Raw genomic sequence first — 232,255 nt, 5'->3', positions numbered from 1 at the left:
CTTTATAAGTAATTACATCACACAGGTAGCAGATGACTAGTCAAAGTGGTTTTGGGACTTGAGTCTGAAGATGGAATTGAATCTTATTGAGCAGTATCGACTGTTAAAGTCAAACATCTTAAACAGTTGTTTACTTTGAGATCAAACAATTCGTATATACTATATATATACAATTTAAGTTCTATATGCAATATAAGTAATGATCCGATATGGAAAAATTCATAATTGGCAGAGGCCATGGCTTTTGTGTACATTTATAGGCTATTTATTCGACAACTACAAGTAGTTAACTTAGGCATTTTTTTCAGAACAATTCTAATTGCAGTTGGTTATGCTATGAAAAGAATTTTCGTGAAGGGCATTCCATCTCTGACCTCTGGTGTGCTTCAAGAGATCAATGTTCAAATGCCCAAGGTTTTTGGTGATATCATGAGGGTAGAAAAACCTCAATGGTGATATTAACCATGGAGCAGGTGCATACTTCTGTTCCCCAATACCGATGTTCCCCAATACCAATGTTCCCCGAAATCCTTACCCTATAACCCTAACCCTTATCCTAACCCTAACCCTCTATCCTAAGGATCTCGGGAAACATCGGTATTGGGGAACATCAGGTAGACTATTTATTAACTAAGTAAACCCTACTTTTTCACGACCCACATCTAAACTTCTAGTCTTCTTGCCATGATATGAATTTCCACATAGGCTATATGGACAGTTCATGTCTGACCTCTGGTGACCTTTAAGAGGTCACTGAGTGAACTTTGTATACCCAATTTACTTCAAAATGCGACCTTTTTCTTGTTAAGAATTTAGACCCCAGAGACAATTTTCTCACATCCTCTGGTCTCCACCCCCCCCTCCCTTTTTTAAATACCGAAGCAGGTGCAAATGAATATTTACAACAGGCACATCGGACAAACGTCGCACTCTGACGGTGACCAGTTGGATTGATAGAGTTAAAACGTGGTTTACCCAAGTCGATATGGATACAACTGGTGTAATAGTGAATACTGCTATATATTCCATTGAAAAATGTGTTAAAATGTGCTCAATTTTGTACAAAATATTTGACCTTAACCACCCTGCACTGCTGCCCATTAAGATTCAATTCCATCTTCAGCCCAATCCACAAAGCCGTTACTGTTCTATGACTAGTCATCTCTTGCTAGTCCTGTGTGTTTCAATGTAATTACCGGTACTTAGGTTAAAAAAAAAACACCACCGGACATCTGAAGTACATATGTGAACTTTCAATTGAACCTCTAAAAATATTTAGTTGCCATGGTCATCTAAAGTCGGCACTCTCATGCGCACTGTCATAGACATTAAACATGATCATGGAAAAGTTAACATTAGGCTTCCCTGTTTTGGAAAACGGATGTTTGGCAACGAAGGTGTGCTCTATTTTCATAATATTGGTTTCAAAGCAACTGAAATACATCAGTTAATATGTCAGAGAAACTTGGCAGGATTAAAAACAAACACATTGTGACGATATGGACGAAAATGCACATGGAGGGGGTGGCGGCCACGCCCCCTCCACTCTTTTCTTAAGCTAATTTTGTCTAACCTGAAATCATTCTTACGATGTAATTTTCTAAAACTACCAAGGCACCAATAAAACATGGTTTTACTTTCATACTCTTAAATTTGTAATGCATCTGGGAAGTTTTAATTCGATCTGTTAGCCTGAGCCGCTCTCAAGTGCACTTCCATGCATATGTGCATACGTGTACATTTTCAATGGGAAAAGTTTACTTAGGCCTACCTGTTCTGGAAAATGAACATTTGTTGACGAAGATATGCCCTAATTTCATACAACTGGTGTCAAAATAACTGCAAGACATTAGCACACCTGTCAGAGAAATTTGGCATTATTTAAAAATTGCATTGCGACGATATAAGCCGAAATAGACACGGACGGGGTGGCGGCCACGCCCCCCTTCGCGCTTTCTGCCCCACTCTTAAACTAATTAGCCTGACCAGAAATCACCCTTAAGTTATATTTTCATTTTCTACAAGTGCTAAGGCATCAATATAAACTAGTTTCATTTTTTGTGAATCATTACGTTGTAACCGTATCAGCGAAAATGAAAAGGAGGGGGTGACGGCCACGCCCCTCCCCCATCCACTTTGGGTGTGTCTGGCGGGCCCTATGCAGCAGACAATTTGTCTGGCAATGGATATTTTATACCTAGTAGGGTGTAATTGTTCATTTAAACTTGGTTTTATGTGGTACCTCGAATGTTTGATCCAGCCCATTATTTGCCCCTTCTTTTGGGCCCCAGGGGCCACATGCAGCAGGGGGTTCCCGGCAGACATCCATATCTGAATATGTTAGGTTACACAATAAATGTTTCTGTGCTCGGATATTGGTACCTCGTTCGTTTGATCAAAATTCTCTGGGCTGCCGGTCTATTTTACCGGTACAACGGTACTAGCCTAAGGCCTAAAAAAGTCTCCGGTTTCTGGTATGGAGCTTGCCCAAAAGTGGTGCGGCGACGCAGCTTTTTTTATACCTGTTTTTTTTTTTTGCTTCAAATGTCGGCTGATGACTGCAAATGGTGCCCGACTAAACTAAGTGCAAATATATGGGAGTCCAGGGAGGCCACATAAAGCTTATTCTCGATCATAACCCCATCTAAAAACACGTTAAAATTGTGCAGCAGCAGGATTCCAGTCAAACCAGTGAATTTGGCGGTTTTCAGACATCATCTTTTATTGAAAAAAAAAACCTTTTTCATTTTGCCGACGCGCATGGCTACGGCAACGCGCGCGCATACCAGAAACCGGAGACTTTTTTTTGGCCTAATGCTGGCCTTCTCGAATTGGAGCGGCGCGGAACATAACTGGGCCAGCACGTGATGCCAGAATAAGGCCAAAAAAAAATTCGGTCTCTGGTCAGACCAAAGTTCAAGAATTGACGCGGCAACGCGGCTTTTTTTTTTTTTTTTTTTTTTTGCTTTTTCCCTTCAAGCTTTGATTGTACAGACAAGGTGGGGTACTATTTTGCTTTTTTTGTGTCCTCATGTACATTGGTGTCCTCCATATTTTGCCTTGGTGCTTTCGATCATTTGCCTTGGTGCAATTTCCCTTTCCTTGGTGCTCTTTGGTAAAAGAGGAGGTGCGGCAATAGAGGGCGCTGTTGGAACTACCGCGGAACATTTTGGAAAAAAAAAAGATTGACGCGCATGATTAAAATCGACGCGCGTGCTGACCAGGGACCGACTTATTTTTGGGGCGGCTTAAAACCAGTATTTGGTGGATCGATTCTGGGTCAATACATTATACTGGAAATAATCCAATAAAACCAATCCATAACTGGCCCAGAGCTGGACCAGTACATACGGGCGTAACTGGGGTGAAACATCTCGGGGGCACCTGGGGGGCACCGAAGGTATTTGAACTGCGGCTTGCACTTTTCGTTTTTGGACTGATAAACTGAAGGTCTACCTGCAAATGCTATAGCTGTTGTATTGAAACACAAACCACAGGGAGCCATGCTCCCGTTGTTACCAAATCTTACCAATAAAATTAAAACACTGGATTTTTCTATTATTGTGCATTCCGGAAAAAACGTTTTTGTGGAGTCCTTTTTAGTTGTAAGAGAACCCATGCATGGTGCATGGGAACCCATTTTTCCTGAGTATTTAACGGTCTCTTTATCACGAACATGACGTTTCAAAATATCCGATAATTTGTAAATACCTTTACAATCCATATAATTAATTTCTGATTAAATCTTTGAAGTAACGTTCGTTATTTTATTCAAACGTAATCCTCTGATGGAAATTATACTTAATGGCTCTGATAATAATATAGTACGCTCAACTATATTTCAACTAAAATAAATAATTCAATTCCAGGCAAAAAAAAGATTTTCGTTCGTCTGTCGTTTCAGCTGTTACCATCTTTGTGTCTGTAAAAATGTGTATCCCTTCGTGCCGAGCTTGGCCAAGGGCGGATCCAGGGGGGGGGGGGGGCAAAGGGGGTCATGCCCCCCCCCAAAAAAAACGAAACCATTTTTTAAAATTTTTTATGTGACATCGCAATAAAGGCAGGCAATGAGTACACCACCATCTTTTCCTCAAAAAAAACATTGGTTAAGGGGCCATTCAGAATTTTCAATGTTTAAAAATTTCGACTATTTTTCCAACTTGTGGGTGGGTGGGTCAAGCTAAATAATTGAAAATCGAAATTCACTTTTCATGGAAAAAAAGAGCAAACAAAATTATCCGATATTGATAATGAAGAACCCATGTTCATCGTACGAACGGTTTGTTTGTGCGTCATGTTCAGTGTTGTCGAAAAGTTGCAAAGAGACAGTTTTAGCCTCCGCCCAGCACTTAGCAGCAATGGATTTGTTTCCGAAAGGACACGCAACCCGCACAGGCCCGCCGGTGCCAGTGGGATGTAATGTACATGCAAGTGCATGTTCATGTTTTTTTTTTAATACTGCGCAACAAATCAGTTTTTATTAATCGAAATTAGGGGTGGGTGGGTGGGTCAAAATAATTTGGAAAAAAAGTCGAAATTTTAAAACATTGAAAATTCTGATTGGCCCCTAAAGTGGTCAGAAATTGCCTCAGATCGCACCACAGAGCATCTACAATCCAAAAAATTTCCGGGCCCTTAAGCGGGCCCCGAACCCCACGCCGTAATTTTTTTGACCCACTTTTTGGGGGCACCAAAATTGTTTTGGCCCCCTCAAAAATTGTGTTCTGGTTCCGCCCTTGAGCTTGGCAATGATTGGATCTTTATAACTGGTCGTCAAGCTCACTTCAAGGCACTTTCCGAACGGTTTAAACCCCTTTCTCTACGGGGATCGTCTGATCATCTGGCGTATCGTGAGGCAAAACATTTTTTTCCCCCAAAAAATCTTGTATTTCTCAACAAATTCTCGATTTATCAGTTTTAGAGGGGGGCAGGGACATTTTGCCCCCGAACTCATTATATTTACACCACTATGACTTTGCGCCTCTTTTTCTTTTCTTTTCTTTTTTCTCTCTTTTTTTGGCTTTTTTTGGGGGGGGTTAAGTACCCCCCTTGCCCCCCCTTCCCCCTGGCGGCGCCCATGACTGACTGACTGTCACATGTGAATTAGACTATTCTGCGCTCTGCGCGGCTTTAGGGCCATCTTCTCCAGGTTTGCCTATACACTTGTATGTTTGTTTTTCTAATTTCATGCATTCCTGATTTCCGCACGAACGGAAGGCATGCAATATAGAGACACGGTCATTTTGGTTTCGTTATTAACTAATATTTCCCGCATTCATACATCGAGCCTCGTTTAGTAGCATCATCAATCATTCTTTTTTTTTCAGGATTAGCCTGCCACCATTATCACCACCAACCACTGTAAAACAAATACCCCATAACATTACAAAACCACAACCGTGGCTGCAAGTTGAAATTACAAACTTAAGAGGAAACGATTTCAATGCGAAGCTAGGCCCAACGTCCTTTATTAACACGTGTAGACCTTTTCGTTTAGAAAAACAGTCATCAGCTTAAACTAAATCGATATTATTTTCCAAACCAATTAGCAAACACTTAGGTTACCTTAAAATTGGTTACCAAAATACAACACGAGGAAAACTAAATTAAAATCTTGCCCTTGTTCCCCAAGAAGTTCATAATAATAATAATAGTGGCTTCTTGTATAGCGCTCATATCTATCACTAAGTGACACTCCTGACGGTCTATTAATAACCTGGCTTTAGCACGGCTGCCATTACGGCGCTCCAGCGTCTCTACTATTGCCTCTCTCCTGGGTGGAAAGAGGCAATAGTAGTAAAGTGATTTGCCCAAGCGCACAAGCACCATGTTCCCCGTCTGGATTCGAACCCATGTACCACGGCACACGAGTCGAACACCGTAACCACTAGACCACATAACTCTCAAGTACCGACCTGTTTTAATCTCTGGCAGGAGCTTCTACATGTCACTTCGTGGTTGGTTGGTCGGTCGGCAAGGGCGGATGCAGAACACTTTTTTTTTGGGGGGGGGGCCCAAAAAAACTTAGGCACTTTCTGATCACTTTTAAGCCATCAGCCTCGGTCCAAAATTTTGGCAACCGGTATCAAAAAGGGGAATAATCGTCATAGCGATTTCTGGCAAGGTATACACCTCCAGAGTTGGAAAATTTGTGATAGCATTGCAGTGGTGGCAGCTTTTTGGGTACTATCACCTTTTTTTTCAAAATGGCCATCAAAATGCTTGTAACCACTCTAGGGGCGGTATACCTTGCGCATGCGCACTATAATCATTTATGCCCTGATTTGATACTGACCAAACCCCAAGCTGATGGTCTATTTAACCAATTTTTTTGAGCAAAGGTGGGGTGGTGTACGCAGTGCCTGCTTTAATTGCGACGTCACTTAAAAATATATGGGTTCGTTTTGGGGGCGGTCATGGCCCTTGCTGCCCCCCCCCCCCCCCCCCGATCCGCCCTTGGCCTTGTCAGTCTGTCGGTCGGTCTTGAACGCGTCCCTTTTTCTCGATCGATGCGCACGCGCGTCTATTTTGCATATGAAGTTTTAATATGCAGGTTGTGTTCATTCATTTATGTTGTTAAGTCCTATTGTTTTTTTTTAACCAAAAGGTGTCGCCGAAGAGCTTTCATTATTCATGAAAGTACTACTCTTGCTAGCCATGTAATCTCTTAGCATGGGCACCCATCTTTGATCCAATCTGAAGTAATCTCGACACTTCTCACTAGCATTCTGTGGAAGCGTGTATTGACTTGTCTTGTGTAACCGGGCAAAGTTCATGGTCGCATTGGTGAGACATTGTTTGGTAACTTCAGCGTTTATTTGCCGAAATGTCTCCAAATCATTCCAGAAGCCGGGTCCATACGCGTGGATTTTCTCCCACAGGGTCCTGTTGAAATGCCGGTAGAGTTTCACGTCAGCGTGGTTCCACTTGTAGATCTTCTCCATTAGGTCAATAGAGAGGTTTTTCCGAACGGAGGACTTCCTGACGAGTTGTGAAACGTAGGTGATGTCGTCAAAATCCCAGCACAGCATCTTCTTGAGAAGAATCAAAGACTCGTCAAAGTATTCTTTAATCATGACCAAGTCCATTTCATGACTTAGTGAGTTGATTTTTTCACCAACGGATATGTTATCCTGAGAATCCTGTTCCAGCCCCAGATCAAACATCTGTCCGTTCCGCATGAAACCAATGGGTTTTGAATTGCTCGAAAATGAAAACAAGTCCGGATCTATTTGGAAAATATCTGCCATGGTAGGCATGTACCTGTCCATGCGGTAGAAGTTGAAGGCGGATTCAAACTGCGAAGCAGGCTCTCTGATGACGGTGAAGTAAAAGGCGTTAGGAATCAGGGCATCCTGTTCAGATCGATTATATCGTGCGTGGTTCGCTAGAATGTGGAAGCCTCCCAAAGCTGGCCATACCAAGCCACCCTTGGCGTCCTGGAGATCGTACTGAAACACACGTGAGGCTTGAAACTTGACAAACTGGGAGAAGACGTGGCTTCTGGTCGGTAGGGCGAAGTTGAGGTTGTTTTTGTAGCCGTAGCGCTGTAGCATGGTGGTGACGGTAGAGCTGCTGGTTTTGTGCGTCTTGACGAACACGATGCGGTGTTTCGCCTGGCAATGCTCAGCGTGCGTGCCCACCAACGAACGCCATCTATTGAAAACAAAATTCACAACTGACTTTTGACAACAACATTTGACAACAGTGAATTGATGGAGATGAATCTAACGTTTTATTTCACTCCTTCATATAGCACTCGTGATTTCTTGATCGATTTTTGGTTGACGGTAGTTAACGATCAAGTAGCCAATTCGTCGGTCACCAATGCCTTTGGGGCGTTGGGCGTAAATCTTGAATTCGTCTTCCAATTTGACCTAATCAAACAAAACGTTAGCCTCGTATTTTATATTTGGATCCGATGTTCATGAGGCTGAAAATGCTATAGATCCTTCGCATTGCAGCCATCTAGAAGGTATGTGATTTTGTTCCACGGTGACTATATGGGACGAGGCCTTTTTTTTCGCTCACACGCGGTCTGGTTCGCCATATTTTATACAACTTCACAGACATGTAGATTATGGTGTACCATATCGAAAACAGTATTCCCCGATCCACAGTTTGTTTGGAAATGAGAAAATCTGGGATAAAAACGCAGAAATTTCTACCTGAGAAAAAACCCCATAAGAAACAGCGCCCCTACATATTGACACAGTCAGAAACCTTTTCTCACGCAATGGCTGTCCGACTCCGAGTTCGGGCGGTCTGTTCTCAAGTTGACGCGAATATGGACCGATCCAGTAAGCCCCGCCCATTGTGCGCACTGGGCAAATTAACACGTGCTCCTCTCCAATGCCACACTGCATTTTCCTGCCGCGTGCATTATACGCGCGTGCACGCATGTCGGACTTATGTGCTGGCATATCGGACGTAAATCGCGGCTGTGATCAGTCAGAACACCATGGGGCGGTGCTTACTGAATCGGTCCATTACGGCGGGAACACGAGCCACGAACACTGCACTCAGAACAGGATCACACACCATGCACCTATCCGTCGATGTTTATGATAAACCAGTATCAAGAACAAGACCACCCCAAACTCAGCCAATGATCTGAGTGCTTGCTAGATGACACTTCTGTCATATTATATTCTCGATTTTTTGTTATTTCTCATCGGGATACCAAAATATCTTCGTTATAGTTTTGTCCAACATGAAATGATCACGTTTTAAATTTAAGATCGAATGTTAACATTGTTATGTATTAGGCCCCCCCAAAATAGTTCTGCTTCCGATTACATGGCATTTGAAAATAGGGTAGGTAGGTAGGGAAGTAATTTTTTTTTTGCCAATTTTGTGTGTGTACAATCATATGGAGGCGTCTGCGGGTAGTCAAGGGTAAAAGGTAGAAATTGATGGTTTTGGGTGTTTTTTCCCTCATTTTTCCAATAAAAAAAATTAGGGTAGGGGCTATCAGAATATGGTAGGTAGGGAAACCGGAAGCAGACCTATTATTTTTTTGGCCTTAGCTGAACATCGATTAGTGTGGTTAAACCACAAAATGATTTTGTGAACTCTTATCTCAGGGTAACATGTTTTCAAAAATAATTTAAGAGTGTGGAATCTGGTGAAGCATCTGAACTTCTAACAGCTTCAAACTGTTACGACTGACATTTTAAAAAAGTAATACAAATTTGATGCAGCCTCAAAAAAAGGAAGCGGGTGGGCCGTCGGGTTATTTGTGGTTTTATGGAATGGACGGAGCAACAACAAAATATCGAATCGGTTCTTAAAACAATATTCAAAATAATATAGGTTTTCTCGGTCAATTTCGGCAAATGAGCAGCCAATTTAATTTTCGTGCGTTCGAATTGAAGCTATTTTGCCTCTCCAGTTGTTACTGCGTTTCAAATTCAGAATTCGGCCATTCAATTTCGTTTTGAGGCATTCCAATTCCTTTAGCACTGTGTTCAATTTAGCATATCGTCATTCTTTTTCGTGACACACAATCATCATTCAATTTAGCAACGCTGGTTCGACTGGAGATTTTACTGATTTAATTTTTTTCAATTTCGTAAAGAGGCAATCAATTTCGCTTAAAGAGAATTCATATAAGTACGACTAAAGAAATACGAATAAACAGATAAACTGTACTAGGCAACTGTTTCGTATCTTCACTTTAATTCAGGCAAACCTTGTTTTCTTTATTTATGCTTCCAGTAGACTTTACATGGGGCCAATGAGGTTTTTTCTTCTTATTTGTTTTCTTCTTCATTCTTTTTTTTTTTTGGGGGGGGATCTTTATTGGTTAACTGACCAAGACCTAATTTTGTATTGTGTTTGAATGGGGTGTTTCTTTATGTTTTTCCTGTTTTTTTTTTTTTATTGTTTATGTTGTTTCTTCCTCAACCATCAATCTGTTGGCGTGCCAGACATCTTGGCATATATGTTTGGGTGTGGTTGTACCACTGCATGCACTTCACTTGGGTGATGACATCAACGCTCTGGATGGCTGCTTGTTGAAGGAGACTGCACCTCCACTGCTGCATGTTCATTCCTGCTTGCTGGGCAGCCTGTCTGTCTCCGACACGTTGTTGCCACTCAGGTAACCCAAGGATGCGTTTAACTGCAGCCTTGAATGCAGAGTGTGCCATCTCCGTGCTGTTCAGAAATGGGGAGTAGGGAGGGAGGCGCTTCAGCTGGATCATTGGGTTGGCACCTTCAGGGAGTTGGGCTCGCACCTGAGGCCTCGCATTGTCGTATATGAGGTAAATGGGTTTGTCGTCTGGGAAAACTGCATCACACTCTTGAATTGTGTCCGCAAGAAACTCCTCGAATCTCTCTCGCGTCACAGTTTCGAATGCGATTCGGTGGTGCACCAAGCCTACTTCACTAGAAACAGCGATGGTGACATTGCAATTTCTCCCTCGTTGTCTGTCGACGACTCGTCTTGCAGCGATCCCTCGTGGAGCTCTACCCTGGGAGCGTCGAGTCCAGACGTTATAACCTGTCTCGTCAATGAAGACTAGATGCGCCAGAACACCATGCTGCAGGAATCACTCACCATACTGGACGCGTTGATCAAGAACTTCAGGGGAATTTCTTGCATCAGGGACGTCCTCCACTAGTTTCAGTGTAATCATCATCCCATCCAAGGCCCTGGCTATGGTGGCAGTAGAAACCTGGGGCTTCTCTGGCAGATGCTCACTCAAACTAGCCTTCATTTGTTGAAGTGTCAAGACGGGATTAGCGTCAAGGATGCCTTGCAGATGGTTTCGCATTTCATCATCCATCTTGCTGTGGGTTGCTCCTCCTCTTGCCAGCGTCTCTCGCCTTCCAGTCCTCAAATATGTTGCAACAATTGATCTGGCTGTGGACTTGTTGATGTTCAAATTGACCGCAAGCTCAAGGTAGTCTTGCTCGTTTCCCTCGAAGGCCTCAATCAACCTTTCTCGATCTACCTGGGCCACTCTAGCGTAGCGACCACGAGCTGCCATTTCTAGAAATATGCGTGTAAAAATGTAGCGAAAGCTCGTCTTCGAAGTACATCGGCAAAGTGACTCAAGTGCCAAAAAGTGAACCGCATTTATGCCTTCAACATTCTTAAGGAAACAAAAATTTAACAAAGCGTTTTTTAGATTGCACAAATTCCAGAAATGACTGCCCAAAAATGAATTTGATTGACTAAACACACGCCTCAAAAAGCTCCTGCGAATTTGAATACTGCTTTGTTGAATTTTTAAATTGCATGATTATTTTGTTAAATCGAATGACGCAACAGTACATTTGACTGGTCATAAAACGAAATCGAATGACCCTTTTCAGTAGCATTTGATTTCGCGCGAAATAGAATAGCGTAGTGGTTAAATTGGCTGCTCATTTGCCGAAATTGACCGAGAAAACCTATAGAAACGGTAAAACGGTTTGAGCTGAAACTAATTGCTGTTGTTGCAGCCACTCACTGCTTCCAAATAGGGGAATATACATTAATTTTCTCTTCTTAAACAAGTTTGCAAACAAAAAAGAGGGTCCTTCAATTTGATGAGACTTTTGATATGTTTTTAGTTATACAGCAATTATCTAATCGGCCCGTAATGTGTACATGTGCTCGTAATCTCGTTTGTTTAGTTAAAAATAAACAAGTAATGCTCATTCAGAACATATTGAACAAACCTATGTAATCTAAATACCATTCTTCTTGTGTAGGTAACAACAGCTGTGCAGGTTAAAATCCCCCCCCCAAAAAAGAATAGATAATAAATAAATGGATTAAATTAGAATAGGCCTATATAGGTTTTCCTGGCTATTTTAAAACGTTCGTCATTCGAATTCACCATTTCTAATATTCATATTCGTCAATCACCAACGATTCAGTGCACTTCCAACGTTTAATTTCGTCTTTTGTGTGACAATTTAAAGTTCAGTTCAAGCGATTCAAACAACAAGTACACGTTTTCGTACCGGAGTATCGATCAGTTCGTCTAGTCCACGCCAAACCTTGTTAGTCAAGAAATCAAATTCGTCTTATTGATTTATATACAACGAATTCGATTTCTGATTTCTGAATTTTTAGATATGGTACATCATAATCTACATGTCTGGAAAGGTTTATAAAATTCGGCGGACCAGATCGCGTATCTCGAAAACTAAAGCGTTTTCGGCATCTTGTCCCACGGACTATAAATCGCACGGTCACACGTTTTATTTTATAAGCAGACACACGTATCCATTGTGAACAAGCAGTTGCACAAATTAAACTGGCTATTTGAACTGTGGCGTAGCAAGGGGGGGGGGGGGACCCACAAATTCCAAGTGCCTCCCAGGTGCCCCCTCCCCACCAAAAATCAGAAATTTGCCGCTTGCCAAGGAAGTGTCTTTTGAAAGTATTTTGTTGAGATAATTATGTTTTGACTTCCCTTAATCGTACGACTTTATTAAATTTGCATAAATTGAAAACCAAAACAGCGCTCTCTAGCGTCAAAATATGTCCAGTCCAGCCTTTACTTGACATTTGGGGGAAATGTTGTTGTTGGGTCCGTCCTTGGTGCCCCCTCATAACATGCTGGACCTCCCCCCCCCCCGGAAAAACCTTGGCGACGCCAATGTACAGGGTGAGTAAAAAAAAAAGCGGAACCTAAACCCCCAAAATTATATTTCACATTCAAAGAAATAGGTAACGCCAAAATTAATAATGACTGGAAAGCCAATTTCGTAAGGTATACTTTCAGATGAAAAAAAAAATGACTGAAATTGGTCAATCCGTTCAGAATACATCAACATTTAAACACAATGACCCTAAAACCTGTCTTGTCCAAAAAAAATACGATTTCAAGAATCGTCGTCACAATTGTCTTCAAACATCACCAGCGATAAAATCTCAGTTAAAACGTTAAACAAATATTCAACAGAATCCCTTTGAAGGCCCTTCCTTTAGAAAAAAAGGAGCTTTGATAAATCAAATTGTTTGCCAAACCAGGGTTGTTAATGAAAATAGTATGTACTACAATAGGTGAAAGTTGTTGAAACAATTATTCTGTGTCATTTCCTTTGTTGTTCCAAACTGTCAAAACACACAATGAATTGCTTTTTTTTGGACGAGACAGGTTTTAAGGACATTGTGTTTAAATGGTGATATTCTTCGAACGGATTGAGCAATTTCAGTATTTTTTTTCATCTAAAAATAGCTTATGAAATTGGCTTTTTTATTCATTATTATTTTTGGTGCTACATATTTTTTTAAAATATGAAATATATTTGATGGGGTTTAGGTTCTGCTTTTTTGACTCACCCTGTATTTGAGGGGTTGTTTAGTACGTAAAGGCCTACAGCTGCAAAACGAATGTGACTCGAACTTTTAGCTTTACTTTTTAATAATAATAAATGGTGCCTCTCCTTTAAACGTGCACTTTATAAATTGTTGCAAAAAAGAACGTTTTTAATGTGTTCAAAGTTAAACACATATATGGTTTACATGAACACTCTTCTCGGCATGGGCATACCATAAAGGCTTGAAATAAAATTAGAATATTAAACCACACGTGCTGTAATCTTGCACGCGCAACGACCCAACTTTCTCTTTGAATAGAAATGAATAGTTCCATTGCGGTACCCGCTGCTATATCAGATTCGAACCAGCCACCCGATCTCGCAAGCTCGGTGGTCGAGCGGTAAGAGGTCGTGGGTTCGAGTCCCACCCGAATGATTTTTCTCTAACTTTCACTTGGGAGGTAACAAATTGAGTATACATTGTTTACACGTCGGTGACGTGCAAAGAAACCTAATATTAATTTTCTCTATTTCAGATTTGGGCCATGTAAAAATAGATTTTATTGAAATTAACCACGGATCCTACACACAAGGATTAACGACTTAGCCAAACTCCTGGTTAGACGCGCGATAACGGCCCATACAGGTTATTTATTTATTTCTTATTTATCCTGGGTGATCCATTCAGTGAGAAAAGCTCACTGATCTCCCATGGATCCCAGCTCACACAAAACTACTATTAAAATACAATTAAAAGTACACATGTACAATGTAAGAATGTTAAAAAATTCATTGAAATAAACTTAAATAAAATAGGAATTACACAGATCAACAGACATTTACAATACAATACAAACATCGCTGCGAGATGACATCGCCCCCCTCCCCTGTTTTTTTTTGTTTTTTTCCGCTTATTTTTTTTTTTTTTAACTGAGCTGTTTGAGTTGTTTGACGAAGTAATTAAGACTTGTTGGATGCGGAGATTTCAAATGTTGCGGTAATTTATTCCAACCCTGGGCACCCCTGAATTCCATTTTCTGTTCTAGGGAGTGGAAGTACCACATTGCCAACAGTGCTATTCCTAGTTCGATGACAATGTAGTTCACTGACTGGAACAAAAACTTCGCCAAGATAACTAGGAACATTGCCTGATAAACACTTAAAAACCCTGGTATTAATATGAATGTCTCTTCTTTCATGTAGAGTTTTCCAACCTAGTTCACTACGTACAGCTGATGCTGATGTTCTGGATGGGACCCTAAGAATAGCCCTTCCTGCTCTATTCAAAAGTACATCAAGCCGTTGTATCAAGGTTTTGGAAGCACTACTCCATATAAGATCACAATAATCAAACTGAGGGAAAATAAGGCTTTTCACAATACGGTTAAGGGTTTGTGTAGGTAAGACATTTTTAAGTCTATTCAAAATACCTATTCTTTTAGAGACAGAAGATGCTACATGGTCTATATGTTCTATCCATTTAATTTTACAATCAATATGAACACCAAGATATTTATAAGTGGTTACTTGTTCCAGGCAATTGTTATTTACATAAATATCAATATTGGGATGTTCACATCTGGCAAGTTTTTGGGATGAACCAATCAACATGCTTTTGGACTTGGTAGTATTCAATTTTAATCTATTGTCATTGAGCCAGTTTGATATTTTCTGCAGGTCATGGTTTAGATACAAGTTAATCTGACGAATATCTTTACTTGAGTAAAAAATAGAAGTGTCATCAGCATAAAGGACAATTTTAGTATGCTCAGTCACTGACGTGATGTCATTAATAAATATAGAAAATAATAATGGGCCCAAGATAGTTCCTTGTGGGACTCCAAAATTGATAGCATCAGATTTGTTCGATAAGACATTCCCAATTTTAGTTACCTGTGTCCTTCCATGAAGGTAAGACCGGAACCAGTCGAGCTCCAGACCTCTTACGCTATATTGTGTAATTTGTTAAGCAAAATTGTGTGATTGACAGTGTCAAAAGCTTTACGAAGATCTAAAAACACTGCTCCAATAAATATACCACTGTCCATCTGCTTGAGTAAAAAGTCTGAGACATCAAGGAGTGCTGTTTGTGTGGAATGAAGAGGTCTGAAGCCCGACTGTTCCTGTGCTAAGCAGTCATTTACTGTAAGAAAATGAGAAAACTGATTATGAACAATACGCTCAAAAATGTTCATAACAGTTGATATAACTGAAATGGGTCTGTATTGATTAGGGTCATGAATTACACCACCTTTGTGGATAGGAGTAACCTTGGCCAATTTCCATTCATGGGGAAAAATACCACTTTGCAAACTTAATTGAAATATTACAGCAAGTGGTTTGGCAAGACCATAAGCACCAGATTTTAAAAAACGGCCATTAATCCCATCCATACCAAAGGCTTTCCCAGCAGGTATTTTCCTAAGAAGCTTCAATACTTCGCTGGTAGAAACTGGGCAAAATTTAAAGTTTTGTTGATCGTTAATCAGACTGTTGTTCTCATTCAATTCTGTATCAACTTCTAAAATAGTGTCAAACTAGCTGTCCTGAATTTGGCCCACACTAGCAAAATGTTTATTAAAGCAATTTGCAACATCGTGATTCTTTTCTTTGTCTCCGGTGTGAGTGTAAGTATGAGTTGATTTCTTACTCGACAGCAGGCTTTTGAGAGTGGTCCACATTTTTTTAGTATTCCCTTTATTGTCATAAATAATTTTGTTGTAATACTGTCTCTTAAGTTTAACACCCAGATTATTTAATCTATTTCGAAGAACCTTTGCTGTTCCATAAAGCTCATCGTTCTTGGCTATGTTAGCAAGATGTTTGGCCCTCATAGATTTTCGTCGCAGTTCCAAATATTCGTCATTGATCCATTCAGTTTTCTTTGTGCAAACTCTCAGACTTTTAACTGGGCTATAAATGTCACAAACACACATTAGCATATCCTTAAAAACATTCCATGCAGTATTTGGTCCTATAAATTGTTTTAGTATATCCCATGGTTGATGTCTAAGATCATGATTAAAAGCTTCTTCGTTAAAATTTCGAAATGACCGAGCACGAATATATTTATGACCTCCGGATATTTTTACAGACTTTCGAACAGCATAAATCAATGAATGGTCGCTAAGATTAACCTCTAATGTTCCTGAATTAGTGTACATAGATGGTTGATTGGCCCAGACATGATCTATACAGGTAGAAGTATGCAGTGTTATTCTAGTAGGACATGTAATTAATTGATTCAGTTCATAATTATTAAAAAGCTGTATCAATTTTGTCCAATGACTTGAACTTGGAGTCAAATAATCAGCATTAAAATCGCCCAAGCAGGTCATTTCCGGGGGAGTTCTTGAGTTATACATATTTGTGACATCATCAAGAATAGCTGGAAAATCCTCGAAGAATGTCTCATTATCTGGTGGTCGATAAACACAGCCAATAATCAGTGGTCTTGTTGAAGGCAGCTGGATCTCCAACGATATTGATTCAACTTTGTTCATACTGTCAGTAGGGAGTATCTTGTGGTTAACTGTATCCCTGACAAATACTGCAACTCCACCTCCAAAGCGATTCCGATCATTCCTGTAAAGTTTATAGTTGGGTATTTCAAGTTCCTGGGTAGCTTTTGAATCATTCAGCCATGTTTCAACAAGGCCAATGAGATGGGGCTTTGTCTCGACCGCTAGCAATCGTATTTCTTCCAACTTCGGAAGAAACGATCGAACATTTAAACATATTAATTTCATGCCTTTTGCTGTTTTAAAGGGTTCGATCACAGTATTCATTGCTTGGCTGTGTGTACGGTCGTGGAAGCTCTAAGTTGTCTGATAAGTAAATGCTACTCACAGGAATGGGAATTATATTTCTTGATTGTTGTGGCGGACGACACCATAAGTTATTTTGACGACTTTAATATTAGCAATAATATGAATATTGGTCAACAAAGACCTACACAGCTTAAAGCTCACTGCGCGCGGCTTTCAAATTTGCAGGGCTCTGTGCCTGATCTGGTGTTTAATTCTGTCAAGCCAGCTAATTATATTTCTGAATATTCATGATCCTATGTTTTTGGCCTTTATTATTGAATTCTGATAAGTCATAACTACACAACCATGTTAACGCCGAGCACAATATCTTTAGCTTTAAAATGAACTTTGAAATGTCGCATTTGTTTGATCGGTTCGGGACCACATCTCAGTATAAAACCTTTTGACAAAAGTCTAATTAAAAACGTGATTTGGGTAAACGGCGTTTTCTCGTAAAAGGTGTCACATTATTTTGACGTTTATTTCCCGGGTAAATACTTCATCTTTGACAACAAAAACTGCACAATGCCATCTATTATATCCTGAAGTATTTATTTATTTTTAAACAATTTTGGAACAAGTATATCTTACCTAGTGGTTTTTGCTTAATTTTTGTGTGTGAATATTTCCGTTTTATAAGGCAAGGACAACCAAGGTGCAGTAATTTTAACTCATGTGAAGCAAATACATAATGTATAGATGTCATGCGAAAAATCGACAAAATGGCACATGCACCTGGAACATTCCAACGGGCCCATTATCACGCGTCCAACCAAATAAGGTAAGTCCGTTCAGTGCAGTACTAGAGCTCAGAACAGTCGTTCGTTTATAGGATCCGTGAATTAACTTATGCTTGTAGAAAAATTCATGTTTAGATAAGGCCAAAAAAAAAAAGTCTCCGGTTTCTGGTATGGAGCTTTCCCAAAAAGTGGTGCGGCGACGCGGCTTTTTTTTTTTTTTTACCTGATTTTTTGCTTCAAATGTCGGCTGATGACTGCAAATGGTGCCCGACTAAACTTAGTGCAAATGTATGGGAGTCCAGAGAGGCCACATAAAGCTTATTCTCGACCATAACCCAATCTAAAAACACGTTAAAACTGTGCAGCAGCAGAATTCCAGTCAAACCAGTGAGTTTGGCGGTTTTGAGACATCATCTTTCATTGAAAAAACAACTTTTTCATTTTGCCGACGCGCATGGCTACGGCGACGCGCGCGCATACCAGAAACCGGAGACTTTTTTTTTTTGGCCTAACCTGCAAAGCTTTACCCTCATTAGTAAAAACAAAGTTTCTACTGTCCGTGAACGAGCATTTCTTTGCATGCATGAAAAAAACACCGTTCTGCTGCGAACACTCATTTGGGCTCGGAACGGAAAACAGTAAGTGCACAAACAGAAAAACATAAGCGTTTAAACATGTTTAGTGTGCAGATCCGTTAAGGAAGCGTTTAGGCCTATAAGTTACACACGATGTTTAGTGTTCCTAAACAAAACCGTTCACGAAACATTTACAATAAACACAAGCTAAACACGAGACGATTACAATGTGTAATCGACATGTTGGTAATTTGCTTTCCTGGAAGTTAAATTTCAGTTGCAAGTAGCAGCAAAACTGCAACCCGCTACCAAAGTCTTTGTCTTTGTCTCAAAGATACCTGAAATGCGACTCAAAATTGAGCCTCTTAAAACGTATTAAACGTTTATTAGTGGAGCTGCTTAGGTCCAAATGATACCATATGTTTGTATGAATAAAGCATGGCATTTGCTTTTTCTACCACTTTCGAAGCATTTACTCGCATCAGTATGAATGAAAATTAAGCAAACACTTTTACTAAAAACCATTTGCTCTTGAGTAAATGGCCTGCAAAATGTAAAGCTTTACATGTTTATAAGTTTGCAGAAAATAACACTATCATAACCGAAACGGAAAGCGGCACCGGGGAGGGTCACGTGCTGGAGGACCGATACAAAAAAAGCGCATCAAACGCGACGAACGCAATGCCGTTTACGTGCACAATGCGCTGTGCATCGGCACCCATGGTCTACATGTGGATTGGGTTTTCTACGGTGGCCCTGGAACGACATTTTAATATTGACCTTTTTAATGTGAACCTTGTAACCTCTTAATATTGACGTTATACCTTCGCAATATGCACGTTGCACGTGGCTTAATATCGCATTTTGGCAGTTGTTCCTTCTTAATGTGAATGTTCCAACTTGTTAATATTCACGTTCGATCTTGTCAATGTACACCATTGATCATGCTTGATGTCAACGTTGCACCTTGCTTCTTCGCAATATGAACCATGTACCTTCGCATTGTGAACGTTTGACCTTGCATCTTGTTAATATCATTGTTGAACCGTCCTCCTTCGCAATGTGAATCATGCATTCTAAAAAGTACGAAGTCCTTGCCAAGCCCTATAGTTAGACAACCAGTTATGATGGAGTTTCAATCTGACGGCTGTTTAATGTCACTTAACCTGGGCGTCTACCTTGTAGTGATTTTTATCATGACTCAAGGCTCTCTCTTTTATTTCACTCATCTTTTATAATTCATGTTCAGGCTAACCATAACCCAAGGTTGGGCATACATGTAAAAAAATACATCCTGAAGAAAATTTGTCATTGTTTCAAATAACCCGATCTAATCATTTCAACCGTTTACTATACACAAATTTATACCGGTTTGCTTTCTGAATGTTATATGATTTCTTTCTTCCTGTACTTTCATCTTTGCCATATCCCAATAATTTTTGACTCGCCAACAGGGCTCCTTACCAAATAGTATGAGGATCCCCGCTGTTTTGACGAGCATTTTGACGCTGTTTTGACGAACCCTACATACCCCCCTCCCTTTCCCCGGATATCCGCGCCTGACCGCAACATGAAGAATATTCGCAATTGGCTGACGACCAGTCATGTATGCATGAACTCCAAGCAAACAACTTCGTAAAGGGTGGCCCGGCAACACGTGATTCGCGCTCAACGCAACGGTGCGGTCGTGATGCGGCGCTCTCTCGCGGTGGCGGGTTATCGCTGCAGTGGGTAATTGCGCTTTCAATTTTCAGTCCCTACCTGATTCCGTGGGTTTTCCCCAGACTATTCTTCTGGGGTTTTCCTCCCACCTCTAAAACTGTAATTTCTTCTCATTGTCTTCTCTCTACGTTTTTTTTTTCGGGGTTTGCGAGCTACAGTGCCTGGGGCATGCACTTTTGAGGATCCTTGGTTTCATTACCAGAAAAAAAAATATTTATTGTTTACTTCGTTTCGTATGAATATAAAGGAGTAAATGCTTCAGATTTCAAATATGCACTTGTCATTTACAAGGCTGGGTTGGGGCAACCTTGAAATTATAAAGTAAAATACTTCTGCGCAAAAATTACTGCATTTATTAAAGTTCATAAAGTACAAATGATACCATGTTCGTATGAATAAAACATGGCATTTGCTTTTGCTACCATTCTGAAGCATTTACTCGCATCTGTATGAATGAAAATTAAGCAAACACTTTTACTAAAAACCGTTTGCTAAATTCTGAAAATAATTACTTTTACCTTTTAGCCTTTGCTACACTATAAGCGTTTACTTCGTTTCTTATGAATAAAAAGGAGTAAATGCTACACATTTTAAATATTTACTTGTCATATTTCAAGGTTGGGTTGGGGCTACCTTGAAAATATGAAAGCACATAATTATGCGCAAAAATTACTGCATTTATTAATGTTAATCGCGAAAAAGTACAAATAATCCCATACGGTAGTTCGTATGAATATAAACTGGCATTTGCATTACTCCCATCTGTACGTTTCGTATGAATATAAAGGAGTAAATGCTTCAGATTTCAAATATGCACTTGTCATTCACAAGGCTGGGTAGGGGCAACCTTGAAATTATAAAGCAAATAATTCTGCGCAAAAGCTACAGCATTTATTATATGTTAATCGCGAAAAATTAATATTAACAAAGTTCATAAAGTACAAATGATACCATGTTCGTATGAATAAAACATGGCATTTGCTTTTACTGGTACTTCCAATTTTGAAGCATTTACTCGCATCTGTATGAATGAAAATTAAGCAAACACGTTCGTGTAGGTTTTATATGAATTAATCCCTAAACTCTATGATTTCAGAATAAATACAAGATTTCTATTGTTTTAGCCACTGTGACCTTGACCCTTGACCTTTCGGCCCCCAATGCGATAGGCCTATGACCAAGAACGATCAACAAACCAAATTTGAAGTTCACATGTAAAGTATTTCTCAAGTTATCGCGCTGACAAAATTTCTTTTGTTTTAGCCACTGTGACCTTGACCCTTGACCTTTTGGCCCCAAATGCAAAGGCTTCTTAGGATTGCCAAGGACAATACACGAACCAAATTTGAAGTTCATATGTTTAAGTATTTCTCAAGTTATCGCGCTGACAAGATTTGTCCGGACACACACACACACACCCAGGTTTACGTAACATACCTTGTGTGGACATTCCTTTGTTTTCGTGTAGTTAAGAAAACTCGGTACAAAAAATAACTTCACTTAAACTGTGAAAACTCTTTCAACCCAATTTTTTTTCTATGAATCCCTATAGTGTTTCTCTTCCTTCTGCTACGGATAAACCTAACCCAAAAATGCCTCTAAACCTGTTTTCCAGAAAGGGCAAAACGTTATGTGGACACGGCTTAGTCCACATAACGTTAACACAACCTGCATTATGTGGACATCTTTTGTTCACAAGTCCACATAGGGAATGTAAGACAAACTCACACACCCACCCACCCACGGAAGGACAAGGCGGAAACAGTATGCCCCTTCGGCTTCGCCGCGGGGCATAAAAACGCCTGAAAGGGCACCCCCTAGCACGTCCAAGAAAGTTAGAAGAGCACTTTCAAGAAATCCTTCATTGGGCCGCCCCTAATTCCCCTCCCTCTCCTTGTGATCCCCATAGTGTTTATAATACATGCACAATTAGGAAATGCCGCCATTGTAAGTATACAGGGTGAGTGAACAAAAAAGGAAACCCAAATGGCGGGACCATTTTCTTAATAACGTTTTGCATGTAGTACTTTCAAAATCTAGGATATGAAAGCCGATTCATAAGCTTTCTTTTAGTACAAGAATCATTCAAATCACTCATATGTACTTTTCAAGTTACGGAATTTTAAACACAACCACTGTTTTAAAGTTCTGTCCACGTATCACAAAAATGGTGTGTGTTCTTTCAGCAAAACGAAAACAATTCCAGCGCATCCCCCTATATGTGAATTGTTTTCGTTTTGCTGACAGAACTTTTAAGACGGTGTTTGTGTTTAAAATTCTGTAACTTGCAAAGTACATAAGTGATTTGAATGACTCTTGTACTAAAACAAAGCTTATAAATTGGGCTTTCATATCTTGATTTTGATAGTGCTACATGCAGAACTTCATTAAAAAAATTTGTCTTGCCATTTGGGTTTCCTTTTTTTGACTCACCCTGTGTAAGTTACTTGTAGACAATCATAACAATTTAGATATGATTTTTTTTATAGCCGCCTACTTTAAAATGTAGCTCCACCCCTAAAGGGCAACAATTAGTTTTGCAACCGTTTAAACTTATCTTTACAGTGTATGGTAAACATAGTTAACCGATGGAAAAGTTGTGTTTTTACCAGCAAAAATGATGATTTTCCCTCGTTTGAATCAAGCTGCTCTAATGTACCGCCTCTTTACATATTTAGGCCACGCCCGCAAAAGGGTGAAAATAACACGTTAGAATGTTAGAATTTACAAAGTGAATGTAAAATACAGTTTTCTGAGTTTTCTTTTTTTGCACTCCCCTTTTTGAAAAATCAAGCTCCGCCCCCCAAATGGGCAAGATCCAAGATGCGTTCACCTCTAAAAATTATGTTCGCCCATTTCAATTTGACATGCCAATTTTCAGAATTTTACCACCAAACTGAATGATGTTTTCCATATTAGAACCAAACTGCTAATATATACCGCCTCTTTTACCATTTAGGTAAAAATGGGTGGAAAATTAACAGGTGTTAGAATGCTAGAATGTCTTATTTCATGTTTAAGTTTATTTCAAAGCGTAAAAAAAACAAGGAAATTTGATGTTAAATACAGTTTTCATGAGTTTGTATTGTTTGCACCCCCTTTTTTGAAAAATCAAGCTCCGCCCCCAAAATGGGCAAGATCCAGGATGGGTCCCGATCTTAAAATGATTTTTAGCCCATTTTGACCCCACATGCCAAATTTCATGCTTTTACCACAAAGTGCACGATTTTTCGCTTAGCAGCTCCACTATATAAACTGTTGCAAAATATAGCGTTTATATAATGCGTTCAAACTTTAAGCACAAGATATTGTACAATGTGAAAATTTCGTAAGAGTATTAGAGGTATGTACTCACACTGCCTCAGCTGATCGCACGATTTGAATTCGATCCACAAAACTTGTTCTCTCCCAAACAAGAACGAAAACCGTGATGAAAATCACCAGTTTGAGCATCGCGCGTTTCTGTTTGGAGAGATGCATCCTGCAGTCCAATATCAAATCTCCAGCCTCATTTGGGTGAAATATTGATATCGGATTTGGCAACCAAAAATTCCCCTGACAAAAATATGGAGAATGTGAAGCTGTGCATCGGGAAAAGCACTGGCTCTCTAGAATTCGCCCATTTTGTCCACAAATATATGAGTGGATTGCCGATGAGTAGTGTCACAATCACAAACTATCGATCGTTGTTCACAAATGTAAATTTGATCTGGGCAGCCATAGGCCTATTGATGTTTATCTTTGTTAGCCAAAAATAGGAGGCAACCAAAAATTCCCCTGACAAAAATATGGAGAATGTGAAGCTGTGCCACAATCACAAACTATCGATCGTTGTTCACAAATGTAAATTTGATCTGGGCAGCCATAGGCCTATTGATGTTTATCTTTGTTAGCCAAAAATAGGAGGCAACCAAAAATTCCCCTGACAAAAATATGGAGAATGTGAAGCTGTGCATCGGGAAAAGCACTGGCTCTCTAGAATTCGCCCATTTTGTCCATTGATGTTGGACTATGGGCAGCCATAGGCCTATTGATGTTTATCTTTGTTAGCCAAAAATAGGAGGCGCCCTTTATTATTATTATTATTTATTTAGCCATTCTCACAACATTATAAAGAAAGGCAAGGAACAGCAAAAGTACAAGTACTGTGGTCCGAGGACCTGCTGCACCGTTATGACTTTATTGCGAAACAAAGATAGGGCGAAACTTATTTTCACGTAAATATATATAGGACGAAACAAATACATATATAGGACGAAATAAATTAATATAACAACTAAACAAATAAACACAGAACAAATAAATATATGAGACAAATCAATGTAAGATGAAACAAATAAAAATAGGACGAACTAGCTTCCTTTTATAATCTTCGTCCTATCTGTTTCGTCCTATATTTATTTGTTTCATTCTATATTGATTTGTTTCGTCCTATATTTATTTGTCAATGTTTTATTTTCGTCCTATAGGCCGTATTTATTTGTTTCGCAATAAAGTCATTAAAAAAGGTTGCGCAAATTGAGTGCGCCTGCACAATAAGCTCTGGCCATCTTGCATGAAAATTTTGCTAAAAACTAATTATGCAACTAGACTGCGTATGATCTCGAGAAACTGGCCAATCAAGCCCCTCCGTAATTAGGCCTATGTTGACAACAAAACACAAGAAAATAAAAATCATCAAAACACAAGACTTATTTTTAAAATCATCCTTCTGACATGCATGATTTTGCAATTTAATTTACCATCGCAACAAATTGGAAAATAAAACATCCCCTCCCCCACAAGGTTGGATAGGAAGTCAAACAAAATGATTATAACGTTATTTTATCTTATTATATTAACATTTTCTGATTTCAATGCTAAAATAGCAGGCCTTCTTTGCGAATTATCGAGATATTAGTCCTCATTAACACAGCAATGGGAAAAAGGGCAAAGTAAACAAAAACTCCAGCTGGCTTATTATAAAACAGGTTTTTTTTTCTCGCCTTCAATCCACACTGTGCGAAATAAAACAATTTTTTTAGATTGATGAAAACATTTACAAATTTTACATCAATCAGACGTATGTGACTCTTTAAACTACATGTAGTCCCAAAATTAATAGAATCTCAATGTGATATTTGTAAAACTATTCCTCAAAACAAAAACAAACAAACACAACTGCATTAGTCTAGAATGAGTTAATGATAGAAACACATGATCAGCATTTGTTTGTTTTTTTGCAATCATACAATCCACAACTGTTATTTATATAATAAAATTAGGCACATCTCTGATTTAAATCTGAAAAGCAAGTCTTCCTATACCTACTTAGAGCATTCAATAGCTACGCAAGCTGCAAGGCTACTAAGTTGAAACAAGAGTTCTGTTCTAACAACTCGCGTTTTTTCCCCACCTCCCAACACCACTGTGAGAAAATTGAAGAAACAATCCACTGGTTCAACTCTGGCCCTGCAGGGGGTCCCCCAGAAATGTCGTGTACGAATGTATTCTTTAATTTCTGAAACTACTTAACATGACTATTTCGTCTTGACGGAGCATATAACTATATCTTGTGTACATTCAGTAAAAACGCCATGGAAATCCGTTCATGCAAACTAGAGATCTTACAGATTATACAAAGCTATGGGTTTTCACCCATTCCAATGGGATGGATTTTACACAGTTAACTGCATTTACATCAGAGTGAAAAGGCCCACGACAATCTGATGCACTGATATCATTAACTGTGTAAATCCCATTGAAAAAAAATGTATTACCATTTTTTTCTACAACTGGAGGTTTTTGGTTCGGCATAAAATAAAAGTTGGCACCAACTGAACAGAAGACATTCGGTTGATAAGTTTTTGCAGATCTGAACATAACACTAAAACAATCACTATGGTATAAATGTAATGTCTCATAAATGCAAACTCCTTCAAACTCTCGAAGATCTAGCAGGAAATCAAACATTTTAAAGTAGGGAGTTTTGATGATTTAAATTATCCACAGTAAAATTGAAAATGACCCAGAAAATCCATATATTTACGGGAATACTACAACTAAGACTGCAAAGAAAATACAGCAGCATGAGTAAAAGGAATAAAAAATAAGATTTGTAAAGAATGGGAAAATGGTGAAAATATCAGTCAATTAGGTATAATTAAAAGGATTTTATTGGATTTCACAATCCAAAATTTTGTGAAGAAAAAAAAGAAGCTAAAATTAAATGAGGAATGATATGTCTCTGTAGACAAAAAAATAACTAAAAATACTTATATAACTTTGGCTTATATCATAACATGAAAATGATTAACATATAACAATCCATATTTGTTATGCACCAATCTGCTGCTATACAATGTTTTATACTTCAATTTCTTAAACAATCATATTTCAAAAATAATCCTTTGCATATTGGGGTATATTTTTGCCAGTGCCATGCAAGCAAGAAGTAATCTAGGTGCGAGGCTAAAAACGCACTCAACAAGCAGTCAACAACAAAATACACTTAATATCATTTATTCATAAAATTTCTTTAAACCAAATGTAAAAAAAATGAATTTTCATTAAAAAAACAACCCACAAAATTGGCAAAGCGTTTTTGGTTAAGAATACGTCTTGTTGGCGCTTAGTCTTTTTTTGGGCGTTCTCACAGCTGTCTGATTTCCAATATTGATCAATTCTTGTCGATACGTCATCAATATTCATCACCACTCATCAATATTCATCACCACTCATCAATATTCACCAACACTCCTCAATACTCTACTGTGACTGTCTTGGTCTTCAGGTATTCGTTCATCGCCTCCATACCTGAGGGGAAAAAAAGGGGGAAAATGACACTTTTAAGTACCCTATCCTGGCGTTAAGGTCACCCAACTTCTATCAGATCTCCAAATATTATGATCATGGCCAAGCTTTTGCAAACCATGGGATATCAAACTATGGAAGGTCAATGTTGCAAAAATAAAGGATAGTTATTGATCCAAGTAAAAATAGAAGGTACCTTTTGGGGACTTAAGTTACAGAGCTCGTATCAGGAGCTTGCAACACCATCACAGCGTCTTTATCAAATGGCGTTGTCAGAAGCTCCTGATATATTAGCTCTGTAACTTAAGTCCAATAAAAGGTACCTTCTACAGGGTGAGTAAAAAAAGCGAAACCCGAATGTCGGGACTATTGTTTTAGTGAAGTTCTGCATGTAGCACTTTCAACATCTAGGATATGAAAGCCCAATTCAAAAGCTTTCTTTTAGTACAAGAATCGTTCAATTCATTCATGTTTTTTTTACAAGTTACAGAATTTTAAACACAACCACCGTTTTAAAGTTCTGTCCATGATTTGAATGATTCTTGTATTGGATAATTGGATACAAATATTACCTAAGTCCTTGCCAAAGCCAGACTGCTTGAATCCGCCGAAGGGAGCAGCCACGTCGGTCTTGTTGTAGGTGTTGATAAAGACAGTGCCTGCGTTGAGCTTGTCGCTGCAGTACAGGGCCTTGCTGATGTCGTTGGTGAAGACACCGGAGGCCAGACCGTACTCGGTAGCGTTGGCGCTCCTCAACATGCCGTCAATGTCACTGCGGGCGGAGAAAAAGCCGACCGGGTTTATCAAAAGGAAAGGAAGGTAGTGATGGCTAGCCATTGGTCAGAAAGGAACATCTCTTAGTATAATGGAAGGTAATGATTTTATCAACCCCTCTTATTTTGCTAATTTTAGCACCAAACAAAAGAGTAGAAAAAGAGCTTCACAAAAATGTATTCTTGTATTAGGTTATCTCGAAAGAGTAAGCTGTAATAAGCTGACAAACATTACAAGTAGTGAAATGTGTACAAGCGGCCAAACCCCCCCCCCCCAAAAAAAAACACGACGGTTAAAGGGTTAAAGAAGCAGGATAAAGAGACTTTTGTTTTCTGACCTTGCGTTGAATTTGCTGACCACCATGACAGGGCCAAATGACTCCTCCTTTGCAATCATGTTGTCATCCTTCACGTTGGTGAAGACAGTGGGTTCCATGAACAGACCTGAAAAACATACAAAAAGACTCCACATTTGAAAATATCATTTACAGTGTTTTCCAAAACAAATTGCCTATCGCATTAGAGGTACAGCCCATCATTTGTGATTTATGCATTATGTTCGTTTGAAGCAACAAAAGAGCTCAAAATCTAAAGAAGGGTGCTGAACTAACCCGACGAAATTTCAGCTCAGCTTCAGCTGTATATTCCGAGAAACCAGTATTCTAGGATCTCCATTTCACATCAAAAATTGCCGAGTCATGTTTTGAATTGAGCCTGAATTCAGCGTCCGAGACACGTTCTCACTGAGCCGATTGCAGCTACGAGATGTCACACACTCAACCAACGAATTGTAGCAACCGTACGCGCGCGTGTGTTGTGTCAACGCTTCACTGAATAAAACAACGAACTACTGACGGAAATTTAGACGCATCGTTGGAAAGGCCTTCATTCAGGGAGTTTAGTCCCATTACTGTCTTTAAACCAAGTATGCTTTTCAACAAAAATTAAGTCAGTTACTTTTTGGATAGCTGCATAGCTAGCACACAATACGCCCCCAGTGCAGCACGCGAAGCGCCGTTGTATACTGCGTGCAAGTACTGTTGGCCGCCTGTATCGCATGCAGGCTCGGCAACAACAAAGACTTGTTTTTAAGAGAACTTCAACGAACAAAGTTGTGCCGTGCGTGTGCAATCCTTACAACATGTAAACTCGAGAGCACTAACAAGGTAAAAATCAATGCATTTCCACAGTTTTTTTTCTCTTTTTACAGTTTTTTTTGACGGCCAGAAAAAACCCAGAATTTTGTGAGAATTAAAACAAACACACCGGAATTCTGGTTAAAACCGGAAAAGTGGCATCTCTGAGAATGGCTGATATTTGACTGATGTGAAAAAAAAAAAAATTAGTCAACATTCTTCATGGAACCTCACAAATCGCCGCTTTTGACAAAAGTGTGGTATTTGACAAACAATATAACCCTATAAACTTATTTGATGCAAATAACAATGTGGATGTTTTTAAATATCTCCAAGGATACATGCATTGAAAAATTGCTACTCGGATAATCCGTTGTTGATGATCGAATACTCAAATATTCGGCAGAGCCCTATTGGTTCTTACCAGGTCTGTCCACCTGTTTGCCTCCGTAGACCAGCGTTGCTCCGTCCCTCTGACCAATCTCACAGTATTCAAGCAGCTTCTCCAGATGAGACCGGTGGTTCTGTGGGCCGTGGGCTGTGGACCGGTCTAAGGGGTCGCCGATCTTCATCTTCTTGATGTCTGTAATCTGATAAAACGACACCCCCGAAACGAATCATTTTGTGGACAATACTTCGTCGTGTGCCCAGCAGAAGGGCATATGTGCATATGCCCTTATGTAATAGCGCGTAATGACCAAAATGTTCCCAGTAAAAGGGCATATGCAGCAAACTGCCTCTATTTTAATGAAATTTAAACATTTTTGTCAGAAATTTCTACCAGTTGTTCCAAAACTTGTGATTCATACGTGTGACAAATTTCAAGTTCGTACGATTTATATTGCGTGTGGGGGAACATTGGATACATAATGCACGCGAGGGAACAATGGAACCTTTCAATGCAATTTTCTTGAAAGTGATTTTTGTATCAGAACACTCATATGCCCTTCTGCCGGGCACCCGACTTCTTTAAGAATTGTAAGCTTTGATACTTACTATCTGGGGCCAGTTATACAGAGCTGTATAAGCACATTGTTAAAGCTCAGATAATATTTGCTTCAGAAAAAGGGGACCGACCAAAATATCACAGTATTCCTATTGCTTCACTGGCTCCCAGCTGATTTTTGCTAAGCAGCACATAAATCTGCTGAAGCACAAACTTTCTTTCCTGCTTTTTGTTGTTGTTTCTTTTAGATTCTTAACTCTGGCTTTGCACTTCAAATTGATTTAAGAACTCTGGCCACAAATACTTCCTCAATGGGCCTTATTCACGAGTTGGCCATATTGAATTGAAAGCGAGGTAAAATCTTCATTTTTTTTACTTGCGATTAGAAATGAAAGTAATGAAATGAAGTAATTTATATTAATACCAGTGTGCTAACTGATGAACAATTGAAATTTTGTGATTGATCTTACCCTATGATTTTAAGCCACATCTAAAAAAATTATTGAAAGTGAGGTTTGGAATGAATCAATAGCCTGACACAAGGAATTTTTCAGTGGGGGGGGGGGGGGGGGGGGGGGGGGGGGGGGGGGGGGGCGTCATGTAGATCAATGATAACTTTTTTAGAAACTCGAAATCTCAGTGGGGGGGAGACTGGGGGGGGGGCGACAAGGTTTCATGGGGGGGCTGTCGCCCCCCCACGCCCCCGTGGCTACGCCACTGGTCTGACATCATCCCATTCAACAGTTTACAAGGCCTATTTACACATACAGGGTTATGTCGTAACGTCTGTGTCACGTGGCAATGTCGCTCGCGGATGTGTGAACAACTTTGATTTGAAAAATCACACGATAAGTTGCGTAAATGTAAAGGCGCTCATTGATTTGTGTGTGTGACATTATTGCGCGACAAAATCGCATATACGTTTGTGAATAGAATTCAGGGAACACTATCAAAATGTCTTCCTCTTGAATAAGGCCCATGATGACAAAGACAACTTTATTACGGATAGATAGATATGGGCCTTATTCATGAGTCGGCCATTTTTGTCGAGTTCCCTTAATGTAATTCATTAATTGTTAACTCTTGAATGGGATGGCGCCAGACTATTTATGCAGGCTCAATGCAGCCTTCTTTTACTGTCATTTATTTTTTAAATATGGCTTTAAACATTGGGGAATGTTCAATTACAAAATTGTTTAATTATTCATTGAAGCAGACTGGAATTTATTATAAATGAACTTGCTTTCATTTCTTTTCGCAAGTTCTTAAATTTAAGATTTTACCTAGATTTTACCTATCTTTCATTTCAATATGGCTGACTCGTGAATAAGGCCCATTAATGGCTCATGCACATTCAGATCATATTTAGTAATGAGCTAGCGAACACCAGTCACAAGTAATATGCGTTGCCATATGAAATGTTGGCTGGTAATCTGTTTTTTTGATCAGCAAGTATTTCTCTGCTTATTCTTTTTCTCGTAGTGGTTTTGAATTCGTTGACTAAATTCCCATCTGTGGAGACTTACCACTCTATCAATGAACTCATCGTGGATCTTGTCCTCTACGTACAGACGGCCAGCGGCGATGCAGTTCTCTCCTTTGTTGAAGAACACAGCTCCTAGAGCCTGAGGATGCAGATCATTAAATATAGAAACACTGTTGGTCGAGCGACAAAGCCAAATGCTGGATTCATAATCTATTTCAAACCTTGCAATATGTCAACCCGCAAGTAATGTTGTGTGAAACCGACCTGAAACCAAAACTCCAACTGAAACTGAAATCGGGTTGAGTTGGGTCAGTTTGTCCATCATTTCAGTCGGGTCGGGTCAAGTCGGTTTTTGACCCGACTGAGGGAAATTCACACGGTGCAATATTTATTGCAGAGTCACTGTGTTCAGTACGACCAAATGCGGTTTGCGGTCTATCACGCACGGTCCTTTAACATGCAGGCCTACCATTAGGTCACGTTGTGAGTACCACATGATTATGTTACTGAGAGACGAAGATTTTCATGCGGGTAGGTTCAGGCACAAAAAGCCAGATATTTGGTTTTTGGGTCAGTTAGGTTTCGGGTCGGTTCAGTTTTCCTTGAACTTTTGTCGGGTTGGATCAGGTTCGTCTTTGGGAGTTCAGATCAGTTTCGGTTCGGATTCGGTTTATATCTATAATGTTTCGGGTCGGTGTGGCCTGGACAACCCGACCCGATGCGCAACAAGTACCCCCTCAACGTTGACGAAGAGAGACAGAGAGATCTGAAAGACACGACTGCCATTACGAATGCGTATTCAAGTCTCAAAGATGTTACGAGTCTAAGCATATTAAATTAACAACAACAACAACAACAACCAAAAAGCCATACTTTGCCAGTGGTTGCTGCTGCCGTATCCCTTTGATACGCCTCTGGCTTACAAGGACGACTAGTTGCCACATACTATTGATTATATTGAGGCTCACCTGCTTGACAGCTGTGTCCATGTTGCAGTCGGCAAAGATGACCAGCGGAGACTTGCCTCCCAGCTCCAGGGAGCATTTCTTGAGGTTGCTCACAGCACAACTAACAATGAGAAATAAAAACACATTTACAAAGGTGTGATGCCAACATGTATACAGGATGCGCAGAGAATTTTGCTGCGACTAAAAATACTGCAAGTAAAACTTGCGCGATGCCCGTGGCATCCTGCCAGTTTGTATACGTGAACATGTACAGACAGTAAGGACAATTTTCAGTGACAGCCTTGATTTTGTACCCGGCAGGTACCAGTTCTCGGTTCAATGGAGAGTTAGGGTGAGACACTGGACTAACATATGTTAGAGTCATTAGCAATACTGAGATGAGCTCCGCAGAGACTTTGTAAACATCCAAACTGGAAATGATATTTTTTTGACGTTGGCCTTCTCTCCACAGACCACCTTTCAACTTTGGTTGAGATTGATGCTGAACTGTACAGTGAAATGGAGCACGCACACCCACTCAAGTGTGTATTTGCCTGCAATCGGGGACCCAGTCTTTTGTTTGTACTATAACTTTTTAGGAAGACCTCCCATATGTTTTGTACACATCACCAAATTGAGGACCCTTCGGGAATTGGGGACCCTATTGTCCTCTCTTGTTCAACGTCCCCCACTGAATGCAGAAACAAACTCCCACAAGGACACATACAGAAGTAATACGCGATCGCAATACCACCCCCCCCCCCCTTGAAAGCCAGGGGGATAAAAAGTTAACCAACCGTAGAGACTTTTAAAATCCAGTTATCCTAATTTTTTTCAAACCCAATAACGGTTATCGGATTTCACCGGCCGGAAGTTCCCATCCAGCTCACAGTCAATGCACTACAAAAAGTGACGAGCGAGGTGCCGCATGCAATGCCCTCCCACTGACTGGGTATAGTTTGCAGGATTCAATGACCACTGGGAATTCACAAAACACTCCAGAGCTGTTATGTTCGAAAAAAAGTGATGGGAAGCGAGTGAATTCAGTTACAATCAGAGACCATACAGCAAACTGGGGGATGTGCCGATGGGGTGCTGTGGTCCAATGGTTACGGTGTTCGATTTGTGGTACATGAGTTAGAATCCTGACCCCGGGAACATGGTGATTGTGCTCTTGAGCAAGGCACTTTACCATTATTGCTTCGTCCTTCGGATGGGACATAAAGCCGTAGGTCCCGTGTGTTGTGTAATGCACGTTAAAGAACCCAGTAACACTTATCGCTAAGAGAAGGGGTTTGCACCGGTGTTTCTGGCAGTGGCTGCAATATGCGCCGCAGCACCTTGTCAACCCTTGTTAGGTGCTACATAATGGGTCTCATATTTCTCATATACTTTATTGACCTTTTTTTTATAATAGACATAATTTCCAGCGCCTTGAGTACCTAATTGTTGGTGGATATGTGTGCTATACAAGACTCCGTTATTATTATTATTATTATTATTCCAGTTGTTTTCCTAAGCTTGTGTCACAAAAAATACAGTTTCTAAAATCGAAACCAAATAGTGAAATTCAAACCAAATGATAAAAAAAAATCCAGATTTAAATCCCACCACTACTGAAAAAGCATCAATTTGGGACAAGTTTGGGCTAAAAAGAAGAACCACTTGCATAAATGGGGGAGCAGGCAGGTATTACAAGTAACAGGAAAGAAATCTGGCAGTTGGATGGGAGAGACTCACATATGAGTGAAGCACAATCGCTTTGCTTCTCCAAGTAAAAATGAAAATCCGACATGATGAGGCACCCTTACCTTTTCATGATGGTCTTTCCGATGGGTGTGGAACCAGTGAAGCCCAGCTTGCGGATATCAGGGTGGTCGGCCATCCTTTGACCCACCACAGAACCTGGAAAGGTGAACATCCACAAGTTTAGGAGTTTATGCCTTCAACTGGCATCGTAAATTTGTTTGTTTGTCCACTAAATTATTCGGGCACCATTTGCAGAGGGTTTTGTAATTTTGTAATTGTGCATCTGGAAGCCAGACTGAGGGAGCGATGGTCGTGTATCTGGAACCTGTCAACACTTTTTAATTAGCGCAATGTGAAAGGGAGCAGACTAATGACCAGCCTGGCAGCACACGGACGATGTCGATGTCGCTGAATGGTCTGACGTTACTGTTTTCTCCCATTTTTCTCTTGACTATCCAAACTTCACGAAGAATGTTTGTGTCGGTCAAGAAAGCAAGTGGCTGCACAATTATCAAGCCTTATGGCCTTACGGAGGTCACCTCAAGCTCCACCCTGAAGGATATTTTTGAGAGTTTTAAGGCGATTGAAGCGTCATCTGCAAAATCAGCCAACATTTGAAGATAAAAATTAGGGGGAAAAAAGGGACTTTTTTTCGGCCTAATGGAAAAAATTCAAAACTTACTGATGATTTCCATGCTCTTCAAGTTTGTAAGTTTCAGATTGTGAGTTTTAATTCATGAAAAAAAAAAACACTTACATTTTGTTTATGGTGTCTGCACCCATTTTCTGACTATTTGCACCATCTAACGATTTTGCCGACAGCAAGTAATTCGGGTTGACACCACCCAACACACATCCCCCCTACAACCACATCTCCCCCTCTACAACACCTGTAAGGGTAACATTCTCACCTGATCCTGGAAGGATGTTAATGACACCAGGTGGGAAGCCAGCCCTGACCACCAGCTCGGCAAACTTGAGGGCCGTCAGTGGGGTGACCTGGGCAGGCTTGAGGACCACGGTGTTGCCGGCGGCCAGGCATGAGGCCATCTTCCAGGCAAGCATCATGAGAGGGTAGTTCCATGGAACCACAATACCGCACACACTGTCCGGAGAAAAAAAAATTGAGGACCGTTAAATCCATTAGCACCTATACTACACACTGTTTTACACTGCATTCATTCCATGAAGAATCAATAAACCTATACATGTACATGTGTAGGTTTGTTGTAAGGGAAAGTGGAGTGAAGTGGCCTCATGGTCTGGGGCATTGGACTTGTGGTCAGTGGGTAATTCTGCAGGTTGTGGGTTCGAGTCCAGCCTGGGTTTATGCATGGTGCACGTGCCCTTGGGCAAGGCATCTTGCCACTCATTGCTTCTCTCCACCCAGGAGTAAATTGGGTACCTGTGAGGGCAGAGATGGTTATTGTGTTCGATTTTAGCAGCCTTGCTCCGAAATGTCAGCATCGAGCTGTATATCCCCAGGGAGATGCGATTGTATTTGGATTTTTCATTGGTCCAATGATCAGGGGTAATAATAATGTAAAGCGCTTTGATCTAATATTTAAAAAAATAAGGAGTGCTATACAAGTACCTGTTATTATTGCTGGGGTACAGGAGTAACATGAGATTTGGTTTGTGACAGTACAGGGACTATTGGGCTAAATTTTAGGAATGTGATTTACGTATGAAAAGAATCCTGAAAAATGCAAGTGTTTTTATACAGCATGGTTAAAGGGCCCACTTCAGTCTCATATGTCTGTACAATCTGTGCAGATTCTGCAATTAAATATGCACGACAACAGGCCCTCCAGACTTTGACCACTCAGCACTTATCAGCGCCTTCTATCAGAAGCCTATCACATCATTGTGGAAAACATGCTGCAACCCAGTCAGGCTGGAGTTTTCTAAATTTTAATGTCTTTTTTTTCAGCTCCATTTCACATTATATCCACAGATTTGAACCCATTCCACGAGAGCCAGGATGATAGGTCTCATGCACTTCTGTCAACCAATCTTTTGTGGTTTTAACTTTCAGGATTTCTCAGGTACTCAGAGCGACAAAAAAGAAAAAGAAAAAGAAAAACATTAATATGAATCTTGTACCAATATGAATTCCAAGTCTGAGTAATGAGTGGGAGTAGCAGTACGAGTACTGAGTTATATCCTTTTTATTATAAGGTTTAACAAAGAAATCGACAAGAGCGGGGTTTGAACCTGCGACCTTCGGATTGCTGTTCCAACTGAGCTATCCAGCCCTACCGGTATGTTGGCTCCCCATTTAGTCAATATCTTTGGTCAAGGGGCTTTAGTCAGATGCCATAAGCCCCTATGTTCCATGTAGCAAGGGACCACGCCCAAAGTCACAATGCTAGCGATGTTGTAAACCCAGGAAATAGGGATTACTCAGAGAGGATACAGCTTTTTCAATATCCTTTTTGATGGCACTTACCCAACAGGTTCTCTCTTTGTGTAGGTCAGGTTCTTGTTTGGTCGGGCGTTGTTGATGGGAATCGTCAGACCCTGACAAAAAAATAATCAAATAATTAAAAAGATTCGTAACTATTTCTACAGTCAAAAGAATTTCCAGTCATTGTGGTTTTCTAACAAAAATGTTTCCTGCATCACGAATCCCTTGGTCTTTTGCTCATGAAATACGTTTTTTTTTCTTCCTTTACCTGGATTTTGTCGCACCAGCCGGCAAAGTAGCGGAAGGTATCGATGGACATGCCGATGTGGGTCTTGATGGCCAAGGTGTAGACGGCTCCGGAATCGATGGTTTCTAGTGTTGCCAGTTCCTCCTTGTGCTCCTCCATCAGATCAGCAAGCCTGGACAATAATACAGGTGCCAATGCCATAATTATGGTACCTTTACGGATCAGAGTGCCAACAAGAAGTACCAATGACCCACATAAATGCCTTAATGTATTGGAGTGCCAATGCCACAATTATAGTACCTCTCTGGATGAAGGTGCTAATTCTACAACTAAAGCACCTCCATGGTTCATTGTACAAATCCAACAAATAATTTACCTTTACACACTAAGTACCAAGGCCGCAATTATTGTACTTACACTGATAAAAGTACCAAAGCCACAATTACAGTACTTTTACCAATATAAGTACTGAAGACACAATTATAGTACTTTTACTGATAAAAGTGCCAAAGCCACAATTATAGTACTTTTATTGATAAAAGTACCAAAGCCACAATTATAGTACTTTCTATACTGATAAAAGTACCAAAGCCACAATTACAGTACTTTTACCAATATAAGTACTGAAGCCACAATTATAGTACTTTTTACTGATAAGTGCCAAGGCCACAATTACAGTATTTTTTACCAATAATAGTACTGAAGCAACAATTACAGTACTTTTACTAATAAAAGTGCCAAAGCCACAATAACAGTGCTTTTACAAATAAAATGACTGAAGTCACAATTATAGTACCTTTACTGATGAAAATGCCAAAGCCACAATTATAGTACTTTTATTGATAAAAGTACCAAAGCCGCAATTATAGTACTTTTTTTACTGATAAAAGTACCGATGCCACAATTAAAGTACTTTTACAGAAGTGCCACAAATGATGTCACCCTTACAGATCAAAAGACTTTGATTTATTTCTTAAGTTTTTTCAAACAATCTTAGCTTCTCGTCTCCTGACACTTGCGAGTACTTACTTGAACATGAGAGTGCCCCTGTCTCTTGCGTTCATCTTCCCCCACTCTCCCTCCTCAAAGGCCTCCTGTAATCAGATTGAAAAAAAAATCATTAGAGTGTTTGCAGGGTTTACTGTCAAAGCTATGTAGGCCTGTCATTTTGGTTCTAAAGAAATCTTTATACAATACAAACGGCCAAGGAGCATTAACCATTTAATCCCTGTATTGGCCCAAAGTACCCCTGCATGTTACTCCTTGTACCACCCACATCTGCCCCAGCACTCAAATGGTTTTATACATTCAACGAGGAGTAAATACAATGTAATACAAGTGCTAATACAGCACAGAGTTGCAGATAAAAGGAAGAACTACAAAAGGAAGAGTGCTTATACACTTAAGGCTTGATACAAAATAAACATTTACAAATACAGGTTGTCCCACAAAAAAAACCCAACAATCGACTTGGGCATGTTTTTAAAAAAGTGGAGATAGACTTCAAAATCGTGTCTTATATATTGCTGAGTAGAATAATTGGTCTTCCAAATCCCTCTCTAGTCGGTTTCATTAGGATGTTTTGTTCAAAAGACACAGCAATCACAATATGGGACTTGAAAAATCACTTGGGCCACTTTTTTTTAATTTATCAAGTTTACAGATCGAAGCCGGTAGAATGAGTCACACGTTACTCTTGAACAAAGGAAATAAATCCTTTGCGTGTTTCTCCAACTGCGCTTCTAACATTCAAGGAAAGTGGCCCAAGACGATTTTCAGACATTCAGTTCGAAGAAGCACATAGCGCTTGTTCCAACGCATCTATTTAAATGAAACAAAGTTTGTATTGTAAATTGGTTATCTGACATTAAGAGGTAAATTGACAATTTCCAAAACTCACATGCAATATACCTTTATTATTTTTTTTTGTGGGACAACCTGTAAATCAGAAGTAGAAACAGAATTTACAGTGCCATTTCCATATGCAAAGGGTGTTACATACTGCTCTGAATATTACGTACCTTTGCCGCAGCGACAGCGGTGTCTACATCAGCCGCGGTTCCCTTGGCAACCTTACAGATGACGCTCTCGTCGGTGGGATTGATGGTATCAAAGGTCTTACCGTCCTCGGCGTCCACAAAGTCGTTGTTGATGAAGAGCTGGTTGGGAAACTCAATGTCCATGTCGTTGATGTGCATCTTGACCTGTGAGATAGAAAAAGCGGAAACGGTTGAGAATATCCAAGACCAAAGATAATCTTCACAATTGTTAATTTGTGATAATTGAAAAACCTGGTAAATGTTTGCCGTTGAAGGATTTTTTTTAAAAGGGGGGGGGGGGGGGTTGTCGTCAGTGTTGTTACAAAATCAATACATACGGAGACTTAAGGCCTTAAACAATGAGTCGAGATTGGCAACATTTTATGGCGTTATTCTCAGGAAAGAAGATTGGTCGGACAGAAAAGGGGGGGTATTAGCCAACCAAACAAACCATCTAGGTGTCTTTGATGAGCCTAACTATGATTACCCACTATGAAAAGTGTAAAACACAGGCATGACTCTGTCTTTTTGTCAACACGTATGGGCAAAATGAGCACATATTTTTGTCAAATTTCTTTTCGATGAAAATAATTGGACATGCTTTTAGTTGTTTTTTCTTCTTGTTTGTTTTAAATGACTGCCAACTTGTCATTGACGTTTTTTTCCTTGTTAAGGTATTCCATTTCAAATATGAATTTGTTACAATTTGCTTTGACAGCAATCAGTGTTCATTTGACAGAATATTTTTCACCAAATGAAAAGTTCTCAGTCTATTCATTAAATGAAAAGTTCTCATTCTATTGAGCTAAAACAATGATATCAACAAAATAAATCACGTTAGCAATTCTCTATGCATCATGAAAAGGGATTTCCTCTTTTTGTTTTTTAACCAGTTCGTGCCGGGATTATTTTGACATCCACCGGACCCAGACGCGGGATTGTTTTTCAGGCCGTCATCTGCGAGTAGCACACCTCGATATTTCCGGCATTGCTCGTTGTGTGTTTACCCATCATCCGTTCCGCATACTGCAAAACCTTTGCATGTTTACACGTCATCCGACGTTAACTGACTTGATATGACCCATTTTTCACATCCGTAGATTTGGCAACCTACACACTGCAATACTTACAGCGTCATACTCAAAGACAAAATCGTCCAAGCCGCGTCCCTTCTTGATGACCTTCTGCACGAAGGCGTCGTACGTGGTGGCCATGTACACGTCTTCGTTGGACAGTGCAATGCCGTTACACTTCTGTTTGACTTCCTCTACCAACCTACAGGACAAAAAATATAAAAGTTAAAAAAAATATGCAAGAATAAGAAATTTGAACAATGAGACAGCAACACAGCCTGAATCTCCATACAAAAAGGTTGCAGCCCCCAAAAAGAAGGGATTATAACCGCAAAAGAGAGGCTCCACACAGAGCAGTTGGAACACAGGCAAATCAAACTCGGCGAAAGTATCAAAAATGTATATCAACCTTTCCCAGAAATCAATTGACTTTAACCCTCCTATCCTAGCACACCTAGCACGCTCACATTGCCTTTTAATTGTCTGGCCTGCAAAGGGATGAAATGCCGGATTTATCTTCCAAAACATGAAAAAGCCAGAGTTCTGACTATAGCCGGAAAACTGGCATCCTTGATGAGACAATTTGGGCGGCAACTAAAGCAAATTTCATCGGCGCTTAACAACTCCAAGACGATGACTTGATGACCAGCTGTCCTTACCTGGCCACATCCATGGAACCACCTCCCATTTTGAAGAAGTCCGAGTCCCCATCGATCTTGGTAGTGGACAAGATACCGCCCCAGATATCCTGCATGACAAGTCAATCATTCACCATTATTTACTATGAATAGTCGTGACTTGATGGGCGTTCACTAGCATGGCACAGAAACTCCAGATCTTAGTCTGACAACTCCAATGGACCGTTATAAAACAGGTGCTTCTTCCAAACGCTATACTGCAAGTTCCAGTCGCATGTTTCATGCGTAAACTCGCATATGAAGGCCTTTTTCCCCAGACATATGCTTGTGCAGTCACAACTGTAATTGATCAAATCATCATTTGGGGAGGGGGCTGGGGGAGGGGCATGAGAGGGGGTGGGGGGGGGGGGGGGCCTCAACAAATCAGTCCATTTGAAGTCATTACCGAGGTGGCACCGTGTGCATGGACAGGTTGTACACACACACACACACACGATCAAGGCTCTCTGGACCTACAAGGTGTTTGCCTCTTGCCAAAATGTATGCACACCTCAAATTCTAGGATTAAATAGGATGGTAGGGTTGACAGTTTGTCCATTTGCATTGGATATTCATGGCCATGGGCTTCACCGGGATTTTTTCCAGGGGGGGGGGGGGGCAAAGCAAATTTTTCCCCAAAATTCCTGAACTTTTCCATTATATTCTCAATTGATCATTTGTCCGAGCGTGAGCAGGGGAGCATTTGCCCTACCCGCCACCTCCATCAAATTAACAGCAATAAGGCTTCGCACCTCTTTTTCCTTCCCCCCTTTTTTCCCCCCGTTTGCCGGGGAGGAGGGGGGGGGGGGGAAGCGCCCCCCCCTTGCCCCCCTCCCCCCTCGCGACGCCCATGTTCATGGCTTCATAATGATGCTGGAGTCAGATATGCAGCTAATCCAGAGACAAGGTCAAGCTTTGGACCCCCTTACTTTGTGTCTTAGGTCTTGTGCAAAACAACTACAGGGTGTCCCCCCAAAAAAACACAGAACCTCAAAGCGCCCTCTTTTTCACAAAATACCCCACATTTATCATATATATTTAGAGAGTGTAGTTCATTAGCTTTTCAACAACGAACAAACTTTCCAATGGGATAAACGTACATTGAGTAATGACCAATTGAAAACAAATGCTGCTTTTTCATTTTGTCGACGGCGACTAAATATTTGACTGCCGCAATAAGACCACGGGTCGAAACATGCATCCCTGAAAGAGGCTACCAAGTAGAGGGCAGACACAGAGCAGCACAGTAAACATCTAAGAAGTTAACCAAACAATCATTTTCAGGACTACCATTTCTTCCAATTGGAGAAATGACCATTGTTGCAAAACATGAAAAATATAAAAGAACCAAATAAAGAGAGAAAGATTTTTAAAAAAATTAGGAAGCAACACTACCCTCAACCCATATCTATGACGTTCGGCACTTTATTAAATTGGCAAATAACTCAATAAATATTTACCCGATTGGAAAGATGTTTTCATTGCTGAAACAGCTAATGAACTATACTTTCCAAATATGTATCAGCATTAATTTATTTTAAAAAGCTGTGAAAAAGAAAATGCCTTGATATTTTTTTTTTGGGGGGGGGGGGGATTGGGACACTCTGTACATGGGGAATTTACTGACAAAAGACAAGCTGTAGCTCTGAAAGCACATTTGGGACTTGGCCATACCTTGATAGCTCCTGCCATGCCGACCTCTTCAGGAGTCATCTCAATCTTCTCCTCCGCATCGTCACCCAAACCGTACTTTTGAGCCTGGATCATGCGGCCGTCTTCAAACTGAAGCGTCTTGACTTTCAACTACAGACGACCAAGAAAAGGTACCCACAGTACATTAAAGGGAAGATACAACATTTGCAAACATCACAAAACGAAATGATCAAATTATCACAAAATACTAAACTGGATTGTTAGGGAATGACAGTCTAAAACATCCTGTAAAATCATGGCTCCTGGTGTGCTGACATTTTCAAGAAAAATGGTATTTTTTCAACGCTGGTCGGCCGACCAGCGTTGGAGGAAACTGGCTTTTTTTTTCAAAAACTGCTCCTAATTTTTCACAATTAGTTATTCCGCGTTTTCTTTGCAATTGATTACACAACTGTGAAGGGGTACAAGCCTGCTAGACTGATTCTCTGACCATACAATTCCCCAGAGTCTATAAATTCTCCATTTCATTTTAAATGGGATCAGGGAACCAGACTACAAGAACATGAATGGTTTTCTTGGTTTTCCAGCATCTACTGGCCCAAAACGTGAAACAAGTCATTTTAACAATATTTGCTTAACATACTAATCCTCCAAATCGATTTATTTCTGAAAAGTGCAGCAAAAGCAAATGTTGTACTTTCCCTTTAATGATCATAGTCCGTATGTCAGATAATGGGGCTTGTTAGCTCTAACCCAATCTGATACCAAATTACACATTCCGTTCTGTTTAGCAGATATTTCAGTCAGCTTGTCAAGCGCACAATTGTGATGCCAATTCACCCTAACCATTCCCGATCCTTCACAATAAAAACAAATTTAAACAACAGGTTTAAAGGATTTTGGAACAATTCTATGCAAGGGGCTTGACAGTTGAATTACAAACGAGGTGCGGTTTGGGTTCTTGCAGAATGATGAATTCTGGAAAATTAAAAAAAGGTTCCCTTGGAAAACTGCCAACGGAGTTTGGGTGAAGCTGAAAAGCTAAACAGTGGTGCGGGCGCTACTTCCATGAAGCTATATACGCCGCAAAAAAACGTGCTCTAAGCAAGTAATACATTTGCTTAACGAAAACAGATAACCAGCCAAAATGCCATGCAATGTTTATTGCTCCTGACTGGCACTCCGGCTGATTTACACTTAGCACATCAATTTGCTAAGCAATTTTTTTTTCCTCTGCTAAGCAGATCTGTGACACTGGGCGGAGGGACTCACCATTTGGCCGTCGTTGCCGGTGAACACCATACCATCCTTGGTGACGATAGCGGGCACGGCACACCCTGGGATTGACACAACCCTACCCTTGGGCCGCCCCCCTTTGATCAGTCTGGAGCCAAACATGGACACTTTCTGCAACAGAAACACAATGACAATACACCTTACAGTCGGTGAAGACACACACAGGCCAACTCTCACTACATGCACTATGGACAGACGTATTGTGATATTCTTGTAACTTTTCCCAAAACTACCCTTTATCTGCTCAAACTCCTTTTGCTGTTTTGAATTCACAACTGAAGCTAGTAAGTTTTTTTCCTCATAAACTCAAAGACAGCACTCAATATTACATAGGTGCAGGTAAAAACCTTTATCTTCAAGCAAACTTGATTCCTCGATCCTGATTGGTCAATCCATGGCAACAAGCCGTGCTACATATAACCATACCGCACGGCCACGGTCCATACCGCACTCCGCGTATTGCGCTATTCTAAGCCTACGTGACGCGATTAGTGCTGCACAATTCACTGTGAATTCAAAAGTTGCGCGTAGGTCACACAGCATGCGTGTTCCAACTTTACTGTGCGTCAAGTTTGCTTGAAGATAAATTCGTTATCACGCTCGCGCTCGTGGAACACGGAAAATGTAGTGCGTCTGTGTCCCACATACCACTCGGCCTTCGGCCTCGTGGCATGTGGGACACAGACGCACTACATTATTCCGTGTTCCACTCGCGCTCGCAAGATAACTAATATTATCATCTCACATGAGTGCCTATATCGGGACAGTCCCACATGATATTGTCACTGTCAATTTAAAAACTAAAAAGTCTAAAAATTAGATGAAAGGTTTGAAAGATGCATTTCTGATAATGTCTTTCTCTCAGATTTAAAAAGTCTAATTTCCATGTACAGTCTGAAAAATGTCAATCCTGCACAGATCATTACGATAGCTTCACACTTGAAGCAAAAGCAAATGTGAATCTGTGAAGTATTCACCCCGTGAATCAACCAACAAGTTGCGCGTTTCATGACATCCAATTTTGGCTTCTCATTCACTTTCAATAATAATAATGCGTTGCTTATATAGCGCCTTGTACCAAAGGTGTTAAAGCGCTTTACAATTGTTACCCCTGTTCATCAGGCCATGAGACCCCTTCTGCAGTAGCTCAAAATCAGCGCATTGTGGCCCGTACCTTCGCAGGTTCCCATTTACTCCTGGGTGGAGAGAAGCAATGCGTGACAAAGTGCCTTGCCCAAGGGCACACGCACCATGACCCCAGGCTGGACTTGAACCCACAACCTGCAGCTTTACCTGCAGACAACGAACCCAATGCCCTTTAACCACGAGTCCACAGCACTCCACGTGTATAAGTATAAAGTGGCCTTTATGTAGTTCAACTGATGGCAGTGTGTGTATATGTACCTGTCCGTCGATGGTGGCCCATGCTCCAGGGATCATGTCATTACCACGGATGAAGTTATGCAGCATCTCTCCTGTCTGGTCCCACTTGATCTGAAACACCGACGTTAAAAGAAAACCAATGAGTATACAGTGGCTATGGAATCATAATCACGAAAGGTAAAACACAAAACTTGCATCCCTCTGATGACTTCCATAGAGTTTAGGCACTCTCCTGAAGATGGTCAGAGCATACTGACCGGAACATCGAGTTTATATCGAGTTCTGAAAAGAACCATTCTCTTAGTTGAGAAATTATTCGCACATGGTGTTTCCGCTAACCTTTCAATATTTAGTATCTCCACCATGCAAAACCTCAAATCTTACTTATCCCTCTGACGCAAAATCAAACATGCAAGATATTGCTTGCAGGGATACACAGGGTGTATTGAAAAAAAAGGTATATTTGTACTCCCAAAATGATGGGTTGACCCTAACTCCCTAGCGTCTTTTACTAGGAACTGGACCAAGTCCATCGAAATCCATCAATCACTGTGCGTTCAATACAAAACTGTACATGACATAATGGAATCCACCACTGATGCACTGGTTGACATTCATGGACTTGCTACACATGGCTTTTATCACAATAGCAGTACAGGAAGCTGGGCAAAATCAATCGTATACCCCTAGCACTGCTTCAGGCCATTAGGCCTAAGTCCATCATACTCCATCAATATTTAGTCACGCCAGGCCTCCAGGACCAAGTCCCCCAAAATCCACCAAAATAGGGGATGGATTTTGATGGAGTTGGGGTGGTTAGAGTTAACATGTAAAAGTTATGAACTTGACTTGAACACTGTCAAAGTGGCTCAGTCTAAAAGGGTAGTTTAATATTCATTTATAACTTATTGGCATCTCTTCAGTCACTGATGACCAAGCACCAATGATTTAAAAAAAAAAAAAAAAAAAAAAAAAAGGCCAATAAACCTTTTTTGCCAAGTTTGTTGAATACGTGGTGAGTTAAGCTGTCAAAAGAATGCGAGTGATGTTCCTGCATAAAGTGGAACATAATGATGTTGTCCATGACTTGGTCGGAATGCTTATCCTACCTCAGCGACTTCCTTCTTCTTCCAGATGGCGTCGTAGGTTGCTCCTTCCTCAGGCTGGGTCACCTTGGGAGCCTTGCCGTCAGCGATCATCTGCACTGCCTCACCCTGAGAGAAAACATTGGAAATAACTGGCTGTATTAAGCTTGGAACTCCAAAACAAGACAGGGCAAATCTCGTAAGGGTGGTACCACAAACTTCCATGCAACTGATTCGGAAGGGCTATTCAATGGAAGTCTTATCATGCATCTTGTCTTGTCACAGGGCTGTGCATTTTCAAGTTATTTCATAACCCTAACTCCCTAGGCCTTTTTTGCTAGGATGTAGCCTCAATCCTGCAAAATCCTCCAATTGGCCTCATGGAAAAATAGCATACAGCCTCAATCCTGCAAATTCCTCCATTTTTTCTTGAATATGGTCCGTGGAGGGGTGACCAATGCCTGCATCCTGCAAAATCCTGTGGCAGTGACTGTCAGTATGTTGAGGCTTGGCCAGTGACATCCTTGAGCAGTAAGGAGGATTTCAAGCATAATCCAGGCCTATATTGATGCATGGCTGAGCAAAAACAACACAAGGTCCGGCCGAAGACCTTGACAAAGTGCATCCGACGAAATCAATAACGCACTTTTGCCATGTAACCTCAATCCTCCAAATTCCTCCACTTTGGCAACGAGGATTCTGAAGGATTCAGGGCGGTTAGGGTTAATTGAATATTCTATTAACTTGGTCAATTTCAAATAGTCAAAATGCACTGATCAAATTTTAAACATGGGCCAGCCTAAAATGGCTGCCTGACTTGACGAAATTTGACAGTGAGCTGGTTAAAACAACATAACGAGGTAGCAAGAATAGCTGTTATTTAACTGATTTTAAAAAGAATTCTGAGCTCATATTCCTCATGGAAGCTTTCCAAACATACGCGAAAGTGGCCTATTTGACAAACAATCAAACCGCACATCTCATCGACCATGAGCCCTGTGACATCATGCTGACCGGCAACGGCAAAGGCTACAATTGTTTTAGCATTGTTTGCATGTTATTTGGCCCACACTAAACTGTCAACACTTTCAATCAATAGGGAGGTTTCGCAAGCGAACGGATACGCTAACACTTACGTTTAGCTTTCCGTATCCGTTTTTTACTTACGTGTAGCGAGCGAGATATGCGTGTCGTCTGCACGTTTAGCGGATAGTGAGTGGCGTATGACGTCATAACTCATGACGTATCCGTCGCACTAAACGTATCCGTTTGCATGCGAAACCTCTCTATTATCTTTCGAGACATACCGGTACGCATGCAGTGCAGAAGAGAACCGGTTGCTAAAAGTTGGCATGACGTGACCACAACATTAATTTTGTCACATGGTGTATATCGTCGCGTCAGTGCAACAACGTCGTAACTTGATTCTTTAACAAAGTGGTATCTCGCGTGAATATGCTCCGCGCAACCAGGTCGTATCTCGCCTGTCGGGACGTCCATTGACTTTGTGTGTACATCCCGGTTATTTTACATGAGATACGAGTCATAGGACCTTTTGACACTGAAAACTTGCGTTTCTTGTACATGACGTCACGCGCCAGTTTGCATCTTGTTACATAGAAATGACGATATGTTCTTTCTAATATCCTGCTCACATTTTTTGATATTGGAATTTAAAAAATTCTATTCTGATTTTCCGTTGATGATTGAATATTTGGTATAATCAGCAAAGCCCCAGGAATCACCCCATCCCACAGTGTCTTACCATAGCTTTGATACCCTCGGGATACAGGAATCTGTTGTACAATGTATCCACGGTATCGTTGGGGTCGACGTACACCTCTCTCTGTAGAAGCACGGGACCGGTATCCAGCCCATCATCGGCATAGAAGATTGAGAACCCACCATAATTGTCACCGCACATCAGAGTCCTACGACAAAGGAAAACAAGTTTCCGGTGAAGACCATTACCGGTAGTTGACTAGCGGTTGATTTGTGATGTAACTTAGGCCTGGGCATTGGTAGCAATGTGCAAATGCCTCCAGTCAATTGACTGTCAAAATTGCTCTGTGGTGCAATCTGAGGCGATTACTGGGCACTTTCCTCTGAGATTTTGGAGCAGAATTTGTTTTAATTTTAAGAAGAATTTTCCTTCATTTGTTAAAATGTACTCTTGTTCTTATAAAGTTTCTTCTGTACTCAAAGTTAAGAACCATGCATTTTCATGTTACCTCGCTGTATTTGCCATGCCTTGATGTGCTTTGGGTGTTTCACATGCACATGGGATACGAGCGATTTCTCTCCACTCGACGCGTAGTTGATAATGTCATGCAAACATTGCAAAAGACCTTGCCAGCGGTTGCTATTTTATCGAAACACTCTTGAAATTCATGCTGATGCCCGTCAATAATAACGGAGTCCCGAAACCATTCCCACCGGAACTTATTTTTCACTTCTTTATCAAGCTCTCGCACTGATCAATCTCCTTGCGACAGTATCGACTTGTTGGGCGCAGCCATGTTGGAAGCATACGTACCCAAACACTCGTACTACTCCCAGCCCACACGTAAAACTACAACGTGCACAATCCACATGATTGTACTGTACTGTATGCCATGCATTGTGCACGCTGAGTAATATTAGTAAGTCTGTACACCTGACCAGCGCAACACGTGCATCTCAATACCGACACAGGAACTAGACCTAAATAATCACCACCTCGGACTAGAGCGAAAAATCACATGACACCGCTAACGGCAACGCATTCTAGCACATTCTACCCCCTATTTTCTCAACGGATTCACATGATTCACGTTGGTGGACTTTTGAGGCCCAAAAAACTGGATTTCCGGAAAAAAACCTGAAGAAATCACATCCCTGTGTTGATTTGTCCTACCAGTTAATAGCTGAAGCCCCTCGGTGTCTTGGAAGGATGGAGGGATGGTAGACAATGGAGCCATGCTGCGGGTGGTCTGTCACCTCCGATGGAATGAACTGGGAGCAGAACGGCATGACGTTCAGGTCCGGTTTGGTCTCCCGGTAGGCCTGTCATGGGCAACCAACCAAAACAAAGATCATGATGAGAAACTAATGCAATTCTAAGCAATTCTACACCCCACATGTCACATCAAAGGGAGACTGACGAGTGCTTCTTAAAATATACATACAGGTAGGATCATTTCGTTGCGTCAGTGCAACACGGTCGTAACTCGATTCTGCAACAAAGTCGTATCTCGCGCGAATACGCTCCGTGCAACAAGGTCATATCTCGACGTCCATTGACTTTGCGTGTACATCCGGGTTATTTTAAGCGAGATACGACCTTTTGACATTCAAAAACTCGCGTTTTGCGTTTATGTCATTTTAGGAGATACGACCTTGTTACACTGATGAGACGATTTGCTCTTTGGGTATTTTTTGGTTTATTTGAAGCAATAAAATTGCTCCAAATCTTAAGGAGGGTGTACAACAACTAACCTGTTGAAATTTCCTCTCAGTGGCTACTAAACATTTTGAGAAATAACAAAAAATGTATTTTGAGCCTCATAATAACTGGATTCAATTGATAATACATGTAGAAATAAGAGTGCCAGGGGCATGCTTTTATTATAACCTCCTTCAGTGATTGTTCTCTTCCGAATTATACTATTTTAGTAAAATGATTTCACATGATACTTAGTATCAGCCCTATCTTAATTTTTATCTGGGCTATTACCAATGTTCCTACGCGCCTTTAAAACAAACAAACAAACAAACACCCCAACAAACAAACAAACAAACTGTCATCGATATAATTATGTGATTGGCACAACCACAGGAATACAAAGTAGAAATATGGAATGAGTTTTGATTTTTTTTTCTGTGAAATTTGTAAAACATCCAAGCATGACTTTCATGTGTACGTTTTATACAGTGTTACCGTCCGTTAAAAGCAAGTCACCTCTGTTGAGCTGCAAAATACTCACAGATATCAAACAGCAAAAATCACTGCTATTGTGTACTAGTTCAATGTGCTTGGCTGAATAGTGCATAGTGAGCATTGACATTTATTGTTGAACACAGCACTGCCAGCTTGGTAGAAAGCTGGTGCAAAATTGCAAGGCAGGTGATTTAACTGTGTTTATATTTTCTTTATTTGATCCAAAAAATTGACTACGGTAATGATTTTGAAAACAGTGTGATATGAAGTGAAACAAACCTCCAGGACTTCTGGGATGGCTTGACCTTTGACCCGCCATCTTGGAAATTTGAAAACACGGACGCCATCTTTCTCTGCAGTGGCCGCTGAATGTCGAGAAAAAAAAAGAAATCATTACACATTATATTGCATGTACAGGTACAAAGAGTGAATTCAATATAATTTACCCTAACCTTCCCAAATCCTCCAATATCCTCTTTGCAAAATGGAGGATTTTGCAGGATTGAAGCTACAATATGGCAAAAGAGTGCTGCTGATTTCGGAGGATGCGTTATGTCAAGGTTTTGGGCCAAACCTTGTGTTGTTTATGCTCAGCCATGCCTACCGGTAAATTCAGGCCTATATTATACTTGGAATCCTCCACACTTCTCCAGGATGTCACTAGCTCTGCCTCAACATATTGACAGTGATTGCTGGCGGACTTTGCAGGATTGAGGCAGTGGTCACCCCTCCAAGGACCACATTCAAGAAATAACGGAGGATTTTGCAGGATTTTTACATGGAGGCAGTTGGAGGATTTTGCAGCATTGAGTTACATCCTAGCAAAAATGCCTAGGGAGTATGGGTAAACATAATATAACGTAATCCCCCAACAAAATTCATTTATCTAAATGGAATTCTTCCCCCATTGGATGTTTCTTTTATTCTATAGAATAATTGTCAGTGAGATAGCCGACTGTGTGATAGATTTTAAACATGCACATTTGGGCAAAAGTCTTGACTGAAGCTATGTATGCAGCTCTCAAATCACGTGTGTAAAATGTCTAAGCCCACAAACAAAAAGTAGCATTTTATAAACAATAAAACGCCGACAACAATACCTAGTTGGTCTGGCTTTCCGTTGACGTCAGGTATCGTGAAGACTCCAACCACCTCGTGACCGTTACTCCTGATCAGCTTGTAGACCTCCTCCCCAAACTGGCTCTGTCCGATGACGGCAATCTTCATCTTGTCCCAAATACTCTGCAAACAAAAAGGCAACAACGGAAAAAAAATTGCTCAAAAATTGTCATCGCAATTCTAAAACTTCAATCACACTGCAAATGTTACCTGTACACATGTTCACATGGGCTCAGTGCATGAACTATACATGTACAGTTGAGTCTCCTTAATAATACAAACTCGTTCGGACCTAGCCAAATTGTTTGTTATATCAGAATTTTGTATTAAGAGGAACATCAGTCCCATTCATTGTGCACATAAATGCGCAGTCAGGAACAAGGCTTTATGTTTGTTAGAACCAGAATTTGTATTAACAGAGTTTGTACTAATGAGAGTCGCCTGTAGATGGTTCATTGTGACCACTGGGACAGACCGAGTATGTGCACCCAACTTGTCTTTACTATACTCACAAGGACCTGCCCCTTTCCTTCTTTTGTTCACTTTTGTTTGTACTATAACTTTTTCTCGACAGCTCCCATAAGGTTTGTACATGAATTCTCGAGAGGACCTGGGCCCAGGGCCCAATTTCATAGCACTGTTTAACAGTAAGCAGAAAAGTTGTGCTTACTATAGCAGAAAATTATGCTCCTGCTTAAGCACTATTTCATGCTAATGGTTGCGCGCGCATGGAGATTCTATTGTTACGTCACTGATTTAAGCAAAGTTTTCTTCTGGGGTTAAGCGTGCTTTTGCTGTGCTTACTGCTTAACGGTCCCTATGAAATAGATGGAGGCTCGGTAAGCACAAAGTCTGCTGTTAAGCAGCGCTATGAAATTGGGCCCAGGTCCTGAGGCTCACTGAAATCGCACACACCCCATTGTCCCAAGTCCTCAGTCTGAATGGATAACCAACCCACTGGTTCGCGCATGTACATTGTATGGCCCGAAATATGCCCAACAAATTTATTCTGAATGTGCACAAGTCCATCTAGAGCGTCTTTGTCTGAGCATCATGCGTACTGCGCCAAAGCACTTGTGTCCCTCCAAGCAGCTTCCCATCAACTCTCCCTTTTTAACTATTCAGGGGATACTGGAGCATGGAGTCCATATTTTTAGGGAGGGGGGGGGGGCCTAACATCCCACTCTGATCAATGCTAAGTATTTACCTTGCACTAGAAAAATCCTTAATTTCCTTTTCTTGAAATACAGTATTGCTAATATTGGTTCATTGCTTAAACCCTTTAGACTTTCTGGGAGTTGGCTTCAAGTTCAACAACATTTGAAAAATCCTACAACTGCCACTGGACTTGGGATATCATTTTCTCAACTGTTTTTTTTTATAGAAAAAATACCCACAATTGGAGGGGAACAAATAAGGCAACTTGGGGTATTTTAGAAGACATCAACTGTGAAAACACTAATTCAATGCATGAATATTTTTCTCCATTGCCATACACACAACTGCTTACAGCAGTATACAACAAAGCAAACCAGCTGTTCATTCTCACATCACTGGCTGAAATTGAGTACCTTAAGAAAATTATGTACATGTACATCCTAATGATGAACCGTCCCACTCCCAAGAGAGACTCGGTTTGTATTGTCATTTGCAACACAATAAAGTGTGTGGTTGGTGATTGTGAATAGAAGTAATACCACAACAAAAAACTAAAACCCAAACAGCTGTGAGTGGAAAAGTACTGGAAGTGAGATGAGCTAAACACACAAGATGATATTTCATGTTTTCTCAAATCAAACGGTACGTGAACATCATGCATGATTACGCTACCGGTACAGTGGTGTACATGTACTACACATGCATACATGTAGTACATGTACATTGAGAATCAGACCCCTACCGGTACATAATATCTCCTGCATGTTACAGTCCACATGTTCAGTGTTCAGTAGTACCTGTACTCGATGCAATGCAACATGTACACATACATGTACATTGTGTACATTGCATCACGCCATTCTAAATGTCAGGGAGGCCTTAAGTTTCCTCTTGGATTAATGCCAAAAGCACATTAAAACAATCATAGATGAAGGGAAACAGATTCAGAAAGTCACCAGAAAAATTCGTTCTTTTTGGTTATTATTTTAATTAACGTACCTCCAATGTCCTCAAATGGTCCACCATTAACCCTAACCGAACTCAACCCATCAAAGTTCCGCAGCAGGTTTTGTTTAAATCTGTTGGGATAGGTACAGTACCCCTAAACTGAAGGTCTTTGACACTGAGGTTGGCATACCTCCAGAAACCAAGTCCAACAGTGTGTGTGTACAATTTCCCATGTGGGTGTTGGAATTATGGTTCCTGGTAAATTAGGCTGGGGAGTTAGGGTTAATATTCTGGTTACACCTCTATGTTCCGACACCCCTATGTTCCGACTGCACATATTCCTATTCCTAACACTAACCCTAACCCTAACCGGGAGTAACACAATCTAGGTTGTCGGAACATAGGGGTGTCGGAACATAGAGCAGTCACCAATATTCTCATATACTGTATAGGCATAACCCTAACCACCCCAAATCCATCAAAATCCATACCCCGGTTTTGGTGGATTTTGGGGGACTTGGTCCAGACATGCCAGAAGGCCTGGCATGACTAAATATTGATGGAGTACATGTACAGTGTGTATATGATGAACTTACAATGGGCCTAATGGCCTGAACTGAAGCAGTGCTAGGGGTATCCGATTGATTTTGCCTATAGCTTCCTGTACTGCTATTGTGATAAAAGCCATGTGTAGCAAGTCCATGAATGCCAACCAGTGTGTCAGTGGTGGATTCCATTATGTCATGTACAGTTTTGTATTGGACGCACAGTGATTGATGGATTTTGATGGAATTGGTCCAGTTCCTGTAAAAGACGCTACGGAGTTAGGGTTAAGGTTTTTTCAATATTTCAGTGAAATTTTCATTTAGGATGTAAGTCAATTATTGTGTAAACATTTGGAATAGTTCTCGCATATTGACAATTATTATTGAGCATGACACAAGACTGCTGTTTTGACATCACGGAGCAAGTTTGAATGTCAAAAATCTTTCAACCATTCGTTGTCCTCTTGTTACTACAGACCTATATCATGCTGCCACCATTTCAGTCATGATCCCTGTATCCAATAACAGTACTGAATGATATTTTTTTTGTGCAAAAAGGAACCAGACTATTTTTCCTTCCCGCCTCGCTTTGGTTACGTTGATTTGAATGGGTAAAAAAAACAAGATAGCTGCAACATGATAATGGTCTAGATTAAACAATGCGACCGTACCAGTAATTATGAAATGCTACCAGTATTTTTTTTTTGATTTAGGGCCCAGCAGATTTACTACAAAGCAGCATGCATGTACATGTAAAAGATTCCTGGTATACATGCAGATTGAGTATAAAAAGCAACGTGGTGGTTATTACGCAATTGAACGCCAACTCAGCAGGACACTTACTGGAGCAAATCTAGATAAACAAATACACAATTGGCACGTTATCTGCTATCAAGATGGTAAACAGAAATTGCTTAATAATCCAGCTCAAACAGGATTCGTTTCTGACTGCGGACTTTGATTCTAGACTAATTCTAGCAAATGAACTTTGATTCCTAGACACACCCACTGATTGGATGTATGTACATTTGGCACATGTAGCACACATCCATGAGCATCCATGTACATGTACAGTGATCAACCTGTAATGTACCTGTACATTGTACATGTATCACATTGGTTACATAACACCACTGTTGAAGAAGACTACCCAGCGGCAGTAAAATAAATATGAGAACTGGATTATTTCTCTCAGGTTGCGATAACCCTAACTCTATTGCCCTCATGTAGATGTGGACGAACATGTATACCTATACAAAGACAAGTACAGTCGAACACCTTTATAACAAGGTCCTTGGAACTTGACAAATTACCTTGTTAAAACAGGTACCTTGTATTACCAGTAATGGAAAACAAAGAAAAACAAGGACTTGGGACCTAACATTTTCCTTGTTATAAGCAGGATGTTACAGCGCTTTTCTTATCAGGGTTCAATTGTACACATGTAACGAGCCTTTTTAAATTACAAATACAAGACAGAGCTAAAGATACATTTCCGTGCTATTTTCGAGTTTCATCCCGAAAAAAAAAATAGATTTCCTTTCTAAATTGCTATTTTTGAAGTCGAACAAAAGTTATTCACTTTTGAGTGAAACATCAAACAAAAAAGAAATGTTTAGTTATTGAATTATTACTTCATAATTTCAAATTATTGGCTGCAACTGCAGAGGGGTAGGCTGGTTCCTGCCTCACAATTAGTATCAATAATGTACGGGCCGGGAGTCGGTTGCTCGCAAAGCGAATCTGTTTGTGCCAAAACAATTTAGGCCTACTATTTTTCCAAAGATTTTTTTTTTTCAAAAGTCGCAGACATAAAAAAAAAAGGGGCAAGGAGGGTTTTTGTTGATGGAACAATGCAAGTTGAAAATTTATAGAAAAAGAAAAATTTGTTATATATCATGGGAAATCCAAACTCCCACCAAAAGTGTTAATTCTGCTGAACCCAACATTTATAAGCCAACAGCACGCCATTTTGTTTGCTACTCAGATGAACATATAATCTAAAAAGCAAATACACCCTCTGTTGGGTTTCAAGTCAAACTCGGTCCCAAACCAACTTGGTCCATGGAGGTAGGTCCGAGTTGACTCAGTCTGAGTCAACTCGGTTACAGGTCAACTCGGTCCCCGGTCCCAGGTAAACTGTGAAATCTGAGGGAAAAAAATTGCTCGAGGAAGACACAAGTGGTGAAAAATCAAATTGCGTCACGTTAGGGGCCATACCACATCAGGGGATGCACATGTACGTCAACAATACAAGAGGCCTCAAATTATCAGACCTTTGTTTGCGCACATTAATTTTTTTTACCATAGGGACCGGGTTGACTAGGGACCGAGCTCACCTGGGACCGAGTTGACTTCACTTGGGACCGAGTTCACCTGGGACCAAGTTGACTCCACTTAGGACCGAGTTGACTCGGACTGAGTTGACTTGTGACCGAGTTGACCTGCACCCCTTTGCTGGACCATACATTGAGCAATACATGGTTCCCAAAACTACTTCAAGCTGCCCTCATAAAATAAGTCAACTACTTTCTAAAATCAAAGCCCATACACGTACTGTACACATACCTTATTACTATACTGTCAGCAAATCAAACTTCTATTGATACCGGTACCTGCACCTCTCACAACTACGCATCGACTGAATCAGACTGATTGATACCAAACAATTATCAATGGTTCTCAAGGACAGTTAATTTTAGTAACACCATGTTCAATCAGTATACGGTACAATCAAATCAGTACCTCAGTAGACTTTGACTGTCTACTTTTTTTAGACTCCGAATCTAAATATACATGTAGTTCAAACTCTAAATAAAAATCACTCAAGATTTTATCCACAATCTTATTCTTAATTTAGATCCATTACAGGTGTACATCTCAATGTCCTTGGGATTAAAGAGTCATGTACGTAAAATGGTTAATTACGGGTCTTTCTCCTTATTATTCAGAACAATACAATGTAATTCAATATATATATACATGTACAGCACATATTACCAGCAAAATCCTCAGAGCAAAATCCTTATCGAATGATATAATCATACAGCACACATTCCTTTTTATAGCTCCATGGTAAAACAAAGCAAGTCTAGAAAATGCAATTGTAAACAGGAAACACTGTGAACAATGAGCATTACTTACTTTAAAGGTCACTGGTTATAGACAATGAAGTTCCAAGTTCACAATGTAAGGTGAAGGTCTTTGCAGAATCAAGAGAAGTACAGGGCAGAGGTTATGTGCAAGACTTGAAGCAGGTGCTTACGTACAGGTTTCTAAAAGCCCAAGCTGCACATGTGCTGAGTGTAATGTGTCACAATGGACATGCTTGTGCTGCATGACAGAAAAACCCCAAGCCAAACAACGCTGACACTCATGCATAATTCATGTGCTTGCGTCCCAGGGACTGGCTGCACAACCAGCCAATCACAGGAGGCCAGTCCAGAGAAACAGACACACCCCCTACAGGCCCTCTCCACACTGGCCAATCAGAGTGGCCGTTAGATGTATTCTAATTATCTCCTGACTGCAGGGGCGGTGCGGTGCACTGCACAAGACCTTTAAAACATTTTTGTCCATGGATATAAAACCTATTGTGTGTCTGGTTTAGTGTTGAACACAGCAGTGGGTATTGCAAAACAAACTGTAGAGCTGTGATCAACCATGGACCATTTATTGGATCACACAAAAAGCCATAGTACTTTTTTTCTGGAACTTTCTGACAGTTGAGGAAAAAGACAAACACACTTTTTTATGTCGCAAGAGCATCTCATGAACATAATCGTATGTACGTGTATATGAACTATGCATTACGAATCAAGCACGAAAATAGTTAATTCACATAAAAAATTGCCGACATACTGACTGAATGAATTGGGCAAACAAGTAAAAGCTACCCTTTTTGGGATATTCAACAATAAGTATTTGTGTTTCACTTTAATTCTTCCCTTAATTTATTACAAAGAAATGGTCATCAGAAAAAAATCAACCACTGTTGAAGCTAGGATGAGGACAGTTTATCTAAAAGTTGGGTAACTAATCTAGTAACATTAAGAAACTAAGACAAAATTCAACCTTTAACCCTAACCCCTTGAGCAATACACGTATTTCTAGAAAGTGTCCTAAACCCACCAAAATCTACCAATTTTGTCGTGCAACAAAATGTTGGTGTCTGTTCCATCAGAATCCACCAGTGAGTCCATCAAAATCCACCAATGTAGTACATATACCTCATACACACCAAATGATCAAAGTCTCCCAACTTGTTCAATACGGAGGTATCCTGAATCCGCCGAAATCCTTCAAAACAGGGGTGTGGATTTTGATGGATTCAGGTACGTGAAGGGTAAAAGGAAATCTTGTGCACAGAATGTAAAACAGTTCCTTTTCTGTGACTAGCTGCGCAAACAAATTTAGATTTACCCAGAAGGAAGTGTATGAGTCATATGCAGCAATTCTTTGTGTCCATCATGTGATATTTAAAGTGGCATACATGTAATTCGCAGTGCTCTTTCGAGTTTCATCCAGATAAAAGAGATTTGTTTTCTTATTCGCTATTTTTCCAGCAGTACGCAAGTCATTCCACCTCCCATAAAAAAATACAACCAAAACAAAGAAGGAAAAAGTATCTATAAAAAAATAAAACATGAATATTTCAAATAAACAAACAAACAAACAAACAAATTACACACACACACACGCAAACGCATGAACTGCCTGATCGTACATTCATGAAGATTTCATGACATACGCGGCGCCCAATTAAAAATAAAACTATGGGCAAATTCACCTCTCGGTCTAGGGAATTTTCACAGAATTCCAGTCATAAATTCTATGAAGTTATTTTTTGATTGTAAAAAAAATCCCTTGTGTTAGTTGTGTACTAAATCTGGTTCACGTAGATTCAACTATGCAGTACCCAACATTTTCATGCAGATTTTGAGCAATAAAGCTTTTTACAAAAAAACCTGAACACGTACAATACAGGTTTTAAGTTACCGGTACCTACGCACACTACCGTAGCTGTGTCGAATGCGCGGCACACGGTAAATGCGTTACCAACAAACGTTTTGCCCATATTTTTCCAAATTACAGTTTTTCATGCACGACTGGCGGTCTATGCGTTAATACACGTACGTCTGTGACACACACACACAAACAAACAGCGCCACCAAGTGTCAGAGGGTGAGTAGTGTCCATGGAATGTGTATTGCTTCAAAACGCCTCCTGTCTTTCAGGCATGTGCCTCTTCGAGTCTTCTCCGTTTCTTGTCCGGGCTTTTTGGAAAAATGAAGGAGGCACCCTCCCCCTTCCCCAAGATGGCGAATTTTCCATTACTGCGGATGAATTCTCTGATTTTCTTGACTCTTTTGCTGATCAATATAAAATTGTGTCCAAAGAGCCCGTAACCCTAGATGCACATTGACAATACATGTATATGTACATGTATGTACATGTATCGACAAAATATTTGCAAAATACATTGCAAATGTATGGAAAAAAAGAAGAAGGCTTGCGGGGACAAGAAACTGGCCCTAATGTAAAACTGCTTGGTTTAAAGTAAATCATAAAGTTGAGTTACGTGTATATTTGGTTGTTCATTAAAACCTGCATATCTCGGTGTTATGCACAAACCATAGGCATTTTCAAATACCATACATGTACATGTACTGTGCACAGGATTAATGTTCCAATGCTTGCATAGTATTCACATATTCAACTAAATCAAGTTTGCTGATCTCATTAAATTCAAAAACCCGTGTAACAACGTGGAGGATGGTTACAGGTAACTGAATCAAGATTAACATCAGGCTGTTGTTTCAGCCTGTTTGTACCGGTTCTTTGAAAACAATGCTAGAATCAATTTGCAATAGTTTCAGAGGTAACATGATTTATGAATAATGAAAGGTTTGCGGAAACACCATGTGCGAATAATTTCTCAACTAAGAGAATGGTTCTGAAAAGAACCAGAGGTTCCCGCAGAATGGTTCTGAAAAGAACCAGATGGTGTTTCCGCAAACCTTTCATTATTTAGTATCTCCACCATGCAAAGCCTCAAATCTTACTTATGATATAAGAATTTAAAACGTCATGTAATTTTCAAAATGTCAGGTTCGGGGAATTCTCAAAATGACTTGGTATTCAACATAGTCCATGAATATTGGGCATGAAACAATTGTCAGAACCTGAGCAATAGAAAAGTCTGTCCTTTGCACAACTTATTGTTGATAATAATTTTACATACATATGTACACCCCAACTTTACTACAATTGGTCCCAACTTCATACCGTCCCAACTAAAATTGTTCCAGTCATGCCAGTTGGGTATGCCTAATCCCACTAGTGTGGTATTGCTGCGATAACGGTATTGCTGTGCAGCGCAGCAATATCGTTGCCACACTAGTGGGGCTAGGGCTTGCCCAACTATTGGCACAGCATAGTTTTCATGGCAGAATGAAAAATAAAACCAAAATAATAATACAACTTATTGTAGGCCTATGGGCTCTGTGCACAAATACCCCAATCAACGGCCAGAAAAGAAGAGTTGGGGCTGACCTAGACTGGTTCCCGATCCATCCACTGCGTATTTCGCATGTATCAAAAGTTATGAGGTTGGGATTTAGTCTCGGAGACAATCGCAAGTTGAATTAGAACGTATTCGCGCACCGACGATGCCTGACACTCACACGAAGACGCGGTGGTTATAGCTTTTGCACATTCAGGACATCGTGGCTCATGCGTACTTCACTCGCGAACCAGTACGCGCACGCTGTGTGTCCTGTCCACGGAGCTCTCAAAAGAGGTGAAAATGTGCCCTCTTTTTGAGTGAAATTTCCAGATTCGTTTGCACACGTTTGCGTATCAAAATTTTAACATGAAATTTCACGAAAATTAGACATCTGAAAAAGGCAGCACTTTGTGATTAGCCTATAAAGAGGGTGAGTATGCTTCTAAAGCAAAAAAACCTACAAACTAAGCCTAAATGTGAAAATCAAAATTTGACAAAGTTCGACATGTTTTTGTACATGGTGGAAGTGTGGCCTTTATTTACGGAGGTAGTCCAGTACATTGGCCACATTTATGGGGCTAGAACTCGCCCGTGAATACGCGGACGGCCCTGGACCAGGCCAGTGGCCAGCACGTTGCCAATTTTGCGTGGCACGTGCCCGACCACCTTGCCGGTGACATCCACCACAGCTGCACAAGGGTGATGTCTGGTTTTGATCCCTAGGACGCGCAATCAAGCTAAACAGTTTGTCAAAGTCGCACACCTAAAACGTTAAACTTTTGAGGAAAAAAAGTTATAGTCTTCTTTAAAATTAACCACTATGAAACTTATAGTTCTCATTAAAAAATTAATTTTTGTGAATTCCTGGCTTAATATTATAATATTAAGTTAACAGTTATTGAAATCATCGGAAAAGGATGAAGTGCCAGTCGACAAGATGGCGCCATTGCTGGACTAGGCATGTTGTTGGGAGTTGTGAAAAGTAAATGAAAATTTCCTCAAAACGTACAGGTGAGTTTTAAATTTACGCAGATAGAAAGTTAGGTAGGAATCCTAGTAGGATTGTAAATAATAATATAAAACTAGAAAGTATATCTTTTGCGTAGATTTTCCATCTTTTTTTTGGATTTGAAGCTAAAGTTTGAAGCTAATCGTGACAATTCGACAATTAGGGAATAAATGTGTGCTCAAGAGGTTTTTATCACTCTGTTTAAGACCACTTAGAGTCTGGGTGCTGATAATTACCCGAGCCGAGGCTCGGGTAATTATCAGCACCCAGACTCTAAGTGGTCTTAAACAGAGTGATAAATACCGACGGAGCACATATTTATTCCCATTCATAAATACCTTTTCGGTAAAAAAAAATCATATAATTCGTTCAAAACATGCCGATTTTGTTCAACAAATTCACTTTATGTTTCTTGAAACATCCCTCTTGCAAAATAATGGAGTGTTCAGCTGGGGAGTAAGATGTAAACAACCCTTTTATGGAGATTGACGCGCGCGTATCATGTTCTGCGCGATGTCGTGCAGAACGCACCTGGCGCGTTGCGTTTTGAATTTAGAACTATAAAATTCTGACTCCCTGGTAGTGTTGCGCATGCCTACGTGAGGATTGTGAACGTTCAACCAATCAAACGATAAGAGGCACTGGATTTTTAGGAGTCCGCATTTTATTGTGACACTGGAAAAGTGTTTAAGACCAGCTAGCCATGTCTTTATCATCCGTTAAAGACTGGCCACGTGACGGGCTCTCGACCAATAGGAATGCGTAAACTGTCTAAGGTATTTATGAATCATGAATGGTTGTTAAAGAGGAAAACGTTGTCGAATTCTAGCTAGCTAGGCCCCCTATTTATTCCTCCATGGTCGAATTCATACTTTTCCCGAACTGTTAATGTTAACATGGTCATGATGGTTCGACTAGTGTTAATTGAGAATATGATGAAGAAAAAAGTGGCGTCAGGTTGGAATATTCTTTGACAAAAATTTCTGTAGCTCACGTAGGCCTAAGCATGCTAAGTGATTTTCATCACGATTAATCATTAATGCAATGTTCATGAGCTGAGACCGCGACCTTGACCTTTGCCCTTCAAAAATGGAGGAAACGTGACGGTGACCCCGTGCCGTGTGAAATTGCACGCGCCGCTCTTGGCCTTGGGAAGACCGAGTCTGAGACCGAGAGAGTGAGACTGATTCACTGAATCGATCATGATCAGTGTGATGTGCTTAAGTTAAAATGAAAGATTCTTCTTGACTTCTTACCTGAGACGTGGAGAAACGCCTGATAAATCTAGAAGCTGCTAGCATGATGATGGTTCCCTACCGTATGGCGACGTTTAGGTTATCACAGCGACGTGTCACGTACCTAGACCTTGCGATAACCTTACGGATCGGTTATTTTTCAGGATTGGCGGCGCTAGCGATAGTTTGTTGGATTGAACTTTGCTTGTGTTGTTTGTGCGTCATCTGTCGTGTCAACTAAGGTCAACAGTGCCAGAAAAAGTTTTAAGACGCCTGTTCTGATTGGTTTAGTAATATGACCTTCCGACCTCAAATCAATTGTAGACTTAATGGCAGTCGTTATAGTTGTATGCGGCGTTTATGTAGTGTTTTCAATGCATTAGTTTAGCGGCGTTCACAAAATATGACTCACAGCCAGTCTACATATAACAAATAACGTTGTTACGCCCCTTAGGCTTAGGGGGTTTACCAAACCTCGGCTTAGGCTTCGTCTTCGGCTTCGTCTCCGGCTTCGTCTCCATATGCAGCCATTTTGAAGCCTCTACCAAATGAAGGCTCCGATTTAAGTTAGGCTCATTGATCTCCATATATGGAGATCAATGGTTAGGCTTCATTTACTATGCGGCTCCATTTTTAGGCCCAAATATTGGAGCCTGGCGAAGCCTTGCAAGGAGGGGACTTCATATGGGGCTCCGTGACGTATGTGTCACGTGACGGACAAACAAAAATGTTAGTCCGTTTAGTAACTAGGACTCTACGAATCACCTTTTTTAACATTTGGACATGGTCGGGCGATAGTAGAGTCCTATAGGTACATAGCCTTATTGCGTTACTAATAACTTTTTTGACCATTTTCACTCGTACCCCCAATCAAAATCTTCAGATTTCACCCCCCGGCAAAACAGTCTTCAAACTAACTTATGCGACCCTGTAGGCATTGTCATAGGGGTAGATGATAGATCAAACCTAAATCTTTAAGACTTGCCAGTGTTATTTCTAATATTATCCCGAAAAATTAATTCCTTTTGTAATGATTATTTTCCAAGCAATAAAAAATACTTAATTTTGAATGATGAGAGACATTGACCAAAAAAATCCTGTTCAGTTATTGAATTATAACTTAACTATTTCGCAATCAAGTATACCACAATCAACAAAGATGGCCTTCTTCAGAGCCTGTGTGGAGAGCATTCTTCTCTATGGAGCCGAAACCTGGACCATGAAGAAGGAGCTTCAAGATCGCCTTGATGGCACATACACTAGGCTTCTTATGACGTTGCAGAACATGCCAGGGCGTGAGAACAGGACTAAAGAACAGATTTACGGAGACACTCCACCTATCTCTGCTATTGTTGCTCAACGAGTTCGCTTTGCTGACTACTGCTACCATGCTTTAACAGGTCTGATGTATAATTTTGGAGACTTCCATGCCCTAATAGCCAGGACGAAGACCCTTCAACTACATTGATGTGATTGGCAGAGACACCCAATGTGCAATTGAAGACCTTCCGTACATAATGAGGGATAAAGACACCTGGCGTGGAGTCAGGGGCGGCGGAACCGGGGGGGGGGGGGGGGGGGCTTTCGGGGGATTTGCCCCTTTGCTGCCATAAAATAATGTGCCCCTCGAGCATAAAAGTGGCCCCTCGAGATAATTGAAAAATCTTAAATTATCTTACTATTTCTTAAAATTAACAATTTCCCAATAATGATATGCCCCAAAACCCATACAATACGCCCTGAAAATGAGCACATAATGCATAGTTATCATATAATCATCGGTTTTGAATAGCGCCCCCTATGTTGAAAGGTGTTACCAGCCCCCCCCCCCGGAGGCCAAGTGTCCGGTGAAAAAAACGTGTCGACCGTTTTCAGCAAAAATGCTGAGCAAGTGCCCCTTTTTTGGTGATGCCCCCCCCCCAGTTTCAAACCCGTTCCGCCGCCGCTGCTTGAAGTTGTGAAGGAGATCTCGGTTGCGACCCTAGATGATGATGATGATGATTTCGATTTAGTGGTTGTAAGACAATTCCCGTTCGCGTGGGCTAGGCTGGTTCTCACCTAGTCAGTATCGATAAAAGTACCCCCCCCCCCAAAAAAAAAGGAAAAATGTGACAGCTAGACTTCACAAAAATGAGGGGAAAAGAATTTATTTGGTTGGAATGAAAATATTCGAAAATTTATTCAGAGAAAAGAAATCAGATTTGGATATAATGCCCATTGTACTCTTTCCCGCAAAGTATTTCAAGACAGACTCAAAATTTCACAGCAGAGCCCGCTTTTTTGTATGGATATGACACAAATAAAGCCATTTATTGGCGCTATTTATCAATATCATTGTCATTCCATGGTCATTCATAGCTCGACAATATTGTTATGTACAACGTGCAACGACGAAAGGTGCCGAAGCATCGCGAATGGTTGGAGCCGCTAGTCGAAGCCAGGCGAAGCCAGCCGAAGCCTCCGCGTTCCAAAGCTTTTAGCAGCCTTGAGGCTTGGCGCGGAGCCGCACAAAGACGAAGCCTCATAAGTCAAAGCCGGAGCCTTAGCCGAAGCCGAAGCCTGAGGTTTGATAAACGCCCTATGGCATCGATCCCAACTATAGTTGGGACCGTCCGGACGCGTCCCAACTTACTGTAGTGCGACAGTTGGGTCGGCCCAACTGTAGTTTAGGATGCTTGAATCGGACGCTTGAATCGGACTTATGGATGAATCGGCCAACGTACAAGAACACAAGGGCGGATCCAGGGGGGGGGGGGGGGCAAAGGGGGCCATGCCCCCCCCCCCAAAAAAAAAATGAAACCATTTTTTTTTTATGTGACATCGCAATAAAGGCAGGCAATGAGTACACCACCATCTTTTCCTCAAAAAAACATTCATTTGGTTAAAGTGGTCAGAAATTGCCTCAGATCGCACCACAGAGCATCTAGAATCCAATAATGTTTCGGGGCCCTTAAGCGGGCCCCGAACCCCACGCCGTAATTTTTTGACCCACTTTTTTGGGGGACCAAACATTTTTTTGGCCCCCCAAAAATTGTGTTCTGGATCCGCCCTTGCAAGAACAAAGCTCTGAGCTGTTGGACAAAGTTTCCGTGCAGAGCAGCAGTTTCCCTCCCCCCTGACCCCCCTCCCCCGGCCCATTCCTCCTCACATCCTTCAGTCCCATCAGTCTTGTCTGGTTATACTTTTTCAATTTCCCGGTTTTTTTGTTACTTTATGATATATATATTTGCTTTGTCATTGTACTTTTGTTGGCCGAATAAATAATAATAATAATAATAATAATAATAGAAATCACAAAACATGCACGCCAAAGGATGGCATGCGCTGTAGACTGGTACCAATACAAAAATCAAGGCGCGAGCAGCGAGAAAGAGTAGGTCGTCGAGTTTTCTTTGAAAATTGGAGTTACGGCTACGGTTATCCACCGATCCTGCCAATGGCAAAACCAAATTCACTGCTATCTTCATCTTTGCAGTTCGCTCGTACACCCCGCCCTGCAAACAGGACGCTGGGATACTCTCTGATGAGCTTCACCGATTCGCTCGTACCCCAACCTCGTCCCCAGTGCTTACTTTATTTCCAACGTTGTTTCCAATAGTCGTGGTGGGCGCGTACTTCTCGACACCCTGGGGACGAGTTTTCTCGTACCCCGCCCTGCAAACAGGACTGTTTGCAGGGCGGGGGCCGGGGGGTACGAGCACTGATCTCTATATAAATTAGTAATTCGTGCGAACGAATTAGCAAACTCCAAAAAAAAATTCCACCCTGTCCCTTCCCGGGCTTCATATATATTAGAGAGTTCTGAGCACCGTAAAATTGGGGAATTGAAGAGATATGGTAATGAACCTCTGGCCCGGACTTGGGGCTTTCAATTCTGAGCATTTTGGATGCTATTGGGCTCGAAAGTGGCGCTATTTTGCCATGTTGTGGAGGGATCGTTTTTCAAGATGGCTACGATTCCGCTTTGGGGAAAATAGGGGTCGTCTTCTTTGGGTGAGAATATCTCGAAAAGTCAATGGTCAACCCACCAAAAAATGAAAAAAAAACGAAAGATGAAATGTTGATCATCATTTTTCTGTGCAGCTTGAATACCTGTGAGAGTTCTGAGTATTTTAAAAAGAATTTTGAAGTATGGGCATTTAGCAGTAGTGTCTATGGGAATTTACTTGCAGGGTTGCATCCTTACGAGCGAACGTGCAAGCCGATTTCATCGGCAGAGGGCGCTATCATGAAAATCCACGACGGATACCGGATATTCTCGCCAACTAGTAGCGCGCTAGGCCGGCTACATATGCGAAAGATGGCCACAGTCACAGATGGTAAGCATGTATCTTTATGCCGCATAATTTGGATTGCAAGTTTCAGCGATTGATGAACACTAATTTATTACCTTTCGGGAAGTGTTTGCAGGAATTAATATTCCAATTGTTACGAAGAGTGGTCCGGAAAAGACTGGTTTATGACATTCACTTTTCAGCATGTTCAGATTCATATTTCTTAGGCAGTGGATATTTTGCCGGAGACGGCAAACCTTCAGTAAACGTTAGTTTGCCGGATATGCACTGAACATGTGCAGTTACTGTTTTTTTGTACTTAAACATTTTCCGGTGACAAATTTTAGTCTGGCTCCATGCCAATATTATCGTTGTAACCTCGTATTCACAAGATGGGATTCAGACCATTTTATAATTTCGGACTTTATTTCCCTTTTTAAAAAAATCCTCCAGAGCCACAAATCTGAAAAAGAAAATGTAATACTCTGCAATAAAATGTTTGAGACATGTTAAAATAATAAAAGAAGAATATTCTTATTAATTTATTTGGGGATGAAAAAAAAAACCTTATAAATGTGGCAAGGATCAGGATTCGAACTCGGGACATCCCACTCACTAGAGCAATTGCTTATCCACTGCACCGACTGTGCTACACAACTTTGGTGGGAATTTAATACATATTATTATATGTGTTGTGTAATGCACGTTAAAGAACCCAGTAACACTTATCGCTAAGAGAAGGGGTTTGCCCCGGTGTTTCTGGCAGTGGCTGCAATGTGCGCCGCAGCACCTTGTAAACCATTATAAGGTGCTACATAATGGGTCTCATATTTCTCATAAACTTTATTTACCTTTCTTTAATAATTGACATAGGCCTAATTTCCAGCGCCTTGAGTACCTAATTGTTGGTAGATACGTGCGCTATATAAGACTCCATTATTATTATAATTCAGCCCTATCTTAAAGAGTATAGCGCCCTCTGTTGATATGGATTGCCGCCGGCAGACCTTTAGTAAACGTTAGTTTGCCGGCGTTACCTCCGGCAAAATATACACTTCCTATTTCTTATTGTGTGTGTAGTCTGGTTCCCATACCAATAGATTCTGTCTAAGGTCAGGTAGCCGTCACTAATAAGTAATAGTTTTTTGTATTACAAATAATGGCACAACTATAGAATACAGGGCCACTGCACTCGATATCCGCGCATCCATATGGCTGCGTGGAGCAGTGCCGTGGAGGCGGAGGCACAGTCGACCTACCTCCGAGAATTGCACCCTCTACCGATATTGAATGCATTCCCATAACACAAACAAAGGATCTGTGACTCCGAGGCTCCACGGCTCCATGGCTCCACGGCTCCTCCCAGAATTGCGCCCTCTACCGATACGAAGGCATTCCCATCCCACATCCAAGGATCCGCGACTCCGTGACTCCGTGGCTCTACGGCTGCACGGCTCCTCGGCTCCGTGCATCCAAAGATCAAGTGCCCGATCACAAGCCTGCCCTCGCTTGTGCATTGGCATTCACACATCCAAGGATCCGCGACTCCTCGCCTCCATGGCCACAGATCCAGTGCCCGATCACAAGCCCGCCCTCTGTGATGGATGTTTTAAAACCAAATTGGATATGGATGCCTCATTCTCAAAAACAAGCCCGCCCTCTACTTGCCTGCACTTTGCACTTGGCCATTTTTTGTGCGTGCCTGCAGCTCAAACACACATTGTCTCCTCGTTCTCTCTGTAACAGCCTTACTCTTCACATTGCCTCCAACTACAAAAATAACCCTGCTCTGGTGTGGCCCTGCATTCAAAAGTTGCTCCCAAATAACGTCACGTGACTTAAATGGGAGGTATTCCTCCTTTTCCCGAGAATGTCAGAGGTTTGCTGAATTCATTTCGTCGACAAACGGATAGCGCCCGAGTATTTCTGTGTATAGGGCCTAATATATTATAGGTTTTATTAGCTACTTAAAAGAATGAGTTGATAATTAATTTTCATTGCTTTTATTTAGAAAACTTGAAATTCAACGACTATATTGTACTTGGATCGTATACGAGGGGGGAACTTTTTCATAAAAAAATCTTGTTTAACCTAATTTTGCACATGTTGAATCTTTGTTTTTAAAATTTTGGAAAGAATGTATCCAGACGTCGCCACTTCGTTGGTACTAGCTTGAGTAACATCCAGCTTACATGCTCATCAGGAACTCACATGATGTAACGCTGGAGACAGGAAAAGATTTTCGTACTAGGCCACCACTTTTTTCAAGTGCCAAAAAGTTGCATCCTTTATTATTTCCTCCACTTTCCCTTCTCTACTTTCACCCTCTCCTTTCCTTTATTCCTATTTATTGTTGGTCAGGAAGTTTACTGTGGGGCCAAGTCAGTAATTGTTTTGCGTACGCGCGGTACCAGTTACTGGCATGCGTGGAGCATGCAAAATATCGCTGCAATGTGTGTAGTCTGGTTTCCAGACCAAATGATGCTGACCATTGATGTTCAATTACCGACTTGGTGAATACGTTTTCAATTTTGTACACAACATATGGGAGTATTTTGAATCGCTAGCGAATTCTATGCGAGCACTCTGATGCCAAAGAAGTTTCTGGTGTCCCAACCCACCTTACAATGCCAAACACTTCAAAGCATACTGCATAGACTGTAACCTCCTATTTGAAAGGAATCATAGTATATATTTAATTGTTTTTGTCCTAGATGAAGTGATTCGTAGACGGCTCCTTATTGAAGGAGAAAGCGGTGGAGATGATCGCCGCATCAACACACTCCTCAGGATGTTCATCAAGTGGTGCAATAGTGACACATCCGATGAAGAAAGGTACCATAACCATAAGCATGTAGAAATTGTCGAAGTTAAGGTCAAACCAAAATGAAACTCGCACTAATGACTTTGTGCAGATATGCATACGACAGGATCTGAGCAATATCTCTCTAAAACCAAATTTATTTGAAGTACATGTATTTGGATTATGCAATATAAATAAATGCGCAGACATGCCACTTTTCTGTTACTTTTCATTGTATCAATAGGCTACCCCTTGAAAGTGAGATTCAAAGAGTTGTAACGTTAGATTCCTGCACTTTCTCTTAGCTTGGCCACATATCAGAAGATGCAGTCCATCCTGGCACAGGTTGAATTTGCCATGGAGAAGACCCAACTGATTCACGACATGAACACCAAAGAAATGACCAACTATGAAGAACTTTACAGTGAAATTGGTAAGGCCAATGTGTGTGTTACAGGCCACACAGTGACACACCCATCAATAAGAGACGGGGAGGGGAGGCTGGACCTCCTAAGACAGTAATGCTGTAATTTTGCTGTCATATTTTTCTACTGTGCAATAAATGCACAATTTTAAGTTATAATATCGGCCAAGGGATTCTTCTTTTCTCTCTCTTTTCCCCCTTTTAATTTTTTTTGGAGGTGGGTTGGGGGGGGGGGGGAGATGGGCGAGGCCTCAAGTCCCTCAACCTCCTTGGGTGTACCACAGAAAATATATACAGGCTGCATAGTTTGTCAATCGCTGTGATAAAAGGTGACCAAAGTTGCACTTTCCATATTTTATGGGCTAATCAATGTTGAGAAAGCAATATAATCCTCAATTTCATTTTTGAAGTTTTTTTTTTGCATCTTCAGCATCTCTCTTTATGTCATGCTTTTGATTATTAGATGATTCTTTAGGTGATTCTACTTCATTTTCTCCATGCTCCTTTTTCAAGTATGTATATTTAATTGATGAATATGCAAATTATGGGCCATTATGTTAGTCTGAGTATCACCCGTTATCCACGGAGCCAAGTCTCCTGTATAACGTCTGATATGTCCAAACATGCAGACATATATGCAAGCCGCGCGCCGGCCAATCGGAGTTGACTTTACTAAATCATATGTACATAGACTACCATTATGCCATCTGCATCTACAAACTGAAAAGTTGCAAAATCAAGTTTTTTACTACAGTCGAATCTCGTTTGTACAAACTCTGTTAATACAAAATTCTGGTTATAACAAACATAAAGCCTTAGTCCAGACTGTGCATTTATGTGCACAACGAATGGGACTGATGTTCCTCTTAATACACAATTCTGATATAACAAACAATTGGGCTAGGTCCGAACGAGTTTGTATTAACAAGACTCGACTGTCTTCTTTATTCATTTGTCCAACAGAGCAGAGCATAAAGGAGGCTTATGCCAAGATCTCTGCTTGCAAACTCCAAGTACAGGACGCCAAGAGAGTGCGCAAGAACAGGCAGGAATATGACGCCTTAGCCAAGGTCATCAAGAACCAACCAGATCGCAAGGAATCCATGAAGTAAGTGTCTTGTCTGGTCGACTCTTAGAACTCCAATTATCAAGATTAGTTTTAGTCCAAGGCTAGATTTAGATTTGGTTCCCTAAAGTGGCGCTCGGGTCAACCTGCGATTGCTTGCGCCGTAACAGACCCATCGGCATCAAGCAGAGAAATAATGATGCTCAGGTCAAGAAACTGAGAAATCTTGTGATTCTCATAGAACAAGCAGCATCTCGACACAGAATAATCGCAACCATGCTCATGTTATCCACAATGCAGTGATGCTTCACAATAAACTTAGATGGTCCGGATGCACGCACAACGTTGGAACTTCACACAGATCAACTGTGATTGATTCCCGCCTGTCGGGAACATGCATGTGAGTCTGGATGAGTGATAATTACCCTCGGCTTCGCCTCAGGTAATTATCGCCCATCCAGACTTACACCGGTTTTAAACTGAGTGTTTAATACCGACGTAACACACATTTATTCCCTTAATAATCAACACTCGCTTTTCCCTTTTATTTCAGAAAACTAGAGGACCTTGATCGAGAGCTGTCAAATCTCAAACACAGCAAACAGACCCTGGAACAAAAGGTAGAATCCCTGTCTGTGTATAGTCCACTTTATTGTACTATTTTTGGTTTATTACTGTTGATTTATTGTTTTTTGCAGTCATTGATGCAAAAGATACGTTTTTTTTAATATAAAGGATGACATTAATGTTTTATAACATAATGCCTTTTTTTCACCTTTGCTAAGAATGTTTGCCTGAACATGAATGATGTAATACATTAAGGCCCAAAAAAAGAGTTCTGCTTCCGGTTTCCCTACCCATTCTTTTCTGAGAGCCCCTACCCTAATTTTTTTTATGGGAAAAATAAGAAAAAAACACCCTAATTATTTTACCTTTTACCCTTGACTAAACGCAGACGCCTTCATATGATCGTACACAAAATATAATTGGCCAAAAAAATAATAATTCCCTACCTACCTACCCTATTTTCAAATGCCATGTAATTGGAAGCAGAAGTACTTTTTGTCGCCTATTTAATCCTGATTTGCCACCATTGTGGCTAGAAACAAAAGTGAAATTCCCAAAACGGCTGCACAATGGACAGCATCTTCAGCCGTTGTTTCTTAGCGACGCATGGAAACATTAAAAAAAATGTGATACTGGCCCAAAAAATGTTTCATTTGGAAAACTCGTTACTTAGAAAAGTGTGGTCTTGACAGGGTTATAGACTGAGCAGTTCCCATCCTAACATATTTTAAAATCTGTATTTACAATGCCTATAGCTGGAAGATCGCAGGAAGCAGTTTCACGTCCTCATCAGCTCCATCCAGGAACTACAGAGAATACTGGAAGGTGAGATCTGAAACTTCTTTCAGGGTTTGGATGATGTGAATAATGCAGTTATTTCCGTCATGATGACTTACACTGAGTTGTGGCAAGGGTTTAAGCCAATTTTGACACCTGGACCCAAGAAATTCTGAGTATAAATCAAGCCTGAATATTAGCATAAATAAAGCGCTTTAAAAATATGTTAAATTACAGCAAATCCAAAATCATGCAGCCCGCTTAATATCTGGAACCGGCAAATTTCAACACATCACCCCTATCCTTCATGAACTTCATTGGCTTCCAGTTTCCGAGAGAATCAAGTTCAAAATCATGCTCTTCGTCTGGAAATGCATTCACTCCTCAGCACCCGTCTACCTGAACAATCTCCTCACCTTCTATCACCGCGACAGCCGACTCCGTAAACTACAAGACTCAACAACACTTTCCCATCTGCAACAAATCGATTGGCCAGGGTGCCTTTGGTTATTCTGGCCCCCATCTGTGGAACAAGCTCCCTCAAGCAATCCGCCAGTCTGGCTCGGTGACAACATTTAGGAAATGTTTGAAGACAGAACTATTCAGAGCTCATTAATTCATTAATTTTTTTGTATTTTTTTTTGTCAAGCGCCTTGATCTAGCTTTGTTTAGGATATGTGCGCTTTATAAGAACCTGCTATTATTATTATTATTATCATTATTACTTGGAGAATGCTTGAATTTCTTAGGTCTGAGTGTCAAAGTTCCCAAGCCTAGATTTGCATGAGGGGAACAAAATGAAAAAATCTAATCTAGGACGAAGACATGCATGATGCATTGACTGTGAAATTGACAATAGCCTTTTTGAGGCAAACACTTTGTTGCACAATGTATTATGAATCACAGTCATTACCCACATGTCCCAGTGGAATTATAACCAAGTATAATTTTCTTGCTATTTGTCGAACCACAGAGGATGACAAGGGAAAGGAAGTGCCAATGGAAACCACGCTAGACAGTTCCATGGACACCAGTTTGAACGAGAAATGACACCCAGTTGCATCCTGGATTTGAAGCTGAAGGGAAGCTACGAAACCCCAGACATTGAACCCCCACCCTGCAAAACTGAAATGCAGCAGACTTAGAGTTTGGAAGAAGAGATGTTGATCAAGGTTTTATTGACAATAATAGGAACATAACTTTGTTTAGGGCGTTTTGGGGTTCAGTTACTGTGGAGGGCAAGATAATATACCAACATCTGAGACACTGCCGATTCATCATGTACGTGTATACACTCAGGGTGCTGATCATAGACTAACCAGAGTGGGATGCAAGCGTATACATGTAGCTACCTGTGTATAAAACTATGAGAGAGCTGCACAATGTAGTCTTCCAGGCACAACCATGCTTGTGTACAAACCTACGGATAGCTCAAAATATTTTACAGCGTTTGTACAGTTATTTGCATATCTGAATGCATATATGTAGCCGATATGCGCACAATTCAGGATCATCCTGTAGTCGATATTTCATAGAAATAATGTCTTTCAGTGACTCTTGCAGCCTACTTTGTTAGCTTTCCTTCCGTTCTTGTCAGACATTGTCAGATGTTTATTTAAGAATCCCTACAAAGCATATTCCCGTGTTTCTGATGATTTGTGTCAAATATATCGAACCTGCTGAGCAAACAAAGTGTTGTGCAACATATTTAGTCAGATGAAAGACATTTTATTTCCAAAATCCATTGTTTGGGGATTGTGACCTCGTGGTTACAGTTTGAGACTCATAATCAGAGGATATGGGGCATTCTCCCCCCCCCCTGTTTTTTTTTGGGGGGGGGGGTAACATATGAATCCGTGGAGTGGAAAGGGATGAGTGAAATATACTGCATCGATTTAAAAACAGTCGACTTCATTCCTTCTCTTGTTTGGTTATTAAAATAAAAAAATTAAAAAAAGATTCAACTTGTACGTGAATATTGAAAGCCACAATCAATCTGGCACAAAATCTGCCTCCCTTGGTATCTGTACATTTTATTTTGTTACAAATTTTCAGCTCCAGAGTCTGAAAATTTAAACTTCATTTTGTCTGTATTAAGAAGTCCATGCCCAGGAGTCCGTCCAATTGGCCAATGTTGCTAAATACATGTACTGCATTAACTATGTAGGTGATTCTGCCTTCCCTATATTTCGATGTAGGTGTTGCCTTATTAGTCTCCAATAGCCCACCACTCGCTGTCCCTACACCTGTTCCTTCCCTCACAAGCCTGAGTCTTTTACTTGGGGGGATCTCGTAGAACAACTTCGGAGAAAGTACCGTATTGGTTTCACCAGTATCCACTAGTAGCTGCGTAGCAGCACAGACCGTTGCCCACCGATCCCAACACTATCATCACGATCAAACTTAAATTGAACCATAATGATTTGTTCAGTGCAAAAGCTCCGTGGGTCTTGCTGCCTGAACCACTGAGTGAAAAGATAGATAAATCCATGTTTGTACTTCAACGGCTAAATGGGACTTCTCTTTCATGCGGCAGATGTTCTTATATACTTTCAAACGATGACGTCAGAGCTTATATAGATTATGAAGAATGGCATAATATTGGACGTCAAATGTGCACGTCAGTATATTATTTGAGGCATTTAACAATGTAACTTTCCCCACTTTAAACAAACCTCTCTTCAAATGTTCTTAACGTGAAAAAACCTCTGGGAGCTATTAAAGTAAACGCAATACATTTCGGGCCTTATTCCATTTCCCCGTTGTCATGGTTTCCAGACAGCCGATGACGTTTGTCGTCTTCAGAGATTCTGACTTGTTTTCTGCATCGAAAGTTTAAAGTAATTTTATCAATTCAGTATTTTTTCCATTCTTTTTAATAGCCTCTATATCCAAACAGTGACACAGTTCTAGCTGCCGTCTTTTTGAAGACCATTTTTGATGGCCTTATCAGTCCTCCTGTTTCCACGTTGGCCTTACTAAAGTTCGCGCTAACATTCACCAATACTATATTAAAAGATCCTACTGTATCTGATGTTAGTCTGTCTGTATGTCATTTTTTTTGTAAAAGGAATAGAGGGAGCATAAATTGCAACGGTTAATAAAAACACGTCACTCTATGCAGGTCCTGTGCTGTGATTTCACTGTCCTCAGGGGCGGCGGAACCGGGGGGCTGGGGGGCATTTGCCCCCAGATTTTCCAAAGTGCCCCTTTTTCGACCATAAATGTGCCCCTTCGGACAGTAAAGTGCCCCCTCAAGATACCACAAAAATGCCCTTAAAGTATGTTAATATTTCTAATAAGTAACCATATCCCAATAATGGTATAGATATTTTTGATATAAACGAGGAATATGAAAACAAAGTCCCAAGTGGAACCGGGAAGGAGGGGGGGAGGGGACCTTCCCCCCAGTTTTACACAAGTGCCCCTTTTGCGGACATAAGTGTGCCCCCTCGAGATGAAAACAAAACTGGCCCTAACATTTCGGATAATTTGTTTTCAGTAACCATTTCCCAAATTGGTATAGAGAATTCTGATATGAACGAGGAATATGAAAACCAAGCCCCAAAACCCTTACAAATGCGCCCTGAAAATGGGCACATAATGCGCATAATGACCGAACATTTCATGGGGGGGGGGCGTCATGTAGATCAATGATAATTTTTTTGGAAACTCAAAATCTCAGTGGGGGGGGGGGGGGGGGACTTGGGGGCGACAAGGTTTCATGGGGGGGGGGGAGCTGTCCCCCCCCCCCCCCGTGGCTACGCCACTGAGTACATGGCTTAACGCCATGTGCAAACTTTTCTCTCTAATGTTTTCAATGAGCAGATTTTTGGGTTCTCATTTGAACAGAAAACCCCATAACTGAACAGTGTCTTCCTGAAATGACATTACAGCATTAGCGGCCTGCATTGGAAATTTTTAAAGTGTTTAAAGATGTGCACATTTGAATACAATTAACCTTATAAAAGGGGATGTCAAACATTTTTCATACATTTTGAGAGGAGTAGAAAGTTGTACAAAATGTGTTCCTCAGAAAAATTCATTTCTTGGACACTTTAAGGTCAAAACTTGACAACATACTTTCAACTCTCATCTCTTGAACTGAATTGATTCTTGGGTTCAGTTTTGTTTTGAGCTGGTAGACATTAGCTTGGGCAACAATTTTGATTCCCGGGCACAAAACCGCTAGACCATACTTCCGGAGTTACCAGAGGTGCAATGATAAAGAATATAACTTGAAAATGGAAGTATTTTACTACAGCAATAATAATACAGGAAATGGTCAGTGAGTAATAGTAATCTGGAAATATGTCATGATGTCATCAACGAAGAGGGCGCAATTTAGTAGCACGTCCGATAAAGTAGTTTATATTTAATTTTAAAACCAGTTGTTGAAATTTTACCGACTTGCCCAAAAAATTTTTTGAACAAGAACATTTCTTTGCAACGTTTTATAATGACGTCATCAGACAGGAAATTATTGTTAGGGCGACTGTGGAAATAACCAATTGGTGTTTTTTGTTGTTGCATTTTTGAATTAGAATTCATCATTTGGTACCTATTTTGATCATTTTTGTCAAAATAATAGTGTCGGTTTCATTATTGACATTATTTGCTGTGATCCACAGCCACCTATGACTAGTGTGACATTACGATATTACGCGTAAATGTTGTTTCTCACACGCACAAAAATAATTAAAGGTACATCATTTGTAATTTGTGCATTATGTTCGTTTGAGCAACAAAATTGCTCAACACCTAGAGAAGGGCGCTTAACTAACCCTATAAAGCTTTATTCTAGGATCTCGATTTCAATTCAAAGGTTGCCGAATTGTGCCGGCGCCCAAATTCAGCGTCCGAGACACGTTCTCAATCAGCCGATTGCAGCTACGCGATGTCGCGCACTGAACCGGCGAATTATAGCAACTGCGCGCGTGTGTGCGTCATGTCAACGCTTGCGCACACCCATTCAGGGCTTCGCCGAATTCAAAACATTGAATACATTGAATGAAAACGACAGGAAACACGTATGCGTACATTGCATCCGATGTAAACGACCGGGTCTTTTATCGGGAACGGTTAGACATTAGGTGAGCTTTCTTTCAACCAATAGCATAAGTAAACAACCCAAAACATGACATTTTCGGGGATTTCAGGCCGTAATGCCCCTTTAACTAATGGACAACATCAGACATATTTTTTTGGTTTTAATCCGCACTATCAAACACATATGCCGCGCCCAAGACTCAGTGGAACTCTAACATCCCACTGCCCCTACGGCCAATAATGGCTATGGGTACCTTTGCCTTTACCTTTTATCAAACACACAACTATGGAGTCTTTGGTTGAGTAACGGACGATACTTTGAGACACACACCGCACTTGTTTATTTGTATCAATCATCAATCATCGATTTTTTTATTTTGCAACTACTAAATTAAAACCCACTCATCGCAGTTGTTTGTAAAGTCCTTCTTGGCCATCAACCACCCCATCAAAGCTCACTACGCCGTGCACGGCCTTTCAATTGAGGCCAATGTATGCATCAGGAACCGGACTATTCATTATTCACTTTTGTCCGCAGGAAAACAAGTCCAATAGCGTCCACCTAAAACAAACATAGGCAGGCTGGCTGCCTTGCCACGTCCATACATCACAGTAAGTACAACATGATTGAAGGTGTATAGATCTCTCACAGTGTGCCAACGTAATTTTGCTTAGTAACTCAGGAATTCGATTACACTGCTGATGAATCAACCCTGGAGTGGGAATTCATCAAGGGACATTTTGCAATCTGAAAACGTTACCAAGTGCGGTTTTGATCGTCAAAACGAGCGGCACACGATGTAAGTTCCATACATTGTTTGATGCATTTAAAAACCAGATTGTCGAGTGAAAGAAACTTGATTGGTGACGTTCAAGCCCCCTGTAGCTCTAGCTTAGCGAATTATTCAAGCAGCTGTTTCCCCCAGTGTTGACTGGGGAACCAGCAGTTGTTGTGATTTTATATTTAGGGGCGGGAATCAGACATATGCTAGTCCTGCAAACAATTTGCATACATAATGTATTCCTAATTGATTACCCGTTAACTGGTCCCGCTACATTTGAAGTACGAAGGTTGAATGGAGGGACCGGGAACCAGTATGCCCCCTATGTTGACAAGAAAAAGCCATTGCTGCATTATTGTCGTGTCGAAACATAACTTCTTTTCAAATTTTGAAAAAAAGTTTGAATTTCGAATTTTGAAAAAGGCCCCGATATCACATTATGATAACATTTTAGCTAACATATTTGAAAAAAGTAACTATAAAATGAAAAAAAAAGAAATACTCACAACAACTAACAACCGCAACCTTCATACGCATTGATTACTATGTTAGTTAGAGATACATGCATTGGAACTTTTCTTTTCTACATTTTTCTTCCGTTTGAAGCCACATGTGCTCAAAATCTTAAGAAGGGTGCACAACAAACTTGTTGGAGTTTCAGCTCAGTAGATATTGTTTGAGAACACATCGAAAATGTATGCACAATCTTTGTGGTCTCGTGACTAGATTCCATTGTAAATGAAGGCACGTATAAAACTTCGCAGCATATTTTCTAAACCACCTTCAATAATTGTTTTATTCCGATACCGTTTCAGGCGGAATAACGCCGTAGGGTATTTGTTACTAGTCCTATCTTCGTTTTGAGCAAGGATTAACTCGTCAAATAGGTAGGTAACTGGGTAACTGCAAATGCTTCTACGTGGCTTTAGGTATGTGAGCGGAGGGCTCAGTTTGCAAGTTTGCAGTCTCATCACACTCATACTAGCGATCCTTGTATAAGTTGTATAACTATTTATGAAATTTTTTTCCCACGCGTGGCATCTTTGTGGAACTCATTGTTTGAGGCTTGGTATCCTTCATTGCTGTGACTTCATCAGTCTTTTAAGAGAATTTCTTTTCCATCTGAAAAGGTAAATCTGTTCTTCGCTTTCGTTAAATGTTCTTTCTGTCCTCCTTCTAGCCCTTCACCTTTAGTAGCTTTCTACACGGTAATGGACTACTTCCATTTAGGAATTGGTCATCAACATTGTAGAGTTGACCCCAGATCTGAGTCAAACGTTTTGGCAAAGGTGAGGTTATTTATAAGCAAGTCTAATTCACAAGTGACAGTCAGGCAGATAGGTACAAAGAGTAGACTGGGCTGACCTTCTGGGACCAACAACATGTTTTGTGAGAGCATGGAGGTAGGAATAAAAGGCGTTAGCATGAAAATCCCCCTGGTTCTAATCCCGATTCCCACCTCCATGGTGAGAGGCATGTAATATTTTGTTCCGTAGTTTGGGAGGTCGATAATCTCACAGAACTTGTGAATTTTGAATCTCGACGTCGTCCAACTTGCTTAGCGTGGATTGCTTTGGTGGTTGGATTCAAAAGCTGTACGTGAGGTAACTTGACGTCGACGTGTCTCTGGTTGATTTGCGGGTTCGACTTTCCTTCGAGAGCAAGGGCAAAGAGCCAGACGGAAAGCTTTCCGGTAGCGCGAATTGGCCGCGTTGTAAACCAGCGGATTGATACAAGAGTTGAGGTACACGAATGAACGCATCACTTGGGCCAGAATAAGATGCTGTTCCCTGTTCAGGATCGGTGATTCGGGCCTAATGAGTCCCGATAGCATCGTTGAGAAAGATGTGATCTCCCAGGGCGCAAGACAGAGGAAAGACACCACACCATTCAGGAGCAGCATTCGAGATACTTGGTGCCGGACATGGGCTTGACGGCGCGATACAGCCCGGGAAAATGTTGGTTCCTCGTTCCCTGGTTTCGTGCGGTTTAGCTGCTTGTTGATCTTTGCAAAAAGCACGGCGTTGATGACCAGAGTTATAAAGAAGGGCAATGTTTGTGCCCCGTTGACGGCGTTGACGGCAGCTTCGTTCAGCCCCGCACAGAATCCCACCGTGCGAGGATAGGTCGAGTAGCGAGGAGCGTCGGGCCAAATAACGCAGGACGTGTCAAAGACGCTTGTTCCCGGAACGAGGCAGCCGGCGTATAGCAGTGATACGCACCATCCTGTGGCAAGGTGTACAGCTGCGCGCCGCCAGCTACGGGCCAAACGGTGCCGTACGGGTCGGCAGATGGCCTGATACCTCTCGATAGAAATCAGGGTCACTACGGTGAGGGATGCCAAGCTGGCTGTATCAGAGGTGAAGTACACGAGAATACAGCCAGCTTTACCCAGGGTGAATTGGTCGTCCAACACGCGAGACGCCATGTATCGACCGAGTTTATCTAGTGAACTGACTGACAGGTAGAGTAAGTCGGCCACGGCCAAGTTGACCAAGTACAGATTGACGATAGTACGCATCCACCGAACGCGGAAAACTACGAATAAGAATGTTCCGTTAGAGAACAGGCCAAGCAGAAGTAGGAAAGGCAAGACGACAGTCAAAAGGGGAATATGGGCAACCGGGTACTCCCATTTTAATGCATCTGCTTCATCGGTTAGGTTAAGCACGTCTTTCACAGTGTTAGGGTCGCATGTCATCGCGTCGGCCATGGCGAATCAAAAGTACTGAAATGATGTAAAACCAGTGCTTGCTCGTACCTTTGATGAGGAGCCTTATATCTTGAGGAGTCGCCAATAAATCACCGGATGATCATTTATTGACCCGATTACTTGATCTGTCAGAAACATTAACAGACAATGACAAGTTTAACTTTTCGAGTACTCATTCAGGCGCTAGGCGCCATCAACTGTGTTTGAGTTACATGTCCCGACATTAATCAATCATTCGAGAGTATTTGATAAATTCTCTTTCCAAATCACAACCAATACGCTTTTTCAATAAGTTTTTGTTGCCGAAGGCTCGACGCAGACTCTTATACTGAGTGCAAAGTGTTTTCTAGTACAGTGAGCCATGGAAAATTAATTTTTATTTCCTGAACATCTTCAGTTTAATTGGCATAACATCTCATAATTTAATTCTTCACGTTATAGGATGGCCCAAGTTAATCAATCCTCGCACAATATCCAAATGAAGCAAAATCAGTCCTCATACAGACATGCTTTTATGTTTGAAAACTATGCAGAAGGACGAACTTTTCGTGAATTCTTTGTGTTTTGTATAGACTGTGAAGTGGAACTGAATTGTTGGGAAATTCGGGTTTGAAACGGTCTGTAGAAAATTCCATCTTCTGAATGTCTTTATGTCGCTATCACCGACGATACAATCGCTTTTCTTATTAAAAATTAAGTCAGAAGGACTGTTTTTCTTAATACGCTGCCATACGTTTTTCCATTCTCTGCAACTCAAGTCCAATTCGCCATACTGAAAGTTTATGCAATTACTGTCATTCAAACAATAAGTTACGAATGGTAATAACCACAGATACATGCATGACGTTTTGACACCTTCGGTGTCACCATGGAGCTAGCTCACACAGTTGTTTCGTTTTTGTGATGCAGGAATTTCATGACATTGAGTAACAAAAGCGACCATATAAACTTCAGTGAGCCATGACGTTCGTACCCATAATGAACAACAAATCAGCCCCGCCTAATTTCCTGTTTCCAGTCGTCTTCAAAACTTCGCAGCTCGCACACGATCCAACCGTATTATGTTGATCCATTTTAGCTTATTCAACAGACAGACCCATACTTGCAAAAAACTCCAATTTACAAGATATACTCACCAACATGAAACTTCGACGTTCACCTTGCCAGTTGAAGATGTTGTTATGAAAAAAACCCCACTTATTCTTGCTTCTCTTTCCTATGATTATTGGGAAATGCAACCTTTCCCTTACCGTCCGCAATCATCATTATTCTCGCCTTGCGGAGCCGTTCAATAACAACATAGCACTTTCTATTCTGGGGCATATCTCAATCCAACGTTTCTAAGGAAATATTACACGTGCCAAATTGCCATTATCGGGTTTCCGTCAGCCACGTTTGAAGTCGAAAGACGAAAACCGTGCAAGATAAGTTTGCCATTAACAGTACAGTGACATTAGGCCTGTATCAATGGTTTTCGTGTCACATGGTGCACCCAACCATCCAAAATGTCAATGCCACTTTGGAGATGGCGGTTTAAAAGCCTGTTAGATTTTAAAAGCATTCAATTTTTAGCAAACAAAGCAACGATACCAGTCACGTCTGCAAGTAACCTAATAACTTTATTGACCATTCAACAATCTTGTTTCATAGTGCATTTCTCGTGTCTTTATTTATTAGTATACCTAAAAGGTTTTTAATGAAATATATAGGAAGATGAAAATGAAAGGGCAAGCGTCATACATGTATAGCCGAACATTATTGACTAAATTTATGCCTTGTATATTTTGTATAGGATACCTAAAAGTTTTTTTTATGAAATAAAGAAAGACAAAAATAAAAGGGGAAAACTTAACATTCATAAATGAACATTAATACATTAATTCAAAAAGAGGTATATAACATTGGACTAATCAGAAAAAATATATTGGAATAATCGGAAGGAAAAATATGTATGAAGGAAGCTGACAACGGCAGCAACAAAACTGATAAGATTAAAATATAAGACAAAGGCAATATTTGACATCTCAGGATAGCACTGCCTAAAGTAAAAAGTCTAAACACACGTTCATGCATGAGTTGACTTGATGACAAGTCGTTAGATAATCGTATTTTCAACTCAATTACAAACAGAATAAAGCGATTTTAGGGTGTAATTTCGTCCCAAATAATTCTCTCTGAAATGCGAGTTTAGAGACCGGTTCAGAGCTGGGACCCTTCATAACTACAAACACTCAAGGTGCAGGGGCATAAAAACTTTATAACATGAGACAACAATGACATTATGCAAACTGTCATCTGGCCTGCCTAGGTAATTTTGTGCTATTAACTGGTCTGCACCAAACAGGCCACGTAAGAACTGACTGATAGGGCGCCTTCTCAATAGCGCTGTAACCATAGTGTAGTCGCCCCTTGAGACACTCATTATGATATATTACCGGCGACAGTTGTAGTGTCCAACAAAAATGGTTGTACAGCATCCAGTGACAGTGGGTTCAGTTCACTGCCCCACAGTAAAAATGACAACAATGACAGCTTACAAAAAATCGTTGTCACAGCGAAGTAAAAAAAGCAGATCAGCCGGGACAAACTGCTTCTCACGCAAAGTGTTCGTTCTCCACACTGGTGCTCAAATCAAACTTTCAAAAAGCACCCAAAAATACTTATTCACAGGATTAAACACAGGTATGTCTTCACAAATGTGTAGTTCTAAGGCCAAAAAAAAATAAGTACGTTTCTGGTATGGAGCTTGCCCAAAAAGTAGTGCGGCGACGCGGCTTTTGTTTTTTTGTACCTGATTTTTTTGCCTCAAATGTCGGCTGATGACTGCAAATGGTGCCCGACTATACTTAGTGCAAATACATGGGAGTCCAGAGAAGCCACATAAAGCTTATTCTCGATCATAACCCCATCTAAAAATACGTTAAAATTGTGCAGCAGCAGGATTCCAGTCAAACCAGTGAATTTGGCGATTTTGAGACATCATCTTTCATTAAAAAAAAAACTTTTTCATTTTGCCGACGCGCATGGCTACGGCGACGCGCGCGCATACCAGGAACCGGAGCCTTTTTTTTGGCCTAAAGATTGTAGAGAAAGAGCTAGTAGTGCACTTAATCTAAACGCAATCTCTTTGCACAGGCCAAACGGTCTAAAGAACTTAATGGATATAACCACAATACACGGTTACACTGTAATGCCACTGAAGAACTTTCTAAGAAAGATATACTGGTAATAATTTCTGGACAATTACTACAACATACTGACTGTATAAAACAAATACATTGTAATAAACCTAATCCTATCCAGTCAACATACACATTATACCAAGTTTACAACACACAAAAACATGCCGTTCAACTATTTCTATTTTAAAACGTTAAGAGACAATTTGATTATTAGTGAATTTCGAATCGTAAAATAGCCGGGAAAGCGTAGATGCTTTAAATTGCAAAAGCTCAATTAGGCATACATTATAATTAAAACAGATGCATTGCTATAAACCTAATCGTATCGAGACAACATACACATTATACCTAGTTCACAATACACGAATGCATGCCGTTCCACTATTTCTGTTTTAAAACGTTAAGAGACATTTGACTATTATTGAATTTTGAATAGTAGAATAGCCGGGAAAACGTAGATGTTTTAAAATGCAAAAGCCCGAGAAGGCATAGATTATCTGACATCTTTGTACCGAGGATAAATCCAGCATTTTACATAAACAATAGCCCAGTTTCAAATCTCTGTTCGACTGATATTTCATATCGATTTTTTGAATACGATACACAACTGGCTTTAAGATGAGAACATGCGGTTTCGGGATTAAGTGCAAATACAGCAATGTCATGAACACGCACGTGTTTTCTTTTTCAAATTCGAGTTGTTTTATTAAGTAATTCCATGACTTCAGAGTTTAGTGTCGATCCTGGAAAGGTCCACGTGCCCAACACAAGGCAAATCCCCATCCCCAATGCCTCCTGCAGATCCAGAATTAGTGCTTCGCCCTGATACAGCTGCCAAAGCACAACTGTTTGTGGCGGACTGCTGTTGGACATCCGTCGTGTGTCGGATGAAACGGCAACGGCAAGAACAGGTAATCTTCATCCACTGCTGCCACCACAGCACCCTCACGTTGTCCTTCAGGAGGAACGTCAAACCGACGAGGGCGCCTTGAAGGGAGTTGACAAAGACGGCTAGGTACCAGACGATGACGACGTCGATCAAGTTGGCAGCAAGGAAGAGAGACCAAGTCGCTCCAGTAACCACTATCAGCTGTATGAAGAGGTTCAGAAGATCGATAATATTTGGACCTGTACAGTCGCTATGTGGCAACAAACACAATTGACCGATTTAATGTTGCCGTTTCCGGATGTTAGCCGGTGTGCACTGTCGCCACAAAAATATCGTTTTTTCAAAGGGGAAATGTTAATACTTTCAACTCGATTCAACTAATTTCACAGGGAAGTGCCTCTTCCAATGAAAATGTTGGCAAATGAGCGACCTTAACAACTCGTTTAATAATTCATTTTTTTTCACAAGCGAATCTGTTATGAAAAAGAATGTGTCACCTCGCGTGCGATCTTACTTTTTGGGGGAGGGGGGTGTGATTTGGTTCAAAGCAACATATTCGTTCCCGATTTAATTTCATAATTAGTCGGTGACCTTGTTGAAATGTCTTACCTTAATGCAGAGTTGAACGTAGGTCTTGCCATCAGTTGCCATTCTTGAAGCAGCTAGCCTTCGGTGGTTTGCAGTCACTGTGTAGATCATGATGACAAGAAACAAACAGTTGACAAGAAGAAGAACAGACAATGGGATGCCAAACACCAACAAAGCATGTGTAGAGTCAACAATCCAGCACTGACTGCCACCATACTCAAGACCAAAAGACGAGTACTCACTGCTCAACTTCGACACCAGGAAACAGACAGCCACAAAGATGGCGGGCAAGCCCCAAGCCACGACGCAGAGCTTTATGACTTTGTTTCCATCACTGCCTTCTTGGAGGAAAGGAGGCCTCATCGATCGCATGCTGTACGCTAAATTACTTGCAAAAACACTCATCCACATAAATGCAGCAAGCCAGGAAAAATGCAACACCACTGCCCGTGCCGTGCACAACCAGGAAACTGATGTTGAACCAGCCACTAATACTACCTGGGAAAGGATAAAGGCAACAATGAGATTCATCAGGATTTTACCGGGTATATTTCGCAAAACTGGGAATCTCAAGTAGGTTATAAGCGTGATGACCAACACAGCAATCGAGCACACGCTGCCTGCAAAACTGAACTCCGAGAGGGTTGTGAGCCACGCTGGGTAAGTAACCGTTTCAGCCCCTGACAGAAAGTTACATATACGAACGGTACCGTCCGGTAACTGCCACACATCACTTGCATTGAAGGAGCTCCCAGAGGCCTTGTGAACAAAGATGAAGTCTGTGCCAGCACCCGAGATTAGAAAATCACTTTGGTCAAATGTGAGAACAGAGCAGCCACTCTCAATGAATGGGTCGCATAAAGTCAAGTACACGTTCCTCGACCGAGTTTCATTTGTTAACTCATACTTCGTAATATGAACGAACCCACTGTCCTCATATATAAAGCCGCTGATGTTGACATAGAAAGCACCATCAGCGTACTCAATCTCGCTTACTTCCACATTTTGCTGGTTGAGCCCCTCACAGACTAATCCTTTGGACGCATTGATGCCAGCACTCAATGCCACCAGAAGCAGTGATGCTGTTGGACTACATGCCAACACCGATTGCGTGGCGAAGAACTGGTCCAAGGTGTCTTGGATGTGTGCTACTACGGATAAATCAACATAGATGGTGGCCTGGTCAGACAAATTACCCAGTAGGTTGTGGCTCGAAGCATTCTCAATGCCTGGTAAGGTGACAAGTTGTTGCCAACAGTCAGTTGATGTTTTTTGGGTGGTGACCTGGTCCTTTGATTCCACACACTGACCCATCTGCAACACTCTACCAACAGGGCAGGTCAGGTTTCTGCACACGCCAATGAAGGGATCGTATTGTTGCCAAAGACTGCATTCACCAATTTTCTCCAAGACCGCGGGTAAATTACCCGAATAGCGACTATCCTCGTTATAAACCGATTGCGTAGTGAAATCAAATAGGAGCTTAAATGAAACGGTAGGAAAATTCAATCCTCGTTCCAGGTAGTCACAATTTAAACGATTGAGTCCTATTCGCTGTAAAGATTCGCAGTATGCGCAGTAGACATTTTTGTAGGCCATGATATCATCCTTAAGAGACCTGGCAAGGAACAGAAGGGACGTATGGTTGCCACAAAGTGCAATTTGGGTTTCTGTGGCATTGGTGGTTTCCGGGCAACTGTCGACGAAATTGTTAAAGCAGTGGTGTGGATGAGTAAGCATGGATGTAGGGGGAACTGCCTCAATGCCTGTGCAGGTATCCAACTTGGGCTTGCCACCGTGGTAGACGGAGATGGTCTCTCCCTCCGCAGGCTCGCAGTCCCACAGTCTGATGTTCCAGGCTACCGGATCAGTGACGTGGTGACAGATAGCGCAATAGACGTTCTTGAAGACAATATCATCTGGTCCATTAACCAAAAGCGTCAGGAATCTCTGAAATCGGGCCAATGTCTCATTTTCGCAGTTTTGTCTTATGTCGTCCATGGGCCAATCTAATGGACACTGTCCAACTGCCAGATAGCTGACCTTATTGTCTGGATCGTAAGGGGGAACACAGGCCATATGAGGCGAGAAATCATAGCGGCTTGCCCAGGGATCAGTGCCGTTGGCGCAGTGGTCCAAGTAGTCAATGCAACAGTCACCATACACGACACAGTTGGTGTCACATTGACAGTTAAACCTTTTCACAGGTACACCGTTGAGGAAATAATCATCGCCACAGTCCGGTGCGCAGTGAGTCTTTTCACGTGCACAGAAATCTTCGATAGCCGTCGAGGCCACTGGAGAATAATATAAGGTGATGAAGGTTTAATGGAATTGGAATAAATTTGCACTGTGACCTGAATGCACCCCACACACCCCTGCCGACGCCCATGTTTTTAAATGTGCATTCAATTGACAGCAATATGAATTCGCACCTAATTTTTTTTTTTGGGGGGGATGCTTTTCCGCTATGGGTACATGACCCGACTCGTCTCGAGTCACTGCGAGCAAATGACTCGACTCGACTCGAGTCCTTAATCAGAAGACTCGACTCAAGCAAAGGCTAATAAGACTCGAGTCCCCAAAACATAAACGAAACTTTCCAAAACAAATATTTGCAATGACTTACGGTTCAAAACGTAGGCCTATGTTCAAGTCACTTTCGAATACAGTACGCTACAGCGGCTGCTTGTCGTGTACCAACATACATGTCAAAGACTCCCACCTTGTAGTTCTGGAACGCATAAAATACTATCCAGGAACCGGACTTAAAACACATTTTCCAATTCGCGGTTTCATCAGTGGCTTTGGGCGACTTCTTATTAATCTCTTGGATTCAAACGCAGGCAAAATTAAGCCCTCCTTTTAAAAACATAATATATACATGCCCACTTTTAAATAATATAACCAGAAACAGTTTTGTATAACGCAGTTTGGTTTTGATGCTGTCAGCGATCGGCGAAACAATTCTTGACCCGAAGTTAAACCAGATAGCCTGACTGATAGTGATACAAATGACTTTCGCTTGTCTTGTGACTCGAATCGTCTCGAGCTCAATATGTGACTCGACTTGACTCAAATCGACTCGACCACACACTGTGACTCGACTCGACCTTCTTGACCTAATGACTCAATCGACTCGAGTCTCTTCTTTAAAAGGACTCGACCCGACTCCAGTCACAAAAAATAATCAGTAACTCATTACAACTTTGTCCCAGGTGTAGACCAGTGTAAGTCAAGAATGATAGTCGGCGAGGGACTAATTAAGTTAGTGAGTCATTAAAGTCAGATACACAGAGGACACAAGGCGTGCTCTCTCTGGCACCAGTAAACATCTGTTTTCAAATTTGAGCGTCTGCAGCCCTAACAAACAAATAGGTCTCATATTTTGGTTTGCTTTTGCACCTGTAATGCACAAAAAGAGCCGCCCGTATTATTGTTTGCGTTTGTCGTCTCTGGCAAAAGTGCAAAACTACTTATTTCCAAAGAGAGTATTCACCTTACTCAAGTAAATACTTACTCCATTCAAATGAGAACAAGACGAACTAGAGTAAAATTCGTTCACTGAAATTGCTAAATCGAGTTTTCACTTCTGTTTTCACTCGAATTTTCACTAAATTGTCTAGTCCCCAATTGTGCTCCCTGCAGGAAATTATTAGTAGGATAACGTTTTGCATTACTAGAAATTCGTGGGCATGTAAAATTCGTCAGCATGGGGACAGCGGCGTTTTGAGAAACGATAAAGTCTTACCAGGTTGAACGAAGCAGCCAAGGTGGTAAAACGCAGCAGATAAGCCTATTAAGAACAAAAATTGCAACACTGCACTTTTGGAACCTGGTTGAGCCATGGTCTGCACCACAGCACTCTTGGAACCTGGTCGAGCCATGGTCTGCACCACAGCACTCTTGCAACTTGGTCGAGCCATGATTTGCACCACATCACTCTTGGAACATGATCGAGCCATGGTCTGCACCACAGCGCTCTTGAAACCTGGTCGAGCCATGGTCTGCACCACAACACACTTGGAACCTGATCGAGCCATGGTCTGCACCACAGCACTCTTGGAACCTGCACGAGCCATGGTCTGCACCACAGCACTCTTGGAACTTGGTCGAGCCATGGTCTGCACCACAGCACTCTTGGAACCTGCACGAGCCATGGTCTGCACCACAGCACTCTTGGAACCTGGTCGAGCCATGGTCTGCACCACAGCACTCTTGGAACTTGGTCGAGCCATTGTCAGCAACATCAGTGTATTACCTGATGTAAGCAGTGTACTACGTATTACCTAACTACTTATAGGAACAAACAGTGCTGTCACTGTATGAAACAAAAGCGTTGTGGCTGTACGTCAGTTCTCCGTAGCGTATTTTAAGAAGCTCTAGTTTTTATATTTCCTTTGAACGTGACTCGTCTGCATCTTCAGTCTTGAAAGTCCTGTTCGTGAGAATAGGTCCTTGGTCAGCAGAAACGATTGGGAACCTGTCGCCCGCAGTTATTAGTTGATATATTCGCCTGCTTCGATACCCCGCTCGTCGCTTCAACTGAACCACCCGGGGATTTTCTATCAAATAACTGGTGATTAAAAGAATGGACAATAATCTTAGCCCCATGATGTCCAGTATGCAAGATCATCATTACCTGACGAATTTGAAAAAAAAATGTCATTATTTTGACAAATATAGAACGTTTGAGCCTGAAGTGACACATCTCAACACCGAACGGTAAGATTGCCATGGAGCGGACTGCAAGTTTGGCGGTTTAGTTGCCAATGTTATTACTCCTGCCGACACTATGTTTTCATTGTGTAACCGGGGCGAGTGCGAATGAAATGAATAGCTACAATTGTCCACTCTCCGTAAAAACGAGCGGTTACCACTACTGAAACTTTTGAATAGGATAGAATGCGGGTGTGGAAGCAAGATTTCTGGTTGTCTCTGTATACAAATGGTTTCATTACAACAGATTCGATATTATTGCAAAAATATGGAGACAATGAAATATATACAGCGTGTCCCCCAAAAAATGTCCCTCTCATAGACCACAGAATAATTACCAAAATCAAGTTTTATACTCAATTTAAGTTTACATATTTAGAAAGCCCACTTAATTGTGTAGTTCCTGTGAAAATTTCAAAGGTCTCGCTTCATTGGTTTTTAAATACACAGGCTTTTATGTAACAGCAGTGCTTTCGGGCCCATTCCAAGTTTGATAAAAAGAAATGCGCACTACAGACATACCATACCTTATTCCATGCTTCACTATTATTTCAACAACTGTGTTCTTGTTTTTGTTATTAAGTAACTAAAGTCAAGTTCATTTACTTTTTTTAAATGAAATCTAATCAAAGTTCAGTTCCACTGGTCGTGTTTGCTTTCACAGGGTGTGTTCCACTTATGGTTTGTTCTTCAATGTCCAGCTTGTAAACCTTTATTGTCTTCCTGCACATCCTTCCACCTGCAAACTTGGAATGGGCTGAAAAGCACTGCTGTTACATAATAGACTGTGTATTCAAAACCAATGAAGCGAGACCAATGAAATTTTCACAGAAGTTACAAAATTAAATGGGCTTTCTTAATCTGAACACTAAATTGAGAATAATACTTGATTTTGGAATTAATTTAGCAGTCTATCAGAGGGACATTTTTTTGGGACACGCTGTATATGTACATTATGTAGGGGTGGTCCTTGGAACAAGTAAAAATCGATTAGATTTTGGGAGTGATCCGGATCTGGGTCTGGATGTAGGTTTTGTTTTAAGTATGCTTTATCATAGCGAGTATTTCTTTTGGGTGTACAGTGTAATGACAAGCATGTCCATAGATAATGATGGCGCCCTTCAACACTCGCGGTCATCGCGTCTTGGTCGTTTCCCATTCGGGTATTTCTCACGCCCCGCCGAAGGGTCCCACATTGGCTCAATATGGCGGCGGAGGTTTGTGATCCCTGAGTGCTTTCTAGTTTAAACTATTTCATAACCAAATGTAGAATCGCATAAAAACGTATTTCAAGACACCCCCACCAACCCCCCCAACCCCCCCCCCCCTCCCGAAAGTACAGTGATCAGTGGGTATAACAAAAAGGCATTTTTTTTAAATAATAAATAATAAAACACATGTTGATAAGGGTATGCATAACTAACAACATGCATTAAGACGTCATCACTTGAAACAAAAAACCGCCCTGTATTGTGGTGTGAGTTAAGAGACAATTAGGCGATATGATTTCGGTGTGGCGGCCGTGGGGTCGGCTTAAGAGAACACTGGGTGCATGTGAGTTTGTTTCTGCATTCAATAGGAGGCTTAGAGGACAATAGGGTTCCCAGTTTCCGAGAGGTCCCCAAGTTAGATTCGTGTACAAAACATATTGGAGGTCTTCCTAAAAAGTTAGTGTACAAACAAAAGAGGGACAATGGGGGGTCCCCGATTGCAGGCAAATATACATGCTCTTGTATTGTATTACGCTCGAGGAGAGACAACAACAGGAGCACAAAGGGGCCTTTCATCCTCGGACGACGGTGCCTATTGTCCTCAAATGCCGGTTTGTGCGCTTAGTCTATGGGAAAGGTTTAGATAAGGGAACAAAGGAAAACACAAAGCCAATCCTCGGAAGCATATATAGCAAAACACGACTGTGTGTGTGCATGTGTGTGGGTGCGTTTGTTTATGGTGTGAATCGAGGGCACACACGTGCAACATCATCTTTGAATCGAGGACAGGGTCCAAATCGAGGACGACCTCGATTCAGAATGAATTGCAGTTGATATTTTATTCATTTGATTTCCACATAACTCCTATTTTGACAACGTCATAACATTTTGTATATTGATACCATTTGTGCAAAATGTTGTGTATTTAATGATGGAGTAACTCCAAGTTCAAGTTCGTGTGTAATGTTTGCAGGAAAAGTCTCGGAGAATTACTTTCCAGGACAAAGACACTTGACATAAACAAACGGTTATCGAAGACCAGCCCCATCACGCAGCAAGGTCACAAAACATTAACTTTCTCGAAATGCTCCGAAATTCTATAGCGAATTCATACGTTTTACATTATGGGTCGAAAATTATTACATCATCGGTCGCTTCAGTAATTATATTACGGGACAAATTATTATATTTCACGTTGTAACAAATTGGCTGTTTAGTTTTGTTTTAACAGTTCGTCAACTGCGCCATGAGATAACAACCGAATGAACTTCAGTGCGCGCTACGCATGCATATTTTACAGAACCGAGTGATTTTCGTTTTCACGAAGTAACACCCATCTTTATTTCACCAGTTTAAAAAGCTTTTTAAAAATTTTTTTCTGTAATCCACCAAAAATGCGGATTAATAACATTCCTGTCTAACGTTTTAAAACGTTTCTATCCAATTTGTATTTCCGTAACAGCGTTGTAAATCGTTCGCGCAAGTGTCCGATATTCGCGCACACTTGGGTGTTACTTCGTGAAACCAAATTTTGTCATGTAGATATTTTCACGAAGTAACACTGCAGTGGACTTGGGTGTTACAATGGTTGTCTATCACTGTACTTAAAATACAATATTTTGAGGTCTTTCGTAAAATGAAGTGAATGGCAGCTAGGCCACATTTCACATTTTAGAAAGATATCAGGGACAGGCCGTACGTCAATACGAAGTGAGGGGTGTAATGAGAGAAAATGAGACTTTCTGTTCGATCAATACTAATCACACTTGACGGCAGAATCCAATCACAATTATGACCTCGTTCGAAAAAAAATGTGAGCTGTTAGTAAAAAAAGAAGCTGTTTGTGAAAAGAACCTTTGGTACATCGCAGCAGGATAACTGAATCAATGAGATTTTGATATTGAACGTTCGATTCACGGCCACAATTTCCGAAATGAAAGGTGTCATCACGAAATAATAATATAGCTACAGGGAGCTAATGGAGAAGACTGGGTAACGTCAACAAGGAGTTTCACGGGTTTCTTTACGGCTTTTTGTTGGCCCCAAAGACAGCGGCGTAGCCAGGGTTGTTATGCTAGTGGGAGGGTGTGTGGGAGGGGGAGGGCGGATGTTACAGCGTTTGGGGGCAATTTCATTCGTGCTGAATGGTATATAGACAGGTTTTTTTTCCGCCGCACACCAGGCCTCAGTAAAATCAAAATGTGCCGGGAGGAGGGGGGGGGGGGGGGGGAGGTGGTTTGTAGGACACCATCTTCCCAACGAGAGCGTTGTTCAAAACCGACAACATGATCAATGTATTATCAGTGACAGCTAATGCGTCGGTTAACAAACATTGGATGCCCATCACGTCTAATGAATATACATGTCAAGTTAAAAAAAGTAGAGCAGCCTAGTATTTCGTCCTTGGCAAGGACTTCTTCCGAGGCAAATGACAGAGGAACAGGAGACAAAGAAGTAGGGGGACACACAAGTATGCAGAAGGTGAGGGAACAGAAGTTGTTAGAAGGAAGGAATGATGTTGGGGAACAAAGGAGAGTAATACGTGTAAATGGGAAAGCGGGGCGATAAAACAAGTTGATAAGGAGAGGAGTAAAATTGAGGGGCGGGAGTTTATCTGAAATAAATGACACTTGGAGAAAATAATGGAAACATTAATCGTTGCCTTGTTGGATGTTGAGTCATGTCATCAGATTGACTATTGCGCGTGATTTAAAAGGAACAATTAAAATTTTTCTCCAGTATGTTTTGTCTAGCGAAACTTACCCTTTTACAGACCCAATTCAACACCGATGTTGCTCCGTATCAGTTTTTCCCACAACAGCGAATAGAATTTGCGAGAAAAAAATACGTTCGGCTACCATGCTGTACGTGCCCCTTCTATACATTTTATATAATTATACAAAAAAATCAGTCTTTAGTTGACACCCCGTTTTTGTAATTATACAATCGGTTTCAATGGGAGACTTTTGAGACGTTGGTGGCAGCAAATCCACCGGTCCTTTTCAATTGTTTACGTCATGTTTAAGCTAAAGCGCTCCTGTTCAATACGACGCAAACAATGGAAAAATAGGACCGGTACGTTTGCCGCCACCAACGTCTGAAAAGTCTCCCATTGATTGCTCTTCAGTCCAGCGCAAGGATGTATGAGTGACTCTATTGTGTAGCTCTATAGCCGGTCGAAGTCGATGTAAATCGGCCCTGAGAAAAAAAAAACCATCAAACAGAAATGAAAGATGATGCTCGCAAAAATAGATGCAGTCGGCAACGTGAGTTTTTACTTTTCACATTGCATCAACCCTAACCCCTAGGGTGATTTACTAGGAACCTTTATCACCCTTATAATCCCACAGCATACCCTATCCAACGTAATACAAGTGCGGTACTGATCCTAATAACATATTCCAACCAACCCTGTGTTGGAGTTCGGCTGGCTGGGGACCGTTAATTCTGTCCCTCAAATTTTCCGCTTTTATGCCGGTACTCCGTCTAGACAGTTCGGGTTAATGACATAATTCAGTTATCTGCAATAGTCTTTCAGCTTCACATTTGTGGAATTTGAATTCAGTGGTGCCTTGAAAAAAATCAATTTGTCAGCATAAAACATTGCATACTACGGCCTAAGCGTTATGTTTTGCATAATTTCATACTTTATTTACCATGAAAGCCTTACAATTATGACACTTTTGACGTCAAGATACTTCATGTTGGTTAATGATATAATTTTGTCATCTTCAAAGAGTTCCTCAAGCCCTGTATTTTGGAAAAATAACGCCTTGAAAAATCATTTTGTCGTATTACATGTATGACATTTCCCATAATTACAAAATCTTTGGAATTCCATCAGTTATAGACAGCTTGTTTAATTTGAATAAACGACATAGTTCAGTAATTTTTCAGCATCACATGGACAATTTCAGTGGTACTTTGGAAAAATACTTACAACAATGAATGTGACTAAAGCGTCATTTGCTGCATAATTTCCTACTTAATTACCAAAACAATAAAAAAAAAAAAATTATGGCATTTTTGGCATCAAAGACTATTTAGTGATATGTAAATCAGTTATTTACATTGATGGAAAAAGTCAGGTCTGCCTTATGGATTTGAATCAGTAATGCTTCAAAAAACTAGGTTGTAAGAAAACATTGCACATAAGTATACAGTCAAAACATTGTTTTTGCATATTTACCATTATTATTAATTACAGTTATTATGAAATCCCTTTGGCTATGAGCCTTACCATCTTTTACAGTTATTTATCATTAATTATTTTGTGGGTGACAATCTGCATTGAACCGAAGAGGCCATTCCAGAGATCTCTGGATGGTGTAGGGGTGTTCCGTTTTCATTTGAGGGGGAGGGGGTAGGGCCGGGTTAGCATTGTTTAACAACGGTGACGCTTAGGCCTTAGCAACCACACGGCTGAATCAACATGTAGTAAATCACTATCACATCAGTACTAAATAACAAAATAGAGATGGGCTAATATGATGTATCATTCATCCAAACACAAACCCGCAGAATTTGTAAAAAAAATAATCGTTGAATGGCGAAACCCACGAAACTATCATGTTGAATTGCCAGTTTGAACATTCCGTCCAACTCGAAATGAGGTACCTATTAACACAGAATAAGAATGCTAACAGTTATTATATAATGCGTCGGTTAAAAAAATATACATTGCATGCCAACGTCTAATGAACATGTCATCAGAATGATCAGATTGACTATTGCACGTGATTTGCTGGTATGCAAAGAAAAGAAAGATATTAACTCCTATGTGTTTTGTCTGCCGGCGTAACACACCCTATACTAGCCTTTCGCCAAGGCCATCGTGCTTAACTTGCTGGCATCAGACAAGCAGCGAAACTGCGTGCTGACTTAATCTTTGCTGCAGTCGCTTCGTGCTTTCGCAGCTCCGCCGCTCTAAGCCAATTGCGAAAGGCTAACCCTATACAGACCCGCCGATGAATTATATGATTTCTGCCTATTACAACAGCCAAAAAAATTTGCAAGAAAAAAATACGTTCGCGCTTCCATGTTATAACGTGTCCCGCTTATACGCATGCGCGCATAATTTTATATAAATATAACCAACCACCGTCTGGTCTATAATTGACGCCCCTGTTTCTGTTATTATACGATCGGTTGAATTGATTGATGTTGAGTCGTTCTTGTCAAAGCGAAAGGATACGCTGTTCAGAGTGACTCTATTTGGCTAGCTCTGGCCGGGCGAAGTCAATGTAAATCGGCCCTGGCATATCACCATGGAATCGGCACATCTCGTGTATGGTTTGGCGGTGTCGATGCTTGGATGTGTCTGTTTCCGGGCGGTTTCTGCAGGTATGTTTGTGTATTCCAAATATAAAACAATCCGGGTTGCTTAAATTGTTGAGCTTGTGAATAAGTTTGTCTTCCTGCTGGAAATTGAAAGTTGACATGAGGCACAACGGGACTGAACAGACTACCATGACAAGATTGGCCTTTTTTTGGAAAGATTTTAGACTGTCTGTGAAAGAAAGAAACGTTTGATCCAACTCGACCCAAAATTCCATCAGTGGCATCATTAAAGTCTGCCGCCCCGTTTTACCATCTGCTTAACATTCGGGGGAAGAAAACAGAGATTGGCTTATTTTGAATGGAAAAATATTTATTAAATCCTTTGAGTGCCCCCGGAAAATGAGTGCCCATGTTGCTAATTGGATCCAATCTATGCAACTGAACGGAAGGTCAATATAACGTCATTAATATGGAATTTTAGCTGCGCTATTTTTTTCATTCAGATCTTAACCGAACATGGACTCGTAGAAGCACACAAACTTCAACACTAACTTCGATGCTGAAGTGATCAACTCTAAATAAATACAGGCCCGGATTAAGTGTTTCGTAGGCCCTAGGCACTAGTGTTCCGTAGGCCTTTCTCCGCCCTAGGTACCGGCACCAAATTCAGCGTACAAACCACTGTACGAATTAGGCAAGATCAAACTGGTACTAGCTCTAAAAGCCTGTTGGCACCAAGGGCGTCAATCATCGCCTCTCAATAGTGGGGCTGTGGGGGGGATGGGGGTGGGGGCGGTACAAACTTGTGTATCCTGATGCGAACTAATTCGAGTGCGAAGCCTAAACGGCGTGGGGTTCTGGACCCGCCAGGATATTTTTCTAGAGGGGGCAAAGCACATTTCCCTCGAAATCCCTGTACTTTTCCAGCAAATTCTCAATTTGTATTTTTCGGAGGGGCAGGGACATTTCCCCCAACCCTTTATATTAACAGCACTATGACTTCGCACCTTTTTTTCTTTCTCCCCCTTTTTTCTACATTTTTTGGTGCTTTGCGGGGGGGGGGGAACGCCAACCTTGCCTACGCCCCCCCCCCTCCGGCAATTTCTGACTACTGGCAAGGTTTTAGCAAAACATCCTCCTTTAAACATCATTTTAAAATTTGGAGTCATTGAATATTCTGAGAACAACGAATTCCCTAAATCGATACTTTAATTTCGTCCCCGAACATCGCCAAGCTCAATTCTCAATTTGAATTTCGAAAAGCCACCTCTAGATTTCATTTAAGGTTCAGTATAATTTAACTTTTTAGCATACCAATTGGTCATAAATTTGTGACACTCGTCTCGCGTGCATCGGCGTTGAATTGAAAAAGCAAGTTCGTTTTTTTTGTCATTCGTTTTAGTGTTGTTGTCATTACATTTCGTTTCTTGTGACGTAAACGTTACGATTAGAAAATGTACCCAATCTTTGGACTTATTTGAAGAATTGTGCGTATTAATAAAATTATAATTTCAAAATATATTCTATTCATTTCATTCGGTAACATGTGTTTCCTCTTCATGATAAATCAAAACAGAAATAAAAAAAAATACAGATATGAACATCTAGTCCGGAAGAGGAGGCAAAACCTAAAAAGCAAAAGCTTGTGTAAGGCATGCCATGCATGCATTTCCTTATAATGTATAAATAGTTAGCTGTACGTTTTAAATCTTCTTTTCTGTGTTCACAATTAACATTACAATCAGGAATAGACCTTTCACATTATGCTCTTTACGTATAACATGAAAATGAAGCATTAAAATCAAACACCTTCGTAATTTTGCTCTTTGATGTGTATATATATAAATGAATAAAACCACAGAAGTAAGGTTTGTCTATCAAAGAGCAATATTACGAAGCTGATTGATCTTAATGCTTAATTTGCATTTCATAAGTAAAGAACATATTGTGAAAGGTCTATTCCTGATTCTAATGTTACATGTAATTTTGAAACACAGAAAATGAGATTCAAAACTTACAGCTAACTTCTGTTGTTTATAAGGAAACATTATGTTGAAATTGTAATTTGATTAATGCGCACATAAGTCCAAAGATTGGGAACATTTTCTAATCGTAACGTTTTAAGTCACCAGAAACGAAATGTAATGACAACAACATTAAAACGAATGCAAAAAACGAATTTGCTATTTCAATTCAACGCCGATTGCTACATTGAACCTTAAATGAAATCTAGTGGTGGCTTTTTGAAATTCAAATTGAGAATTGAGCTTGGCCATGTTCGGGGACGATAATAAAGTATCAAAATAGGAAATTCGTGTGGTACAAGTGTTAAAATAACGGGGAAGACCTAGATAAGAAAATGCGCCCAATCTTTAGACTTATTTGAAGAATTGTGCGCATTAAAACAATGATGATTTCAACATTTATTTTCTTGTGTGTATAAATAAAAGTAGTTAGCTGAAAGGTTTGAATTTGTATTTCTGTATTTCACAATTACATGTAACATTAGAGTCAGGAATAGACATTGCACAATACGCACTTAACACCTTCTTAATGGACTACGACACCTGTCATTCTGTTGTTCGTGCACTGGTATACATATACTCCCACGCCTTGACTACTTCAACTCTCTTCTCACCGGACTTAAGCAACACGATCTCAACCGCCTTCAAAAACTCCAAAACAAGGCTGCTCGACTGATCCATATGAAGCCGAAGTATTTCCATGTCACACATCTGCTCCTGGATCTCCACTGGCTTCCAGTCAACCAGCGGATCACTTTTAAGACGGCACTGAACATGTACAAAACTGTATCCAACACTTTCCCGCCATACATTTCGGACACATTTGATTTCAGCAAACCCAAACGTGAAGGTCTTCGATCACAATCCAATCTGGTGGTACCTCGATCCTCCAGGAAGTTTGGAGACCGTGCATTTTCCATCGCTGGTCCCCGTAGCTGGAACTCACTCACCATTACTATCCGGAACGCTTCATCTGTAGAGCAGTTTAAGGGACTCTTAAAAACACATCTGTTCAATCGTACCTTCTTATGTGCATTTGATTCTGCTGTGATACATGTATTCATATAGTCTTATTGGATATTCACATTTAGGTTTTTGGTTGCATTCTCCCCTAGCGCTTTGTATCCTTTGGAAAAGGCGCTTTATAAATACGATTATTATTATTATTATTATTATTATTATTAATGTTGCTCTTTGATAGACGTACCTTATTTCTGTGTTTTATTCATATACATATATCAAAGACCAACATTACGATTTACGAAGGTGTTTGATCTTAATAATTAATTTCCATGTGCTAAGCAAAGAGCAAATTGTGAACGTTGTTTTTCTGATTCTAATGTTAATTGTAAAAAAAAATCAAAACTTACACCTAACTACTTTCATTTATAAGGAAATTTTTGTTAAAAAAATAAAATTTAATTAATGCGCGCAATTCTTCAAATAAGTCGAAAGATTGGAAACATTTTTAATCGTAACGTTTAAGTCACCAGAGACGAAATGTAATGACAACAACATTAAAACGAATGACAAAAAAACCGAATTTGCTTTGTCAATTCAATGCCGATTGCTACACGAGACGAATTTCACAAATTTAGGACGAATTGGTATGCTAAAAATTTGAATTATACTGAAAGTATCGATATAGGGAATTCGTGTTATAAAAATGTTAAAATGACCGGAAAAAACCTACACTAATATTTACGCTTCAAATCTTGCTTACTGTTTTTTTTGTCTATGGTGCTTCTGCTTCTGTAATAACGAAGAGCAGTTAGTTTTGGACAGCCTGGGTTTTGCTAAACAAGATAACGAATGGATTAAGTAATGTGACTTACGTATTTTGTGCACCGTGTTGTGTACCGGATCCACGACTTAGCACCGTACCCATGCACTTCTAAAAATACTACACCAGCAAGAGTCCTGCAACTCGTTCTTCTCAGAACCGCACAACCCACAAAGAGTTATCATTCACATGGTGTTTCCGCAAACTTTCCATCCATTGATCATGCAAAATAATGATCACCATGCAAACCTATAAGCTCCATTAAATAAGCCTTGTTTGTTATTTTTTATTTTTTACTTTAGCTGATATGATGGGGCTCCGTCTTGCAGACGGGCGTTACCCAAACGAAGGTCGTGTAGAGGTCCTCCCACCAGGAGAAGACTCGTGGGGAACCTACTGCTCCAACGAGAACCCATTCCTTATTGGCCGCGTGGCGTGCCGCCAACTCGGCTTCCCCGCCCTCCTGTCGGCAACCGCAAGCGGGGAGTTTGGCAAGGCCACCGGTCCCATCTGGTTCCAGCTGATGATATGTGGCCAATTGCAGGAGATGATGACTCTAGATGATTGTTTGAAGTTAGGATGGTTCCCGTATTACGAGGTGTGCGATCACAGGTTCGATGTAAGCCTTACCTGCTTCACAGGTAAATTAAACACTAATTCAAATTAAGTTTTGCCCTTCACCGACGTATAAACACTGTATACTCAACTCTACTGTTCCACTTTAGTGGGCACACCAAGCTTGCTCTAGACTCCAAGCTACTTGGCATCCCCACAGTTACTTTCTTAGAGTTTAGGCACTCTCCTGAAGATGGTCAGAGCATACTGACCGGAACGTCGAGTTTATACCTCTGGTTCTTTTCAGAACCATTCTCTTAGTTGAGAAATTATTCGCATATGGTGTTTCCGCAAACCTTCCATCCATTAGTATCTCCACCATGCAAAGCCTCAAATCTTTGGCGAGCCATCAGATTAAAGACCGTTCGGGTACCGGGTCCGGTATGCTAATTTCTTTCACCCCAATCGGTACGAAACCAGAAGCCACCCGGTCACTGAAGCGTGACGCCCCAATCGGTCCAAACTGGTGACTCAGGGTTTCACAATAGGCAACATAAATTGAAGTCTGGCCATTGTTGGAGGATTATTCCGCCCACTTGGATTACCAGCGGCAACTTCTATGAAGCTAATCACAGTCATTGTTGCCTACTGGAGGATTAGCGCGTCGCAAATTGGTTCCTTTGTGATGAGCCAGAGCCATGGTGCAGAAGCCTGGTGGAGTTAATCCAGGCCGATCGGTTCCATGCAAGGTCCCAATCCCTTCAACATACTGGGCGGGCTCAACCCCGAACGGTTCGAGGAGGGATTCTAATTTGAGGGCTCGCCTAATACTTATACTCTTACTTATAGTGTGTTACCTCCCGTGTGATTGTTTGTTTTTCCAGCTTTCACTCGGGAGGTAACACAGTGAGTATACAGTGTTTATACGTCGGTGAAGGGCAAAACCTAATTTGATTTACCTCACCCCGACGCGAAGTTCCATCTTAAGAAAACACTTCTCACCAAACTATTGAAAAAAACCCTTTTGCGGCTGCACTGTGTAGTATGAATCTCTTTGAGTTTGTGTGTTCCGGCATACAACTATTGAGTGGCTCAGCGTGGAATGGGAGGAATATTATCGCAAGGTAAAATCTGGACGTTTCTATTGGAAATGCCCAGATTTTACCGAGCGATATATTCCTCCCATTTCACAATTTAAAGCCACTCAATATTTGTTTTATATAACTGACATATAGATCCTTGTCATTTGATATATTTGAACTTTTATTTCAATACAAAACTGGAGGGAAATGTATTTCTCTCTTCCAAACCATCCCTTCACGAAAATGTTTGAACCCAACGCTGTAGCGCTGGCTCTTTGGAACAATACGCGCTACGCGCAACGCTGAACGCGCACACCAGCATGCATTTGCACACAAATACCGCGTCATGGAACAAGACTGATCCTAACTGTTGAATAGTATTTCCATAGATATAGAATAAAAAGACTAGATCGGCAGTGCGTACAGACGCGCTTTCTGCCATGGGCGGCGCCATTTTTTAGCGCGTTGGGCAAAAGTTGCGTTACGCGCACCTTTTTTCCCCGTAGGTTTGTATGGAAAGACACATTTTTATGTCCGCAAACGTAATATTTTTGACCTGTAGTAGTAATTTCCTTAACAAAATTCAAAATGGGTTATCAAGCTGCATGCTCATTTCGAAGTTTGATCCATTTTAATTCTCGTATTTATTTCCCGTTTTAAAATGCTGGTGCGCGTTGCTTAAAAAAACCCTTGCATCCAGCTGTTTGAGTGTTATTTTCTTCATCAACAAACAGAACAATGATTATTTTGAAAGTCTTATTTCCGTAGTTGTTGCGCTGTCCTTTAATTTAAATTCACGGCAGCTTCAAGGGACAACACCCAGACTTGTTTTGTCTTCATTGTCCCTCCTCAGGGTATGACATTCGCCGTAATCAGATGCAGTTTTGTTCGGATACTGGGGGCCGGGGATGCACGCCCCTCCCCAGCCCTTCACTAACATATTCTCAAAAAAATAATAGAACAAACAAATTTGTGTTATTTTGCTCTGGACCTCTAGTGGCGTATCCAGCATCTGAAACTCTTCAAGAAGGCGCAAGAATCTCACAATGTTATACAAAATGGGTACTAAAAGTAGAGCACAATGTAAATAAACTTAAGGGGTTAATTAGGTTATTCAGAAGTCCGCAACATTACGGGAGTGTAATTTAATTTCATTCTTAAAACGGTTTTCAGGGGCAATATTATTGTCATTAAAAATCCGACATAATTATAATGCAATCCAAGTAAATTGTTCTCATCCCAAAAAGATAATAACTGTAACACAAATCTCTAAAATCATCCATTGAAACATTTCACAATTTTCTTAAATAATTCAACGGTAATTTAATGCAGGTTTTACATTCAGCGTTTTCCTTTTCATTGTTGTTTATAAACAATGTCTTTATACACATTTTATCAGATAAGCTGACATTTATTTGGAGATTTTTAGCAACGCGCACTATCATTTTGAAACGAAAAATAAATACGAGGGGAAAATGGAGCAAACTTCGAGGTGACTATCCAGCTTGAAAATGCATATTGAATTTTGTTGGATACATAATAATTACTGGTAAAATTTGTTACTTTTACAGACATAAAATGCAAGTTTGTGCACAAACCTACGGGAATGTAGGTGCGCGTAATGCACGTTTTGCCCCACGCACTACTGTGCGTAGAGCGTCTACGACGGAACGGGAAAATGTGTGCACAGTCTATGGCGCGTATGCACGCGCTGCCGATCTAGTCTTTTTATTCTATATCTATGAGTATTTCCCATACCCCATGGGCGGATAGTACTTTTTGCGCCGCGGCGTGAATGGGAGCAATAACGCATGTCACGTGATGTGAGTTCCACCAATCACATGACAAGGATCTGTATGGCGGTTATACAGAAGACTAACCGGTGGATTTCAACGTTTCGGACGGTATGCTCTGGCCAACGTCAAGAAAATTCATGTCACACGGTGCAACAGCGAAGTTTCTATAATTACTGACTTTACCATGTAAACCTTCAAATTGTATTCCGTATGGCCTGTTCATGAAAAACGAATGAATCATGCAAACGCAATCTTCCGAGCAAGAAACTTCTAAATAGAAACAGTGCATGCTATATTCCATGAACAATCCTCTCGATAAAAAGAATGAACTCTGACTGAGTTACTTCCCTTGTAAATACATTCTATAGAAGTTACAGGGTCACATGGTCCAGAAACCACCTAAAAAGGTTGTTTTAGATTGTTTACTTATCCTAATTTAAAGGTCTGGTTGAAAGGAACCCAATGTCTGACTGTTCTTGAGAACTGTTAAAACCCCGGTTGTATACTTCTTACGCGTACACGCTATACGTACGTATTTTCGGCAATTACGAAGTCTCCTCGGATGAGGACTAATTTTCCCCAAAATTCTCTTTACATAAATGTTGAAAGATTCCATGTACGATGTGCATGTGTACTATAATACCCGCATCAATACAGAGTGAGTAAAAAAGCCCGAAGCCCAAATGTCGGGACTATTGTTTTAGTGAAGTTCTGCATTTAGCACTTTCAAAATTTAGGGTATGAAAGCCCAATTCATAAGTTTTCTTTTAGTACAAGAATCATTCAAATCACTTATGTGCTTTTCAAGTTACTGAGTTTTAAAAACAACCACCGTTTTAATGTTCTGTCCACGGATCACAGAAAAATGTGTACGTTCTTTCAGCAAAGCGAAAACAATTCATACACATTGTTTTTGTTTTGCTGAAAGAACGCTCACCTTTAAAATTCCCGCACTTCCCTACACTGCAATCGAAGCACCGATTCCCTACATCAGGGGCGGGTGATCCAGTAGTGTATCAAGCTACGTACCCATCTTCCAAATTCCAAAAAATAACTTTAACGAAAACAAAGGCTGTTTCGGCCGGTTGCCGAAACAGCCAAATATTTGTCAATAAAAATCCGCCGGGGGGGGGGGGGGGGGAGGCAAACCCCCCACTGGATACGCCACTGGGCGGATCTAGCTTTTACTTTCAGGAAACGGGTGAGGGGCGTATTTGAGTGAAGGCGTGCCGAAGGGGTCCGGGTACATGCCCCTGGGAATTTTTGAAATCTACTATGGTTTCTCCTGCATTCTATGGCTGGAGAAATATGTACTTGTACTTGGATCAGGCAGCGGATGCCCGAGAGGTGGAACCATACGCTATAAATTTGCTCGCAAGTAAACTCCCAGAAAACTGAGAAAGCAGTGGTAATTTGATTAATCTAAAACAATAGCAGGTGGTTTTTCATTAAAACTAGCAGATAAATTTACCAATCAGAAGAAACGTGTTTTCTTTATAAAAAAAAAGAAGAACTCTTTTTGAAGGAACGTGTGCGACTGGAATCGTGACTGGCACACCCAAACAGCTCGTTTTTTTTAGTCAAAATTGTGACCCCCGAAATTGTTCTCCCAAGTATTCCACAAAAACGGCCAATTTTTAAAGTGTGGTTGTGTGGACGTTTATAATATTTTAAATGCTCTGTCCAACCAATATAATTTCGTGAAAAAAACGAGAACGCAGTTCCCTTCAACATAAACAACTACGGTTTGCATTTCATGCAAATCTCTCGACCTAAAACGATATCAATTGGATTTCTGACATGACTTGAAGTTATTATCCAGTGCGAATGACTTGCTTTTTCCAGTGAATTCGTTCACTAACTGCAACATGTTAAGTGCAACCGTGAACTTTCCCTGCGCTAATTCCTGCAGGGCCTTCGACTTAGAATAGTACCAGGGGCGGCGGAACCGGGGGGCACATGCCCCCCCCCCACAAAAATTACCCGAGTGCCCCTCTTGCGGACGTAAATGTGCCCCCTCGAGCATAAATTTGCTCTCTCGAGACGAAACAAAACTGCAGGGCTTAGTACCAACAATTCCCCCACTCAATAAATTCGAGCGATTCACAATGCAGTGCGCCACCAAGAGTTTGCCATGGAGAGTCATTTTTTTTAGGTTTACGGTCGACAAAACATGGTCCATTTGAATGAGTGTCAGAAGACAACTTGAGCTAATATGTTAAACATTGGAGCATAGCGTTCTGCCGCCTGACATAAAACACCATATTGATAAGAAAAAAAGAAAAGGGCAAACAGATCCTGGAATCAAACGCTTACGAAACTACTGACCGAAAAAAACCCAACAATTTCAAATGTCCCGCGCTGCGAATTTGTCGACCATCTCCCACAATGCATTGGGAAAAATAAACTCTCCGTGGCATACTCTTGGTGGCGCACTGCATTGTGAATCGCCCGAATTGTGTTTGTATTCGGACCATAGGGAACATCCGCTTGGTCGGAGGTCGACGGGAGAGTGAGGGAAGAGTGGAGCTTCACGTTGGGGGATATGAGTGGATGCTGTTATCATCCCGAGGGGGGACGAACTTTATGTACTCCGACAGTGTCTGCCAGTACCTTGGGTACCAATTCTCAGTTGGGGTGACACAAGAGCCAGCGGTTAACAACAACCAGAAGATACTGTGTTCCTTCTCTGCTTGCCCGATTTATGACGGATCAAGAGGCTTCTTTCAATGCCTGGATGAGCAAAGTATGCATCTCTGCCCAGATAAGAACATCACCTTACTCGGAGCAGTCTGCGCGACAGGTGCGACATAATTAGTAAAAAATGGTGCATTAATTGTTCATCTGTGTTTGTATATGGGAGAATCTTTGTATAACTATCCCTAGGATATGTCAGTAAAACTGCCCAAGACAAAGAAAAACAGCCTTACATGCCCTGCCCAAAGTAACACTCATATGTTTTAGACTCGGGGTATTTTGTTCATCTGTATTAATAATGTCCAATAACGATTTGGGTACATAATTAACGCACGCACCAAATTTAGTCAAACTGTTGTAGGACACAGGTACGGTCTCCACATAATTTTGTGTAAAATTGCAATTCTCTTTCAGACGCACTGAGGGTAGAGGGGGCAAAATTTCTGTCGTTGAAATAATACATGGGCTCAATGAGGTTTATTATTTCAATATAATTGACGTGAAAGGTGGTGACAGTATATGGCTATTTCTCTTTTCATTTTTCCCTCCGAAGAAAATGATATACTTCCTTCTGACGCTAGCGTTGAGTATCGTCTAGGCCATACCAGCAACGGATCCCAATACATGGGCATAGTGGAAGCCAGATACAATGGGTCCACTTGGGCAACACTTTGTCTGCAAGTTGTCAACGAATACCGGGCGGGAGTTGTTGCTGACCAAGCATGCCGTAGTATTGGGTATCCCTGGGCTTTCGTCTCAAAGCTGATCCCATACTCAGAGTCCCCTGGCTACGTCAACACCGGAGAGGAGCTGATTATGAGGGAAATTTTCTTGGGTTCATCTCTTGGTGAAGTACGATGGGTACGAGGCCAGAACGCTTGCCAGCGTCATCAATATGAACTCCTTCACGTCGAATGTGAAACAGGTATGGACTAGGCATACAATGTTAACTTGCTGAAACGTCCGAAGCGATGGTAGTAAGGATATAGGGGAAAATGTTTAGCGTGAGTGGAATATTATCTCGATTCATAAGATGGAATTTCCGTCTGGATGGTGTAATTTCAAAATAAGGTTTTGCCCTTCACCGACGTATTTGAATATCCATCATCCCGACGCATATTCCATCTTATGAATTGTTTCATAGCGGCATGCGCTGCTATATCTGATTCGAACCAGTCAGCCGATCCCGGCAAGCTCGGCGGTCGAGTGGTAAGACGTCTGCGCTAGAAGTAAGCAGGAGGTTGTGGGTTGGAGGTCAACCCAAGTGATTTTTCTTTCACAATCACTCAGGGCCAACACTGAGTATGCAGTGTTTATAAAAATACATCTGTGAAGGGCGAAACTAAATTGTGAACTATTATCCAGACAAAGCCTTATAAACAGGGAAGGCTGCTTATAAACCCAATACACGTCTCAACCTGAATCCTATTGACACAGGTGGGTGGTAAATGCTTCCTAATTGCTTCCTATGGCTCTGAATCATTCATATGGTTTTACCTTTTAGTGCCCTTACATACTGATGAAACAAACAAGAAAATATACGCTTGAGGTTTAAACTAATGGAAGAGTCTGTTGATGGGAATATACTAAAACATGTGGTTTTATTCTAGTATTCCAAAAATATGTGTTTGTAATTTTTTAACCAAGAAGATTTGTTTTTTTCTTTACTTGACTCAGGTGTAACGATGTACGGCCTGACAGTCTTCCCCTGTTCCAAACAAACGTGTCTTGGACGTTGTGGAAGTCCCGCTGACGACGAACTGTGTGGATGTGATGCGGTTTGTATCCTGTGTGGCGACTGCTGTTACGATTACAAGGAACGGTGCTCTCTCCACGAAGACCCGGACAACAACACATCACTGTCCTTAGGCTCATTCACTTGTACAATGGTCAATTGGGATCGGACAGTCATAGTAGACGGATGTAGCCCAGGTTGGAATGACACTGCAGTGGCTCTGCAGTGTGCCAATAATTCCTACCCAGGTCCGATGAAATACCAAGAAGGGATGTTCTTCAAGAATCTACACTGTGCCGAATGTAACGGCTTGGCGAGCTCATATCTGCTAACTGACTCTAGTTTTTACTGGATTGATGAGTATGATGTAGGGATCGGTGTATGTCCTTTGGATGATGTGAACCCAGAGATAGCTCTTGGATGTCAGTCATACTCTGCAATTATTATCGAAACATCTGGTTGGTTGAAGTACAAGAATCCACACTGTGCATACTGCAACGGAGTGAATATCTCTACCTTGGATTACTGTCCGTTTGTGTTTTCGCACGTTTTGCCAGGCCATATTGAAGTGCTTTTAGGTAGGGTACCTGAACCGTGGGCACCCGAAGCATCCACGAGTCTCCAGTTGCAGGATGAAATCAAGTGCTATAACAAGCACTACCAACTACACGTACTGCCAACGTACAGAGTAAACTCTTCAGTGATGGAGGTTACCCAATGTTACCTGAACACACTCGGCTGGCAGAACATTCAGCTGACATGGCCTTTCTATTCTTCGTTTATCGATCACCAACAGCAAGCACTTGATGGAGAAATGACAGAGCTGATCACTGAATATGTCACTAATATCACAGATTTCGAGGAAATCTTGGACCTGACGGTCGTGCCTCCATATGAGGAAGGTAGCTCAAGGGAATGGGTCGTCAGATGTGGAGTTGATCAGGTTGATTTTGTGGAGGTATGTGGTACATCAGAGAACGTGACTATCAATGGAACCGTCAGTGAGTTGCAGTGTGAGCATCTCGTGTTTACCGCTCGGGCAGCAGATACTAGGGTGTTCAGCATGGGTGGCGTCCAGGTCATTTATGTCGGTGGTGGAGTGCTCGTTGAAGCGAAGTCAGTTTCTTTCTTTCGTAGCTACAACTATCAGATGGCAGTCTTCAATGGCTCAGCTAAAGACACCAGGGTATCTGTATGCGGACAAACGTTTGAGAACGACGAGTGCCGCCTACCCCATGCTGGAGAAACAAAGACTGTGAGCACGGAAGACGGTGAACTAGGGCTGGAGTACAAAGGGAGGAAGTTTTTGCAAGACCAGGTAACTCGCCTGCCCGATGGTTGGATCCTCATCTGCTCCAGTATCTTCTCGGCTCCAAAAGAACCTTACATTTCATTCTCAGACCCACTTACTTTAGTGAACTTTATCGGTTACTGTTTATCCGTCGTAGCTCTCTTGGTAACTTTCACCAACTACTGTGTGTTCCCAGTTCTGAGGAACGTCCCTGGTGGGGCCATCATGAGTCTAACTGGTGCCCTGTTCTTGGCTCAGCTTCTGACCCTTACAGTATTGGACAAGGCGGAGAACCAAACATTCTGCATCAGTATGGCCGTCTTGATGCACTTTCTATGGTTAGCTACCTTCACTTGGATGAATGTTTTAGCCTTTGACCTCATGAGGACCTTCACTTCCAGACAAGCTGCTCGTCCTAACAAGCGAGTCTTCTTCACTTACTGCCTGTACGGATGGGGCTTACCGCTTCTGGCCGTCACCACGTGCCTCGTTATCCACTTTGTCGACGGTCAGCATGTTGGGTTTCAGTATGGTGGAGAGCAATCCTGCTGGGTGATCGGCAAATATGCGGTGCTTGGTGCGTTTATAGTTCCGATGATATGCAGCCTAATTGCTAACGCAGTCCTTTTTGGTTTGACAGTGCGTAGCGTGCACGCATCGCTTGCAGCAGCGGCGATGGTTCGGCAGGACAAATCCAAATCACAGGAGACGCTCGGAGAGCTGTGGATTTATTTCAAGGTGGGTTATGTTTACCATTTGAAATGCACCTATCAAGTATTCTGCGACGATTTTAAGGAATGCACGATACATGAGGTCATGTATTGTAATTTGTTGATATATTTTCATTCATTTTCATCTAAATTTTATGCTTTCATTTTCAACTCGGCATCCACGATTCGTGCACAGATCTAAGAAGTTCTTTCGGTCTCACAGGTTAATGTATTTTGTGTCAGCCTATGAGGCCCTGAGGCGTCTCAAGGCCTTGTAGTCCATGTGCATCGACCTCTGAGGTCCATGATTTCCCCCTGCATCTCATGGTCATGCACCATGTCGGACTCTATAAAAGCCCATGCATGTATTCATTGTCGGCCTCTGAAACCAGTGTTTCTTGCCTCCGCTGCCCATGTGATGCGATCTACGAGATTCATGTGCATGTATTTTGTATTGGCCTCTGATGTTTACTGAACATTTTGCACCTCGATGATGTTTGATTTCATTCATTTCATTCATTTCATTCATTTCATTCATTTCATTCATTTCATTCATTTCATTCATTTCATTCATTTCATTCATTTCATTCATTTCATTCATTTCATTCATTTCATTCATTTCATTCATTTCATTCATTTCATTCATTTCATTCATTTCATTCATTTCATTCATTTCATTCATTTCATTCATTTCATTCATTTCATTCATTTCATTCATTTCATTCATTTCATTCATTTCATTCATTTCATTCATTTCATTCATTTCATTCATTTCATGCATTTCATGCATTTCATGCATTCCATTCATTCCATGCATTCCATTCATTCCATTCATTCCATTCATTCCATTCATTCCATTCATTCCATTCATTCCATTCATTCCATTCATTCCATTCATTTCATTCATTTCATTCATTTCATTCATTTCATTCATTTCATTCATTTCATTCATTTCATTCATTTCATTCATTTCATTCATTTCATTCATTTCATTCATTTCATTCATTTCATTCATTTCATTCATTTCATTCATTTCATTCATTTCATTCATTTCATTCATTTCATTCATTTCATTCATTTCTTTCATTTCATTCATTTCATTCATTTCATTCATTTCATTCATTTCTTTCATTTCAATCGTTTCATTCGTTTCATTCTTTTCATTCGTTTCGTTCGTTTCGTTCGTTTCGTTCGTTTCGTTCGTTTCGTTCGTTTCATTCGTTTCATTCGTTTCATTCGTTTCATTCATTCATCATGAGAACATGACAATTTTCACAAATTAAAACTTTGAATTATACAATCGTGGAAATGTTCGTGAGCATGAAAGATTAAAAGTCACCAAAACGTCCTTGAAATGGCAAAATGTTCATTAAAAATATGGTTAAATGGGGCACAAAAAGTGCATTTTCAAAATTTAAAACATTAAAAACATTACACGGACCCTTAAAGGACAATGTTTCATGATCTTGGCGTATCCCTATCCTAACTTGAATATTCCTTTGTTTCAGTTTACATTTACAGTTGAACACTGTTGTATCGTTATATCTTTTCAACCAGATATCTGGTGTTATGGGGTTCACCTGGATCTTCGGGTGCCTTGGCAACTTCATTGACCATCAGGCCATTTGGTACCTCTTCATCATCTTGAACTCGCTGCAGGGGGTCTTCATCTTCATATCTTTCGGATGCAACATCCGCATCCGGAATCTGTGGAGGGGCAAACTGGGCATGAAGTCGCGAAGGAAGAACAAGAAAGCTCAGAATATCTCCACCATCTCAAGCAGTGTGACGCGTACCTCTGTGTGTAGTACCTCTGCCGAAAGTCGGGCTCAAACCATGACGTCTGATGAAGCCTCCATAAGATTGCAGGACCCACCGGTATTGACTCAAAACTAATATTCGAATTTTTATAAACTAAAAAAAGTAGAGCTCAATGTTACATAAAATATTAGTAAGCCTTGCTCCTTTTTAAAAAATGTAATAATGTAGACGTTTTATTGTTGTTAATCACTTTGGTGATTATCATTTTTTCACATTGTGATGATAGTTCCCTATTTCGGGTCTAATATTACGTACATAGCATAAGCAGTAATTCAGCACAGCTCGAAATATTCAATGGTAAAAATGGTTGATAGTGTGTTTTGGTTAAATGTCATTTGTGCACATAAGATTTTACAAAATAACGTTGTACGAAGTCTACACGTGTCTCTGGAAAAGTATCACGTGTCTTTCTTTTTAAAATGTGATGTGAAAGTGATTTGTTATAACGGATCAAGCCTAAGATAATGCGCCTATCAATTGTTTCCCCCACCCCTTCCCCCCCCCCGGGCTGCCCCACCCAAGACGTGGGGATTGTCACTTTTGAAGTGACAAAATCCCCAACCCTCGGGCAAAAGTGAAAATCCCCGACCATGCCCCGACATACATACGTGGGGCGCACTAGTGATTTCCTTTCCATGTAGGACGCCAATGGTAACAATGTAATTTGAGTGACCAAAATCCCCACCCTGGGGCATGAAAAACGTGACCAAATCCCAACATCGGACCTGGGGCAGAGGGGGGGGGGAGGGGGGGGAACATTTGATAGGCGCATAATCATAACACAATGAACTATTTAAAGGAATGTCACGTCCTGGAATGCGCCCCAATTGGGCTACAAATCGCGTTTTAAACGTAATGAGATTAAATAGAAATACCATGTTAAGGCAGGATATAAACGTCCTCACAACCATCCTTTAAAAACTGTTTTTTTTGTGTGTTATTCTTGCAAGAACCAGACAAAAACGAATTTCGGGGGTCACAATTTTGTCCCTGAAAAATCGAGCTGTTCAGTGCTAGTTGTGATTCCAGCCGCACAGTTTTTCAACTCTGCGGACGTGTAAGAAGCAACATGTGTGCATTTGTAATGTAATGTTATGTACCACACCCACAACGTGCCTTTAGTATACAGCTTTGAACAGACACAACTTGAAATACGTATGTGTATACATCGAAATGTCCGTCGTGTCCGATGTAAACAACCGGGTTTTTTTTCGTCTTTTCTCGAGAACTGTATTAAATCTAGGTATGTTTCCTTTTAACGAGAATTTTGAAATAAATAGTATAGGTAAAACATCCAAAAGCATAAAATTTTCGGGGATGTTAGGCCATAATGCCCCTTTAAAATAATCAGAAATCAAGGATCAACAATAAGTACTGCACTCTGGTAAAGTGGTTTCATTTTCGTTGTCATTTTCTCTGGGTATATTTACATTAAACTAGTGATTCAGCATCATGTATATTCCATTTATAAATCTTTGTATTAGCAATACATTAACATAATTTATAAGATAATTATATAATGACCAATGCATTGAAATTTTGATTTGGTTGATTAACCCCTGTGGTCTGTTCGCCATTATATTCAATGAGTTTTAATGTAGATGTTACCGTAGGCCTCTAATGCTGTCAATCATACACGACTTGTAACGGCAGTGGCGTAGCCAAGGGGTGGGGACTGTGGGGCACGCCCCCCACACATTCCCAGTGCCCTATCACCCGTTATCCACGGAGCCAAGTCTCCTGTATAACGTCTGATATGTCAAAGCATGCAGATTTATGCGATCTCGCGCCTCGGCCAATGGGCCTTATTCCCGAGTTGGCCATTTTCGTCGAGTTCCAAATTGTTAACTGTTGCATGGGGTGGCGCCAGACTATTTATGCAGGCATAATGCAGCCTTATTTTACTGTCATTCTGTTTTAAAATATGTCTTTAAACATTAGGGAATGTTTTATTACAAATTTTAATTTAGTCCTTAAAGTAGACTGGCCTTTATTATAAATTAACTTACTTTCATTTCTCTTCACAAGTTCTAAAAATTAAGATTTTACTAACTTTCAATTCAATATGGACGACTGTCGGGTGCATCCTTGGTGCCCCCTTATAAATGCCGTCCCCCTCCCCGCCTCACTGAAATGAAAAAAAATCATGGCTACGTCACTGTGTAACGATGGCATCCAAGGCTGTGTACACTCTATCGTCATGCACGGTTCTTCGTCGACGAAGAGGGTCATGCAGTGATTTCATGAAATACTTTCACTTTGAATTTTTGTATTCATAGCACACAATTGATGCCATCCGCATATGAATTTGTTGTGTTCACTTCAGCTAAAACCTCTTTGCGGGCCCATTTCCGGGCGAAACTTCTCGTAAAATTGCCCTTTTATTTCGACGTTTCGAGTCAAAGTTTGAACACTAATATGGTCAAATCCAGTTGATCGCTATATTCGATGAATTTTAATCTGGCCGAATGATGTCAGTTGTGCATTTTTTTTATAAAACAGGAACAACAGCACGCTTATAAAGTGTAGACTTGACCGTGCTCGTTGTTTATTTAAGCTAACACTCCTTCATTTTAAAATGCCTTTGCGTCGTACCTATGAGGTAGAATTTATGCCTCATAAGTCCGACGCCTCATAAGTCCGAATTTCGGACTTAGTAGGCGTGGGAGCTATACGAGGCGTCGGACGTATGAGCGGACCTAAACATAATTATGCTACATCGATAATAGTTTAGTTTACTAGCTAAGTTTCAAAACCCATCATGCACCTCATTTTGAATAAAAAATGTTAGCGGTGATAAAATGGACACAATTAAAGGTGTATTTCAAGGATTCCATAAATATTCTGTTGTGTGGCATTTGATTTTATAGATCTGGCTGTTTTGAAGAGTGTTTGTTTAGAGGACGTTCAATGTAATGGTACCTGCAATATTCCAAATGTTGAATGCGGTGATGTCATCAAGGCCGTCAACAGATCTTTTCGTAATTTACTTATAGAGGTTAAGTCAAATATTTGCTTTCCTTTTATCCCATTGAATTTTGAGACACTCTTGCTAGATACAAAAAAATATCTATACCCGTATCTATCATATTTGTACGTCAGTGACAAAAGGTTGCAAGTAAGTTCATTGATACTAAATGGGAAACAAAATTGAGTAGCAATTTCCCTGCAACTATATGGTTGTTTTCTACACTGTCCTTTACGATTACTTATGATACAAAATTGCGGTGCATGGTTTCAATACAGGGCGAGTCAAAAAAGCGAAACCCAAATGTCAGGACTATTGTTTTAGTGTATGTTGCACTTTAAAAATCTAGGACATGAAAGCACAATTCCTAAGCTTTCTTTTAGTACAAGAATCATTCAAATCACTTATGTACTTTTCAAGTTACGGAATTTTAAACACAACCCCCTTTTTCAAGTTCTGTCCACGGATCACAAAAAAGGTTAGCGTTCTTTCAGCAAAACGAAAACAATTCACACACATCCTTATGTGATTTGTTTTCGTTTTGCTGAAAGAACACTAACTTGTACACCATTGTGAGGTGCTACATAATGGGTCTCATAATATTTCTCATAAACTTTATGGACCTTTCAATAATAGACATAATCTCCAGCGTCTCGAGTACCTAATTGTTGGTAGATACGTGCGCTATTTAAGACTCCGATATATTATGTAGCACTTTCAAAATGTAGGATATAAAATCCCAATTCATAAGCTTTCTTTTAGTAAAAGAATCATTCAAATCACATGTGCTTTTCAAGTTACGGAATTTTAAACAAAACCACTGTTTTAAAGTTCTGTCCACGAATCACAAACAAGGTGAGCGTTCTATCAGCAAAACGAAAACAATTCACACACATCCCTATGTGATTTGTTTTCGTTTTGCTGAAAGAACACTAACCTTCTTATGATCTGTGGACAGAACTTTAAAACAGTGGTTGCGTTTAAACTTCCGTATTACTTGAAAAGTACATTTATTAGTGATTTGAATGATTCTTATACTAAAAAAAGCTTTATATATGAATTTGGCTTTTGTATCCTAGATTTTGAAAGGGCTACATGCAGAACTTCACTAAAACAAAAGTCCCGACATTTAGGTGTCGGGTTTTTTTTTAAACTCACCCTGTACGATGAAAAGGCTACGTTGAATAAGAACACAATAAACGCTAGACTTTCATTCCACATCATGACATATTGAAGGAAAAGATACAATTTATGGGGTAGTAAAACTGGTCCCGGTAGTAAAATCGATATCAAATAAACATTCGTTATAATCCACACTATTTTTGCTGGTAGCTGGCAAGGCCGGCCTACAGTTATGGGTACGTCTATCATGATTTCTGGGGAACGTTTTTTTTGTAACCTGGATAGTTTGTAACCTGGATAATTTTATTTTATGGTAGCAATAAAGTAACCAAGTACGTACTCGGTAGTGACAAAAAAACCTTAATGTAACATATTCGAATAAAAAATATGATGTAATATGAAGACTATGACCAGATTTATTGGTTGTGGCATAGGGCAAGGAAAACTGGCAGGCGCCGCTAAGTGTTCTCAGGGATCGATTCAGTGCTTGTGACAGAGATAGTTTGAACGAAAAACTAAAAATGTCTCACTACTTTCAAAACTCTGCACGGTCGTTCATTGTTCTGTACAAGCAAGTTGTTGGGCCAATCAGGGCCATACACCTTTCCAGAAGGAAAAAAATTAGTAGGCCTAAAGAAACATTGAAAAGACAAGGATAACTTTTTGAGTTTTATTTTGTTTCTTTAAACGTTACGACAACACATCAAAAACCAACGTTGACCCTTCATTTGCATTGTTGGATGCATTTAAATTTCGGTCTCATCTGGCAAAAACTTCGCAAAGCGTTATTTTGGACAAGTGCCATGGGCATGCGGAATCAGCACGGCCGGGTTACTGATTAAAATTGAGATCGGTGAGAGCTCGAGGAAATTAGAGGTCACCACTGCCCTTTAAAAGGGATGTGGACGAGCTAATGGCAAAGTATTTAATGACGTATTACTAGTGAAGAATTGATGCATTCAGGCAAAGGTTTTTTTACCTGTCACTTTATAACAGGATTTAGTTGTTTTAAAGTCATGCAAAAATTGTATTCTGGAGAATGATCCTAATATCTTTAATGGGTTGTTAAACTTGCTGTGGTTTTACCACAAAAACTAAAGAACATTGTTTGCCCTCAAATGTTTTGCTATTTAAGCATTTTATGGGCCATGAACTAGAGGGTTTGAGACATTCAGGGGCTGAGGAACGCTGGGGGGGGGGGGGGGGAGGGCTACACCAAAAAAGGGACACTTCTCCAGAAAAAAAGGGGCACCTTTCCGACGCGGTGTGAAATTGAGAGTCCTTCGGCCTCCGCAATGGCGGATCCAAAACACAATTTTGTTGGTGTTTTTTTTTGGGGGGGGGGGGCAACGACGTGGGGTTCGGGGCCCGCTTAAGGGCCCTGAAAAAAAATTGGATTAGATTGTGGTGTGCGTGGTTGCTGCCTCTTTTGTAATGTCACTAAAAAAATGATGGCCAGCTCAGTTACCATTTTATTCGCGTGAGGAGAGGCACTATTATTTTTAACAGCCAGCTTTCCATGAGAGGGGTCCAATTTTAATATTGAGATCGGGGTACTCATAAATTGTGTATTCGAGGGGCAGTTTTATATACATCTCGATAAGTTATTGCAAGAGGAGCACTACTGTTTTTGATGCCCAATTTTCCATCTCGAGAGGGGCACAATTTTGTTATTGCAAAAGGGGTATTTGTGCTTTCGAGGGGTAGTTTTCCATCTCGAGAAGGTGCACGATCTTGTTAATGCAAGAGGGGAACTTGTGTTTTTGAGGGGCAGTTTTCCATTACAAGAGAGGAGACAGATTTATTTATAGCGCGATGCTTTTATGTGTGCGTTTGAGGTGCAGTTTTATTTTCATCTCGAGGGGGCACGTTTATATCCGCGAGAGGGGCAATTTTGTTGGCCTTAGAAATATCTGGGAGCCCCTGCCACTCCCCCGATTCCGCCACCCCTGGAAACATTGTGTTTCTGTAAAATTGAGATATTAGGCCCTAAATTTGCTCTATACTTTGCAATGGAGCATACGCATAATTGTTCAAAATGGCAATGGGCTTCATGACTACTTAAGGGGTAATACATCACCCCGACTCAAATTCATCTTCTGAATACTTTAGGGGTGATAATCTTTGGATGGACTTTTCTTCCCCCCCCCCCCCCCAATTGAACAGAAAATGAAAGATGAAATAGGCTTTAATTTGACGGGTGTTTCAAATACCTTGGAGAGTTGTGAGTATTTTTCCTGATCTTAAGAAGCGGGGTATTCGTCACTGAAGTCTATGGCAGTCTATTTGCTAATCTGCAACCATATCCGCTCCGTTCACAAGTACCCCCTCACCGGCAAAGAAAGTACAGTTGGGGGTGGCCGACCACCTCCAGCTTGACTGCAATTTTGCCGAGAATTTTGCGCGGCCACTGCGTGTACATGGTACAAATCCCCTGGTGCACGTGCGTCACACACAAGGAACGATGCGCGTCAACCAGCGAAATGTCCCTCCCATGGGACGTCGTTGCTAGGTAAAAGGGCGCCCTCTTTGTTGGCGCACGGAGCCCATAGACCTTACTTTTGTTTTTAAACATCGAACGCCATTTCGTATGGGATGCTACAAGGACATTGATATAAGCTGTGTCGATGTCGTGCATGAGCGATGTGGATGTGATAAACATTTCATTTACTACGGCTGGCCTTTATTTGGGGTAACACAGATAGAACAATCCACAAACTATAAATAAAATGCTGTGTAACCAATCAAAACACTGAATAATCAACAGACACTTCCAAAAAGGCAATAAGGATATTTTCCTCTTACCGAACTTGTCAATGAGAATTTTGGGGGCAAAAGCTGATGCCAACTACGTTGAATTTATGAAGCATGTATATGGTCGCCCATACAAAATGTCGCTCAGTATTATTGTCGATGTCATACAGCTAACAAAAGCCTCTAATTGCGCGGAGTGATTTGCAAAAAATTTCGCTGGCACTAAGCTGCATCGGGATTCCTGTTTGTGAGTCATGCTTTTCCTATAATTTGTTTGCTGCCCCAAACGAATACTTTTACATAAATTGCACTTGCCTTGATAAGGCATGAAAAACAGCTCTCAAATGTACATTTTGTATTCATTTCATGATAGAATTATTATTTAATCATTATCTTAAGCTACAAATACCCACAAAACGACGGAGGTGTCTTCAAGCAAACAACAAACTCTAAAAGCATTTTAGAACACAGCCACCGATATCAACATTAATTTGGAGAAATTGATTCCTGACCTAAAGATAAACCTAAAGGCCATTTGGGTTTTTTTTATTGGCCGAGGTTGATATACAGTAATCGATTCGGAGAGCCATCACCAGCGTCTGTGATCTTGTCCTTGGAAGACATGTCCACGATCTTGGATTTAACCTCTGCGTGTGTCAGAGAGGGTTCCTTGCCAAGAATTAAGGTAGCGGCACCTTCGAGAAAAGAAGAACCAAAAAGAATCGAGTTAATTGGTCGAATGATAATAAGAACATCATGATGAAGATATCAGTTTAATACGGAAGCCCAAACTCCGTTTAATGTCTTTGATTTATTCGTGAATTTAAGTTATTCGTATAATTTAGATTTGGATGTTTGAATCTAATTTAATGATGTACTGAGTTAAATAAAAACCAAGTTAATTTCAGAGATTGAAGACACTCCAAGATGTCTTTCTGAACAGCCACATTTTGTTTCATTATGTCCAACTTGGACTTCCCAATTTGCAACAGCTCCTCGACTTAATGTTTTGTATGTTTGTAGCCTCGACAAAATAAATTTCTTGTACCTTAAAGTAAAGCATAATTTGTCCAATAAGTCAATAGACCTACATGCAACTTCTTTGTCACCAACCAACTGCCAAAGAGACCCGTCGCGAGAGGGCGCTATCACGACCATCCAATATCGCCCACGGACTTGTCAAAACAACGTCTAGGGTTGCAGACCAGTAAATAAACTGCCAGTAAAAAAAACCCCAATGATAAATGCCCCCACTTCAAAAATTCAGGAAAAAATACTCACAACTCTCCAAGGTATTCCAGACACACATCAAATTGAAGCTAATTTCGTCATCTTTCACTTTCTTTTCAATTTTTTTTTGGGGGTTAACGATGACTTTTAGGAGAAATTTCCATCCGAAGATGATCACCCCTTAAAATGGTCCTAAAGCCCATCAGGTTGGCGTAGGTTGTGACCCACATTCGAATCCCGGCTGGGCCATTATGTGGATCGGGGTTTTCAGTCCCTGTTTGTTTCCATACGTTTTCCCCAGAATATCATTCTGGGGTTTTCCTCCCACCACTAAAACTGTAAATTTCCTTCCATATCTTCTACCAAGTTGAGTTACTGCCATAGGTTATCCCATCCAATTGTCGAATAATTAATACATACATACGTGCATTTATGTTACAAATCGCGGAAGTGGCTCCAGGCAGTTTGGTTGAAACTAAACAGGGGCCCTGTACGAAAGTGCCTGAGAATTACACTGGTGTAGCGCCCTCTCGTGATTATAAATCTAGAAAATTCCAACGTGATTCCAATTTTACTCACATTCTTCCTGAAATCATTCCGATAAATTGGTTATTCGATCAAACGCATCATTCGTTGTTATATGAGAACATGTACGTACATTGTATTGATCTTTGACTAAGGATTATGCCCTTGCATTAAATCATTATTGCTGGTTAATTTAGTGTAATTTGGGGCTTATATTCTTATCTAATTTCTCAGTTTGTTAGATCAATTAGTAGATACTGGGGAAAATTATTATCTCAGACTATTACAATCATGTGTTTTTCATGTCACCTCATTATTGTTGTATTAATTTGGTTTTCTTGTAGAACGGCCTTCACGGCCAACACAGCTTCCAAGGCCTCCAGTACTGGAGTCCAGTGCCTCCATCACACAGCCTACAATACAGTTACTCCATCTTCATCAGTCAATCCACCTATCGAGCTCAGCTAATATCTTCGTCATTGTAATTTTGTGAACAATCAGTAATTAAAGGAGACTAAATCACCTGATCATAGACCCGTCACTAGTCTCCTGTCCTTCCCTTTCTTTCAAGGTTCTTCGAACCAGATCCTTTGAACCAGCGACCTGTGGATTTTTACCACAATGTCTGAACACCATGCCGATGATGTTCTGGCCGAGGAGAACCATGATGAGTCTGTTGCCTCAAATAAGCGCTCCTGCATCCAACATAGCTCATCGAATTCCCACTACTCAAACCTATCCAGTCTTAGTGATAAGGATGCAGCTAAGAAGCGAACACTCGAAGAAGAATTCGTTTTAACGAGCTGGAGTGTCAACTCCAAGAAGATGAGACCGCCGATGAATAGCTTCGTAAACTTGATGAGCAGGCCCACTCAGCTCGAGTTGAAGCCGATGAGCAAGCCCACGCTGCCCGACTTAAAGCCGAAGAAGTAGAGCGACAGGCCTTGCGAGAGCGTGAGGCCCTCACCTCAAAATTATTTCGCCAACGCAGACTACGGCTTGCTCGACAAGAAGTCTTCGAGGCTGAAGCCATCAGCTCCATGATGAATGATATATCATCACCATCAATTCCTGTTGCCACCACCAAGGTGGCGAACCACGTCGAAGTAACCCAGACTCCATCGCATTCTTTAATGTGTAACAGACAATCAGTCACCACCACATAGTGTCTCCTCAACTCCACAACCAGACATTCAGCACACACCCACAAGTGTTTCATCCTCTGTTTGTCGTGGTAATCCAAGTGCTCCACCTGTGACATCTCTCCCAGACATTCAGCAAACACCCCCATGTGTTTCCTCCTCTGTATGTCATCTGACTCCATCTGGTGCCCCATCCTCGACCTCACCACCGGACATTCAGCAGACACTACCCTGTGTTTCGACCTCTGTTTGTCATGGTGCCCCAGCGAGTGCGACCATACCTGCATCAGTGGTAACCAGTGATGTCACTTCCAGACAAGGTGTTCCTAATCCAAGGACTTGTCCTCCGCACTTGCCATACCCAATGGTTTCCGTACCCTCCTTGACAGCGTCACCAGCACCAACTGTTATGGATCTCCTTGTCGCATCGTCATACGGATCCCCAAACCTACCTTACCAAAGTTTTCTGATGGAAAGGAGAAAGAAGTCGCCCTGCTCAAGCTAGCTTTGGTGAACCTTATTGACGTGCATCCCCATCTTTCCGAACAGTATAAGTTCCGAATACTGATCGACAGACTTGGTGGCCGAGCATTGAGGCTTGCCAAGTCATTCCTGTACGCCAGTCAACCGTACACCCAGGCCCACCAAGCCCTCACCGGCAAGTATGGACAACCCAGATAACTTATGCAGAGTGAAATGGGAGCCATCATGTCCATTGCGCACTCCTTCAATCAAGTATGGAGACACCGATGCGTTTGTGATGACTTTTCTCTTGATGTTCTGTCCCTCGTTGGAATACTTCAAGCCTTGGAGGGCGCAGAGGGAGTTGAACTGCCATGTGGATCTCGTGCCGATCGTCTGCGTGGTAAACTGGCCCCCTCTCACCGGTCAAACATCTGGTTCAAAGGAAACCAACCTAATGTCTTATACTGTTCCCGAGAAAAAAAAAACCAGAAAACCCTCGGTTGTTTACATCGGACACGATGGAGTACCCGTCGTTTTCACTTTCAGTCAATGTACGTACGATATGTATATATATACACAGTACCGTGCTCGCCAACAGCGCGCGGTGACTAATCACCAACGCACAAAATATGGTTTCTTACACGTCCGCAAAAGGCGAATCACTTGACGGATGAAATAACAACTAGCATCAAAACAGCAAAACAGCTCGAATGTTGGGGTCGCAAAATTCGTTCACGCACGCATAATACAGGAATAACACAAAATAGCCCAGTTTTGAAAGGATAGTTGTGTGGATGTTTATATCCTTCTTTTAAATGTTCTTTCAGATTAACATCATTTTGTTCAAAGCGCGTTTTGTAGCTAAATTGGGCTGTTCTAGGACCTAGTATCCCTTTAACTCTTGTATCTTTTGTCTGGCGTAACACACCCTTATATACAGACCCATATCGATGCTCCCTATGACTTTTGCCCATTACAACAGCGAATAGAATTTGCAAGAAAAAAATACGTTCGCGCTTCCATGCTGCGTGGCCCGCTTATACGCATGCGCGCATACAATTTTATATTATTATAAAAACCAGCGGGTTGGTCTATAATAAATCGACGCCCCGTTTTTGCAATTTTACGATCGGTTGAATGGATTGATGTTGAGTCATTCTTGTCACAGCGATAGGATGCTCTGTAAAAAGTGACTTTATAGCTCTGGCCGGGAGAAGTCAATGTCACTCGGCCCTGATAAATCGACCATGGAGTCGGCACATCTCGCGTATGGTTTGGCGGTGTCGATGCTTGGATGTGTCTGTTTTGGGGCGGTTTCTGCAGGTAGGCTGTTATGTTTGTTTATTCCAAATTTGACAGTCCGGGTTTAGTCGAGTGTACATGTACACCTTAAGATCTCTTAATTACAAGACATAAATTGTTAAGCTTGTGAATAACATTGTCTTCTTGCTGGTAATTAAAAGTTGATAAGAGGCACAACAAGCCCAACAGATTAAATCCTGACAAGATTAGCCGCTATGAACCATTTTAATGCAAACTATAATCTGAAAGATTTTGGACTGTCTGTGACAGAAAGAAATATGTGATCCAACTCGACTCAAAATTCCATCAGTGGCATTATATTGAGGCCTGCCGCCCCGTTTTTGCCATCTGCTTAACTTTTGGGGAAGAAAACAGAGATTTGTTTATTTTGAAGGGAAAAAAAAGTAAACCATTGAGTGCCCTCGGAAAACGAGCGCCCATGTTGCAAATTGGACCCAATCTATGCAACTGAACGTTAAGTCAACATAACTTCATCAATATGGAAATGTAGCTGCTTTTTTTCTCATCCAGATCTAAACCGAACTCGGAGAAGCACAATATCTTCAACTAACTTCGATGCTGAAGTGATCAACTATAAATAAATAAACACAAATGAGGAACAATTACAAATGGCTTTTTGAAACGAAAAACAACACTCTGATAAATCTAAACCAAGAGCTTTATAATATTCAAATCTTTATAATATTCAAAAGAGTTTTTGATGGAAAGACGTAATACGTATGTTAGGTTACACATACCCAAACATGAAAAATAAAAAATATAATCTGTTTTCTAGTTTCCGTACTTGCCTTATTCACTCAATAAAAAATACTGTTAAAAGTAGGGTCACTAGAGTATCACAAAAATAGTATGCAATCGAACAATGGTACAATTAAATAATCACTCCCTGATAACGAAATACGCACAATATAATGCAGTGAAATCCAACTTATTATGAGATTAGGTAGGAAACCAACAGCATAATGCCAATAGTTTTTTTTGCTTCAAAGCTTGCCTATTGTTTTGTTGTCTCTTGTGCTTCTGCTTCTGATTTTAATAACAAAGAGCAGTTAGTCTGGACAGCCTGATAGCATGAGGTTTTGCTAGACAAGACAAAGAGTGGATTAAAAATGGTATAAGAATGTAATGTGGCATACGTATTTGTGTATAGTGTTGTGTACCGGATCCACGACTTAGCATATATTAGCATAAAATATTACACCGGCAAGAGTCCGGCAGTCTCCTGGTGACGAGCAGAGCATACTGTTCGAAACGTCGAGTTAAACTAACTGGTTTGTTATTTCTTTTTTCTTTTCTTTTTAATTAGCTGATGTGATGGGGCTACGTCTTGCGGACGGGCGTTACCCAAACGAAGGTCGTGTAGAGGTCCTTCCACCAGGAGAAGACTCGTGGGGAACCTACTGCTCCAACGAGAACCCATTCCTTATTGGCCGCGTGGCGTGCCGTCAACTCGGCTTCCCCGCCCTCCTGTCGGCAACTGCAAGCGGGGAGTTTGGCAAGGCCACCGGTCCCATCTGGTTCCAGCTGATGATATGTGGCGAATTGCAGGAGATGATGACTCTAGATGATTGCTTGATGTTAGGATGGGTTCCGTATTACGAGGTGTGCGATCACAGGTTCGATGTAGGCCTCACCTGCTTCACAGGTAAATAAAACACTAATTACCAAACTATTGAGAAAACCCCCTTTGCGGTTGCACTGCGTGACATGAATCTCTTAGGCCCCCCCCCCCAAAAAAGTACGGAGCTTGCCCCAAAAGTGGTGCAGCAACTCGGCTTTTTTTTAAATGTCGGCTGATGACTGCAAATGGCGACAGACTAAATTTAGTGCAACATATGGGAGTCCAGAGAGGCCACATAAAGCTTATACTCGATCGTAACCCCATCTAAAAACACGTTAAATTTTGCAGCAGCAGGATTCCAGTCAAAACCAGTGAGTTTTGCGGTTTTGAGACATCATCTTACACTGAAAAAAAAAGCTTTGTCATTTTGCCGACGCACATGGCTACGGCGACTCACGCGCATTATAGTCGAGACCGGATAGTCCGAGACCGAGACCAAGACCGAGACCTGAAGTTGCGAGACCGAGACCGAGACCGAGACCAGCCCCTTCAAGGCGGACCGAAACCGAGACCGAAATGGTCCGAGACCGAGACCGAGACCGCGGATAATAAATAATAATAATCTAAATAAACAACAAGACACTAATTACAGCTGAACAGTCTGTCCTTGAGATGTTGATGTTCATGGGGATGTGAAGGAAGATTAGTGTTTGAAAGTTAGGAATCACTTGTACCTACTTAATTGTGTCATGCGAGTGCTCTTCGTGTTTGCTTCATGCCATACATTACCACATGACAACATAATTTGTTATTGTCACAATCAATTAAAAAAAATTGGAAACAACTTAATTTAAAGAAAGGGAAAACCTTACTTGATGAACTCCATATATTTTTGCCACTTTTTTAAATTTGGTTTTTTTTTTAAATATTGTTTAACTACTATAACGTGTAAGTCTGATAAAGAAACTCTAACTCAGGAGTACGACAATTTGTACTAGTTTTTGCAAAACTTGAACATGTTGAAACTTGACAAAAGTAAAAGGTTAAAGGTGGATGTTTCATCTGTTATAGGAACTCGGACCCTCAACTCCACAGCCACCCCTTGGTTTCAGCAATGACCACAAATGGATATTTAAATGCAACTTTAATTTTACATTGGACCTCCTTGTAAACCTGATTCGAAAAAAATTTGGAGCAAGAAAAAATTGATTTATTTTTTAAAATTTCAGTCATGGAATATAGATTTGTACATGTAGACCAAAAAATTGAGAGATGGTAGCCAGATATAGATTGGTCTGCCCCCCCCCCCCATTCCTCTTTGTGATTCTCCTTCCAACCCTGCATGTATGTGGGTACCCTACATGTTTGTTTCTTGTTCCTCTGTCATTTACGTCTGAAGAAGGCCTGGCTAAGGCTGAAATGTAATGCCACTTTATTTTTGTTTAATGTCAATAACGTTACATATACAATAGAAGACTGATCAACCATATTTGCCTGATCTATCTTCTGTTAATCTGCCCGCCGTCACCATCGCCATTAGCATATTTGAGAATATGGCCGACACAATAGAAGGGCGCTGTCACAAACTGAATGTGGTGGGCGAGATGCACTTTCAGGATTCATGGCTCAGTGCCCACGCCTCTCTGTGTTTTGTACCGTGCCATCGTATCGCCCGCATCAGCTACTTTGCCGGGCAATTTACTTGAATATTTTAGTGAGTAAATAGTACGACATTCTCGACTCATGCAAATGCAATTGGCAATTAGGAAATGCAACTATAATAATTTTAAGGAGACGAGGCAGGCAATTAGAGTCTATTTTTGTGTGACCTTGGCAGTATAGTGTTTATCACAGATGAAAAGATGAATACATGGCGAGTCAAAAAGAAAGTGACCGTATGATAAAAAAATATGGCACGCTCCATATTGTAAAAAAATATAATTGGGATAAAGAACATGTTATTAAGTAGTAACTGTGAACATTTCACGTAATTTGCATACTCTATTCCCAAGTCGTGTCTATTTTAATAAAGAGATCACACAATTCAGCTGTCCTCCACTAATACCAATTTAACGGTCTACGAATTGATGAATATTCATAAATAAATATAATGGGGAAAAAAACGTTTTCCCGCCTCCACGAATAAAGGAAAAATTGAAAAGGAAAATAGAAAAAAAATCACCAATATTTCTAGGGAAAAAGAGTTGAATTGTTCCCCATATTCAAAATACAAAATGTGACGGTAAAAATAATGTTTAAGTCTTGATTCATAAGATTTAAATCTCAGTTGTATTTGGAATCAATAAGGATGGCTATAAAGTGCTTGTTTCAACAGATCATCCCACAATAAAAACGAGAAATAAGAAGAGGAGCAATGGTTATTGGAATATGCCTCCCTCACTAGAAAGTGAAGAGAGACATGTCCATTAGCATCACACTGCAGTCACATGTGCCCTAAACTGATTCTTTACTTAACCCTAAAAGGGCCGGGGCGGAATCCGCCCCCCCCTCACTTTTTGGCTGGTCTCGACTCGAGACCAGCAAAAATATCGAGACCAAAAGGGACCGAGACCGAGACCAAGAGCGAGACCACAGCTCCCGAGACCGAGACCGAGACCGGCGAAAAGGGGTCTCGAGACCGAGACCGAGACCGGTCTCGAGACCTACAACACTGGCGCATACCAGAAACCAGAGACTTTTTTTGGCCTTATGCGAGTTTGTCTGTTCCAAAGACGAACTGGTGGAAACCCAACGTTTCGGACGGTATTCTCTGCCCATCGTCAAGAGAATTGATGTCACACGGTGCAACGTCTCTGTCACGCGGTGTAATATTTCTATTATTACTGACTTCACCATGCAAACCTTCAGTTGTATTGTACTGGTACCGTGTGGAATCATTCCGTATGACCTGTTCATGAAAAGCGAAAGAAACTTACCAATAGAAACAGTGCACGCTATCCATGAACAATCCTCTCGATAAAAAGAATGACCTCTGAGTTACTTTCCTCACGAATGCATTCTAGAAGCTCAAGGGTCACATCGTCCAGAAACCACCTAAAACGTTGTGTTAGATTGTTTAATTATAAATCATAAAGTTTGCGGGTAACACCATGGAGATAGATATCTCTCTTGAAAGAAGCCAGTCAGTCACGCACACAGCCCTGTTTGACCTCAGTTTCTTGTCCCGAGGTCCGATCTCAAGCACGCATGGCCCAAAAGCGTACGCGAGATTTTACGAGATTTATTCGAGACTACAGAAAAACACAAAAAGTGCCTGGAAACATGCACTGTTTGGCCAGTATGGTTAAATAAGTAAACAGTTGAAATCGTGTGCTTTATTTTGATACAAAAAATAACTGCTTTTGACAAATAAAAAGTGTTGTTACGGCCTGTCAAACAAAATCATATTTTTTTATCCACAAAAGCGAGGGCCGATAGTTTTTAGGTATACATTCAATTCTTTAAAAAGGCCGAAAGAAACGGCAAGGCTTAGTAGATAGAGGAAAGTTTACACTTCATTTTTATGTGAAACACGTGCAGGAGACTTCTAATGTTTGGTCCAAATTGCCGGTTGAAAAATGAAGACTTTTGGGAGATTTCATGATTTTCAATCACATGTTCGCGTGTAAACGAACAGAAGTACGCTGACGTACGTAGGCCTGAAAACATTGTGAATAGCACGTGCGAACGTGCAATGAATGACATGAATATTAAGCAGGCCCATACTCGAGCTCGACCAATCAGTGGGCGTATGGGTCACAAGGTCACACCCTTTTGGGGTTCCTCGCTCTATGCTTTATAATGGCGACGATCTTTTTGGTTTGTGAAAAATGGAAGTTGTTGGAAATATTAGGGGTACATCGAATCTTAAAATATTATCGAAATCACGTTAACGAGTTTTTATAGATGAAGATTCACTCTTTCCTTTAATTACCTCAACATTCGGGACACTTCTCGAAAAAAACCCGGAAATTTCATGACCTAATTTTTAGTCGATTTGTCCTTGAAAAAATATCGTCAAGATGCATCGAAATCGGTTTTTTGAGAACAAAATACCTTGATGGATGTATTAAGTTGGTGTTAATCTACCTAAAACAACTTTGTTTGTTTGGATCGGTTGTGTTTACCATGAAAATTGCAAATTTTTTCGGAAGCCCTTTCTACGGGCCATCGTTCGCTGGCCTTGCGTTGCGGTCAGTTGTATGGACGAGAAAATAGAGCAGCTACGCGTGACACGGCAACTGACTGAAGTGTGGTTCTGAAAAGAACCGGTTGGTTGAGTGTAGAACTCGACGTTCCGGACAGTGTGCTCTGTCCGTCCTCAGGAGGTTGAGCTTGTGTACTTATCATATTTTAAAGGTCTGGTTGAAAGGAAACCAGTCCAATGTCTGACTGTTCTTAAACAACTGTTTTAAAAAAAGTTGTTTACTTCTAACGCGTACGCGCTATACGTACGTATTTTCGGCCGTTATACAAATATTGAATGCTTCGAGTGGTGTAGTAAAACTAGCCTCCCGAGGTGATCCATGGACCATTCTATTTTCCCGAGGCGAAGCCGAGGGAAAATAGAATGGTCCATAGATCACCGAGGGAGGCTAGTTTTACTTCACCACGAGATAAAGCATTCAATATTTGTTTTATTACACTTCACCCACAGATTCTGCTTGATTTTAATATTTTAAATTATTTAAATCTGAACACAGTTGAAATATACTTCAATTTCAATACAAAATTGGTGGAAAATGTATTTCTCTCTTAAAAAACTACCCCATCACGAAATGTTTGAACCCAAGTCTGCGGCGCGCTCTCTTTGGAATAATACGCGCTACGCACAACGCGCAACGCGCACACCAACATGCATTTGCACACAAATACCGAGCAGTGGAAATAGAACTTTGGTTGCTAATGGTATAGTACTTTGGTTACTATGCGCATAGTACTTTTGGCCGTGCACAGAAAGATAGCAAAATTAGAAAGTAACATGTGACTCGCTCTCGGCCAATCAAGACACAGAATCTGTGGGTGAGGTGTTATAAAACGCAATATCCTTCTCTGATGAGGACTAATTTCCCCCGAAATTATCTGTCCATAATGTCGTATTTGAGTGCAGGCATGCCCCCGGAAATTTTGAAATCTACGATGCTTTGTCCTGCATTCTAGGCTGGAGAAATATTCGCCTAGTACTGTACATGTACGTATGTATGTACATGTAGTTGGATCTGGTAGCGCGGCCCGAGCGGTAGAAGCATACGCTACAGTAAAGTTTGCACGCAAGTAAACTCTCAGGAAAACTGACAAAGCAGCGTAAATTTGATTAATCTAAACAATAACAGTGGTTTTTCATAAAAAAAACTATAGCCAATAAATTTACCTAACAGATGAACATACACACGTGTTTTCATAAAGAAAATTCTTTCAAAGGAACATGTGCGACCGGAATCATGAATAGCACCCAAACAGCTCGGTTCATGAGAGTAAAAATTGTGACACCCGAAATTGTTCTCCAAAGAATAGCACAAAAACTTCTTTTTTTATAAAATGCTTTGTCCAACTTCTCGACCTAAAACGATATCATTTGGATTTCTGACATGACTTGTAGTTAGTATCCAGAGCGAAATATAGTGCGACGTTTTACTGGCCTTTTCCTGTGAATACGTTCACTAACTGCACCATCCATGTTCTCTTCAACCTTGAACTTTCCCTGCGCAAAACCTGCAGGGCTAGAGTAGTACCAACAATTCCCCCACTCAATAATTTGTTTGTGTTCGGACCATAGGGAACCTCCGTTTAGTCGGAGGTCGACGGGAGAGTGAGGGAAGAGTGGAGCTTCACGTTGGGGGAGATGAGTGGATGCTGTTATCATCCCGAGGGGGGGCAAACTTTATGTACTCCGACAGTGTCTGCCAGTACCTTGGGTACCAATTCTCAGTTGGGGTGACACAAGAACCAGCGGTTAACAACAACCAGAAGATACTGTGTTCCTTCTCTGCTTGCCCGATTGATGACGGATCAAGGGGCTTCTTTCAATGCCTGGATGAGTTAAGTCTGCATTTCTGCCCAGATAAGAACATCACCTTACTCGGAGCAGTCTGCGCGACAGGTGCGACATAATTAGTGAAAAAATGGGTGCATTAATTGTTCATCTGTGTTTGTATATGGGAGAATCTTTGTATAACTATCCCTAGGATATGTCAGTAAAACTGCCCAAGACAAAGAAAAACAGCCTTACATGCCCTGCCCAAAGAAACACTCATATGTTTTAGACTCGGTGTATTTTGTTCATCTTTATTAATAATGTCAAATAACGATTTGGGTACATTAACGCACGCACCAAATTTAGTCATACTGTTGCAGGACACAGGTACGGCTCCACATAATTTTGTGTAAAATTGCAATTCTCTTTCAGGAGCACTGAGGGTAGAGGGGACAAAATTTCCGTCGTTGAAATAATACATGGGCTCAATGGGGTTTATTATTTCAATATAATTGACGTGAAAGGTGGTGACAGTATATGGCTATTTTTCTTTTCATTTTTCCCTCCGAAGAAAATGATATACTTCCTTCTGACGCTAGCGTTGAGTATCGTCTAGGCCATACCAGTAACGGATCCCAATACATGGGCATAGTGGAAGCCAGATACAATGGGTCCACTTGGGCAACACTTTGTCTGCAAGTTGTCAACGAATACCGGGCGGGAGTTGTTGCTGACCAAGCATGCCGTAGTATTGGGTATCCCTGGGCTTACGTCTCAAAGCTGATCCCATACTCAGAGTCCCCTGGCTACGTCAGCACCGGAGAGGAGCTGATTATGAGGGAAATTTTCTTGGGTTCATCTCTTGGTAAAGTACGATGGGTACGAGGCCAGAACGCTTGCCAGCGTCATCAATATGAACTTCTTCACGTCGAATGTGAAACAGGTATGGACTAGGCATACAATGTTAACTTGCTGAAACGTCCAAAGCGATGGTAGAAAAGATATGACAAAAAATGTTTAGCGTGAGTGGAATATTATCTCGATTCATAAGATGGAATTGCGTCTGGATGGTGTAAATTCAAAATTAGGTTTTGCCATTCACCGACGTTTTTGAATATCCATCATCCCGACGCATTTTCCATCTTATGAATTGTTTCATAGCGGCATGCGCTGCTATATCTGATTCGGACCAGTCAGCCGATCCCGGCAAGCTCGGCGGTCGAGTGGTAAGACGTCTGCGCTAGAAGGAAGCAGGAGGTTGTGGGTTGGAGGTCAACCCAAGTGATTTTTCTTTCACAATCACTCAGGGCCAACACTGAGTATGCAGTGTTTATAAAAATACATCTGTGAAGGGCGAAACTAAATTGTGAACTATTATCCCGACAAAGCCTTACAAACAGGGAAGGCTGCTTATAAACCCAATACACGTCTCAACGTGAATCCTATTGACACAGGTGGGTGTAAATGCTTCCTAATTGCTTCCTATGGCTCTGAATCATTCATATGGTTTTACCTTTTAGTGCCCTTACATACTGATGAAACAAACATGAAAATATACGCTTGAGGTATAAACTAATGGAAGAGTCTGTTGATGGGAATATACTAAAACATGTAGTTTTATTCTCGTATTCCAAAAATATGTGTTTGTAATTTTTTAACCAAGAAGATTTGTGTTTTTCTTTACTTGACTCAGGTGTAACAATGTACGGTCTGACAGTGTTCCCCTGTTCCAAACAAACGTGTCTTGGACGTTGTGGAAGTCCCGCTGACGGCGAACTGTGTGGATGTGATGCGGTCTGTATCCTGTGTAGCGACTGCTGCTACGATTACAAGGAAAGGTGCTCTCTCCAAGAAGACCCGGACAACAACACATCACTGTCATTCGGCTCATTCACTTGTACAATGGTCAATTGGGATCGGGCAGTCATAGTAGACGGATGTAGCCCAGGTTGGAATGACACTGCAGTGGCTCTGCAGTGTGCCAATAATTCCTACCCAGGTCCGATGAAATACCAAGAAGGGATGTTCTTCAAGAATCTACACTGTGCCGAATGTAACGGCTTGGCGAGCTCATATCTGCTAACTGACTCTAGTTTTTACTGGATTGATGAGTATGATGTAGGGATCGGTTTATGTCCTTTGGATGATGTGAACCCAGAGATAGCTCTTGGATGTCAGTCATACTCTGCAATTATTATCGAAACATCTGGTTGGTTGAAGTACAAGAATCCACACTGTGCATACTGCAACGGAGTGAATATCTCTACCTTGGATTACTGTCCGATCGAGGTTTCGCACGTTTTGCCAGGCCATTTTGAAGTGCTTTTAGGTAGGGTACCTGAACCGTGGGCTCCCGAAGCATCCACGAGTCTCCAGTTGCAGGATGAAATCAAGTGCAACAACAAGCACTACCAACTACACGTACTGCCAACGTACAGAGTAAACTCTTCAGTGATGGAGGTTACCCAATGTTACCTGAACACACTCGGCTGGCAGAACATTCAGCTGACATGGCCTTTCTATTCTTCATTTATCGATCACCAACAGCAAGCACTTGATGGAGAAATGACAGAGCTGATCACTGAATATGTCACTAATATCACAGATTTCGAGGAAATCTTGGACCTGACGGTCGTGCCTCCATATGAGGAAGGTAGCTCAAGGGAATGGGTCGTCAGATGTGGAGTTGAGCAGGTTGATTTTGTGGAGGTATGTGGTACATCAGAGAACAGGACTATCAATGGAACCGCCAATGAGTTGCAACGAATTCAGTTTCTTTCTTTCGTAGCTTAAACTATCAGATGGCAGTCTTCAATGGCTCAGCTAAAGACACCAGGGTATCTATATGCGGACAAACGTTTGAGAACGATGAGTGCCGCCTACCCCATGCTGGAGAAACAAAGACTGTGAGCACGGAAGACGGTGAACCAGGGCTGGAGTACAAAGGGAGGAAGTTTTTGCAAGACCAGGTAACTCGCCTGCCCGATGGTTGGATCCTCATCTGCTCCAGTATCTTCTCGGCTCCAAAAGAACCTTACATTTCATTCTCAGACCCACTTACTTTAGTGAACTTTATCGGTTACTGTTTATCCGTCGTAGCTCTCTTGGTAACCCTCACCAACTACTGTGTGTTCCCAGTTCTGAGGAACGTCCCTGGTGGGGCCATCATGAGTCTAACTGGTGCCCTGTTCTTGGCTCAGCTTCTGACCCTTACCGTATTGGACAAGGCGGAGAACCAAACATTCTGCATCAGTATGGCCGTCTTGCTGCACTTTCTATGGTTAGCTACCTTCACTTGGATGAATGTTTTAGCCTTTGACCTCATGAGGACCTTCACTTCCAGACAAGCTGCTCGTCCTAACAAGCAAGTCTTCTTCACTTACTGCCTGTACGGATGGGGCTTACCGCTTCTGGCTGTCACCACGTGCCTCGTTATCCACTTCGTCGACGGTTAGCATGTTGGGTTTCAGTATGGTGGAGAGCAATCCTGCTGGGTGATCGGCAAATATGCGGTGCTTGGTGCCTTTATAGTACCGATGATATGCAGCCTAATTGCTAACGCAGTCTTGTTTGGTTTGACAGTGCGTAGCGTGCACGCATCGCTTGCAGCATCGGCGATGGTTCGGCAGGACAAATCCAAATCACAGGAGACGCTCGGAGAGCTGTGGATTTATTTCAAGGTGGGTTGAACAGTTTTCCCTTTTGAAATGCACCTATCAAGTATTTTGTGAAGATTTTAAGGAAAGGCAAGATATATGAGGTCATGTATTGTAATTTGTAGATATTTTTGTATTTATGTTCATCTCAATTTAAGCTTTCATTTTTAACTCAATTCAATTTTAATGTGTCCATTGGTTTTGTACACCTTTTCTAATCGAGGACGTCCTCGATCTGACTCCTGTCCTCAATTACTCAATGGTATGTGTGTCCACACACAGACGGATGGGGTTGATGGGGTACTTGCATTGTTCTCCCTTTAACCCTCTTCTTTGGAACATTTTGGGAACCGTTTTACAAAGGCCGACTTGTGGGATACCATTGTTCTCTTCGTGTGAGTACCCCGAAAGGTAGCTCTCATTAGAGCATACGTTTACGTATTCCTACTGTGGAATAAACGGGAGCTAGTTTTGGCCTGTTGCCTTTAATGCAAACTAGTGGGGCTCATAACCTTGTATGGATAATCATCAACCCGCATACAATTTAGCAGCGCAAATTTAATTCTATGCACTGTATAGGAAATTTTCTCCACGTGCAGGGGCGGATCCCGGATTTTTTTTTTTTTTTGGGGGGGGGGGGTCATCAGCCAAAAAATCGGAAATGTAGACGTTTTTTTTTTCCTTTAGACACTTGGCCTCCGAAAATCAATAGGTGTGTGTTGGGGGGGGGGGGGGGGGGGGGGGGGGGGCTCGTACCATAGTTTCAATGAGAGCGCTGTCAAAACTACGACGATTTACACTTTATTACAAAATAGTATGCCCGTATTTTGTGCACAGGCGGACATTATTACCAGTATCATTTTTGGGGGTGTCAGAGCAAGGGGGGGGGGGGGGAGTAGCATTATTTTTAATGAATTTCTATGAAAAAAATAATAATTATGTAATAATTATATATATACTTGATACATAATATATATTCAATAATATGCCATATTTAAAAGTACTAAATAAAACAAATCTTGTATAATCCACCCAGATCTGGATTTACCTTGTGAACCTATGGACAGATACCTGTCTTAAGACTAGACTTTTTTCCAATAAGTGCAAATAGTTTAATATAAACTGTAAGTTACGGCCATTTTGAAGCTTAAAATGGCCGTTACGGGAGGTCAGAGTTGTATTCAGGATAAAATATAAAAGATCAAAACATAAATGTCACAATGATTTGACAGGTAAACATTCTGTCCACCCGGTTAACTGTACTGAACTGGAAACAAACAACAACAACAAAAAAAATCCTTTACAGCTCGATTTTCTGTTAATGACATTTGCCCCCCGCTTTTATTAAATGTGGCCCCAGCCCCGAAGAGGCAACATTCTGGAATATTTTTTTGGGTGAGCTATCCAAATGCTAGAAAAAAAAGTGAAATTATCTGAATCATTTTTTTTTTGCGCACGAAGCCCCCTACTTTTTAAAGGCATGGCCACGCCCATAAAAGGGGCAGAAAAAATGGCATCAAGCGGTTTTGAATAAGTGATCCGGAGAGTTTCAGAGATTGTACCCGATAATGCATGTGGGCTACCACAAGCCCACTGACTAATGTAGTGTGTCTTATTATTCACATCTCCAATCTTAATCATACAGTGCAGTCGACGGCAGGCTGCATGTCGCCTGTTAATGGTTGTGTAATGGAAGAGTCGCGGTCGTGCCGCCTCGGTGAATGTCATCATTCAAACTTGACAGCTTATATTAATTTGGAGCTGTCAATTTACGGACGAACTCTTCTTCAATTACTATGTAAATTAAGACGGCAGTATTAAACAAACAAAACTCGTGATGCGAAAAGTGCCATCAAGTCGCTAGCATCTGTACCCCGTGTCCGGCTTTGTTCACTTAGGAACGGCCTTTGTTACGATAAATTATCACGGTGAGTTGATCTGCCACTAGACTTGACTACAAGTCGTTAGATTTCTTCGTATTTTGTCCGTGAACTTCAGTCGAACTACGTCGCTGCGTCTGGTATAAGACTAGTACGTAATGGGCCGGGTTGCGACATATAACGACCTGACGGTTATGTTCTCGCACCGTTATGCAAGCAGCGCAATACATATGAAATGCAATGCATTTTTGCGGTAAGATCCAATCGCGCACCGCTATGCTAAAGAACTCATGCATTCCGTTACATTGGGAGCTCTTCTCAATACGTCAGTCGTCAGGGACATGTTTGCAGATCTGGTGACGTTTTAACGACCAATTCACTCAGCTTGGTCAATAATAGAAACAAAATGTATCATTGTGTATGCCCTATAATGAATTTTGAAATGTTACACAACACAAAGTACAAACCCTCGAAGTAATAAGAATGATCTTCCGTGGCCTCTTGGAATACACGCTGGAATCTGAACCAATCAGAGTGCTCGCATAGAATTCACTAGCGATTCAAAATGCTCCCATATATTGTATACAAAATTGAAACCGTATTCGCCAAGTCGGTAATTGAACATCAATAGTCAGCATTATTTGGTCTCGGAACCAGACCACGCGCATTGCAGCGATATTTTGCGTGCGTGGAGCCAGTAACCGGTACCGTACGCAAATCAATTACCGACTTGGCACCAAGTCTAGGCTAGCTGCATGTCGCCTTTTAACGGTTGTGTAATGGAAGAGTCGAGGTCGAGCCGCCTCGGTGAATGCCATCGTTGAAACTTGACAGCTTTTTAGAGATATTAATTTGAAGCTGTCAATTTACGGACGGTCTGTTCTTCAATTAGGCTACTATTTTCATTAGGACGGAATATAAACAAAAAACTCGTGATGCGAAAAGTGCCATCATGTCGCTCACATATTAAGTAGGCCTATATCGTTTATGACACCGGCATGCACATCACGGGTGCCAAGTTATACATCCAGTAGCCCACAGTGCAGTGTGCTTTAAGTATAAAGTGTAAAAGATGAGGAAAATGGTTCGTTCAATTTTCCTCAGCGCCCTTTGAGTATATATCGCCAATTCCATATGTTACCAATTCAGGGTTCGAACTTAACTTTTTTGTTCACTAGCCAGCCGGGCCACTGAAACGACTCTTAACTAGCCCGTGGGCATTTTCACTAGCCCGCATATTTTTTACTTTGATAGAGCGTCTCACAAACAACAATGTACATACAAAACGTGTATAGAGCCTGGAAGTTGACCCCCTGTGGCGCTTCGAGCCCCTCGAAAAGGAAAAGGAATTAACGTGTAAAGGTCCGAATTTTTGCAATCAGTTTTGGTATACTGATTTCCTAAAAAAAAAAAAAAATACCCTCGGAATTTTATGGAAACTGAAAAATACCATTAACGTGAAATTAAAATATCGTGCCAAGAATTGACATCTCACTTCCGAAACTTCCGTGTGGACTCGTGGAACAAATAAATCTAAAATGATCGTTGATAGGAGTTGTATTAAAACGTGATCCAAACGAGCCTGAATAAATCTAGAATCCATCAGAGTTAGGCTAGTATATTTGCGTCGTTATCATTTTCGTACTCACACAAGTAAAAGTACGCGATTGTGAAAACAGACATGATCGAACAAGGAGACCTAGTTACGAAAATAATAAGTAAAATACGTTTGATCTATTTCCAACTAATTTCTCATCTATTCCGGTCTGGACCCAAATTAAAGAAAATGTTTTTACATATGAAGCAAATTAAAGAAAATATTTTTACATATGTAGCAAGTATCAAAACAAGTGCAAATGAGATATGTTATAGGTTAGTATTTTGGACATATTTGGTGAAAGTTTCATGTATATCCATTGTATGATTTTGAAGAAAAGCGCTAGCAAAGAACACACGCTAAAAACACTCTGACCACGGTTCCATGGTTCAACAAATTTATTAAAATCGCGCAATGATGTGACTATGTTTGTTTTTTTTTCAAATTGTGAACCAAAATTTTGCTCATTGAAAATATTTCTGAGAATACTGTCATGTACTGAAACAACAACGAATCACCAAAGAACATTTAAGACAGCAAAAAAATATCAAAAACTCTGGAAAATTGTAATGCTGGAACTGTAACAGCGAGCTTTCTGCCCCAAAATGACATCACACTTTTGCTCATGAATATTCATTAATCCCATTCATTTCATTCATTTTATTTATTCATCATGAGAACAAGACAATTTTCACAAATTAAAACTATAAAAATACGATTATGGAAATTTGCATGAGCATAAAAGGCAAAAAGACACCAAAACGGCCTTGAAATGGCAAAATGTTCATTAAAAATATGGTTAAATGGGACACAAAAGTGCATTTTCAAAGACAATTAAAAAATTAAAAAACATTAAATAAAAAGTACATTACATGGGCCCTTTAAAGGATAATGTTTCATGATCTTGGCATATCCCTATCCTAACTTGAATATTCCTTTGTTTCAGTTTACATTTACAGTTGAACACTGTTGTATCGTTATATCTTTTCAACCAGATATCTGGTGTTATGGGGTTCACCTGGATCTTCGGGTGCCTTGGCAACTTCATTGACCATCAGGCCATTTGGTACCTCTTCATCATCCTGAACTCGCTGCAGGGGGTCTTCATCTTCATATCTTTCGGATGCAACATCCGCATCCGGAACCTATGGAGGGGCAAACTGGGCATGAAGTCGCGAAGGAAGAACAAGAAAGCTCGGAATAGCTCCAACATCTCAAGCAGTGTGACGCGTAGTACCTCTGCCGAAAGTCGCGCTCAAACCATGACGTCTGAGGCCTCCATAAGATTACAGGACGTGCAAGTCTCAACTCAAGACTAATATTAAAACATTCATGAATTAAAACAATGTGGTGTACGAGGAATAGCCTTAGACTGGTTTAAAAGTTATCTGTCTAACAGAAAACAATTTGTATCATTTAATTCAATAATGTCTAAAGAGCAATCAGTTTCTTGCGGAGTACCACAAGGTTCTGTCTTAGGTCCTCTTTTATTTCTTATTTATATAAACGACATATGTAATACATCTGACATTATGTCATTTTCTTTATTTGCAGACGACACAAGTCTAATGTACAGTCATAATAGTGTGGATACAGCTGTTAATATTCTTAATGGTGAACTTGTAAAGATAAGCACTTGGCTGCTAGCAAACAAACTGTGTATTAATGTTCTTAAATCACATTATATTGTATTTTGCCCGAGACAGAAGAAATACACTCAAACGATTCCTTTAGTCATAAATGGAATTAGCCTTAAAAAAGTAAACAAGACTAAATTCCTAGGTGTTATTATTGATGGAAATCTAACATGGAATAACCACGTTGATGGCGTGGTCAGCAAAATATCTAAAACTATTGGCATAATGAATCGTCTGAGATTTTTCTTACCCCAAAATATCTTTAAAACTCTGTATAATTCACTTGTTCTGCCATACTTAAACTATTCCAATATCATCTGGGGTGGGTAGTCATCGTGTGATAAACTTCTTATCTTACAAAAACGAGCTGTTCGAATAATTTCCAATGCTGGTTATCGAGATCATACCACACCATTATTTGCCAATCTTAAATTATTGCAATTTAATGATCTTTATTGTCTCAATCTCGGTAAATTCATGTACAAATATATGAATAATTTGCTCCCTTTGTGTTTTAGCTCATGTTTTACTTTAACTTCAAATGTTCATTGTTATAAAACCAGGAGTATCGCGAAGAAAAATCTTCATGTTGGCTTCAATAGAACGACAGTGTTCAAAAATGGAATAGTTCAACGTGGCACGAGTTTCTGGAATAGTCTAAGTATCCCTCTTAAAACGTCTTTAACTCTATCTTCATTTACCAAAAAATTTAAAACACAACTTCTTACATTTTATTCGTAGTCTGTTGATACTTTGTAAACATACAACAATAGCTTATGATACTCCTGTTTGTCTGTTTGTCTGTCATTGTCCTTAGTTCGTACTTAATTGTCCGTCAGTCTTTAAGTGTCCAACGGGTCAGGGAACAAAAGCGATCGCTTCACCCTATCCCCGTGTTGTTATGTGGATTATGTATATATTTTCATTATGTTAATAACGGTGTTGTGTAAAATTACTTCGTATTATATTTTGTATGCTTAAATGTTAACATAACGATTTAATATTTCTAGTGTCATAACAACGTTGAAATAAATGTTCAGCAATAGAATACAATGTAGAGCTCAATGTCACATAACATAAGTAAACCTTACTCCTTTTTTAATGTAATAATGTAGACGTTTTACTGTTGTTAATCACATTGGTGAATATCATTTTTCACATTGTGATGATAATTCCCAATTTCACGTTTGGTTATTACGTAGTACAAACAGTAATTCAGCGCAGCTAGAAATAATTATAAGGGACTGGGTTAAAATGGATGATAATGTTTTATGCTAGTAATTGTGCACATAAGATCTTAGGACAGAACTGTGAAATAATATGGTACGAAAATCAACATGTGCCACTGGAAGTGTACCATGTGTCGTTGTTATTAGAGTGTGATGTGAAAGTGTTATCAAGGATCAAACAAAACAGTCTGTTATCATCTAGATTTTGTTATCCGTAATAATATCTGCATAATTAGGCCTACCTAATTTTAAATAGTCCGAAATAAACGATTAATAAGAAGTATTGAACTTCGTTAAGGTGGTTTCATATTCATTTTCTCCCGGTATTTGAATTGAACTAAAAATTCAACACGGTGTGAATGTTTCGTGTAAACAGGGTGAGTCAAAAAGAGAGTGACCGGATTAGATTTTTTTTAGTATGTGGCTCGCTCTATTGCATAAAAATAACGCAGGGATAAATCACATGTTATTTACTAGTAACTGTAAACATACAAAACAGACAAAACTCACCACCAATATTTCAGGGGGGGGGGGGAAGTTGACTAATCTCATTTTTAAAACACAAAATCTGATGATTAAAATCTCATTTGTATTTGAATGCTTGTGTGTAATCTGTAATTCTCATTGAGCTCAGTAGGTTCCAATGGTATTCCACGGACAGCTATTAAAATAGGTTCTTTTAGTAAAATAGGCCCATAACATCTGGATCAATTTCAGTAATTCTGTTATTTTCCGATGAGTGGAAGAAAATGTTATTTTAACCCTGCGCAGAGTGACCTGTTGCCCTTTGGGCCCCAGGTAACCATCTAATCATAATCCATCTAATCCTCATTCGACCCTTGCCAAATAAGCTGGTTCAATGAACTTTGCAGCCAGGGCTTCACCCAGGCCGTGTCAACAAACTTTCGACCAGGCCTCCTGCCAAGTCTCATTGAAACATCAACAAAGATCTGTAACTTGACAGAGCCATCTCCCTTCATAACTGCATACAACTGCATACCACAGCCGCCAGTCAATTATCTTTCAAGCGCACTGTCTGGCAACTGTCTGGACACTGTCTGGCACGTGGCTTTTTGTTGTATTGCTATGAATAGGGTCTTGCGTAGTGCGGGAAAGTACCTGCTGCCCAGAGGGCAGCAGTTGACGAGTTGTAAAGTTTTTTTGTAAACGCTGCGCAAGGTTAAGATATACTTCATTTGTGTATTAAATTTGATTGCTTTTTCAGGACAAAAATCATAAGTCCAGGTCACTTTCTTTTCGACCCACCCTGTATACAGTCTTTCCCAGAATATAATTAGGCCATGTAATTATACAGGGTGGTGCGAAAAGAAGGAACCCCACTTTTGTCAGCAATTTTCACCCACTTGTTGAGCATATTATAAGGATTCAATTTAATGGTAATTAAGATATTGATCTTTAAACATAAGTGACGAAAAATGACCAGTGATTTTGGTGACTTGTATTCAAATTAGCATAATAACACTATTCTTGCGATTTTTTTTAAAGATTTTTCACCACGTACGGTTGAAGAGCTAAGCTATACTTCACAAAAAAACCAAAAAAAGTTCAAAGTTAAGTAGGCATTAGTAGGTTAGAATTTTTGTCAAAAGTGGGTTTCCTTCTTTTGGCACCATCCTGTATATAACATACATAAAATATATTAAAAATTTATATTAAAAATGAACAAAATTTATATAAACATTACCAATGCATTGATTTTCATCATATATTTTGAAATGTGAATTTATTCAACCTTAACTGTATCAACCTCTGTAGTCAGTTCGCCATTATAATCGATGAGTTTTTGAATGTAGATATACCGTAGGCCTTTAATGGTGTCAATCCTAAACAACTTGTTGTAACAGTGGTACCCTGTCAAGTGTGTATAATTATGTTGTGTAAACTGTATATATAACGTCATGCGGTATCATGCAATGTAGCGTTTACTTTCACTTTGACTTTTTGTATTCATTAGTGATGCCATCTGAACGCTGTATGGTCATATCCACTCGATTCCTATATTCGATGAATTTTTATCTGGCCAAATGATGTCAGTCATGCATTTTTTTTTATCAAAGACAAAGAGACAACACACTCTATAAAAACTGCAGACTTGAGTGGAAAACGGTGAAACGTGCTCGTTGTTAATTTAAGCTGTTAACCCTTCGGTTAAAACTCCTCTATTTTAATTTACCTTAGTTTCAAAACCCACCTCATTTGAGTAGAAAATCTTAGCGGTGATAAAATGGACACAAAGGTGTTTTTCAAGAATTCCATAAATTAGTTCTGTTGCTTGGCCTTTGAATTTATTGATCTAGCTTTTTGGTGAGTGCTTGCTTAGGGACAATCAATATAATGGTACCTGCAATATTCCATGTGTAAATGAAAGATGATCATATCAACCATGGTTGAACCTGACGTCACATTGACCTCACAGTACGCGCCCTCGCCATAATCTCTCCTGTATCAATTGTTTGTCCTATAAAAACACCAAAGAAGAGAAAAACAGACACTATCTATGTCTGCCAATTTCAAAACGTGCAGCCCGCCCACAAAAAAAAACAAAAAAAAACGTGATTCTGGTAACTGTCTTTTTTCCGGTCAGCAACCGATCTTTCATCGATTTTAACCCACTAATCCAAAATACGTTCAAATTGATTTCGTATTGAATAGAGCTCATTTGTTTTATTCTTGACAAGTGGTAAGGTGTTTTTTGTCATCGACAAGGGTAAATAATTTTTGAGTCACTTTTTGCCGTATGCCGTACCATATTCTGCATTCCAAGATATACGTCTAGAGACAAGTCTGTACAAAACACCCTTGTAGGGGAACCAAAAACTCATCACAAATAGGATCGTCCTCCGGACTAAATAGGCCTATTTTAGTGCATGACTTTAAAACAACTAATCCGGTACTTAAGTGACACATGAAAGTACGTTCGCCTGAAAGCACCAATTCCTCGCTAGTAATACGCCATTTTTTTCGTGTAAATGCTATGCCATTAGTTCGTTCACATCCCCTTTAGAAGGCAGTGATGATCTTTAAATTCCTCGAGCTCTCACAGATCTCAGTTTAATCGGTAACGCGACCGTGCTTATGTTTCAGCATGCCCATGGTTCTTGTCCATCAGAATGTCCATATTGCTTTTACGAGGTCTTTGCGAGATGAGACCGAAATTATAATGCATTCACCCATGCGAATGAAGGGTTAACGTTGGTTTTTGATGTATTGTTGTAACTTTCAAGAAACAGAAAATAAAACTCGAAAAGGTTACCCTTGTCTTTTGAATGTTTATTAGGCCTACTTTTTTGCAACCAAGTATAGGTACTTGTCCTTCTGAAAAGGTGTTATGACTCTCAAAAGAATTCCAGAGATTCTGGTAACACAATGACCAACACAAAGGAGGGGGTTCACTTCTTTCCGTCTTATTTCGTGCTACATGACTCAGTTCTTTGGTCGGTGGAATTAAAGCGATGCGCTGAGAAGCGTTCTGCTGGTACGCAAAAATGGCTTTCGACAAATTAATAACACGTCGATGTTATAAAAGTGAAACTGAACATCGAATTTCCCGGCGGAATGTTGTTGCCCTTTTTCATTTGTGAAAGGGAATTCGGGGCATAAAGTGGGCGGCCCTGCCCTCAGAGTGCAGGCCAGTCAATAGGCTCAAAATTGCCTACGCTGGCCAAATCACGATTTGTATGCCCTCCATTGCTATTAGAGCATTTTGTGGGTAATGAACTTTGTAAAAAAAAAAAGTGGAAGCCGTAATCAGGATTGCGACATTGTATTTCTGTGAAATTTGGATGAAATTAGGTCCTAAATTTGTTAATTGTTTGCAATGGAGCAAAAGCTTCTTGAGGTTTTTAAAAAGGCGACATGATTCATGACTTTACTTTAGGGGTTGCATTACCCTGATGCAAATTCATCTTATGAATACTGAGGGGTAATCATATTTAGATGAAAATTTCTCAAGTCATCGGATTCCCCCCTTGAAAATTGAACAGAAAATGAAACATGGTAAAATAAGCATTTGTTGTTAAACAATGAACGCCACTTCGTATGGGAAGATACAATGACACAAATGTAGGCCTAAGCTGTATGGACGATGAAGATGTGATTTCATTTCATTTCATCACATTTTAATACTACGGTTGGACATTATTTATGGCAATAATAGATAGATCAATCCACAAACTATCAATAAAAAAATGCTGTGTAACTATGAAAACACTGAATAATCAACAGACACCAGTATCAGCAAAACGTCAATAAAGATAACTCCCTCTTACTGAACTTGTCAATGAGAATTGTGGGGGGGGGGGGGGTAAAAGCTGTTGCCAACTTAAGTTGAATTTATGAAGCATGTGTATGGCCGCCCATACAAAATGGCGCTCAGTATCATTGTCGATATCATAGAGTTATTGTAAACAAAAGCATCTATAGTTTCGCAGGGTGATTTGCAAAAAGTTTCGCCGGAACTATACGCTGCACCAGGGGTCCTGTTTATGACGTAATGCTTTTCTTATGATTTGTTTACTGCCCCCAACGACGACTTTTACTCAAATTGCACTTTCGGGCCTATCCAGTGGTTAGTGTGACGTCACTTCAGTTCACGCCACGCCCACTGGCCATTAAGTGGCATTGGAACCATTGGAACCGGAAGCTAGCACAACTTGTTTATCCAATGGGCGCTAGTAATCAGTGGTGCGCACGCGAGTATAACGTTTTTACTAACCAACCGAATCATGGATAACACATGAAAAACGGCTCTCAAAAGCACCTTTTGTATTCATTTCATGCATGATACAATAGTCTAATTATTTAATCATATCTTTAGCTACATATAACCCACAAAACGACGGAGATGTCTTCAAGCAATCAACAATTAACTCAAAGAGCATTTAAAACACAGCCACCGATATTAACATAAAATTGGAGAAATTGATTCCTGACCTAAAGATAAATCTAACGGCCATTTGGGTTTTTTATTGGCTGAGGTTGATATACAGTAATCGATTCGGAGAGTGATCACCAGCGTCTGTGATCTTGTCCTTAGAAGACATGTCCACGATCTTGGATTTGACCTCTGCGTGTGTCAGGGAGGGGTCCTTCCCAAGAAGTAAGGCAGCGGCACCTTCCGGGGAAGAAAAACCAAAAAGAATCCAGTTAATTGGTCGAATGACAACAAGAACATGATATCAGTTTAATTGGTATAATGTAATTTTGTTTGATGCGATCTTTGAAAATGCATTTTAATTTGTATTACATTTAACCTTATTTTCAATATTAAATTCGCCCTTTTTAAGGGCACTTTGCTGCCGTTTTGGTATTTATGCTAATACAAATTTGCATATTCATGAGTAAAAATTTGATGTCATTTCAGGAAAAAAAACTCTATCTCAGCCCAAACTTTGCCAGCATTTCGGATAGTTCGCTGTAATAATGTTTCTTTTCTTTGGTGATTCATAGTTGTTTCAGTACACGACAGTAGGCCAATGGGCAAACTTTTCTCACAAATGTTTTCCAAGATCACATTTTGGGTTCACAGTCTAAACAGAAACTCCCCTAAACTGCGCAGGGCCTTCCTGAAGTGACATCACAGCAACAGCGCCCTCATTTGTCAGGAAAAGCATGGAACATTTTAATTGTTAAAAGAAGTGCAGGAAGGAATAGAAAGTTGCACAAATAATGTTCCCAAATAAAATTCATGTCACAAGCCCTTTAAACAGTATTATGCGCAGATATTCTGTCAGTCAATTAATGACTCGGTCATTTAGGATACAATCGGCTGGCTCCGCGTGTTTAGCTAAAACACATGCAGCAAGAGTAAGGAAAAAAAGTGTGTTTGAGGCGATACAAATCAGTAGGGCATTACTGACTATGATATTGTAGATGCATCATAAGAAGCTCCGGGCAGACGCTAAAGGCGCATAGGCCTATATGTCAATAGTGATCATAGAAAGATCGAGATTTTGTCAGAAGCTTTCTTGTGGTTGTACTTGAACCAATTAGAGTTCTGTTTGGTATGCCTTTAAGCTTTAAAGTTGATTTTCAAATTTTGATTTCTTTTCCGAACGAAATTGAAAGGAATATAATGTCCTGTAATAAGTAAATTTGCTTGTTTGTTTTTGCAAGCCAAGTTTATACACTTTTAAAAATGGGTTTAAATGGCGCGCTTTAATTTAGAAATTGCGCACACTATTCAGAACGAATTAGGAACGTCCTGCTCTTAATTCAAAAGTTGACATTAATTCATTGATTACTTGTCATGGGATGACTTTTTTGTATGCAATGTCTCATTGGAAAGCTCATAACCTTATCAACTCCATTTGAATATCTATTTTTAAGGTGCCAAACCCAAAAAGCACGTATACACCAACTTTAAGCTTCAGGCCAAGTGATCCTCATTTAATTTCTTTCTTTCTGGTAATGGAACCAACAATTCCTTAAAAAGTGCCCTAAGCACTGTAGCTCGAAAGCCTGAAGAAACATAGAGAGAGGGCAAGGAGAAGAAATTACAGTTTTAGAGGTGGGAGGAAAACCCAGAGGAATACTATGAGGAAAACCCACGGAATCAGGTAGGGACTGAAAACCCAAGCCACATATTGGCCCGGGTGGGATTCGAACCTGGGTCACAGCGGTGGAAGGCGAGGAAAGTACCGCTACGTCAACCTGACTCCCCAATCTTATAATCTTAGACTGATGAACAAGCCCCTCTGAAGATTGACCGACATTGCCAAGTATCCCCTCGGGCTTTGGGTTCTGTGAATTTGTTTTGTGGTTGGGCCCAATCCACATTTTGGCCCGGGCGGTATTCGAACATGACTCCCCAATCTTATGATCTTAGACTGATGAACAAGGGCGATTGGTTCTTAATGCCGCATTTCGTTGGTAGAAAGAGAAATACATGGAATCCCAATCTACTTTGTAATCTTCGCCAGTCGAATAGGGTTCTTTACACAAACCAATAGAAACTAATTCTAGCACTAAACATACCGGCAACAAACGGACAGGCCATGGAAGTACCAGACTTGGTATCTGTCGCAGTCGTGGAATCATGCCCTAGGCTTGTGATGTATGAGCCTGGTGCGAAGATGTCAACGCATTTGCCGTAGTTCGAGTCCGAGTTCCGTGTATCGAAGAAATCGGTCGCACCCACAGTCATGATCTAGCAATACAAAAAATACATGACGAATCTTGAAGATATACAAACATGACAGGATTTGGAGGGTGGATAGTCAACATCTCCACGAGTTATTGGAAGTTGTCAAACTTGTTTTTCAACTTCGTATACCCGGGGAAGAGCTATTAGCGACTCTCCACCCGAAATAACGTTATATTTGTTTTTCTATACCTACCGGTAATACAATATTTACCAAACTAGCATTTAAAGTTACACCCAACGACGTTAGAACGGAAGTTCATTTCGATCGAAATTGTATGATCATTCAGTGCGGGAAAACTAGTAATACTTTCCCCTCCAAAAACAACCACTTTGGGCTGGGAAGGTATAAAAACACACCATCTTGCAAAACATAACATGGAATTAAAAAGTATAATTGTATTCAAAAAAACATACGTTTGCTCGAAAGCAACAATTCGCCACTCGGGTACATTTTGTATGCTGTCATCGTGGTATTGTTTTTCGTACATGACCTTGTTGTTGTAACCAACTCGTATAGTTTCACACGTAGACCAACGTATCCGCGTCACACCCTATAGCCCCCTCTAGCGACTTCTGTCCAATCACAACACAACTCACGCCTTTGACTCTAGCTGGGGAGTAGTAGCACGCATTGCGGTTCCTGTTACCCGCAGCAGCAGCCACAGCGAACCCACTATCCAGTAGTTTCTGTGTTCCGTCGTCCAGCGCCCGACTGCCATACGATATCAGTGACATGGACACTACTCCTGGTTGGTCGCCATTGGCCACAATGTATTCCATGCCTGATCCACACAGAACATAATGCAGGAAAAAATGAAACAAAAATTGTTCAAAGAGTTGCACCGAATTTTCGTTCTTCCATGCATTAGGTCTACCAACGCTCTAAATTTCACTTCCGCCTCGCACATGGGCTATGCGCATGCGTTCATAATATATTTGTAAAGTCTATCATCGCTGGTGTATGGTGGCAGGTCGAGCAGACTCGAATATGCCCCCCCCCCAAAGGTCATGTTTATAGGTAATCAAACGACTGAAGATTGCGATCCTTTCCCAATTCCGAGTCTAAGTCACCTTATATCAGAATAAACTTTGATTTCCCAAACATCAACAAATTGGAAACGAGCCAGCCGCACGCCCTGTGTAATGTACAGTTCGTTTCTTCTGCACCGCATTAACTGCATGGCTTGCAAAGAAAAGGATCGTCTTCAAAATATACTGTTGGCAAAATAAGTGGTTTGTGGAAATTTTGGTCGAGTCCCGAGTCACGCTGGTCGAGTCTGAGTCTGCAGGGACGATTCCGAGTCTGATTCAGAGTTAAGCCCTATTTGTCATCGTGACTCGAGTCCGGGTTCGAGTTACGAGTCACACAACTTTGGCAACTCATTCTCTCACCCTCTAAGGATGTGTGAAATATGACCAAAGTGTATAGATAGAGGAAAGTGCACCCCTAGCGTCAAATGAGCCCTCCCCCCGCCCAGTTTGCCGGCGCCCCCCCCCCCCCCGCCACCCATCTGATCCTCCCTTGCTCTTACCAGCCAATAAGGTGCTGTGTTGGCCCTTTCCCCAGCAGTCCAGCACGCGAACCATTCTGATCTGCGTGTCCTTGGCCACGCCGTACGTTTTGCTACCGAGGATGCCCGCACAGTGAGTGCCATGACCGTTGCAGTCGATGCCGTTCCTACCGTCTGCCACGGCGTCGTACCAGGGAGTTGCCCGGCCCTCGAAGTCAGTGTGATCCGGGTTGATTCCCGTGTCGAGGACGTATGCGTACACCGTGTGATCAACTTCACCTTTGCGGAACAAGAAATGGATTAAAAAGGACCAATATTCATTATTAATTTTTCTCATATCAGATGCGCCCCTGACCCTATACGGTATCGAGGGGAACTTTTCGGGCAACATTCAGTATAGGTTTCCCCGGCTATTTTAAAACAGTTTTCATTCAAGTTGACTAACTCTAACATTCAATTTCGCCCAAGAACAATTTTACACGCTTTTAACAAAACCAATGTAGTCATTTACCTTTCAATTTCAAAGTTTGGTCACCCTCTTTAGTCACTGGGTCGAGAATATTCGTCACTACTGATCACATTTGTCAAAGCTATTGCCGAATGGCAGCATTCAGAGATCGAATTCGTCATATCAATTAGACGAATTTGATTTCTGAATAACAAGGTTTGGCGTACACGAGACGAAATCGAATAATCCGGGTCGAAAATGTGTGCTCATTGTTTGAATTTGCTTGAACTGAAACATTTGGAGAGCACTAAATCGATGTTGATGGACGAATTTGAATATTAGAAACGGTGAATTCGAATGATAAAAATTTTTAAATAGCCGGAAAAACCTATATTAATATGATTATATCATAAATTTCAGAGACTAATTTTTAAAAATAAATGTTTATATGATACTGCCTTTGGGGTCGTAGATGCCATCAAATGCCGCCATTCCATCCCTTTGGTCGAGGCGATCTAGTCCCCATGAAACACCCTTCTGTGCTTCTGCAGTCGTGACTAATCCGTCCTCGTAGATTTCATCCACCTCTTCCAGTGAACGAATCTGGGGGATTTTTAATAATAATAGAAGAAACATTTTGCCAACGGTGCAATCGTTTTCAGATGTTAGACCAGGCACCATTCTCACGACTATTTATTCAAGTGAAGACCGTTCGCATGTACGTCACATTCTTAAAATTTTGTTAGTGCATTTCTTATGGAATTTTTTTGGGAAGGCTAGACAAAATTTTTGTGGGGCTACAGTCCCCCTTAGGCCCCCCCTCCCCCCCCCCCCCCTATAACCGCCACTGCAGTCACATCTGTTGCTGGTCCGAGGTTGAGTGATTGGTTCTGGCCTTAAGACAGGTTAAAGGTACTGTCGTCGCTGCAAACTTTGAATAGTTTTTTTTGGCCATTGGTCCAAGGAATTTCTGCCCCCTTCTCCCCCCCCCCCCTTTGCGACGCCCATTATTGCGGAAGGCTTGACAGCAATCCGCCGATCCCCATGATAGCAACTAGTACGCTGCAGTGGATTTGTCTTGGATGGTGCGATACAGTTTTGTTGCCATCCGAATTGTGTGAGTTTGCTATTTTGGAGAGATATTGGTTCTCCAATATTTTCTGCTTGTGAGGGGCTTGGGATATTTAAGCGATTTATTGATAAAGTCAAATACAGCCACCTTCTACTGGTAGACCAAGTCTCGGGTTTGACTTATCAAGGTATTTAGAACAATGAGACGCGAATTCATACTTTATTTCCGATAGATAAGTTGAGAGCCTAATCATGATTATTTGTATAGGACAGATTTTATCTGATAGACATCAGTTGCTAAGCACTTTGGGATCCAACTTGTGATGCAGCGCTACAGGACTAATCGGAGTCAACATTGATTCGAGTCAATCGCAACTTCGCATGTCCTCACAAATGCTCCTCACGAGTCCACCACAAGTCTTCCAGTGCTATAAGTCAAGTCACAAGATATTGAAATGAAATGCGACAAGCTTTCCGTTATAATTATTGGTCGTACTGGTGACTGGACATGTGGCCTTGCCATAAAGAACTATACAATACTGCCAAAAACCACCCGGTACGACGAAAGAGCGCATATATGGCATAGTAACGACAGTATAACAATCAGACTTGACAAATGGATTTGATGAAAATGGAAACAAAACTCTTGTTTTTATTAGCTGTTTCAGCCACTTGTATAACAAGTGCGAGTGCACAGTAAGCTCTGGCGAAAAATGCGACGCCGATGGCACAGTGGAGCACCATACTTTTGGTCAATTTTGGGGCCAGTTCTCCTTCTGGATACCACACAAAATGGAGTCGAGCTATTTCGCTCGTACGCCCCGCCCTGCAAACAGGGCGCTGGCAAGGGCTAATGAGATTCACAGAATCTTGTGAAGGAAGTACAGATTGACCTCGGCTTCGCATGCAGCTATAGCGCGCGCTTCGCATGATGGGCACCGGAAGCCAGTTTGTGTGACGCGTTCTACGTCACAGGTCACGCAAATTTATCCAATGAGAGCTCAAATGACGTCAGCCCTGACCAGCGTCCTGTTTGCAGGGCGAGGGGGGGGGGGGGGTACGAGGGAATCGAGCTATACGAAGACGAATATTACAATGTAACCTTTACTTCTTTTTACAACTTGGTATCATTGATGGCACAAATAGGCTTACACGTCTGGGACTAAACATGTGAAAAAGTGGCCATACAAAAAGTGTTTAAAATCTGAACATAGTTTTTACAATGTAACAACAAAACAAGACATTAGACTATAATCATACGGGTGGAGCGGCATTACGTCAGCCGAATCAAGCATCTTTCATTAGCATGTGCGTTTTCATCGGTTGAAATGTGTTACCATTCAGCACTCCAGACTCAAGAACCAATCGGTTTTTATGAAAATGGGCCCGTCTGGAACGAGATAATTAAGTCCTGGGTGTCATGGGCATATAGGCCTACCTCCTCGATGCGGTCGTCCGGAATCTTGGCCGCTATGCCAGGCATAACGTGATAAAACACCTTGGTCACATCCATTTTGATATTACGCCCCCACGCAAAGGACACCACTCTACGTAATACGTCCACTCTGGCAGCAGACTCCTGTGAAGTAATTGAAAACGTGCATGCAGCAAAATCACCAACTAGTACATTTCAACGCAGTTACTAATGAAACAACTTATATTAGGCCTAACTATAAACGGTCTTTAACACAAGTTTTACCTGGCGAACAGACGACAGTATGCCTGTCGTGTTTATATGTTAAAATTCCCGCCGCGCAACAACCTTTGACCTTAATCTTCCCAGAATGCCAGACAAATTATACACCGCTGCGTTCACCCATGCTTACGTTACATACCAAGTGTGGACATTCCCCTGGTTTCGTGTAGTTAAGAAAAACCAGTGAAAAAAACTCATTTTTCTCAAACTGTGAAAAAAAATTCAACCCAATATTTTTTCTATGATCCCCTTTGGTGTTTCTCTTCATTTTGCCACGGATAACCCTAACCCCAAATTGCCTCTAAACCTGTTTTCCAGGAATGGGGAAACACTGTGTGGAGTCCACACGTCGTCTCCTCTACATGGTTTATGTGGACCTATTTTGTTCGGAGGTCCACACAGTGATTGTAACGCCTACCCAATTAGCCACATTTTGTGGCTTCCACGAATGTTAACCCCGTGTATACACGGGGAAGCTACTCGAGCATACCCATAGTTTGGCGTGGCATCACTGTGGCCCGCTACTCCAGTACGTCGGTGGTCAACATACATGTACCCATAAAAAAATCCCCCCGTCCCCCACTCCATCGCTTCATCGCCGTATTAAAGCGACTATTGTAAGGAGGGTGTTTATCGTTCATTAACGGAAAGTCATTTTTCCCCAGTCAAAATATCTTACCTTAAACCTGATGATGTAGCTGTCGGGTATCCGCTGAGATGGCCGTACTCTGTGCATCGGCGCCATGCCGGAGACCACAGCCACAAACACGGCAGAAAGAATGACAATCTTCATGCTGAAATAAGACTATCCCTTTCATAAGGTGATCCCTTCACAAGACTATCCCTTCACAACACTAGAACCTGCTGCTGCGCGCACCAAAATCGGAAAGCATCACCAATTTTAACAAATGAGCGTCAGTACTGACTGAGCTCCTAATATATACACGTTTGCTTAATTACTGACGTAATGTACTTTTGACACATTGCTGCCCTATCACGTTCAATTAATTAACAGGTGTTTGGATTCACAGTAACTTTCATCAATTTCTGAAGAAAAAAGCCCCTTGCCGCCGGTCGTGAACTTCAAATTGTGCAGGAGCTGTGAGATGTGAAAAGTCCTAATCAGAGATATTGGCGGTTTATCCAGAGTGACATTTTGCTGCCAATCAGGCTGCCTGTCACAGTGTTAAGAGAATAAAGTTCAGAATAGTCTATAAACAATGGTCCGGATTGAGCCTATTTTGTTGTTGATGGGACAATCCTTTATAGACGAATAGCTGTACACTCAAGAACAAGAAGGCTCCCTTTCAACGGAGAAACCTATACTGTACACGATATTGTACAAAGCAACTGCCCCGGGACGAATTAACTGAAAAATAGCTAAAGCACAATGCTTTCGCCATTGCCGGGGGCCTCCGTGATAGGGTACCCGGATTGGTCTAGGCCTATACGACAGCACATGTCCGGCTCGCTTGACTAGCTTTCAAACCGTCTAAAGTCAAAATAACAGAAGTCAGCCAGTGTCATAAACACCGCCCCAAAAAAGTCCACACTCACTGGAGGGGTCATCATTTTGAATCTGGTCGTCGTATGATAACGTCATTTACATAGACCTTTGGGGAATGTTGTTAGCTACTTGATACCTCGTTTGCTACCAATGCCAGTTAATCGTCCAACATTGACAACGGTTTATGAAAAATGATGCAGTTAGAAAAAATGCATATTAAAAGACTACGCGAGTGGTCAATGCATGACAATATCACACTGCCCAAACGGAACGGCAGGGAATACCGATCGCACTATCTAGTGCTTGCATGGAGGGGGAAAACGAATTGAATTACCCGCGCTTTGTTTTTGGGCACTATGCGGTCGAATCCAATTACGGGCATGTGTGGTTATGCGCTAAGAAATTTCTCCTCGCTTAATCTTTACATTTGCAACTTTTCAAACTGCTTTTTTTATAAACCGTTGTCGGTCTTAGACAATTTATAGTCTTTGGAAGCAAACGGGGTATCAAAATGTAGCTAACTGAATTCCCCAAAGTTCTATATAAATGACGTCATTATAAGATGATCAGATTCAAAATCATGACCCCTACCATGAGTGTGGACTTTTGTGTGTGTGTGTGTGTTTAGACGACACAAGGCTGGTCCCCCGAGACCAGCAAAGTTCATTGCTGCATTTGAGCCTTCAAGTAACAAAAAAAATGCACGTGAATTGACAAGCAGCCGATGCAGAACATAATCGAAAGACTTCTCCATTCAGATTGTTCGTTCGACGATAACAATTATTCGATATGGCCAATAAAACCCCTTTAGAATAAGTTTGAAAATAACAGTAAACAAACACAAGATAACACAAACTCCACACAGTCACTCATTTGTTATCATCATGCTTGTTTAATAACTGGGGAAAAAATTCAAAGGACCGCGTGAAATGAATATTATTGTGTGCAAATGTTCATGAATTGTGAACATAAAAGGTGTACCCTATAGGCTTTTTTTTTGGGGGGGGGGGGTCATAAGCTTAGACAGCAGAGGACGATTTTTCTGTGATTAATTGGGCATAAATCATTGGAACTGTTCCATCTGCAAAGAATTTAAAAAAATATCACCCTTTATACTGTTAACCTCTTTCTTTTGTTTGTTGCATACAGGGTGAGTAAAAAAAACCGAAACCCAAATGTCGGGACCGTGAAGTTTTGCATGAAGAACTTTCAAAATTTAGGATATGCAAGCCCAATTCATAAGCTTTCGTTTAGTACAAGAATCATTCAAATCACTCATGTACTTTTTAAGTCACCAAATTTTAAACACAACAACCGTTTTAAAGTTCTGTCCACGGATCACAAAAAAAGGTAAGTGTTCTTTCAGCAAAACAAAAACAAATCACACACACCGTTTTTGTGATCCGTGGACAGATACTTAAAACGGTGGTTGTGTTTAAAATTCCGTAACTTGAAAAGTACACAAATGATATGAATGATTCTTGTACTAAAAGAAACTTATGAATTGGGCTTTCATATCCTGGATTTTGAAAGTGCAACATGCAGAACTGAACTAAAAGAATGGTCCCGACAGTTGGGTTTCGCGAAACCGTCACAACCGTGTAAATACCGCGAACATCACAATGAAACTTCAATCGTCGACGTCATGAACACATGAACATCGCTTCGCTTTCGCGTGAAGTACTTAACGGCATTAAAAATATCAAACGGATCAAACTCGGAACTGACAAGTTTTTCTTATAACATGCCAGTCTCATTAACGTGGAAACCATGAAATAAAGTCTGAAAGATTACTGAATTAGTATCCAACATTACCGAATACTGAAGTTTGAACTTCGTATATGCCCAGGACATGTTACTATAAATTCATGTCGGAAAAAAAAATCAAAGAAATCTTTAGATTTTAAATACATGTATACAAAATTGACAAAATACATTGTTTTGTTACCACATGAACTCAAGAATGTCCCAACAGATCTTAAATACTCGGAAATGAAGAAGAAATCAAAATGAACAAAATGATTGCAGACAAGCTAGAATAATGCAAGACACAAGAAACTCAGCTGCAAGTGTGCTGAAAGTGTGCCCTAACATGAAGGAACGATTTGTGCATTTGCGGCCCTAATAAGTGTACGTCGATTCCAATTACCGACTTGAATAATCTGCTTCCAGCTTCGTACAAAACACATGCAACCTCGTCCCCAGTGCTTACTTTATTTCCAACCTCGTTTCCAATAGTAAGCCCTGGATAGGAAGCTTTCTTCCTGTATCCTGATTCGATACCACAATTGGCTAGTAATGGAAATATATTGCTTACTTGGTGAACGCCTTCTCAAAAATATTCCTTTCCTTTCCAATTTGCTCATATTAATATGACATGTGATACTGCATATTGGAAGGATAAGATTGTAACATTTTAACTTAAAGAAGTCCCCAATCTTGTTTTCGTAACTCACGGTGCGACGAATTGATTCTGTTTTTGCCCTAGACACCGCATACAAAGACAAACTTTAAAGTAACGCACAGGCAGGTACCAGACTATTCATCATTTGCATACGTGTTCAAAAATTTTGCACATGCAAGTGATCCAATACCAGGGTGAGAGAGCAGGTAGTGGTGGGTGGGTACTGCTTGACACCCCGGGGACGAGGTTGCAACGTATGGGACTTGCCATCAGATTTGGAAGGAGCACTCTGATTGGTTAAGAATCAGGAAGATATGAATATTTATATAACACCTGACACGTACGCGTCTCGGTGCACATGCATGTGTACAAGTGACGTGTGGTGATTGCATGCAACACAGCCTGGAGCGAATTCATTGCTCCGCGAGTCCAAAGCTTATTCCTGGGTTGTAACAGTATTCCGTCATATTACATTCTTATTCATAAAACAAAACTTTGACATACATTATATTTTCTAATTTACCACTGAATGTATAATATTTCGTTCGAAAAACAGAAAAAAAAGAAAGAAGCGTGCACTGATCAAGCGAAAGATATCCCCACTCTATTAATAATGGATGCTTCCCCAGCAATACAGGTAGGCTTTCATTGGCCCTCTCCATGGAAACATATTGCATATGCATTTTGCTGGGCGCATAAATGAATAACTGTCCAATTCATATTAGTCAAGTTATTAGACAAGTCGAGGCCAGCAACGAATGATTAACACAGTACACAGCGCCGTGCTAGTAAATATTGGGGACCCAGACAGACAAAACACAACTGTCTAGCGACTTGTCCTCAATTATACTCTGGTAGTGGCCAAATAGAAAGGGCTATTCATTACTGGCCATTTGAGCCAGCAAAGCTGACCTGCTAATAATTTACGTACATATTTTTTAATTTTCCACAGGTGTTCTCCCTAAAAAACTAGGACATTTTCAAAAAAGGAGGAAACCCATTTCCATGCTCGGGACAATGAGAATGATTACAAAAAGGATGAAATTTCTTTTAGAAAACTCTAGACATTAACATGAAGGCAAAGTAATAATATGCTATCTTATGTACAAAACTATTTTGTTTCTTGATTTCTTGTCTGTGCGTTTAAGAAAATATCTCCATGAGACATGTGCGTGGGTTATATTTTGACTGTCCTATAGTTAAAAACACAGATCCATTAAGCACCGCCCCATGAAGCATTGACCAATCATAGCCGTGATTGCGTAATCAAGTGACATGCACAGCTGGAACATGCAGCTGACTACATTGGAGAGGCACAGGTGTTATTGGCCAGGTGCATTGTGGGCGGGGCCAAAATGGATTGGTCTCCTCAGAAAAGATTTCAAAAACTCTCTTGTGCGCATGGGCGTCGCCAGGAGTTTTTCTAGAGGGGGGCAAAACATATTTTCCCCCAAAAAATCCTGCATTTCTCAACATTTTCTCGATTTCTCAGTTTTAGAGGGGGGCAGGGACATTTTGCCCCCCCCCCCAACTCATTAAATTTATACCACTATGACGTAGTAAGTATTCTTCCAGCATAACCAAAACAAGACATGATTTCAAGCACACACCGAAGTGCAGACAGGGTCACCCCTATTGTTGCCGTTGAAGCGAGTTGTATTTTGGACAACAGTTGCCACACTGATGTGGCCATAACTGAGGTGTCTCATAAATGTACATGTGCGATGATCAATGTTTCGCGAATAGAAAACAGGTTCTACTGGATACAGATGTCTTTCTTTTTTAATGACCAAAACCATTTTAATTTGAGGTTGTGTATCATCTTCCAATGTCCAGTGTTGTAGCAGAGTCTATCACAAGTCCTTCCAGAAGTCCAGTCACAAGTAAACACGGGACGATCAATAACAAAGGAATGCCTTTGTCTCAGTTCATAGGAATAGCCAGACTGGGAACTGGAGTGCTGAAAAACGTGCAATATTACTACTGACGTTTTTTTCACTCAACATTCGGCAAATTAACGCCCACACAACACATACATCAAAATGCTACAGTTGCAAGCATGTCGCCTGCGAAATTTGAGACCTTAAATTAAATTTGAAGGCAAGTTAATGGCAGTTCGAAATCCATCCACGTCTTTCTCCATGCTTTAAGTAACATTCGTGTGATTCACAAAGTATTCTGGGTTAAATGTAGGTATCAAGAAGCTTACTTGTTTTCTAATCGATGGCCAAAAGAACATAGGGCCCTCTGTTAAAAAATAAACCATTCTACGGTGTGAAGATGTATCAACAAGAGGAGCCTGTTTTCATTTACACGGTGAAAATGTTATAGCTGAAACCTGGACTGATATCCACCATGCATTGCGGTACACATCAACATAATATCTCACGTTTCGATTTCAATAACTCTCTGCAAAACTAGAATTAAAAGCTGTAATTTTCGGTAATGCAATGCTCAAAACAGCAACTTATCAAGGCAGAAGTTTCGGGGAACGTCGAGAAAACTGTAGTGAGTACGAAGCTTGCATATGTAACTTACACTAGTTTATCTTACGCAGCAACAACTTCTGCACCATATATATACCTCCCTAGGGGTGTGCAAAATCGTATTAAAATTGGAGGATTCAGGACTGTTAGGGCTATGTTTTGGGACTCTCATACGCAGTATTGAGAGTCCCAAATTTTCGGACTAAGGAATAGCTTGTGACTTGACTTGGGACGGGATGACTTGTGAGGGTCTTGTGATGAGGACTTGTGATGGAATTGACTACAACACTGGGGACACATCGTATTTTCAAAAATAAATGCCACAATGCTGTGGCCATAATGTACAGTGACCAACTTGAATGAAAAGTAAACAACTTCTACAGGACGCAGATGTGTTCTTTAAAGTCTAGTGACAACAACCTTTTCATTTTGAGGTTGTGCATTATAGAGTACCAAACTGTGCTGCATATTCTGGTTCACACACATAGCTTAAAGGGAATATAAATCATTGGCTTTTGCTGTAATTTTCTGAAATGGGCTATTTGAGGGGTTACTATAATAGATCAAACATTATTTCACTGACATGTTTGAAGTTTTGTGTTCGAAAATGCTGGAAAAAACAAGAAACACACAAACGGTGGAGTAGTCTGGTTCCCCGACTCCACTAAAGATAAAATGGACCAATTTATGGATGCCGGAAAATTGTAAGGTAAGGGAACCAGTCTAGCTGGCCTGCACCCGTTCATGAACATGTAACCAATAGCAAATAAAATTTGGAGTGAAAAAATGGTGAATTTGGAGCAGTAGTTGAAAAATAGTTAGGTTTTTCCAACGGTGGTCGGCCGACCACCGTTGGAAATTTATACAAAAATACCATTTTCTTGAAAATGACTTCACACCAGGTGCCATAATTTTGCAGGGTGCTTTAGACTGTCATTTACCAACATCCTAGTGAGGTATTTTGTTAAAACTTTGAGTTGTATTTTTCGATGTTTGCAAATGTTGTATATTCCCTTTAAGTGTGTGAAGACATCAGCACATGAACATGATGAACCAGAACAAAGACAGCTGACGTCAGACTTTGGTACTCTATCCAAGTCCAAGATGGTTTATTAAGGGGAAGTAGTGTGAAGTTACTGGTTTTAAGGTGTTGGCTGATTTGGACTAGCTCCCGATGGGAAGAGGAGGGATGCAGTCAAAATTAGCCAACAAAAAAGAGATGAAGGATTTCGTACTACTTGCCCAAAATAGACCATGCTCTGTTTTGTTTATTAGACCTCATACATATTTAACCCTTTTTGCAAACTTTTATAAAATTCCGTAGAAAATCCCTCCAACAAAAATTTGTGTAATAATTTGTTACATATTTTGGGGTTTAGGAGCTACCTTGTTGTACAACTCCCTAACTACTGACTGGTTGGGAGATAGTACCTGCGTTGGAACATCAACCAATGAAAGAAGCCCATTTGGCTCATAAATATGTATGAGGGGTAATATCATCCTTCACTGCCTCCTGCCTTCCTTGGGACTAGTAGTCACTGCCCCGGCTCACCACCTCTTTACAAGTTGGGCGCAGCAGAATGGTGTGCTCAAACTGTGCAGTGTAGCAGCCCTTGGTGTCACACAGGGGCGGGTATGCATCTACAAGACCTGCAATGACCAAAGGCAACATTTTCCAACCAACTTCTGATATAAAGCCAAACGCCACAAATATTGATCCGCAAGAGTCATTTCAACAGTATTTGTACGATGTTTCTTGCCGAAACCTCATATGTTTCAATACTCCGGGGTGTGCACTGGAGCGTAAATTATACAACAATAGGCCGTGCACAACAGTTAATTCAAGATCAACACACGGTCCGCCTATACAGACTTCACTGACTTTGTGTGCGTGTACAAAAGGCACAAGGGATTAGCGTGTTTAGAATGTCACCCGGAGGCGAGTCAAGGCAATCTTGACGTCTTAACCCGTCAGCCGTGCCCGTGTATAAATACAGCCAGTGCGTGTTATCACATCCTCTGACGCGAACTGGTCAAAGCCACCCACGTGATGGGCTTTCGACCAATATGAATGTTTAAACTGTCGTAATTATTTAAGAATGACGGTTGAAGACAACGTGACGGGCTTTCGAGCACTAGGAATGAGTAAACTGTCTTCACGTATTCATGAACATTGTTTGAGTCTTGATATATTCAAAATGGTGTGCTAATGGACAACCCAGTGGGGCTTAGCCTTCAATGTTACCTGTGTCGCAGAGGTTCTTGAGAGCCATCAGATACTTGGTCTCCCCGATACGATCCAGCCAACGTCTACAGAACGCTAGGGTGCCAAAGTTGGCGTTGATCTTGTGAAGAAGGAGCTTAGCACGGGGCATTCTGTGTAGAAAAACCAGGCATGCAACTGGGAATTTAGAAAAAACAAGGAAACTCCAAACCACACAAGACTTCGTACAGTATTTCTAAACTTGAAATGGCATTCACGAGAAGAAAAAGAACGGAAAAGTTGCATGATCGAAAAACGATATAAAACATGTTGGAATTTAGGGTCAAGTGTCTCCCCAAACTTTGTGTAGGCGACACAAAACTATTGCCAATGTAGGGCATTATCGAAATACAGCCCAAATGTTTTCAAGACTTTGTCATGTCTGTACATGTATCTTTGTGGGAAAAGTCACAATTTTTGTGACTTGGTTTTTACATGAGCCTAGCTAAAATTACCCATTGAAAATTGAATGTGAAACCAGATGACAATATCTAAATGTACTTGATGGTCAGTGTAAGATGTAAACTCAAAACTCTTTGTTGACTAAGTTTACCTTAGGGGTACGTGACCCACGTCAAAGTTCTTCATGTAATGAGAGCACTCCATGTCATCATGCACTACGCCTTTGCCTGTACTTCCAAAGGTCTCAATTGCATAAAACTCATTCTCCTGGGTAGGGGAAAAAAGAAGAAATTCAAAGTCATGATCACTTGAAAAACTGGTAATGGGTTCAAACAGTTGAATTCCTATTAGTAACAACTGTCACATTTCTACAAATGTTGGTAAAATGCTGATGTAGGAAGGCTAGTTCCTGTAAAGCCCGCCGCACACGAGAGCTATGGTGTGGAGCAAAAAGTCATTGGAGGCCGTTTGCTCAGCATGTAGCTCACAAAATATCCCCGTGTGCGGTGAATTTTTGCTGTGTTTTCTGCCTTGCGAGGCCATGAGGCAAATATCTATCCTGTTTGATTTCTTTCGCGTCGGGAGGTGAAAAACTTACCGTGTGCGGTCAACGTGAGCTATGTGCTAAGCTAAAAAGGTTAACTAGCCAATAAAAGCACATTGTTTTTTTTTAAAATTTCGACAAACGCCAGCAGGCTTTAGAAGATTTGCACAAAATATCTCAAAATCACGTGTACAGAGTACATGATTTCATTGGCGGTGAGTTTATCACGCAGGATAGATATTTGCCTCACGGTGTCGCGAGGCAGAAAACTCAGCAACAGTTCACCACACACGGTGAGCTACGTGCTGAGCAAATGGCCTCGAATGGCTTTTTGCTCAGCACGTAGCTCTCCTGCGTGGCCGGTTTAAATGTACCCATAACTAGGAGACATTTTTTTGGTCATAAGTTATATCTTAGGGAGACAAGGTAGATTAACCCTTGCTCTCTTACAGGCCATTGACTTTGCAAGCAATTTACAAATATTGAAGTTTTTTTGAGAGTGTGGCAAAGGTAGATTAAATTAGGGTAGATTATGGAGACATTTCAATGTCTCCTTAATGTCACAACTCCTGTTTAGAGGCAAAATGTTAATGTCGCAAATAGGCTAGATCGGTTGCTCGTGGTCCTAAACATAAATGTACCAAAATTCATGGGGGTAGGATGAGGGGAAAAGGGGTCATGACAGTTTGAAAATGTTTGTGTATAACTCTATGGGAATGTCTCCCAAAGTACCATTCTCGGTAATAATACTGAAACATTTGTTCCAGCTTCGATACTCAAAAACTCAATATAAAAACATCAAAAAATGTAAATCAACAAGAACACAAACAAATGTTTACAGTGTTTAACAAAGTTGCATAAAAATGTCAAGATTGCACAGACTATGCAAAAATATGAAACACAGAATTTTTAACTTCAATTCCTTAATAAACCTTCAACGCTAAAATTAATTGAATTATGTATTTCTGCTAATACTGCATAATTTCTAACGTTTTCCAAAAAGGAGCACATGCGATTGAAATATTTTATCAGCTCAGGCTCCAAGTGGAGTGACTTTTTGGAGTGCCCATCATGAGATAGCAGAGGCTACTTATATGCTTATCGTTACACGCCAGTTGTTATCTTGGCATGTGCGAAGTGTTCTGACTGATTGGGTGGGGGAGGGGGGGGGGCAGCCATGGACGATTGGTACAGGACTACATTCTCTGTTTGTTGTTTTGCTGTAATTGGTTATTCCAATTGGTTATTGTAGAGATAAACATTTTAAAGTTTGGGATCATTTGGTGAATCAATGTTGTGTTTTCACTTTTTTCAATGGTTTGAATATTCAAAACATACGGTATGTAATTTGGCACGAATTCACAACATGGGCATGGATGAAAACATGGGTGGTTGTGAGTACACGACAAATAATTTCAATTTATGCTCATGCTTCGGGGAAAAGATTATTGCTGCCCACCAACAAATTACCCAATCACATCTTTAGATACCACACCATTGACATGCCTGTCAACTTTTCAAAATCCTAAGGAGAAATCAACCGCGCGGTCATTTTCAACGGCGCGTATCCTAAATATAACAGTGCATGTACCAACAATACCAATATCACGTATAGGTACATGGTGTACATGTACATTTTGCATACCAATCTTTTCGTGATTTATCTGGTACCCACCTCCATCCTGGTAGCTTCACCACCCTTGACGATTGGCACCGTCTTGCCAGCATGTATCCTATACTGACCAATGGAGTGACCGTTCAGGTTACGGATCGGCTTGACCTGGTAGGTTTTCCCGTTCAGTTCCACCTCGTAGGATTCCATGACTTCCTGTATTCTCTCCCCGACGTCACATAATCTCACATCGATACCTGCCTCCTATGGATGGAACAACACAGAAAATAATGTTTTACAAATTGTGGCCGAGACTGGAGTTGGACCAGAGAACTCTTGACTGCAATACCAGAAGCTCTGCCCACTCTGTCACCCACTCTGTGACCCGCGCTGCAACCCACTCTGTTCCCCGCTCTGCGCCCCGCTCTGCGACCCACTTTGCGACCCATTTTGCGACTCACTTTGAGTAACTGAGTTAGTAATGGTTTTATTGCGTCACTTACACAGAACTTCACAGAAAACTGGGAAGAATTTTGCATTTAGTGTAGATCCCTACATAATTTTTGTTCTTCGGAAGTGAATAAAAATGTTGATTTATGCAAACATCCTATAATATTAGCCTATAAAAGAGGACAGCAATCGCTATGAAGCAAATAAGGAAGAATACATTTTACATGTTTTAGTAGGATTGCATTTCACCAAGGAACAAAGAAGTTGCTACAGTGCTTTGCCAACTGAAGTATCCAGCTGTTTGTTGACACTTTTGAAAATGTTGGCCTATTCTCAATTTTAAATATAAATCTTTTTAACATGTGTAAAATTCAATAAGTACAAAGATTGTATTGAGTTTAAATGGGGAACTTTATAAAGCTTGACTATGAAATGTATTTACTTCGTTTTCAAGGAAAGTATCAATTTTCACATGATTCTGCACTGATACTATAAACTTGAAGAGCAACTGGCTGATTAGATCTTTGCTGGCTTAAAAGTATTCCATCAATACTGATATTTTATGTGCATTTCAGTTTAATAGTTTGAATTCAACACACATGAAGAATGCTTAGAGGTTTTCCAAGACTGGATTTGATTCATCTTGTTGCTATAGCACCCCTACCTGCTTGCCAGGGAAAGGAACCGGCTGCATTAGGGGAACAAAACCCAAATCCAGCCTTGGACCAAGACTAACAAGGCTTGTGAAAAACACTCAATGACCAAATTGGTGACAGCCATTTCTGCGGTGGCACCAGGCTTGCGTGAGTCACGCTCAGGTAGTACACAAGCACTCCAGGCTCCTTGGATCAATACTGTTACCAAAATGACCGCGCACCTTGTCTTTGAGAACATGCGCGGCATGCGTGCGGCATGCGCACAGCATGCGCGCGGGCATGGCATCCCTCCAAATACGGCTTCTAATTTAATTCAGTGAATTACACTATACGACGTACCTTTATGCCTGTGTTAGTAGCGTCTTTGACGGCTGCAAGAAGCTGATCATATCTGGGGTTAAATGCTACCGTGAAGGCACAGTCAATTATTCTGCCTGTTCAATAAAGCAAAAAATAAAAATGTTTTACTAATAAACAATGTTTTCCCTGTCTACAGCTCACTGGAGCATCTTTACTCAGACACAAAGCTGAGCATACATGTACATGTATCAGTTGACAAATGAAAAGTGAGATGGTGTATGAGTTTGCCATTACCCATGTGCCACGCGTGCACTTGCCTGGCAGCCATGTTGGTGTATTAAAGACTTGATATCAAGTTGGTAATTGGCCGGGTTTTGTTCACGCATCACGCACCATGCCGGTGTGGAAAGCTACCACAAACCGGACCGTCCCATGTACAGTACGTGTAACATACGGTACGGCACTAACATGCGGGGACGGTTATACATGTATACATGGTTACACAAACTATACTTTGAAAAATTAGGGTTTTTATGAAATTGATGAGTCTGCAAAACACACGCGAACAAAGATACAAACACTCCTTTCCCTTTCCAGGGAGCCTTGTGCTGAAGCAATGATAAGACAAAGCCAAATGAAAGTTACCATTTATATGGGTGCCAAAGTCAATCTTGCAGACGTCATCGTATTGCAGCACAGTGGAGTCACCAGCATTGGGAGTGTAGTGGGCCGCACAGTGGTTGAGTGAGCAGCCTGTAGGGAAGGCTAACCCTGCTGCAAGACCATTCTCATCAATCAGCTTCCTAGATGCAGTCTCAAGCCTCTCGCTGATGGGGAAACAAGATGTTTGTTATCTTACAGTCATGCAATAGTTATACCGCAGTGTAAGATTGTGATGTTTCATTGGGTGAGGACTATTACATGTGATGTCTAAATTTCAGAAATCAGACTACAACACTGTCAGAAGTTCATGCATGACGACCTGATAAGAGTCCACAGAGTAAATCACCTCATGAACCGCTGGTACATCAACTTGATCGTTTCTCAAAAGCGTTTGCACATTTTCATCTTTGCTGCTTTGCACATCACAGATCAAATGGAGCATGGGTTAGGTAATGTACATGTACTCCGGGAAATGCATTTGTCAATGCATATCAACGACCAAAGCATTGTATTTCAGAATCGACTTAATGGACTAAATCACAGCAAACAGCATTTGTATAATGGATCCCATTATAAGATGGAATTTTGCGTTGGGGTGATAAATCAAATTAGGTTTTTGCCCTTCACTGACGTTTGAACACTGTATACTCAGTGTAATACCTCCCGAGTGAAAGTTGGAAAAAATCACTCAGGTGGGACTCGAACCCACGACCTCCTGCTTTCTAGTGCAGATGTCTTACCACTCGACCACCGAGCTAACGGGATCGGTTGGCTGGTTCGAATCTGATGTACATAGCAGCGGGTACCACATAAACTATTTTAAAATGGAATTTCACGTCGGGGTGATATAAATCAAATTAGGTTTTTGCCCTTCACTGACGTTTGAACACTGTATACTCGGTGTAATACCTCCCGAGTGAAAGTTGGAAAAAATCACTCAGGTGGGACTCAAACCCACGACCTCCTGCTTTCTAGATGTCTTACCACTCGACCACCGAGCTAACGGGATCGGTTGGCTGGTTCGAATCTGATGTACATAGCCGCGGGTACCACATAAACTATTTTAAAATGGAATTTCACGTCGGGGTGATATAAATCAAATTAGGTTTTTGCCCTTCACTGACGTTTGAGCACTGTATACTCAGTGTGTTACCTCCCGAGTGAAAGTTGGATTCGAACCAGCCAACCGATCCCGTTAGCTCGGTGGTCGAGTGGTAAGACATCTGCACTAGAAAGCAGGAGGTCGTGGGTTCGAGTCCCACCCGAGTGATTTTTTTCCAACTTTCACTCGGGAGGTAACACACTGAGTATACAGTGTTCAAACGTCGGTGAAGGGCAAAAACCTAATTTGATTTATAATGGATCCCAACAAGCAAAATATATTACCAAATGTCGATCATGGTGAGTCCAGGCTTGATATAGCTCTGCACGTATTTCCGGACCTGTCTATGTGCTTCTGCTGCCTGTCGTAGTTCATTGTGCACGTCATTGTGTGCCATGTTCAGTGCTTTCTTCTCTTCACTCGTCATGCGCCAGGCTGCTGTGCGTCTAAACAATGCCATTACAAGAGAAAAATGACACCTTGATGAGACTACTCAGTTAAAGCCTTACCAAAACAAAAGTGCATTTCAAAATAGCCAAAAAACCTATGACAGTTCTAAAATCAATTAACCCTTACCCTACTAGACCCTCCAACGCATGCCAATATGTGCCTCAAGAAAATCTCCTATGTTTTTTGCATGGCTCTCCAATATCTGCCAAGTCATTTCAAGGGTAACTGGACAGGCACTCCAATACATGCCACAGAGAACAATGAGAGTCCTCTGATAACAAAGTGAGTGCCCCCAGCTGGTCAGTATCACGCACCCTCCAGGGCCTCCAACTCCTGCCAATTGGAGCCTTCACTGTTAAGACAAACTATCTGCCAAAAAACTGCAGCTGGAGGGCATTGGCATAACCAACTGACATGCAGTAAACTACCCTCAGAGAGTAAGGGTTAAGCAAGACAATGCATGCCCAGTACAACTGACCCAAGAGCTAATTTTGAATTTGCTATTCACAAAAGTCCTTTTGAAAACAGCCTTATTTGGCATTCAAGTAATATTAATAATGACTTCAAACAATTTCTTCTTTATTGAGTAGGTAGTTTGCTTTTCATAATTACTTTTGGCAGGGCGACTGTATTAATTTATCCCTAAAAACGTTCATCAACCCATCTAATTCCAACACCATTATGGTAAACTCCACTCCCAAACTGTTGGACTCTGATTATGGTGGTATGCCTGACCCAATGTAAAGCGTTATCAGTTTCCTAGTATAGGAGCTGATTTCACCAAACTCTTAAGACACGTCTTAGGAAGGGTTACTCTTCTTAACTCTCGCTACTCATCCTAGGATCGATTTCAAACACGTCCTAACTTTCTTAGCAACGCGGCTGTACTCGTCTTAACTTAAGATCGGTCTGAGGATCGTCTTATCTCATTAATGCGTGCATTAATTTGTATATTGTCTGGAAATCATTGCTGTTAAAGATGAGTGTCGGCCTAGAGTTATAGTTTCAAGGAAGAAAATGACACTATCGAATCTATTGTAGAACTACCTTGCGTGTGAAATGTATCGTAATTTTTCTGGCTTAAGTTTGTGTTAATTAGTTTTGTGCGTTTCTTTTCAACGAGTGTTTTGTCAAGAACAGCCATCAAATTGGTAGTTTTGATGTGTTCCGCTTGAAACGGGTTTAGTGAAATTGTTCCTAGAATGAGTCTTGGCTAAGATCGATCTTAGAGCGGGGACTCGTCTTAAGCCCTAAGATGAGTCGCTAGATAAGATGAGTTTTGTGAAATTGGCCCCAGTACTCATTCCAACAGACTCCAACAAACCATGGTGTTGGAGTTTGACTGAATGGGGATTGTTAGGGTTGAGGAGTACATCAACATTATAAAATCTTAGATGTCAGATGTAACAGGGACGAGGAAAAAAACCAGTGGACCCAAAATGTTTATAGAATGACCTAGTTCTCACCCATCCACTTCAGGGTGTTCCATTATTTGGCCCTCAGGAAACACCCCGTCTGGAAACAGCTGTGAGACCGGGATGGTTGGAGGGTCAGTCTGTCTCGCTGCTCCCCCTGATTTTCCTCCGACTCCATTCTCCGAGCTCTTTTCCCCTTCTCCGCCCTGATTGCCACCGGCTCCACCCTTCTTCTTTTTTCGCTTCTTCTTCTTTTTGTTGCTTTCTGTGTCGCCGTCCCCTTCTCCTTCAGCATCCTTTTCTTCATCTGAAAAAAAAGGAAGAAAAGAAGTAAGTAAAACCAATACATGAAGTACACAGTGAGACTATGCGATTATTAGGCAGTGAATTTTTAACTGCCTAATGTTCAAGAATCCTAGAAGAAACAGACTTGAGGTGTGAAGTGTTTAAGCCAACAAGGCCCCCTATTTACTAACACGGCGCTCGCTAGTACTGTACTTGTGTATCATGTTTACATCCGCCATCACACCAACATGTCTAACGACTTGACCAATATGAATAAGCCATTTGCGAGTTAAATTTGAATAAAATCTGGAACGCTGACTTAGTGCAATGCTTTGCATGTTTTAACTTTGCATTCTCCCGACCAAAGAGACTGTTACTATGTCACGTGATTCGGGGCAAGCCTTACGCTAGCAACCCCCAGCTCCAGCATGGTCTGGTGTCTTTGTGCCATTCTCACCCATTGTAAACAATGTATTGGGGCTGAACGTCTCTTACATAACTATGCAAGAGCTTGCCCCGAATCATGTGATTAGCAACAGTGTTTTTGGTCTGGAGAATTCAAAGTTAAAATGTGCCAAGTATTCTGAGCAAGTCAGTGTACCAGATGTTTTTCAAATTTAAATCCCAAAGGGTATAGGTCACTCGCAAATGGCTTATTCTGAAAGTTATTCATTAATGCGCCTAGCGAAATGCATATGCATTAAGTTTCCATAGGGCCGATCATAACCCGGCTGCACCGCTGGGGAAGCATTAGGCTGGGGATACGGTTCGCAGCATGCTTGATCAAGGCAGGCTTCTTCTTTTTTTCTCTTTATCTTTATCGAACAATTTTCATTAAAATATATTTCACTCAGTGGTAAAATAATAAGTATAATGTCCAAATCTTGTTTTTGGAATAAGAATATAATGCTGCATGATTTCCAAACAACCCAGGAATTAGCTTCGACCCCATGAGCAATCGATTCGACCCAGGCTGTGTTGCATGCATTCTCCAAGCAAGTCCTGCACTCCCTGACTTCAAATTGTTCCACAAAAATTTAATTTTATGGCAATTTCAGTGGCACGGAAGCCAGTAGTTCCACAGCATCTTCAGGACAAACGTTTTAGAAAACTTTTGCTTTAACCCTTACTCCCCAGGCCTTTTTGCTAGGATGTAGCCTCAATCCTGCAAAATCCTCCAATTGGCCTCATGGAAAAATAGCATACAGCCTCAGTCCTGCAAAATTCTCCATTATTTGGAGGGGTGACCACTGCCTGAATCCTGCGAAATCCTGCGGCAGTGACTGTCAATATGTTGAGGCTTGGCCAGTGACATCCTTGAGCAGTACGGAGGATTTCAAGCTTAATCCAGGCCTATATTTATGCATGGCTGAGCAAAACCAACACATGGTCTGGCCCAAGACCTTGACAAAGTGTATCCTATGAAATCAGTCATGCACTTTTGCCATGCAACCTCTATCCTCCAAATTCCTCCACTTTGGCAAAGAGGATTTTGAAGGATTCAGGGCAGTTAGGGTTAATTACAGATGAACATCAAACAGCCACATGTATTTCATTACCATTCCCCAAGCTTTGTTTCTTGACTTCATCTGTCAGTTTGTCCACCTCTCCATTAGTGACCGGCAGATGCCCTTCTGCTTCTACAGCAGATCCTCCTGTCAAGAAAATCAGACAAATCAAGAGGTCAGCAAAGAATTTATGACCTGATTGAGATTGATCAAAGATGCTTAAAATATATAGGTCTAATGTAAATCTTACTGAATTGAAATTCCAAATTCGGCCATTTAAATTGTTGTTTCTCCAAAATGCAAACACCTATGAAGCAGATTCAAACGCCATTTATTTTTGTTGTGTAATTCTCTTCTCAGTGATACAAAAAATGATATTTTTTTCGGTAATCCTTACTTTTAGGACCCCATTCCTATTACTTTAGGAAGGGAAAGACTCACCAAAACAGTTGACTAAATGACACTCAAAATTGACATTAAGATATTTCTTGGCACATCTGAACAATTGGCAATGACACCTTCTTGAATATCAGCAGGTTTAATTTAGTGGAAAGAGGGCAGGGCTTTGATTTATGAGGGAAATTCAGGGGTACTAAAGACGATGATGACAACCAGAAAACAGACTCAAAAACCAAGATGGCAAACTTGAAAGCTTGATCGATGCGATGAAAGCTCGATGCTGATTGGCTGATAAAAAATAAATATCTTATTTATTATTTTTAGCAGCCAATCAGCATCGGGCTTTCATTATGTAGGGCTTTCACGCATGTGAGAACTACAACATGCACGTTTGACTGCGAAAAAAACGTAGGAAAGTCACATTTTCTTTGAAAGTGCCGTGCTTTCAAAATTACAACTAATAGGCCTAACATGAGTTTATATGAAGAAAAAAAGACTGCTTTAGCCTGCAAAAGTCACTTCGGTACTGGACCGTCATCTGCAAAAGTCAGTTTTGAACAGAACTCGTAAAAAATAGAGGTGTCCTAAAAAAAGTAAGGATTAGGCCTAGGCCCTACCCTTTTCCACTAAAAAATGAAATTCGCCGGACTCCCTATCCACTATTCATTGCCAGTTTGCCACCTTAATCTTCAAAAATCTAAGGGAACGATTTCGAAATAGGCTTTCAATTTATACCTGTCTTTTTCTTCTTTCGCCTCTTCTTCTTTTTCTCTGTTCCTGCTTCGGCATTATCTACAACCTCCTCTTCAAGATCCGCCTTTATGTCCGAATCTTTTTCAGCCATGGTCGTCGCCATATTGTTCGACTTTCCAATGAGCGCAGGCGCGCGCAGTGCATGTGCAGATATTCTAGCTTGATGGACGTCACATAAAATATATACAGGGTGACCGTACGGTTATGGCAAAATTCTGCTAAATGCACTTTAAAAATCTGTCAGATTTATTAAAAATCTGCCAAATTCCTCAGAATTACTCGAAATACACTATAAACACTTAAAATCACATCCAGATGTTGTAGTATTAAGGTTGAAATTACATTATTAACAATCTGTAGTCACATAAAGATGTTATGAAATTGCGTTAATTTCAGGCAAAACGCGCGGTTGCGTACGAAGTCCGGTTCCCAGTGAACCTCAGCACCTAGACTAGCCAACCTGTCCCATTTATATGCAAGGGTTTGTTTGAAAAGATTGAAGCTTTTTCAAACAAATGTACCATTTTTTTTTTAATTTGCTATGTTTTTCTGTCAAATAACCATTTTTGCAGAATTCTGCCAGAAATCTGCCAAAAAATTCCATTCTTTCAAATTTTCTGTCAAACTCGTTTTTTAACAAAAAATCTGTCAAAGTAAGCCGAAAATCGGCTAAAACGGTCACCATGAATATATAACTGATTATAGACTTGATTTCAAGTCGGTAATTGACCTGGTTTTGTTCGTTTTCAACGCGGCCCAAGGACACATTGCCCCACATGATTTGAATTAATTTGATTAGATTTACTCGCAATTTCCACACAATGATGATACAGATTATTATGCTAAGACTGAACAAAACATGATATACATGATTCTAAGGATACTTTGACAAATGCATCTATTGCGTTTACTTTAATTTCGTTCCACATAATTTCAATATCAAATTCGAATGATTTTATGTTTGGTAATTCACTAGGGCTAGGATGAAATTAAAGCTGAACTCCATGAAATCTGTGTTTGCAAATCTAAAACTGATATATTACACTTTACGACTGAGTACCCAGTGGGACAATGGGACTCCTGTGATAACAATAACCGAGGACATAAGCCCGGTCCTCGGAAGCTTTTCGTGTACAACCCTATGGGACATGTCAAAAAAGTCCAAACAATAAGAACACTAAAAGAACAGAATAACCGAGAAACGCATTGCCTTGCAGGGTTGCCACGGTAGAGCTGCAACTTGAGTGTGAACAATGATACAGTATAGCCCAGAGAAACATTGCACCAACATAAAGAAGTGAAACAGAAAAATAAAGCTTGAGCTGAGATTCAGTCAGTTTTAATCCATATAGTCCGTGGGACGAGAGGCCGAAAACGCTTTAGTTTACGAGAGCTTTAGTTTTCCAGACATGTAGATTATGATGTACCGTGTCGAAAAAACTTTGTTCCCCGATCCACAGTTTGTTTGGAATGAGAAAATCTGGGATAAAAACGCCGAAAATTCTGCATGAAAAAAAGAAAAGAAACAGCGCCCTCTATTGACACAGTCCGAACCCTTTTCACATGCAATGATCGAGTGCTTGCCAGATAATACTTTTTTCAAGTTTCATATTACATGCATATTCTAGAATTTTGTTATTGTTTCTCATCAGGATGGCAAACCATTTCATTACAGTTTGTCCAACTTGAAATGATCACGTTTTAAGATCGAATGTTATGTATAACTAGCTGCATAACATCTTTCAGTTCTACTCCCACATGTTCTCATACATGTACCTACCGGTAACTTGATTTTATTTTTAATTATACTTTTATAAAAAAAGACTCATTCATATAAAGACGGCAAAAACTGCAAATATAGAACAGGATATGGAGTGCAAAGTCCAATTAAGAAGGTCTTTAATTAGCGCTAATTACATGTTTAATCATAATTAAAAGTGCAAGGATATAACAAGTGTCATTGTGTACTTTACACCGTGCTGGAGTAAAATTCTGGACTTAAGAAAGTTTCAAGCGGTGCCATCCTTACTTAAGAAAAGGTCAAAGGTCACCAGGGGTCAATAAGCACCAATAAGAACAATATAAGGGGCCATTCAGAATTTTCAAGGTTTTAAAATTTCTCTAGCTGAGAAAAACATTCGCTTGTACCCCCCCCCCCCCCTCCCTGTTTGCAGGGCGGGGGGTACGAGCGAAAGAAAAACATCAGGTTTGGGCAGACATCACATCACAGGCTACGGTCCTCGTAGTCTTGGAGTCCAGTGGTTGAATAGTCCAGTTTTTATAGCGATAGGTAATCTACGCCCGCAGCGTGTTATAGAGCCGATCTTAGTACACCTGGTACCCTGCTGCCTCTGAACGGCCTAACCGCTACAAACGCCCGGCGTCCAAGTCTACTGAAAAACTACCTCCCTCTCATGCCACAGTGGGTCTATATACACGTACATGACGTACATGTACAGTACATACAGGGGACGAAGTTGGAAAAGAAACACGCATCGCGATATCGGAACGCTTGCGCGTAGTTCAGGCAAGTCAAAAGATCTATCTTTCTTTTCCTTTTTTTATCTTTTTCCATGGAAAGTGAATTTCGATTTTCAATTATTTAGCTTGACCCACCCACCCACAATTTGGAAAAAAGATCGAAATTTTAAAACATTGAAAATTCTGAATGGTCCCTAAGTGCAACTTGCATTCTTGTATACGCGGATCAACCGTTTATTATGGACCAATCACTGATTACATGATTAAGACCAAGATAATTATGAGTGCAACATCTGATCAAAAAAACTCTAAGTAATTTACATGTTTAATAAATAATTAGAACGATAATTAGGAGTGAAATGATAAAACGACCGTCAGTGTGTACTTTACCCCACGCAGGAACAAAACACACCACCTACAAACTGTTTAAATATCACAAACAACCATGAAAGTGAATGCAACAAACTACCTCTAGATACCTCCTCAATCACGAATGGATGTAATACGCACGTAATATGGGGAATATGAGATCACCGGAGTTTATTATAATAGCATCTTTAATGAGTGAGGTGTGCCCGGCAGAAGGGCATATGCACACATAGGGGCGCACGACCTGAGTTTTCCATTATTTTTTTTAAAGAATTATCGAACGTTAATATATTGACAATAATTAAAGGTAGGTTTTATTCACTTTTCGTGGCCATTTTTTTGTGTAGCTATCCTAGTGCAATGGAAATAGTTCAGGCTAAAACTTCGCATGAATATCCCATTCAATCAACATAAAAAAAAATGGCCCCCAAAAAAAATTCCGACCGACCGACCCAATTTTTGAAAGGCATTTAATCGGAAGCAGAAGGGTTTTTTTTGGCCTAAGTACGGTGCATAACAAGTATTCTGTTCAAGTCTTAGCTGCGTGGCTACTATACATTTTGGAGAAAACATAATGCACAAGTCTTTGGATCTCGTAACTGGATTCTGTAGGCACCCCATTTTGAAACCACCTTCAATGTTTGTTTTCTGACAACACCATTTCAGGTGGAATTATTTCACAGGGTATTTGTTACCAGTCCTATCTTCACTTTGAGGTTTCTGTCATTAAATCGGCAGGTACTGATATGGGTGCAAATCCTACGCGACTTTAAAAAGTGAAGTTAACAGAAATAAAGAATAATTATTATTGTACATGCTGTTATTTCTATTATCAGAAAATGTAATGTAAAGATATAGCACAGTTTACAATGAGTACATTTTATGTTCTATTAGGAACATATTGCAGAATATACATAAAGGAAGTTTACAAAGTCTTGTGACTACTAAGATCTACATACAGTGGGGAATTGTTAAACGCTTAAAAATCTACTTGAACAGTTAAGTTTTACAATATCATTGATACTTTGCAAGTAAATTTATATATTTTTGTTGAAATCCAAATTTAGGTGATGATTGTTTTTTTCATTTTTAAGTTTTCTGAAATGGCAACAAAAAAGTGCAAAACAACGAAAACAGAGGTGTGCAATTAAATTCTTGAAAAGACGAGGCAATCTGTTCGGTTTGTAAGGGAAAAACTTGGATTAGAAATTTGCTATTTTGTGTGGGACCTTTTCAAGGTGGCAGTCAGGCCAAAATCAAGGCAAATGAGGTCATATAGCTTTCTGAAATTCAGCTTCCGTCAAATGATTTCTAATCATTCAAACTGAAGGGATATTTGACAAAATTTCAAATCCAGATAAAAACAATCTCATAAACATAAGTCTTCATTCTGTGAAAAAAGACAGGAAACCCAATTAATTTTCACTCATCTTAAGCAAACACTTCAATGAGTAAATTATCTTCAGTATACATGTAAGTGCATCGTAAAATAAAATGCGTAAACGACAACTGCAAAAAGTAATATAAAAACTAAGTAAGATTTGAGGCTTTTCATGGTGGAGATGCTAAATAATGAAAGGTTTGCGGAAACACCATGTGCAAATAATTTCTCTACTAAGAGAATGGTTCTGAAAAGAACCAGAGGTATACACTCGACGTTCCGGTCGGTATGCTCTGACCGTCTTCAGGAGAGTGCCTAAACTCTAAGAAGTAAATACTTAATTTACTCTGGTTCTTTTCAGAACCATTCTCTTAGTTGAGAAATTATTCGCACATGGTGTTTCCGCAAACCTTTCATTATTTAATATAACAACTGAGTAACTAAATGCTTATATTGAACAGTAAATATCGTGGTGATGCGGATGCTTAAAACGAATTTAAACAATATTATTTCATAAACTACTTGTAGTATGGTTAGAACTCAAGGATGAAGTGGTTGTAAAGCTGTCTCAAAAGTGCTAATACATGTACAATTTATAAAGGATTACGTGTGGATTCCATTAGGAACACATTTCAGAATCTCAGGGCGTTTACGAAACCTTGGCTTTGTCTCCAGCTTTGGCTTCTACTATTAAAAGCCTCTGATAAGGTCAAGATATAAACCTCATCAACACTATCAACACAATTCTCCATTCTGTGAATGAAGATCTGAAACCACATTAATAGAATGTAATTTGTCACTCATCTTTAGGATACATTTGGACGAGTCAATTTACTTGAAAAGCAGCATTTTATTAATTAAATACATGTATGTACATGCAAACTGCAAAAAGAGTAACACAAAATTAAATGAGTGAATAAAGGCTTTTCTTGAACACTAATATGCGCGCATTTGAACTGAGAAATGCAGAATGTTGAATATCAAGAATGAAAAGATCCTAAACTTTCTCAAATCTTTGTTATAAAAGATAGCAGAATATACAGCAAATTCCATCAGGAACAATTTAAGAATCTTAATTGTGTTTATGAAATCTTGGCTTTGTCCCTGGCTTTGGCTTCAAGCTTCATGATTTTTCTCCCCTATTGTAACTTCAGTACAATATTGGTCTATTTTCTTCTTAAGAGACACCAAATCCTGTCACACAAGGCCAATGGATGGCTGATTAAGCGAAAGCCACAATAAAGCCGGGGCTTCATAAACACCACACAAAGTTGGTAATTAGTATTGGATAGATTTATGGCAATCCATGTACTGGTTGAGGGAGGGGTGTTGGGTTGAGGAGGCGGGGTCATTACATTCAAACACCTCAACACCCACTAAAATCCCCTCTCCTTTCAAATTTACCATTTAATTTCAGATTCCAGTCATCGTAAATGTAAGATTAAAACAAATTGTCCCCCAATCAAATCAAATGTAACTGTAGTCAATACACTGTTTATATAAGACGTTGTAGTGTAACAAAATGTAACTAGAGCTAATGTGCTTCCACAAGCACGGATATCAGCCTAAATAGCCGTTGTAACGGTTTGTCTATATACTGACTCGCACTGCAGTGACCACAAGGTGACCATTACTTAATGTGGCTGAGATCGGCAAAAGCATGTAAGAGAAGCAACTATGAATATTTGACATTAAGCACGCCGAAACATTGCATATAGCCACCAAGACAATACATGAAACAGTAGTTAATGCTTTAGATAAATCCGCATTAAACATCAAAATTAATCACAGCCATTGTGTGGTTTAATGGCCTCCGTACTTTTGAATACGCAGCAGAGTATCTGGCCTAATTCGCGGCTACCTTTACGCAGGCGCACTGCTGCTAAAACAAATCGAAAGAATGCAGTATCCAGACGCCACTTCAGCGGTTGTGTGCAAAGTCTACGGAGAGTGCGGCACTGTGCGTGTAATTGCCTGTCAACGTGGTTGGCCGCGCGCGCACGGGTGACATCGTTTTTGAATGCCACACAACATCCACAGTAGCGTGCGTGGTGGTTTTTAACCTTCCCAGAATTCCTATGTTTTTATATTGTTTTTACGTACGTTTAAAAAATGACAAACTTCTAATAACTCGACAACTAAATAAGTCAGGAATACGAAATTTGAGAATTACACGGCTGATATAATTGATGCACTATTTATTTAAGAATTTGTACGGTAAAATGGTTCACATCAGAGGGATCGGCAGTTTGTGTTTTGGATTTTTGAGGAGAGATTTGGAATGAATGGGACATGAATGTTGATTGGTGCTGTAATGACTGGACAATTTCATGATGATGATTGCTAGTCAATGTCATGTTGGATGACATCAAACCTTGTTATACAGCTTTATTGAGTGCATGTCAGCCACTGCCAGCTGGCCCTCTGATGTGAATGTTATTCCACGTGGGTCATGCAGACCCTGAGCCAGGCAATCAAGAAACCTGCCATCTAGGTCATAGTGGTGAATATGACCAGTGCCAGGCACAACTTGGTACATGTACATTGCAAGGTAGATGCCTGAGCTGTCACAGCATACACCACGACACCACACTGGCTTACCATTAATGGCTGGATGGATGGTGCAGATTGTTGAACCTTTGCTATCAGCAACATCCACTTTCTTTGTGTCACCTCCACTGATAACAACTCTATCAGTGCCGTCATCAACAGCCAGGTAGCAAGGTGGAGTCTGCACTGGTATGGTGTGTACGATCCCACCATCAGTGGGTCTGTGTTCAGTCCATACCATTCTCTTGGTATCACCCACTAAGATTGTACTATTCTTTTTTACTGCTAGGCTCCATAGGTCCACTTGTGTCTCGTCAACCAGATTCTTAGGCAACGTTGGGAACTGCACAACAAGATTGTTGTCCTTCATGTTGAACACCTTGACATACTTGCTTCCATCCAACACAAGCAAGCGTTGCTCAGAGCTGTGGATGGCTGCAACTGCCCATGGATCTGTGGGTAATGAAGAACTCAAATGTAATATATGCACAGTATATAAATGCACTGTCACTATTCTCAGTCCTCATGATGTATAAATACCTAATGAATACATGGTCTGCCTTAAAGCCCGGTCATGTAGAATTTTTACATTGTTACATTATTACATTTCAACCACCATACATGAATATTTGTGAATAACTGCAAGGTCTTGGCTATACAGTTATGCAACATGTACTCTTATATAGTTGTACATACTCTCTGGGCTATGTTCTCATGATTTGTAATTCTCAAAATAGATTCCTTCTCATACTTAACTGTTTACTTGTTATTTTTGTAGCAATAAAAAGTTATTCAATTTTCAAATGAAGCATTCAACAAAATATAAAGCAATTTTTATTTATCACATTATATTTGAAAACTTAATAATAATAATAATGACTCTGTTCTTTTAAATTCACTGGCTCCTGCCCCATATCAGAATTATCTAGAGGTTTGCGTTTGTCTATGTAACAAACGCAGCGTGATGGGGCATGGAACTATTAAGCATTTAAGAATCTGAACAAAACTGCATCCTTAGCCTGGATTGATAGTTTGCAAAATACTTTTTAATATTTATATATTACTCCCAATTTGATGACATCATCAGTTAAAAATGTGCATACTGAGAACTTTTGTTGATGTGATTTTTTAAGACAGGTATGCAAAATAAACAGAAAAGAACTTCTCTTCTGAAATATAAATATAACAGGAACGTACATTGTTGTGTGTTTGTATGACACCTGCCTCGAGTTTGATGATGTCACAGCATTAGGGTGGCAATCATTGAGAATGAAGCTGACATTATTTTGGCATCAATGATCACTAATAGGTAGCGAATGATGAATTTTAATTGAAAAATTGATCATTTGCAAGGTCTCCCTACAATAACTTCCGGTCTGATGAGGCCATCATTATGAAACTTCGGAAAGTACATTTTATTGTCCAAAGAATTTATGAGCCATTTGGTAAAGTTTGACAAATGTTTTTTTTAATATTAAATTTTTTTTTTAATGTGCTGCTGGAGGGTGCCCTCTTCCGAATTGACGTCATCGTGACTTTTATTTAGTTTACTATTAGTCACTGAACATTTCCTAAATAAGTATTACTGTAGTAAAATGCTTCCGTTTTCAAGTTATATTCTTTTCATTGCACATCCAGTGACCCGGGAAGTAAAGGTCAAACGGTTAGGTGCCCAGGAGTCAATGTTGCCAGGGGCAATGTCTACCACCTCACATAAAAAGAACCTGGTATTAATTAAGTTCAAGAGATAAAGTTGAAAGTATGTTGTTAAGATTTGTCATTAAAGGGGAACATCATCCTGAAATCACCAAACATGTTTGCTTTAAACTGTTGACTCATCCTTTTTCAAAGGTCTGGTTGAGAAGAAACTAACCTAATGTCGCACTGTTCCTGAGAAAGACACACACACAAAAAAGACGGAAATTTTGTTTCTGTGTCACGCGATTCAATACCACAAATTAAACAGTAATTTCGTGTGTGTGTGTGACATATACACAGCACCAATACATGTACATGTTTATCGCACGTGTACGGAATTCATTGATGTATTTTGGGAGTCAAAATTTTGACCACTGAAATTTGTTCTTGCAACGGCTAATGTTTAAAGAATGGTTGTGTGGATATTTATATCCTTTTAAATTTTCCAGGTTGTAGTGTCCCTTTAGATCACTTGTAATTTGATATGTGGTGATGTAATTCTGTGATTTCACCATTTGTGTCATGCTTTTGTACAACAGTGCCTTTTTGTACAGAGTTCTGTCTTCATACTTTGTACCGTTAGGGAGAATTTCCATTGGTTTGTAATATACACGCTTCTTTCAGTATTTTGAATTCACCTAGAATTGTTTGACCATGAATCCTGGAAGAACGTCAAGCCACTTCACGTATACGACAAGAAATGTTCATCAAGGCATGGTCTATCAGATCACAAAGTGTGAACATAATTCATTATTTTGTTCATGAGTTTTGATTAAAACAAAACGGTCACTTTTTAATACAAATTTCTTGTAATTTGATACCTGAGGACTACTTATTTGTATGCACACCTCAGTGTCAGGATCGATATGTTCATACCAATTTTGGAGTTCATGTGTTTGAACTAAAAGCCATACATGCAGCATTATTGTCCAAAAAAACACTAATGAATAATAAAGACCAAACCAAAGGATGATCTTGATGGGGGCTCAGCCCCATCACCCACTAATACAGGGATCAGACCTAGAACATTCTACTCACAGGGCAGATTGGTTTGTTTGCAAACAACCTAAAAGCAACTCCACCCTTTTTTTTTTAATGTTACAGAATAAAATAAATGGAAGTTTGGTTCTAGTGGGTTTTTTTATTTTGTGTGCTTGTCTGTGTGTGAATTATTTATTTAACATAGGCACATGTACATATTAAAAAAACCATTCGCACATTTGTTCGGGAGAACCAAACTGAGTTTGTTGGGGAGTACTGCCAGCACATCGATTCCTTGCCAGTATTTTATTGGTTTTCATTCTCAGTTATCATATTTGCGTGTGCACATGGAAGAATTTCAACACGATTGTGAGAGTTTGTGATGATGAACATGTGCAGAAAGAAACTTACCGGTACCTGATGTTAGGGGAATGGTTCCTCTATGTTGTCCCTCATTGCTGCAGATGACCACTCGGTTGTTCCCATAGTCTGCCACAGCAATCTCACCAGGTTGAGCAGCAGTAACATCAAAAGCCCTATGGAACTCTTTTACTAGACGAAGTCCCTTTTTAGCTTTACAAAACGTATGACACATCTTCCACTCGACTGCTTCCACCTCAAGCTTGCCCAGATTGATGTCACCAATCCTCTGACCCGGGGTGAAACTAACATATGAAAGCTTGGGATCAGTCTGGAGAGGATTTTGACTATTGAGTGATTTCAAGTCTTTGCTGATGATAGGGTACAAGGAAAGAAAATCAGTGTCTGAGGCAGTGTTTATGACATCCTGAGCTGTACGGAAGGAATGTTCTTTACTTTGTAGCATCATTGTGACTGCTTTTTGATGCTCATCATATGTTCTGTTGCGATCCTGCTGGAGTAGTTTGATTTCTTCAATCATCTCTGTCTCTTGAGTTGTTATCTCAGCTCTCATTTTATCTGCTTTGTCTTTCACAGCTTTCACAGTCTTTGTGACATTCTGTGTAAACTTCTGCTTAGCTTGTGATGAAGTGGCCAAAGATTGTTCAAGTCTTTTAATGTCTGTGGTGAAATCTGGAAACATATCTGTCAGTGACTGTTTGTATTTGCGAGTAGCCTCTCCAGACTCAATGTAGTGATGTTTTGGTTCACGGTGGTCTACTACAGTACAAGCTCGGCAGATTAACTCTTCACATGTCTCACAGTAAAACCATTTTACTTCACCCTTGTGTTTCTGGCATTTAGACTGATCTGATGATGTTTGTTCCACTGAACGAGCCACCTTTTCTTGGAGTGAGACCTCCTCAACTATTCCCATCAAATGGAAATTTGTTTTCAGGCCATGAATGCGTGTCTCTGGAAGTACCGTCTCCCGTCGACATACAGGACAGGGAATCTTACGTTGACCTTCATACCTAGCATTGTAGTATTGCTCCAGACATGTCTCGCAGAAACTGTGCTGGCAGTCGAGCACCTTGGGCCGTTTGTATTTCTCCTGACAAATATCACACTCGAGATGGGGACTTATCTTTTTTAGAGCCGTAGCCATTTGTATCTGTATTCAAATAGTATTTAAAAATAAAATGGAAGAGTTAATATATGAGCAATGAAAAAAACTTGAACAAAACATGTGCCTTCTATGTACATTAAAGATGTACTCTCCTTGCGAGTTTCATCTGGATAAAAAAGTGCATGTACAATTGTTCTTGTGAATTGCTATTTTGAAGCCATGCAGACAACAGATATCCACTTTTGAACCAGACATCAAATAAAAAAATGTCTCTTTTATTTCCTTTTGGAATTTGTGTTCAAGTTCTGAGGAGCACTGAGAGTCCATCTTTCATTCTCTTCTGAAACGATTTCAGATATTGAAATGGACAAAATTTATGCAAGTGACCATAGTGTTTTTCCATTTTTATTACTGAATAGGTTTTGTTGGAACATTACTTGTGCGTACATTTCACGTTTCGAAGTCTAAAGCAAACTGTGATTTCTACGCTTGTAAGCTAACCTTTAACCTCATTCAAAGTAACTGACAATATTTTCTTACCTCTTTTAAATTCCCAGTCAAATCACTTGAAGACAAAGCTTTCCAATTTGACGTATAGCGCAAACAGTTGAGGCTTTTGATGGGGCGGATCTGGTTAAAGATGGCGCTGGACAAACACAGAATCGTCATCAAGTCGCGTGACATGGTTTATATATAGAGCTTGTAATTTTTGTCACATATACAATATGTTTATCTGTGTACATATTTACCTGACACTTGAGTTTTGGATCTTAGATAGGTTCATGCATTCTATCTACATGTCCATGCTGCACTTGGCTTAGACTTGGTGGGAAGTCGGTAATTGTTTTGTGTACGGTAATACTGGCTCCACGCACGCAAAATATATATTGCTCATGGGCGTCGCGAGGGGGGGGGGGGGGCAGTGCCCCCCTTGCCCTGGAAAAACGAAAAAAAGGAAAAAGGAGGGGCAGTAGGCCAAATGCTTCCCTGCTCACGCTCGGAAAAATGCTAAATTGAGAATATAATGAAAAAGTTAAGGAATTTGGGGGACAATTTGCTATGCCCCCCCCCCGGATATTGCTGCATGCCATGCGGTAGTCTGGTTCCCAGACCAAATGATGCTGACTATTGATGTTCAATTACCGACTTGGCGAATACGTTTTCAATTTTGTATACAACATATGGGAGTATTTTGAATCGCTAGCGAATTCTATGCGAGCGCTCTGATTGGTTCAGATTCCATAGTGCATTCTAGGCCGCCACGGGGGCTCAATTCTAGGCACTTGCCCCCCCCCCCCGGAAAAGCCAAAAAAAAAAGGAAGAAAAAAGAAAAGTAAAAAGAAAAGAAAAAGAGGCGCGAAGTCATAAGTGGTGTAAATTTAATGGGTTGTGGGGGGGGGGGAATGTCCCTGTCCCCCTCTAAAACTGATCAATCGATAATGTATTGAGAAATACAGGTATTTTAGTGCAAAAATATGTTTTGCCCCCCCCCCTAGAAAAAAATCCTGGCGACGCCCATGCTTACAAAATGTATAAAGTTCAAAACTTCAACTTGGTTTTGAAAAAAAAGATAAACCCTTTGGATTATAATTGCAGGTTTTTTTTTTTTTTAATCATCCTGTATCAGTAAAACTATAATATAGACTGGTCCAGTGACGCAACTGATCAAATAAGTTTGGCTTTAGTCGGATCATGTATAGATAGGGCTAGGAATGAGGTCATGGAAGATCGCTGAAGTCGACCAAAGCGTTTGGCAGATATAAAGTGTTGTTAAGGTAATGGGCTTTTGCAAACGTTCAAAAACGAAAACTGCCAAAACATTATGAAATATCCCACTTGATTGTATGTAAATAGGATCAAGAGTCCCGTGAAATCATTGCACCTAGCCATTTTCAACAAATTAAAGAGGAGTTATAGGTTTGTTCTCGCGATGGTTAGAACACACTGAACCCCCCCCCCTAAATATAGGCCTACTGCTCCTGACTGACCGAATTGAGTTTAGTTTGCAATCTGTTATGCGTGAATAATAATCGTTTTCCAAATTGAGATTATACCACGAGAGGGTGTAAGTAAAAAATAATAATAATAACAATGACCATTTTGGAAGGAATGGCACTATGCTGGGAGCATGTAGTAATGAAATCCTCCAATTAAGACGATGTGTCGACGGCATCAGCAGGTTGCACCGTCTAAACTACGCCGAAAAAAATAGAGTATGGAGCACATCACTTGGTCATAACGCTGTTGTTTACCAAAGATCTGACCTGATTGTTGTTTTGGGGTGACTGTTTGTGCCGGGAGCTTGTAGTAATGAAATCCTCCAATTAAGACGATGTGTCGACCGGTCTAGTGATTAAAACACCGGTCCACATTCAGATCCGGAGTATTAACTGAATTAGGCCCACACACACCTGCCCCTCGTTATCAGATTGTGCAACCGGGTATCTTCTCATAAGGAGCCCTTGAAAATCTGAATCTATCAAACGCTTCGGCCGATTTCAGCAAGTTTTGCACAGGATCTTCCATGACCTGATTCCTTTATCAGGGGTCACCGTTTGGTTTGCCGTCGACACATCGTCTTAATTGGAGGATTTCATTACTACATGCTTCCAGGTCACATAATAGCGAATACGTTAGTCGTCTTTTTTTTAAAACTTACACAATGCTTCTACTTCACAGTCTTCACCCGAAAACCAAACTTGGTCAGTTGCATCACGGGGTACACGTTATACACCATTATAGATCCTTGAACAAGGGCGGATCCAGAACAAATGTTAAAGGTATACAAAAAACCGCCCGTTCTGGACAAACTCTCAGTTATGAGATTTGTTTTAAAAAGTTTGGGCAATACATTCCAGAGATAGCCGGGGAAAATTGGGACTGAAGATGTTTTTTTTAATTTTTAAATCAAAGTGCCATCATTATGGTCTTTAACTTTTACATGGGATACTCGATATATCGAATACTCTCGATATTGGATATCCGATATATCGATTACTGAAAATTCTCATATCGATGGTGCTTCGGGACCCAGAATGTTTACAGGCGTGTTCATCTCTACAATACACCTGCGTACGGTCATTTGGATGTAGGCTACATGTATTTTGATTCGTCAGTACATTGACTTCATTCATGCATAATTCCAGTGATGTCACAATAATAGTGACGTCCACCGCGCAAGCATAAATTTATGCTATGATGCGCGCATGAAGTTTTACCAAAACGTCCATTCATGTTCATAGTCTTGACAACATCAGTTGGTCCATCAATTCATCTGCGCATGAGGTCTGAAGGATTGGCTGTTATCATTTTCACAAAAAAAGTATATTTTGGAGACGATTTTGACGACAAAGCAGTGCAAAAGCTACCTGGACGACACTAAAAAAAATTGAACTGTTTCACAAGTACGGCAACAATCTTGTAAATAGCCTCAATAATGTCTGGAAACATTACTTCCTTCCGTTTTACAATCTGCGCCGACATCGTATGCGGGCTTAAAGTTGCTACTATCTGTTCAATATCTACCCTAACCACAGCAGGCAACCTGATAGCTCTGATCACGATAGGATCCACACCCTCGCTCCGTAACTGCCATGGACTGCTACTCATGTCCCTATCCCTAGCTGACTTGGCTACTGGTCTGGTAGCATGTACGTCTATATACCCCTCGGTATATAACCTGTGGCCCTTTGGTGATACCATGTGTCTGGTCGCGGCAGGTATTGAGGCAGTCGCTAAGAAGGCTTCTCTACTGACACTGACCTTACTGAGCATTGAGCGCTACATTGCCGTGACACGCCCTCTCGGATACAGCCGACTCGGAATCGTCACCAAGCGGAAAGCACTGGCTGGTCTGACTTTGTGTTGGGTCATGCCGACCCTGTTTTACACAACTCTGTTCTTAACTGGCCAGATAGTGAATAAGTACGTCTTCGTACTTCATTCCTGTACCATCACCGCTACCAAGCATAGTCAGCTCTTGTCGGCTGTTCTGATCTTTGGCTTGTTCATTTTGCCGAGTTTAGCCAGTTTCTCCATTACCTCAGCCTTAGCCTGGGTGGGCATGAAGAAAGCAACTCGTGTCAGAGCCGATATGATGATATCCGGGCTTACCATGCAAGCCCGACAAACGCGCAAAGCCGTCAAGTTTTTCCGCACGTGCCGCATTATGGCGTTCACTCTCTACGCATGTTGGGCTCCTGTTACCATCGTGGGCGTAGCCTGCGTCCTGGCTGATGTTCGCCAACCCTTGGGTGTTTTCTTCGCTCTGTACTGGCTCCAATTCTCCAACAGCTTTTGGAACGTCGTCATCTACTTCGCCATGAATGATGCATTCAGACATCGCGCCAGAGAGCTTTTCATATCCCCGTTCGTCACCGTTTGGGCAGGTTTGGTAGATTAAAAAGACGAGCACAATAATGTTCATTTGGGCACATTCAGACAGCCAACAAGAATTGCCTCTCTGTAGGTGGTCAAGCGCGGTGTAGCTCCCAAGCCAACCCCCCCCCCCCCTCCCGCCCGAAATGTGGGTCATACTTACGTTACCTATGAAAATATATCCAGTTTCACCACTGATAACTGCTGCAGCACCGCACTGCACCGACGCCAAATTACCCTCGCGTGCACCAGCCACAAACTCAGAAGAAGTGGACGGTTGTGCGTCAACGGGCAATAGCGCGCACGACGTCTAATGGTGGAGCACTGATACCCCATAATAACCCTACGGTACCTCAAACACTATAAAAGTACTGGAGACGTATCCTCATCGGAAAAAGGTGCCCGGTTGTACATCCTAGGTGTTGATGCGTTATGGTAAAAAAACAAAAAGCACACGAAATGGCAATCGGTAAATGCAGAAACGTATAGAATGGGTCCCAGTCCCTCCATTATCAATGTAGAGTTGTAGAGTTGTAGAGACTGCTACGATAAGGAATTATGCTAATTACTTTAGCATATCGATGTTCCCACAATGCAACAAGCCTTCCGGGTACTCTGTTGGTATAGGCCTTAGTTGCATACGGCAGTAGGAACCGTCGGATCGTGCATCTCAACACCACGGGAGTACGCCTATTGGCCAAAAACATTATCCAATACATAGCCGAGCCAACAGAGAACACATATCGACGCGCACCATCGACTGAACTTAGTTCACGCCGCAGAGAACCTCCTTTGGTGCAATCTCGTATACTCTGATGCCCTCAAGAAACCGATCGGAGCTGGCCCAGATGTTTCGACGGTTTTTCGGCCATCCAACCAGTGCCATCACCGGCAGCCGAAGCGACGTCAAGCCCTCCACGGCACAACTCAAGCTAACTCAGTCCGAGACCCAAAACGCACATCATCGACTCCGAGACCAATGATGGAACCACTACCTGGAGAAGGTCAGAGAACTACTGAACCCACAGCAGGATTAACTTAATATAGATGGCATAATTCACAACCAAATTGCAGATGGGTTTTCATTCGCCCATCTCTACGTAAGAAGTGTAATTATTAATACAATTGACAATTTTAAGATATTGATGTCTACAAATCCATTTGACATAATCTGTTTAAACGAAACTTTTAGTGACTCCTCAATTTAACACGAAGAGCTTAACCAGTCCGGACACTCTATTGTCAGAAGAAGTAGAAACCGTCACGGGGGTGAGGTGGCAATGTACATCCGAAATAATTTAACTTTCGTCCACCGTGATGACCTAGAAACGATGATGTCGAGTGTTTGTTGGTTGAACTCAAATGTAAACAAAGGCAGCCTGTGCTTATAAGTTCTATTAACAGGCCACCTTCAAGTTCTGTTGAGTTTATAGATAAATTAAGCGGTATTATAGGTAGAAGAGCCTTATGTGAATGTAAAGAAATTATTGTAGCTGCATGGCGACTTTAATTATTGTGATGTTTCCGAGGACGGTAATAGTGCTTCCTCAAACCCTATAACTTCATCTTTTAGTGTGTTCCAAAATTAATGACGCAACTTACTCTATACCCGCGTTACTGAATGTAATGAGACAATTTATCTAATGTTAAGCTCTCATCCTGACCTTGTACGTGAAAGTGGTATCCTACCTGTCCTGATTACTGACCACTCTCTTGTTTATACGGTCTTCATAATTGGAAAGCCCCCCCCCCCAAAAAAAGGCCATTCAATTAACTTTAAAGATATAGGCCTAGATATGTTTTAAAGATATAGACAATGACGCTTTTCAAGACGACCTCCTTTAATGTCTCATGGAACATGTCCTTAAACGAAGCATGGCCCACATGGCACTCTCTGTTTATGAGTATTATTAGCGACAGCCCCCCCCCCCCATGAAACCTTGTCGCCCCCCCCCCCCCCACTGAGATTTTGAGTTTCTAAAAAAATTATCATTGATCTACATGACGCCCCCATGAAATGTTCCAGCCCCTCCCCCCAGCGCCCCCCCCCCCTGAAAAATTCCTGGCTACGCCATACTGCCTACTGGTACGGCTTCCCAACCGGAGCACGAAGCAAAAATGGTAAAGTGCCTTGCTCAAGAGTATGTAAGCACCGTGTTCCCCGTCAGGATTCGAACCCATGTACCACGAGTCGAACACCGTAACCGTTGGATCACAGCACCCCCATAGTTACGGTCTTGTATGACTACAACTTTTGGTTAACATAAATTATAACCCAAACAATTGGTTATAGAACAACCCAAGTTTGGGTAGTTCCAGTTTTCACATTTTCTTTGGTAAAATTAACCCAGGCAATTTTTTTCAGTGTTTGCATGAACGCAAACGTTACTTCTTAAAATAGAATTTCATTTCAACGCACGCCCAAAATGTCCATTCAAAAGGTTCCCATGCAAGATACCTACCAGTCCCCGGAAACTGATGGTATAGGCCTACGCGTTTTGAGCTTGGTGAAATATCAAGGAAAAGCATGCATTATTTTTGTTTAATAGCTGTTGTGTCTCTGTCGTTTTTAAATAATGAAACGATGAAAATGATTATGTGTCATTTTTATGTAGCATGCACTTTAACTGAACACTTTTATGAAAGATAATTTCGTTCATGTATGATCCAGCAAACTTAGGGTGTGGATAAGATTTGGTGAATGTGAATGAGGTAACAGCTTCAAAATTTGCAAAACGAAATGTGCAAAATGTTCGGTAATTGCCGGGAGGTTTTTGCCGCAATTTGGTTTTTGCGAGGCGGCAGTAAAAATAATTGTCACAACTATTATACCGACAATCACACTTTCATTCTAACAACACATTTTTATATCGTAACATCACTACACCGGCACATGACGGTGTTTTAAATGTTCAATGGTATATTATAATTATTGGTTCACAGCATCGGTGTTATTTCTAAAATTCGTGGTTGTAATCACTGTGTAGTATTTGATTTTTGATTCCACGGAATACTGTTCTTTTTTATTAAAGATAGTTTAATTATTTAGGTGATTATTTTTTCGCTCGTTCGATACAAAATTAGCTATCGTCGTGTATTTACTGCTGTGTGTTAAGATCATAATGTCATTAGACGCAAAATATGAATTGTCTTGCAGTTCGTGGATATCTGGGCGCGGCGGGGCTGGGGCTGATGAAGGGGGCGCTGCTTCAACTTTCCTGCGGGCCCCTTTCACAGACCAGTAAACAAATTTCCATAGATCCCAATGATAAATGCCCCCACTTCAGAAATTCAGGAAAAATACTCACAACTCTCTGAGGTGTTCCAGACGTTCATCAAATTAAATCTTATTTCATCATCTTTCATTTTCTGGTATCCACCTACTAAATGGGAGCGCTCTACAAAACTTACCATTATTATGCATACTGCAAATTATACACCCATTTTCACGACGCATTGTAATGGTTTTTGAGCGGGTTTTCTTTTTGGGGGGGAGAATTCTCTAACCACGTATTGAAATAATTGCTGAACAAACAATTTTGTGACAAAAATCCGCCGCCCCCCCCCCCCCGCCCCTCTGGATACGCCACTGATTATTATTATATTTGCTATTTATATTATTATAAAATCAAAAAGTGGGAAGGGGATGGAGGGCCGGGGGGGGGGGGGGGTGGACACCATCTTCCCATGGGGCCACTGTTTCAACCAGAATGGTAAATGTCAATAGGTGGCGTTATTCGCTTTCCACGGGAAATTAAAATAAATTCATGATGGCTGCAGTGCACTATTTAAGTGAGAATTTCTACGCGCGCTCATTAGCATGAAAGGTACCCCCCACAATTTCTTTTGAAAATGGAGACCGTTTGGCTTTAAAAAAAAAAAAAAAAAACCAGTGGAATTAGTGTGTAAATATGGCCAATGATCAACTCCCTGGTTTTGGGGGCTTCCATCTGAGGGCAGACTTGATAAAGTTACGGTTGAAAAATGGGTCCTTTTTGCCTGGAAAGTGGAAGGATGCCACTTGTGAAATAGCTACATGCAGGCTTGGGAACCATGCAGGCTTGGGAACTATTACTTTGGTTGGGAAGTGATTTTGTTTTGGTGTGAATATTAAAAAATGTAATTGGCTAGTCTGCCCAAAATTGAAAAGAAATAAAAAGATGAAGGACAAGACAATAATTAAATTTCTGTTTAATTGATGTCGGCTTGCATGTTTTTTGGCCCTGAACTTTGTTAATTTTACACTGTTTTCAATAGGGTTTGAATTGGTTCAGTGCACCCTGATGGCCGGCGGGAGGCGGGGCACAACGTCAAAAAAAGTTCCCATTTTGCCGGTCTCGAGGCGAGTCCCGTCGAGTTCCATGGTCCGAGACCGAGTCCTGACAGACTGAGTCCGCGTCCGAGACCGAGACCATGAAAAATCGGTCTCGAGAAGAGGTCTGGAGACCAAGATCGGTCTCGATCTCCTTCGGTCCTGAATTATACGCCCTCTAACCATGGAGCCGGAGGAAGGAACACAGGCATTCAATCTATTAACCTTAACCGTAGAGGGGGCACTATTGTGCGCGAGATTCTGGCACTAGTCCCCAGCAAACAGTCGCCGGATCAGCGGCGTAGAAATTTTGACCCTGAATAACCAATCATGAAACCCGTCGTCCCCTCCTTTCATGGCCGCCATCATGAATCGCTATTGAATACAGTTTGTATCAGTGGATTTACGTAAAAGAAGAGATTTTCAAGCGACAAGTTCTTGCCATAATAGCGCTTGTACCGGAATCGATATGTATCCAGATTATGCCTCGAGAAATTTTCTATCATCTTCTGGTGGAGTGAAGTCTTAATGTGCGTTTCCATGTGTACTTCCGTCTGACGAATTTTGGCCGACAATCGGGCCTGTGTTTGTGCTTTGGGACGTAACGTCGCCGCTGACGCTGGTTGTATGTGCATTGTGATTGAACGTGTACGTTATAATTGTGCCCGTGCTTGAATAGCGGATCTGACAGTGTTGTCATGCACACACACACATTTCGAATGAGGTTGACACATCGCGCCGTTTGTTGAACGTTTGTAGTGAATTCAAATTTGGATGCAGCATAGTGTGTGAAATGCATAACTGCATCTTGACAACGAAAGAACAAAATTTGTACATGACTTCTCTTGTTAGGTGAGTTGGCGGGCAGCCATGCCATGGTTGGTAACACGTTTTATCATGTTCAATTTCATTTTTTCCTAGCCCCATAAATGTGGCCAATTTACTGGACTACCTCCGTAAACATAGGCCACACTTCCACATGTACAAAAACGTGTCGAACTTTGTCAAATTTTGATTTTCACATTTATGATTTAGGCCTAGGCTTAGTTTGTACGTTTTTTTTTGCTTTGGAAGCATACTCGCCCTCTTAATTATAGGCTAATCAGAAAGTGCTGCCTTTTTCAGATGTCTATTTTTTGTGAAATTTCCAGATTCATTTGCACACGTTTGCGTATCAAGATTTCAACATGAAATTTCACATAAATTGGACGTCTGAAAAAGGCAGCACTTTCTGAACAAGTATAAAGAGGGTGAGTAGGCCCTATGCTTCTAAAGCAAAAACCCTACAAACTAAGCCTAAATGTGAAAATCTAAATTTGACAAAGTCATGAAAGTTTGACACGTTTTTGTACATGTGGAAGTGTGGCCTATGTTTACGGAGGTAGTCCAGTAAATTGGCCACATTTATGGGGCTAATTTTTTTCCCTGTCATGCCTGTGATGGCGAGTTGCATTTGCCAAGCCCCATAATTTTTCATTTAGCCTACTGGACATCCTGCAACATTCTTAGCCACACAGCGAAGCATGCTAACTTTCCTGAACAGTTGTCATGGTTGTGCTAGCCTAGACTTTGGTAATCCTTACTTTTAGGACCCCGTTCCTATTATATAACTTAATGTATAAGGTAGACTCACCATGCTCACCAAAAGAGCTGACTAAATGACACTCAAAAGTGACATTCTGATATTTCTTGTCATATATCTGAACTGACAGTGACACTTTCTTGAATATCACAGGTTTAATTTTGTGGAAAAAGGTTGGCAGGGCTTTGATTTATGAGGGAAATTAAGGGGCGAAAACATGACGATGATGAACAGAAAACACTGAAAAACCAAGATGGTGAACTGCAAAAAAGGGTAGGCATGGTAGGAAAGTCACGTTTTCTTTGAAAGTGCTTTCAAAGTTACAACTAACATGAATTTATCTGAAGAAAAAAAGACTGCTTTAGCCTGCAAAAGTCACTTTGGTACTGGACAGTCATCTGCAAAAGTAAGTTTTGAACAGAACTCGTAAAATATAGAGGTGTCCTTAACATGCTAAAAGATAAGGATTACCAGCCTTTTTTCCCACTTGATATTGATATTCCCCATGTTCAATATGAAAATTAATGTCACAATACATGTACTTAAAAAGCAGGAAATAATTATAATTCCTTAACTCTAGATTTGACGTCTAGTTGTCCAATAAAAAATCCCGCAGTCAAACTTTAGTTTAGCCACAATTTGGCATGTTTGGAAAGAATATAGGATCCAGATGCCACTTTGGTTGTGTACAAAGTGTAAAGAGAGTTGAGTGCATTTTCAAAGTATTTTCTGACAAACTTGGACATGCTGCTCAGTCTCAGATTCATGCCTTTTCAACATTTTGCAATGACTGACCTTCATTGAGTAATGAGTATTAATGATGAAAAGAGTGGCGTCAGGCTAGGATGCAACATTCTTTCCGATAGGGAAAGAATGCAGTATCCTGATGACATTCTCTAACCATTACCTCAATTCATAGTCAGTTATTGTAGATAATGTATTAAATGAGATAGGTCAAGAAAAAAAAAACAGTTTAAAACAGACACCAATAACAGAAATCGTTCAAGTTTTATTAGAAAACACTTGCAAAATTATAAATACTCCTCATGGACACACTGCTTGATACTATGGGCACTGCTTTGGCATTTTGGCGCACACGACCAACGTGAATGTAGATTGTCCATCATGAACGAGTCAACGGAATTCAAGCGTTAGCCTACTATTTGCTTTGCTTTTTTTTTAAAGAAAATGGAAAAGCGAGTTTAGGCTTTTGTACATGTTCACATGTTTAAACCACAGGTTGCATTGGTTTTGAAATTGGTTTTGAAAATGAAATAAGCCAGGAATATAAAAGCGACTACTAAATCAGTAATTCAGTGGAATGCAATTTAAAAATATATAAAAATGAAACACTTTTAATTTTTTTTAAATTTTGCCTTAATTATAAAGATCTTTGCCTAAATATGTACTCTTTTGCCCAATTTTTGAAAGTTATTATATTGTCTTTTACATGGTGCATATTGTGATTACTGTACTTGTTTATCTTGAGCATGTACACAATCGCACTTATTCCTCTTGAGTATGCAGTGTGCCCATGTCTTAATGACACTTGACCTATGACCTACATGTATATTATGCAAGGAAAATAAGACATGGGCCTTGAACTTGTAGCATTTAGGACACACATGCTGCATAACCATAACATTGATTAGCACCGATGATGTGCTTACCGTTTGGGAGTGTGTTTTAATTAACCTCTTCTGCATCAGCATTAAGCTTTGTTTTTTTTTAGGTAACATCAATTATTTGACAGTTTGTCCTATTAGAGTGCACTGCAAACAAAGCAGATAAGGTGTCAGGCTATTGATAGTTTGTCCTCAGCCTGTGCAGAACCTTTGTACCATTGAAATTTGAATGCTTGTTTGATGCGTTCCATGCATGGCAGGATGTTCATGTCACCCATTTACCATGTGAAGTACATGTACATATTCACATTCACATTCACAACAGGTTTTTTTTCACCCTGTGTTCATTTTGTTTTGTACATGTTGTAAGGACCATGGCTAGACATGTGCATGGTCAGTTTTACATGTACATGTACACATGTACATGTAAGATATATTCTGATGTGTTCATTGCACAAATCTGCTGTGGGTTAATAAGCACACATGTACAGTTGTGTGTGTGTGTATCGTACATGTACTTGAACAAAACGTTTAACACAGTGTGTGTTTGTAGGGAGAGGCTGCTTATTTGCATTTGAAAAGCTGCCTTCAACGCAGTGGTACAGTATTGCATCTGTACACTTGAACATCACGCCTACGTACATGTACGTCCTATACATGTAGATGTACCGGTAGATACACAATATTTTTAGGCTTTCCTAAACAAGGATTTAATTACAGTGTAGATTAGTTCAGGCTCCTCGTCTTATATTACAGGCTAATGTACATGTACATGATGTTCTGTACTTAATTCTATGGAAAATTACTTAAATACATGTAGGAATTGGTATAATGGGCATACACGATGTACACGGAACTGCTGAACAAAGGCAGTGAGTGACTCACTGCATGATAAAAGCTAACGTTGTGTTTGAGTTTGCCAAATTGCCATTGAGCTGATTCTGCTGGAAGGATAGCTGTTTTACTGTTTTGTATCGTAATTAGGAGGAATGATTCACATTGACGTGTCATATTCATTTCATTTTGAATATTTTTTGTGTGAATTGATATTTTGATCGTAAATGAGCATGCAGTGTTTAAACATAGAAACAAATTAAACTACCTTCCTTTGTGTGTACATGTATGGAAAAAATTTCAAAATTCAAATTACACTTGAGAAATGTCTAATTAGGGGTAATCTTTAGAAAATCACTCTGTTATAAAACATGTGTGTGCCACATTATGTACATGTATGCATGACTTACATGTTCATCAAAGCCTAAGCATTTGATTGTGATATGGCCCAAAATAAATGTTGTGTTTCCAGTAAGAGCGGAAAAAAGAAGGGCAGATACATATCGGTACATGTGCACATTTTTTGTTTTGGTAGTAAGGTGAATATGTACACAACTTGTACTTGCACTATTGGTGGACAACTGATCCAGTAGACGTACTTGTAAAAGGCTATTCATTTCATGTTTACAACTATTTCAGATTATCATTATGAATATGTTTTTTTCATTTTGCAAGAAGCACACATGTACATGTATACATGTACATGAATGTTCATGTGTATGCATAAAAAAATATAAATCAACCACAAATATAACAACACAAAGTTACAAACCAAATTCAACAACTGCCACTGCATGTATGTTCACCTAAAATGTTAGGGTAGGTTCTTTGGGTTACATGAAATGATGAAACACAGCAATTTCTTTTGCATAACAATGCCATATCGTATCATAAAATGTGTACACATGTGCACTTAACATTATAGCTTTTTTTCCCTGGAAATTAAAAAAAACCAAAGGACGTGTGATACAATCCCATACATGATGTAAACTGCTGCAGGTTCTCCACATTATTGTCATTTTTCACTGCCCATGTATGCTGCTAAAGTCCAGTTGATTTTCTGTGTTGATCCCAGGGTCCTGAGGACAAAGCACTTGCCATGTGTGCAACGTGCAGCGTCGTCCCTTGGACAACAGCTGCCCAGCATCCCCGACGACGACAACGATTCAACCTCATGTTAACTACTGCGTAATGAGTAACATACTAGTATATGACGGAGCACTGACAGACAAGAACTATGCTGCCATGGCTGCAGGTTCTGAGTAAGTACTTGGCCAGGAAGTCTTCATGTTCTTGCCGTCATGTTGGCTTAGAAAGACCTCCCCCACCCCCCTCTCTCTCCCCCCCCCCCCCCAACTAACATATCTACTCATATGATACATTGCTTTGCCTGTGGCAGTCCTGTAAACTCATGTGTGGTCATGCGATTGTCGCATAATTTATTTCAGTAATCAAATGGTTTTTGTTTGCATGGAAAAAAGCCAATTTTTGATATATTTTGTCAAGATCAAATTTTGGGCATTTTTTTCCTTCTTTTTTTGGCTTAATTTACTTAAATTCTTTGTGTAAGTTATTTACATGTGAGTGGAATTCTTTTCTAGTGGAGTCGAAACGTGATTTCTTTTCTTTATGTACAAAAAGCTGCCTTTTTTTTTTGCACTCGTGGACTAGGATTATCCAAATGTGTTAAAAAAGCATTCAAACACAGATAACTTCTTGATCAAGTTGGCCATTGCCTAAGGTGTTTTTACCATTAGCACGCTTACCTTAACATCACACACAGACTTTTTCTTTCGCCTTCAGTGATGCGTTTGGGCTTTACAAATTCCATCACAGGAACTTTAGTTATTTTTAGATTCATACAAAACATTAGAAAATACCTATGTTTATTTTTAAAAAAAAATTTCAATTTAAGCTTATTTCTAGATATTCACAGTGAGAACATGAAATATTTTGTTGAGTTGATATAAATAAATATAGGAAAGATATTATTGCTATTTTTATGGAAGTTGACCCTTGTACATGCATCAGTGTCAACTGAATGTTTTTTAGACTTTACTTCCCTGTAAAAAAAATCCTAGTACAGAGCCACAAATCGGAAAGAAAAATGAAATCTACTTTATTAATAAGTAGGATTTGCTTAAAAACAACGTAAAAATCACATTCGGCACTAAAAATGCACACGTATCTGCATGGATCCTATTGAACTACCGAGGCACTTTAACTGCTGTAGGAATTTAAAGCCTCATAAATTCACAGTGTTCTTAACGTTACCATTCCGTAACTATAGCCTTTGTAAAATGCTATATGACATCCGTAAAAATAGCCAATGCAATTTAGAAATAAAATGACTGTCTATGACTTTTTCCCAACCCTCAAGTAATTTTTGCCTTCGAATTGAACACAACAGTGAACCGTGATTTCGTGGAAAGCAAGACCACATGCTCGGTTTTCAAGAGAATGCAGGATGGTTCAATAAAACTTTGCTCGTACTTTTTTTAAGGAAATACTTTTACTTTCTGTTGACATTGTACATGATGTATTGTACATGTGTAGTGCATGCTGTTGCAACAGTGTGTACATTTCAATAATATTACTGAGTGACTCATCGTTCCTTGGTGATCTTTGATCCCCAAAATGAGAGAAAAAACTGATCTCAGCAAAAAGTAAATCATAAATTGTCAATAGCAATTATCATAAAATCATTAACATTTCATTAACCCTAACCGCCCTGAATCCTCCAAAATCCTTTTTGCAAATTGGAGGAATTTGCAGGATTGAGGTTACATGGCAAAAGTGGGTTGCTGATTTCGGAGTACGCACTGTGTCAAGGTCTTGGGCCGGACCTTGTGTTGTTTATGCTCAGCCGTGCATAAATTTAGTCCTTGATTATACTTGACATCCTCCGCACTGCTCCAGGATGTCACTGCCTCTGCCTCAGCCTATTGACAGTCATAGCCGGAGGATTTTGTAGGATTCAGGCAGTGGTCACCCCTCCATGGACCATATTCAAGAAATAGCGGAGGAATTTGCAGGATTGAGGCTATATGCTTTTTTTCCATGAGGCCAATTGGAGGATTTTGCAGGATTGAGGCTACATCCTAGCAAAAAGGCCTAGGGAGTTAGGGTTAACAAAATCATTTTGTCTTACAATTGCAGTCCCGAACCAGTAGAACAACCCGTGGCAACAGGAGATGTCACAAGCCACCCTGCACATACGGCTCATACAACCACCCATTATATCGGTCTGCCTTATCAGGTACTATCTATTTTCTTTTTTGTTGGACTAGTTTATTTGTGGTCGTTTTTATTAATGGCTTAACATCATTTCCCGAGATGAAAATGAATATTATTAAAACGATACGTGTACTTCCATTCAGAAACAATTATGCTAATATAGGTGATTTTTTTATTCTAATTTATGGTGTAATGTATTATTTTCGAAAGCTACAAGTACATACAGTTTGTAGGTGAAAACTAAATCATTTGTGGTGAATTTAAGTTCGGTGAGGCAACTGAGCACAAACTAGAATAATAGTGGTGTAAATTTATTAAGTTTGTATTTGCTAAAAAAAAGAAGCTGCATTAGTGGTTTACATTGCGTGCCTGTGGTATTGTCAACATTAATCATTGTCGTACTATATTTTCTTATAATGTGCTATTTTAGGATCATAATTATGGAGCGCCCCCTCCTCCCACCCCACCAGAGTCGCCCTCTCCGGTCCCTTTAGTCTCCCCAGTACCAACCAAAGTCAATGGGATATTTGATGATCCTTTGAATCTCGAAGTGAAGTTGACAGTGAGTCCCCCTGAGCAGGTAGAAAGCAAGGACGAAGGGGTAACGAGATGCATTTGGTAAGTTTTCACTCATCTTTGGTGACCTAATTTTGTGGTATTTTTTTACGTTTTTTTGTATGGCTCAGTCTGATACGTATACTAGCTACATTAGAGTGACTGGGGGTTTTGACATACATTTTGTTTGGCCCAGGAAGTCCTTTTTTTGTCGAAGAGATCTAATTTCCTGTGGAAAACTGAGATGTTGAGATGGTTTGTTATTTTGATGTTTATGTTGAAAAAGCCCTTTGCTTTTTGTATAAGTTTAAAGTGAAAGGGAGTTTGTGTAATGTTTTTCCTATGCTGATTGGCAGATCATATGCCACATTTCTGTGATGTCCAGTTATGCGTTGGCCCAAACTCGTAGGGCAGTTTAGAAATCCTCCAATATCTACCACTGTGCAAGAACTAATGGCACATGTACGGTAGAATGCTGCTACAGTGAACACTGCTGTACAAAAAATGCAAGCCCATAAAACTACACATATTGGCATGTGTCCAACAACTTCAGCAGTGCACAATTCACATGCGTGCATGTTCAATGACTCTTGGAATAATTACATGTTTAATGAGGTTGCATTGGCCCAGTTGATTATTCAATGTCAAGTTTTTTCTTTTATTGGTTATTTTTGGTAGCCGTTTGCTTTGACTCACAAAAATTTCATGCTCTGTACTAAAAGTAAGACATAGTAGATTGATATTGAAGTGTATGAACACTGAAATGAAAGGTCATATATCCGCAATTGAAATAAATACAGGCTATTCATGTTATATGAAATCATGTTCATTTGAATGTGATATGTTTTCAAACTTCTTTCTCACGTTAGAATGATCAAAAGACAGGTCACATAATCACCGAAACTTGTCCTTTAATTAAATCTGAAATCTAAAAAAAATTGACACTTTCATTTGCTTGTAGACTAACTGTGAAAAAAAAACATCATGGGGGAAGTTTGGTTAATTATTAGAAAAAAAATGTGTATAAGGCCAAAAAAAGGCTTAGGTTTCTGGTATGGAGCTTGCCCCAAAAGTGGTGCAGCAACACGGCTTTTTTTATTTTAATTTTTTTTACTTTTTTCTTCTTCAAATGTCAGCTGATAAATGCAAATGGTGGCCCCTCTAAATTTAGTGCGAAATATATGGGAGCCAAGAGAGGCCACATAAAGCTTATACTTGATCGTAACCCCATCTAAAAACACGTTAAAATTTTTCAGCAGCAAGATTCCAGTCAAACTAGTGAGTTTGGCAGTTTTTAGACATCATCTTACATTGAAGATTTTTTTTTTTTTTATTTTGCCGACGCGTGGTTACGGGCCACGCGCGGGCATACCAGAAACCGGAGACTTTGTTTTGGCCTAAGTTACTCAAGTTGACAACATATTTTGTTGATGGTTAACTTGCAAAGTCAGTTTTGTTATGATGCTAGTTTTTTTTAGAATGGCTCATCTATGAACTTCCTCTTCTGAATCAACAAGTGAAGTCATGTTGTTCCTCTTTTAGACCGATAACACAGACTTATCCTCCACGTCTCTTTGCAGCAACTTTGAGCATGACGATGGCTACATGATCTGCTGTGACCATTGCTGTGTTTGGCAGCATGTGGACTGCATGGGCCTGGAGAGGGACAACATCCCAGAGACGTTCTATTGTGAGAAGTGCCAGCCACGTGAGGTGGACAGGCAGCGAGCCGTTGCACTCCAGAGCAAGAAACGTGCAGTCATGTCGGGTAAGATAATCAGGAGCAAATGCCCCCTTCGCTACAGTCACAGGGCACAATGTAGGTCTACCGTCCAAACTGAAGCGATCATTCGGAGGAAAAAATGGCAAATAACTCTCTGGGTGGTACATAAAATGGTGTCATTTTAAATAATAGGTTATTGAGTTACAGTCCTTTTTTCCCTACCATAACCCTAACGATACCCAACCAGCCAAAGTCCAACACCAGGGTTTGTTGGGATCTGTTAGGATGAGTACTGCACTAGTAAACTGACTGTGCTTTACATGGGATTAGGCATACCACAATTAAACAGAGTCCAACTGTTTATATGCACAGTTTACCATATGGTGTTGGAATTAGCAAGGATGAGGAAGGCTCCTAGTAAATCACCCAAGGGAGTTAGGATGAACTTACAATATTTGTAATTTTTAAAGGATTTTTTAGATGTAGAAGCAAAGGATTTTTAAGGTTATAAATTCCTTTTACATACAAACGTATTGATAACATTTGCTAATAAAAAGTAAGATTGCATTGTGCCAGTTATGACAAGGAAAGATGTGAAATATACAGTGATGGAAGCCGTTCAGATAAACAAAGTGAAACAGAAATATAATTTGTGAGAATAGACAGTAATTTAATGTGTGTTGTTAACATGTGCTTCCTGAGACCACATCAGTAACTTACAGTCAATACTTGTTGATCTTACCACAGACGACTCGTCAAGTGAAAGTGGGGATGAAGTTCCAAACATGTCAGTGGGCTCTGCAGCGACATACACGGCGATATCCAACTCCCCCACAAGCCTGACACTGACCACGCACAACAAACACAAAAAGATGAAGAAAAAGAAGAAGAAAAGATGCAAGGAGAAGGAAGAGGACAAACATCATAAAAAGAGAAAGGTAAGAAAGAACTGATATGAAAAGCAACTTTATCATTTTTTGCTGAATCCAGCACTATCCTATGTAACTTTAGTGGTTTTTGTTGATCTTTGCAATGAACAATCGGACCTTTTTGTAAGCCCTTGTATTCAGATTGCCACACAAAACTCTGAGGAGACAATGAGTGAATGAATCAATTTATATAAAGTAACACCATTGTAACTACACTTTGTAGAAAGTAATAGGTCGGAAAAAGACAATGATTACAAAATATTCCTATACTTTCAGGTCCTGGTCCAACCCTGCAGTAACTTTCTGATGAAACTGTACAATTTTGTTAGTAACCTGTCCAGTATTGCTCTTGATTTCGCCAGTTTGTTACATGCTGGGGATATGAGAGCTTATGATAGTATGGGTTTTGATTAATAAATTACAGATAACTGGCATGATTCCATACGTGTGGCTTTTCTGGGAAATATGGCAGCCTCGTCTGGCTTGTGAAACAGGATGTAAATATCCCATTGAGTACAGAGGTGAAAGACCACTCTGAAAGCTCTAATAGAAACAGTAACCACTAGTAACATCCAATACGACTTCAGTGGTTCAGATTATGCCTAAAGCGCATGCATGGAATAAACACTGGGTGCATTGTGCATTATGAAATGCCACAATACCACAAGGATATTGACCTGAAGTTGCAGTCCACAAAACTGTGGCATTTGACATGTTTGATAGACAATACCATTCAAATTATATGAATAACATTGCATCATGGATGTTCGTCTTCATCTACATGAGAAGGCTCACTTTTTTGCCTTTTTTTTTAGTATTTGGTAAAATGCTGTCTGGACATTTTGTAGATCGAATATTCGGTATCGATCGAATATTGACTATTCTGTATTTTCTGCACAGCCCTATAATGTAAAACTTATGCAAGTGTTGCGTGAAGTTGTTACTCAACGGTTAAAAAAGACATGTAGCCCATTCATATGCATAGTACAGGGTGGGAAAAAAAACTGAACCCAAACCCCAACAATTATATTTCATATTTAAAAAAATATGTAGCACCAAACATAATAATGACTAGAAAGCCAATTTCATGAGCTACTTTTAGATGAAAAAAATTACTGAAATTGCCCAATCCGTTCAAAGAATATCACCATTTAAACACAATGACCCTAAAACCTCTTTCGTCCAAAAAGGCGATTTCAGGAATCGTCACAATTGTCTTCAAACATCACCAGCGATAAAACCTCAGTTTAAAAGTTAAAAATATTCAACGAAGTCCTTTTGAAGGCCCGTCTTTTAAAAAAAAGTGGATTTAATCAATCATATTGTTTGCTTAACCAGGGTTGTTAATAAAGATATTGTGTACTACAGTTGTTAACAGTTTTTCTGTGTCATTTTCTTTGTCGTTCCAAACAGTCAGAAAACACAATAAACTGCTTTTTTTGGATGAAAGAGGTTTAAGGGTCATTGCGTTTAAATGGTGATATTCTTTGAATGGATTGAGCAATTTCAGTAATTTTTTCCATCTAAAAGTAGCTTATGAAATTGGCGTTGCGGTCATTATTGTGTTTGGTACTACATATTTTTTTAAATATGAATTTCATTTTTGGGGTTTGGGTTCCGCTTTTTTTTTTACTCACCCTGTATCTTTGTATATGTTTTTATATCTACCTTCCAATGAAACAAACTCCCAACCTGTGTGTGTTTTTCGTCTGCTGTACATCACAGAAGCATCACAGCAAAAAGTGCAACAAGTCTGACATGTCTGAGGATATCACCGCTCCAATGGAACTTGACATCATGGACGAGGAGGCCCTGCCAGCGTGGAATGATTCAGAGTGAGTCACTGGCTAATTGCAGGCCAGGCTATATCCACCCAGCTAACTAGTCCTTTGAATGTATTCACTAAGCCCGACATATCTCATGCTCTCGTGAGTGCAATTGATGTAGTTCCTGAACACCTGTTGCAGGGATTGTTGCCTTTCCCCCCCCCCCCCCCCCATTTTGCTTTTCTTTTTTTGCTTTTCATAGTTGGGGGGGGGGAATTACATTTAATTTCTAAGTGGATGGAAGCATGTTTATTTTGTTAAATATATATATTTTTTTTAGGGGGGTCTTGAACTTAAACATTTGATGCCTTTCGTGTATCTGATCTTAGTGCACAAGCACTGAAGAGGATGACTAAAATGAAAATACTTGAGTGTTCAAAAGCGGTTTATGCGTGGTCACTATACATTTGTCTTCTGGGTTTAAATCTATGGTATTTTGTACCCTGGCAAATGTCAGGTGCCATTTGCCTCTTAGGTATTTTTATACAATTTTTACAACTCCTTTGTGTGACAGAGAAGTAATATAGATTTAAGGTAATTTTCCGAAAAAAATATTGTTTCTGCCGATTCCAGGCACAACAATACAACAAACCTGAAGTAGGTTATTACAAAAAGTAACTTGTCAAAAGGTCAGCTCAGTACATATACTTTATGAGAAAAAAACTGTCAAAATCTTCTTTTTCTCTCAATGCAAAGCATAGGTTTGCAATTAGGTCTAACAATTGCAAGGAAACAATGGTAATTCCTCTTTTCTCAAAAATGACAGTAGGTGCAGTGATTTCACAGGATGCTTGACGTATGATATTTTGACATTTTCAATTTTGAACGTTTGCAAATGGTGCCCATTACCTTTTAATGCAACTCTTTTTACACAAAGACAGAATTTTTGTTTTGTTTTAATTTCGTTTGTGAATTCCAAAGCTTCGTTCATTGACGCTTGTCTGTGTTGACATGCGTGCAGATCCGGGTTGACACACGCACATCCCGGGTTACACTACCTACCTTGTGCGCAGCATCTTTCCTAGATGTGTGTCACAAAGCAGCAGGGACAAAAGTATCCAAAGATAGTGAGATTGAGCAAAGTGATGTACTCTGGGTTCATAGAGTTCATACAGTACCGAAGTATTTGGCGTATTCTGGATTAGGCCAAAAAAAAAAATAAGTCGGTCTCTGGTCAGCGCGCGCGTCGATTTTAATCATGCGCGTTGATCTTTTTTTTTTCCAAAATGTTCCGTGGTAGCTCCAACAGCGCCCTCTATTTCCGCACCTCAATTTTTTTTACCAAAGAGCACCAAGGAATGGGAAATTGCACCAAGGCAAATGATCGAAAGCACCGAGGCAAATTATGGAGGACACCAATGTACATGAGGACACCAAAAAAGCAAAATAGTACCACCTTGTCTGTACAATTCAAGCTTGAAGGAAAAAAAAAAAAAAAAAAAAAGAAAAAAAAAAAGCCGCGTGGCCGCGTCAATTCCGGAACTTTGGTCTGACCAGAGACCGAATATTTTTTTTTGTTGGCCTTATGTGCATATTTTAAGCGTGTGAGGACATCAGTGCGCAAACCAGTGCGTGAACTAGAACAAAGGCACATGTTTGTAACATTGAGTTCACCAACTGGTTCTTCTCAGAACCACACAACTCACAAAGAGATACCATTCACATGGTGCTACCGCAAACCTCCGATTCATTGATCATGTCCACCCATGCGAACCCTTAAATCTCATTTTAGGATAATGTTTTCAATCTTGAAATCAAATTGAGATGTAACTAATGATTACCTGTCGAAAGTGTTGCATTGACGCGTTGACAACTTGAATATATACCTTGTCGTTTCAGGGCAACACATGACCGGTACGAGGAAGCAGTCTGCAACCAGTATAGCGCAGATATTCAACACATCATTTCATCCCAGGCGAAAGGCCCTAAACCAGACCCGTCACCGTTTATCATCACTGGCCTACCTCTGCCATCCGATCCTTTGGTGAACCTGAGTAGATTTGGGAGGAGTGCATCCAGTGTAGGGATCGCTGCATCAGAGAACCTGCGAAGCAACGACTGCATCGTTGAGTACTGGGGCAAGGTGATGCTGAAGGAGCAGTTGGAGGGAGACAAGACATTCTTCAAGCGGTGAGTCTACATCCTTGCAAATCTCAAAGCATTTCACATGATTGCCCTGGAAACAAGTTAAGCTTTTAAAGATGTTCTGGATGTGTTTGTCAGGAATTGGGCTGACAATTAAAACCTTCCCTAGTTGTGTCCTGCTGCCGTTGGTGACCACAGACTCTGAGGCAGTTTGGCCTTGTATTTTTGACACAATGGCTCTTGCTACACTAAGCAGGCATGTCATTTTGGCAAATTCATCTACCCCATCACAGCAGTCATATTAAATCAAGTAACAGTTACAATGATTAAGAATTCCTTTGTTTTAGCCATGCTTTGACTGGAGGTGATGACTATGCCAGCTGTACCTACCAGTGACAATGTTTACGTGAATGTAATCTGACTGGATTTTTTTGACTAGCCTGTGTGGCAGAGGAAGTGGAAGAAATAAGTGACTGTCTGTGTCTGATTAAACAATAGGAAGAATAATTGAAGGGACTGCCAAGCATAGTTCAAATACCATGAACAAAAGAGTTCTGGCAAAAACATTTAACCCTAACCCTCCTCGATCCTCCAAAATCAGCGTGGCGCTTTTGGAGGTTTTTGAAAGATTGAGGCAGTGGTTATCCCTCCATTGAACAAAATCAAGAAATAACGGATGATTTTGAAAATTGAGGCAGTATCCAATTTGTTTCATAGGTTTTGTAGGATTGAGGATGTATCGAAGCCAAAAGAGCCTAGGGGGTTGGGCTTAGAGAATGTTTGAAGACAAAAAGAACCCAAAAATGAATTTAAAATTTATAGTCGAAATTCTCTGTTTGTTTTTCCTTAGGCATTACCCGTTTGTGTTGTTTTACTCCAAATTCAACAACGTGGATATCTGTGTGGATGCACGGAACTACGGAAACGTGGCGCGTTTTGTGAGGAGATCCTGTTCTCCCAACGCTGAGGTGCGGCACTACGTTGAGAACAATGTGCTCCATTTCTGTTTGTTTGCCCTGCTCGGTATTCCAAAGAAGACGGAGGTTACTATTGGGTTTGACTTCAGTTACATGGATTGGTGAGTCAAGACATACTTGATCCTCTTTAGTACTTTGCACATAGAGTTAGCACCCACTTTTCAAAATGTTTTGAGGTATTAACCCTAACCCCTTGGGTATATTTACTAGAAAGTATCCTGAATCCGCCCAAATCCATCAATTTTGTCATGCAAAAACATTTTGGTGGCCAGTGAGTCCATCAGAATCCACCAGTTAGCCGGGAGTAAATCTGTTGAGATCCTGAATCCATCAAAGTCCCCCAACTGCTCAATATGGAGGTATCCTGAATCCATCAAAATCCTACAGTACCACTAGGCTTCATGTCCTGAATCCATCAAAATCCCCCAACGTTTTCAATATGGAGGTATCCTGAATCCACCAAAATCCCCCGAAACAAGGGTGTGGATTTTGATGGATTCAGGTACGCTAGGGTTAAAATACACACCCAGACCCTCTGACATTCTATTGTGTGTTGAAGCAGGTGGACTTTGTTGCACATCACTGCTATCCACAGTGCTCTGCTTTGTGCAGTGACACTCAATCAGTACAGTACCTTCAGGGTTCCCACAGTCATGGAAACATCCGGAAAAATCCTGGAAAAGTCATGGAAAAGTCATGGAAGTTTGTTGTTTTACAAGGAAACATAGAAAATTGATATTCCAATGAGAAAAGCCTGCACTTCCCATACTTGATGATGCGTAATAAGTTGGCTACTGCAATCTTCCAGTTAGATTCCAGTTTACTATACCTTCTATGCATGTATGCTCTGTACATGTTCCATGTTCAATGCACAGTTGTGGTGCTTTTGTGGTGGTCAGTGGTCTTGTGTATAACTGGAAGGCCGAAAGGCGGGCTGACAGGCTGATCGTGAGCCTAATTAACATAGCAATGCTGCCAACACAATAGCTGATTTTAATGAGCTGTGGCTAGGGCCTTCGCGCCGCAGAGCGCTGGGCTCACTGAGAATATCGGCAAGGCAATAAAACGCCACAAAGGCACCGCTAGACGCTGGACTTAATATTCTAAAACAATGAAGGAATTGGGCATGAAAGCCCTAATTTTGTCCTGGGAAAACTCATGGAAAATCATATGGACAATTTCATTGTAACTTGTTTTGAGTTTTAATAAAAGGAAGTCTTCCTTCTACTCTGTACTGTTATTCCATTAAGTCAGAGCATTTAGGGTGGATTTTTCTCATAGAAGATCCCTGGAAGTTAAGTGACTGAACTACAAAAAAGTGGTCAACAAAATAGTTCTCTTTTTGTTTGGCAATACATTATTATCGGTAACTCGCTTTACAAAAAAAGGATGTGGCAAAGATTTAAATACCTTGCATTTGAAAGTTTCTTCATACTGTGCACTGTTGGAAGAATCTCTTCACTGCCCTTACATCATTAGGGTGTAAGTCATATACTGCCATAGCAATAATTAAAAAAAATAATCATGAAATTTTTCTAGGGATATATTTCGGTTTCTCGTATTATGGTATCTCTTGTTATATTTTTTCCCGCTCGTACAGAATAAAATGTACATAAGAAACGAATAATCAAACAAAAATCTCTTTTGACATAGCATGTTAACCTTTGTCTCTGCCTTAAAAACAAAAACTCTCAATAACACTTGTATTTTGCAATGACTACCTAAAATCCGTAATATTTGCCCAAAACACCTACCCCATTTTTTGGACCAAAATGCATTAGCCCTAACGTCCTAAGGGCTCTTTGGGGGTCAGGGACCAAATACTATGGAATACTACATGTGTTGTGCACACTCGTATGGAGAGAAATGCATACTACTGAGTAGTATTTTGTAGCTTAACCCTAACCCCCTAGGCTCTTGCACTAGAAAGTATACCAAACCTAACAAATTTCAACAGCTGCATACAGGTCTGTAAGTACTAGTACCAAAACTGCCAAACTCCAACAGGCCTTGTACGGGGAACAGTACTAAACCTGCCAAACTCCAACTGTTGGAGTTTGATTGACTTGGTATGGATGGGCCTATGCATTGTCGAGTGATTGGATAGGGATGGTACCAAACCTAACAAAATAAAGCAATATGTACATGCACATTTGACCACAAACTGTGCTGAGGACCGTGGGTGAGCATACCCACGAAGAAATGCCAGTGAACTCCCTCAAACTCCAACGTGTTCACAAATCTCACGCCCTTCTGCCCCGAACCTCACAAAATTCAACAGGGTCTCCCTGGGCCTTTGGTACCCAGTCAATCAAAGTCCAACACCAGCTGGCCAGTGTTCGGTACCAACCCTGCCAAAATCAAGCAAAACCCGCTGTTGGAGCTTGATGGGCTCAGGGTTGTTAGGGTTAAGGAGAGGTTAGGGCTTTAGAACATATTCCAATGACACACCACTCAAAGGACAGATCTTGTCCCCTTTAATTTTAAGCCACTTGATGACTCATTTGCATGTGAACGGTGAGTTTCAAATTCTGGTCTGAAAGTAAATAAATTAAGAATGCAAAACAGGAAATGTGGTTATGTGGTTAATTTAAGAGGTCTCACTATCAAAGAAAACAGTACTAATCATACTTTGAATATTCCTAGCCTTTGTAATTTGACCTTCAATTGTCCAAAATTTGATTTCAGTTTTGCTGTAGTCATTTGTCAAGTTTCGATTTAAATAGCCCTTTCCGATTTTGAGCTGCACATGTACATTTGCAATCCTTGAACCTAAAGCAAATATCTGTAATACTTTTTATATGATGTAATTGATCTTTTGCTTTTATTAACCCTAGCTGCCTCTGGCATTTTTGCTAAGATGCAACTTTAATCCTGCGAAATCCTCCAACTGCCTCTATTTCAAAATTGCATACTGCCTCAATCCTCCAAAATTATTCGTAATAATATTTCTTGAATGTGGTCCTTGGAGGTGTGACCACCGCCTCAATCCTGCAAAATCCTCCAGCAATCACTCTCAATATGCTGAGGCAGAGCCAGTGACATCCTGGAGTAGTGCGGAGGATTTCAAGTATAATCTAGGCCTAACTTTATGCACAGCTGAGCATAAACAACACAAGGTCCGGCCGAAGACTTTGACACAGTGCATTCTCCAAAATCAGCCACACGTTTTTGCCATATAGCCTCAATCCTGCAAAATCCTCCATTTTGCAAAGATGATTTTGGGGGATTTGGGAAGGTTAGGGTTAATTTTTATCATACATGTATGTAAAAAATCTTGATTTTTCCATCCTCAATTTTTGGATTAGTTCCTACCCAGTGCACTGTGCGTGTTCTAAGAAAAACTGCATAGTGAAGCGTCACTTCAGGAAGCAGAACAGCCAGGTCACGCCGGCCAAGACGCCCCTCATCAACCATCTACAGGACAGCTCCTCACTGTCTGTCAGCTCAAACCTCAGCAAGAAGAGAACGGTGTCTCCTCTAAGGGTCTCGCTCTCTGCTCATAATGCACAGGTACATGTAGCTTATGGACTAATTCGACGACAGCCATTTTCTGAACACAATTAAAAAAACACAATTTAAACAAAATTGGTTTATTGGTGTTAAACAAATAGCAGCTAATTGAACTGAAGTGGTTGACATCAACATTTTTCATATACTGTTTCAACTTTTTATTCATTCACTTCCAGTGAATTTTCAAAAACAAAACTTAAATTTGAAAGTGCCACATGTCATTTGAAGATAATCAATAACTTAGAAGTACAGCCATTTTTTTTGTGAATAACCGGAGAAAGTTTCTTTTTGGATGCAGAATCAAGCCCAGCCTCTGCCAACCACCAACGGTGATGAGTCCTCGCACCTCACCCCAAGCAACCCAGAAACCTCCCCAGCCCGTCCCACAAACAGCGACACCTCCGCAGAGGTTGAAACAGAAGGATCGGAAGAGAACCGCGCCGAGACCAAGCTGGCTCCGGAAGCCGCCAAGAAAATGACTCGTGAAGAGCGCAAGATGGAAGCCATCCTTCAAGCCTTCGCTCGGATGGAGAAGACAGAGAAGCGACGGAAGGAAGCTCTGGAGAGGACAGCAGGCAACAAGGCAGCCGTAGTACCAGTTATGGCTACCAGCATGCCTACTACAGAGGCTAACTCTGGAACAAAAACCCCTACAAACCAATCAGAAGAGAAACAGGTGGAAAAGGAAGATGCAGGCTTTATGGAAGAAGATTCCGTGGGAAAAGCAGTGAGTTTTACATAACCTTTATCCCTTTTCTGTGTCAAGGTACTTTTTGGACTATCTTACCAAATACCACAGCAGGCATCGAACAGGCCATGTGTCCTCAAGGTTCTTGAGAAAAGATATGTTGCACTGGCCATTCTTAGTGATTAAAAGGGAACCAAGGCCATTTTTACAAGTCTTAAAGGACACCTGGGGGAAAAGCTATATTCTACCAAAAAGTACATGTATCCCCTTTAGCTTTAGTGTACAAGAAAACAGAGTCTTAATAAAAATGAGCAACAAATTTCATGTGGTCTCAAATGCTTTTCACGCTTCGCTTTGATGGTTTTCCATGAGGTGATATGGCAGGCAGAGTTGACATAATTATTGTATCAAACGGGGTAAGGGTCGGCACTCAAATAGAGACAAATTATCCCAACAAATATAGCTAGAAATTTATTTAAAGTCATTTTGGACTTGTTGCAGTTACCTGGAATCATACATACTGATTTAGTAAGAAAATCCTTATGTAAGTAATAAATACAACCAAATAAGCAATGTCAAAGGGAGCACATTATAATTGTTGCACTTGTTATGTTGCAGGACTGCCTTCCCAGTGCAACCCCAGATGAAGTAGCATCAGTGGAGGTGATAGCCTTGGATTCAGCCGCTACTCCCACTGAAGCATGTACTACATCTGCGGTGAACACATCCTCTGTTAATACCATGCCTGCTGTCACCACAAGAACAAAAGGGTTCAAAGGGTGAGCGACTTTTTATTGTAAAGGAAATCTTTTGACTTATATATATTACTGCCCCTATTGTTAATTGACCTATCGCCATTTGCGAGTTAGCCACGCCCCTTAGACAACCCTAGGGAGTTTTTGTACACTAAGTTTTGTTTGTCTCAGATTTTGCCCGTTACGCGTCCATTGTATATCGTGTAATTGGGCAATATTTTACAAATTCAGCTGCGTTGACGCGATTCTACTGCGATAGGTCAATTGGTGTCAGAATTGGTGTTAGAAGCAAATAGAGAAATACTTTGCAGGAAAAGAAATATTCAAAACTGAAATGGGAAAAAATGTAGTATCCAGACGCCAGTTCAGCGGTTGTGCACAAAGTCTATGGAGAGTCAAGAACATTTTCACAAAGTATTTCCTAACAAAATTGGAAATGTTTCTCAATCCCAGATTCATGTCTTTTCCACATTTATGCAGTGACTGACCTTTATTGAGATAATATGTGAAGGAAAAAAGTGGCGTCCGGTAGCAGCATTCTTTCCCTGAAATGTAATCATTGTGTCTAATTTTTCAATGTCTTTTGAAGTAATCAGTAATGTTGTTTTTCAAAGGCTGTCTCAGCATTGTGTTGAATTTCTGTTTGGGAAAATGAAAGTAAGCGTTACATTCCTCTTTTATTATAAACTGAAAAGCCTTGAACATTACAGATGAGATTCCTTTTGTTCAGCAACAAATGCAAGCTGCATGCATCAAAGAAGAATAAAAACTATTTCATTGCACCAATCTTGGGAAAATGTGATAAGAACACTTTCATTGAGCTATTTCACAAGAAGATTGTTGTGTTCTCGGTTACAGCCGCAAAAGGAAAGGAGCAAGACGCCGCAGCCGTGTCAACAGCGGGGCATCCACCGTCTCGGTGGACTTCTCATCCCACGATGAGGAGTCCAATCCCCCCACGTGTCCCCTGTCTACTAGCCTTCCTGCGGTCTCATTGTCATCCAATCCCGCCCCCTTGCTCATCCAGACGGTATTCAGTCCCAGTCAAGGCACCGATCAGCAAGGGATGGCATCACCGGTCCCAGCCTGCAGCAAACATTTCAAGTTTCCAAAGACCAAAAAGGTGAGGGCAGTTACCACACCTATCTGGGCTCCTGATCGAAAAGCGCAGGCGTATGTGTCACTGAAGCACTTTCGTTGCCCTACCATATGTCTCAGTTTTGTAGGCGAATCCATCACAAACCCATCCAGTTAAAAGTAAAGTCATTTCACAAGTCCAGTCCCTAGTAACAGGAGGAACAATAACAAAGGAATGAATTGAGTAGCTTGCGACTTGATTTGAAACCGGAGGACTTGTGAAGGACTTGTGATGACTTTGAAGGACTAGCGACGGACTCAACTACAACGCTAATGTATCTGTGTACAGTTCAAGATACCATCTGCTTCACATTTTGGTCCGATATTCCAAGTCATTAGGGCCACCGATTTCAAACTTCACAATCTTGTTTTACTGCCATATTAGGGAAGAAATAGGAAGTTAAACAAACAGTAACTCAAGGTTGAACCCAGAGGTACTCTATAAAACCTTGTAGAACATTGAGTTTGTGCCTGTTTAATGTTGTATTCTCCCCTAAAGAAGCAATTATGAAATGTAGCTTTCTGATTTTTTTTTGCAAAAATAAATCTAACAGATACTTTTGTTTATTTATGATTGAACATTATTTCCAGCCATTGAAAAGTATTGGCAACCTGTCCCTATAATACGAACTAGCAGGGTTTTTGTTTGTTTTTTTATTTAATTTTATTGTCTGACCTTCATCCTACAGTTCTTCATGAATGAGTGGTTGAATGAGAAGGCGCAGGAAGCCTCTGCCACCAAGCCTCTGACCATCAAGACAGAGCCAGCCGACATCATCTCCCCCAGCCACTCCTCACCGGGCTCTGTCTTGCACCTCAACACCAGCAGAGAGCCCAGGGGAAATCTGGAAGCCAGCTTTGGCTCAGCCAAAAAGGTTGGGTGGTTTCTGACTTGCAAGAATCGTCATTCAAGAATTAAACTGCACAGAATTTAGTTTCCTTTCGTCAAAGTTCTGACAGAGTTATTCTGTTGATTATAAATCTCTGATGACATTTACGCTCAGATTTTTAATTCCAATTATGGGTAATTTATCAGAAGCATCACTAGACCAATGTGGATTGGGGGGCGTGACAACAAATTAGCCAAGATCTTTTTTTTCTGGTCACCTGGCAACCGCAAATTCAAAGTTGGAGGGGGGCACCATCTGATTATTGCAGTGCGAGGTTAAAGTGGACGATCTGGGGCACTGTTGGACAATAGCTGGCGCTCTTTGTCATGGTATATTTTGCCGACAAGTGACACGGCACCTGTGATTTTGCAGACAGGACGACAATTCTAATGAAGTATGCTATTTGGCATCCACTCAAGTTTGCATTTGAGGGGATGCACCTTTTTGGATACTACTGTTTGAAAACCTCTACGTTAAAAGCTTTTCATTTTGATACAATATTTTCTGACCCCGTGTTTTCCTTTGGCAGAGATGGCTTCGGCAGGCCATGAGTGAGAGTAACGGACCAGGGCCCAAGACCCAGACCAGCAGTAGTAATAACAGCGGTTCCGAGTCACCCCTGTGTAATGGCACGCTGAGCCCCAACCCTGCCAGCTATCCAGTCAGTCCTGCTCTCTCACCCAACACCAGCGCCTCAAACGGTACACTTAGTATTTCATTGCTTACAGTTTTACTTTGTGGTTTGCAAGCCAAAGTTTTCAATGGAATGACGAAAAGCCATACTCAGAAAAGTATTTGCATCATTTGCCTTGGAAAATGATAGATTTGTAGTGAAATTGGGATCTGGAAAAAGAAGCCCTGGTGTGCATATTGATTTTAGTCTTATTGATTTCAGTTAGATTCATATTTTTAGTAATAGTTTCAAACCAGATATGTGAAAAACACATTGCTTTGTTGATAATAATAATGGGCATTTATAAAGCGCAAGCATGCCCACTGTGTGGTGCTCAAGGCGCTATACATATACAAGAAAAACAATAGCAAAAATTAAGTAAACAAAATCAATATGAATTAGTGAACAAATAATATTGCACGTGCTGTCAAATAGGAGGTAGTATCTGATTAATCTTAACTAAAATAAATGAATGTAGTACTAGTAATAAAAAACGGGGGTTATAATCTTGAAATTTATGCAAGGTTTTATTTTACACCACTTTTTGAGGTATTGAAGTTGTGTCCTTGAGTTTCAACTTCTGTGATATTTTTGTGCCATTCTCATCTACGTTTCCATCACAATTGTCAATGCAAACGTAGACATGATGACGCCACTGAAGAAGCGCATGCTGCGTCATTCTATCGCCGAGGATCGACTGACCACAACCCCACCCCCTGCTGCGGCCCAGATAGAAGACAAGCTCCACCCTCACAGGACTTCCACGGCAGAGGAGGACGCGCCTGCAGCTACCACTGGCAATGGTCCTGAACCTAGCACAGTGGACACGCCACGCAAACCAGAAAGTGGTGTCGGTAGTTTACCGGGATTGATAGGACCCTCTGCCCAAGGACAAACTGAGGTAGGTTGAAAAGGACAAATCCAGGCTTCTAAATAGCTTTTTGGTAAAATATTTTTGGGTTTAGGTCCGACTCATGTATTTTGTGAAGGTATAGACCATTCCAAGCACGGTACCACTGTACACTTATGGAGGTCCCCTTCAATGGCAAAGTCATTGTGCCAGCTATTAACCCTAACCTCCTAGACCCTTTTTGCAAGGAACCATCCTCAATCCTTCAAAGTCCTCCAACACTTAGCACTTATGTTCAAATGAAGGATACCCAGCGCCTCAATCCTTCAAAGTCGTCCGACAGTCCTTTCTCTCAAAATGCATTCATCCCAATCCTCCGAAATCCTCCTGTTCTTCAAACACCATTCCTCAATCCTCCAAAATCCTCATGTGCTTCAACATCATTCATCCTCAATCCTCTAAAACCTCCATGAGGATTTTGGAGAATTGAGGAGGGTTAGGGTCAAATTAATTGATCATGTGGTGTTTGCTGTTTACAGTAGCTGGCACAGTGCTTTCGTCGTTGAAAGAGGTTCCGTGAATGAACATTGATAGCGTGCACGGAATGGCTTAGACAATTCATCGGGTGCACCACGAAGTGACGGATTGCCCGTAGACTTTGTGCACACAATACGTCACTTCGTGGTTCGACTGACAAATTGTGCATTACAGACATATTTTATTTGTTACAGAAGAAGGCCTCATGGCAAAAAAGAGCTACTTGCTTAAAAGTGGCGTGTGAAAATATCTCTCTCTGTCCACATATAATCCTTAAAACAATTGAGAACTACCAGTTCTGCCACTAGTTCAATGCAGGTTTGCAATTCTTTTTCTGTCAGTTTGGGGTAGTTTGAGTTTATTGAGTCCTGGGTTAATCTTCATCATGAGTTATCGCTATCCGGTTCGTTAGTGTCACGCCACTTTAGTTTAAACCACGCCCACTCCACATGAAGTAGCTTGGAACCATTGGAACCGGAAGCTAACGCAACTTGCGTGTTTATCCAATGGGTACTAGTAATCAGTAGTGTGCTGGAATTTACTACCTTACGGAGACATGCACACAATAGGGAACAAAAGATTGTATACGTCTCCACAGGACAATTTCTATAGATGAATACGTCTCCACAAGAATTTCACGAAATAGATATATGGATTTTACTCAAAAACTAGGAATTTCCAAGGTGGGTTGATCTGTCGCAAATGGAAGAGTTTTAGAAAAAAGATATTTAGTCCAAATTTCAGCCCAGGAAATTAATTCTGGTTAAAATAAGAGCATTTTGAAACTTTAATTTCAAACTCGAAAACTTTACCATGTTTACTACACGAGAACAAAGAAATGTCTCCACAGGAATACAAATTCCAGAATGTGTGTGCGCGCGTGTGTGATGAAGTCACTAATGAACCGGATGCAGCTAACATGAACTGACAGTTATAGCAGGGTTGTCGTGAGCAGTCAGACGTTATCCAATTTCAGACTGCCCATCACAGGATGTGTGGTGTGCAGTGATACTCACGTGTGCTTATCACCTCCACCCCCTCCTCCTCCCCTTTCTAGCCTCTTGTGTCACCTGAGTGCGCTTTCGACATCAGGAGACGCTCGTTAGCCTTTCCATTTCCTCTGCCCGCCAGGAAGGTACAGAATTTAACGGCACACCTTCTCAAGTTCAACTCACGCTAAGACCCACGCATGCCTGTGTGCGTGTGCAACCCATTCCTTTTCAGTTGGTGCCAAGCTTAATTGTTCTGTTTAAAGAGTACCGAAGTGTGCCACGTATTCTGGTTCACGTGCACAGCTTTAATGTGTGAAGAACTCAGCGCGTGAACCAGAACAAAGACAGCTGACGTCAGACTTCGGTACTCTGTAGTCTCTCACTCTTGATAGCCAGATGCACAAGTACTAAATTTGGCAGGGGTTGCAGTTTTCTCATGGCACCATATCTTCATACATGTAGATAACAAAAATATTGAGACCTAAGCCTTGCATGTGCAACAAAAAAAGTGATACAAGGGTGGACAACTGTTTCTGGCAGACATGGCCGTCTCTTCAGGGAAAAAGGCTCATTGGTGATTCCAATGACTATTGACAAATTATGGAGAGAGAAAACGAAAAGAAAAAGTCATTTAGTGCAGTAGGCTCAGTTGAGTTTGTGAGAGTCTGGCTAACGATTTTATTTCTGTTTAAAGGGCAAGAGAATGCAAAGCAAATGCAGTCCGACTCACTATGTCATGTATGGACTCCGTGCACAAACGCTGTTTGACCACTTTCGAAAGCCTAGGGCACGATACGCACCGCATACGCGTACTGGTTCGCATGCGTATAGCGCAAAGCTCTCACGACTAATTTTATTTTGAATGTACGCAAAGCTTAGCGTCTTGTCGGCAATGCATTTGAAAGTCTCTACCAGTGGTCTTCCCCAACTCTCCCCTTGCGACCGTTGATGGGGGTGTGCACGGAGCCCGTAGTAGACTTTCATCATAAAGACCATTAAAAAACGTTGCTTGTTCCTTGTTTTCGTGCTCTAAATGTTTCAGTAATTATCTTCTTTTTTTCTGGTTTACCTTTAATACTTGTTTATTCATTTCAACTGCTTCCTTTCTTTTCAAAATTAAGCAGATAACCAGAACGTATTATTTCATTTCGATGTGTACATTTAGCACTGCACTGCACATGTTGACATTGAAAGGAAGAACTTGCGCTCTGTTATAGGGATTTTGCTAACCCTTTTTTTTTTTTAGCTTCAGAGCCCTTAACTGCCCAAAAACACTGCAATCTCATAACATCACATATCTGTGACCATCGGCCATGTGGTTCATTTATATATTACTGACTGTATTAAGTATGTAATGAACATGAAAATCAATAACTATTATTTCTCTGTCTTTTTGGCTCATTGATACTAATATTTAACATCAGTTTTTTTCCTAGCTAAGTAATACCTGTTAACCCCCTCACGCCGGCTGACGGCTATAGCCGCTGCCCAGAATGTCTTGGTATGCAGTGTTAATGCCATATGTCAGCAGCTGCTACTGTGTAGTGCCGCTACTGCCGGCTACTGCGCAGAGGTTACTGTGCAGTGATGCTTGTAAGCCTGTGCAGTGAGTCGTAAAAACCCGGCGGCAAGGGGTTAATAGATATAAAGCTATTCAACTGTAAATGAGCTGTGATCTCTTTAATTCAAAATTCGAGATGAACTTTTTTTGGATTTAGAGTTTTCAGAAACTCAGTTGAGTAAAATGTAGTAGTTTTTTTTTAAGCAGAGCATTTCCGCTTGATGTAGACTTTCCAAATTAATGATGCACAGCTAATTTAGTCTTTGCCTTAAAACCAATGAAACATCAGCACATGTTACTTAACAACCAAAATACTGTTTGTTGGCATGAAAATCTCTGATACTTAGTTCCTTCCGCTTAATGTAATTTTAGCTCAAAGATAAGATGGCTATGTTATAAAACTTTGGTTTCTGCAATCATTTGATGATATTCGTAACAATACATTGCATTTCAATTATTGTCTGGGAAACTTACACACCTCTTGTTTGATCTTACCATTTCAGGACTTCCGCAAAAGTTCCTCTGTTGACAGTGGCTTGTCAGTGACCACACCGGCTGACTTTGATCGGTCTCCCATCTCCCTATTGCCCGGGGAGCAGCACGAAGCCAGCACAGCTCCCGTTAAGGATGAAGGTACACCCGTCAAAGATGAACTGCATATGCGTCAAACCATGAGTGAAAACTCTGGAGAGTTGGACTCCCAAAGGCAAATTGATGCAGCAGTCCTGGTAGGTGTGCCCCAGGAGAGGAGGGAAGACTCTGATAGGTCTGGATTAAATGACCCGAAAACTGACGCAAGTAGAGTTTCATCAGTGAGCGAGAAAGCAGTACCCGGTGGATTTCAAGGTGCTGATGGTCATTCTGGATCCAGTGAGGAGATTGCGACAGCAGCCAGTAGGGATGCGCCTTTACGCTTGGACTTCTCCCTGTCTGCCTCCCAGGGGTCCCTGGCTTCAAGTTTGCAGAGCACCCAAAGCTCGCTGCCCGACCTGCACAAATCCTGCATGAGCTTGCCAGATCTTGGCCGATCACGGACCTCATTGCCGGACCTGTCGCACTCTGCGTCTTCTGCGGAGTTACAGCTAAGCTCAGTGGCAAGAAAACTTGACATGAAGTCGGATTTGTACAGTACTCAGAGGATATCCGGGGAGACTGTGAATCAGACCCAGATGCATGTAAGTGGGGATGTACCGACACAAAGGATCAGACACCTGTCGGGGTGCAATGTAAACAGTGGAACCTCAGCAGATCAGACTGAGGGTCAGTTACCTCAGAGGCCAAACTTTGCTGAGGATCAGGTGCCAGGAAATTTGTATTCTTCCTTTGGATCCCCCTTAAAGAGGCCTTTGCTTGGCCAGTCACCAGAAAGAAGCAGTAATGTCGATCGTATGCAACCTACAGCCTCTGAGTATAATCCTAACCTGAACTCGGTAGTGCCACCAATGAATGTTGACGCAGGCAGTGCACCATTGGACCAGATGGAGAGGAGGGAAGGCTCTCAGACTTACTTACAGCCCCTCGACGGTCCGAATGCAGCTGATTCAGAGTCTCCTGTCACTGACCTACCAATGAGAGGATCCACCTGGAGTCAGTTACCCAATTCAGGACAACAAACTGGTCCTGGAAGACCGCCTTCTGGACCAGCTCCCCTACCTACAGGGGTGGAAAGCCGAAAACCTGAAAACTATGACGAGCCGCGACCAGGATACAGACCAGCTTCCTTAGGACCCAATGATGTCCGTAGAGGCCCACTCGGGGAATCAGGACAGATGGGTCCTGGTAGGCCCTTAGCTCCTGGACAGGCAGCACCATTTGGGGTTCCTCCATCTCCGGTCAAGCCACCACTGGCGCAGGGTGTGGTGAGGCCTGGCGGTATACCACTTGGTCCAAGTACACCACCCGCTGGTCTGGTTTCACCAGTACCAGGAACACCCCCAGCTGCAAAGAAGAGGGTCAGTATATCGCATTGCAATACAAAACTATATCAATTTTCTTGAATAAAGTTTGATCAGCTGTCAGTTTTATAATGTCATGTCATGATAGTTCAATATCAGGTCATTGTGGGTCACGTAAACATTGTGTACTGAATGCCACAGTAGCTCCAAGAAGTACGTCCAAGTGCTTTTTAAAGCTGAGTGTGGAAAGGCTTATTAAATCCCGAGAGTAGTCACAACCAAAGCCGTCAAATTCCTGTCTGTTGTCATCTATTACAGATCAGGGCCAAAGCTTTGGCAAAGAAATATGTGATGCAGTAACACAGGAATGCAGGCCTCTCCTTGTAGATTCCTGCTTGTGTCATTGTTTCACACATGGCTCAATTTTTGTTAATCCTCTGGAACTGGCATTAAATCTAAACACAAGTTCCGTCCGACTTCTTTCTCCTTAACCCTATCCCAAAGCCCTATTTGGCTAGGAACCATCTCTCTGCCGTTGCGTTTATGCCAAATTTTAATGTCTGCAACACACACCTGCAGATACAGATAGAAGCAGTAGGGGTGATATCTAGAATTATCTAAGCATACTTTATGCATGGCTGAGCACAAACAACACAAGGTATAGCTTAGGACCTTGACACAATACATCTTCCAAAATCAACTAGCACTAAAATGGCAAACAGCCACAAATCCTCCAAAATCCTCAAAAACAACCTGGGTTGGGGTTAATTAAAAACGTACTTCTTATAATAGTTGAGTTTGATGAGGACATGATATACCATTCACTTTGCAGGTGTCGTTATTGGAATACCGGAAACGTAAGGGCAGCGATTTGGGCAATAGCAAAACTGCCAAGAAGGAGTCTCCAGCAAGCGCCCCGTGTACTCCAGTTGCCCCCAAACCTCCCCTGGTGCCACTCAAGCCCCCTCTGCCGAGCCCCATCTCCACCTCCAACCCTAACACCCCGACCAAACCACTGGAGAGCCCACTCAAGGCCGGCGGTAGCGACGCCTCAACCCCAACCGCCCAGTTGCCTAATCTGCCCTTGTTCACCACGGAGAAAGAGAACGGGATTGGGGAGCGTCTGAGTCTTACCACGGAGGCCCAGCAGGTGATCTCATCGCTGACCAGCCTCTTAAAGAAGCACAAGAAGCCTGAGGAGGAATCAGCACAAGAACCCAAATGGTCAGTGTCTAGCTTTTAGTTCCTGTGGAATTTCTTTTTTTTTATTTCCCCATATTTCACCAGCTCTGTTTTAGTCTAATGCTAGAGGGTAGTCAGCTGTTGACAAATCAAGTTTGCTTTGTTTTTTCTCACCTTCAAAGTACAGACCATTACAGGTAGCTCATTTTTGTTTGGCAAAAGGTCTGCAACATGGTATTTTAGGTACAACACGAGCAAACCATTGTCAAATTTATGTGTTCATTATAAGAGCCCATTGTCTGGGAATGAATGTTATATCTTGCCTTCATGTGTAGTGGAGTCATTCACAAGTCCAGTCGCAAGTCTAGTCACAGTCACAAGTAACAGTGGAGTGTTTCTGTCACAGTTCATTCGAACAACTTGTAGCCTGACTTTAAAGCGGATAACTTCTGAGGACATGTAATGAACTGGACTACAACACTAGCTGTAAGATAAATGTAGGGGAATTCTCAAAATTAACACCATGTTCAGTAGTCAGGAAACCAAACTTCCCGAGAATTTATTTTACCACGGCTTTTAATAAAGGGCGAATTTTTGATGGAGTATTGACGAAATGGCTGATAAAAATTGGTTTTAATTAAAATCAGGAGTTCCAGCAGGCTGGACACTTCAGACGAAGACCCCCTGCAGAAGATGAGGAAAGAGCTGAAGGAGAAGAATCGAGAGAGAGAACGCAAGGAGGCACTGGCCCACAAGAGGCCTCGCTCCCCTGACCCGCCTCCCCCTCCTCCAAGTAAGAGACCTAACCCAGGATTGCGCCTGCAGATACCTCCACCGCCACCTCCCAAGACCAAGACGGATACTCGGTCTGGTAAGCCAAAATTTTTCTGCTAAACGAAAATCAGCCGAGAACCATTTACAATCAACATAAATTGCATGACGTTTTGGTTGATAACACATTTTACAGCCTCAATCCTCCAAAATCCAAAATGGTTGATTTTGGAGGATTGAGCAAGGTTAGGGTTGATAGTTGAAGGACCATGTTTGAAACGCTGGGTTTGAAAAGTGAGTGTATATTGTGCACAAAGTTTTCCATACGATAAACAGAGAGTGAATGATGATCACGCATTGGTATGTAGAAGTTAGTGATGGATGGCTCCATGTTTGAGCAGATATGCCACATGACTTCACTTTCTACAAATGGAATCATTGCATGTACAGCTCTAGCACCATGTGTTGTTGTTTGTTTCAGGTGATATATCAGGAGAATCCACCCCTGTGAAAATGCCTAACCCAGCAGCAAATACCACACCTGTGAGAACTCCAGGCTCAGCAGGAATTTACCCACAGGTGTGTATAGACGTAATGCAGGCATGCCATTTTCCCAGACTGGACCAAAATCAGACCTTTTGAACCTGAGAAATTGTATGCCTAAAGCCTGTGCATAGAAAGTAACACAAAAGTGTCATATTTCATACCTCCTATCCAATTTTCCGAACTTTTTGTTTTGGGCAATCTCATCCCTGGTATTGTGGTGTCATCTCTCAGAAAAGTTTCTCTCAAGATGAGCGTGGTAGATACAAGCGAACAGGGAAATGCTAAAGCCTCCTTGATTAGAAACATGAACCAGTTGTGTTTATGCAAGTATTCAGCATTGACAAATTCCTTGGATCGGTTGACTTCCTGTTTTGTTAGTTTTTTCAATCCGGTTGAAAACAGAAATTGTACATTTGGTAGGCGTGTTAAACTGGACAGTTTGGTCTACTGATTTCTTTTTTGTTTACACAATACCGAGTGCATGTTTGTATTAATATGCCTTTTGTACATCAAGTCAAAATAAAATGAATTTTGAATTCGTCATTACAGCAGCTTGGAAAAGCTTTCAATGCTCAAGCAGCGTCTCCTTACCTCCCTGCTGGTGTGAACGCACCTTTCCAGCAGCCATACCAAGCACAGCAATATCCGCAGCAGCAACAACAGCAACAGCAGCAGCAACCCCCACAGCCCCAACACCAGTCAGGCTACAGCACATCCTACCCAGTGTACGATTACAATCATCAGAAGTCGCACGCTGCTCAACAACAGTTTCCACAATACTACCAGGGCCAGCAGCAATCCTTGACACAGCAGGGACAATACCAGCAGCAGCAGCAGCAGCAAGGATATCAGAATCCCTATCCGCAGGCTCAAAAACAGGGCTACCAACCTGCTGCAGTTGCAGTGCAACCTCAGCAGCAACAGCAGCAACCGTATCCTAAAGCAGGCAGCAAGTTTGGATCGAACCCCAACGTTGGGACCAAAGGTGCATTTGGTGCTGATGGCCGGACTTCCAAACCTTCCTTCCCCACAAATGCCAACAGCTACTCTCCAAGGAGAGGAAACTTCTACAAGTGACGAGTGGTTACTTTGTGAGTTTAAAAGCTTAAACCGTTAATAAAAAAAGTTGTCTCTTTCATGTAATACATGTTTGAAGTGAAGAGCTTGTTTGCTAACCTTCTAACATGTAAAGTCAAGTTTCATTGTTTGTTTCTGAGTGTGCCCCATGTTTTGCTCTATGTTCCACCTAACATTAGTACGTTGATGTTTTTGAAATTTGCTTTACGTTTCCTGTGCGGGGGGAAATGAATTTGTTTTTGCTTTTAGATTTTTGTGCTTCAACAAAAAAAGATAGATTGAGTTCGTGTTTAAAATTCACTGTTCAAAGAAAGATAGTCAACCAACATAGTCTGCAAATGAAATGCTGTTTCTCTTTTTTCCAAGCTTACATAATCCTTACAGTAATAGCCATAGATGACACAGTGTTCCTGATAAAATAATCAACGGTCATCAGAGAGTTTGCCTAACCAAAATAATGGGAGCTGTGAAACGTTAACTCAGAGAACTATAGATTCATTTTGCCATGATCGTTGTTTGAGAAATTGACTATAGTCTCAGAATGTAGAAGATTAAAGAATAGCAGAGAATGTCTCCATTTCATTGTTTTATGTTTCAAATGAAAAGATACCTAGACGTTAAAACACATGCATGTAGTTACAGATTGTTAACTTTGGGAGGAAATATATGAAATACAGCCCCACCCTGTCCGAGTTAGAAGGTAAAGCACTTGCTCACATGTGTGTCCTGTGTTGGCTTAGTTTTGTTTTTGTGTTAATTAGGGACTTCATTTTATGGTGTTGGTAGATTTGAAGTGATTGACAAAAAAATTGCCTGTGTTAAAACCCTGTATAGTTACAAAGTTGTTCATGTAAATCATGAAGCAATGTAAATAGAGAAATGCATTCAGGTCAGATCTTGGTTGTTTCTATTTTTGTTATTATAAATAATGATGGATTAACAAAGGGCAGAACTGAATTAGCGAGAGCAGTAACCAGTTTTTTATATAATAATTTAGCCCTTTGGATTGCTCTTTAACCAAAATTTCTTCTTAACCACTTGTACATGGTAGGGACGCCCATGTAAATATATTTCAATTTACATGCTCATGACATTTTAAATGCCAGTCATGTAATGAAGCCTGTACATTTGAGTATGTTGTAAAAAAAAAGCTATGTAGTTGATAGATGCTATCCGTAAAATAGTATCATAGATTCCTTGCGCATAGATCGACTCCTATGAACTTAATTTCATTGTTCTTTATTTTGTTTATAAATAATTTGTCTGTGAATACAATTTTGTCTTGTTTTGCTTTACTTTTGTACCCGAGTGAAATACTCTTTTTAATTTGTGATATACATACAAAAAATATATTTCTTGTGTAGTTTTGGAAATTTTTTGGCATTGAATGTTGTACAGTTTGAAACCAAGTTTGTATAATCAGAGGTCCATTTGATAATCAGTACTGTAGGTTGATCCAGTGTTTTTGGAATCTGTGTTGCGTTTAGTCCAGTTTTTGAATTTTAATGACTCTTTTGATTTGATAGTACATTGTATAATCACTGCTTGTTGGCACCAGATCCAATAGACCATTATCATGATGCGGCCATCTTGATTTTATCCCATTCAAATCAACGTAACCAAAGTGAGGCTGGAAGGAAAAATAGTCTGGTTTCATTTGTGCACGCAAAAAAATATCATTCAGTATATTGGATACAGGGAACATGACTGAAATGGTGGCAGCATGATAAAGGTCTATAGTCGTAAGTGAGGAAATGCTAGGAGTTTGGAGGGATCAAGTCATTCGGTTAAAAAAAAATACTACTTTCGAATTTTTGAGGAAAAAATGATCATGGAAACTATCCTGTTCTGTTCCATCAGGTGATTAGGACTCAAAAGAGAACAAGTACGGTTAACTGAAGCTTGTGTGTGATCAGTGTTGTGCATATTATGTACATGCACTCAGGACTAGTACGAAGTAACAAAATCCCAAGTTGGTTCTGGTGCTTACAAGCAGTGTAAAGACAATTTTACTGACTCAATAACAAACCTAGATGCCATTAACTTGAAGCCAGGATATCAATCTTGTAAATATTGCTGACATGACTAACAAGTAACATCCCTCTCACGCAAAGACCCACAAGTTACTCTGGTATACATATTTTGTTTTAAGACCAGGAGTTAAACTTTGATCTGTTTGCGGTGACTTGCAGAGAACCTTTCCACTCAAGGGGGAAAATGATCAAAGAAAGAAAAAGTCTCAAGTTCACTTAAAAGTCAAATAGGACCGTGTGGTACTGTCTCCACACCTTTGACAATGAACAAAACTTCAAACTTCTGTTGATTAATGTATTTAATCCCAGCCATTTTTTTATCAAAATGTTTACAATGTTCATTTATTTTGTTCAAAAATGAGTAATGGCCACAAAAATCAATCCTTTTTGTGTGTGTGTGTTATAAAAGAGTAAATTCTATTGATTTTTTTCTCCGCATATGATGGTGTGAGGTTTTTGTTCATAATTTTCCCAAGCCTGATGAATTTCTTCCAAATTTTTTTTGAGGTAAATACAGAGTGTTTCTCCATTTTTTTTGAAAATTGAGTGTTTATCATTGACATACTGCACCCAAAAAAAAAACGTCGCAGAAATGGCCCATCAAAAAAAAAGGGTTCAGCATGGGATAATTGTTTTAACCCTTACTCTCTGAGGGTAGTTTACTGCATGTCAGTTGGTTATGCCAATGCCCTCCAGCTGCAGTTTTTTGGCAGATAACAAGTCTTAACAGTGAAGGCTCCAATTGGCAGGAGTTGGAGGCCCTGGAGGGTGCCTGATACTGACCAGCTGGGGGCACTCACTTTGTTATCAGAGGACTCTCATTGTTCTCTGTGGCATGTATTGGAGTGCCTGTCCAGTTACCCTTGAAATGACATGGCAGATATTGGAGGGCCATGCAAAAAACATAGGAGATTTTCTTGAGGCACATATTGGCATGCATTGGAGGGTCAAGTAGGGTAAGGGTTAATAGAGGGTTATTATTCCACAGTTTGTCCTGGTGTTCATTAATTTCATTCTCATCTTACCTAAAATGTGGTGATACACCCTGGGTTGCTTTCATGAGGTTTGGCAAGTCACAAAATCAGATATTATTAAAGAAAACCGGCCACTGTGTCCATGATACTAACAAATCAAGAAGTTTGCATTACCCAAATTCACCCATTGCATGAGCCCATTATACAGTAAACCGTATGGTCAGTACAGTCTACATGTATTACTCTCTGTTCAATCTCTCATAAACTTTTGAAGATTTTATCTCTGTAGAATTTCTCTGATTGAAAGAAAATGTTCAGAACGAAGAAACACTAGAAATACATACTACATTCATGATGTATTTAATTGATATATCCACAGGTTATCAATTTTGTTTTTAGTACAGTGATTCCTTTGGAGGAGTTGTTTTTGATTTAATACAGACCGATTTTTATTTAACTTGAATATTTACTGTCCTGACGAATCTACTTATTGAATCCTATGCTGTAGTATTTCGTGTTCTTAATGATTCCATTTTACATTTACTAGTGCCCAAACTGCATAATGCTGCAGTTGACGTAACCTAGAGCCTGTAAATAAAATGTGTACAAAACAAGAATTTAAAAACCCTGTTGGGTGGTGGGGTTGATCCCCATCACTCTTTTGTTTTGTGTGATTTCTTCTGAGTTGGTTTCCATCTTGTTTTTTTGTACAATAATTCTCTGCGAGTTTTCTTCTCAACAGTTCACAGCATGAACGTCAAACTTTGAACGATAGTAGTGCATCGGGTGGGTATAGGTAGTGTTCGCCCCGCCCCCTTTTTGTACATGTTCTATGGGTCCCACCTGTACCTAAGTACGACATGTAGGCATAAACCCACCCGCCGAGCTCATGAATCAATGAGGAAGGTATGAAAGTTATACCCTCAAAATATTCTACATAAGAGAGTTCCGAGAGCCATACAATTGGGGAATTGAAGAGATAGGACTTCGCGCTTCCAATTCTGAGCATTTTGGATGCAATTGGGCTTGAAAGAGCCGCTATTTTGCCATGCTATGGAGGGATTGTTTTTCAAGATGACATTTCCGCATTGGGAAAGATAGGGGTCGTCGTCTTTGGGTGAGAATTTCTCGAGAAGTCAATGATCAACCCACCAAAAAATTAAAAGAAAATGAACGAAACTTGTTTATCGTCATATTTCTGTGCAGCTGAAATAGCTGAGTTCTGAGTGTGTGTTTTTTTTTAATTGAAGTACATGTATGGGCATTTAGCACTGAGGCGTGCATTTCCATTGTAGGGGTAGGAAATGAGGATCCATAGAGGGTTATAATGAATAGATAAGAGGATGAAAAGTGTATTTTGAAGGGATTATGTAAGAATTTATTTATCATTATACATGTAGGCCTGCGCTAGACTAACTAACGGGGGCGCTAGAACTCCTTTTTTTTTTGACATTTGGGATGTGGTCTGTCGCACTAGCGCCCCACAACGCATAGATCGTCATTTCGGAGAGTGTCAAATAAATGTCATTTTTTCCAGACCATTCCCCTCAAAAGTTGCCAAAATCACACAAAATACTAGCTAGAGTCTATCTAATGAATAATAATGAGCTAGAAACAAAGTCTCCAGTCTGGACCATGAACAAAAATATAACATGTACATAAAACAATGAAGATAATAATAATTTCAATACTTGGAAAATGCGTGCACTATACCGACTATTGGGATATAAAATATTAATAAAACTTTCAAAAGAGATTGGAAAAGCAAAGGTGCTAAACATATATGATTAAAAAGTTAAAATATTTCACCGGTTACACAAAGACACACTGGTAATGAGCTCAGCTTTATGGAGAAACTATTTTTATTCTTATGCCTCTGGTTTCCCTGGGAGAAGAATAAGGAGAACTCAATGAAAAAAATGAAGTGGGAAAATGTGGACATTTTATACAGTTTCTGAGGGGCAACTTTAGGTAAAAAAAGGGTATGATGTCATATAAGGAAAACATAAAATACATGACATCATTTCTGAGTAAAGGTAAACTGACCATGGACTGACGTAATGGTCAGTGAGTATACCTTATGAGGTCATTTTCCCCCTGTACAAAGGTGAAATCACACTCTTTGTATGCTGGGAGTGTTTCGCTTGGAAAAGAGTGACGTGAAGACCTTGGGTCGTAATGTGGAACACCTGTTGTGAGAGTGGTAGTATGGGTGTTCAGGGACTTATTACATGTACAATGTACTTTCCTCTTGGGGAAGAAAATGTCCTTATTTTCAAAGTACAAAAATGACCGTCATTTTTGTACTTAATTTAATTACATTTTAATTAAGTTAATCACAGGTACATTATAAAGTGTTGAATTAAACAATAATATACTACAACTAATTTTTGTTTTTCCAAATGCGTGTGCAAGAAGTTACGAATGCACACAAATTGTCAATACACTATTCAAAACTATATGAAAAACAATACAGAATATTCAAGAAAGTACAAGTTGATCTTAACACGACGAAAACATCAGTTAAAACGGATAATTATAAGTGAATAGTTTGGTTAATTGGGCATTATATCATAAATGAAAGTTCACTAAAAAACACATTATTACATGGTAACGAATATTGTGGAAATTAACACACAAGTAGGCTACATGGAATTTGGGCGGGAGGAGAATATGGGCTTGTTTGTATCGCATCAATTGGGACCTTCATGGCTACCTCGAGCCGGGGACACCAAAGAGTGAAATCTGCGGTGCCATTTCCAGAAAATGGAGCAGGGAGTTCGGTCTTAAAATAGCGTAACGGGAAGGTGGAACTACTACTAGTGGGAGGGGGAGCCTGGCTGGGGCAATTGGTGCAGTATAAGAAAAATACAATGCAAAGATAATACAAATATAAATACTGAACCAAAACGGAACTATAGGCTATTACAATAATCAATGTCAATGATATTTGGATAACTAGAAGTAATGTGCATAACATATGATGAAATACAAGTAATGAAAGAAAAACACAAAAAGTAAAATGGTAAAAAAAAACGGTACAAGAATACTGCGAAAAACAAAATAACTTGTAAGGAGTCTTTCAGCTCGCCACCATCAGCTTGGTTCCGTCCGTGATGGACTGTCGGGAGGGACGATTGGCACGGGCAGGACTGGATGAACTGGCTGGACACACAGCTGGCAGACGACGAAAAGTGAACAGGTACAGGTCGGGAACAGGAACAGCTTGTTGAAAAACAGGAACAGTTCAAAGACAGGAACAGTTCAGAAAAGAAGACACAGGAGGTCGAGACACGGAGAGATGAATGGAAGATAACAGGAACGACAGGAACGGCAGCAGGAACTTGGTACGGTGAGGCATTCGATCGATCAGTCTCTGGGAGACGGCTCATGAAGTGCGGAAATGGGGACTTTGTTGAGCCGTTAAAACAGCATTAAACAGCAACTGGAACAGGCAGGACGACGACTTGGAACAGGCAGTGAAGCAGGAACAGGTAGAAATAGGAGCAGGAACAGCTGGAACAGGCGACAAAGTCAGTTACAGATGAGATGTAGAACTAGAAGAGGTGTCACTTCAACCATGGAGCTATGCTTCAACGGCATGTGCGGGTAAACACTCGCTGCTACCAGTGTATAACCATAGTCTTTGTATTTGGGATGTTTGACTATTGTACATGTACTTATATGGTATGACACTGTAGCTGTAGATGAACGATGAACACGAAGAATACAAAGACACACTGGTATGAGCTCAGCTTTATGGAGAAACTATTTTATTCTCAAGAATTCAATTTTACCGGGTCTTGTGTAATTACAGAGGTATAGGAGACAGGAGACAGAAAATCGTAGATGAAGACTGGCCAGCGCATAGTGCTGAATCAGTTGTGCGTTGTACAAGGGAGAAATCACCGTCTTGGTATGCTGTGGGTGTATTGGCTTGGAAAACAGTGACGTGAAGACCTTGGGGTGCAATGTGGAACACCTGTTGTACAGTGGCGTAGCCACGGGGGGGGGGGGGGGGGGCAACCCCCCCATAAAACCTTGTCGCCCCCCAGTCGCCCCCCCCCCCATTGAGATTTTGAAATTTCTAAAAAATTATCATTGATCTATATGACGCCCCCCCCCCCTGAAATGTTCCAGCCCCCCCCCCCCCCGCCCCCTCCCCGGTCAGGCACAATTAGAAACGTTGGGTGCACGGAACAGTCGTCTGTTGGGCAGACCGCGTGACTCGCGCGAAACTCCGGCTTAATTATGTACATTGTTCCATTCCTCCATGATTGTTCCGATTCGTCATCATCACCAGTCGAACCTTCCTACCAGGTCACAACTCAATTAAAATACACCAATCTTTGGCCCTGTGTAATCGAATTTGATGTATCTATATCAGAAAATGGATCAATATTTCAGTGGAGTCTGTTAAGGCAGGGGACCCGAATCATCATTAATTGGAATCCGAACCTAGACAGAAACAAAGCCAAGAATTCGTAAACGTGAGGCTCGTACTCCACTTTATCGGATTTGTTGGCGTTGGCGGCGCTGTTTAAGATATTCATAACGCATACGGTTGGTACATTATTATCACATTAGAACTCCGAGTGTTTACAAATAGATCATCACTAGATGGGCTACAATTTCAAGTAAATATACGTAAGTTATCAATGACTTTCTTCAACTTTGTTATGAACATTATCTTAGAGAAGTATACATTCATTATATTTGCGTTAAATAAAAGATTTGGTTATTCTTATGTTTATTTTCATGCTTAGCAATACAATGGCAATTTGCGGAACCGGGCAATCAACTGTTGGCCCCTGTTTAGTTTCGATCAAATTAGAGTCAAGGGTGTACTTTTATGGAAAAATTCTGCCAACCGGACACCACTTTTTTCAATTAATTTTCTAGCGCCAAAAGTTACCTCTTTTACAATGTATGGTTATTCCCTCCACTTTCCCTC

At 40.7% G+C, this 232,255-nt stretch overlaps 15 protein-coding genes across 19 annotated transcripts in view; 7 read left to right on the top strand and 8 right to left on the bottom strand.

Annotated features, from left to right (window-relative positions):
• Positions 1-6,463: 6,463 nt before the first annotated feature.
• LOC119726390 (galactose-3-O-sulfotransferase 4-like) lies at positions 6,464-15,173 on the bottom strand. The gene is made up of 2 exons (XM_038198045.1): positions 15,160-15,173; positions 6,464-7,656 (listed from the first exon to the last, which is right to left on the bottom strand). Exons 1-2 carry the CDS (start codon positions 15,171-15,173, stop codon positions 6,597-6,599), a joined length of 1,074 nt encoding a protein of 357 aa, XP_038053973.1. The 3' UTR covers positions 6,464-6,596.
• A 9,630-nt stretch (positions 15,174-24,803) lies between these two features.
• LOC119726618 (mitochondrial 10-formyltetrahydrofolate dehydrogenase-like) lies at positions 24,804-62,486 on the bottom strand. 3 transcript variants are annotated; one of them, XM_038198365.1, is made up of 23 exons: positions 62,267-62,486; positions 50,824-50,965; positions 50,003-50,088; positions 48,701-48,849; positions 47,570-47,735; positions 45,829-45,933; positions 44,741-44,830; positions 43,313-43,447; positions 42,062-42,190; positions 40,370-40,458; positions 39,768-39,912; positions 38,620-38,802; positions 37,628-37,692; positions 36,620-36,770; positions 36,394-36,464; positions 34,853-35,046; positions 34,004-34,097; positions 32,214-32,313; positions 31,286-31,384; positions 29,238-29,403; positions 28,016-28,121; positions 27,477-27,676; positions 24,804-26,907 (listed from the first exon to the last, which is right to left on the bottom strand). In XM_038198365.1, the coding sequence occupies exons 1-23, from the start codon at positions 62,309-62,311 to the stop codon at positions 26,852-26,854; spliced, it is 2,766 nt and encodes a 921-aa protein (XP_038054293.1). In that variant the 5' UTR covers positions 62,312-62,486; the 3' UTR covers positions 24,804-26,851. The 3 variants fall into 3 exon arrangements, with proteins under 3 accessions (XP_038054293.1, XP_038054294.1, XP_038054295.1); XM_038198366.1 differs by lacking the exon at positions 62,267-62,486 and adding an exon at positions 56,638-56,824; XM_038198367.1 differs by lacking the exon at positions 62,267-62,486 and adding an exon at positions 56,062-56,085.
• A 4,032-nt stretch (positions 62,487-66,518) lies between these two features.
• Positions 66,519-75,275, top strand: LOC119726617 (THO complex subunit 7 homolog). The gene is made up of 7 exons (XM_038198364.1): positions 66,519-66,564; positions 69,234-69,354; positions 69,628-69,755; positions 70,710-70,854; positions 71,366-71,432; positions 72,135-72,204; positions 73,130-75,275. Exons 1-7 carry the CDS (start codon positions 66,537-66,539, stop codon positions 73,204-73,206), a joined length of 636 nt encoding a protein of 211 aa, XP_038054292.1. The 5' UTR covers positions 66,519-66,536; the 3' UTR covers positions 73,207-75,275.
• A 4,270-nt stretch (positions 75,276-79,545) lies between these two features.
• Positions 79,546-80,700, bottom strand: LOC119726389 (neuromedin-U receptor 1-like). Its single transcript, XM_038198044.1, has one exon. The coding sequence runs from the start codon at positions 80,698-80,700 to the stop codon at positions 79,546-79,548; it is 1,155 nt and encodes a 384-aa protein (XP_038053972.1).
• Positions 80,701-83,791: 3,091 nt separating this feature from the next.
• LOC119727011 lies at positions 83,792-85,609 on the bottom strand. Its single transcript, XM_038198894.1, has 2 exons — positions 85,381-85,609; positions 83,792-84,972 (listed from the first exon to the last, which is right to left on the bottom strand). Exons 1-2 carry the CDS (start codon positions 85,468-85,470, stop codon positions 84,607-84,609), a joined length of 456 nt encoding a protein of 151 aa, XP_038054822.1. The 5' UTR covers positions 85,471-85,609; the 3' UTR covers positions 83,792-84,606.
• Positions 85,610-96,424: 10,815 nt separating this feature from the next.
• LOC119726616 lies at positions 96,425-112,570 on the top strand. The gene is made up of 6 exons (XM_038198363.1): positions 96,425-96,632; positions 100,679-101,017; positions 106,289-106,612; positions 107,060-107,431; positions 108,184-110,270; positions 111,800-112,570. Exons 1-6 carry the CDS (start codon positions 96,557-96,559, stop codon positions 112,136-112,138), a joined length of 3,537 nt encoding a protein of 1,178 aa, XP_038054291.1. The 5' UTR covers positions 96,425-96,556; the 3' UTR covers positions 112,139-112,570.
• An 11,947-nt stretch (positions 112,571-124,517) lies between these two features.
• LOC119726388 (scavenger receptor cysteine-rich type 1 protein M160-like) lies at positions 124,518-132,081 on the top strand. Its single transcript, XM_038198043.1, has 3 exons — positions 124,518-125,237; positions 130,930-131,253; positions 131,699-132,081. The coding sequence occupies exons 1-3, from the start codon at positions 124,907-124,909 to the stop codon at positions 132,079-132,081; spliced, it is 1,038 nt and encodes a 345-aa protein (XP_038053971.1). The 5' UTR covers positions 124,518-124,906.
• Positions 132,082-133,247: 1,166 nt separating this feature from the next.
• Positions 133,248-139,579, top strand: LOC119726615 (latrophilin receptor-like protein A). Its single transcript, XM_038198361.1, is given in 3 exon segments — positions 133,248-133,879; positions 133,882-134,807; positions 139,256-139,579. Coding segments are annotated over 3 exon segments (1,548 nt in total). The 5' UTR covers positions 133,248-133,581.
• A 6,386-nt stretch (positions 139,580-145,965) lies between these two features.
• On the bottom strand, positions 145,966-150,139 carry LOC119726387 (extracellular serine proteinase-like). Its single transcript, XM_038198042.1, has 4 exons — positions 149,824-150,139; positions 148,889-149,073; positions 148,123-148,294; positions 145,966-146,260 (listed from the first exon to the last, which is right to left on the bottom strand). The coding sequence occupies exons 1-4, from the start codon at positions 150,137-150,139 to the stop codon at positions 146,112-146,114; spliced, it is 822 nt and encodes a 273-aa protein (XP_038053970.1). The 3' UTR covers positions 145,966-146,111.
• A 555-nt stretch (positions 150,140-150,694) lies between these two features.
• On the bottom strand, positions 150,695-154,261 carry LOC119726386 (subtilisin-like serine protease Pen c 2). Its single transcript, XM_038198041.1, has 3 exons — positions 153,697-154,261; positions 152,760-152,900; positions 150,695-150,853 (listed from the first exon to the last, which is right to left on the bottom strand). Exons 1-3 carry the CDS (start codon positions 153,808-153,810, stop codon positions 150,695-150,697), a joined length of 414 nt encoding a protein of 137 aa, XP_038053969.1. The 5' UTR covers positions 153,811-154,261.
• A 6,125-nt stretch (positions 154,262-160,386) lies between these two features.
• On the bottom strand, positions 160,387-172,368 carry LOC119726614 (methionine aminopeptidase 2-like). Its single transcript, XM_038198360.1, has 10 exons — positions 172,199-172,368; positions 171,116-171,211; positions 169,323-169,578; positions 167,691-167,852; positions 166,287-166,468; positions 165,681-165,775; positions 164,299-164,499; positions 162,231-162,346; positions 161,660-161,790; positions 160,387-161,064 (listed from the first exon to the last, which is right to left on the bottom strand). The coding sequence occupies exons 1-10, from the start codon at positions 172,317-172,319 to the stop codon at positions 160,943-160,945; spliced, it is 1,482 nt and encodes a 493-aa protein (XP_038054288.1). The 5' UTR covers positions 172,320-172,368; the 3' UTR covers positions 160,387-160,942.
• A 6,228-nt stretch (positions 172,369-178,596) lies between these two features.
• Positions 178,597-183,204, bottom strand: LOC119726803 (E3 ubiquitin-protein ligase TRIM50-like). The gene is made up of 2 exons (XM_038198664.1): positions 182,094-183,204; positions 178,597-179,450 (listed from the first exon to the last, which is right to left on the bottom strand). Exons 1-2 carry the CDS (start codon positions 183,202-183,204, stop codon positions 178,816-178,818), a joined length of 1,746 nt encoding a protein of 581 aa, XP_038054592.1. The 3' UTR covers positions 178,597-178,815.
• A 3,397-nt stretch (positions 183,205-186,601) lies between these two features.
• Positions 186,602-187,567, top strand: LOC119726385 (beta-3 adrenergic receptor-like). Its single transcript, XM_038198040.1, has one exon. The coding sequence runs from the start codon at positions 186,602-186,604 to the stop codon at positions 187,565-187,567; it is 966 nt and encodes a 321-aa protein (XP_038053968.1).
• Positions 187,568-192,166: 4,599 nt separating this feature from the next.
• LOC119726612 (inactive histone-lysine N-methyltransferase 2E-like) lies at positions 192,167-226,779 on the top strand. 3 transcript variants are annotated; one of them, XM_038198358.1, is made up of 22 exons: positions 192,167-192,706; positions 196,971-197,157; positions 199,055-199,154; positions 199,563-199,750; positions 201,268-201,455; positions 202,158-202,348; positions 204,065-204,174; positions 206,005-206,295; positions 207,101-207,328; positions 210,536-210,740; positions 211,039-211,467; positions 212,047-212,207; positions 213,042-213,306; positions 214,010-214,195; positions 214,740-214,911; positions 215,525-215,784; positions 217,328-217,405; positions 219,327-220,775; positions 221,551-221,942; positions 222,548-222,771; positions 223,153-223,250; positions 223,770-226,779. In XM_038198358.1, the coding sequence occupies exons 2-22, from the start codon at positions 197,087-197,089 to the stop codon at positions 224,292-224,294; spliced, it is 5,811 nt and encodes a 1,936-aa protein (XP_038054286.1). In that variant the 5' UTR covers positions 192,167-192,706; positions 196,971-197,086; the 3' UTR covers positions 224,295-226,779. The 3 variants fall into 3 exon arrangements, with proteins under 3 accessions (XP_038054286.1, XP_038054285.1, XP_038054287.1); XM_038198357.1 differs by having other exon boundaries at positions 223,767-226,779; XM_038198359.1 differs by lacking the exon at positions 217,328-217,405 and having other exon boundaries at positions 192,168-192,706; positions 223,767-226,779.
• A 5,087-nt stretch (positions 226,780-231,866) lies between these two features.
• LOC119726611 overlaps positions 231,867-232,255 on the top strand; it is an 18,097-nt gene continuing 17,708 nt past the window's right edge. Inside the window, exon 1 of the mRNA XM_038198356.1 lies at positions 231,867-231,948. The gene's annotated coding sequence lies outside the window, so the exon portion shown is untranslated. The remainder of the gene's footprint in view (positions 231,949-232,255) is intronic.

This window comes from Patiria miniata, unplaced genomic scaffold (assembly GCF_015706575.1).
Source record: "Patiria miniata isolate m_02_andy unplaced genomic scaffold, ASM1570657v1 HiC_scaffold_2, whole genome shotgun sequence".
In the NCBI taxonomy this organism is placed as follows: domain Eukaryota; kingdom Metazoa; phylum Echinodermata; class Asteroidea; order Valvatida; family Asterinidae; genus Patiria; species Patiria miniata.
Note: the sequence above shows the minus strand (reverse complement) of the source record. Positions and strands in the feature narration are given on the sequence as shown.

Excerpts from the sequence above, each read along its gene's own strand:
- LOC119726388 (XM_038198043.1), top strand. The coding sequence starts at position 124,907 with ATGGGGCTACGTCTTGCGGACGGGCGTTACCCAAACGAAGGTCGTGTA. Across the intron at positions 125,238-130,929 it reads AGGCCTCACCTGCTTCACAG|GGAACCTCCGTTTAGTCGGA; the intron begins GTAAATAAAACA and ends TTCGGACCATAG. Across the intron at positions 131,254-131,698 it reads CGGAGCAGTCTGCGCGACAG|AAAATGATATACTTCCTTCT; the intron begins GTGCGACATAAT and ends TTCCCTCCGAAG.
- LOC119726389 (XM_038198044.1), bottom strand. The coding sequence starts at position 80,700 with ATGGCCGACGCGATGACATGCGACCCTAACACTGTGAAAGACGTGCTT.
- LOC119726385 (XM_038198040.1), top strand. The coding sequence starts at position 186,602 with ATGTCTGGAAACATTACTTCCTTCCGTTTTACAATCTGCGCCGACATC.
- LOC119726618 (XM_038198365.1), bottom strand. The coding sequence starts at position 62,311 with ATGCTAGCAGCTTCTAGATTTATCAGGCGTTTCTCCACGTCTCAG. Across the intron at positions 35,047-36,393 it reads ACAAAGAGAGAACCTGTTGG|TGTGTGCGGTATTGTGGTTC; the intron begins GTAAGTGCCATC and ends TTCTCCGGACAG. Across the intron at positions 32,314-34,003 it reads GGAAAGACCATCATGAAAAG|TTGTGCTGTGAGCAACCTCA; the intron begins GTAAGGGTGCCT and ends TCTCATTGTTAG.
- LOC119726386 (XM_038198041.1), bottom strand. The coding sequence starts at position 153,810 with ATGAAGATTGTCATTCTTTCTGCCGTGTTTGTGGCTGTGGTCTCCGGC. Across the intron at positions 152,901-153,696 it reads GCTACATCATCAGGTTTAAG|GAGTCTGCTGCCAGAGTGGA; the intron begins GTAAGATATTTT and ends ATTACTTCACAG. Across the intron at positions 150,854-152,759 it reads CGGACGACCGCATCGAGGAG|ATTCGTTCACTGGAAGAGGT; the intron begins GTAGGCCTATAT and ends AAAATCCCCCAG.
- LOC119726612 (XM_038198357.1), top strand. The coding sequence starts at position 197,087 with ATGAGTAACATACTAGTATATGACGGAGCACTGACAGACAAGAACTAT. Across the intron at positions 207,329-210,535 it reads GACTTCAGTTACATGGATTG|TTCCTACCCAGTGCACTGTG; the intron begins GTGAGTCAAGAC and ends TTTTTGGATTAG. Across the intron at positions 214,196-214,739 it reads GCTTTGGCTCAGCCAAAAAG|AGATGGCTTCGGCAGGCCAT; the intron begins GTTGGGTGGTTT and ends TTCCTTTGGCAG.
- LOC119726803 (XM_038198664.1), bottom strand. The coding sequence starts at position 183,204 with ATGGCTACGGCTCTAAAAAAGATAAGTCCCCATCTCGAGTGTGATATT. Across the intron at positions 179,451-182,093 it reads AACCATTCCCCTAACATCAG|ATCCATGGGCAGTTGCAGCC; the intron begins GTACCGGTAAGT and ends CATTACCCACAG.
- LOC119727011 (XM_038198894.1), bottom strand. The coding sequence starts at position 85,470 with ATGATCTACACAGTGACTGCAAACCACCGAAGGCTAGCTGCTTCAAGA. Across the intron at positions 84,973-85,380 it reads ACGTTCAACTCTGCATTAAG|CTGATAGTGGTTACTGGAGC; the intron begins GTAAGACATTTC and ends CTCTTCATACAG.
- LOC119726617 (XM_038198364.1), top strand. The coding sequence starts at position 66,537 with ATGCGAAAGATGGCCACAGTCACAGATG. Across the intron at positions 69,355-69,627 it reads GACACATCCGATGAAGAAAG|CTTGGCCACATATCAGAAGA; the intron begins GTACCATAACCA and ends ACTTTCTCTTAG. Across the intron at positions 70,855-71,365 it reads GATCGCAAGGAATCCATGAA|AAAACTAGAGGACCTTGATC; the intron begins GTAAGTGTCTTG and ends CTTTTATTTCAG.
- LOC119726387 (XM_038198042.1), bottom strand. The coding sequence starts at position 150,139 with ATGAGAAAAATTAATAATGAATATTGGTCCTTTTTAATCCATTTCTTG. Across the intron at positions 149,074-149,823 it reads ACACAGCACCTTATTGGCTG|GCATGGAATACATTGTGGCC; the intron begins GTAAGAGCAAGG and ends TGTGTGGATCAG. Across the intron at positions 148,295-148,888 it reads CCCCAGCTAGAGTCAAAGGC|ATCATGACTGTGGGTGCGAC; the intron begins GTGAGTTGTGTT and ends TTGTATTGCTAG.
- LOC119726616 (XM_038198363.1), top strand. The coding sequence starts at position 96,557 with ATGGAATCGGCACATCTCGTGTATGGTTTGGCGGTGTCGATGCTTGGA. Across the intron at positions 101,018-106,288 it reads AAGCCTTACCTGCTTCACAG|GGAACATCCGCTTGGTCGGA; the intron begins GTAAATTAAACA and ends TTCGGACCATAG. Across the intron at positions 110,271-111,799 it reads AGCTGTGGATTTATTTCAAG|ATATCTGGTGTTATGGGGTT; the intron begins GTGGGTTATGTT and ends CTTTTCAACCAG.
- LOC119726614 (XM_038198360.1), bottom strand. The coding sequence starts at position 172,319 with ATGGCGACGACCATGGCTGAAAAAGATTCGGACATAAAGGCGGATCTT. Across the intron at positions 166,469-167,690 it reads CTCACCATGATCGACATTTG|CGAGAGGCTTGAGACTGCAT; the intron begins GTAATATATTTT and ends TTTCCCCATCAG. Across the intron at positions 164,500-165,680 it reads CTACTAACACAGGCATAAAG|GAGGCAGGTATCGATGTGAG; the intron begins GTACGTCGTATA and ends TTCCATCCATAG.